The sequence below is a fragment of the Ranitomeya variabilis genome, chromosome 1, assembly GCF_051348905.1.
Source record: "Ranitomeya variabilis isolate aRanVar5 chromosome 1, aRanVar5.hap1, whole genome shotgun sequence".
Lineage (NCBI taxonomy): Eukaryota > Metazoa > Chordata > Amphibia > Anura > Dendrobatidae > Ranitomeya > Ranitomeya variabilis.
In genome coordinates, this window is record NC_135232.1 from 505,558,536 (window position 1) to 505,832,589 (window position 274,054).

The window sequence follows — 274,054 nt, forward strand, 5'->3', positions numbered from 1 at the left end:
GCCGGAGAACTAACTAACCCTAGAAGGGAAAAGATAGACCTTTCTTGCCTCCAGAGAAAAGACCCCAAAAGTTGGATACAAGCCCCCAACAAATAATAACGGTGAGGTAAGGAGAAAAGACAAACGTAAGAATGAACTAGATATTTAGCAAAGAGAGGCCCACTGACTAATAGCAGAATATAGTAAGATGACTTATATGGTCAGCAAAAACCCTATCAAAATTTCCACGCTGGATATTCAAGAACCCCCGAACCGTCTAACGGCCCGGGGGGAGACCACCAGCCCCCTAGAGCTTCCAGCAAAATCAGGAATCACATTTAGTACAAGCTGGACAAAAAATAAGAGCAAAGCAAATAACCAAAAAACAAGGAAGCAGGACTTAGCTTAATTTTGCAAGATCCAAGACCAGCAGACAGGAGCAAACAGAAAGGAACTGATTACAACGATGCCAGGCACTGGACTGAGAAACCAGGAAGTTTATATAGCAACACCCCTGGACTAACGACCCAGGTGGGTGCCAAACTGAGGAAAGACAATCCCAGAGTCATATCACTAGTGACCACAAGAGGGAGCCAAAAAAGTCTAATTCACAACAGTGCTGTAAGACGAGGCAACATCCTACTGAGGCGCGTAGCCGGTGGCCGGAAACGCCGAGGAAGTATTGAGCTCCAGGCCTTACTTCAAACCTATGGCAGGACAGTCAGTTATCGGCGGGCTGTCTCACTCAAATCACCTAAGAAGACATAGGGGGCAACAGTTGGAGAGGGGCGACACTAAGGTCCCGGAAGAGCTCCGAGCCTACCCGTCATACGGGTGCGTCCTAGCCATATCATCTGAGGGGACGAAGAAGAACATCAAAATCGAGTTGTGAGGGAACTTCAGAAACAGACACAACAGTTGTGGGGACTATCCCGTAAGCCAGGGCCGGACTGGGACTAAAATTCAGCCCTGGCATTTGAAGTCACACAGGCCCACTTGTCACATGGTGACTGTATAATATCTTTGTACACTTGTAGGTTACAAGAAGTGAGGGGAGTGTAACACGACTATATAACATATAATTACAGCTGTATCCAGCATTACAGCTCAGCCCCCATAGAATGTAATGCAGCACAGCCCCCATAGAATGTAATACAGCCAGCCCCCATAGAATGTAATACAGCACAGCCCCATAGAATGTAATACAGCACAGCCCCATAGAATGTAATGCAGCCCAGTCCCATAGAATGTAATGCAGCCCAGTCCCATAGAATGTACTACAGCACAGCCCCCATAGAATGTAATGCAGCCCAGTCCCATAGAATGTAATGCAGCCCAGTCCCATAGAATGTAATGCAGCCCAGTCCCATAGAATGTAATGCAGCCCAGTCCCATAGAATGTAATGCATCCCAGTCCCATAGAATGTAATGCAGCCCAGTCCCATAGAATGTAATGCAGCCAGCCCCATAGAATATAATGCAGCCCAGTCCCATAGAATGTAATGCAGCTCAGTCCCATAGAATGTAATGCAGCCCAGTCCCATAGAATGTAATGCAGCCCAGTCCCATAGACTGTAATGCAGCCCCCACAGCCCCACAATCCAGTTATCACTCAGTCTCAGACAGTCAATGATATATAATAATAATAATAAAAAAAAAACAACACTCTACTCACCTCTCTCCTCGTGCCCCGCGCTGCTCCGGGCTCCGGTCTCAGCAGATGCAGTCTGCCCGCCCGGTCACACAGCAGGTGTGCGATGATATGACGTCATCGCGCACCCGCAGTGTCAGCGGCAGGCAGAGCGGGGAATGATGGGAGAGGGGGCGTCAGTGGACGCTCTCTCCTCCATCATTGCATTCAACTGTACCGGCGTCTATGACGCCGGTATAGTTGAATGCGGGGCCGGGAGTGTGGGGACAGCGGGGGGAGTGTGCCAACAGCGGCACACTCGAGCGGCCCACTACTGCCATCGGCCCTTCTGGCATTTGCCAGAACTGCCCGATGGCCAGTCCGGCCCTGCCGTAAGCACAGCAGGGGAGGACCACAACACACAAGCGCTAGAAGGTAGGCACAGATTTCCACCTGCAAAGGGAACTCTGGAGGTGCCATCGGACCGGCCGGACTCACGCAGCCCGGTTAACCGTATTCCGGACTGAGGATCCTGAAGCCTTCAGTAAAGAGGTAAAGAGACTGCAACCTGGTGTCCTCGTTATTTACTGTGACCTGCACCACACCACAACCTCATCACATTCTCAACTTTCACTGGACACCCCTCAGCAGGGTCACGGACCGGGCCCAGCCACCGTGACAACCCCAGAACCGAGACACAGAGGCCCGGTACCAGGTGCCGCTCGGCCCTGCGGCAGTGGGGGCGCTCCACAGGTACTCGGTGCAGCGGCCTTCCGGGAATCTGCTCTTCCCCCACACTTGCTCTGTTCATCACCGCGACTGCAAGAGCCCCGACGTCCCCGTCACCAGGCCCCGGACCACGAGGGCCTGATCTTGGGCCCTTTCCCTGGGGAGAATACCGGCAGTACCTGATCACAGAGTACGAGAGAGAAGTGGAACAGGAGGCCCGGGTGAATCGCTGGACGACTTGCCACCGAAGTGGGGTGTTGTCGTGGTATACCAACCCCAAAAAGACAAAGTGTAATGATTATAAGGGATAACTCTGGAGACTCTTTGCATGGAACAAGACAACTACAGGACACAGTTTTATAAGTGGTAAAGTCTATATTATCACACGGTGATTCAAACAGGTGCAGAGAGAAACTCGAGTCCACAACACTTGGAGTAAATATTAAACGCAGCTTAGCAGTCTATAGGAAACTGCAGAGGAAAATGCAATCACACAGAAAGTCTATGAAGCACAATTATTCTTGAGGATACTTGACACAAATAAGTCCTTGGTAGTCCAAACACAGATAGATATGCTTATAAGGCAGTTCAAATAATATCTTAGCACAACCAGGGAGGCCTGGGTAAAAGTCTCAGGTTTAAGCAGAGCAGCAACAGCTTACATGTCCATCAAATGCAGATGGAAACAAACACAAGCAGCCAGATGGAGGATTACTGGAAACCGATGTATGCAGCAGAAACTCAGAGCTGAGTAGCAGGATCTCCACACAGGTTCACAGGAGCAGGTGCAGGTGCAAAGCCAGGGAGTCATCAGGAGCTGGATGCAAGGCAGAATACTCTAGCACAGACTAAAGGCTGGGGTGGAGTTATATAGCAGGAAGACACAGTGAACATGAGACCAAAGACACCATCTTGGAAAAGGGCAGTAATGCACAAAAGGTAATCAAAATGTTCAGAGTCCTAACACAAAGGTTTTATCCAAGAAATCGGGTTGCCGGTGCGGGTCCATGTCGCCCGGGAAGAGGTGGAGTCCTGCCTCCGCGGAGACAACGCAGATCGAGCCTTGAACCCCGGGGATGTCGTGACTTACCTTCGGTACCAGAAAGGAAACAGCTGGTGGGCCCGGGATGTGCAGAGATGCATAGCCCTCTTAGCGGTCTCCAGGACCCTGGGAGGAGAACTCACCACCGACGTGGCTGCGGTGGCCCACGCTGTAACCGGCAGTTACCATTAAGCTACTCAGACTTTTATTGCTGCGCACGACCTGACCGTGCATGGAAAACGGACTAACGGTGTGTACCCGGCACCGGGAGTGATCTTGGATCCGAACTATCCTAAGCCACAGAGGGCTACGTGTCAGGTAAAGACCTGGTGGAGACCGCCAGAATAAACCTCGAAGAAACTGGCCATAAAATGTAAATAGTTAACTGTTTGTTCTTTGCTGCTTGAACCCGGCCAGGGTTAACTTTTAAAGGGATCCCCTGTTTAAAGGGATCCTATGTTTTTGCACAACTTCATCACTGCTTTAAAAGAACATTTGAATCATGGACGGTGAATGGTTCACAAACTGTTTGTAAATAGTTTGCACCTTCTTAAAGGTGCTCTCTACTGGTTTTACATAGGAGGCTTTTACAGAGACTGCCTCTTAACAGAAACTGCTGTTAATTATGGTGTAAAAATAACTGCTTTGCTTCACAGACCTGAAGAAAAACCCGTTGGTGCGGCAGAATTCTGGGTCAGGACTACACGTCTTGTAGCCCACCCAAGAGCAACGTTCGGGGGTTCGTAACGGGTCCCTCAAATTGCATCACGTCACCTTTGAACTGACTTGAGTATTGATGATGTGATTTAAATGCTTTACCTCAGAAAAGACTCTTAAAGGGAATGTTAATTTGTTGCACTTTGCCTAAGAGAAACAATGTTGCCTTAAATAGTTAGACAGTAATAATGTTATACATAGCTAATAGTATGTAGTTAAGAATAGGAAATGTTAGATGATGTCCTTTGAATAAAATTGAGGCTAAGTAAATTGAAAGAAAAAGAGAGTGAACCTGTAGGGGTTAGTGAGTCCTCTAGTGAGCCTCAGGAAGTTAGTTAAAAGACTTTGCACTTAGAGAAAAATAACTGTTTTATGCTTGAATAAAGAGAATGTTAATTTATTTTTTTGAACTTGCACTTAGTAGTTAATAGATAGTATTTCATAGTTAGAAAGTGTCATCTACAGAAGTAAGCTGGCAATGTAAATATGTTCCTGTTTGCAACGTTCAAGTGTCCTCACCTTCCATAAAGGGAAGCACTGTTATATTAATTTGTTTCAAAGCATTCCAAAATTTTGTATGTCTTTTTGCTAATGTATTGTTATTTTCTTTTCCCAGTCTGGGAATACTGGATTTAACGGGGGGAGTGCAGCGCCCCAGAGTCCTGGCCGTTGCAGTAATGTTGTTCTTCCACCAGGGGGAGTGATATTACGTCTGAAGGTAATAAAGGAGATCTACCTACCAGGTATCACAAACCATACACCACACTTCACACTCCAGACCACCAGGGGAAGCCTTGCTCCTATCTACTAGGGCACTCCTCACAGAAGGGTAAAACTGGTGGGCTGGATAGAAAGTTAGAGAGAAGCTGGCTGGGCTTTGCCCAGGCAACACCTGTCAGGCAGACAGGGGGAAAGGAGGAACATCAGAGCTGCAGACAGAGGGCCCCTGGCAGGGGTGGGATCCTGTCAGAGGTCTAGCTAGAACAGAAAGCTACGGAGCTGCACCTGCCCCATGTGCGGCAGCATCCTAAGAACGGACACGAAGAGAACTGTGTTGTAGAGGGTGAGAAACAAAATCATAGCACAAGGAGAAAACAGCAGGAGGAGTTCTGCCCTGAAATAGGCTGCCTCCTTCTGAGGCGCGTAGCCGGTGGCCGGAACACCGAGGGAGTAATTGACTCTACGCTTTACTTCAGAGACCGACAGGACAGTCAATTCCAAGTTGGCTGCCCGACCTTAATACCTAAGAAGACACAGTGGCAACTTGTGGGGGTCGGGGCGTCTCTAGGGTCTCTATAAACAAGCCTCAGGCCATCAGTCATACGGGTTTGTCCTATCCACACCATCTGGGGGACAGAGAGGAAGAAATAAAATCTAGAACATCTACAAGAGTTGTGAGGACCTTACCGGGAAGCTCAGCAGGGAGGTACTACAACACACAGGCGCTAGTAGGAAGGCTACTGATTTCCACCTGGATAAGGGGACTCTGTATTTGCCTTTGGACTGGCCGGACTCTGCCTACCCTGTGGTCTGTACCCTGGACTGTGGATGCTGAAGCCTCCAGTAAAAGGTAAAGAGACTGCAACCTTGTGTCCTCGTTATTCTCTGCGCCTTACATCATTCACCATCACCATCTACACTTCTGGGAGGCCCTGGGGATACACTTCACCTGTGGGAAGGTACACCATCTAGCTGCCATTACATCACCCCAGCGGACCCCTAAGCAGCGTTGGTCATCCTGACCAAATACCACAGGTGGCGTCACGAACTACCCCTTTAAAGACCTTTCCCAAAACCATAAAAACTATTCCTTTTATTGGACGTCCCTCGAAGGGCCACGGACCGGGTCGGGCCACCGTGACATCCCCCGCAGAGCACCGAAGGACCCAGTGCCGAGTACCCCATTGCCCTTAACGCGGGGGCGATCCAGCAACACAAACCCCCAGTTGTTTTTTAACATACTTCAGAATTTTGTTTTCATTAAAATAAAAAAATGCAAGCTTGATATCACTGTAATTGTACTGAAATGAAGAATCAGGTTTATAGGTCATTTTTAGCATAGAATAAATGATGTAAAAACCAAAAGCAGTGGCAGAATTGCCTATTTTTTACCATCTCATCCTATCTGGAATTTTGTTCCTATTATTCAGTTCATTATATGGTACGATGAATGGTGGCATTAAAAACTACAACTTGTTCTGCCAAAAAAAACAAGACCTCATATGGCTATGTTGATGGGAAATTAAAAAAAAGTTATGGCTTTTGGAAAAATAGAAGGAAAAAAACTAAAAGGTAAAAACGAAAAATTGCCTTGGATGGAAAGGGGCTCAATGACCCCAGATAGACTTGCGTGTCGTTTCATAGCCGCCGTCAGCCATGATAAATGGGCCTATGTGCAGGTCCACATGTGAAGTACACGCTGTGGATTTTTCAGATTTGGTGATGGAAAATCCAGTGTATTACAAGCCCAGTACATTATACCCAACCTCATTCACACTGAGGGATATACCTGAGGGACAGATTTTAGGTCTGCAATGTCACAGGGCTCAAAAATAATGTGTTTTCACAAGAAAACCCTGAAAAATAACTGTGCAGGGCCCGGCTGTGTTCGCAAGGTGCATTTGTGGTGCGGCGGCATTTCGCTTGCGGTTCTCTGAACTCGACATCCTTTTCGCCTCAATATTCACAACTGCAGATAAGCCGCGTCGCTTTCTCAAGTGTTGTTAGCAGGCGGCTTTGGAAGCCAAAGTCCTGAGTGGATTCGGAGAAGGGCGAGTGGAATCTTTCGCACACTTTTCCCTTTCTTACTAGCCATTCTTCACATTCAAACACTGCATTAATTCCAGGTCATGTGTGAATCCAAGGATAATACACTCTGGTACTGAAGTGGTAAATGAAGCCTGTCTGGCAGACTCTATCTGCAGGTGTGGACGGTGCCCACCATGCTCTGGTAGAGTGGAGGGCACGGGCACACACATCTCATGCCCACTCATGACTGAAGCGATACTGAGGAGGATCTGACATCACTTGGGCGCCGGTGATTGGCCGCCCGACAATCAGTCCCTCTTCTCCCCTCCCTCCATTCAAACGTGCTGTGAATATACATAGCTAGGCTAGGCTAGGCTGGCACTGGCAGCTGTGCAGATCTCCTGCGCCATCCTCTCCCGCGCCGGTGCCCACCCGCTGCCATTACTTGCAGTGGATCCTCCCTGCTAGATCCTGCCCTGCTGCACTGGATCCTGCCAATCAGGGAGAGGGAGATTCACTGCACCAGCTGCCCCCTCCTCCCCCAGCTCCAGCAAGAAGCGGAGCTCCCCACCTTCCATATGCATCATCCGATCTGCCTGGCCCCCCTTTATCACATATAGCCAGAATCTTCCAGATGTGCCGGGCCGGGGAGGGGCACCCATTACTGCCCCAGCCAGCTGATGTCAGTGCCACCCTTCTATCCTTCATGCAAGGGTAGGTCTTCATGGACTTGCTTGTCTTTACGGCAATTCATGTGTTAATCCTAAAAGGACCGGGCATTTCATAATATCATCCGAAATTCTCATGCCAGTCATGGAGCCAGGACATAAAATCCAGCATGTGGAGATGCCATCTTCTCTGGGTTATGTGGACCTTCTCATTCAGAGTGGTAGACAATTCACTGGAGCCCTGAAGGAATGCAGAGACTGTGGCTTGGCATCATCATGGGACATATTACAAGCTCATGCCAATTTCACCTGGATGGAGCTGCTGTGTGTAATTGTATGTGCCCTGGCATGGACTGGTCTGCGCATGGCAACGACTACATGGATCTTCCAAGTAAGTGTGGTCATAGGAGCTGTGGACATTGAGCCATGTGTGAGAACAGGAGCAGTGGGCACATGTGCCAACAGGGTGTTTTAAGCTGCCATTCTCCTCAGTCACACTGGTATAATAAGGAACTGTGTTTGCTTCTCTTATGCATGCCCGAATAGTAGATTTCAGAAGGATCTTACTGGCACAACCTACAATACCTCTGAATAAAATGCCACCTAGCTTATTATAGGATAGAACTCATGGAATTGCCCACCTCATGGTGCTAGGATGGCTAAACTTTCGTCACTTCTAATACAAAGTTACCAGGACTTTGTCCATATGTCGGCACCATCTCCCCTGCCATCTCCTACAGACCTTGTAGTACACCTGTTATATTCTGCTTGACACACATCAGGATTCCTTAGGGTATGTTCACACGTGGCGTTTTTGCTGCAATTTTTTTGGTGTGTAAAATATGGAGTGTTTCACAGTATTTTGAGCCCTGCTATATTTTTGCCAAGGCGCAGCATGTCAATTCTTTCAGCACTTTTCGCTTATTCAAATGTATGGGTGAAAAACACTGGGAAAAATTGAAAAAAAAATCTGCAAATAATGGACGCAAAACCAAGCAAATCTTAGTCAGATATTTTCCTGCCAAAACTCTGGGTTTTGGTGCAGACCCCCCACTCACTGGCTTTAAATGATTTCCCAGCATACCCAGTACCCAGCTGTGATACATCACTCCCCAACGTTGACCTTCGTCTCTTGCTCCTATGCACCAAGATATCCCAAGCGGTCAGAGATCATGTTGAGGGCAAGGGATGAATGAGAATTGTCGCACTACTGTGAGGGTCATAGTTTTGCTTTATTAAAGGGGTTGTCCAAGTTTGACACAAAAGTCTGAAACCACTGTATTTGACTGCAGACTTGTGAATCCTCACATTGTGCATAGCGCCCGCTGTCAGTATTCTCCGATGCCAGGAGCGGGCGGTCATATGACCACAAGTATGCGTTGTGCAGCCACATTCCGACTAGACATGCGCGGCCTCTTTCAATGCAATTGAATTGAGTGAGGCAGCAAGTCTAGTCTGAATGAGGATGGAAGTATGCATATCACATACATGCGGTTACATGACCTCGAAGTCTCGCTGCCGGAACTGGTGCAGGTGTGCCCTAAAGAACGTGGTCTCCCGATAACAAGTAGGATCACACTATTTAGGGTCGAAAATGGATAAATGAAGGCGAGTCGTTGCATACGCTGGGGGCTATAGTTTTACTTTTTTGATACAAGTGTCACTGATGCTCTGCTGCTCTTCCCTTTGCATAGCTGTCAATTAGAGATGAGCAGATCATTTATGCAAGCTCAGTCCACGGTCCAGGTCAGTGCTCTCTGGCTGTGGACAGGAGCTGCCCAAATCACCTTACCCTCCAGGATCCAAGGCTCGGCTTATGATTAGCCGGGATGGCGAAACATCACCTATGCACCACCATACAGATGAGGTCATGCCGGGCCGGTGAATCAAACACTATGCTGGGGAATCTGGAAGCTCAGGATATTTGTGCATCTCTTGCCTACAGCTAGAAAGCCTGGACCGTGGACTGAGATTGCACAAAGCGATACGCTCAAGAGTCTAAAGTGAGCTCTCTACTGTTACCAGCGCGATCTCAGTGTTAGACCATACAGAGCAGCGCTTGGAAGAATGACAAGCATGCAAACCATCAGTGACACCTGTATTAGGAAAGCAAAACTCTGGCCCCTCAGCAGGCAACAACTACTACGGTCTACAACAGAGAGCAGTATTGGGCGAGTGACAGGAGAAGAGTGCATGCGCATTAGAAGGATGCGCAGAGAAGAGAGAACCCGGGGAAGCTGTGCCAACCACAAGATGCTTGTTTGAAAGAAACAAGGTGATATAAAAATGTTTTTTGGATAGATACTGACTTTCAAAGCAGCCAGTATGGATCTAAAACAAACACATCTAAATAAATGGAAATGAATTACTACTAGAAAAATTCATTTGGTGATAGTTCCTCTTCAAGGGTATGTGCACACGTTGCGGATTTGGCTGCAGATCCGCAGTGGATTGGTCACTGCGGATTCGCAGCAGTTTTCCATGCATTGTACAGTACGATGTAAACCTATGGAAAACCAAATCTGTGCACATGCTGCAGAAAAAAAAGCGCGGAAACGCTGCATGTCAATTCTTTGTGCGGATTCCGCAGCTTTTTACACCTGCTCCTCAATAGGAATCCGCAGGTGTAAAAACGCAGTTGAAATCCGCACAAAGAACAGGAAATCTTCAGTTAATCCGCAGGTAAAACGCAATGCGTTTTACCTGCGGATTTTTCAAAAACGGTGATGAAAAATCCACACACGAATCCGCAACGTGAGCACATAGCCTAAAGGGGTTGTCCAGACCTGAGAAAAGAGCTGACTCCTGAATCGCGAAAGTATGTTGTGCACACTCAAGATTTCTTGTGCTAGTTGTTGGTCATGTGACTGCTAGTCTCACCCAGCTTCTCTAAAATTGACATGAATAGAGAGAAGCCAGATGAGACTATTGGGCACGTGACCACATGTATGCAAATGGCAATCATGCTGGAACAATTTGGCACATAGAGTGACTGCAGATTTTTGCACAACGGCGTCACTGTCTCCACGACATCGGTTGGAACAGCTTCACCGGTGGTGAGGAGAGAGAGAGGGTGAGGAAAGAGATAGAGAGACAGGTGTGAGGAGAGAGACATAAGGGGTGAGGAGAGAAGAAGGAGGGTGAGTAAGAGAGAGATGAGAGAGAGGGTGAGGAGAGAGAAAATGAGGATAGAGAGAACAGAGAGATGGTGAGGATAGAGAGAAAGTGTGAGGAGAGAGAGAGGGGGCGAAGAGAGAGAGAAAGAGAGGGGAGGAGAGAAGAAAGAGAGTGAGGAGACCGAGAGAAGATGAGAAAAGAGGAAGAGGTGAGGAGAGAGTGAGAGGCTGAAGAGAGAGGGTGAGGCGAGAGAGAAGAGAGAGGGTGAGGAGAGAGGATGAGAGAACAGGAGAGTGAGGGGAGAGACAGGGTGAGGAGAGAGTGAGGAGAGAGAGGGTCGAAAGAGAGAGGATGAAGAGAGATCGAAGAGAGAGAGAAAAATCTACCAATAACGATGCTCGCCACCCAGGTGTAGAACGGGTTCAATAGCTGGTATATATATATATATATATATATATATAATGTAGTGGATCCATTTTGCAATCTCATTTAGTTTTGTTGGATGTGCACGGATTGCAAGAATACACTAAATTTTCACGAAGCTTGTATCGCCATTCCGTCCTTACACGTGCCATCCATGAGTCGACTTGTCAGGTAAATTTTAGATCATGTATGTGCCCTATTACCTCCTGGGTATTACAGCAGAGAGTAATGTACAGATATTACACATCTAAATTCAGAACAACATCCTGACTCATTAGAAAACATGGCCAAGTATTTGTAATGTCATTGTCCTTTATTCAGTCTCGTAAAACTCTGGCATGACTGTTCTTCCTTGTCGTCGCATAGACAAATGTGAATTCCTGCCCCCATTACTACTTTATGCACAGAAGCATAACAAGACTTTCACCTCCAGCCAAAATCACAGGGGTGGAGAAGGGCTTTAACAGAGGAGAACCAAATGGTTGCAGCTGCAGAACTGTCACCCATAGCAACTTTAGCATCCCTCAGGGTTTCTATAGCAACCAAGTGTCACACAGTGGTAGCACATTGATCGGTCTGAGGGTGGTGTAACTCTACAATGCTAAGCTTCTGTTTCTACCGTACAAATACATCCCGCAAAATAGTTTGAATACAGGTCCTTCTCAAAAAATTAGCATATAGTGTTAAATTTCATTATTTACCATAATGTAATGATTACAATTAAACTTTCATTTATTATAGATTCATTATCCACCAACTGAAATTTGTCAGGTCTTTTATTGTTTTAATACTGATGATTTTGGCCTACAACTCCTGATAACCCAAAAAACCTGTCTCAATAAATTAGCATATTTCAACCGTCCAATCAAATAAAAGTGTTTTTTAATAACAAACAAAAAAACCATCAAATAATAATGTTCAGTTATGCACTCAATACTTGGTCGGGAATCCTTTGGCAGAAATGACTGCTTCAATGCGGCGTGGCATGGAGGCAATCAGCCTGTGACACTGCTGAGATGTTATGGAGGCCCAGGATGCTTCAATAGCGGCCTTAAGCTCATCCAGAGTGTTGGGTCTTGCGTCTCTCAACTTTCTCTTCACAATATCCCACAGATTCTCTATGGGGTTCAGGTCAGGAGAGTTGGCAGGCCAATTGAGCACAGTAATACCATGGTCAGTAAACCATTTACCAGTGGTTTTGGCACTGTGAGCAGGTGCCAGGAAGCATGAAGTGCTCCAAAATCTCCTGATAGCTAGCTGCATTGACCCTGCCCTTGATGAAACACAGTGGACCAACACCAGCAGCTGACATGGCACCCCACACCATCACTGACTGGGTACTTGACACTGGACTTCAGGCATTTTGGCATTTCCTTCTCCCCAGTCTTCCTCCAGACTCTGGCACCTTGATTTCCGAATGACATGCAAAATTTGCTTTCATCAGAAAAAAGTACTTGGGACCACTTAGCAACAGTCCAGTGCTGCTTCTCTGTAGCCCAGGTCAGGCGCTTCTGCCGCTGTTTATGGTTCAAAAGTGGCTTTACCTGGGGAATGCGGCACCTGTAGCCCATTTCCTGCACACGCCTGTGCACGGTGGCTCTGGATGTTTCCACACCAGACTCAGTCCACTGCTTCCTCAGGTTCCCCAAGGTCTGGAATCGGTCCTTCTCCACAATCTTCCTCAGGGTCCGGTCAACTCTTCTCGTTGTACAGCGTTTTCTGCCACATTGTTTCCTTCCAACAGACTTACCATTGAGGTGCCTTGATACAGCACTCTGGGAACAGCCTATTTGTTGAGAAATTTCTTTCTGGGTCTTACCCTCTTGCTTGAGGGTGTCAATGATGGCCTTCTTGACATCTGTCAGGTCGCTAGTCTTACCCATGATGGGGGTTTTGAGTAATGAACCAGGCAGGGAGTTTTTAAAAGCCTCAGGTATCTTTTGCATGTGTTTAGAGTTAATTAGTTGATTCAGAAGATTAGGGTAATAGGTCGTTTAGAGAACCTTTTCTTGATATGCTAATTTATTGAGACAGGTTTTTTGGGTTATCAGGAGTTGTAGGCCAAAATCATCAGTATTAAAACAATAAAAGACCTGACAAATTTCAGTTGGTGGATAATGAATCTATAATATATGAAAGTTTAATTGTAATCATTACATTATGGTAAATAATGAAATTTAACACTATATGCTAATTTTTTGAGAAGGACCTGTACAAGAGCAAGACAAGTAAAAACCTTGTATTTCACCACAGTAAGTCAGCTCAGGTAGTAAATGAAAGGTGTTGTCTCACCTAGATAACCCTATATAGACATCTTTTCGGGTGGTCCTCCTCTCTGGATCCCCTATATTAAGCCACAGCAGTCACTGCAGGACGTGGCTCCTATTCGGGTAACTTAGTTACCTGTTAATATGTAAAGAGGACCTTTCAATTCAAGTGCTGCTGCTCCACTGACTCTGGAACAGTTTTTTTTGTGTCCATCTATTCCCGTTCCCAATTTATGAATCCAATTAAGAGACAAGCAAATTTTCCCTTTAACCAACTAGGCGTATACCAAAGAACTTCTGCTTTTCCTCCTCTGATGGTGGCCAATCAAAACACGGCCGCACTCAAAGAGAGGTTCTGTTGCATACGCCCAGTTGGCTTAAGGGAAAATTTTCATTATTACTTAATTAACAGGAGGCATAACTTTGGAACAGAAGGGCACAGAGAAATAAAGAAAACCTGTTCCAGAATCAATAAAACAATTGCAGCAGCTTCTATTAACTATCCTGAAAGCGTGCATAGAAGTTTATCTTTCCACAGAAGACTTAACTTATGGAATGATATTGCTGCACATGACCTCAGATACAGGCATGTCCGAAAGTCTTGGCACCCTTGAAACTGCAATAATTTTCTGGGAAAAATATTTAATTTCCTGGAACAATTTCCAGGGTGCCAACACTTTCAGTCAAGATTGTTTGAGATTTTTACCTGGCTCACCGATGGACAAATGATCGGTTTCCTGACTGTTTTCTTGACCAACAAACATTTACTTCCATACATAGTTACAGAGCTTACTCCATGTAAAACATTCATCACCTGTCCACTGGTGATAGAAGTACAGGTGCTTCTCACAAAATTAGAATATAATCAAAAAGTTACCGTAATTTATTTCAGTTCTTGCATATAAAAAGTGAAACTCATATATTACATAGAGTCATTACAAACAGAGTGAGCTATTTCATGTGTTTATTTGATTATGGCTTACAGCCAATGAAAAGCCAAAAGTCATTATCTCAGTAAATTAGAATACTTTATAACACTAACTTGAAAAATTATTTTAAAATCCGAAATGTTGGCCTACTGAAATGTATGTTCAGTAAGTGCACTCAATACTTGGTCGGGGCTCTTTTGCATCAATTACTGCATCAATGCAGCTTGGCATGGAGGTGATCAGCCTGTGGCACTGCTGAGGTGTTATGGAAGCCCAGGTTACTTTGAGAGCAGCCTTCAGCTCGTCTACATTGTTAGGTCTGGTGTCTCTCATATTCCTCTTGACAATACTCCATAGATTCTGTATGGGGTTAAGGTCAGGCGAGTTTGCTGGCCAATCAAGCACAGTGATACTGTTGTTTTTAAACCAGGTATGGGTACTTTTGGCAGTGTGGACAGGTGCCAAGTCCTGCTGGAGAATGAAATTTCCATTTCCAAAAAGCTTGTCGGCAGAGGGTAGCATGAACTGCTCTAAAATTTCCTGGTAGACAGCTACGATTACTTTGGTCTCGCTAAAACACAGTGGACCTACACCAGCAGATGACATGGCTCCCCAGACCATCACTGATTGTGGAAACTTCACACTAAGCCTCAAGCAGCTTGGATTGTGTGACTCTCCGTTCTTCCTACAGACTCTGGGACCTTGATTTCCAAATGAAATGCAACATTTACTTTAATCTGGAAACAACATCTTGGGCCATTAAGCAACAGTCCAGTTCTTTTTCTCTTTGGCCCAGGTAAGACGCTTCTGACGTTGTCTATTGGTCATGAGTGGCTTGACACAAGGAATGTGACACTTGTAGCCCATGTGCTGGATACGTCTGTGTGTGGTGGCTCTTGAAGCAATGACTCCAGCAGCAGTCCACTCCTTGTGAATCTCCCCCAAATTTTTGCATGGCCTTTTCTTAACAATCCTTTCAAGGCTGCGGGTATCCAGGTTGCTTGTGCACCTTTTTCTAGCACACTTTTTCCTTCCGCTCAACTTTCCATTAATATGCTTGGATACAGCACTCTGAACAGCCAGCTTCTTTAGTAATGACCTTTTGTGGCTTACCCTCCTTGTGGATTGTGTCAATGACTGCCTTCTGCCTACTGAAACAGACTAAGGGACCTTTTTAAGCGCTTAGGAAGCCTTTGCATGTGTTTTTGTTAATTATTCTAATTTACTGAGATAATGACTTTTGGGTTTTCCTTTCCTGTGATTCATATGCTTCAACATTAACAGAAATAAATCACTCTGTTTGTAATGACTCTATATAATATACGAGTTTCACTTTTTGTATTGAAAAACTGAAATAAATTAACTTTTTGATGATATTCTAATTTTGTGAGAAGCACCTGTATGTTTGGTAAGAGACCATCACCTTGGTACCCCATTAATCCCAAGAACAGGGTCCAAGTCCTGTGCGAATGGAGCAGTATAATACATTTTTGATCACTGCTCTCTGAGACAGTGAATGGAGTAGTGGTAATGGTTCAGCACAACACATACTGCTCCTTTCTCTTTAGGGAAATGATAATCCCTTCAAATATTTAAACAGAGAAGACAAGAAGGAAAGATCAGAGCAATAATGGAGGAGCACCATCAACAGAGGGTAATTTGTTTTTTTTAGTAATGGAGAGATCTTTTAAGATAAAAAATAAATGAGGGAATCATTGAAGGGATGTAAACAATTCCCACACACATATTAAGGCCCCTACAGTGACCTTCATGCCACAGTTTAATGACCTCCAAATTTCCTCATCAACATCATGATACTCCCAATTACCCCCAACACAGTATGATGCCCACAGTGATCTTATCTACAGTATGATGTCCCCCCAAACAGTATGATGACCCCTACATAGTATGAAACCTTCACAGCTCACCACACAGTATGATGGCCCCCACAGCCCCACCCCACAAATTATGGTGACCCACCACACAGTATGATGGCCCCCGTAGCTCCTCCACGCAGTATGCTGCCCTTCCCACACATGATGATAGTCCTACTGCCTGACCACACAGGATTATGGCCCCCACAACTTCCCACACAGTATAATGATCCCCCACACAATATGATGACTACCAGAGCCCCTCCAAAAGTGTGATGTTCTTTTACAGGCCTCCACACTGTATGATAACTACCAATAACTCCCCACACAGTATGATGTCCCCTTCAACTCCCCACACAGTATGATAATCCCCCTCAGCTCCTCACACAGTGTTATGGCCCACACACACATTATGATGGCTCCTACACAGTATGATAGACTCCTCACAGTATGATGGCTCCCACAGCTTAGTAAGAGAGCCCTTACAGAGTTTGATATCCATCCCTCAAACTTCCTTGCATTATAATGGTTCCCCACACAATATGATGACCCTAGCAGCCACCTATAGGTACTTACTAATAATAAAAAAAAATAAACTACCCAGCTCACTCCCATTTCCCAATGCACTGTTCTAGTCTGTATCTAGTCTAGTCTAGAATGTCGTGCCTGCTACACTGTGACTGACGTAAGCATGCATGCACGTAGCCCTGCAGATATTGATATTGTATCTTTACTGTAATCTCTTTCTTTAGTTAGGGTGCTTTTATGACATTCAAACCAGCCACCATTGTTGTGGATAGTGTATAGATAGTGCAACCGATTCATTATTTGTGATTTTTTTTCAGTCGTTTTTTTGTCTTGAGAAATTTGTTGACAGTATTTTGCGCCATATTCATAAAAATGATGTATTCAGTTCATGAATTTTGTGTAAAATTAAAAATGCTCTTTATTTCTGTCTTTAGCCTGCTTTGAGACTTTTTAGAGCAAAACGTTGAATGTTCTGCTGCAGTGTCGCAAAAATTGCACAAAAGTTTCAGATGGACATAAAATCAATACAGGAAGGAGATTGGAGTATATTTGTGACAAATTTTGTGATCTTTTGAAAAAGTGACAGAAGGTGACTTAGCCGAAAACATCTGGAAACCCTAAACTCTGCCCACAGTGATGAACTAAAAAGAAAAAAAAGAAAAAACAAACTGATGAATACATATAAAATTGACTTCAAAAGGTGCAAATTAAAATAGAAATATGGTGCAAACAAAGAAAAAGCGCAAAACAAAACTACCGTAGATTAAAAACAGATGCAAATGCAATAAAGACAGTCACAAGTATGAGATACTAGGACATGTTGAACCAAAGACTTGCATAACTAAAGTATGTTGTGTGGATTTAGACAAAACAACGAATGAGCTTTTTAGCTATCATCATCTGAAAAATTGTGCTTGTTTGATATTATTGTCCAATAGTAGTAGCTGGCTGTATTTAGGTCACACAGCTAATGGACAAAATTCTTTCCATGAAAGCTCTTTTATCCTTTTAGAATTACTTCCGGACGTTGAGTGATCTAACATACAGTAATCAGCATAAATGAGTACACCCCAACAGATTCCTCAGAAAACCTTTAGTTTCCTTTCCGAATAAACATTTACTATGGGATAACATACTACAATATACACCCACAAATTTAGGCCAGTGATTGCAAACAACATTTGTTATTTTGCACACCCCAAAAAGCAATTTTTCTAACAAATTAATCCAAGACTAGGTAGGAAACTACATCCCAGTGAAAGTCATAAGAGCAAAGCCAAAGTTTAGATAGCAAAATTCTAATTTACAAGCATTCAACTACAGGTAAGTCTAATAATTAATTATACAGGTGTCCAGCAGACAGTTGACTATAAAAGGGTGTTACTTAATAAAGTAAACTCCATCCCATTTCATGCTGTTAGCGATGGCACCACAATGAAGAGAAATGTCACAAGACAGGAGAAAGAAAATAATTTCTTTACACAAGAAAGATGAAGGCTACAAGAAGATCAGCAAAGCTTTACTTACACTGGTAAACACTGATTTTGGTGCCAACAATGTCTGAATAGTTTTATATTAAGTTTATGGTGCTGATTAAGAATATGACTTCTGTTTTGCCAGATTGGCTCTAATTTCTGAACTATATAATAGTTAATTAATTACAGTAGAATTTCAGCTTCAAAGAGTCAGTTTTCTAGCATTGTAAGCCTACACATTGAAGTACTAACTAATTATATGGGATATTTCTGTCATGTCGGACGCTGTTCAGACCAGGTCGTTCGACAGACAGCGGTAATTCCGCTTTTGACCACTATGCGCACTTTGGCGTCGGCTAGATTTTATCTAGCTGGTCCGGGGTTAATTTACCTGGTGCTCGGATTGGAAGCTGGGCCAGACCCACTGCCTTTAAATAGTTCTCCTGAACATTGGGCGTTGCCAATTATAGCTTCTGTCTAGTGCTTGGTTATCTCGGTCTGGAGTGGTGAGCTAGGAGTTGGAGTATCGTATCTGGTGGTGTATTCCCTTTGTCTTATTTACTCCTTCCTATATTTGTATTTGTTTTGCCCTGTGCACTTATTGTGTATTCCTGAGTGACTGCGGCTTGGTTCATATTTTCAGTTAACCTTGTCTGTGCTAACTGTGGGTATTGGTGTATTATCTCATCACTGGGTGGTGGGTGGTTGGTTTCAGCCTAGGGTTGAAACAGGAGATAGGGTGAGGGTGGAGGCCTAGACATGCACACCATCAGTGTAAACTCTAGGTAGAGGGTCAGTCAGGATTTCCCTAGTTTTAGGGAAATTGCAGTTGCCCGGGTTATTAGCTCTTGCCCACCTAGGCTTCCCGTGACAATTTCATAACCCAAAACAATGATAAAGAATTGAAAGACAGACAAAAAGACCAAAAGCTATTGCATTTGTTATCCCAAACATGTTGCATTTGTCACGGGTATGTCAGAAGCTACAGACAGTCGCACTGCATCTAGCTGCAGAAAGTCTCTGGATTTGACTTTGCAGACACATTCATAACCCATCTGACTCTTTGACCCAGTGGCAACCTTTCTCCAGATCTAATTGACACACCTGGACCTGGGTGTTTATAGACTCCCAGCCTGCTGTAGGGAGTTGCTGGTGATATTTCCACTTCCCCCTGTTGAGGCTTGGCGCTATAGCAATCAGCTATCTTCCTCTTTGATGTTGCAAGAGGACATCTGTGTTACATCTCTGAGTCTACTCAAGATAAGTATTCTCCTTGTTCGCCTATCCCAGCTGTCTATAGTGGTAGTGGAGACCCCTAGGCAGATCTAAAGTCACCATGTCTGTCCTAAATGTCTATATATGTAACAACTCTGCTGGCATCACGGCTGTTATGGACCTGGTGGTTAAGAGCACCCGGAATGACCTGATGAGTAAACTAGTAATCGGAACAAGCTCTGGGAAAGTGGGAACTCTGCTGACCACAAACTCTACTCCTATCACACACACTAGAAATAGCCGTGGAGCGTACCTAACTCTCCCTAGATGCCTCTTCACAGCCTAAGAGCTAACTACCCCTAAAGATAGAAATAGAAGCCTAACCTTGCCTCAGAGAAATTCCCCAAAGGTAAAGGCAGCCCCCCACATATACTGACTGAGTTAAGAGGAAAGTCACAAACACAGGAATGAAACAGGTTTTAGCAAAGGAGGCCAGACTTCATTAAAATAGTCAGAGGATAGAAAAGGGAACTAAGCGGTCAGCACAAAAGACTACAAAAAACCACGCAGAGTAAGCAAAAAGTCTCCCCACACCGACTCACGGTGTGGAGGTGCCACTCTGTACCCCAGAGCTTCCAGCTAGCAAGGGAATATCATGATAGCAAGCTGGACTAGAAATTAGCAGTACTAAGAAATATATTCAGGAAGCAGTAACAACAAATGAACTAGCAAAGACTTCTGCTTCTGCTGGAGTAGACAGGTCCTCAGAGAAGTCCAAGAGAGATCTGAACCAATACTGAAACATTGACAGCTGGCATCAAGTAACGATCTGAGTGGAGTTAAATAGGGAAGCCAGCAAGCAATAAACGAGAGCAGCTGACAAAGCCAACCTCAGTGACCAGCAGTTCCGCTCAAAGCCACCAGAGGGAGTCCAAGAGCAGAACTAACCAAAGTACCATTCATGACCACAGGAGGGAGTCCGAGAACGGAATTCACAACAGTACCCCCCCTTGAGGAGGGGTCACCGAACCCTCACCAGGGCCCCCAGGCCGATCAGGACGAGCCAAATGAAAGGCACGAACTAAATCGGCAGCATGGACATCGGAGGCAACAACCCAGGAATTATCCTCCTGACCATAGCCCTTCCACTTAACCAGGTACTGAAGCTTCTGTCTCAAAATACGAGAATCCAAAATTTTTTCCACCACATACTCCAACTCCCCCTCAACCAACACCGGAGCAGGAGGATCAACGGAGGGAATCATAGGCGCCACGTACCTCCGCAACAACGACCTATGGAACACATTATGGATGGCAAAAGAAGCTGGAAGGACCAAACGAAATGACACAGGGTTGAGAATTTCAGAAATCTTATAATGACCAATGAAACGAGGCTTAAACTTAGGAGAAGAAACCTACATAGGAACATAACGAGAAGACAACCAAACCAAATCCCCAACACGAAGTCGAGGACCAACACAACAACGGCGGTTGGCAAAACGTTGAGCCTTCTCCTGGGACAACGTCAGATTGTCCACTACGTGAGTCCAAATTTGCTGCAACCTGTCCACCACAGAATCCACACCAGGACAGTCAGAAGGCTCAACCTGCCCCGAAGAAAAACGAGGATGAAAACCAGAATTGCAGAAAAAAGGCGAAACCAAAGTAGCCGAACTAGCCCGATTATTAAGGGCAAACTCAGCCAATGGCAAGAAGGTCACCCAATCATCCTGATCAGCAGAAACAAAGCATCTCAGATAGGTTTACAAAGTCTCTTTGGTTCGTTCGGTTTGGCCATTTGTTTGAGGATGGAAAGCCGAAGAAAAAGACAAATCAATGCCCATCTTAGCACAAAAGGACCGCCAAAACCTAGAGACAAACTGGGAACCTCTGTCCGACACAATGTTCTCCGGAATGCCATGCAAACAAACCACATGTTGAAAAAACAATGGCACCAAATCAGAGGAGGAAGGTAATTTAGGCAAGGGTACCAAATGGACCATCTTAGAAAAGCGATCACAAACCACCCAGATGACAGACATCCTTTGAGAGACAGGAAGATCTGAAATAAAATCCATGGAAACATGCGTCCAAGGCCTTTTCGGGACTGGCAAGGGCAAAAGCAACCCACTGGCACGAGAACAGCAGGGCTTAGCCCGAGCACAAGTCGCACAGGACTGCACAAAAGAACGCACATCCCGTGACAAGGAAGGCCACCAAAAGGACCTAGCCACCAAATCTCTGGTCCCAAAAATCCAAGGATGACCAGCCAACACTGAGCAATGAACCTCAGAAATAACTCTGCTAGTCCATCTATCAGGGACAAACAGTTTCTCCGCTGGACAACGGTCAGGTCTATCAGCCTGAAACTCCTGCAGCACCCGCCGCAAATCAGGGGAGATGGCAGACAGAATTACCCCCTCTTTGAGAATACCAGCCGGCTCAGGAACTCCCGGAGAATCAGGCACAAAACTCCTAGAAAGGGCATCCGCCTTCACATTCTTAGAACCTGGAAGGTATGAGACCACAAAATCGAAACGGGAGAAAAACAGCGACCATCGAGCCTGTCTAGGAGTCAACCGCTTGGCAGACTCAAGATAAGTCAGATTTTTGTGATCCGTCAAGACCACCACGCGGTGCTTGGCTCCCTCAAGCCAATGTCGCCACTCCTCGAATGCCCGCTTCATAGCCAGCAGCTCCCGATTGCCAACATCATAATTACGCTCAGCAGGCGAAAACTTTCTAGAAAAGAAGGCACATGGCTTCATCACAGAGCCATCAGAACTTCTTTGAGACAAAACAGCCCCTGCTCCAATCTCAGAAGCATCAACCTCGACCTGAAAAGGGAGCGAAACATCTTGCTCACGCAACACAGGGGCCGAAGAAAAACGGCGTTTCAGCTCCTGAAAAGCCTCAACGGCCGCAGAGGACCAATTCACCACATCAGCACCTTTCTTTGTCAAATCAGTCAAAGGTTTAACCACACTAGAAAAATTAGCGATGAAGCGACGGTAAAAATTAGCAAAGCCCAGGAATTTCTGGAGGCTCTTCACAGATGTAGGTTGAGTCCAATCATAAATGGCCTGAACTTTAACAGGGTCCATCTCGATAGTAGAAGAGGAAAAAATGAAGCCCAAAAAGGAAACCTTCTGAACTCCGAAGAGACATTTAGACCCCTTCACAAACAAGGAATTAGCACGAAGGACCTGGAATACCATTCTGACCTGTTTCACATGAGACTCCCAATCATCCGAAAAGACCAAAATATCATCCAAATATACAATTATGAATCTATCCAGATACTTTCGGAAGATGTCATGCATAAAGGACTGAAACACAGATGGAGCATTTGAAAGCCCGAATGGCATTACCAGGTACTCAAAATGGCCCTCGGGCGTATTAAATGATGTTTTCCATTCATCGCCCTGTTTAATACGCACAAGGTTATACGCCCCTCGAAGATCTATCTTGGTGAACCAACTAGCCCCCTTAATCCGAGCAAACAAATCAGACAGCAGAGGCAAAGGGTACTGAAATTTGACCGTGATTTTATTGAGAAGGCGGTAATCTATACAGGGTCTCAGAGAACCATCCTTCTTGGCCACAAAAAAGAACCCTGCTCCCAACGGTGATGAAGATGGGCGAATATGCCCTTTCTCCAAGGACTCCTTTATATAACTCCGCATAGCGGCGTGCCTGGCACAGATAAATTGAAAAGTCGGCCCTTAGGAAACTTACTACCAGGAATCAAATTTATAGCACAATCACATTCCCTATGAGGGGGTAGGACACTGGATTTGGGCTCATCAAATACATCCTGGTAATCCGACAGAAACTCAGGGACTTCAGAAGGAGTGTAAGCAGAAATTGACACCAATGGAACATTGCCATGTACCCCTTGACAACCCCAACTAGACACAGACATTGATTTCCAATCCAATACTGGATTATGAACCTGTAGCCATGGCAAACCCAACACGACCACATCATGCAAATTATGCAACACCAAAAAGCGAATATCTTCCTGATGTGCAGGAGCCATGCACATGGTCAACTGAGTCCAGTACTGAGGTTTATTCTTGGCCAACGGTGTGGCATCAATTCCCCTTAATGGAATAGGATACTGCAAAGGCTCCAAGAAAAAACCACAGCGCCTGGCAAACTCCAAGTCCATCAAATTCAGGGCGGCGCCTGAATCCACAAATGCCATAACCGAGTAGGATGACAAAGAGCAAATCAGAGTAACAGACAAAATATTAAAAAATTAAATATTAATTAATTAATTAATATAATAATTAAAAATTTAGGCTGTACAGTACCAATGGTGACAGACCTAGCGAACCGCTTAGTGCGCTTAGGACAATCAGAGATAGCATGAGTGGGGTCACCACAGTAAAAACACTATTCTGACGTCTGTGTTCTTGCCGTTCAGTTCTGGTCAAAGTTCTATCACATTGCATAAGCTCAGGCCTCTGCTCAGAGGACACCGCCAAATGGTGCACAATTTTGCGCTCACGCAAACGCCGATCAATTTGGATGGCCAAGGACATTGATTCATTCAGACCAGCAGGCGTGGGGAATCCCACCATAACATCCTTAAGGGCTTCAGAAAGACCCTTTCTAAAAATTGCTGCCAGGGCACACTCATTCCATTGAGTAAGCACAGACCATTTTCTAAACTTCTGACAATATATCTCCGCTTCATCCTGACCCTGACACAAAGCTAGCAAGATTTTCTCTGCCTGATCCACTGAATTCGGTTCGTCATAAAGCAATCCAAGCGCCAGAAAAAACGCATCTACATTAAGCAGTGCAGGATCTCCTGGCGCAAGGGAGAATGCCCAGTCTTGAGGGTCTCCAAAGGAGCGGGGTCTCAAAGCAAGAAACAGTTTACAATTATTTTTGAAATTCAGAAATTTAGATCTATCCCCAGAAAACAAATCAGGAATTGGAATTCTAGGCTCTAACATTGGATTCTGAACTACATAATCTTGAATGCTTTGTACTCTTGCAGTGAGATGATCCACACAAGAGGACAGACCTTGAATATCCATATCTACACCTGAGTCCTGAACCACCCAGAGATTAAGGGGAAAAGAGAGACAAAACACACTGCAAAGAAAAAAAAATGGGTTCAGAACTTCTCTTATCCCTCTTTTGAGATGCATTAACACTTTGTGGGCCAGCTATACTGTTATGGACCTGGTGGTTAGGAGCACCCGGAATGACCTGATGAGTAAACTAGTAATCGGAACAAGCTCTGGGAAAGTGGGAACTCTGCTGACCGCAAACTCTACTCCTATCACACACACTAGAAATAGCCGTGGAGCGTACCTAACTCTCCCTAGACGCCTATTCACAGCCTAAGAGCTAACTAGTAACTACCCCTAAAGATAGAAATAGAAGCCTAACCTTGCCTCAGAGAAATTCCCCAAAGGTAAAGGCAGCCCCCCACATATATTGACTGTGAGTTAAGAGGAAAGTCACAAACACAGGAATGAAACAGGTTTTAGCAAAGGAGGCTAGACTTCATTAAAATAGTCAGAGGATAGAAAAGGGAACTAAGCGGTCAGCACAAAAGACTACAAAAAACCACGCAGAGTAAGCAAAAAGACTCCCCACACCGACTCACGGTGTGGAGGTGCCACTCTGCACCCCAGAGCTTCCAGCTAGCAAGGGAATATCATGATAGCAAGCTGGACTAGAAATTAGCAGTACTAAGAAATATATTCAGGAAGCAGTAACAACAAATGAACTAGCAAAGACTTAGCTTCTGCTGGAGTAGACAGGTCCTCAGAGAAGTCCAAGAGAGATCTGAACCAATACTGAAACATTGACAGCTGGCATCAAGTAACGATCTGAGTGGAGTTAAATAGGGAAGCCAGCAAGCAATAAACGAGAGCAGCTGACAAAGCCAACCTCAGTGACCAGCAGTTCAGCTCAAAGCCACCAGAGGGAGTCCAAGAGCAGAACTAACCAAAGTACCATTCATGACCACAGGAGGGAGTCCGAGAGTGGAATTCACAACACACTGCATGGCCTCTCATCTCTCACACTATCTTACTCACTGCTCCAGGTCATGATGTGGTTTCTGTTTCATGCCAGCTCCATATTCTGTGTCTCTGCTCTCTGCATGCTTCCTGGCTGTGTGCATAGGGGGGCGGCACCTGAACTCTCTGGTTCTTATAGGAATCAGGTGCACCTGTCTAATCTGTTCCTGACCAATTACCAAGAGGCCTCCAGTATTTAGTACACCTCCACCCAGTGGACTGGGCCTGTGCAATGTGTTAGCTCAGTTTGTGTTTAGCTTCTGAGTTTGCCAGGCCTTGCTCTTTGTTACTCCCTCTCTAGAGGCTTTTCTCTGTGTTCTTGCCTTGATCTTGTTGTCCGCTCTCCAGGAGGCAAAATATCCTGGTCCCTGTGTCTTTGTTCGTGTTCCTTGTCTTGTTCCATTACCTTGTCTGAACTTAGTCTTATCTCGGTCTCCTTGTCTGTGGCCTCCTTCCCTGCTGTGTCTTTCCTTGTGTTCTCTGTCTGCTTACGCTCCGCACTCTTGCGGCTCTGCCTGCTCTGTACCTTTGTGGCTTTACCTCTGCTCCACACTCCCGCGGTTCTACTCCGTTCTACTATGCTCCGCTCTTGCTGCTGCAGTAAACTCTTGCTGCAGCTCCTCTCCGCATTCCTTGCGGTTCTGCTCTGCTTTGCTGCTACAGAAACCGCTTGCTGCAACTCCTCTCCACATTCCTTGTGGCTCTGCTCTGCTTAGCTTCTGCTGCTGCAGTAATCTCTTGCTGCAGCTTCTCTCCGCATTTCTTGCAGTTCTGCTCTGCTTTGCTGCTGCAGAAACCTCTTGCTGCAGCTCCTCTCCACATTCCTTGTGGCTCTGCTCTGCTTAGCTTCTGCTGCTGCAGTAATCTCTTGCTGCAGCTCCTCTCCATGTTCCTTGTGGTTCTGCTCTGCTTAGCTTTTATTGCTGCGCTATCTCTTGCTGCTCTATCGCTCCTACCTGTTCCTTCATACTATCTATTCATACCTGCACCTCCAGTGTGAACAGGTCCCTACCCGTTCCTTCATAGAACACACCAACCAACCCTGTGTTCTCTGCCGTGCCTGCCAGCCCTGTGTTCTCTGCCATGCCTGCCAGCCCTGTGTTCTCTGCCATGCCTGCCAGCCCTGTGTTCTCTGCCATGTCTCTGCCAGCCCTGTGTCTCAGCCGTGCCAGCCTACTCGTCTGAGTTTCAGCCGTGCTCTTCTGCCAGTCCTGCCTGATGCCCGCACCTGTCCTAGTGTTCCTGTTCTGCAAGTGGGATTAGCAGCCACAGCCAGACACCACCCTGGAGTAGTGTTGTGGATTCTGTTTGTGGGCTCCCTCTGGTGGTTACTGCTGGTACTGGGTGACTTTGGTGGGTTGCGGCCTTTGGTTTCCACCTGTCCATCAGTGGCTGGGTGTTTCCTATTTTACCTGGCCTTTCTGTCATTCCCTTGCCGGCTATCAATGTATTCAGATGTGCTCTGTTTGGTTCCTGCCTACCTGCTCCCAGATCTTTCAGGATAAGCTAAGTGCTGATTTTCAGTTGTTTGGTTTTTTGTCCAGCTTGCTTATTATGTCTCTATGCTAGCTGGTAGCTCTAGTGGACTGAGGTTCTCCCCATGTGCCATGAGTTGGCACATGGGTTCTTGTAATCTCAGGATGGTTTTTTTGATTAGGGTTTTTTGCTGACCGCTCAGTCCCCTTTTGTATCGTTCTGCTTTCTAGTTTACAGCGGGCCTCAATTTGCTAAAACTATATATATCATCTCTATGTGTGTGCCTTCCTCTCATTTCACCGTCAATACATGTGGGGGGCAACTATATCTTTTGGGGTTCATTCCTCTGGAGGCAAGTGAGGTCTTTATTTTCTCTGCAGTGCTAGTTAGCTCTTAGGCTGGTGCGTGGCGTCTAGAACCAACGTAGGCATGCTCCCTGGCTATCTCTAGTTGCGTTTGTCAGGCGTAGGGCAGCGGTCAGCCCAGGTTCCATCACCCTAGAGCTCGTCCGTAATATATTTGTACTTTGCTTGTCCTGTGCTATCCCTAGCCATTGGGATTCATGACAGTATAGCCGGCCCACAAAGTGTTAATTGTTTGGGCTGAAGCAGGAGAAAGAGAAGTGTTTAAGGGAAATTTTTTTTTTTTTTTTTTCCCTTCAGAGTTTTGCTGCCTAGCCCTTAATTGCTGTCTAGCTGCTTCTTACCTCCTCTTAACCCTTGAATGGCTCTGATCTTAGCTGTTTAACATGGATGTCCAGAGTTTGGCTTCCAGCCTGAGTAATCTCGCGGCAAAAGTTCAAAACATACAGGATTTTGTTGTTCACACTCCCATGTCTGAACCTAGAATTCCTATTCCAGAGTTCTTTTCTGGAGATAGATCTACCTTCCTGAATTTCAGGAACAATTGTAAATTGTTTCTTTCTTTAAAATCTCGTTCCTCTGGAGACCCTGCTCAACAGGTCAAGATTGTAATATCTTTCCTGCGGGGCGACCCTCAGAATTGGGCATTTGCATTGGCACCAGGGGATCCTGCATTGCTCAGTGTGGATGCGTTTTTTCTGGCATTGGGATTGCTCTATGAGGAACCTAACCTGGAGATTCGGGCTGAAAAGGCTTTATTAGCCCTCTCTCAGGGGCATGATGAAGCGGAAATATATTGTCAGAAGTTTCGGAAATGGTCGGTGCTTACTCAGTGGAATGAGTGCGCCCTGGCTGCAAACTTCAGAAATGGTCTTTCTGAGGCCATTAAGGATATTATGGTGGGGTTCCCTACGCCTACAGGTCTGAATGAGTCTATGGCTATGGCCATTCAGATTGATCGGCGTTTACGGGAGCGCAAACCCGTGCACCAGTTGGCGGTGTCTTCTGAACAGGCACCTGAGACTATGCAATGTGATAGAATTCAGTCCAGAAGTGAACGGCAAAATTATAGGTGGAAAAATGGATTGTGTTTCTATTGTGGTGATTCAGCTCATGTTATATCAGCATGCTCTAAACGCACAAAAAGGGTTGATAAATCTTTTGCCATTGGTACTCTGCAGCCTAAGTTCATTTTGTCTGTGACTCTGATTTTTTCACTGTCTTCCATTTCCGTCGATGCCTATGTGGATTCGGGCGCTGCCCTGAGTCTTATGGATTGGTCATTTGCTAAACGCTGCGGTTTTAGTCTGAAACCTCTGGAAGTTCCTATTCCTCTGAAGGGAATTGACTCTACACCATTGGTTATGAATAAACCGCAGTATTGGACACAAGTGACCATGCGCATGACTCCCGTTCATCAGGAGGTGATTCGCTTCCTTGTACTTTATAATTTACATGATGTACTAGTGCTTGGTCTGCCATGGTTACAAACTCATAATCCTGTCCTGGACTGGAAAACAATGTCTGTGTTAAGCTGGGGATGTCAGGGGGTTCATGATGATGCACCTCCGATTTCAATCGCTTCATCTACTCCTTCTGAGATCCCTGCGTTTTTGTCTGACTATAGGGATGTTTTTGAGGAGCCTAAGCTCAATTCGCTCCCTCCGCATAGAGATTGTGACTGTGCTATAGAATTGATTCCTGGCAGTAAGTTCCCTAAGGGTCGTTTATTTAATCTGTCACTGCCAGAGCATACTGCTATGCGGAATTATATTAAGGAGTCCTTGGAAAAGGGACATATTCGTCCATCTTCGTCCCCTCTAGGAGCAGGTTTTTTTTTTGTGGCAAAAAAAGATGGTTCCCTGAGGCCTTGTATAGATTATCGCCTTCTGAATAAGATTACAGTCAAGTATCAGTATCCATTGCCATTATTGACTGATTTGTTTGCTCGCATTAAGGGGGCTAGGTGGTTCACTAAGATAGATCTTCGCGGTGCGTATAATCTGGTGTGGATAAAACAGGGTGATGAGTGGAAAACCGCATTTAATACGCCTGAGGGCCATTTTGAGTATTTGGTAATGCCTTTTGGACTCTCCAATGCTCCGTCAGTCTTTCAGTCCTTAATGCACAATATTTTCCGTGAATATCTGGATAAGTTTATGATTGTGTATTTGGATGATATTTTGGTGTTTTCTGATGACTGGGAGTCTCATGTTCTACAGGTCAGGAAGGTGTTTCAGGTTCTGCGGGCCAATTCTCTGTTTGTGAAGGGCTCAAAGTGTCTCTTCGGAGTCCAGAAGATTTCTTTTTTGGGGTACATTTTTTCTCCTTCTACTATTGAGATGGATCCCGTCAAGGTTCAGGCGATTTGTGACTGGACACAACCTACATCTGTTAAGAGCCTTCAGAAGTTCTTGGGGTTTGCTAATTTTTATCGTCGGTTCATTGCTAATTTTTCCAGTATTGTTAAACCTTTGACTGATTTGACTAAAAAGGGTGCTGATGTTGCTGATTGGTCTCCTGCGGCCGTGGAGGCCTTTCAGGAACTTAAGCGCCGGTTTTCTTCTGCTCCTGTGTTGTGTCAACCAGATGTTTCACTTCCTTTTCAGGTTGAGGTTGATGCTTCCGAGATTGGAGCGGGGGCGGTTTTGTCACAGAGAAGTTCTAATGGCTCGGTGATGAAGCCATGTGCATTCTTCTCTAGAAAATTCTCGCCCGCCGAGTGCAATTATGATGTGGGTAATCGGGAGCTTTTGGCCATGAAGTGGGCATTTGAGGAGTGGCGTCATTGGCTTGAGGGTGCTAAACATCGTGTGGTGGTCTTGACTGATCACAAGAATCTCATTTACCTTGAGTCTGCCAGGCGTTTGAATCCTAGACAGGCTCGTTGGTCGTTGTTTTTTTCTCGTTTCAATTTCGTGGTTTCATACCTGCCAGGTTCAAAGAATGTGAAGGCAGATGCTCTTTCCAGGAGTTTTGTGCCTGACTCTCCTGGAGACTCTGGGCCTACTGGTATCCTTAGGGATGGGGTAATATTGTCCGCCGTATCCCCAGACTTGCGACGTGCATTGCAGGAGTTTCAGGTGGATAAACCGGATCGTTGTCCACCAGAAAGACTGTTTGTTCCGGATGATTGGACCAGTAGAGTCATCTCCGAGGTCCATTCTTCTGTGTTGGCTGGTCATCCTGGAATATTTGGTACTAGAGACTTGGTGGCCAGGTCTTTTTGGTGGCCTTCCTTGTCTAGGGATGTGCGTACCTTTGTGCAGTCTTGTGAAGTGTGTGCTCGAGCTAAGCCTTGCTGTTCTCGGGCCAGTGGGTTGTTGTTATCCTTGCCCATCCCGAAGAGGCCTTGGACGCACATTTCCATGGATTTTATTTCTGATCTCCCGGTTTCACAGAAAATGTCCGTTATCTGGGTTGTGTGTGACCGCTTTTCTAAGATGGTTCATTTGGTGCCCTTGCCTAAGTTGCCTTCCTCCTCTGAGTTGGTCCCTTTATTTTTTCAGAACGTGGTTCGTTTGCATGGGATTCCGGAGAATATCGTTTCTGACAGGGGATCCCAGTTTGTGTCTAGATTTTGGCGGACGTTTTGTGCCAAGATGGGCATTGATTTGTCTTTCTCGTCTGCATTCCATCCTCAGACAAATGGCCAGACGGAGCGAACTAATCAGACCTTGGAAACTTATTTGAGGTGTTTTGTTTCTGCTGATCAAGATGACTGGGTTGCTTTTTTGCCACTGGCCGAATTTGCTCTTAATAATCGGGCTAGTTCTGCCACGTTGGTCTCTCCTTTTTTTTGTAATTCGGGGTTTCATCCTCGTTTTTCCTCTGGTCAGGTGGAGCCTTCGGATTGTCCTGGAGTGGACGTGGTGGTGGACAGGCTACATCAGATTTGGAATCAGGTGGTGGACAATTTGAAGTTATCTCAGGAGAAGACTCAGCAGTTTGCTAATCGCCGTCGCCGCGTGGGTCCCCGACTTCTTGTTGGGGATTTGGTGTGGTTGTCTTCTCGTTTTGTCCCTATAAAGGTCTCTTCTCCTAAGTTCAAGCCTCGGTTCATCGGTCCTTATAGGATCTCGGAGATTCTTAACCCTGTATCTTTTCGTTTGGATCTCCCAGCATCGTTTGCTATTCATAATGTGTTCCATCGGTCGTTGTTGCGGAGGTATGAGATGCCCGTTGTTCCTTCGGTTGAGCCTCCTGCTCCGGTGCTGGTGGAGGGAGAATTGGAGTATGTTGTTGAGAAGATCTTGGATTCTCGTGTTTCCAGACGCAAACTCCAGTATTTGGTTAAGTGGAAGGGTTATGGTCAGGAGGATAATTCCTGGGTGGTCGCCTCCGATGTTCATGCGACTGATTTGGTCCGCGCCTTCCATAGAGCTCACCCTGATCGCCCTGGGGGTTCTCGTGAGGGTTCGGTGACCCCTCCTCAAGGGGGGGTACTGTTGTGGATTCTGTTTGTGGGCTCCCTCTGGTGGTTACTGCTGGTACTGGGTGACTTTGGTGGGTTGCGGCCTTTGGTTTCCACCTGTCCATCAGTGGCTGGGTGTTTCCTATTTTACCTGGCCTTTCTGTCATTCCCTTGCCGGCTATCAATGTATTCAGATGTGCTCTGTTTGGTTCCTGCCTACCTGCTCCCAGATCTTTCAGGATAAGCTAAGTGCTGATTTTCAGTTGTTTGGTTTTTTGTCCAGCTTGCTTATTATGTCTCTATGCTAGCTGGTAGCTCTAGTGGACTGAGGTTCTCCCCATGTGCCATGAGTTGGCACATGGGTTCTTGTAATCTCAGGATGGTTTTTTTGATTAGGGTTTTTTGCTGACCGCTCAGTCCCCTTTTGTATCGTTCTGCTTTCTAGTTTACAGCGGGCCTCAATTTGCTAAAACTATATATATAATCTCTATGTGTGTGCCTTCCTCTCATTTCACCGTCAATACATGTGGGGGGCAACTATATCTTTTGGGGTTCATTCCTCTGGAGGCAAGTGAGGTCTTTATTTTCTCTGCAGTGCTAGTTAGCTCTTAGGCTGGTGCGTGGCGTCTAGAACCAACGTAGGCACGCTCCCTGGCTATCTCTAGTTGCGTTTGTCAGGCGTAGGGCAGCGGTCAGCCCAGGTTCCATCACCCTAGAGCTCGTCCGTAATATATTTGTACTTTGCTTGTCCTGTGCTATCCCTAGCCATTGGGATTCATGACAGAGTAGCACCTGGCAGCTGCCCGCTGTACAAGCCTGACCTCACCATCAGGGGCTCCAGTGAAAACCCAGGCAGCTGTCATAGTCACGCCCCTTCCAGGGTAGTCTGGTTTGTGGCACAGTGGGACCACAAATCCCCCGAGCTCACGCCCACCAGTCAGGGCATGAGCGTGACAGTTTGCACAGGCCATGGCCTCCGCTGTATTCCATGTCCTACCGCTCGCAGAGCATGATGAACTTTTTTTCCTGCCCGTATGAGCAACCTGAAAAATTTGTTCCACCAAGGGTGGTTCAGATTGAAGAGACTTCTGACCCAATTATAGTCTCTAACGCTCTCTTCAAGCAACTTCAGGCCTATGAAGAGGAGCACGACCCAGCACACCCGCCTAGGTTCTATGGGAATCCAGAAGAATGCCAAAGCTTCCTGGAACAGTGCTTGCACTACATCCTGCAGAATGCAGCTTGTTTCCCCTCTGACCGGTTTAAGGTGGGTTACATTATGTTCTACCTAGCAGGAGATGCTTTATTATGGATTTTCCCCCTCTGGGAAGCAGGGGATCCTATCATCATGAGTCTTGGGGCCTTCCTGGTGGCCTTCCATAGAGTCTTTGACATACCTCATCCTGCTGCTCCTGTGAAGTCTTCCCAATCTAGATCAGAGAGGCACTCCAGATGGGCGAAACCCGTGAAGAAACCCCCACGTCAAGCCATGACCAACTGTGACCCTGCAGTTCCTCTACCCATTAAAGCAGCTACTCAATAGAACCCAAAAAGACTGTCAAGAGTAGACTGGCAAAGCCCCAGTCTAAGACCAGTCGTAAGAAGGGCTTACTATATTGCTGCGGTTGTGAGGAATGCCCAGAGGGCCTCTGTCCAAAGGATCTAGAGCTTCAGAACCTTGGGTGTTGTGAAATTGGATTTTGGGCTCCCCCGGTGGCCACTGGTGGAATTGAACTGGTGTGCATCATCCCCTCTGTTCACCTGTTTCCATCAGGATGTGGGAGTCGCTATTTAACCTTGCTCCTCTGTCACTTCCATGCCGGTCAACATTGTAATCAGAAGCCTTTCTGTGCATGTTCCTGCTGCTAGACAACTCCCAGCTAAGTTGGACTTTAGTCCTCGTTTGTTTTTGCATTTTGTTCCAGTTCACAGCTGTAGTTTCGTTTCTGTGTCTGGAAAGCTCTTGTGATCTGAAATTGCCACTCTGATGTTATGAGTTAATACTAGAGTCTTAAAGTAATTTCAGGATGGTATTTTGATAGGGTTTTCAGCTGACCATGAAAGTGCCCTTTCTGTCTTCCTGCTATCTAGTAAGCGGACCTCAATTTTGCTAAACCTATTTTCATACTACGTTTGTCATTTCATCTAAAATCACCGCCAATATATGTGGGGGCCTCTGTCTGCCTATCGGGGAAATTTCTCTAGAGGTGAGCCAGGACTATATTTTCCTCTGCCAGGATTAGTTAGTCCTCCGGCCGGCGCTGGGCGTCTAGGGATAAAAAACGTAGGCAACGCTACCCGGCTACTGTTAGTTGTGCGGCAGGTTTAGTTCATGGTCAGTTTAGTTTCCATCCTTCCAAGAGCTAGTACTTATGTTTGCTGGGCTATGTTCTCTTGCCATTGAGAACCATAACAGTTTGACCGGCCAAAAAGGGTTAAATTAATTGACAGAGAAAGGAGAGAAAAGAGAAGTCTGCTGAAGATTTTTTTTTTTTTTCCCTTCCCTTCAGTTCTGAGTGTGCTTGTAATTGAATCTCTTGCAAGTCTGCCTATATTGCAGCCTTTCTCTCTCTCTCTCTCCTTCTAATCCTGGAATGGCTCTGTGTTCACCTGTTTAAAATGGATATTCAGAGTTTAGCTGCAGGTTTGAATAATCTCACCACGAAAGTTCAAAATTTACAAGATTTTGTTGTTCATGTTCCTATATCTGAACCTAGAATTCCTTTGCCTGAATTTTTCTCGGGGAATAGATCTTGCTTTCAAAATTTCAAAAATAATTGCAAGTTGTTTTTGTCCCTGAAATCTCGCTCTGCTGGAGATCCTGCTCAGCAGGTCAGGATTGTGATTTCCTTGCTCCGGGGCGACCCTCAGGATTGGGCTTTTGCATTGGCTCCAGGGGATCCTGCGTTGCTCAATGTGGATGCGTTTTTTCTGGCCTTGGGGTTGCTTTATGAGGAACCTCAGTTAGAACTTCAGGCGGAAAAGGCCTTGATGTCCCTATCTCAGGGGCAAGACGAAGCTGAAATATACTGCCAGAAATTCCGTAAATGGGCTGTGCTTACTCAGTGGAATGAGTGCGCCCTGGCGGCGAATTTCAGAGAGGGTCTCTCTGATGCCATTAAGGATGTTATGGTGGGGTTCCCTGTGCCTGCGGGTCTGAATGAGTCCATGACAATGGCTATCCAGATCGATAGGCGTCTGCGGGAGCGCAAACCTGTGCACCATTTGGCGGTGTCTACTGAGAAGACGCCAGAGAATATGCAATGTGATAGAATTCTGTCCAGAAGTGAACGGCAGAATTTAAGACGAAAAAATGGGTTGTGCTTCTATTGCGGTGATTCAACTCATGTTATATCAGCATGCTCTAAGCGTACTAAGAAGCTTGATAAGTCTGTTTCAATTGGCACTTTACAGTCTAAGTTTATTCTATCTGTGACCCTGATTTGTTCTTTATCATCTATTACCGCGGATGCCTATGTCGACTCTGGCGCCGCTTTGAGTCTTATGGATTGGTCCTTTGCCAAACGCTGTGGGTATGATTTGGAGCCTCTTGAAACTCCTATACCCCTGAAGGGGATTGACTCCACCCCATTGGCTAGTAATAAACCACAATACTGGACACAAGTAACTATGCGGATTAATCCGGATCATCAGGAGATTATTCGCTTTCTTGTGCTGTATAACCTACATGATGTGTTGGTGCTTGGATTGCCATGGCTGCAATCTCATAACCCAGTCCTTGACTGGAAAGCTATGTCTGTGTTAAGCTGGGGATGTAAGGGGACGCATGGGGACGTACCTGTGGTTTCCATTTCATCATCTATTCCCTCTGAGATTCCTGAATTCTTGACTGAATATCGTGACGTTTTTGAAGAACCTAAGCTTGGTTCATTACCTCCGCACCGGGAGTGCGATTGTGCCATAGATTTGATTCCGGGTAGTAAATACCCTAAGGGTCGTTTATTTAATCTGTCTGTGCCTGAACATGCTGCTATGCGAGAATATATAAAGGAGTCCTTGGAAAAGGGACATATTCGTCCTTCGTCATCTCCCTTAGGAGCCGTTTTTTTCTTTGTGGCTAAGAAAGATGGCTCTTTAACCCCTTCACCCCCAAGGGTGGTTTGCACGTTAATGACCGGGCCAATTTTTACAATTCTGACCACTGTCCCTTTATGAGGCTATAACTCTGGAACGCTTTGACGGATCTTGGCGATTCTGACATTGTTTTCTCGTGACATATTGTACTTCATGTTAGTGGTAAAATTTATTCGATATAACTTGCATTTATTTGTGAAAAAAACGAATATTTGGCGAAAATTTTGAAAATTTCGCAATTTTCCAACTTTGAATTTTTATGCCCTTAAATCACAGACATATGTCACGCAAAATACTTAATAAGTAACATTTCCCACATGTCTACTTTACATCAGTACAATTTTGGAACCAAAATTTTTTTTTGTGACGGAGTTATAAGGGTTAAAAGTTGACCAGCAATTTCTCATTTTTACAACACCATTTTTTTTTAGGGACCACATCTCATTTGAAGTCATTTTGAGGGGTCTATATGATAGAAAATACTCAAGTGTGACACCATTCTAAAAACTGCACCCCTCAAGGTGCTCAAAACCACATTCAAGAAGTTTATTAACCCTTCAGGTGTTTCACAGGAATTTTTTGAATGTTTAAATAAAAATGAGCATTTAACTTTTTTTCACACACAATTTATTTCAGCTCCAATTTGTTTTATTTTACCAAGGGTAACAGGAGAAAATGGACCCCCAAAGTTGTTGTACAATTTGTCCTGAGTACGCTGATACCCCATATGTGAGGGTAAACCACTGTTTGGGCGTATGGCAGAGCTCGGAAGGAAAGGAGCGCCATTTGACTTTTCAATGCAAAATTGACTGGAATTGAGATGGGACGCCATGTTGCGTTTGGAGAGCCCCTGATGTGCCTAAACACTGAAACCCCCTACAAGTGACACCATTTTGGAAAGTAGACCCCCTAAGGAACTTATCTTGATGTGTGGTGAGCACTTTGACCCACCAAGTGCTTCACAGAAGTTTATAATGCAGAGCCGTAAAAATAAAAAATCATATTTTTTCACAAAAATGATCTTTTTGCCCCCAATTTTTTATTTTCCCAAGGGTAAGAGAAGAAATTGGACCCCAAAAAATGTTGTGCAATTTGTCCTGAGTACGATGATACCCCATATGTGGGTGTAAACCATTGTTTGGGCGCATGGCAGAGCTTGGAAGGGAAGGAGCGCCATTTGACTTTTCAATGCAAAATTGACTGGAATTGAGATGGGACGCCATGTTGCGTTTGGAGAGCCCCTGATGTGCCTAAACATTGAAACTCCCTACAAGTGACACCATTTTGGAAAGTAGACCCCCTAAGGAACTTATCTAGATGTGTGGTGAGCACTTTGACCCACCAAGTGCTTCACAGAAGTTTATAATGCAGAGCCGTAAAAATAAAAAATCATATTTTTTCACAAAAATGATCTTTTCGCCCCCAATTTTTTATTTTCCCAAGGGTAAGAGAAGAAATTGGACCCCAAAAAATGTTGTGCAATTTGTCCTGAGTACGCTGATACCCCATATGTGGGTGTAAACCATTGTTTGGGCGCATGGCAGAGCTTGGAAGGGAAGGAGCGCCATTTGACTTTTCAATGCAAAATTGACTGGAATTGAGATGGGACGCCATGTTGCGTTTGGAGAGCCCCTGATGTACCTAAACACTGAAACCCCCTACAAGTGACACCATTTTGGAAAGTAGACCCCCTAAGGAACTTATCTTGATGTGTGGTGAGCACTTTGACCCACCAAGTGCTTCACAGAAGTTTATAATGCAGAGCCGTAAAAATAAAAAATCATATTTTTTCACAAAAATGATCTTTTCGCCCCCAATTTTTTATTTTCCCAAGGGTAAGAGAAGAAATTGGACCCCAAAAAATGTTGTGCAATTTGTCCTGAGTACGCTGATACCCCATATGTGGGTGTAAACCATTGTTTGGGCGCATGGCAGAGCTTGGAAGGGAAGGAGCGCCATTTGACTTTTCAATGCAAAATTGACTGGAATTGAGATGGGACGCCATGTTGCGTTTGGAGAGCCCCTGATGTGCCTAAACATTGAAACTCCCTACAAGTGACACCATTTTGGAAAGTAGACCCCCTAAGGAACTTATCTAGATGTGTGGTGAGCACTTTGACCCACCAAGTGCTTCACAGAAGTTTATAATGCAGAGCCGTAAAAATAAAAAATCATATTTTTTCACAAAAATGATCTTTTCGCCCCCAATTTTTTATTTTCCCAAGGGTAAGAGAAGAAATTGGACCCCAAAAAATGTTGTGCAATTTGTCCTGAGTACGCTGATACCCCATATGTGGGTGTAAACCATTGTTTGGGCGCATGGCAGAGCTTGGAAGGGAAGGAGCGCCATTTGACTTTTCAATGCAAAATTGACTGGAATTGAGATGGGACGCCATGTTGCGTTTGGAGAGCCCCTGATGTGCCTAAACATTGAAACTCCCTACAAGTGACACCATTTTGGAAAGTAGACCCCCTAAGGAACTTATCTAGATGTGTTTTGAGAGCTTTGAACCCCCAAGTGTTTCACTACAGATTATAACGCAGAGCCGTGAAAATAATTTTTATTTTTTTTCTCAAAAATGATTTTTTAGCACCCAGCTTTGTATTTTTACAAGGGTAACAGAATAAATTGGACCCCAAAATTTGTTTTCCAATTTGTCCTGAGTACGCTGATACCCCATATGTGGGGGGGAACCACTGTTTGGGCGCATGACAGAGCTCGGAAGGGAAGGAGCGCCATTTGGAATGCAGACTTAAATGGATTGGTCAGCAGCCGTCACATTGCATTTGCAGAGCCCCTGATGTACCCAAACAGTACAAACCCCCCACAAGTGACCCCATATTGGAAACTAGACCTCCCAAAGAACTTATCTAGATGTGTTTTGAGAACTTTGAACCCCCAAGTGTTTCACTAAAGTTTATAGCGCAAAGCCGTGAAAATAAAAATTCTTTTTTTTTTTCACAAAAATGATTTTTTAGCCCCCAGTTTTGTATTTTCACAAGGGTAACAGGATAAATTAGACCCCAAAAGTTGTTGTCCAATTTGTCCTGAGTACGCTGATACCCCATATGTGGGGGGGAACCACTGTTTGGGTGCATGACAGAGCTCGGAAGGGAAGGAGCGCCATTTGGAATGCAGCCTTAAATGGATTGGTCTGCAGGCGTCACGTTGCATTTGCAGAGCCCCTGATGTACCCAAACAGTACAAACCCCCCACAAGTGACCCCATATTGGAAACTAGACCTCCCAAGGAACTTATCTAGATGTGTTGTGAGAACTTTGAACCCCCAAGTGTTTCACTACAGTTTATAACGCAGAGCCGTGAAAATAAAACATCTTTTTTTTCCCACAAAAATGATTTTTAGCCCCCCAAATTTTTATTTTCCTAAGGATAACAAGAGAACTTGGACCCCAGAAGTTGTTGTTCAATTTGTCCCGAGTACGCTGATAACACATATGTTGGGGTAAACCCCTTTTTGGGCGCACGGGAGAGCTCGGAAGGGAAGGAGCACTGTTTTACTTTTTCAACACAGAATTGGCTGGAATTGAGATTGGACGCCATGTCGCGCTTGTAGAGCCCCTGATGTGCCTGGACAGTGGAAACTCCCCAATTCTACCTGAAACCCTAACCCAAACACACCCCTAACCCTAATCCCAACGGTAACCCTAACCACACCCCTAGCCCTGACACACCCATAATTCTAATCCCAACCCTAATCCAAACGTAAATGTAATCCAAACCCTAACCCTAACTTTAGCCCCAACCCTAACTTTAGCCCCAACCCTAACTTTACCTCCAACCCTAGCCCTAACCCTAACCCTAACCCTACCCCTAACCCTAACCCTAAACGTGACTGAAATACGTGGCACTGAAATACGTGGCACTGAAATACGTGGCACTGAAATACGTGGCACTGAAATACGTGGCACTGAAATACGTGATACGTGGCACTTAAATACGTGGCACTGAAACACGTGGCACTGAAATACGTGATACGTGGCACTGAAATACGTGGCACTGAAATACGTGGCACTGAAATACGTGGCACTGAAATACGTGGCACTGAAATACGTGGCACTGAAATACGTGGCACTGAAATACGTGGCACTGAAATACGTGGCACTGAAATACGTGGCACTGAAATATGTGATACGTGGCACTGATACGTGGCACTGAAATACGTGGCACTGAAATACGTGGCACTGAAATACGTGGCACTGAAATACGTGGCACTGAAATACGTGGCACTGAAATACGTGGCACGTGGCACTGAAATACGTGGCACTGAAATACGTGGCACTGAAATACGTGATACGTGGCACTTAAATACGTGGCACTGAAACACGTGGCACTGAAATACGTGATACGTGGCACTGAAATACGTGGCACTGAAATACGTGGCACTGAAATACGTGGCACTGAAATACGTGGCACTGAAATACGTGGCACTGAAATACGTGGCACTGAAATACGTGGCACTGAAATACGTGGCACTGAAATACGTGGTACTAAAATATGTGGCACTGAAATACGTGATACGTGGCACTGAAATACGTGATACGTGGCACTGAAATATGTGATACGTGGCACTGAAATACGTGGCACTGAAACACGTGGCACTGAAATACGTGGCACTGAAATACGTGGCACTGAAATACGTGGCACTATGACTGTCAGAAAATGTTCATTAAACGGTTAGGGGTGAGGTTAGGGGTAGAGTTAGGGTTAGGGTTTGGATCCCTTTATCACCTTGATGGTGGTGGGTGGCTTTTCAGTGTGTTTAAATGCATGCGTTTTTAACGCAAACAAACGCATGTGCTTAAAAACGCAAGAAAATACTGCAGGTTGTATTTCTGAAAATGAACGCATGCAGAAAAAAAACGCATGCGTTTGAAAACGCGACCAAACGCGTACAAAAAAACCGCATGCGTTTTCAATGTTAAATATAGGGAAAAAATGCATGCGTTTTTTGTGCAAAAAACACTGCAGACAAAAACGCAAGTGTGAAACCAGCGACGCTTTTTATAGCAAAAAAGTTTTTGCGTCTCCACATTTTGAGACCTATAATTTTTCCACATTTTGCTCCACAGAGTCATGTGAGGTCTTGTTTTTTGCGGGACGAGTTGACGTTTTTATTGGTAACATTTTCGGACACGTGACCGTTTTTGATCGCTTTTTATTCCGATTTTTGTGAGGCAGAATGACCAAAAACCAGCTATTCATGAATTTCTTTTGGGGGAGGCGTTTATACCGTTCCGCGTTTGGTAAAATTGATAAAGCAGTTTTATTCTTCGGGTCAGTACGATTACAGCGATACCTCATTTATATCATTTTTTTATGTTTTGGCGCTTTTATACGATAAAAACTAAAATATAGAAAAAATAATTATTTTCGTATCGCTTTATTCTCAGGACTATAACTTTTTTATTTTTTTGCTGATAATGTTGTATGGCGGCTTGTTTTTTGCGGGACAAGATGAAGTTTTCAGCGGTACCATGGATATTTATATCAGTCTTTTTGATCGCGTGTTATTCCACTTTTTGTTCGGCGGTATGGTAATAAAGCGTTGTTTTTTGCCTCGTTTTTTTTTTTTTTTTCTTACGGTGTTTACTGAAGGGGTTAACTAGTGGGGCAGTTTTATAGGTTGGGTCGTTACGGACGCGGCGATACTAAATATGTGTACTTTTATTGTTTTGTTTTTTTTATTTAGATAAAGAAATGTATTTATGGGAATAATATATTTTTTTTTATTATTATTTATTTAGGATTTTTTTTTTTTTTTTTTTTACACATGTGGAAAAAATTTTTTTTAACTTTTTTACTTTGTCCCAGGGGGGGACATCACAGATCATTGATCTGGCAGTGTGCACAGCACTCTGCCAGATCGACGATCTGCTGTGCAGGGCTGCAGGCTTACCAAGTGTCTGCTCTGAGCAGACACTCGGTAAGCCACCTCCTTCCCTGCAGGACCCGGATGCCGCGGCCATCTTGGATCCGGGACCTGCAGCCAGGAAGGAGGTAGGAGACCCTCGCAGCAACGCGATCACATCGCGTTGCTCCGGGGGTCTCAGGGAAGCCCGCAGGGAGCCCCCTCCCTGCGCGATGCTTCCCTATACCGCCGGTACACTGCGATCATGTTTGATCGCGGTGTGCCGGGGGTTAATGTGCCGGGGGCGGTCCGTGACCGCTCCTGGCACATAGTGCCGGATGTCAGCTGCGATATGCAGCTGACACCCGGCCGCGATCGGCCGCGCTCCCCCCGTGAGCGCCGCTGATCGGTGATGACGTACTATCCCGTCGGCGGTCATACGGGCCCACCCCACCTCGACGGGATAGTACGTCAAATGTCGGGAAGGGGTTAAGACCGTGTATTGATTATCGGCTTTTGAATAAAATCACGGTTAAATATCAATATCCGTTGCCACTGCTGACTGATTTGTTTGCTCGCATAAAGGGGGCCAAGTGGTTCTCTAAGATAGATCTCCGTGGGGCGTATAATTTGGTGCGAATTAAGCAGGGGGATGAGTGGAAGACCGCATTTAATACGCCCGAGGGCCACTTTGAGTATTTAGTGATGCCTTTTGGTCTTTCAAATGCCCCTTCAGTCTTTCAGTCCTTTATGCATGACATTTTCCGTGATTATTTGGATAAATTTATGATTGTGTATCTGGATGATATTTTGATTTTTTCGGATGACTGGGACTCTCATGTCCAGCAGGTCAGGAGGGTTTTTCAGGTTTTGCGGTCTAATTCCTTGTGTGTGAAGGGTTCTAAGTGCGTTTTTGGGGTACAAAAGATTTCCTTTTTGGGATATATTTTTTCCCCCTCTTCCATCGAGATGGATCCTGTCAAGGTTCAGGCTATTTGTGATTGGACGCAACCCTCTTCTCTTAAGAGTCTTCAGAAATTTTTGGGCTTTGCTAACTTTTATCGTCGATTTATTGCTGGTTTTTCTGATGTTGTTAAACCATTGACTGATTTGACTAAGAAGGGTGCTGATGTTGCTGATTGGTCCCCTGCTGCTGTGGAGGCCTTTCGGGAGCTTAAGCGCCGCTTTTCTTCCGCCCCTGTGTTGCGTCAGCCTGATGTTGCTCTTCCTTTTCAGGTTGAGGTCGACGCTTCTGAAATCGGAGCTGGGGCAGTTTTGTCGCAGAGAAGTTCCGATTGTTCCGTGATGAGACCTTGTGCCTTTTTCTCGCGTAAATTTTCGCCCGCCGAGCGGAATTATGATGTTGGGAATCGGGAGCTTTTGGCCATGAAGTGGGCTTTTGAGGAGTGGCGTCATTGGCTTGAGGGGGCTAGACATCAGGTGGTGGTATTGACTGACCACAAAAATCTAATTTATCTTGAGTCCGCCAGACGCCTGAATCCTAGACAGGCGCGCTGGTCGTTGTTTTTCTCTCGGTTTAATTTTGTGGTGTCCTACCTGCCGGGTTCTAAGAATGTTAAGGCGGATGCCCTTTCTAGGAGTTTTGAGCCTGACTCCCCTGGTAACTCTGAACCTACAGGTATCCTTAAGGATGGAGTGATATTGTCTGCCGTTTCTCCAGACCTGCGGCGGGCCTTGCAGGAGTTTCAGGCGGATAGACCTGATCGTTGCCCACCTGGTAGACTGTTTGTTCCTGATGATTGGACCAGTAAAGTCATTTCTGAGGTTCATTCTTCTGCGTTGACAGGTCATCCTGGAATCTTTGGTACCAGGGATTTGGTGGCAAGGTCCTTCTGGTGGCCTTCCCTGTCTCGAGATGTGCGAGGCTTTGTGCAGTCTTGTGACGTTTGTGCTCGGGCCAAGCCTTGTTGTTCTCGGGCTAGTGGATTGTTGTTGCCCTTGCCTATCCCGAAGAGGCCCTGGACGCACATCTCTATGGATTTTATTTCGGATCTTCCTGTTTCTCAGAAGATGTCTGTCATCTGGGTGGTGTGTGACCGTTTCTCTAAGATGGTCCATTTGGTTCCCCTGCCTAAGTTGCCTTCTTCTTCCGAGTTGGTTCCTCTGTTTTTTCAAAATGTGGTCCGTTTGCATGGTATTCCGGAGAATATCGTTTCTGACAGAGGAACCCAATTCGTGTCTAGATTTTGGCGAGCATTCTGTGCTAGGATGGGCATAGATTTGTCTTTCTCGTCTGCTTTCCATCCTCAGACTAATGGCCAGACCGAGCGGACGAATCAGACCTTGGAGACATATTTGAGGTGTTTTGTGTCTGCAGATCAGGATGATTGGGTTGCTTTTTTGCCTTTGGCGGAGTTTGCCCTCAATAATCGGGCCAGCTCTGCCACCTTGGTGTCTCCTTTTTTCTGTAATTCGGGGTTTCATCCTCGATTTTCTTCTGGTCAGGTGGAATCTTCGGATTGTCCTGGAGTGGATGCTGTGGTGGAGAGGTTGCATCAGATTTGGGGGCAGGTAGTGGACAATTTGAAGTTGTCCCAGGAGAGGACTCAGCTTTTTGCCAACCGCCGGCGTCGGGTTGGTCCTCGGCTTTGTGTTGGGGACTTGGTGTGGTTGTCTTCTCGTTTTGTCCCTATGAGGGTTTCTTCTCCTAAGTTTAAGCCTCGGTTCATCGGCCCGTACAAGATATTGGAGATTCTTAACCCTGTGTCCTTCCGTTTGGACCTCCCTGCATCTTTTTCTATTCATAATGTTTTTCATCGGTCATTGTTGCGCAGGTATGAGGTACCGGTTGTGCCTTCCGTTGAGCCTCCTGCTCCGGTGTTGGTTGAGGGCGAGTTGGAGTACGTTGTGGAAAAAATCTTGGACTCCCGTGTTTCCAGACGGAAACTCCAGTATCTGGTCAAATGGAAGGGATACGGTCAGGAGGATAATTCTTGGGTGACTGCCTCTGATGTTCATGCCTCCGATCTGGTCCGTGCCTTTCATAGGGCTCATCCTGATCGCCCTGGTGGTTCTGGTGAGGGTTCGGTGCCCCCTCCTTGAGGGGGGGGTACTGTTGTGAAATTGGATTTTGGGCTCCCCCGGTGGCCACTGGTGGAATTGAACTGGTGTGCATCATCCCCTCTGTTCACCTGTTTCCATCAGGATGTGGGAGTCGCTATTTAACCTTGCTCCTCTGTCACTTCCATGCCGGTCAACATTGTAATCAGAAGCCTTTCTGTGCATGTTCCTGCTGCTAGACAACTCCCAGCTAAGTTGGACTTTAGTCCTCGTTTGTTTTTGCATTTTGTTCCAGTTCACAGCTGTAGTTTCGTTTCTGTGTCTGGAAAGCTCTTGTGATCTGAAATTGCCACTCTGATGTTATGAGTTAATACTAGAGTCTTAAAGTAATTTCAGGATGGTATTTTGATAGGGTTTTCAGCTGACCATGAAAGTGCCCTTTCTGTCTTCCTGCTATCTAGTAAGCGGACCTCAATTTTGCTAAACCTATTTTCATACTACGTTTGTCATTTCATCTAAAATCACCGCCAATATATGTGGGGGCCTCTGTCTGCCTATCGGGGAAATTTCTCTAGAGGTGAGCCAGGACTATATTTTCCTCTGCCAGGATTAGTTAGTCCTCCGGCCGGCGCTGGGCGTCTAGGGATAAAAAACGTAGGCAACGCTACCCGGCTACTGTTAGTTGTGCGGCAGGTTTAGTTCATGGTCAGTTTAGTTTCCATCCTTCCAAGAGCTAGTACTTATGTTTGCTGGGCTATGTTCTCTTGCCATTGAGAACCATAACACTTGGGGCAGTAGGAGAGACTGCCCTCGGTGAGAATAACTCCCTTCCGTTAATGTCTGTGTCTGTTCCAGTGCCTTGTGGGAGCTTCGGCCCTGCAGATATATTCAAGCTTCTAACCAGACAGAGTCTAAGTGTGGTTCCTGTTCCACTGCTCCAGAATCCTGTGAAGGTGTTTGGTGATGGTCGAGCCCTACTTATGAACAGTCCAGTGTCGAAGGGACAACTACAGCTCCAAATTGAAGCATTATATTCAAAGAAATTTGTTTTCCACTTGTTGACCAGTCTGCCTGTCGGTCCTTCTGAGCCAGATACTCTGCTGCCCATTCCGGTCCGAAGACCCAGCATGGTTCTGCGTTTGGGACTATCAAGTCTCCAGAAGTTTCTTGTTCCTAAACTGCAAGGTCAATCTACAGTGTTGATATCTTCTCCACCTAATCAGCTGGCTATTGAGTCATGGTGTGCTGACCTCACTGAAGTAAAGAAAGCAGTGGCGTCCTCTCCGCACACCTCCAGTGACAATACCAGTGACCAGTTCCCAGGAACATCCCTATCACTTAAAAGTTTTTCTCTGAACTATGGGCAGAAAATGCTTCCTGTAAAGATGCCTTCAGACTCCATGTGGCAGGTGGATGAAGAAGTTGAAGCAGAAGCTCTTGTATCTCTGTTCTTCACCAATCCGGAGGAAGAGATGGTCCAATTTTGTCAGAGTAACAGGCTGATGGGGCTTCCTGAATCTATGCCTTCTGCTTCCAAGTGGCTACTTGATACTAAGACAGAGACTTACTTATCCTCTAATCCGGAAGAGGAGGTCCAGTTTTTTCAGGGTTCCAGGCTGAAGATGTTTCCTGTATGTATGCCTCCAGCTTCCATCTGGCTATTGGGTGAAGATCCCAAGACAGAAGTGTTCTCATCTCTACTTTCCACCAGTCTAAAGGAGGAGGTTCAATTTTCTTGTGATGATGGGCTTAAGTTGGATCCAGTGAAGGTGTCTTCAATTTCCAAAGGATCGGATTATGTTGAGGTCAAATCAGAAGCTTGCAAGTCCCTGCTTTCAGTCAACCAGGTGAAAGACGTCCTGTCCCTTGTATCTTCTGTGTGGGAAGCTGATCTTACTGTACTCAAAGAGACTGGGCAACATGAGATCTCCAATGTCTCATCTACCTCATTCTACCAGAGGAATGTTGTGATGGCTCTGACTATGTGTGCTCCTATCCTTCTTCTACAAGTTATTCTGGCGGGCTTGAAGAAGAGGGGCCGTAAAGGGGGGGCACTGTAACAACTCTGCTGGCATCACGGCATGGCCTCTCATCTCACACTATCTTACCCACTGCTCCATGTCATGATGTGGTTTCTGTTTCATGCCAGCTCCATATTATGTGTCTCTGCTCTCTGCATGCTTCCTGGCTGTGTGCATAGGGGGGCCACGCCTGAACTCTCTGGTTCTTATAAGAATCAGGTGCACCTGTCTAATCTGTTCCTGACCAATTACCAAGAGGCTTCCAGTATTTAGTGTAGCTCCACCCAGTGGACTGGGCCTGTGCAATGTGTTAGCTCAGTTTGTGTTTAGCTTCTGAGTTTGCCAGGACTTGCTCTGTGTTACTCCCTCTCTAGAGGGTTTTCTCTGTGTTCTTGCCTTGATCTTGTTGTCCACCCTCCAGGAGGCAGAATATCCTGGTCCCTGTGTCTTTGTTCTTGTTCCTTGTCTTGTTCCATTACCTTGTCTGAACTTAGTCTTATCTCGGTCTCCTTGTCTGTGGCTTCCTTCCCCACTGTGTCTTTCCTTGTGTTCTCAGTCTGCTTACGCCCCGCACTCTTGCGGCTCTGCCTGCTCTGTACCTTTGTGGCTTTACCTCTGCTCTTCCCTCCCGCGATTCTGCTCCGTTCTACTGTGCTCCGCTCCTGCTGCTGCAGTAATCTCTTGCTGCAGCTCCTCCGCATTCCTTGCGGTTCTGCTCTGCTTTGCTTCTACAGAAACCTCTTGCTGCAGCTCCTCTCCACATTCCTTGTGGCTCCGCTCTGCTTAGCTTCTGCTGCTGCAGTAATCTCTTGCTGCAGCTCCTCCTCATTTCTTGTGGTTCTGCTCTGCTTTGCTGCTGCAGAAACCTGTTGCTGCAGCTCCTCTCCACATTCCTTGTGGCTCAGCTCTGCTTAGCTACTGCTGCTGCAGTAATCTCTTGCTGCAGCTCCTCTCCATGTTCCTTGTGGTTCTGCTCTGCTTAGCTGTTATTGCTCTTCTGCCAGTCCTGCCTGATGCCCGCACCTGTCCTAGTGTTCCTGTTCTCCAAGTGGGATCAGCAGCCACAGCCAGACACCACCCTGGAGTTGCACCTGGCAGCTGCCTGCTGCACAAGCCTGACCTCACCATCAGGGGCTCCAGTGAAAACGCAGGCAGCTGTCATAGTCACGCCCCTTCCAGGGTAGTCTGGTTTGTGGCACAGTGGGGCCACAAACCCCCCGAGCTCACGCCCACCAGTCAGGGCATGAGCGTGACAATATATAGGTTCTGCACCTATCGCCGAGCAGAAACCTAATCCCTGCCTGACCCTGGTGATAAGCCCTACTTAGGGAATGACGAGGTAAGCACTAGTCGATCCCCATTACCACTAAAGACAGCTGGGATAGATGAACAAGGGAAACACTTATCTTGAGTAGGCTCAGAGGCATAACACAGACATCATCCAGTAACACCAGAGAGGAAGATAGATGTCTGCTATAGATCCAAGCCTCAACAGGGGGAAATGGAAATATCACCAGCAACTCCCAGCAGCAGGCTGGGAGTCTATAAACACCCAAGTCCAGTTGTGTCAATTAGATCCGGATAAAGGTTGCCACTGGGTGAAGAGTCAGTAGGGTTAAGAAGGTGTCTGCAAAGCTAAATGCAGAGATCTTCTGCAGCTAGATGCAGTGCTGTCTGCATGTTCTGACATACCCATGACAGCATTGGGGGAATGCATTATTTTCATGGATAAATTATTTCAAAAACTAGAACCAATTCAGCAAAAGTAATGATATGTTTTTATTCAGGACCCTCAAGATACCTTAAATCAATTTAAAAAACTTTGGCACCTGAATTTTTTTTTTTGGGGGGAAGACCTGTGTTATCAGCCAAAATACTGAAAGATGACTGCAACAGTCATCACAGGGACGTTTAGGCCAACCACGGAAATTAACACTTAAACAGGAGCGTCTTTTAATGAGAAAGGTTGAAGTAAGTCGACATGCAAGTTCAGTGTAGTTAACTAAATAAGTAAAAAGCCAAACCGGGGTGAGTGTTTCCCATGACAAAATACAGTGTACATTGCAGAGGAATGGCATGCATGGGTGTCGTCTATGAAGAAAGCCTCTCCTAAAGCCCATGCACAAAAAGCCCGCCTATAATTTGCAAGGGCCCATGCTGAAAAATATGAAGGCCACTGGGACTTCATGATATGGAGTGTGTGATGCAGTGACCCCTTTTACAGGTAGGGGGCGCTGCATGGTCTTTCCAGGACACGCACGGAGGCGTATTGAGGCCTTCAGAGTGCATGGCAGTTGCACGCATAAATATGATGGTGAGACAAAGTCCGGCATTGTTGTGAATGGCCGGTATGTGTGTCGCAGAGGAAGATACTCTGTGCTGTCAGCTTAAAGCAATGTTGTTGTTCTGGGACCTGTAGTCCCACAAGTATAGTTGGTATAACTATGAAGGGAGGCTGGCAGGGCTAGTTATGAGAGATGGGCGGGTCGAACTAACCACACACACACACAGGGTCTGGGTTACATGGTTGAGAATGTGGACCTGAATGGTCTGTGCTGTAGGTCCTGAAAGAGCCTATGAGTGCTATCTCCCTGAATAGCATGTGGTGGGGCTTTGAACCTGGTGGCCTGGTTGTTGGACAAACGTCCTGAATAGCACCCAGACAGGCCACATGCCTATGTGTTGGACGGTCCCAGGTGGGATGGACGTCCTGAATAGCGCACAGTGAGACCGTGGTCCTGGATGGTCTGTGTTGGAAGCTCCAGTGAGTGGAGTCTTCCTGGAAGCACCTGAGAGACCGTGGCGTGGATGGTCTGTGTTGGGGAAGCTACCATCCTTCGGTGGCTCTGGACTGACTGATGTGTGCCTGCCAGGCAGGTTAGTGAACCCCGTAAGGCAGCTTTCCCAGGAGAGAGGACTGACAAGTAGTCAGCAGGTGGAGCAGGAGCTCCCGTAAGGTACCATAGACTGTTGGTGCTTATGATATTTTATGAACTGTGCGGTCACCCATGGCAACTGGTCAGATAAGGATCAGCGTGTTTAGTGACGCAAGCTAATGATGTGAAGCCTGATATAAAGACTGTCCATCTGTTGTTGGTTTTGGTGGTTTATGCTGTTGTATAAAATAAACCCACATAGACTGTTTAAGTGAAAAATCGTGCCCTTGTGCTTGAATCCCGTGCCAAGCGAGTGTCCCCCAAACACATGCAGTAAGTGCAATCTCACAAGTGATAAGACCAAGATAAATTTGTTTTCGGGCTGGTGGCTTCAAAACTATATGGCATCGTAAAAGTGAGGGGTACAATCAGGGCCGGCTCCAGATTTTTGAGTGCCCCGGGCGAAAGAGTCTCAGTGGTCCCCCCCCCCTTTAAAATATACCACGATCCATGATGCACAGATACAGCAGAGAAATATAGGTATAGTACAATACCAAATATCCAAATATTTCACTTACTTCTTACATGAGTGATAGCTATTGTAAATTCTACAATACCATACAGCGCAGAGGCTTTATATAAGTCAACCCCTTATATGCCAATTTTTGTGACCTACTCCCTCTTCCTAAGTTACCAGTAGACATTTTATTGTTAGCTGAACTTGCTGCAAAGAAAAAACTGCATACATTGAATATGACATTTTTTAATGGAAAACTTTTTAAAGTAAACATTAGAAAGTATTAACGTAGAACATTTGTAAAAGTGCAAAATGGGTAGCATATAGCACAGCCACGTAGTATATAGCACAGCCACGTAGTATATAACACAGCCACGAAGCATATGACACAGCCCACGTAGTATATATCACAGCCACATAGTATATAGTACAGCCATGTAGTATATAACGCAGCCACGTAGCATATAACACAGCCCATGTAGTATATAGCACAGCCCACGTAGCATATAACACAGCCCACGTAGTATATAGCACAGCCCACGTAGTATATAACACAGCCCACGTAGCATATGACACAGCCCACATAGTATATAGCACAGCGACGTAGTATTTAGCACAGCCACGTAGTATATAGCACAGCCCACGTAGTATATAACACAGCCCACATAGCATATAACGCAGACCATGTAGTATATAGCACAGCCACATAGTATATAAGAGAGCCATGTAGTATATAGCACAGCCACGTAGTATATAACACAGCCCACGTAGTATATAGCACAACCACATAGCATATAACACAGCCCACGTTATATATAGCACAGCCACGTAGTTTATAGCACAACCACGTAGTATATAGCACAGCCACATAGTACATAACAGCCCACGTAGTACGTAGCACAGCCACGTAGCATATAACACAGCCACGTAGTATATAACACAGCGATGTAGCATATGACACAGCTCACATTGTATATAGCACAGCCACGTAGTATATAGCACAGCCACATAGTATATAGCACAGCCACGTAGTATATAACACAGCCCACGTTATATATAGCACAGCCACATAGTACATAACACAGCCCACATAGTACATAGCACAGCCACGCAGCATATAACACAGCCACGTAGTATATAACACAGCCATGTAGTATATAACTCAGCCCACGTATTATATAACACAACCACGTAGTATATAGCACAACCATGTAGTATATAACACAGCCCACGTAGTATATAGCACAGCCACATAGCATATAACAGCCCACGTAGTATATAACACAGCCACGTAGTATATAACACAGCCCACGTAGCATATAACACAGCCCACGTAGTATAAAGCACAGCCACGTAGCATATTACACAGTCCACGTAGTATATAGAACATGTAGCATATAACACAGCCCACGTAGCATATAGCACAGCCTTGTAGTATATAGCACAGCCCGCATCTCCCCCCTCGAGAATGGCCCCACAGTCCAGTACTCACTATTATAGTAAAAAAAAAACCACACTCCTCACCTCTCCTCGTGCCCACGCTGCTCCCTTCTTCTGTCTCAGCGGCTGCACTGCCTGGCACACAGTGAGTGCGCGATTATGTCATTGCGCACCCGCAGTGTCAGAGGCAGAGTGGGGAATGATGGGAGAGGGAGCATCAGCTGACGTTCTCTCCTCCATCATTGCTTTGAACTTTACCGGCAGACGCGGCGCTGGCGGCGAGCGGGCCCCCCGCCTCACAGGGGCCCCATAGCGGCTGCGTGATGTGCTGCTAGCTGAGGGGGCGGGTCCCTAGGCAGCTGCCTGCTCCTAACGCCGGCCCTGCCTGCAGTGGCCCCCCGGAGCCTCAGTGTACCATACAATGAAAGGGCCCCCAGTCTTGCCAGTGCCCCGGCACTTGCCCAGGTGCGCCGGTACAGATGTACTGCTGTATACCGAAAGAGAAGATGCTAACATTACTCTATGCCCTTGGTAGGTGTATAGTTTTCCAACTTGACAATAATCCAAAACACATACAGTATCTATGGTCACTGTTGCATTTCTGATGAAGAACAGGGTGAAAGCTATTCCGTATGTATGTGTCCGGATCTGAACCCAACTGAACACCTACAGGAAATTCTGAAGAGACAAGTTGAGCATCACTCTCCATCCAGCATCCAGGTTATAAAAGAGATTGTTCTTGAAAAATTGAAAAATTTGCCTACTTATTCATTCCATGCCCAGAAGACTTGGTACTGTCCTTAAAATTCATGGAAGTTATAGAAAATACTAGATGTAGTAGTTTTTGATGTGGTGTGGATCAACTATTTGAGTAAAACTGAAAATTTTGAAATGAAAGTTGGGTTGAATTTTTGTTTTTATGAAACTCAGGCTTGTCAAAATGATGGAAATTGTTCTTGTGTTCAGTGAGATATTGATTGAAATCTTACTTCTCAAAAGGAGTGCACTCATTAATGCTGAGCACTGTATATGGATGCTTTTAAAACTGTAATTGCCAATATCAACTAAAATGTGTATGGTGGAGTTGGAAGAAGAACTATTTACTGGACTAGACAAACATTTATTCAATGGTTGTTTAACATCGACCAACTTTTATTTATTGTATATGACCTCCCTTAAAGGGTTAGTTTTATTTCACAATTATACAGTGCTTTACATTGAGTTCTTGTTCCTGGGTTTCCAAATAAATTCTTGAAAAATGGGATTGAGACAGAACCCCCAACTGAGCCATTCTGTTTAACCTTCATTTGGCCTCCGATCTGGTAGTGTGTCTGTCTTTTTTAGGCATCCACAATTGTGTAGTAGAGCAATTGTTTTTGTCGGCATAAAAAGATGGACACTGCTGGAACAGAGTGAAAAGTACCTCTGCCACGTTACACTGAATAGCTCCAGTTTTTCTGGAATTTAGACAGAAAATCAGACGCAGTGCTCAGCGTAGAGCACAGGATAAATGTGAACCTGGTCTTATTCGCACTACTAAAAGTTATCACCTATATTAGGGTCAGACTGCTTTTAAAATACCCGAAACCAGGCCTACCCTCCGCCTACTTCTCTTTGCGTCCTGCGGTGCCCTGCGTACCTATATTTAACATTGGGTATGCAGGGACGTACGCTGTATGCGGATGCCTCCACATGCGCCGTTTGGACGCTGCGCCGACTGCAAGAAAATGCAACATGTTCCATTCGGCACAGTTCGGCACAGCGTCCAAACGGCGCATGCAGAGGCATCCGCATACAGCGTACGTCCCTGCGTACCCAATGTTAAAGATAGGTACTCAGGGCACCGCAGGATACAAGGAGAAGTACAGTAGGTGGAGCGTAGGCGCGGTTTCATGGAGGAAGAAGGAGGATGTACGCTGCCATCCACAGCCCTCTCGTACGCAAGTATGAAACCAGCCAACCATCCTTTTATAGTCACATTCTTAGGTTATCAGTTTCTAAATACAACACTGACATTGACTTTCAAAGCCTTTCTATATTATGTAGCAAAAATACATGATATTTAACAAGCTAACATCCTTTACCACTTGACAGTTTCCATTTGGAACAATGAGCCATTTGTTTTGTAAGTGACATGACCTAAAGTAGCATAACCTAATGGCTTCCTTCACACATGCTAACAGTAGATATCTCAAGTGTTATAACATATACCAGTTGTTTTAAGAGCTCACACTAAATACGTTGCCGATGTTCGTCATGTAAAGTATATAAAGGGTTCCCCAAAGTTAACAAGGTTGTCCACTACTGAACAATCCGTACTTATTCAATTAGGAGCCCCATAAAAAAATCAATCTGTACTCCCATCCTGCAGGTGCACTGTTCCAGTGATATTGGTGCTGCTGTTATCGGCACGTGACCTGACATTGTTGTGTCATGTGACAGCTGACACCAATCAGAGACCACTGAATGGCCGCAGCTCTTCCATATCTGCTCTTATGGAAATTGTAAAGACTGCTGCAGAATGTGAGTATACACTATTTTTATTTTCTATGGGGTGCAGAATAAACTAAGCGAGGGTTGCCCAGTAGTGGAGCAGACTTTAAGTTTTTTTCATGAACGAATATGTAGGACAAAAGCAGTACAAAACCCAAACAATCATAAAAGATGAAACATGCGTTAAGGTTACCATACCATTGGTAGATGGGTTCTCACATTTTTGATCACTTATACTTTGAAACTATTTAACATGCATAGTAATATAATAAATATAACGTTAATGAAAGTCAGATATAGAGCTTGTTCACACGTTGCTTTTTTGCCATGATTTTCCACATCTGCAGGGTTTTACAGTACCAACAGTGAATGAGATGTATTAAATCTCAAGCATGTGTTGCTTATCTTTTCCTTCCATATTTGAACATTCATAGCGTTTTTTCAAATCTGTAGCATGTCAACTCTTTTAGCGTTTTTGCTGCATTTTTCACCCAATGAAATGAATAGGAAAAGCACAAGTAAAAATGTATCAAAAATGCACAAATTTGACTTTCCATTTTTCCCTCTAAAACTTTTTTTTTACTAAATGTAATGTGTGCACATACCCATATAATGTTTTTTTTCCCCCCAAACCAAGTGTAGTGCGGTGGTATTCACACTGTGCGGTAATGAGGCAGTGACCCAGTAAAGTTCAGCGCAAATGTCTTTATTTTCCAAAAACTCACAAATTAAAGGCAAACGATATCCTCCGGATAGCAGCTGGGGCGTCAAAACAGTCCGTCTCTGAAACCGGTTGCTGTGGGCAACTGCACCACTGTATCATGCTTAGGGGCGCCAGGCGTTTTGCTTCTCTTGGCTCTATATTAGCTTCACCCAAGCCGGATGTTGCAAAGCCACCTTCTCTGCAGCTTGCAAACAAACACTAACACACCCAACCTTTGCTGCATGGTTTTTAAATTAGATCTGTGGCCATGGGCCACTTGTAAGACCCGGCTCTACCATCCTGTAGTTCCCTCCAAAAATAAAAGCCCATGCTGGGTTTCCTTAAATCTGCCTTGGCCAAATAGCTTGTCCAAGACCAAACTTACTTTTATCTTGCACTGCAACCACAACTATGTCTGTGACTGCAATGCACTCCAGCGGCCTCAGTATGCTTCTATGCGCATCCTGTGGGATACATACCGTCCTTCACATATAATTCGCCTCACTGCCTCACAAAAGGCACAGCTATGAAAAAAAGTGATTAGTATGTGATTGACATGTAGACATTTTAGCTTTTGGTCAAGTGCTTTTACAAATTTATTTCAGCCAGTTTTACAAAATTCTTTCACAGTCAAAGGCTGAAAAGTAGAATATTTCCTGGTGTATAAGACAACTTTTTAAGCCCTGAAAATCTTATCAAAAGTCGGGGGTCATCTTATACACTGGGTATGGCGTGTGCGGAGCTCTGAGGTCACCACATATGGTGCAGGGAGCGGTCCCGGATGGTACCCAGGGTCTGCAGGAGAGGAGACTCTCCTTCAGGCCCTGGGTACAATATTTATGCAAAAAAAGGATTAAAATAAAAAATAGGGATATACTTACCTTCTGATGGCCCCCGGAGTTCTCCCGGCTCTCAGCAATGCATGCGGTAGCTTCCGTTCCCAGGGATGCATTGCGTGAATCACCTGAGATGACATCGCGGTCACGCGACCATGACGTCACAAAGGTCCTTTGCGCAATGCATCCCTGGGAACGGAAGTATATCCCTATTTTTTATTTTAATTCTTTTTTTTTACATGGATATGCATCCCAGGGCCTAAAGGAGAGTCTCCTCTCCTCCAGACCCTGGGAACCATCCGGGACCACTCCCTGCACCATATGCGGCGACCTCAGAGCTCTGCACACGCTGTATAAGACAACACCCGGCGTATAAGACGACCCCCGACTTATACGGCGAGCATATCCCAAACTCTATATTTGAAATGGAAAAGTTGGGGGTCGTCTTATACGCCCAGTCGTCTTATACGCCGGAAAATACGGTAATTGGATGATTGACTGATCAGCCGTTCCATGGTCCAGTGTCACCTATTAAATGAACTCGATAAAGAGAGTTGATTCCAATTGTTGAATTAGCATTTTCTAGCTTTTCTTTAGAACTTTCAATATGCTGTCCATCATTAAGCTGAAAAAAAAACCTGCAGTGGTAGATAGCAAAACCAGTGCAGGAATAGTATGTGTGAGAGAAGATAACATGTTTTCACATAGTTGTCACAAAAAATCTTTGCATGATGTACAATGTCCAGTATCTGAAGGAAACGTGATGATCTGCAGTATGGCCGGTGAGTGCTGTGTCCCATGTTTGTATCTCCTGGTAGCTAAATCCTAATTTTAGACCTTGGCCATAGAGCAGTAGAGCAGCACAGGGAAACTGCTGAGGGATACAAGAGGTATGATTACCTCCAATCCTAAACATAGCTAGCAAACAGAAGAACACAGTAGCTCCCTTTAGGCCCACGTTATGTTGTTTCATTTTTAAACATGTGGAGTTTATAATATGTGTGTAGTTTTCTTTGTAAGATTTTCTTGCTGTTAGTGAATTATCTGCTATTAGCACCTATTCTTGTAGTCACTGCTTATAAGGCATCATTACATGTAGGGTTGAGCGACTTTTACTTTTTTAAGATCGAGTCGGGTTTCGCGAAACCCGACTTTCTCAAAAGTCGAGTCGAGTGAAATCGGCCGATTATTGCGCAAAGTAGGGGATCGACCGAAACACGAAACCCAATGCAAGTCAATGGGGAAGCATAGTCGGCAGTGAGTGGAGGCCAGGAAAGCATTGACACTGGCACAGGGCCCCTTAAAGTACGGCGGTGTGTTTGCACGATGGGGGCACCTCCCACCGGCAGCCACACTTTTGCGTATTATGAGGGGCCCTGTGCCAGTGACGTCGCCAACGAGTATGCCCCCCCACCTGATGAAGGAACCTGCACTTTCATCTGCACCTTCCTCTTTGTCCCCGTGTAAGGTGGTATAGTATGCGGGAAGGGGAACCCGACTTTCAGCAGGGTTAGATTCTGGCTGTGTAGCGTGCAAGGGGAATGTAGTGGTCTGGGTCAATGTACCAGCAGACTCATCTAGCACTGGCTGGGCAATGGGCAGGATGAGGAGGAAACACAGATATAGGCCCAAATAATAAAGTGGGCTAAATGCAGTTCAAAATTGGTAACAGGACTAACCAGGCGGCATTGCTTTGTTCAGTGGAGGACAATTGTAATGAGAGGCTGACACAGTGAGTAGGCCCAAATAAGTAAGTAGGCTAAATGCAGTTCAAAATTGGTAACAGTAGTAAACAGGCAGCACTGCTTTGTTCAGTGGAGGAGAACAGCAAGGAGCGGCAGACACCGTTAGTAGGCCCACCCAAACTAGTAGCCCAAATGCAGTTTAAAATTCTAAATACAGGCCGAAAGCCTGAAGATTGAAGCTCAGGAGAAAAGCACAGGAGAACACCAAGGCGCGGCAGACAACGTTAGTAGGCCCCAACCAAACTAGTAGGCCAAATGCAGTTTAATATCTGATATAGGCCGAAAGCCTGAAGATTGAAGCTCAGCTTTGTTCAGTGGAGGACAACACCAAGGAGCGGCAGACACCGTTAGTAGGCCCCAACCAAACTAGTAGGCCAACTGCAGTGTTACATTAACAACTACTTAATGAGAGCCTGAAGATTGAAGCTCAGGAAAGTAATCCTGGAGAACACCTTGGAGCGGCAGACACCGTTAGTAGGCCCCAACCAAACTAGTAGGCCATCTGCAGTGTTACATTAACAACTACTTAATGAGAGCCTGAAGATTGAAGCTTGGGAAAGTAAACCTGGAGAACACCTTGGAGCGGCAGACACCGTTAGTAGGCCCCAACCAAACTAGTAGGCCAACTGCAGTGTTACATTAACAACTACTTAATGAGAGCCTTAAGATTGAAGCTCAGGAAAATAAACCTGGAGAACACCTTGGAGCGGCAGACACCGTTAGTAGGCCCCAACCAAACTAGTAGGCCTAATGCAATGTTATATTAACAACTACTTAATGAGAGCCTGAAGATTGAAGCTCGGGAAAGTAAACCTGGAGAACACCTTGGAGCGGCAGTCACCGTTAGTAGGCCCCAACCAAACTAGTAGGCCAACTGCAGTGTTACATTAACAACTACTTAATGAGAGCCTGAAGATTGAAGCTCAGGAAAGTAAACCTGGAGAACACCTTGGAGCGGCAGACACCGTTAGTAGGCCCCAACCAAACTAGTAGGCCTAATGCAGTGTTATATTAACAACTACTTAATGAGAGCCTGAAGATTGAAGCTCGGGAAAGTAAACCTGGAGAACACCTTGGTGCGACAGACACCGTTAGTAGGCTCCAACCAAACTAGTAGGCCTAATGCAGTTTAATATTTAAATTGTAGGCCGAAAGCCTGAAGATTGAAGTTCAAGAAAACCAAACAGGAGAAAACCCAGGAGCGGCAGGTACCGTTACTAGGCCCACCCAAACTAGTAGCCCAAATGCAGTTTAGCATTCTAAATACAGGCCGAAAGCCTGAAGATTGAAGCTCAGCTTTTTTCAGTGGAGGACAACACCAAGGTGCGGCAGACACCGTTACTAGGCCCACCCAAACTAGTAGCCCAAATTCAGTTTAAAATTCAAAATACAGGCCGAAAGCCTGAAGATTGAAGCTCAAGAAAACCAAACAGGAGAAAACCAAGGAGCGGCAGACTCCGTTACTAGGCCCACCCAAACTAGTAGCCCAAATGCAGTTTAGAATTCTAAATACAGGCCGAAAGCCTGAAGATTGAAGCTCAAGAAAACCAAACAGGAGAAAACCCAGGAGCGGCAGATACCGTTACTAGGCCCACCCAAACTAGTAGCCCAAATGCAGTTTAACATTCTAAATACAGGCCGAAAGCCTGAAGATTGAAGCTCAAGAAAACCAAACAGGAGAAAACCCAGGAGCGGCAGACTCCGTTACTAGGCCCACCCAAACTAGTAGCCCAAATGCAGTTTAGAATTCTAAATACAGGCCGAAAGCCTGAAGATTGAAGCTCAAGAAAACCAAACAGGAGAAAACCCAGGAGCGGCAGGTACCGTTACTAGGCCCACCCAAACTAGTAGCCCAAATGCAGTTTAACATTCTAAATACAGGCCGAAAGCCTGAAGATTGAAGCTCAGCTTTTTTCAGTGGAGGACAACACCAAGGTGCGGCAGACACCGTTACTAGGCCCACCCAAACTAGTAGCCCAAATTCAGTTTAAAATTCAAAATACAGGCCGAAAGCCTGAAGATTGAAGCTCAAGAAAACCAAACAGGAGAAAACCCAGGAGCGGCAGACTCCGTTACTAGGCCCACCCAAACTAGTAGCCCAAATGCAGTTTAGAATTCTAAATACAGGAGGAAAGCCTGAAGATTGAAGCTCAAGAAAACCAAACAGGAGAAAACCCAGGAGCGGCAGATACCGTTACTAGGCCCACCCAAACTAGTAGCCCAAATGCAGTTTAACATTCTAAATACAGGCCGAAAGCCTGAAGATTGAAGCTCAGCTTTTTTCCGTGGAGGACAACACCAAGGTGCGGCAGACTCCGTTACTAGGCCCACCCAAACTAGTAGCCCAAATGCAGTTTAGAATTCTAAATACAGGCCGAAAGCCTGAAGATTGAAGCTCAAGAAAACCAAACAGGAGAAAACCCAGGAGCGGCAGATGCCGTTACTAGGCCCACCCAAACTAGTAGCCCAAATTCAGTTTAAAATTCAAAATACAGGCCAAAAGCCTGAAGATTGAAGCTCAGCTTTTTCAGTGGAGGACAGCGGTATTGAGTGGCGCAGACAGACAAAGGTAGTATGTGTTAAATAAAAAAGTTGGCTCTATGCAGTTTTAAATTGGTTACAGGGGTACACAGGCAGCATTGGTGTGGTCAGCGGAGGACGATTGCAAGGAGGGACCGCAGACAGACTTCCTAGGCCTAAAATAAAAAAGCAGGCTCTATGCAGGTTTAAATAGGCTACAGGGGTACACAGGCAGCATTGGTGTGGTCAGCGGAGGACGATTGCAAGGAGGGACCGCAGACAGACTTCCTAGGTCTAAAATTAAAAAGCAGGCTCTATGCAGTTTTAAATAGGCTGCAGGGGTACACAGGCAGCATTGGTATGGTCAGCGGAGGACGATTGGAAGGAGGGACCGCAGACAGACTTCCTAGGTCTAAAATTAAAAAGCAGGCTCTATGCAGTTTTAAATAGGCTGCAGGGGTACACAGGCAGCATTGGTGTGGTCAGCGGAGGCCGATTGCACGGAGGGGCAGACACAGTTAGTAGGGCCAAAAAAGTAATAGGCAAAATGCAGTTAAAAATCGGTTACAGGAGTACGCAGGCGGCCTAGCTTTGTTCAGTGGAGGACAACTGTAAGGAGTGTCTGACACAGTTAGTAGGCCAAAATTATAAAGTGAGGTTAATGTGTTGCCACAAAAAAATTTCACAAATAAACAGGTGGCATACCTAGGTACAGGGATGGGCTCCTCTGCTGACTTGCAGACAGTGGTGGTTGGCGCAAAGTATTAACTGGTGTAAATGTAGGACAGGGCCCCTGAATATTTTTAATAGCATCAATCATGTCAAGAAATTGTTATTGGCAGTGCCATTGAAGGATTTAACAGCACAGACTAAACAGTGGTGGAGCAGTGAGACGTAATTTTGCAAGTGGTAGGACACTGTTTGAGCTGGGGGGGGGAACACTCTCTCGTGGGCTGTGGTACTGGCCCAGGGCCCCTCATGTTATGATGGCGTGTCTCTGGCGTTGGGTGTGCACCACCACCGCCAGAGACACTTCATTGTACTATGAGGGACCCTGTGCCAGTGCCATCGCCCAAAAGGGCACACCCACCTGTTCAGCCAAACGGCACTCGCACGGGTGCTTGTGCCAAGTGCTGACCACGGCCCCGTGGGGGGAGTCAGCCCATTTAGGGAGGTGTAAAAATGGCCTATGGTGGACATACAGCAGCTGCAAATGGAGAAATTGGAGCAGTCAGTAAGACGAGTCCAAAAGCAAGACCTTTTTACAGGAAAGCTAGGTGTCAGCAGGGAAAGGTGGGTCAAAATAATTTGTAATCCATGATTGGTTCATTTTAATGAAGGTTAGATCATCAACATTTTGGGTAGCCAGACGAGTCCTTTTTTCGGTCAGTATTGAACCAGCAGCACTGAATACTCTTTCTGATAGCACACTAGCAGCTGGGCAAGCAAACTCCTGTAAAGCATATTCTGCCAATTCAGGCCAGGTGTCTATTTTGGATGCCCAGTATTCAAATGGGAATGACGTGTGAGGGAGAACATCGATAAGGGAGGAAAAATAGTTAGTAACCATACTGGACAAATGTTGTCTCCTGTCACTTTGAATTGATGCTGCAGTACCTGTCGTGTCTGCGGTCATTGCAAAATCACTCCACAACCTGGTCATAAAACCCCTCTGTCCAACGCCACTTCTGATTTGTGCACCTCTAACACCTCTGCCATGTTGCCCCCTGCAGCTCGTGTGAGAACCATCACCGCCTCTGTGTGCTGGGAATGCCTGAACCAAGCGGTCTACAAGAGTTGCTTGTTTGGTAGCCAATATTTGCTCAAGGTTCTCATGTGGCATGATATTTTGCAATTTCCCTTTATAGCGTGGATCCAGGAGGCAGGCCAACCAGTAATCGTCATCGGTCATCATTTTGATAATGCGGGGGTCCCTTTTTAGGATACGCAAGGCATAATCCGCCATGTGGGCCAATGTTCCAGGTAACAAGTCACTGCTTGTGCTGGGTTGAGGAGCACTTTCTGGCAAATCAACATCACTTGTCTCCCTCAAAAACCCTGTACCTGACCTTGCAACGCCACCAGTTTCTATTGCACCCTGAGAAGCTTCCTCCTCCCATAAATGTTCATCCCCATCATCCTCCTCGTCCTCCTGCTCTTCGTCCGCCACCTCGTCTAGGAGACTTCCCTGAGCAGACAATGGCTGACTGTCATCAAGGCTTCCCTCGTCCTCGGCTGCAGACGCCTGCTTATGATGGCATCGTCTGCACTAACCAGGCGTGTGCATTCCTCAAAACGCTGAAGGACTTGACACAGGTCTTGTAGCTTCGACCACTGCACACCTGACAACTCCATGTCTGCCATCCAACTGCCTGCCCATGTATGTGTATCCTCCCACAAATACATAACAGCATGCCTCTGTTCGCACAGCCTCTGAAGCATGCGCAGTGTGGAGTTCCACCTTGTTGCAACGTCGATTATTAGGCAGTGCTGGGGAAGCTTCAAAGATCGCTGATGGTTCTGCATACGGCTGGAGTGTACGGGCGAACGGCGGATGTGCGAGCAAAGTCTTTGCACCTTCAGGAGCAAGGCGGGTAACCCCGGATAACTTTTCAGGAAGCACTGCACCACCAGGTTCAAGGTGTGAGCCAGGCAAGGAATGTGTTTCAGTTGTGAAAGGGCTATAGCAGCCATAAAATTCCTTCCGTTATCACTGACTACCTTGCCTGCCTCAAGATGTACAGTGCCCAGCCATGACTGAGTTTCTTGCTGCAAGAACTCGGCCAGAACTTCCGCAGTGTGTCTGTTGTCGCCCAAACACTTCATTTCCAACACAGCCTGCTGACGCTTACCACAAGCTGTTCCATAATGGGACACCTCGTGTGCAACACTGGCAGCTGCGGATGGAGTGGTCGTGCGACTGTGGTCTGTGGACGAGCTCTCGCTTCTGCTGGAGGACGAGGAGGAGGAGGAGGGGTGGCAAACGCCTACAGCCAACTGTTTCCTAGACCGTGGGCTAGGCAGAACTGTCCCACTGGGGCTGTCCCCTGTGGACCCTGCATCCATCACATTAACCCAGTGTGCCGTGATGGACACGTAACGTCCCTGGCCATGCCTACTGGTCCATGCATCTTTTGTGAGGTGCACCTTTCTACTGACAGATTGCCTGAGTGCATGGACAATGCGGTCTTTCACATGCTGGTGGAGGGCTGGGATGGCTTTCCTCGCAAAGAAGTGTTGACTGGGTAGGTCATAGCGTGGTACTGCGCAGGCCATCAGGGCTTTGAAAGCTTCGCTTTCAACCAACCGGTAGGGCATCATCTCTAACGAGATTAGTCTAGCAATGTGGGCGTTCAAACCCTGTGTACGTGGATGAGAGGCTGAGTACTTCCTTTTCCTAACGAGAGTCTCTTGTAGGGTGAGCTGGACTGGAGAGCTGCATATTGTGGAACTAGCGGGGGTGGTGGTGGACATGGCAGACTGAGAGAGGGTTGGTGATGGTATTCTTTCTGTTGGCCTACATACAGTGTTTCCTACCAAGAACCTGGTGATTCCCTGACTGCTTTGGCCTTGCGACGATACCTCCACATTTGCTGCAGGTGGTGTCGTAAACGGTGGACTTACAGTGAGGGAAGGAATGTTGCGTTGCTGACTAGCTTCATTGTGAGCGGGTGCAACAACGTTACGGGACGTTTGGTAGTTAGTCCAGGCTTGCAAGTGCATGGCGGTTAAATGTCTACGCATGCAAGTTGTATTTACATTTTTGACATTCTGACCTCTGCTAAAGGTCCTTGAGCATTTCTTACAGATCACTTTGCACTGGTCATTTGGATCTTGGTTAAAAAAGTGCCAGACTGCACTCTTCCTACTATCGAATACCTTTTCAGGCATTGCACACTGTGCTACTTTAACCGGATGGCCACGCTGTCCTACAACTGTTTTTGGTTTTGACACACGTTTTTGGCCAGATACGGGCCTGCCAGATGAAAGCTGTTGCGATGTTGATGCCTGCTGCGGCTCCTCCTCCTCTGCTTCAGAGCTACTGCCAGCGGCACCCTGTTCCCCCAATGGCTGCCAATCGGGGTCAACAACTGGGTCATCTATCACCTCCTCTTCTATGTCCTGTGCACCTTCCTCTGTGTCACCGTGTAAGCCGGTGCTATAGCGTTCGGGACGGGGCACCATAGTCTCATCAGGGTCAGATTCTGGCTCGGTACACTGCGAGGGCAATGTTGTGATCTGAGTCAATGGAACAGCATAATAATCTAGCTGTGGCTGTGCATCTGTGCACTCCATGTCCGATTCATCTTGTAATGGGCATGGCCTGTTAACAATTTCCCTTTCTAACCCAGGCACGGTATGCGTAAAGAGCTCCATGAAGTAACCTGTTGTGTCGCCTGACGCATCCTTCACTGTTGTTTTGGGGGAAGGACACAAGGAATCAACTTGTTCCTGACCGGGAGCATCCACCGTCGACTGGCTACTTTTCAATTTTGAACTATCCGAAGAGGAGGCGAAAGAGCTAGAGGCAGAGTCAGCAAGGAAAGCCAAAACTTTTTCCTTCTGCTCCGGCTTTAACAGCGGTTTTCCTACTCCCAGAAAAGGTAGCATTCGAGGCCTTGTGTAGCCGGACGATGACGCTGGCTCAACAACTCGAGACGTAGGTGCTATTTTGATTTTCTCTCTACCACCCGATGCTCCATCAGCACCACCACCACCACCATCAGCATTACCAGATGGCAATGATCCCCCACGGCCACGACCTCTTCCACCAGCCTTCCTCATTCTTGGGAAAATGTAACCAAACTAACAACCGTTGTATGGTACTGAAAAACAAGGTAGAAGGTGTATGTTAACTTGTTGTGAATATAAATCTCCCTTTTTATGTGTGGGTGAGTGCTGAATAAATCAGGCCCACTGTATGACAGTATAGTTTCTGTGGCAGAAAATGACTGACAGAGATACCACAGACAGGACTGGCACAGATGCACAGATTTGGCAATGTTATTCATCCTTTTTTTTAATATGGGAGACTAGTGAATAAATCAGGCCCACTGTTTTACAGTATAGTTTCTGTGGCAGAAAATGACTGACAGATGCCACAGACAGGACTGGCGCAGATGCACAGATTTGCCAATATTAATCTCCCTTTTTTTATATATGGGAGACTAGTGAATAAATCAGGCCCACTGTATTACAGTATAGTTTCTGTGGCAGAAAATGACTGACAGATACCACAGACAGGACTGGCGCAGATGCACAGATTTGCCAATATTAATCTCCCTTTTTTTTATATGGGAGACTAGTGAATAAATCAGGCCCAATGTATTACAGTATAGTTTCTGTGGCAGAAAATGACTGACAGATACCACAGACAGGACTGGCGCAGATGCACAGATTTGCCAATATTAATCTCCCTTTTTATTTATATGGGAGACTAGTCAATAAATCAGGCCCACTGTATTACAGTATAGTTTCTGTGGCAGAAAATGACTGACAGATACCACAGACAGGACTGACGCAGATGCACAGATTTGCCAATATTAATCCCCCCTTTTTTTTTATATGGGAGACTAGTGAATAAATCAGGCCCACTGTATTACAGTATAGTTTCTGTGGCAGAAAATGACTGACAGATACCACAGACAGGACTGTTATGGACTGGTAATTTAGGAGCGACATGAGACTAGCTCTGGGCAGGTGGTAACTATACAGACCGCAGTCCCTGATCTTAACACAACACTAGCAGTAGCCGTGGAATGTTCCTGTCACTCCCTGGACATCTCGTCACAGCCGGAGAACTAGCTACCCCTAAAGGTAGAAACAGGAAAGCTATCTTGCCTCAGAGAAAATCCCCAAAGGATAGGACAGCCCCCCACAAATATTGGCTGTGAGAGGAGAAGGAAATGACATACGTAGTATGAAACAAGATTCAGCAAAGGAGGCCAATTCTAGCTAGATAGACAGTAAGGAAAGAAACACTGTGCGGTCAGTAATAAAAACTAGAAAAAGTCCACCGCAGAGATATGCAAAAATCTCCACACCTGACTAAAGGTGTGGAGGGCAAAATCTGCAGCCCAGAGCATTCAGCTTAGCTAAATAGATACATACTGATAAGCTGGACAAATGAACAAAACATAAATGTGCTGAACAATAAGTCCACAACAAGTGGACTGCAAAAGGACAAGCAAGGACTTAACATAGCTGAACGGGTCAGAGTGTCAGGGAAATCCAGGAGCCGTGCCTCCAGGCAAGAACAATTGGCAACTGGCATTGATTGAGGGATAAAGCCAGACTAAAATAGCCGAGCAGAAAGAAGATCAGTGGAAGCAGCTGCTGATACTAAATCCAAGAAGCAGCTATACCACTCAAAACCACAGGAGGGAGCCCAAGAGCAGAATTCACAAAAGTGCTACTTACAACCACCGGAGGGAGCCCAAGAGCGGAATTCACAACAGTACCCCCCCTTGAGGAGGGGTCACCGAACCCTCACCAGAGCCCCCAGGCCAATCAGGACGAGCCAAGTGAAAAGCACGAACCAAATCGGCGGCATGGACATCGGAGGCAACCACCCAAGAATTATCCTCCTGGCCATAACCCTTCCACTTGACAAGATACTGAAGCCTCCGCCTCGAAAAACGAGAATCCAAAATTTTTTCAACCACATATTCCAATTCCCCCTCAACCAACACCGGGGCAGGAGGATCAACAGAGGGAACCACAGGTACCACATATCTCCGCAACAACGATCTATGGAAAACATTGTGGATGGCAAAAGAGGCTGGAAGGGCCAAACAAAAAGATACTGGATTGATAATCTCAGAAATCTTATAAGGACCGATAAACCGAGGCTTGAACTTAGGGGAAGAAACCTTCATAGGAACATGACGAGAAGATAACCAGACTAAATCCCCCACACGAAGCCGAGGACCAACACACCGACGGCGGTTAGCAAAACGCTGAGCCTTTTCCTGAGACAACGTCAAATTGTCTACCACATGAGTCCAAATCTGCTGTAACCTGTCCATCACGGAATCAACACCAGGACAATCAGAAGGCTCAACCTGCCCTGAAGAAAAACGAGGATGGAAACCAAAATTACAAAAAAAAGGCGAAACCAAAGTAGCCGAACTGGCCCGATTATTAAGGGCAAACTCGGCCAACGGCAAGAAAGCCACCCAATCATCCTGATCAGCAGACACAAAGCATCTCAAATAGGTTTCCAAGGTTTGATTAGTTCGCTCAGTTTGGCCATTTGTCTGAGGATGGAACGCCGAAGAAAAAGACAAATTAATGCCCATCCTAGCACAAAAGGAACGCCAAAACCTGGAGACAAACTGAGAACCTCTGTCAGACACAATATTCTCTGGAATGCCATGCAAACGAACCACATGCTGAAAAAACAATGGAACCAAATCAGAGGAGGAAGGCAATTTAGACAAAGGTACCAAATGGACCATTTTAGAGAACCGGTCACAAACCACCCAGATAACAGACATCCTCTGAAACACAGGAAGATCCGAAATAAAATCCATGGAAATATGCGTCCAGGGCCTCTCAGGGACAGGCAAAGGCAAAAGCAACCCACTAGCGTGGGAACAGCAAGGCTTAGCCCGGGCACAGGTCCCACAGGACTGCACAAAAGAACGCACATCCCGCGACAAGGAAGGCCACCAAAAGGACCTAGCAACCAAATCCCTGGTACCAAAAATCCCAGGATGACCGGCCAACACAGAACAATGGACCTCAGAAATTACCTTACTTGTCCATCTATCAGGAACAAACAGCTTCCCCACAGGACAGCGGTCAGGTTTATCAGCCTGAAATTCCTGAAGCACCTGCAGTAAATCAGGGGAGATGGCAGAAAGAATCACTCCTTCTCTAAGAATGCCAACCGGCTCAAGAACTCCAGGAGAATTAGGCAAAAAACTCCCAGAGAGGGCATCCGCCTTAACATTCTTAGATCCCGGAAGATACGAGACCACAAAATCGAAATGGGAGAAAAACAGGGACCATCGAGCCTGTCTAGGGTTCAGCCGCTTGGCCGACTCGAGGTAAATCAGATTCTTATGATCGGTCAAGACCACAACGCGGTGCTTGGCTCCCTCAAGCCAATGTCGCCACTCCTCAAATGCCCACTTCATAGCCAACAACTCCCGATTGCCGACATCATAATTGCGTTCCGCAGGCGAACACTTTCGGGAGAAAAAGGCACATGGTTTCATCAAGGAACCATCAGAATTCCTCTGTGACAAAACGGCCCCTGCCCCAATCTCAGAAGCGTCAACCTCAACCTGAAAAGGAAGAGACACATCAGGCTGACGCAAGACCGGGGCAGAAGTAAATCGGCGCTTAAGCTCCTGAAAGGCCTCCAGAGCCTCAGAGGACCAATTTGCCACATCAGCGCCCTTCTTCGTCAAATCGGTCAGGGGCTTAACCACACTAGAGAAGTTGGCAATGAAACGGCGATAAAAATTAGCAAAGCCCAAAAATTTCTGAAGGCTCTTCACAGATGTGGGTGAACCCAGTCATGAATGGCTTGGACCTTAACAGGATCCATTTCTATAGACGAAGGAGAAAAAAATAAACCCCAAAAAAGAGACCTTCTGGACCCCAAATAGGCACTTAGACCCCTTCATAAATAGAGCATTATCACGAAGGATCTGGAATACCATCCTGACCTGCTTCACGTGAGACTCCCAATCATTGGAAAAAATCAAAATATCATCCAAATACACAATCAAGAATTTATCAAGATAATTGCGAAAAATATCATGCATGAAGGACTGAAATACAGAAGGAGCATTAGAAAGCCCGAAAGGCATCACCAGGTATTCAAAGTGGCCTTCGGGCGTATTAAATGCAGTTTTCCATTCGTCACCCTGTTTAATACGAACAAGATTATACGCCCCTCGAAGGTCAATCTTGGTAAACCAACTAGCCCCCTTAATCCGAGCAAACAAATCAGAGAGCAAAGGTAAAGGGTATTGGAATTTGACCGTGATCTTATTAAGAAGGCGATAATCAATACAGGGTCTCAAGGAGCCATCCTTCTTGGCAACAAAAAAGAATCCTGCTCCCAATGGTGATGAAGATGGCCGAATATGCCCCTTCTCTAAAGACTCTTTAACATAGCTCCGCATAGCGGCATGCTCTGGCACAGACAGATTGAAGAGTCGGCCCTTAGGGAACTTACAGCCAGGAACCAAGTCGATAGCACAATCACAGTCCCTATGAGGAGGAAGGGAACTGGACTTGGGCTCATCGAATACATCCTGGAAATCTGACAAAAATTCAGGAACATCAGAAGAGGGGGAAGAGGAAATTGACATCAAAGGAACGTCACTATGTACCCTGTTGTGAACTGTGTTTCTGGGCTCCCTCTGGTGGTCACTAACGGTATTGTGTTAGGCATGTCTTGTTGCAGGCCTGAGCTCCAGCTGTGTCGTTAAGCAGCGGGTGTTCCCTATTTAAGTCTCCTCTGGACTCAGTCTCTTGCCTGGCATCGTTGTATTCAGACCTATATGGTCTCCTCCGGATTCCTTTCAGTCTGTCTCATGCAAGAAAAGCTAAGTCCGTTTTGAATAATTTGGATCGTTTGCATTTTTCTGTGTTTTTGTCCAGCTTGCTTAATATTGGATTTTCTGGCTCGCTGGAAGCTCTAGGGGGCTGATATTCTCCCTCCGCACCATCAGTCGGTGTGGGGGTTCTTGAATGTTCAGCGTGGATGTTTTTGTAGGGTTTTCTGCTGACCGCATAGTCCACTATCTATTTTCTGCCTATCTAGACTAGTGGGCCTCACTTTGCTGAATCTAGTTCATCTCTACGTTTGTGTTTTCCTCTTGCCTCACCGTTATTATTTGTTGGGGGCTTTCTTTATCTTTGGGGTTCAATTTCTCTGGAGGCAAGTGAGGTCTTATTTTCCCTCTAGGGGTAGTCAGTTCTCCGGCTGGCTCGAGACGTCTAGAACCAACGTAGGCACGTTCACCGGCTGCTTCTAGTTGTTTGTGTTAGGATCAGGTATGCGGTTAGCCCAGTTTCCACCTCTCTAGAGCAGTATTTATGTTTTTGCTATCTTGCCGGAATATCAGAGATCCTCTACCACTGGGATCATAACAGTATGCCAGGCCAAAAGAAAATGTTTATTGCATCGCAGAAGCGGGATTAAAAAGAAGTTCTGAGTTTTGTTTTTTTTTGTTGCTGCAGTTTGCCTAGCTTCTTCCATTCCCTTTTTCTCTGAGTGGCTGGAACTCTGCTGCAGATATGAATGTCCAGACTCTGACTTCTAGTGTGGATCAGCTTGCTGCTAGGGTGCAAAGCATTCAGGATTTTGTTATCCATAGCCCTATGTCTGAACCAAAAATACCTATTCCTGAGCCGTTTTTTGGAGCTAGATCTAAGTTCCTGAATTTTAGGAATAATTGCAAATTGTTTCTGTCTCTGAAACCTCGTTCCTCTGGTGATTCCGCTCAGCAAGTTAAGATTGTTATTTCCTTCTTGCGCGGCGACCCTCAAGATTGGGCCTTCTCTCTGGCGCCAGGAGATCCTGCATTGGTGAATGTTGATGCGTTTTTCCTGGCACTTGGTTTGCTTTATGAGGAGCCTAATCTTGAAAATCAGGCTGAAAAGATGTTGCTGGCTATCTTTCAGGGTCAGGACGAAGCTGAGGTATATTGTCAAAAATTTCGGAAATGGTCCGTGCTTACTCAATGGAATGAGTGTGCACTGGCCGCAAATTTCAGAAATGGTCTTTCTGAAGCCATTAAAGATGTGATGGTGGGGTTTCCTATCCCTACAGGTCTGAATGATTCAATGGCTCTGGCCATTCAAATTGATCGACGTTTGCGGGAGCGCAAATCTGTTAATCCTTTGGCGGTGCTGTCTGAACGGTCACCTGATTCTATGCAATGTGACAGAATTCTGACCAGAGCCGAGCGACAAAATCATAGACGTCAAAATGGGTTGTGTTTCTACTGTGGTGATTCAACACATGTTATCTCAGCATGCTCTAAACGCTTAAAAAAAATGTTAATCCTGTCGCCATTGGTACTTTTCAGCCTAAGTTTATTTTGTCTGTGACTTTAATTTGTTCATTATCTTCTTACTCAGTTATGGCTTTTGTGGATTCTGGTGCTGCTTTAAGTCTGATGGATTTGTCATTTGCCAAGCGCTGCGGTTTTGTCCTGGAGCGTTTGGAAAATCCTATTCCTCTTAGAGGAATTGATTCTACGCCATTGGCAGAGAATAAACCTCAGTATTGGACGCAAGTGACCATGTGCATGACTCCTGTACATCAGGAGGTGATTCGTTTTCTGGTACTGCATAAAATGCATGATGTTGTCGTTTTGGGTCTGCCATGGTTACAGGCCCATAATCCAGTTTTAGATTGGAAAGCTATGACTGTGTCTAGTTGGGGGTGTCAGGGGATTCATGGAGATTCTCCATTAGGGTCTATTGCTTCTTCTACTCCTTCTGAGATCCCTGAGTTTTTGTCAGACTTTCAGGATGTATTTGATGAGGTCAGGTCCGGTGCCCTTCCTCCTCATAGGGACTGTGATTGTGCTATAGATTTGATTCCTGGTAGTAAATTTCCTAAGGGACGACTCTTTCATTTATCTGTGCCAGAGCATGCCGCGATGCGGAGTTATATAAAGGAGTCTTTGGAGAAGGGACATATTCGCCCATCCTCTTCTCCTCTTGGTGCAGGATTCTTTTTTGTGGGCAAGAAAGACGGGTCTTTGAGACCTTGTATAGATTATCGTCTTCTGAATAAGATCACGGTTAAATTTCAGTATCCTTTGCCATTGTTGTCTGATTTGTTTGCTCGGATTAAGGGATCCAGTTGGTTCACCAAGATAGATCTTCGTGGTGCGTATAACCTTGTGCGCATAAAGCAGGGAGATGAATGGAAAACGGCATTTAATACGCCAGAGGGTCATTTTGAGTACCTGGTGATGCCTTTTGGATTATCTAATGCCCCTTCTGTGTTTCAGTCCTTCATGCATGACATCTTCCAGAAATATCTGGATAAATTTATGATTATTTACCTGGATGATATTTTGGTTTTTTCTGATGATTGGGAGTCCCATGTGAACCAGGTCAGGATGGTGTTTCAGGTTCTGCGGGAGAATGCTCTATTTGTGAAGGGCTCAAAATGTATCTTTGGGGTACAGAAGGTTTCTTTTTTGGGTTTTATTTTTTCCCCTTCTACTGTGGAGATGGACCCAGTCAAGGTCCGTGCCATTCATGACTGGACTCAGCCCACGTCTGTTAAGAGCCTGCAGAAGTTCTTGGGCTTTGCTAATTTTTACCGTCGGTTTATCGCTAATTTTTCCAGCGTGGTTAAACCTTTGACGGATATGACCAAGAAGGGTTCTGATGTTGCTAATTGGTCTCCTGCGGCCGTGGAGGCCTTTCGGGAGCTGAAGCGTCGGTTTACTTCAGCGCCAGTCTTGTGCCAGCCGGATGTCTCTCTTCCCTTCCAGGTTGAAGTTGATGCTTCTGAGATTGGTGCAGGGGCCGTTTTGTCGCAAAAAAGTTCTGATGGCTCCGTGATGAAGCCATGCGCCTTCTTTTCTAGAAAATTTTCGCCTGCTGAGCGGAACTATGATGTTGGTAATCGGGAGTTGTTGGCTATGAAGTGGGCATTTGAGGAGTCGCGACATTGGCTCGAGGGAGCTAGACATCGTGTGGTGGTCTTGACTGATCATAAAAATCTGATTTACCTCGAGTCTGCCAAGCACCTGAATCCTAGACAGGCTCGTTGGTCGTTGTTTTTCTCCCGTTTTGACTTTGTGGTCTCGTACCTGCCTGGTTCGAAGAACGTGAAGGCTGATGCACTTTCTAGGAGTTTTGTGCCTGACTCTCCGAGAGTCTCGGAGCCGGCTGGTATTCTCAGAGAGGGAGTGATTTTGTCTGCCATTTCCCCAGATTTGCGATGAGTGCTGCAGAAATTTCAGGCTGATAGGCCTGATCGTTGCCCACCAGAGAGACTGTTTGTCCCTGACAGATGGACCAGCAGAGTTATTTCTGAGGTTCATTCTTCGGTGTTGGCGGGACATCCTGGGATTTTCGGTACCAGAGATTTGGTGGCTAGGTCCTTTTGGTGGCCTTCCTTGTCGCGGGATGTGCGTTCTTTTGTGCAGTCCTGTGGGATTTGTGCTCGGGCTAAGCCTTGCTGTTCTCGTGCCAGCGGGTTGCTTTTGCCCTTGCCTATCCCGAAGAGGCCTTGGACGCACATTTCCATGGATTTCATTTCGGATCTTCCGGTATCTCGGAAGATGTCTGTCATCTGGGTGGTGTGCGATCATTTTTCTAAAATGGTCCATTTGGTGCCATTGCCTAAGTTGCCTTCCTCCTCTGATTTGGTTCCTTTGTTCTTTCAGAATGTGGTTCGTTTGCACGGCATCCCTGAGAATATTGTGTCTGACAGAGGATCCCAGTTTGTGTCCAGATTCTGGCGATCCTTTTGTGCTAAGATGGGTATTGATTTGTCTTTTTCGTCGGCTAATCATCCTCAGACTAATGGCCAGACCGAGCGAACTAATCAGACGTTGGAGACTTATTTGAGATGTTTTGTTTCTGCTGATCAGGACGACTGGGTTACCTTTTTGCCACTGGCCGAGTTTGCCCTTAATAATCGGGCTAGTTCTGCCACTTTGTTTTCACCCTTTTTCTGCAACTCTGGTTTTCATCCTCGTTTCTCCTCGGGCCAGGTTGAACCTTCTGACTGTCCTGGGGTTGATTCTGTGGTGGATAGGTTGCAGCGGATTTGGAACCATGTGGTGGACAATTTGAAATTGTCACAAGACAAGGCCCAGCGTTTTGCCAACTGCCGCCGCGGTGTGGGTCCCCGACTTCGTGTTGGGGATTTGGTTTGGTTGTCTTCTCGGCATGTTCCTTTGAAAGTCTCCTCTCCTAAGTTCAAGCCTCGCTTTATCGGTCCTTATAAGATTTTGGAAATCCTTAACCCGGTGTCTTTTCGCTTGGACCTTCCAGCGTCTTTGCTATTCATAATGTGTTCCATAGGTCCTTGTTGCGGCGGTACGTGGTGCCTATGGTTCCTGCTGTTGAGCCTCCTGCCCCGGTTTTGGTTGAGGGCGAGTTGGAGTACGTGGTGGAGAAGATTCTGGATTCTCGTATCTCTAGACGGAGACTCCAGTATTTAGTTAAGTGGAAAGGCTATGGTCAGGAGGATAATTCCTGGGTTGTCGCCTCTGATGTTCATGCGGCTGATTTGGTTCATGCCTTTCACGCTGCTCATTCTGATCGCCCTGGGGGTCTTGGTGAGGGTTCGGTGACCCCTCCTCAAGGGGGGGTACTGTTGTGAACTGTGTTTCTGGGCTCCCTCTGGTGGTCACTAACGGTATTGTGTTAGGCATGTCTTGTTGCAGGCCTGAGCTCCAGCTGTGTCGTTAAGCAGCGGGTGTTCCCTATTTAAGTCTCCTCTGGACTCAGTCTCTTGCCTGGCATCGTTGTATTCAGACCTATATGGTCTCCTCCGGATTCCTTTCAGTCTGTCTCATGCAAGAAAAGCTAAGTCCGTTTTGAATAATTTGGATCATTTGCATTTTTCTGTGTTTTTGTCCAGCTTGCTTAATATTGGATTTTCTGGCTCGCTGGAAGCTCTAGGGGGCTGATATTCTCCCTCCGCACCATCAGTCGGTGTGGGGGTTCTTGAATGTTCAGCGTGGATGTTTTTGTAGGGTTTTCTGCTGACCGCATAGTCCACTATCTATTTTCTGCCTATCTAGACTAGTGGGCCTCACTTTGCTGAATCTAGTTCATCTCTACGTTTGTGTTTTCCTCTTGCCTCACCGTTATTATTTGTTGGGGGCTTTCTTTATCTTTGGGGTTCAATTTCTCTGGAGGCAAGTGAGGTCTTATTTTCCCTCTAGGGGTAGTCAGTTCTCCGGCTGGCTCGAGACGTCTAGAACCAACGTAGGCACGTTCACCGGCTGCTTCTAGTTGTTTGTGTTAGGATCAGGTATGCGGTTAGCCCAGTTTCCACCTCCCTAGAGCAGTATTTATGTTTTTGCTATCTTGCCGGAATATCAGAGATCCTCTACCACTGGGATCATAACAGTACCCCTTGACAACCCCAACTAGTCACAGACATCGATTTCCAATCCAACACTGGATTGTGTACTTGTAACCATGGAAAACCCAGTACAACAACATCATATAAATTATGCAACACCAGAAAAGGACAATCTTCCTGATGTGCTGGAGCCATGCACATAGTCAGCTGAGTCCAATACTGAGGTTTATTCTTGGCCAACGGTGTAGCATCAATACCCCTCAATGGAATAGGACTCTGCAAAGGCTGCAAAGAAAAGCAACAGCGCCTGGCGAAATCTAAGTCCATTAAATTCAGGGCAGCGCCTGAATCCACAAATGCCATGACAGAGAAAGATGACAATGAGCAAATCAGGGTCACAGACAGGAGAAACTTAGGCTGTACAGTACTAATGGTAACAGATCTAGCGACCCTCTTAATACGCTTAGGGCAATCAGAAATAGTATGAGCAGAATCACCACAGTAAAAACACAGCCCATTCTGACGTCTGTATCCCCTCTGTTCCGCTCTAGTCAGAATCCTATCACATTGCATAGGCTCAGGATTCTGTTCAGAGGACGCTGCCATATGGTGCACCACTTTACGCTCGCGCAGGCGCCGATCAATCTGAATGGCTAGGGACATAGATTCGCTCAAACCAACAGGCGTGGGGAACCCCACCATAACATCTTTAAGGGCTTCTGAAAGACCCTTTCTGAAAATTGCTGCCAGAGCATCCTCATTCCATTTAGTGAGCACAGACCATTTTCTAAATTTCTGGCAGTACAATTCTGCCGCTTCCTGACCCTGACACAGGGACAAAAGTGTTTTCTCAGCATGCTCTACCGAGTTAGGTTCGTCATACAATAATCCGAGCGATTGAAAAAATGCATCTACATTAAGCAATGCCGGATCCCCTGACTCAAGGGAGAATGCCCAGTCCTGAGGGTCACCACGCAGCAGAGAAATAACTATTTTAACTTGCTGAGTGGGGTCACCAGAGGAACGGGGTTTCAGAGCAAAAAACAATTTGCAGTTATTTTTAAAGTTCAAAAACTTAGATCTATCCCCGTAAAACAAATCTGGAGTAGGAATTCTAGGCTCTAAGGCTGGAGTCTGAACAACATAATCTTGGATACACTGAACTCTTGCAGCAAGCTGATCCACACGAGAAAACAAACCCTGAAGATCCATGTCTGCACCCAAATCCACCCAGAGATTAAGAGGCAGGAAAAAGACAAAACAGACTAAAGAAAAAAAAAATGGCTCAGAACTCTTTTTCTTTTCCTTCTTTTGAGATGCATTCAAGTCATTCTTGGCCAGTTGCACTGTTATGGACTGGTAATTTAGGAGCGACATGAGACTAGCTCTGGGCAGGTGGTAACTATACAGACCGCAGTCCCTGATCTTAACACAACACTAGCAGTAGCCGTGGAATGTTCCTGTCACTCCCTGGACATCTCGTCACAGCCGGAGAACTAGCTACCCCTAAAGGTAGAAACAGGAAAGCTATCTTGCCTCAGAGAAAATCCCCAAAGGATAGGACAGCCCCCCACAAATATTGGCTATGAGAGGAGAAGGAAATGACATACGTAGTATGAAACAAGATTCAGCAAAAGAGGCCAATTCTAGCTAGATAGACAGTAAGGAAAGAAACACTGTGCGGTCAGTAATAAAAACTAGAAAAAGTCCACCGTAGAGATATGCAAAAATCTCCACACCTGACTAAAGGTGTGGAGGGCAAAATCTGCAGCCCAGAGAATTCAGCTTAGCTAAATAGATACATACTGATAAGCTGGACAAATGAACAAAACATAAATGTGCTGAAAAGCAAGGACTTAACTTAGCTGAACGGGTCAGAGTGTCAGGGAAATCCAAGAGCCGTGCCTCCAGGCAAGAACAATTGGCAACTGGCATTGATTGAGGGATAAAGCCAGACTAAAATAGCCGAGCAGAAAGAAGATCAGTGGAAGCAGCTGCTGATACTAAATCCAAGAAGCAGCTATACCACTCAAAACCACAGGAGGGAGCCCAAGAGCGGAATTCACAACACAGGACTGGCGCAGATGCACAGATTTGCCAATATTAATCTCCCTTTTTTTATATGGGAGACTAGTGAATAAATCAGGCCCACTGTATTACAGTATAGTTTCTGTGGCAGAAAATGACTGACAGATACCACAGACAAAACTGGGGCAGATGCACAGATTTGCCAATATTAATCTCCCTTTTTTTATATGGAAGACTAGTCAATAAATCAGGCCCACTGTATTACAGTATAGTTTCTGTGGCAGAAAATTACTGACAGAGATACCACAGACACGACTGGCACAGATGCACAGATTTACCAATATTAATCTCCCTTTTTTTATATGGGAGACTAGTGAATAAATCAGGCCCACTGTATTACAGTATAGTTTCTGTGGCAGAAAATGACTGACAGATACCACAGACAAAACTGGGGCAGATGCACAGATTTGCCAATATTAATCTCCCTTTTTTTTATATGGGAGACTAGTGAATAAATCAGGCCCACTATATTACAGTATAGTTTCTGTGGCAGAAAATGACTGACAGATGCCACAGACACGACTGGCACAGATGCACAGATTTGCCAATATTAATCTCCCTTTTTTTTTATATATGGGAGACTAGTGAATAAATCAGGCCCACTGTATTACAGTATAGTTTCTGTGGCAGAAAATGACTGACAGATGCCACAGACAGGACTGGCGCAGATGCACAGATTTGCCAATATTAATCTCCCTTTATTTATATGGGAGACTAGTGAATAAATCAGGCCCAGTGTATTACAGTATAGTTTCTGTGACAGAAAATGACTGACAGATACCACAGACAGGACTGGCGCAGATGCACAGATTTGCCAATATTAATCTCTCTTTTTTATATGGGAGACTAGTGAATAAATCAGGCCCAGTGTATTACAGTATAGTTTCTGTGGCAGAAAATGACTGACAGATACCACAGACAGGACTGGCGCAGATGCACAGATTTGCCAATATTAATCTCCCTTTTTTTATATGGGAGACTAGTGATTAAATCAGGCCCACTGTATTACAGTATAGTTTCTGTGGCAGAAAATGACTGACAGATACCACAGACAGGACTGGTGCAGATGCACAGATTTGCCAATATTAATCTCCCTTTTTTTTAATATATGGGAGACTAGTGAATAAATCAGGCCCACTGTATTACAGTATAGTTTCTGTGGCAGAAAATGACTGACAGATACCACAGACAGGACTGGCGTAGATGCACAGATTTGCCAATATTAATCTCCCTTTTTTTATATGGGAGACTAGTGAATAAATCAGGCCCACTGTATTACAGTATAGTTTCTGTGGCAGAAAATGACTGACAGATACCACAGACAAAACTGGGGCAGATGCACAGATTTGCCAATATTAATCTCCCTTTTTTTTATATAGAAGACTAGTCAATAAATCAGGCCCACTGTATTACAGTATAGTTTCTGTGGCAGAAAATTACTGACAGAGATACCACAGACACGACTGGCACAGATGCACAGATTTACCAATATTAATCTCCCTTTTTTTTATATGGGAGACTAGTGAATAAATCAGGCCCACTGTATTACAGTATAGTTTCTGTGGCAGAAAATGACTGACAGATACCACAGACAAAACTGGGGCAGATGCACAGATTTGCCAATATTAATCTCCCTTTTTTTTATATGGGAGACTAGTGAATAAATCAGGCCCACTATATTACAGTATAGTTTCTGTGGCAGAAAATGACTGACAGAGATACCACAGACACGACTGGCACAGATGCACAGATTTGCCAATATTAATCTCCCTTTTTTTTATATATGGGAGACTAGTGAATAAATCAGGCCCACTGTATTACAGTATAGTTTCTGTGGCAGAAAATGACTGACAGATGCCACAGACAGGACTGGCGCAGATGCACAGATTTGCCAATATTAATCCCCCTTTTTTTATATGGGAGACTAGTGAATAAATCAGGCCCACTGTATTACAGTATAGTTTCTGTGGCAGAAAATGACTGACAGATACCACAGACAGGACTGGCGCAGATGCACAGATTTGCCAATATTATTCTCCCTTTTTTTATATGGGAGACTAGTGAATAAATCAGGCCCACTGTATTACAGTATAGTTTCTGTGGCAGAAAATGACTGACAGATACCACAGACAGGACTGGCGCAGATGCACAGATTTGCCAATATTAATCTCCCTTTTTTTTATATGGGAGACTAGTGAATAAATCAGGCCCACTGTATTACAGTATAGTTTCTGTGGCACAAAATGACTGACAGATACCACAGACAGGACTGGTGCAGATGCACAGATTTGCCAATATTATTCTCCCTTTTTTTTATATGGGAGACTAGTGAATAAATCAGGCCCACTGTATTACAGTATAGTTTCTGTGGCAGAAAATTACTGACAGATACCAAAGACAGGACTGGCGTAGATGCACAGATTTGCCAATATTAATCTCCCTTTTTTTATATGGGAGACTAGTGAATAAATCAGGCCCAGTGTATTACAGTATAGTTTCTGTGGCAGAAAATGACTGACAGATACCACAGACAGGACTGGTGCAGATGCACAGATTTGCCAATATTAATCTCCCTTTTTTTATATGGGAGACTAGTGAATAAATCAGGCCCACTGTATTACAGAATAGTTTCTGTGGCAGAAAATGACTGACAGATACCACAGACAGGACTGGCGCAGATGCACAGGTTTGCCAATATTAATCTCCCTTTTTTTTATATGGGAGACTAGTGAATAAATCAGGCCCACTGTATTACAGTATAGTTTCTGTGGCAGAAAATTACTGACAGGTACCACAGACAGGACTGGCACAGATGCACAGATTGGCCAATATTAATCTCCCTTTTTTTATATGGGAGACTAGTGAATAAATCAGGCCCACTGTATTACAGTATAGTTTCTGTGGCAGAAAATGACTGACAGATACCACAGACAGGACTGGTGCAGATGCACAGATTTGCCAATATTAATCTCCCTTTTTTTTATATGGGAGACTAGTGAATAAATCAGGCCCACTGTATTACAGTATAGTTTCTGTGGCAGAAAATGACTGACAGATACCACAGACAGGACTGGCGCAGATGCACAGATTTGCCAATATTAATCTCCCTTTTTTTATATGGGAGACTAGTGAATAAATCAGGCCCACTGTATTACAGTATAGTTTCTGTGGCAGAAAATGACTGACAGATACCACAGACAGGACTGGGACAGATGCACAGATTTGTCAATATTAATCTCCCTTTTTTTATATGGGAGACTAGTGAATAAATCAGGCCCACTGTATTACAGTATAGTTTCTGTGGCAGAAAATGACTGACAGATACCACAGACAGGACTGGTGCAGATGCACAGATTTGCCAATATTAATCTCCCTTTTTTGGTGTGGGACAGTGCAGAAAAATACAGGCCCACTGTTTTACACTACATAGTTTCAGGGGCAGAAAGTGGCTTGAAGATATATATATATAAAAAAGGGACTGTACTACAATTACTATCTCCCTACAATAATCTCAGAAAAGTATGGCAGGCAGCAATAAAAAGGACTGCTGCACACAAAAGTGTGGACAAACAAACAAGATAGCTGTGCAGAAAGGAAGGAGCAGCAGGATTTGTGCTTTTAAAAAAGCAGTTGGTTTGCACAGCGGCGTACAAACAGCAATGCAGCTATCAGGGAGTCTTCTAGGGCAGCCCAATAAGCTACAGAGCTGATTCACAGAAATCTAGCCTCCACTGTCCCTGCAAAGAAAAGGTGGTGTTGGACAGTGGAAATCGCTACAGCACAAGCGGTGTGGGGGTTAATCTTCCCTCCCTAAGTATATCCCTTCTCCTGACTAAGCGGCAGCAACCTCTCCCTATGCTCAGCTCGGCAGCAGTAAGATGGCGGTCGGCGTGCACGCCCCTTTATAGCCCCTGTGACGCCGCAGATAGCAAGCCAATCACTGCCATGCCCTTCTCTAAGATGGTGGGGACCAGGACCTATGTCATCACGCTGCCCACACTCTGCGTCCACCTTCATTGGCTGAGAAATGGCGCTGAACGCGTCATATGAAACGCGACTTTGGCGCGAAGATCGCCGACCGCATGGCCGATCCCACACTGGGATCGGGTCGGGTTTCATGAAACCCGACTCTGCCGAAAGTTGGCGATTTATGAAAATGACCGATCCGTTTCGCTCAACACTAATTACATGTATTCTTTTATATAGTTACCTTCTTATTGAATTTAGGCCTCACTCAGATGTCCGTGTTCTATGCTTTTCACAGATACAACCCATTATAATCTATGGGGCTGTTCACATGTCAGGGTTTTTCACAGAACGTGTGCCCATGCAGAACTCAAGTAGATATGTCTGTTTTTTCTGGCAACACAGATGAAAAGTGCCAATACAAGTCTATGGGCTCTTTGAAAATCACAGACAGCACACTGATGGCATCTGTATGCAGACGGTGTACCCGCCTGTGTGCTGTCTGTGTTTAAAATAGCTAAATATAGGAAAGGGTTTGTACTTTATTTATGTCTTTAGCCATCCATTAAAAACGTTGATGACACACTGGTGGGAAAAAACGGACACACGTATTGTACATTGGTGACACACGGATCCAAGACACTCATGACACTGGCACCATTTTTTTGAATGCATGAAAAAGTCTGACGTCCGAATAAGGCCTTAGAGAGCTTTCAGAAACCTCATACTTGCCATGTTTTGACTCCGCAGGTTAATCCAGCAGGCACTAAATATTCGCCATGACAAATCCCTGGTTTAAACGCATTAATAAGATTTCTGCCTTTCCCTACAGCCATTTATCAAATGGTGTCATCTGCAGCCAAAAGAAGCAGAAAAGGTCCCGGAGAGTGCATGGAAACTCCTCTTCTACAGTTGTTCATGGTCTTACTGTTTCTACCTCCTTTTCTTCACTGAACACAACTTCTTTCATGACCCTCCTTCTACGTTTCATGGTATGTAAACCTTATCACCCTAAAATGTAACAAAAGGACAGATTTTGTTTTGGGAAAGAAAGTAAATTTCAGCTACAAAATTCCATATCTTACTTAAACGGATGTAATTTCACATTTCGGTTACTATCAATCTGTAGATAGCGAGATCCTAGATTGTGGGGTTTCCTATTGAGTGGTCATGTTAGATAATTACTCTGCAATATCTCACTGATGATTTACATAGGGTCTATGCTGGAATGTGACACAGTTCAGTCTATGTGATTGAGCACATGCATGAAGACCTCATCTTTACTAAGCAGCACAGCTGTTGTGGTCTGCTGTCCATGACATCTGCTACATGAAAGATACAAACTCACCAAGTTATGCCAGGAGTCAGCTGTGACTCTTACTGATATTCATGTATGAAAAGCTTTGTGTGAATGGCTGGACAGCTGACAGACCTGCGCTCTTGGCAAAGAAGGTGTTGTGTTGAATAGTTTCAAATATCATCTGTCTCTCTTAGTAGAACACTTCACCAGTGAGCATGTGCTGGTAGGTGATTCCTTTACAAATGACTTGCTTCCAGACAAATTGGTTTTTTTTTCTGTCTAGGGGAAAAAGCATGCACATAATGTCAGCCTAAATAGCTGATGTTGAACATGTTGGCCAATCATCTTTTGGAAATTATACATTGTCAGTCACAGTGTGGACAAATAAGTAATTCTGAATCGCCATCTTTTGGGTTAGATGGTTTTGCAGCACTAAGGGGATTGTTAAGCTTACCTTACCTGAGGTGGGTCTTCTAAGCTCCAGGTTCAGGTGGGCACACGGACCCCAGGCATTGATGCAACATCAGGAAGACACATTTGGAGCGAGGACTTGGAACACCGGAGCCCAACGATCCCACGTATACATGCATGTTCAATTTGGCAGGGCATTTATGTGTCCGCAGTAGGAAGAGGGGAGATGGCAGCTGTCAGACACTTCTTGCAATGCCATTTGGAATGAGGCAAGAACATTCAACATTCCCAATCCTTTTTATTCCTCCAAAATGTATGATTTAAAAAAGAGTCATGTAGCCCTCACATACATTTGATAGTTCCCACATGTATGGTTTCCTTTGGAGCTTACAAGGTAATATTAACCAGACACTCCATATTACTTAATTTTCTGGTATTCCTGTAGTTGGTATTCTTGAGGTCTGCCATGGTACTACACTAACTACAATGTAGTAACATCTATATCATCCATCAATTGTGACAACGTAAGTCTGGAGAAGTTGTGCAGCTTCTCACATGTTGCCAGAGTCGCTAAATAGACATATGATCTTGTTTAAGGGTTTGGCTTGCAATGTATATTTAAAATGTATCATTTTTCTAACATCTTAGTTTACATACTCCCAAATGGTGGCATTTAGCTGAAAATTTAATCCAATATAATTTACTATTAAACCTACTTTACTGTGGATTTCAAATAATGCATTCCCTATTGCATCCCACCGCACTTATCCTCCTGAATAGTAAATGGGAGGTTCAAACCGCATCCTCTTCAGCCCTAATTAGAATTTAAGTAAATGTGTCCTTATTCTGCAAGGTTATTGTTAACGTTCACTCCTAGGAACAATCATTTCATAATAATCGTGCAGTCTAAACAGGCTGCTGATCACCCAACCTATAGTTTGCCTAAAATTGTGCTGCCAAGAACAATGTCAGCTTATACCAACTAAACAATTTATCAGTGATCATGCAGTGTATGCAGGCAAATAAACCATCGCCAACCAGCAAGTAGCAGATCGGTGGTACTTCAATTCCGTCTGTCGGCTGGTGTATATGGAACTTTAATATCTACAGCTGTCATTGATAGAATAGGAAGCCCATAGCTGAGGGGCAATCCATTTTCCATTTTCAGATGTGAAATCCATGACTTTCCTAAAAGGAAGGGTAAAAGATGGATTAAACATGGCACATTTGTGAATAGTTATGTCCTGTGAATGTTTCTGTGTTATCTCGTTTTCCATTCATTACCTTTCAACTATAAATTACAACTAATTGGCCTTTATTAAGTTATATGACACATTTATGTTTTCTCTTTGACGGAGTTTAGGTTGGAAGTCGAGAGTAACTGTCCCCAAGGAAATTGCACTTGTATATCTAATCCAAGGCAGTTTCTATGCACATTCTACTTACGCTACTTTGTATATGGACGCATGGAGAAAAGACTCCATTGTAATGATAGTGCATCATGTGGTCACTTTCACTCTAATTTCTTTTTCATATGCTTTCCGGTAAGTCCCATGTCATATTTAGATATTAAATGAGGATTTGGTTGAATTTACAGACAAGACATTTGGATTTTCTGGACTATTGGGACTATCTAAGGCCTCCTTCACATGTCCGTTTCTTATGTCAGTATTCGTTCCGTTTTTTAAGGACCGTAAATACGAACATACGCAGACCCATTGTATTCAATGGTGGTGCGCACATGTGAAAAACTTGCAGACATGTCAGTTTTATTTGTGCAGCACGGACAAAATGCGTGCTGCACACATACACGCTGAGCCAACAGCAGAAAAGTGTTTGGCGCCACTGCGTCGCCTTTACCTTAAAGCAGTGTTTCTCAACTCCAGTCCTCAAGACCCACAGCAGGTCATGTTTTCAGGATTTCCTTAGTATTGCATAGGTGATAGAACTAATGCTTGAGCAGGTGATGAAATTATCACCTGTGCAATACAAAGGAAATCCTGAAAACATGACCTGTTGTGGGGTCTTGAGGACTGGAGTTGAGAAACACTGCCTTAAAGTAATGAAATGAGGTTAACCACACTTAATTTACAAACGCCATATAGCCTCCAAAACCACCGCTGTAGGTTCTCAATCCATATGAAAAAAACATGCAGGAAATCCATAATGCCGAAGAAAATAATGGATGGCACTCACCAATGCGGCTTTATTAGATGCTCTGCGGCTCAGGCACGGGAGACATGTGCAAGGAACGGACTACAGCTTTTTCGTGCTTCAGTGTACCTTGCACATGTCTCCCGTGGTGCCTGAGCCGCACAGCGTCTATGAAAACCGCATTGGTGAGTGCCATCCATTATTTTCTTCAGCATTACACATACACAGTGATGACACATGAATGGCATCTGTGTGTCATCAATGTGACATATACCGGCACCTGGGAAGAATCGGCACAGTTCGTACTGTTTCCAGGTGCCAGTCGACTGCTGAAAGCAGCTCTCACCATTGCAGAGATCAGCGTGACATGAGACAATGATGGGAGTTCTATTCAGCAGCAGCTGTGTAACTTCTGTGTAAAATAATTAAATAAATAAAAAACGGCATGGGTAACTAAATTAAAAAAAAAACGGCATGGGCTCCCACACAAATTTTATGACCAGCAGAGGGAAAGAACACGCCTGGGGGCTGATGTTAATCTGGGACAATATCCCAGGCTATTAAATACCGGTCACAGCTGTTTGCGTAGCCTTTACTGGTTAATTTACAGGAGACCCCAGAAAAAATGACATAGGGTCCCTCTATAAATTCAAACCAGCAAAGACTAAACAGCTGTGGGTTGATATTAATAGCCTGGGAAGAAGTCAGAGATATTACCTCTCCCCAGGCTACAAACATCAGCCCTCAGCTGCCCCAGAAATGGCACATCCATAAGATGTGCCAAATCTGGTGCTTAGCCTCACTATTCCCACTTGCCCTGTGGCAATGGCAGGTGACATCAAGCCCAGAGGTTAGTAATGGAGAGGCGTTTGGAAGACGCCCTCATTACTAACCCCATAGTCATATTGTAAAAAAGACACAGCCAGAATAAAGTCCTTTATTTGAAATAAAAATCAACACCCTGTTTTCCACATTTATTTAAAAATAAGAAAAACACTGTTATACTCACCTTGTGCCTATTCCATTGAAGCCCTTGTCCTCTGTAAAAAACGTAAAATAATAAACAACAAAAATACTCACCTTCCGCGTAATCCACCAATGTCTATGTCCCCTGTAAAAAAACAAAAATAATAAACAACTATATCCCTCACCTGTCCAAAGAGCAGATCTATAATATAACGCTGGGAGCGTCACTCTGTCCGAAGCCTTTATAGACTGCGCAAGCGCAAGCGCCGGCGCAGTCTGGACCCCACAGAGCGACGCTCCCAGGAGATCGCGGTATGCGTAAGCGCTGAACGCACACCGCGATCTCCAACGGAGAAGCAGGGACGAGCCAGGAGGCGGAGGGTGAGTATACTTACCTGTCCCGTTCCACCGACGCGATTCCGGGCCATGAATGTCCCCCTGCTCCCGGAATCGGCGCCTGCGCAGTCCGCGCTTTCCGGCGCCATTTTATTGAAGACACATTGCAGTGTGTCTTCAAGAAAATGGCGCCGGAAAGCGCGGACTGCGCAGGCGCCGATTCCGGCACCAGGAGGACACAGAAAATGGCGCCGGAAATGAATGAGGTAGCGCAAGTAACAAATTGCTGTGCCATGAGGCTGTGGCACTTCATGCCACAGCTATTTGTTACTTACACCACCTGATTCATTTCCGCTGCCATTTTCTTGGTCCTGCTCCCGGAATCGGCGCCTGCGCAGTCCGCACTTTCCGGCGCCATTTTCTTGAAGACACATTGCAGTGTGTCTTCAAGAAAATGGCGCCGGAAAGCGCGGACTGCGCAGGCGCCGATTCCGGGAGCAGGACCAAGAAAATGGCGGCGGAAATGAATCAGGTGGCGACAGCCGCCGCACCCAGCACAGCCGTCCACAGCCGATGCACCCAGCACAGCCACCGCACCCAGCACAGCCGTCCACAGCCGCCGCACCCAGCACAGCCACCCACAGCCGCCGCACCCACCACAGCCACCGCACCCAGCACAGCCACGCACAGCCGCCGCACCCAGCACAGCCACGTACAGCCGCCCACAGCCACGCACAGCCGCTGCACCCAGCACAGCCACCGCACCCAGCACAGCCACGCACAGCCGCCCACAGCCACGCACAGCCGCCTACAGCCACGCACAGCCGCTGCACCCAGCACAGCCACCGCACCCAGCACAGCCACCCACAGCCGCCGCACCCACCACAGCCACCGCACCCAGCACAGCCACGCACAGCCACCGCACCCAGCACAGCCATCCACAGCCGCCGCACCCAGCACAGCCACCCACAGCCGCCGCACCCACCACAGCCGCCGCACCCACCACAGACACCGCACCCAGCACAGCCACCGCACCCAGCACAGCCACCGCACCCAGCACAGCCGCGCACAGCCTCCGCACCCAGCACAGCCGCCGCACCCAGCACAGCCACGCACAGCCGCCCACAGCAACGCACAGCCACCTACAGCCACGCACAGCCACCGCACCCAGCACAGCGGACCACAGCCGCCACAACCAGCACAGCCACCCACAGCCGCCGCACCCACCACAGCCACCGCACCCAGCACAGCCACCGCACCCAGCACAGCCACCGCACCCAGCACAGCCACGCACAGCCACCGCACCGAGCACAGCCGCCGCACCCAGCACAGCCACGCACAGCCGCCCACAGCCACGCACAGCCGCTGCACCCAGCACAGCCACCGCACCCAGCATAGCTACCCACAGCCGCCCACACCCAGCCCAGCCACCCACAGCCGCCCGCACCCAGCACAGCCACGCACAGCCGCGCCACATACAGCCGACCGCACTCAGCACAGCCGCCCGCACTCAGCACAGCCGCCCGCACTCAGCACAGCCGCCTGCACTCAGCACAGCCGCCCGCACTCAGCACAGCCGCCCGCACTGATGGGGGCACAGGATGGAGCAGCACGTGATAGGATGGGGGCGCAGGATGGGAGCACATAACAGGATGGGGATGCAGGATGGAGCAGCACATGACACGGTGGAGCAGCACATGACAGGATGGGGGCACAGGATGGAGCAGCACATGACACGGTGGAGCAGCACATGACAGGATGGGGATGCAGGATGGAGTAGCACATGACACGGTGGAGCAGCACATAACAGGATGGGGGCGCAGGATGGAGCAGCACATGACAGGATGGGAGCAGCACATACCAGGATGGAGACCATATACCAATATAAATGCTCGCCACCCGGGCGTAGAACGGGTTCAATAGCTAGTAAGCTATAATGTCCCATGCCATAATCCATCTCTGCGATATGTAGTTTTCAACCCGAACGGTGCCATGATGCGACCGTCCATGCTGAAAACCATAGCAGAATGAGGTGCTGCGAGCACAGCTACAGTGATGAGCGGTACTGTCATAGAGTTCACCACCTATCATTGAAGCTGCATTCCCTCACTTCACTGTGAGTGGTCCGAGGAACTGCAGTGACGTCAATGAGATCACCACAAGCACTGTGAGAAAATCTGCTTACACCATACATTTTAGCACTGCCACTATTTGCTCCAAGAATTGTAAGACAGATCCAAGCACTTTTTAGTCTTTACTATCATTCTATCTGTCTGTCTATTCTTTTATTAGTCAGTCCGATTGTTGATCTAGAAACCAGAAGAACACTGAAATGATCATGTTATTGAACCCATATATCAGACTTTGTTATGAATTCATAAATACAGCCTATATACAGTGGTTTTTGAAAGTATTCACCCCTTGGCATTTTTCGTGTTTTGCGACCTCGCAACCTGGAATTTCACAGTTTTTTTTTTAGAGTTTGCATCAGTTCATGTAAAGAACATGCCTACAACTGTGAACATTTGTTTTATTTTTATTGTGAAGCAAACAACAAATAGTACAAAATATCTGTGAACTTCAATATGCATAAGTATTCACCCTCCAGTACTTTTGCCTCAATTAAATTTGCAATTTGCTTTGCATAAGTCTCTATGAGCTGTCCACATCTTGCCACTGGGATTTTTGTGCATTCCTGAAGGCAAAACTTATTCAGCTTATTCAAGTTAGATGGATTCCTCTGGTGAACAGCAATCTTCAAGTCTGACCACAGATTCTCAATTGGATCAAGATCTGGGCTTTGAATAGGCCACTCCAAAACATTTACACGTTTCCCCTTAAACCACTCGAGTGTTGCTTTAGCAGTATGCTTTGGGTCATTGTCTTGTTGGAAGGTGAACCTCCATCCCAGTCTGAAATCACTGACAGACAGAAGCAGGCTTTGCTCAAGAGTATCCGTGTATTTTACACCATCCATTTTCCCCTCGAGTTAGACCATTTTCCCGGTCCCTGCTGCCTGAAAAACATGCCCACAGTATGATGCTGCCACCACCATTTTTCAATGTGGGAATGGTGTTCTTGGGGTGATGAGTTGTGTTGGTTTGGCACCAGACATAGCGTTTACCTTGGTGGCCAAAAATTTTGGTCTCATCTGACCAAAGCACATTTTATCATACATTTGGAGAATATCGCACATGCCTTTTGGCAAACTCAAAACGAGCCTTATAATTTTTGTATGTAAGAAAAGGCTTTTTTTGCCCACTCTTCCACAAAGGCCACCTCTATTGAGTGTATGGCTTATTTATACTCCAGTCTCTGCTTGGGAACTCTGCTGCTCCATCAGGGTTACCTTTGATCTGTGTGCTGCCTTTCTAATTTATTGCCCAAGCTGATAGTTTGGGTGGGCAGTTCTCTCTTGGCAGGTTTGTTGTGGTACCATGTTCTTTCTGTTTGATGATAATAGGTTTGATGTGCTCTGGGGGATCATCAGAAATTGGGAAAAAAAAATTATTAACCAATCCTGACTTGTTTGGAGATGTTCTTGGTCTTCATGGTGTTGTTTGGTTAGTGGTGCTTCTTGCTTAATGGCATTGCTACATCTTTGGCCTTTCAGAAGAGGTGTGTATATACCGACAGACCATGAGACACTTTGATTGCACACAGATGGACGTCCTTTCACTAAGCATGTTACTTCTGAAGTTAATTTCTAACACCAGAAATTTTTAGGGGCTTCATAGCAAAACGGGTGAACACATATGTACATGCCAATAATTAGTTAATTGATTTCATAAATTTAATTTACGCCTGTATTTTTCTCACTTCACCTACATAGACTTGTGCTGATGCATCTGAAAGAAGAAGGACCGCGTTTCTCTCTCTTGTGCCGGGTCCCAAACTGTCGGGACTCTCACCTTTGTTGTCTGGGGGAAAGCTTAGAAACCCGGACCGACCTTTGCACTCAACAGCAGAAGGCATAGCTAGGCTAAAAAGGACTGAGCGCGCGAAAAAAGCAGACAGACCTGGCGGGAGCATGCAGCGCGCAGCAGGGGAAGTTTGGTGCTCCGTCCTCTGAGCACCGTGACAGCGCAGGTCTGCGCTATAGTATCCCTGCTGCCACTTACAGAGACTGTGACCGGAGTACTACCTTTTACCCATTGGTTCCCGCTGCTGAAGGTACCCAACGCTATAGGTCAGTAAATACCGCGCACGTGCCATCTAAGAAAAACCGGGTGACTCACCGAGACTGTTCCCTCTCTCACCCGCTTACTTCTGCCGAGCTTTGTTCAGTTCCGTCAGTGTTGGAGACTGCACTTCACTCTGCAGCCTGAATCCTGGACTCAGGACCCTGCTCAAGACGTCGAGGACACACTGTTACCGCGAGGAGCCGGATCACCAATGCCTGCAGGACGACACCAGATTCATCACGTGCTAACCGCGTTGGCTCCCCCATTTGAACTTAGTACTCTGCAGCCAGGAAGCCATCGGACAGATAGGTTAACTTTTAATGAACAGTTGCTATACTTATTGCCATTGTTACCTTCCTCTGCACACCTATTGTACTCATATCATGTGCCATACCCCTGTCCTGGAATTTTCCTCCCTGCGTGGAAGTATTCCCATGTTCAAGTAAAAATTAACGTTAACCCGTGCTCTGCCTCCTGTCCGTTACTGCATCCCAATTCCTGCTCACACATCACACACAAATCGGATTATAAAAATATTTAATCACAGGTTGTAATGTAACAAAATAGATAAAAAGCTAAGGGGGTGAACAATTTCACAAGCTACTGTAGCTGCACGGTATGAACAATGTCAGCTATGCTTCTATTAATTTGTATCACTGGGTGAAAATGAGTTGATTATTATTATTGTTTTAAAGCATCATTAATTCCATATTGTACCTGTATTTTATATAGTACAAACTGTATATAAAGTACAAGTACAATAAATGACCAGTTATAGATTAATAATAGCTGATCAATTTATTGCAATTAGTGTATTATAAACTTGTTTGCCAATTTATTGCAGCATTTGTTAATTGCACATATGCAAATTGTTGCAACTTCTCCATTTATTCTATTGAATTTATATGACCATGTGGTAAAATCCACAAATATCCATCATTCAAGCCTTCTAAGATGACTATGTTTTATTTTATATAAATGGGTAGCTACAAGACGTATTACTCACTTGAACACTTAAGTGTTCTCCCTACAAAACTAATCCCTATAATTTTTTTACTTTACTTCCAGTGATGTTCTGTTTAAGTCCCACTATACACTGGGGATTTTCAAATATGATGTCATCAGGAGGATACCTGCTGGTCACTTCCACCTGCTTCTCCCCCCTCCCCCCCACTGAAATGGAACATCATCATGGGGCAGTGCTGCGATCATGTTGCTCAACTTCTTTCACCTGTTGCCCCCTGATGATGTTCTGAATAGTGAAAGTAGTAGGAAGAAGTGAATGCACCATCACCCCATGATGATGGCTGGAATCAATCGTGGTGATTGAAGCTGGGGGAGAGAGTGCAGCGCTGCCACTGATGATATTCCTTTTTGAGGGCGGTGAAGAACCTGTAGGAGGAGACTGTAGCGCCAACCCCTGATGAAGATCAATTTCAGGTGGGGTAAAAGAAGCAGGGGGAAGTGATCATAGACTATCTTCCTAATGACGTTGTGTTTGAAAATCCCCAGTGAATACTGGGACTCAAATGAAATATCACCAAAAGTAAGGTGAAAAAGTGAAAAACAGATATAGGTATTAGCAGTGTAGGGAGAACAGTAGGTCAGTGTATGGACTGAAGTTGCCCACTAGTCGGGTTCTGGCCAGAACTATGCTTAACGCATACATCATCGCTGTTCCCAGCTCAGAAACCAGTGATTCTTTGCAGTGCACAGTGTGTGCGCTGGGAGGATTCATAAGTCTGCAGTCACACAGATTGATTGCAGATTTATCAGTTTAGACAGGACAACCCCTTTAACACATAAGTCCTGCAAACATTTTGTACACCAGTCTCACAAAAGGAAGTGCTGCAGTAAGATGCACAAAATCTATCAAGGGGTGTATTTTTCTATCACCATGCATCACCATCAGAAATGTGCTGGTGTAAATTATGATGAATTTTTTGGACATGCTTTGCCCTTCCCTCTGCTTTTCCAACTTTTCAAAAAGTTGTCAGAGCTGTCTGGGACTGGCGTAAAAGAATGCCAAAAGTCACAAAATATTTGTGCAACCTTTAGTTTTGCAACATTCAAACAGTTGCATGCCATAATGCTTGATGAATTGCCTAAATAGCTAGTCTAGGAACAGAGTTTCTTAAAGGGTTGTCATGAAAACGCTACTAAATCTTTGGCTTTCCACAGATATAGTAGTAGTTATAAAGGTTGAAAAATAACACAGGCCATCAAGTTCAACCTTTCTCGATCAATTATTTGCTAAATTATTTAGAACTCTCAGTACCATTTCTTATTAGATAAATTGTCTTTTTTTAAATGCTTACTTAGTATCTTGTACTGTAATCTCTTGAGGTTGAGCATTCCTTAGTTTAATTGCTGCAACCGTAAAAAAAACCCCTTTCCTATATTAACCCCTTTACCCCCAAGGGCAGTTTGCACGTTAATGACCAGGCCAATTTTTACAATTCTGACCACTGTCCCTTCATGAGGTCATAACTCTGGAACGCTTCAACGGATCACGGTGATTCTGACATTATTTTCTCGTGACATATTGTACTTCATGATAGTGGTAAAATTTCTTTGATATTACCTGCGTTTATTTGTGAAAAAAATGGAAATTTGGCAAAAATTTTGAAAATTTCGCAATTTTCCAACTTTGAATTTTTATACAATTAAATCACAGAGATATGTCACACAAAATACTTCATAAGTAACATTTCCCACATGTCTACTTTACATCAGCACAATTTTGGAAACACAATTTTTTTTGTTAGGGAGTTATAAGGGTTAAAAGTTGACCAGAAATTTCTCATTTTTACAACACCATTTTTTTAGGGACCACATCTCATTTGAAGTCATTTTGAGGGGTCTATATGATAGAAAATACCCAAGTGTGACACCATTCTGAAACCTGCACCCCTCAAGGTGCACAAAACCACATTCAAGAAGGTTATTAACCCTTCAGGTGTTTCACAGGAATTTTTGGAATGTTTAAATAAAAATGAACATTTAACTTTTTTACACAAAAAATTTACTTCACCTCCAATTTGGTTTTATTTTACCAAGGGTAACAGGAGAAAATGGACCCCAAAAGTTCTTGTACAATTTGTCCTGAGTACGCCGATACCCCATATGTGGGGGTAAACCACTGTTTGGGCACATGGCAGAGCTCGGAAGGGAAGGAGCGCTATTTGACTTTTCAATGCAAAATTTACTGGAATTGAGATGGGACGCCATGTTGCGTTTGGAGAGCCTCTGATGTGCCTAAACATTGAAACCCCCCACAATGACACAATTTTGGAAAGTAGATCCCCTAAGGAACTTATCTAGATGTGTTGTGAGCACTTTGACCCACCAAGTGCTTCACAGAAGTTTATAACGCAGAGCCATAAAAATAAAAAATCACATTTTTTCACAAAAATGATTTTTTCGCCCCCAATTTTTTATTTTCCCAAGGGTAAGAGAAGAAATTGGACCCCAGAAGTTGTTGTCCAAATTGTCCTGAATGCGCTGATACCTCATATGTGGGGGTAAACCACTGTTTGGGCGCATGGCAGAGCTCGGAAGGGTAGGAGCGCCATTTGATTTTTCAATGCAAAATTGACTGGAATTGAGATGGGATGCCATGTTGCGTTTGGAGAGCCACTGAGGTGCCTAAACATTGAAACCCCCCACTAGTGACACCATTTTGGAAAGTAGACCCCCTAAGGAACTCATCTAGATGTGTTGTGAGAGCTTTGAACCCCCAAGTGTTTCACTACAGTTTATAACGCAGAGCCATGAAAATAAAAATTCTTTTTTTTCCCACAAAAAATATTTTTTAGCCCCAGTTTTGTATTTTCCCAAGGGTAACAGGAGAAATTGGACCCCAAAAGTTGTTGTCCAACTTATCCTGAGTATGCTGATACCCCAGAGGTTGTCTACAAATAGTGTTAGATGCGGCAACACCCCCAAACAACCCTACACCTGTGTTTAACTACCTAGAAAGTTGGCAAATGTCATACCAACCTTCTTGCAGTGCAAGACCTTCCACAGGAACAAACACAACCAGTCACAGCAGCACCCCCGCCACGTATTGCACCACAGCCACAGCCTGCCCAAACCCACCAACAAACACAACCTAGGCCAGTGTATTAGTATTTAGCACCTGCCCAATCTGCCCACTTGAGCAGACACACGTTTAGGGGAACAGATAGGGCAATCTGTCACAAAGACAGGGATCGTCGGACGGTGTGCTGCCTACCTGGCGCTCGAGTCCGACACATCGCTGATCGGGTGGACAGATTACTGGGAGGGGCTGGTGAGGACCCAGCGGTCATGGTGCACATTGGCACAAATGACAAAGTTAGAGGTAGGTGGAAGGTCCTTAAAGATGATTTCAGGGAATTAGGCTGCAAGCTGAAAGCAAGGACCTCCAACGTGGTATTTTCCGAAATACTGCCTGTACCACGTGCCACGCCAGAGAGACAACGGGAGATTAGGGAGGTTAATAAGTGGCTCAAGAATTGGTGTAGGAAGGAGGGGTTTGGGTTCCTGCAGAACTGGGCTGACTTCTCAGTTGGCTACAGGCTCTACGCTAGGGACGGGCTGCACCTCAATGGGGAAGGTGCAGCTGTGCTGGGGGAGAAAATGGTTAGAAGGTTGGAGGAGTGTTTAAACTAGGGATTGGGGGGGAGGGTATTCATTTTATAGGAGGGGAAGATAGTGCAGATAGAGACCTGGGCACAAATAAGGAAGTTGGGGGTGGCGGTGGCATGGGGGGTGGGGTTAGAACAGTTAGTAATTTAAGAAAGAATAGAGGTACAGAGAGTAACATCAAGTGCATGTATACTAATGCCAGAAGCCTCGCCAACAAAATGGATGAATTAGAACTAATGTTGTTGGAGCATAATTATGACATGGTGGGGATATCTGAGACGTGGCTGGATGAGAGCCATGACTGGGCTGTTAACTTGCAGGGCTATAGCCTTTTCAGAAATGACCGTACAGATAAGCGAGGGGGTGGGGTGTGTCTGTATGTAAAATCGACCTTAAAACCCATCCTGCGTGATAATATAGGTGAATCTAATGAAAATGTAGAGTCTCTGTGGGTGGAGATAAGGGGAGGGGGAAAAAATAATAAATTACTGATAGGGGTTTGTTATAAATCTCCAAAACTAATGGAAGCAATGGAGAATATCCTCGTAAAGCAAATAGATGAAGCTGCGACTCAAGGAGAAGTCATTATTATGGGGGACTTCAACTACCCTGAAATAGATTGGGGAACAGAAACCTGCAGTTCCAGCAAAGGTAATCGGTTTTTGACAACTATGAGAGACAATTACCTTTCACAACTGGTTCAGGACCCAACAAGGAGGGGGACACTGCTAGACCTAATATTAACCAACAGGCCAGACCGCATATCAAATATAAGGGTTGGGGGTCACTTGGGGAATAGTGATCACAAAATAATAAGTTTTCATGTAACCTTTAATAAGATGGGTAGTAGGGGGGTGACAAGGACACTAAACTTCAGGAGGGCAAATTTCCAACGGATGAGAGAGGATCTTGGTGCAATTAACTGGGACGATATCCTGAGACACAAAAATACACAAAGAAAATGGGAGACATTTATTAGCATCCTGGATAGGACCTGTGCACAGTATATACCGTATGGGAATAAACATACTAGAAATAGGAGGAAACCAATATGGCTAAATAGAGCTGTAAGGGGCGCAATAAGGGACAAAAAGAAAGCATTTAGAGAATTAAAGGAAGTAGGTAGTGAGGAGGCATTAAATAAATACAGAAAATTAAATACATTCTGTAAAAAGCAAATCAAGGCAGCAAAGATTGAGACAGAGAGACTCATTGCCAGAGAGAGTAAAAATAATCCCAAAATATTCTTTAACTATATAAATAGTAAGAAACTAAAAAATGACAGTGTTGGCCCCCTTAAAAATAGTCTGGGTGAAATGGTGGATGAGGATGAGGAAAAAGCCAATATGCTAAATGACTTTTTTTCATCAGTATTTACAAAAGAAAATCCCATGGCAGACAAAATGACTAGTGATAAAAATTCCCCATTAAATGTCACCTGCTTAACCCAGCAGGAAGTACAGCGGCGTCTAAAAATAACTAAAATTGACAAATCTCCGGGCCCGGATGGGATACACCCCCGAGTACTGCAGGAACTAAGTACAGTCATTGATAGACCATTATTTTTAATCTTTAAAGACTCCATAATAACAGGGTCTGTACCACAGGACTGGCGTATAGCAAATGTGCCAATATTCAAAAAAGGGGCAAAAACTGAACTCGGTAATTATAGGCCAGTAAGTTTAACCTCTACTGTGGGTAAAATCCTGGAGGGCATTCTAAGGGATGCTATGCTGGAGTATCTGAAGAGGAATAACCTTATGACCCAGTATCAGCACGGGTTCACTAGGGACCGTTCATGTCAGACTAATTTGATCAGCTTCTATGAAGAGGTAAGTTCCGGACTGGACCAAGGGAACCCAGTGGACGTAGTGTATATGGACTTTTCCAAAGCTTTTGATACGGTGCCACACAAAAGGTTGTTACATAAAATGAGAGTAATGGGGATAGGGGAAAATATGTGTAAGTGGGTTGAGAGCTGGCTCAGGGATAGGAAACAAAGGGTGGTTATTAATGGAGCACACTCGGACTGGGTCGCGGTTAGCAGTGGGGTACCACAGGGGTCAGTATTGGGCCCTCTTCTTTTTAACATATTTATTAATGACCTTGTAGGGGGCATTCAGAGTAGAATTTCAATATTTGCAGATGACACTAAACTCTGCAGGGTAATCAATACAGGGGAGGACAATTTTATATTACAGGATGATTTATGTAAACTAGAAGCTTGGGCTGATAAATGGCAAATGAGCTTTAATGGGGATAAATGTAAGGTCATGCACTTGGGTAGAAGTAATAAGATGTATAACTATGTGCTTAATTCTAAAACTCTGGGCAAAACCGTCAATGAAAAAGACCTGGGTGTATGGGTGGATGACAAACTCATATTCAGTGGCCAGTGTCAGGCAGCTGCTACAAAGGCAAATAAAATAATGGGATGTATTAAAAGAGGCATAGATGCTCATGAGGAGAACATAATTTTACCTCTATACAAGTCACTAGTTTGACCACACTTAGAATACTGTGCACAGTTCTGGTCTCCGGTGTATAAGAAAGACATAGCTGAACTGGAGCGGGTGCAGAGAAGAGCGACCAAGGTTATTAGAGGACTGAGGGGTCTGCAATACCAAGATAGGTTATTACACTTGGGGCTATTTAGTTTGGAAAAACGAAGACTAAGGGGTGATCTTATGTTAATGTATAAATATATGAGGGGACAGTACAAAGACCTTTCTGATGATCTTTTTAATCATAGACCTGAGACAGGGACAAGGGGGCATCCTCTACGTCTGGAGGAAAGAAGGTTTAAGCATAATAACAGACGCGGATTCTTTACTGTAAGAGCAGTGAGACTATGGAACTCTCTGCCGTATGATGTTGTAATGAGTGATTCATTAATTAAATTTAAGAGGGGACTGGATACCTTTCTGGAAAAGTATAATGTTACAGGGTATATACACTAGATTCCTTGATAAGGCGTTGATCCAGGGAACTAGTCTGATTGCCGTATGTGGAGTCGGGAAGGAATTTTTTTCCCCATGGTGGAGTTACTCTTTGCCACATGGGGTTTTTTTGCCTTCCCCTGGATCAACATGTTAGGGCATGTTAGGTTAGGCTATGGGTTGAACTAGATGGACTTACAGTCTTCTTTCAACCTTAATAACTATGTAACTATGTAACTATGTGTCTGCTCGACATGGCCATATTGGGGAGTATGACCAAATGGGTCAATCCAGTACACAGGAGTTAATGCACTTCTACCCTCAACAGCAATTTTTACCTCAGACACAGGATAGATCCTTGCAACACAATCCTTCATATATATCTGGCATACCACAGGTTGACAGTCAGGTTGGTCAACCACCTAGGCCAAGTTCCGCACATGCTGGCCACCCGCCGTCACCACCCCCAACCTACCAGAACCTGTAATTTTTTTTAATAGTTATTTGGCTGTCATTTACGCTGTTTTGGGTGTAATGTTATTTGTGCCCTTGGCGTGTTATGCTTTATTGTTTGCTCTGGTTAATATACCTGCAATTACATATGATGTGAATATGTTTGTGGCTACTATATATATGCTTTGAGCAGTAAAAACGTTTTAAAAACAATGAGTGTCATGTATTGTTAGGACTACATACGTGATGTGACTACTTAACAAAATAAGTATTTTGTTAGGAAAAACATACAACACAATTCAAACAGGAACATTATTCTATTTATTAAGTTAGAAGAGAAATAAAAAATTATAGAGAAACAGCATTGTCTTGTCAGACAGTCGATCCCTCTGGTGAAGCAAAATAATTTGTTAAGACATCACAAACTTTTAGGCCAGAGGGCTGATGACATGAAGGAAGAACACGTGTAGTAGACAAGACAGTATTTGCATAATCAACTTCATCATCAGCAGATGATGGGCAATCATGGTATCTTGTAAAGTTGTGAAGAACAACACATGCTTTTATTACGCCATTGACATTGCCTTCACTCAGTTGAATTGCGGACTGCAGTACCCGCCATTTTGCAGTGAGAATGCCGAAGGAACACTCTACCAGACGGCGGGCACGGGAAAAACACAAATTAAAAATTCGCCGTCGGTAGTCCAGGCCTCTCTGTGGATAGGGCCTCATGACGTTCCTTGATAATTGAAACGCCTAATCTGCTACCATCATGTAAGGCACCGCATCCAAATTTGCCCCTGGTATGTGACTTGGGGGTGGGAGATCCAAATCATTATTGCGCAGCCGCCGACCCATAATGGAAAAACTGAAGACTCTAGACTCTAGAGTCTCCAGTTCTCCCATAGGCCCCAATATCTACAATTATAAACCTGTAGTGGCTGTCGACCAGGGCCAACAGCACTACAGAGAAAAACTGTTTATAATTATAGAATTGGGTCCCTGAGTTTGGCGGCTTACGCACACTGATGTGCTTTCCGTCCAGAGCTCCAATACAGTGCGGAAACTGGCACGTGTCCTGTAATCCTTGGGCGATACGTAACCAGTCTGCCATTTTAGGCTCAGGCATCACCTCTTGGTGTAGTCTTGTCCAGATTTCCGAACATGTATCCCGCACAATGCCAGAGATTGTGGATTTGTCAAGTAAAAACTCTAGATGCAGTGCCGCATATGAAAGGCCAGTGTAAAGGAATCTAAAAGTAAAAATAATAATAAAAAAAAATTAAAAAATGGACCACATAACAGTGTAATCTGGGCAAAAACTACGATTAGATAACTAAGAAGCCATGTTTAAAAAAAAATTAAGTACATGCGATGGCTTTGATGTTCTAAATACTAACATATTATAAAAGCACAAATGATGTTGAAGCTACATAACAATTTAAGGTTATTTTCCAAAAAAGGGATAAGGCCATGAAAAAAAAACCATTATTTAAAAAAAGAGGATTAATACATACCGTAAAGTAAGGATAAGGCGCTCCTCTGCAGAAATAGATTTGCGCATCATGGGGTCCTTCTTGGTGATCCCTGGGCGCAAAATCTCCAACAAAATATCAAACGTTTGCAGCGTCGGACTGGGGTGTCTGGGGCCCACCAGAGGAATGGACTCTAGGGGCCCACCCTACAGCTATATGCAAATATCTGTCATTATAGTGGAGCATCGGCTGTAAAACACAGGCGGCTGCTGCACATCTACCGTGTGCCCCAATAACTGGGATGTATAATTACGGTAGTTTACATTAATGGGGTTCTTGGTTAAAACAAGTTATCACTGATCCATGGGCTCCACAGGATAGGTGATCGCTTAGATCCGACCATTAGAAACTGCACCGATCGGAAGAATGGGGAAGTTTTATCCCTGACAGGACACTTTTATCACTATTTTAAAATGCAGCGGCAGGTGGGATTTCTGACCGCAGCTCCATTCATTCTCTTTGGGGCTTCCAGAAACAAACAAGTGCAGCCACTGAGGGAATGAATGGATCAGTGATCTAGACGGACATGCCACTCCAGTCTAATGGGGATAAAAAGTTCCACATTTTGCTGAGTGGGTACAAGCAGTCAGACCCCCACCAATCAATACGTTATCACTTATCCTGTGGAGAGGTGATTACTTTTTTCCACAGGAAACCCCCTGTAAGTGCATCTCCACCGCTGTGTACAAAGCATTGAAACTCTAATGGAAATAAAGAATGTTCTCCTAATTAATATCAGAGAGAACAAATGACCGCCATACACAACACAATCCACTATACCAAGACCAATATTACCACATACAGGAAGAAATACCACCACACCATGACCAGACCACATAGTGACCGAATAATACTACATACAAGGGACAAATACCACCGCACCATGTCAAGACCACATATTATCACCACTTGGTGACCAAATAGCACATACAAGGGACAAATACCACAACACCATTTCCAGACCACATATTACCATCACTTGGTGACCAAATAGCACATACAAGGGACAAATACCACAACACCATTTCCAGACCACATATTACCACCACTTGGTGACCAAATAGCACGTACAAGGGACAAATACCACAACACCATTTCCAGACCACATATTACCACCACATAGTGACTGAATACTACAATACTGTTCAGAAATAAAAAAAACAAAACAAAAACACAATACTATCATCATAAGGCTGCCGTCACACTAGCAGTATTTGGTCAGTATTTTACATCAGTATTTGTAAGCCAAAACCAGGAGTGGAACAATCAGAGGCAAAGTATAATAGAAACATATGCACCACTTCTGTATTTATCACCCACTCCTGGTTTTGGCTTACAAATACTGATGTAAATTACAGACCAAATACTGAATGTGTGATGGCAGCCTAAGTGACATTATACACAGGAGATCTGTACTTAGTATGCAGTGTCTGTTTAGAGGTAATACAGAGATCACTGGTGGTATTATACACAGGAGCTCTGTATATAATGTATAGGTAATACAGTGATCACTGGTGACATTGTACACAGGACCTCTGTATATAGTATACAGTGTATAGTGTCAGTGTATAGGTAAAACTGACTCACCAGTGACGTCTCTAGGTGAAGTCCTTCATCTTTCATCCAGCACAGACCGCCATCACTTCATCCAGCCAGGACTCATTTCTGCAGGAAATAACACAGTTATCTCGAGCTCCGCTTGCAGAACACATTACTTAATTTTTCACAACTTCAACATTACACCACATGAAGAAAAAAAGGCGATATAGTGTCACTCTGCACAGTAACAGGACCGCCCCCCCCATTTAAAACAGTATCCTCAAAAAATAAAATAAATACATCACTGCAGTAATGATATCCCTTAATTAGCCCCTATGTTAATAATATTCCCACACCCTGGCCCCGTGTGTCTCATTCCTGGCTCCAGCCATATGGTCTCGCATCCTGCCCTCATGAGTATCCATTCTACCCCATATGATCTCCCCATCCTGCCCCATTCTGTCTCCATCGTATCCATCCTGCCCCATGATCCAATCCTGCCCCATGTCTTTCATTCTGCCCCGTGTCTCCAATCATGCCCCGTGTCTACATTCTGCCCATGCCTCCAGTCCTGCCCCCAGTGTGTCCAGCAATCTGCCCCAGTGTGTCCAGCATATTACCCCAGAGTGTCCAGAATTGCCCCCAGACAGTGTGTCCAGCAATCTTCCCCAGTATGTCAAGCATATTGCCACAGTGTGTCCCGCATTTCCCCCAGTGTGTCCAGAAATCTGCCCCAGTGTGTCCAGCATATTACCCCAGAGTGTCCAGCATTGCCCCCAGACAGTGTGTCCAGCATATTACCCCCAGTGTGTCCAGCAATCTGCCCCAGTATGTCCAGCACTGCCCCCAGTGTGTCCAGCAATCTGCCCCAGTGTCCAGCATTGCCCCCAGACAGTGTGTCCAGCAATCTTCCCCAGTATGTCAAGCATATTACCCCCAGGTTGTCCAGCAATCTGCCCCAGTATGTCCAGCACTGCCCCCAGTGTGTCCAGCAATCTGCCCCAGTGTCCAGCACTGCCCCCAGTGTGTCCAGCAATCTGCCCCAGTGTCCAGCATTGCCCCCAGTGTGTCCAGCAATCTGCCCCAGTGTACAGCATTGCCCCAGTGTGTCCAGCACTGCCCCCAGTGTGTCCAGCAATCTGCCCCAGTATGTCCAGCAATCTGCCCCAGTGTACAGCATTGCCCCAGTATGTCAAGCAATCTGCCCCAGTGTGTCCAGCACTGCCCCAGTATGTCCAGCACTGCCCCCAGTGTGTCCAGCAATCTGCCCCAGTGTCCAGCACTGCCCCCAGTGTGTCCAACAATCTGCCCCAGTGTCCAGCACTGCCCCCAGTGTGTCCAGCAATCTGCCCCAGTGTCCAGCATTGCCCCCAGTGTGTCCAGCAATCTGCCCCAGTTTCCAGCAATCTGCCCCAGTGTCCAGCATTGCCCCAGTGTCCAGAACTGCCCCCAGTGTGTCCAGCAATCTGCCCCAGTGTCCAGCACTGCCCCCAGTGTGTCCAGCAATCTGCCCCAGTGTCCAGCACTGCCCCCAGTGTGTCCAGCAATCTGCTCCAGTGTCCAGCACTGCCCCCAGTGTGTCCAGCAATCTGCCCCAGTGTCCAGCATTGCCCCCAGTGTGTCCAGCATTGCCCCCAGTGTGTCCAGCAATCTGCCCCAGTGTGTCCAGCAATCTGCCCCAGTGTGTCCAGCAATCTGCCCCAGTGTCCAGCATTGTCCCAGTGTCCAGCACTGCCCCCAGTGTGACCAGCAATCTGCCCCAGTGTCCAGCAATCTGCCCCAGTGTCCAGCATTGCCCCAGTGTGTCCAGCAATCTGCCCCAGTGTCCAGCATTGCCCCAGTGTCCTGCACTGCCCCCAGTGTGACCAGCAATCTGCCCCAGTCTCCAGCAATCTGCCCCAGTGTCCAGCATTGCCCCCAGTGTGTCCAGCAATCTGCCCCATTGTCCAGCATTGCCCCTGTGTCCAGCACTGCCCCCAGTGTGTCCAGCAATCTGCCCCAGTGTCCAGCACTGCCCCCAGTGTGTCCAGCAATCTGCCCCAGTGTCCAGCATTGCCCCCAGTGTGTCCAGCAATCTGCCCCAGTGTACAGCATTGCCCCAGTGTGTCCAGCACTGCCCCCAGTGTGTCCAGCAATCTGCCCCAGTATGTCCAGCAATCTGCCCCAGTGTACAGCATTGCCCCAGTATGTCAAGCAATCTGCCCCAGTGTGTCCAGCACTGCCCCCAGTGTTTCCAGCAATCTGCCCCAGTGTCCAGCACTGCCCCCAGTGTGTCCAACAGTCTGCCCCAGTGTCCAGCACTGCCCCCAGTGTGTCCAGCAATCTGCCCCAGTGTCCAGCATTGCCCCCAGTGTGTCCAGCAATCTGCCCCAGTTTCCAGCAATCTGCCCCAGTGTCCAGCATTGCCCCAGTGTCCAGCACTGCCCCCCGTGTGTCCAGCAATCTGCCCCAGTGTCCAGCACTGCCCCCAGTGTGTCCAGCAATCTGCCCCAGTGTCCAGCACTGCCCCCAGTGTGTCCAGCAATCTGCCCCAGTGTCCAGCACTGCCCCCAGTGTGTCCAGCAATCTGCCCCAGTGTCCAGCATTGCCCCCAGTGTGTCCAGCATTGCCCCCAGTGTGTCCAGCAATCTGCCCCAGTGTGTCCAGCAATCTGCCCCAGTGTGTCCAGCAATCTGCCCCAGTGTCCAGCATTGTCCCAGTGTCCAGCACTGCCCCCAGTGTGACCAGCAATCTGTCCCAGTGTCCAGCAATCTGCCCCAGTGTCCAGCATTGCCTGTTGTGAAATTGGATTCTGGGCTCCCCCGGTGGCCACTTGTGGAATTGTACTTGTGTGCATCATCCCCTCTGTTCACCTGCTCCTATCAGGATGTGGGAGTCGCTATATAACCTTGCTCCTCTGTCAGTTTCATGCCGGTCAACAATGTAATCAGAAGCCTTTCTGTGCATGTTCCTGCTACTAGACAACTCCCAGCTAAGTTGGACTTTTGTCCTTGTGTGTTTTTGCATTTTGTTCCTGTTCACAGCTGCTGTTTCGTTACTGTGTCTGGAAAGCTCTTGTGAGCGGAAATTGCCACTCTGGTGTTATGAGTTAATGCTAGAGTCTTAAAGTAATTTCTGGATGGTGTTTTGATAGAGTTTTCTGCTGACCATGAAAGTGCCCTTTCTGTCTTCTTGCTATCTAGTAAGCGGACCTCGATTTTTGCTAAACCTATTTTCATACTACGTTTGTCATTTCATCTAAAATCACCGCCAATATATGTGGGGGCCTCTGTCTGCCTTTTGGGAAAATTTCTCTAGAGGTGAGCCAGGACTGTCTTTTCCTCTGCTAGGATTAGGTAGTTCTCCGGCTGGCGCTGGGCATCTAGGGATAAAAAAACGTAGGCATGCTACCCGGCCACTTCTAGTTGTGCGGCAGGTTTAGTTCATGGTCAGTATAGTTTCCATCTTCCAAGAGCTAGTTCTCATATATGCTGGGCTATGTTCTCTCGCCATTGAGAATCATGACAGTTTGACCGGCCCAAAAAAAAAAAGGGTTAAATTACTGGCTGAGAAAGGAGAGAAAAAAGAAGTCTGCTACAATTTTTTTTTTTTTTTTTCCTCTAGTTCTGAGTGTGCTCTTAATTGAATCACTTGCTAGTCTGCCTATACTGCAGCCTTCCTCTCTTTCTCTCCTTCTAATCCTTGAATGGCTCTGTGTTCACCTGTTTCAAATGGATCTTCAGAGTGTAGCTACAGGTTTGAATAATCTCGCCACAAAGGTACAAAATTTGCAAGATTTTGTTGTTCATGCACCTATGTCTGAGCCTAGAATTCCTTTGCCTGAATTCTTCTCGGGGAATAGATCTCACTTTCAAAATTTTAAAAATAATTGCAAATTGTTTTTGTCCCTGAAGTCTCGCTCTGCCGGAGACCCTGCACAGCAGGTCAGGATTGTAATTTCCTTGCTCCGAGGCGACCCTCAAGACTGGGCTTTTGCATTGGCACCAGGGGATCCTGCGTTGCTCAATGTGGATGCGTTTTTTCTGGCCTTGGGGTTGCTTTATGAGGAACCTCATTTAGAGCTTCAGGCGGAAAAGGCCTTGATGTCCTTGTCTCAGGGGCAAGATGAAGCTGAAATATACTGCCAAAAATTCCGCAAATGGTCTGTGCTTACTCAGTGGAATGAGTGCGCCCTGGCGGCGATTTTCAGAGAAGGTCTCTCTGATGCCATTAAGGATGTTATGGTGGGGTTCCCTGTGCCTGCGAGTCTGAATGAGTCCATGACGATGGCTATTCAGATCGATAGGCGTCTGCGGGAGCGCAAACCTGTGCACCATTTGGCGGTGTCTACTGAGAAAACGCCAGAAAATATGCAATGTGATAGAATTCTGTCCAGAAGCGAGCGGCAGAATTTTAGACGAAAAAATGGGTTGTGCTTCTATTGTGGTGATTCTACTCATGTTATATCAGCATGCTTTAAGCGTACTAAGAAGCCTGACAAGTCTGTTTCAATTAGCACTTTACAGTCTAAGTTTATTCTATCTGTGACCCTGATTTGTTCTTTGTCATCTATTACCGCGGACGCCTATGTCGACTCTGGCGCTGCTTTGAGTCTTATGGATTGGTCCTTTGCCAAACGCTGTGGGTATGATTTGGAGCCATTGGAGGCTCCGATACCTCTGAAAGGGATTGACTCCACCCCATTGGCTAGTAATAAACCACAATACTGGACACAAGTGACTATGCGTGTTAATCCGGATCACCAGGAGGTTATTCGCTTTCTGGTGCTGTATAATCTACATGATGTTTTGGTGCTGGGATTGCCATGGCTGCAATCTCATAACCCAGTCCTCGACTGGAGAGCTATGTCTGTGTTAAGCTGGGGATGTAAAGGAACTCATGGGGACGTACCTTTGGTTTCCATTTCATCATCTATTCCCTCTGAGATTCCTGAATTCTTGTCTGACTTTCGTGACGTTTTTGAAGAACCCAAGGTTGGTTCACTACCTCCGCACCGGGAGTGCGATTGTGCCATAGACTTGATTCCGGGTAGTAAATACCCTAAGGGTCGTTTATTTAATCTGTCTGTGCCTGAACACGCGGCTATGCGAGAATATATAAAGGAGTCCTTGGAAAAGGGACATATTCGTCCTTCGTCATCTCCCTTAGGAGCCGGTTTTTTCTTTGTGTCTAAGAAAGACGGCTCTTTGAGGCCGTGTATTGATTATCGACTTTTGAATAAAATCACGGTTAAATATCAATATCCGTTACCACTGCTTACTGATTTGTTTGCTCGTATAAAGGGGGCCAAGTGGTTCTCTAAGATTGATCTCCGCGGGGCGTATAATTTGGTGCGAATCAAGCAGGGGGATGAGTGGAAAACCGCATTTAATACGCCCGAGGGCCATTTTGAGTATTTGGTGATGCCTTTTGGTCTTTCAAATGCCCCTTCAGTCTTCCAGTCCTTTATGCATGACATTTTCCGCGATTATTTGGATAAATTTATGATTGTGTATCTGGATGATATTCTGATTTTTTCGGATGACTGGGACTCTCATGTCCAGCAAGTCAGGAGGGTTTTTCAGGTTTTGCGGTCTAATTCCTTGTGTGTGAAGGGTTCTAAGTGTGTTTTTGGGGTTCAAAAGATTTCCTTCTTGGGATACATTTTTTCCCCCTCTTCCATCGAGATGGATCCTGTCAAGGTTCAGGCTATTGGTGATTGGACGCAACCCTCTTCTCTTAAGAGTCTTCAGAAATTTTTGGGCTTTGCTAACTTTTATCGTCGATTTATTGCTGGTTTTTCTGATGTTGTAAAACCATTGACTGATTTGACTAAGAAGGGTGCTGATGTTGCTGATTGGTCCCCTGATGCTGTGGAGGCCTTTCGGGAGCTCAAGCGCCGCTTTTCTTCCGCCCCAGTGTTGCGTCAGCCTGATGTTGCTCTTCCTTTTCAGGTTGAGGTCGACGCTTCTGAAATCGGAGCTGGGGCGGTGTTGTCGCAGAGAAGTTCCGACTGCTCCGTGATGAGACCTTGTGCTTTTTTTTCCCGTAAATTTTCGCCCGCCGAGCGGAATTATGATATTGGGAATCGGGAGCTTTTGGCCATGAAGTGGGCTTTTGAGGAGTGGCGTCACTGGCTTGAGGGGGCCAGACATCAGGTGGTGGTATTGACTGACCACAAAAATTTAATTTTCCTTGAGTCTGCCAGGCGCCTGAATCCTAGACAGGCGCGCTGGTCGTTGTTTTTCTCTCGGTTTAATTTTGTGGTGTCTTACCTACCGGGTTCTAAGAATGTTAAGGCGGATGCCCTTTCTAGGAGTTTTGAGCCTGACTCCCCTGGTAATTCTGAGCCCACAGGTATCCTTAAAGATGGAGTGATATTGTCTGCCGTTTCTCCAGACCTGCGGCGGACCTTGCAGGAGTTTCAGGCGGATAGACCTGATCGTTGCCCACCTGGTAGACTGTTTGTTCCTGATGATTGGACCAGTAGAGTCATCTCTGAGGTTCATTCTTCTGCGTTGGCAGGTCATCCTGGAATCTTTGGTACCAGGGATTTGGTGGCAAGGTCCTTCTGGTGGCCTTCCTTGTCACGAGATGTGCGAGGCTTTGTGCAGTCTTGTGACATTTGTGCTCGGGCCAAGCCTTGTTGTTCTCGGGCTAGTGGATTGTTGTTACCCTTGCCTATCCCGAAGAGGCCTTGGACGCACATCTCGATGGATTTTATTTCGGATCTGCCTGTTTCTCATAAGATGTCTGTCATCTGGGTGGTGTGTGACCGTTTCTCTAAGATGGTCCATCTGGTTCCCTTGCCTAAGTTGCCTTCTTCTTCCGAGTTGGTTCCTCTGTTTTTTCAAAATGTTGTTCGTTTGCATGGTATTCCGGAGAATATCGTTTCTGACAGAGGGACCCAATTCGTGTCTAGATTTTGGCGGGCATTCTGTGCTAGGATGGGCATAGATTTGTCTTTTTCATCTGCTTTCCATCCTCAGACTAATGGCCAGACCGAGCGGACTAATCAGACCTTGGAGACATATTTGAGGTGTTTTGTGTCTGCGGATCAGGATGATTGGGTTGCTTTTTTGCCTTTGGCGGAGTTCGCCCTCAATAATCGGGCCAGCTCTGCCACCTTGGTGTCCCCGTTTTTCTGTAATTCGGGGTTTCATCCTCGATTTTCCTCCGGTCAAGTGGAATCTTCGGATTGTCCTGGAGTGGATGCTGTGGTGGAGAGGTTGCATCAGATTTGGGGGCAGGTGGTGGACAATTTGAAGTTGTCCCAGGAGAAGACTCAGCTTTTTGCCAACCGTCGTCGTCGTGTTGGTCCTTGGCTTTGTGTTGGGGACTTGGTGTGGTTGTCTTCTCGTTTTGTCCCTATGAGGGTTTCTTCTCCTAAGTTTAAGCCTCGGTTCATCGGCCCGTACAAGATATTGGAGATTCTTAACCCTGTGTCCTTCCGTTTGGACCTCCCTGCATCCTTTTCGATTCATAATGTTTTTCATCGGTCATTGTTGCGCAGGTATGAGGTACCGGCTGTGCCTTCCGTTGAGCCTCCTGCTCCGGTGTTGGTTGAGGGTGAGTTGGAGTACGTTGTGGAAAAGATCTTGGACTCTCGTGTTTCCAGACGGAAACTCCAGTATCTGGTCAAATGGAAGGGATACGGTCAGGAGGATAATTCTTGGGTCACTGCCTCTGATGTTCATGCCTCCGATCTTGTCCGTGCCTTTCATAGGGCTCATCCTGATCGCCCTGGTGGTTCTGGTGAGGGTTCGGTGCCCCCTCCTTGAGGGGGGGGTACTGTTGTGAAATTGGATTCTGGGCTCCCCCGGTGGCCACTTGTGGAATTGTACTTGTGTGCATCATCCCCTCTGTTCACCTGCTCCTATCAGGATGTGGGAGTCGCTATATAACCTTGCTCCTCTGTCAGTTTCATGCCGGTCAACAATGTAATCAGAAGCCTTTCTGTGCATGTTCCTGCTACTAGACAACTCCCAGCTAAGTTGGACTTTTGTCCTTGTGTGTTTTTGCATTTTGTTCCTGTTCACAGCTGCTGTTTCGTTACTGTGTCTGGAAAGCTCTTGTGAGCGGAAATTGCCACTCTGGTGTTATGAGTTAATGCTAGAGTCTTAAAGTAATTTCTGGATGGTGTTTTGATAGAGTTTTCTGCTGACCATGAAAGTGCCCTTTCTGTCTTCTTGCTATCTAGTAAGCGGACCTCGATTTTTGCTAAACCTATTTTCATACTACGTTTGTCATTTCATCTAAAATCACCGCCAATATATGTGGGGGCCTCTGTCTGCCTTTTGGGAAAATTTTTCTAGAGGTGAGCCAGGACTGTCTTTTCCTCTGCTAGGATTAGGTAGTTCTCCGGCTGGCGCTGGGCATCTAGGGATAAAAAAACGTAGGCATGCTACCCGGCCACTTCTAGTTGTGTGGCAGGTTTAGTTCATGGTCAGTATAGTTTCCATCTTCCAAGAGCTAGTTCTCATATATGCTGGGCTATGTTCTCTCGCCATTGAGAATCATGACAATTGCCCCAGTGTGTCCAGCAATCTGCCCCAGTGTCCAGCATTGCCCCAGTGTCCAGCACTGCCCCCAGTGTGACCAGCAATCTGCCCCAGTCTCCAGCAATCTGCCCCAGTGTCCAGCATTGCCCCCAGTGTGTCCAGCAATCTGCCCCATTGTCCAGCATTGCCCCTGTGTCCAGCACTGCCCCCAGTGTGACCAGCAATCTGCCCCATTGTCCAGCAATCTGCGCCAGTGTCCAGCATTGCCCCAGTGTACAGCACTGCCCCCAGTGTGTCCAGCAATCTGCCCCAGACTTTCCTCCCGCCTACCCCCCCGCCGCCGCCGCCGCCGTACCCGCACCCGCACCGCACGCCGGCTTATGTCCTCCTTCAGCCCCCAGTACCCTTGTCCTCATACTCACCTGTCCCACACACTGCACGGCCGTGCAGACATCCCTCGCGCTCTGTCCTGACTCCCGGCGGCGGCGCAGCATCTGCTTCCTGCTTGTGCAGTCATGTGATACTGTCATTAAGGTCATGAATATGCGCATATTCATGACCTTAATGAGCGGTACCACGTGACCGCACAAGCAGGACCGAGCTGCAGTGTAGACGCCGAGACCATCGCTGGAGCAGGGTCCTGGTGAGTATCGTCTTCAAGGGGGGGGGCGGGCGGCCGGGGGGGGGGCCCTGGAGCAGTGGGGGCCCTACCAGCAGGTGTCAGTGCCTGGGCCCACCGGAGGATCCTCCGGTTCTCCGGTGGGCCAGTCCGAGCCTGAACGTTTGTATCCTCATCGGACAATAGTTGAAGAACTTGTCCGGATGTGTCCTCAGAGCAGCATACAGACGGTTGAAATGGCCTTTATTGATCCGTTGCTTCAAAAGTGGATGTACCCACATCCGTCTCCGCCTCCTCAGATCCACAATAACTGGTATGGCTCCCCAAAACGTTGGGAAAGTACCCAGTTGTAAAGCACACGCTCTGTGGTGTTAAAAGTAAGTAGATCTGACATGTTGCTCAGAAAGAAGAAATCCACCAACACAAGCAGTGACTCTACTGCATAGATGGTGGGTGCCACCTGTTTTAGGGCCATTAAATAAGTGTTCTTGATGATGATTTAAATTACTTTCAGGTTAAAAAACCGCTATATATGTCCATTTTGCAAGCCTGCAAGAAAATCTCGCCATACGGATGCCATACGGATGTCACACGGATGTCACACGGATAGTTTGATGCGAGGAAATCGCATCCTCGCACTGCACACGGATCACTGTTTATGAAACATAAACGTGTAAAACGGACCGATTTTTTTATGCGTTGTGTGTGACTCCGGCCTTAGTGGGTGAATAGTCATGGGGCCATTGATTTCATTAGACTAATCCTCTCACTAATGTGCAAGTGACATGATTTTCAAAAGCGTCGTTACTGCCAGCTCTTTGAAAATCTTGCGCATGCATGCCTCGCTGATAATGGGCAGTAAAGCCAAGTGTCATTGACTCAGTCATCCTGGATGGCTTTCAGCCGCTGTAAACTACGAATGAAACACAACCCACAAATTTCACAAATTCTATTTGCATAATTTTCTTATCCCATATTTCTCTCTTCCAGATATCACAACATTGGAATTTTAGTACTTTTTCTTCATGATTTTAATGATATTTTATTGGAATTCACCAAACTTAACATTTACTTCAAAACACGAGGTGGAAAATACCACAAAATCAATGCCTTTATTACAGATATTGGATCCGTTCTCTTTAGTGTAAGCTGGTACGTAATTACTATGAGATATAATCTGTCCTAGCCAGTAATTATGTGCACAGACAATTACAACCTCATATTCCTCTTCCCTCAGGTTCTGGTTCCGACTCTACTGGTTTCCCATGAAGGTCCTTTATGTTACGTGCTGTTCCAGCCTGGAATCTAATCCAAACATCCCGTTTTATTTCTTCTTTAACATCCTCCTATTCTTGTTGACACTGATGAATATTTATTGGTTTTTGGTGAGTATGTGAGTTTAGTTAAATTCAAACCTTATATCAATATGTGATCTGCACACTAAACCATATTTTTTTAAGATGTTTTAGACAGAGGTGTGCACTTGACAGTTCATATACTGTAAAGATTTACTCTTAGAGTATTTTATTAAAGTAAGCTAGCGTAGGTCTGATGACTAGTGATGAGCGAGTGTGCTCGTTACTTGAGATTTCCGAGAATGCTCAGGTGTTCTCCGAGTATCTAGGGCGTGCTTGTAGATTATGTTTGTGTCGCCGCAGCTGCATAATTTGCAGCTGTTAGACATCCTGAACACATGCAGGGATTGCCTGTTTGTTAGGGAATCCCCACATGTATTCAGGCTGTCTAGCAGCCGCAAATCATGCAGCTGCGGCGACACAAACATAATCTACAAGCACGCCCAAGATACTCGGAGAACACCCGAGCATGCTCAGGAATCTCGAGTAATGAGCACACTCGCTCATCACTACTGATGACATATTGTGTGCAACATGGTGGCTCAATGGTTAGCTATAAAGCCTTGCACCAAGGACAATTGCAAGAAGTTTTTTATGTTCTCCCGGTGTTTGCTTGGGTTATCTCCTGGTACTGCGGTTTCCTCCCACACTCAAAGATATACTGAAAGGGAACTTAGAATTTGAGCCCCAGTGGGGTCAGTGATGATGTGTCTGTAAAGTGCTTTATATACAGTTAGGTCCATATATATTTGGACAGAGACAACATTATTCTAATTTTGGTACCACAATAAATTGGATGAAGGGTTTAGGAGTTTCAGCTCCTTAATATGTGCCACCCTGTTTTTAAAGGGACCAAAAGTAATTGGACAGATTAAATAATTGTAAATAAAATGTTCATTTCTAGTACTTGGTTGAAAATCCTTTGTTGGCAATGACTGCCTGAAGTCTTGAACTCATGGACATCACCAGACGCTGTGTTTCCTCCTTTTTGATGCTCTGCCAGGCCTTCACTGCAGTGGTTTTCAGTTGCTGTTTGTTTATGGGCCTTTCTGTCTGAAGTTTAGTCTATAACAAGTGAAATGCATGCTCAATTGGGTTCAGATCAGGTGACTGACTTGGCCATTCAAGAATATTCCACTTCTTTGCTTTAATAAACTCCTGAGTTGCTTTGGCTTTATGTTTTGGGTCATTGTCCATCTGTAGTATGAAACGACAACCAACCAGTTTGGCTGCATTTGGCTGCATCTGAGCACACAGTATGGCTCTGAATACCTCAGAATTCATTCGGCTGCTTCTGTCCTGTGTCACATCATCAATAAACACTAGTGACCCAGTGCCACTGGCAGCCATGCATGCCCGAGCCATCACATTGCCTCTGCAGTGTTTTACAGATGATGTGGTATGATTTGGATCATGAGCTGTACCACGCCTTCGCCATACTTTTCTCTTTCCATCATTCTGGTAGAGGTTGATCTTGGTTTCATCTGTCCAAAGAATGTTCTTCCAGAACTGTGCTGGCTTTTTTAGATGTTTTTTAGCAAAGTCCAGTATAGCCTTTTTATTCTTGATGCTTATGAGTGGCTTGCACCGTGCAGTGAACCCTCTGTATTTACTTTCATGCAGTCTTCTCTTTATGGTAGATTTGGATATTGATACGCCGACCTCCTGGAGAGTGCTGTTCACTTGGTTGGCTGTTGTGAAGAGGTTTCTCTTCACCATGGAGATTATTCTGCGATCATCCACCGCTGTTGTCTTCCGTGGGCACCCAGGTCTTTTTGCATTGAGGAGTTCACCAGTGCTTTCTTTCTTTCTCAGGATGTACCAAACTGTAGATTTTGCCACTCCTAATATTGTAGCAATTTTTCAGATGGGTTTTTTTCTGTTTTCGCAGCTTAAGGATGGCTTGTTTCACCTGCATGGAGAGCTCCTTTGACCGCATGTTTACTTCACAGCAAAACCTTCCAAATGCAAGCACCACACCTCAAATCAACTCCAGGCCTTTTATTTGCTTAATTCAGAATGACATAATGAAGGGATTGCCCACACCTGTCCATGAAATAGCCTTGGAGTCAATTGTCCAATTACTTTTGGTCCCTTTAAAAACAGGGTGGCACATGTTAAGGAGCGGAAGCTCCTAAACCCTTCATCCAATTTTAATGTGGATACCCTCAAATGAAAGCTGAAAGTCTGAACTTCAACTGCATCTGAATCGTTTTGTTTAAAATTCATTGTGGTAATGTCTATAACCAAAATTAGAAAAAGGTTGTCTCTGTCCAAATATATATGGACCTAACTGTATATAAGTTAGGTTGGTTACAATGACAAACTGCAGTCAGGTGGAGAACCTGATGAGGATGACTGGCATGTAGAGGAGATTCCGTGAGACAGTATCTGACAGCTTGTGCAGAAAATCTTTGGTTATGCAAACTGATTATTGTAGCAGCTATCTTGGTGGCTGGTCTCAGATGTTCTTGGAGGTGAAGATGCTAGATGTTGAGGTCCTGAGTAAAGATGAAGAAACCTTTCAAGGTTCGGCGAACGTCCCTATGTTCGTCGAACAATTCGCCGAATTCCATTTAATTCAATGGGAGGCAAAACCAATAGCATAGACAATACCTTCATTGGTTCCAAACAGCTGCCAAAACTGCTCAAATTAGGGGCAGTCGCCAGGAAAAGTGGCATCAATTGACCCATAGTACAAATAATATAATTGCACAGCATGGATGCATGGGACAGGACCTGAGACAGGGCTTGGACCAACATTCCTTGCTTAAACGTTGATCAGTAACAATTTGATGAGTGATAAGTGTAGGTCAGGTGTTCTGAGAGCCCTGCCAAATTCAGGCAACACACTGAAAAATTTAAGGATACTATTGTGTCCTGCTATCTCAACTGAGTTAGATTGATTTGTAACGAGAGGGGGAGAAACACCCCAAAAAAAAAAAAGTGAGATCTAAGAGCTAGCCTTCTATAAATGTAGACATAGTTTGGGGATGCATTCGTGCAGGGGTGCATTCGTGCACTATTATTCGTGTAATTTTATTCAAAGTATTTTTTTTCTAAGTATTCGGCAGTTATAACATGGCAGGGAGACAGGTAAGACAATCTAAACCTATTCCCTATTCACTTGAAACAGAACAAATACTCACCATATGTATCTGTATAATCTATATCCTGGCTGCTGCATTAACTCACATTCACCGCCCTTGCATAAACTCTTTACACTCCATCCATATCGGCCCCTCTGTCCTCTCCTCTCCTATGTATAGCACTCATGCTCTGTTCACATTGCTTAACAGCGCAGATCCATTTAGTCCCACCATCCAACACAAGAGACGCTCTCACAAATCACTTAAACATCTGCTCACTCTTTCTATCCTCCTTCTCCTAGTCGCTGGAGACATCTCTCCAAACCCCGGCCCCCCATGTTATAGCCAGTCAAACCTCCCAACTGCTACACCCAGAAACCCCTCTAACCTTATTAATATTCCATGCATGCCTTCTGTCTCTTTCAATTGTGCCCTTTGGAATTTTCGCTCTGTGTGTAATAAACTCTCCTTCATTCATGACTTTTTCCTTTCTAACTCGCTTAATCTCCTGGCTCTTACTGAAACCTGGATCCAGCAGTCAGACACCACCGCTGCTGCTGCTCTTTCATATGGTGGACTACACTTTTCTCATACCCCAAGATCAGACAACAGAGCAGGTGGAGGCGTTGGTCTGCTCCTTTCACCCAAATGTACCTTCCAAGTTATCCCCCAAGTACCCTCACTTGTATTCCCTTCCTTTGAGGTCCATGCTGTCAGACTCTACGTCCCCTTCTCCATGCGAGTGGCTGTGGTGTATCGTCCTCCCGGCCCCTCTCATCAGTTCCTGGATCACTTTGCCACCTTGCTTCCACACTTTCTCTCCTGTGGCACCCCCACCCTTATCATGGGTGATTTCAACATCCCCATTGCTTATCCCCTCTCCCCATCCGCTTCTCACCTTTTATCTCTAACCTCCTCTTTCGGCCTCTCGCAGCATACTAACTCTCCAACACATGAAGATGGAAACTCCCTTGACTTGGTCTTCTCCCGGCTTTGCTCAGTGGATGATTTCACAAACTCCCCTCTCCTGCTCTCTGACCACAACCTTCTTTCATTCTCTATCAAGAACTGCCACCCCGCTCAGGTCACCCCCACTTTCCACACTTATAGAAACATACAGGCCATTAACACCCAGAAACTTATGAAGAACTTGCAATCCTCATTGACCCCAATCTTCTCCATCTCATGTCCTGATTCTGCTCTGAAGCATTACAATGAAACCCTGCAAAGTGCCCTGGATGAAGCGGCACCTCCTATACATAGAACAACTCGGCACAGACGGCGACAACCGTGGCACACGCTGCAAACACGTTTCCTGCAGCGGTGCTCCAGGTGCACTGAACGTCTGTGGAGAAAATCTAATCTACCCGAAGATTTCATCCATTTTAAGTTCATGCTAAAAACATACAACTCTGCCCTTCACCTCTCCAAACAAACCTATTTCAACACCCTCATCACCTCGCTGTCAAATAACCCTAAACGTCTCTTTGACACTTTCCAGTCCCTACTCAACCCAAGAGAGCAGGCCCCAACCACAGATCTCCGCGCTGACGATCTGGCCAATTACTTCAAAGAAAAAATTGACCACATTCGACAGGAAATCATCTCCCAATCTCTTCATACCATGCACTGTCCTCCCTCCCCCACTGCATCTAGTTCACTCTCTGACTTTGAACCAGTTACAGAAGAAGAAGTAAGCAGGCTCCTTGCATCTTCTCGCCCGACCACTTGCACCAGTGACCCCATTCCGTCGCATCTCCTCCAGTCCCTTTCCCCGGCTGTCACCTCTCACCTAACAAAAATATTCAACCTTTCCCTCACTTCCGGTATTTTTCCCTCATTTAAGCATGCCATCATGCATCCATTACTTAAAAAACCCTCCCTCGACCAAAATTGTGCCACTAATTATAGACCTGTCTCTAATCTTCCCTTAATCTCTAAACTCCTCGAACGCCTGGTCCACTCCCGTCTTACCCGCTATCTCTCAGATAACTCTCTTCTTGACCCTCTTCAATCTGGCTTCCGCACTTTACACTATGCAGAAACTGCCCTCACTAAGGTCTCTAATGACCTACTAACAGCTAAATCTAATGGTTACTACTCCATGCTAATTCTCTTGGATCTCTCCGCAGCATTCGACACTGTGAATCATCAGCTCCTCCTCACTATGCTCCGCTCCATCGGCCTCAAGGACACCGTTCTCTCTTGGTTCTCCTCCTATCTCTCTGACCGATCCTTCACTGTATGTTTTGCTGGTTCCTCCTCCTCTCACCTTCCCCTTACTGTTGGGGTTCCTCAAGGATCAGTCCTAGGCCCCCTCCTCTTCTCTTTGTATACTGCCCCTATTGGACAAACAATCAGTAGATTTGGTTTCCAGTACCATCTCTATGCTGACGACACCCAATTATACACCTCTTCTCCTGTTATCACGCCGACCTTTTTAGAAAACACCAGTGATTGTCTTACCGCTGTCTCTAACATCATGTCCTCCCTCTATCTGAAATTGAACCTGTCAAAAACTGAACTCCTCGTGTTCTCTCCCTCTACTAACCTACCTTTGCCTGACATTGCCATCTCCGTGTGTGGTTCCACCATTACTCCAAAGCAACATGCCCGCTGCCTTGGGGTCATCCTTGATTCTGAGCTTTCATTCAGCCCCACATCCGATCACTGGCTCGCTCTTCTTATCTGCATCTCAAAAACATTTCTAGAATTCGCCCTTTTCTTACTTTCGACTCTGCAAAAACTCTTACTCTCACTTATTCATTCTCGTCTGGACTATTGTAACTCTCTACTAATCGGCCTCCCTCTTACCAAACTCTCCCCGCTCCAATCTGTGCTGAATGCTGCAGCCAGGATCATATTCCTCACCAACCGTTACACCGATGCCTCTACCTTGTGCCAGTCATTACACTAGCTACCCATCCACTCCAGAATCCAGTACAAAACTACTACCCTCATCCACAAAGCACTCCATGGCAAAGCACCACCCTACATCTCCTCTCTGGTCTCAGTCTACCACCCTACCAGTGCCCTCTGCTCCGCTAATGACCTCAGGTTAGCATCCTCAATAACCAGAACCTCCCACTCCTGTCTCCAAGACTTTACACGTGCTGCGCCGATTCTTTGGAATGCATTACCCAGGTTAATACGATTAATTCCCAATCCCCACAGTTTTAAGCGTGCCCTAAAAACTCATTTGTTCAGACTGGCCTACCGCCTCAATGCATTAACCTAACCATCCCTGTGTGGCCCCAAAAAAATAAATAAAATAAAAAAAACCCACAACATAATCAGGTTCCTCTCATCATGTTCTCATACACTTTATGCAGTTAATAGCACTCTGTGTCTGTACTGCTACATACTTAGGCAGTTAACTGGTTCATGCAGCTTTACATGAACACCCGAGCCTTACACTATGGCTGGTCCAAATAACTAAAGCAATTGTTACCATCCACCTCTCGTGTCTCCCTTTTCCTCATAGTTTGTAAGCTTGCGAGCAGGGCCCTCATTCCTACTGGTATCTGTTTTGAACTGTGATTTCTGTTATGCTGTAATGTCTATTGTCTGTACAAGTCCCCTCTATAATTTGTAAAGCACTGCGGAATATGTTGGCGCTATATAAATAAAAATTATTATTATTATTATTATTATAACATAGGTAGTTGACTGAAAGTAAGTGTAGGATTGCCAGTCTGAGTGCCCTACTGTTACAGGCAACACACATGAAGGAAATCCAACTTGGAGTCTCCACATTTCAAAACATTATTGAGACACACCACTAAAGTGGCATCAATTTCCCTACAGTTAAAATAGTATAATGGGGCTCTGATACCCCTTCCACTACAGACAACCCACCAGACGGAGACCCAATTTTGAGTCTCCACATTTTAAACAACTGTTTGTAACATCAGTAGCAGTGGCAACAGCAGGCACAGAAGCCATGACAAAGGTGTCTCAGACTGCAATAACGCAAGATCTATGCAGCACACTAAAAACTGCGTAATTGCTGGCTGACGGACATGTCAAAACCTCTAAGGTGTGACAGGCCAGCTCAGGCCACTTTTACATTTTTGAAGACCAAAATGCAAAAGGGTTGAAATTCCTCCTGATTGCATTGATATTGAGCTCCTGCACTATCCTCTCCAGTCGTTCACAATGTGTCAGACTTGTACTCTGTTTTGCTGGTGCACGGGCTGTGAGAAACGACTCACAGAAATTGCTTATGCCACTTACACTGCTGCTGCTAATGTTTTTGCGTTGACGATTCAATGTTCCTGGGGTTGGAAGTCTATAACTGTGATGCACACTGTGTGCCTCACTGTTGTCTTGGGGAGAACCACTTTTAAAATTGTCTACACGCGTGTTTTGATACTCAAGCATGTGCGTATCCTATTCCAGGGGGGAAGCATCTGGCCAAATTTACTCTTGTACCGTGGATCAAACAGAGTATCAACCTAGTAGTCAGCACTATTTCTAATCCTAACAATACGGGCATCATGTTCAGCAAGAAGGCGCTCATGTGTCAGGCGCTTCCATGAGATCCAAGTCTATCGTGTGTTGGTGGCGAGATAACAGTCAAGCTTGCATCCCCCGTCCCATCCCGCTAACCACGGACAACAGAGAGGGGATCATTATCCTCTTCATCTCCTGACTGTTGCACACCCATCACCTCTTCCTCTTTGTCCTCCTCCATTTGTTCCTCGGCTCCTGCACCTTCACTAACAGTTTGTCTGGTACCATGAGCCCCCTCGATCACTGTAATGTACCCTCCCATGGCACCCGCCTGTGCAACAACAGTCCAGAACTTAGAGATATTGTTATCGCTTCTGCATCCTCCTCTGTTTCCACCACTTCCGCTGGGACCACCACCTCCTCTCGCAGACTATTCAAAGTGTGCCCCAGTATGTAAATGACCGGAATAGTGATGTTGATAAAGGCATCATCGGCGCTAACCATGGTAGTAGCCATTTTGAAACTGTGCAGAGGGTGCAGAGCTCCTTCATTTGTGCCCACTCCACGAGAGTGATTTGCACTACGTCCGCACTGCATTAACCCAGGCTATGCAAAAGGACATACTGCACCAGGGCTCATCGCTGCTGGCATAGTCCTTGCAACGTGTGCAGAGTGGCATTCCACCATCGCATATCAAATGGTTAACCAGTAGGCTGAAAGACCTCTGTGGTGATGCAAGTCGATGACCTGTGGGGTGTGAATGGCGGAAGTGAGCACACAGCGACTCTTCTTTCTGTAGCAGCGCATCCAGGTCAGGATAGCGGCGGAGAAATTGCTGTACTACCAGGTTGAGGTCGTGAGCCATGCAAGGCACGTGTGTGAGGTTGCCCCGGCATATGGCCACAACCAGATTTGCACCGTTATCGCACATGGCCTTTTCTGCACCACAGTATTAGCACAAACAATTTAGATTATGAAATGTGGTCTGGTGCCGTAGTTCAGCCAATTGTTTGCCCCGCGGCTAATTTCTCCAACTTTCCCTTACACTGAAGTGCTCACTCTGCTGAGCTCCTTTGTTCTTTATAAGAGCTGTGGCAGCGGCTTATCCCTTAAAGAACAAAGAATCAGTCGTTCAAAATTGGACTTGCTGGTGTTAGGTGTTGAGTTCCCGCTTCTGCAAAGGGGAAATCTCGAACCATGTCCTCTGTGGTCTCCCATTCTTCCCAAGCCACAGAGGAGTTTACTGAGCAGAGACGTCGGTCCCAGTATCTTGCTCAAGCTGATGCTGTGCGTCTGGTTACTGCTGCCATCCCAGGTTCAGCTATTATAACCAGCATTAATCAGCGGCGAGCAGACGCTCCAGGGACTGCCTGCTTTTTGTCTACCGAGCATGCCCATGGGATGACCTTACTTTGGAGGTCGGAGGTCACATGCTCAGGTCCTGAAGCGGCTCTGATTGGACCACTGGGAAGGTCTCGGAAGGCTGCAACTATAAAAGGTTCGCATGGCCGCTAGGCCATGCACTAGTATAAACTAAAGTCATGTATGTGTGGATGTGTGTTAGAAATCTGGTGAAAGCTCCTAAACCAACCGCCTCCCTAGCATTCTTGCATGTGGTTGAGTGTTTGAGCTGATTAGCACCAGACTGTGGCATCCAGCACAAGGCACGAGCATACAGCATCAAATAAGCAACATTGGCCAGTCTGGCGCTGTGCATAATCAGTGCGCTTTCCAAGCCCTAGTTAGGGTGGTTAGTGGCATCCGCCAGAACGGCGCTGCGCGCACCTAGTGCGGTAAATTTCTTAGCGTAATTTCTCCCTGACACCACAGTTGCGGCGCCGAGTGCTACTGGGTCTAGAGGGACTCTAACCCTGCTTCCTTGGGGCAGAGTCCTATGACCTAACACTAGCGTTCACTCAGCGGTATTGTGGCCCTGTGACGCAACAGGGTTCGCCTCCTTACATACTGGGTGAAGTTAACCTGTGTGTGTTTTCATTATACTGCAGCAGGTGTCATCTCTGCACGGTGGACCCCGGGCTGTGAACGCACCTTATATCTTCCTTTATATCATTTGGGGCATTCCGCCAGCCCTAACAGCTGTTTAGTTATCTCCAGTGACAATCATTTGCCAGGATCTCTCATACACATTAGACTGTCTGCTGAATCTGAATATAATGGCATCCTTGGCTGACGTTAGCCTAATGTGTATGGGGCCTAGGTAATAATGTATGCAGTTATGTAGGGAAATCTATTGTCAAGAGATGACACATTAGATCACATTACAGAACATGCTTCATTTGGGAATGCCTCCCATTTTTTCATGAACCGTTTTCTCTAATTAGCTAACAGATGGATATTAAAGTCAGACACCAACTATTCCAGCATGTAAATCATAATAGTGGTGGTATTAGAAACATTATCCCAGAAACTTTGCACTACTCTTCAGAATACCCAGTATTCTTGTATCTACCCACTACATACAATACATGTGTAAGAGGGTGAACTGTGATAACATCAGGAGAGCATTAAGACCCTGTTGTCTGAGCTGAGAGCAAAATCCCAGGAAAGAGTGTGTGCTGGTTGGTGGGGCCTAGTGGGTGCTGTAGGGCACTGAGAGGTGATGCTGCTAGAAGCAGAGAGACTGCCATGTGAGATGCACTGTGAGGCAGCTAATAAGAAGTGAGGAGTTTGGACTTGTAAGGACTGTTTGCTGCCAGTGTGTTTTGTGAGGGTGTTTAACCATGATAGGTGTGTGCTTTGGAGTTCTGTGGAATCCGTGCTATGCTGAGATGAAAAGCAACAGAAGACATTGATCCTGTGCAGACCCAGGCAGGTTGCTTTTAGGGAAGTTGTGAGTGACTGCTGGAGGAGAGATGGTATCCTGTACCATCCATATTGAGAGGGACCCAGACAAGCCTCGTTGAAGTGCTATCCCATATCATATCCTGAGGCTACAGAACTGTAAGTCCCCGGCGTGTGGGCTCGGCATCGGCCGACAAGACGTGGAGCCTTGTTTTGCTGTAGCTGTTTTGGCACCGAAGAATTTGGGACTGGCTGCAGCCAATGCAAATTATACGCCTGAGTAGAAACTCACCTCAGGTTAAGGGTACCGTAATAATAGATACCCAGGTATCCCCAGATTAAGTGTTTAAGAGCGTCTGTTAGATCTATATGTATTGTATTGTGGGTTTTGATCAATTTATAGTGTTGCCATCCCAGGGGGTCCCATAATACCACCTCATTCGATTTACACCTGTTTTCTCAGTACCTCGTTTGACCTTTTGTTAGGTAAATTTCTTCTAAAAATCTCAGTGTAATACACTTAAAGTGGGAACTTCCACTATTTCCTTGGCTGAATCCAAGCTGCATCGCATTCAGCAAGGGAATCTTGCAGTGGAGACTTATAGTTCTGAATTCCGCAGGCAGTCAACTGATACCAAATGGAATGACCCGACTCTCAGAAGCCAATTCCTTCAGAGCCTTACTAAAAGGATAAAGGACGCATTAGCAGTGTATGAAACTACTGTGTCACTGGAGTCTGCTATGTCCTTGGCTATTTGGGTGGATAGACGCCTGCAGGACAGATGGGTAAGACCACCTGCTTCTGAGCCCTCTTTCTCCTGGTGTTGATGGGAAGGTCTGAGGGTGAACATATATTTGCAGAGTTAGAGGAACCCATACAGTTTGGGGTTGCATTCACATCATATGTTTCCCCCAACATATGCAACAAAAAGGGTGTATGTTTTTTTTTAGGGAAGAAGGGACATTTTATTGGTGCATGTCCTGTAATTCCAAAGCAGAAAGAGACTCGATTAACCCTTGGGAGCTTTGAGAGTGATAATTAAGGAGTGTGTTCATCTTTAACTTCCAATTCTCATTTTGTCCTGACAGCAGAGGTGATGCTAGCGAGCAGGTCTGAAAAAATTTCTGTGTTTGTAGACAGTGGAGCCGGAGTCTGCAGGGACCTTAATGACATTTTTGTCTGGCTTTGAGGACCCTGCCCCAATTTTGCAGAAGAGGGTAGGCATTTTGGCCTTGTACATTGCCCTGGAGGGTGAGGTGTTGGAAGCTCAGAGGGACGCCCCTACCTCCTGCCCTTTGGTGAGGTTGTTTGTGCCGTCTATATTGCGCCACAAAGTAACCAGAGAATAACCTGACTCTACTTGCTGGCCACCCAGGTGGTAAGCAACAATGAACCTCTTTTCTCCTCATTTTTGGTGGCCTGGGTTGCATCGGGATGTGGTTGAACAAGTGTCTACCTGCAATGTTTGCGCACGTTCTAAAGTACCGCATACCTGTCCATCTGGTCCTGTTTCTCCACTACATGTTCATAACTGTCAGGAGAGACAGGTATAAACATATGACTGTCAGTAAACGCGTGCCAGGTCTGGACCGGAATGTGAATGATTCTGTGTGGTTGTCTACCAGTAATTTCAGGTTGAGGGTCCCTTCCTGGAAGTTGGGACCTAGATTCATTGGTCTCTATAAGATAACCGCCGTCATTGGCCCAATAATGGTTGATGGAAACCAAGAGTTTCAAATTTTGAGGATTATAGATTCTCACCTCCAACGTTGTTCCCTACAATACTTGGTGCACTGGAGGGCTTATGGTCCACAGGAAAAGATGTGGGTTTCTGCATCAGAAGTGAACGCCCCCAGGTTGTTTGATTGTTTTGTTCGTTCCACACCTCTTATCCGGAGGCCATTCGAGAAGGGGGTCACAGGTGTGTCAGTGGCTGCAGATCGTCACTCTGCATCTGATTGTAGAAGGTCTCAGCTGTTTGTTTTTCAGACTTCTTCCTGGACCTTCTGACTTTAGGACCCAGTGACAATCTCCCTTGGCTCTAGTTGAGACTCTTGGACCGGGGTGTATATAACTTCCAGCTTGCTGCTGGAAGGCGCGGTTGATATTTTCTATTTCCAGTTCCCTATTGCAGCTTGGAGCTATTGCAGTCAGCTATCTTTGTCCTTGATGTTGCTGGGAGGCGTCTGTCTTTCTCTCTGCTAAGCTAAGTGTTCCCCCTTGTTTGTGTATTCTATCTGTCTTTAGTGTTAGTGGGGATTGACTAGCACTAATGCTATCCTTCCCGCTGCAGAGCTTATCGCCAGGGTGAGGCAGGGATTAGGTATCCCGCTCGGCGATAGGTGCGGAACCTATATAAGGTAGGGGTAGGGCAGACAGGGTGACGTTATATCTGCCTAGGGGTCTCCACTCTCCCTTCCCTAGTGTTTGGTTCCCTTTCCCTTATCCCTTTGTGTTGCACTTAGCCTTTCCTACACTGTGCATGACACTAGGAAGGGGATTAACTAAGTGGCTACAAGGTGTTCACTGGAGCTCCTGATGGTGGAGACAGACTGGGCTGCAGGTACCACTCCTAGGCATATCCCGGGACTGCAGCTGCTGACCCAAGGGGTCAGGTTCGCTGACACGGACTAGGGCTATGTTCAAACACATTGGTCTAGGACACTGGACCAGGGACTGAACACATACGGGCCAAGGGACAATGTTGAGGCACTGGCCGCACTGGGACGAAGGGACTTCAGGAGCAGAACTATCTGCACTCAGACCAGGGGCCAACATTCAGGCCCTGGCCATGCTGGGTCCAGGGACTCTGGTTCAGGACACTGGCCGCACCGAGACCAGGGATTCGGGTTCAGGATACTGGCCTCAGCGGGCCAAGGGTTTTCTGTTCTGTTTCTGACCTCACAACTGCACTGGTGGAACCCCAACTACCTAATAACTAAGCTCTTTTCTTGGTGACTCCCTAAGGATGGCTGGGAGCCATCTTGCAGGTGTACACATTATGCTAAATGGCTCTCAATGACAGGCTGAGAGCATTTATCATTTGTGTGCCTCCCCTTTAAGAGCAAGGGAGTGCCCACAATAGGCACGCCACGTACTGCGGCATGCACTCAAGGAAGAGGCAAGCGCACACCGGGAGACCACGCCGCGAGGCCGGGACTGTGAATAAGCCGGTGTCCCTGCATGGAGGGGGTCAACTTCTCCCTTTTTATCTGGTTTCCTGTTTAATTTTCATATTGCCCACACCTGTTACTTGCCACATTTGAATTTGAATGAGCATCACATGCTTAAAGCAAGGTAGTTTACCCACTATTTTGGAAAGGTGCCAACAATTTGTGTGAAATTATGTCAAATTTTCTTTTTTTTCTTTGCTTTTTGTGTTGTTCCAATGCACACAAAGGAAATAAACATGTATAACAAAACATGCAATTGCAATATAATTTTCTTGGAGAAATACTTCATTTTCTGGAACAATTTCAAGGGTACCAATGCTTTCGGCCATGACTGCAACTTGGCATAGCTTTCCTGCAATTTCAGTCACACAAATTTCTTTATCTACAAGAAGTCAGCTGAAAATATGCCTTCTATGTATATTTTCTCTTGAATTCACACAGATCGTTCATTCTTATGGAACATGACTATATTGTAACTGCTTATGCTGCCTACCATCCAGCTGCAAAATAAGACAGCTCCTAAAAAGCAGCAGTGACAACACACTCCCTATGCTGTAGTAGGCCATTAACAAAACAATATATATGCAGAAGTTACATGAACTCACTGGAACTGCAAATACTTGGAACAATACTGTGATTCATGGCGAACCTCAGTATGTACATCCTACATGAACAATGTCCATTCTGTGATACAAGCATTGAATTCTGAATCTGGTAGGTGGCCTAGAGTAGTGCACAGACCATTTACACTGGAAGTTGATTATTTTATTTGAAAGTCTCCATGTTTGTAAACTTTCATCTTAAAATGTTTTCTATTAAAAGGATAGTTTGCAGGTTTGTATTCCCCATGAAAGCTGAACGGTACCTAAATAGATAAAATGATATATTGTTCAGACTGTATTTTACAACAGTACTGAATCAAGCAAGTAAAATGATAAAGACAATCATACATATATTAAATGCACCACCTTCCAAAATAGCGGGTTTAAAGTTGGTAGAGGATGACGAGCAAAAATATGGTAAGGGTCCCATTTATAACCTTATATAGGACAATTGATTGTGCATGCATATGGTCCTCTCTTCTGAATTCTAAGGGTAAGAGCACCACATGGCGTCTTTTAGACGCTGGCGCACCTGTCGCTTTTTCCCAGTTGAAGCCACGTCTGCAAAAATGCTGGCGGTAGTTTTCTTGCAGTCGCTTCATTGTCATTTTGCCGTCTTTTTTGCGGCGGCTCCATCGCGGGTGTCTTATTTTTTGCACTCACTCTGGTGGTTAAAAGACTTATCATAAAACGGAAAATTCATGTAATGTCCTTTTGACATTGTTGCACATTATGTTCATTTTATGTGGCGCTTTTTCAGGTGGATTCCAGGTGATAACCACCTGAAAAAAAACTCTGTGTGCATATACTCTAAGGAGACAGCCGACCGAGTATTTTCGTTTTTGCGTTTTCAATTTTTGCTCCCCTTCTTCCCAGAGCCATAATTTTTTTATTTTTTGGTCAAAATGGCCATGTGAGGGCTTGTTTTTGTAGTACAAGTTGTACTTTTGAACGACACCATTGGCTTTAACATATCGTTTACTGAAAAAAAATTCCAAGTGCGGTGAAATTGCAAAAAAAAGTGCAATTCCACAGTTTTTTTTTTTTACCATGTTCACTAAATGCCAAAATTGACATGCCATTCTGATTCTCCCGGTCATTACGAATTCATAGAATTCAAGCATTACTAATTCAAACATGTCTAGGTTCTTTTTTATTTAAGTGGGGGGAAAAAAAATAAAATTTTTGGTAAAGAAAAAAAATGGCGCCATTTTTCGAGATTTTGAGTGTCTCCATTTTTTGTGATCTGGGGCTGGATGTGGGCTTATTTTTTGAGCACCGAGGTGACGTACTTATTGATACCATTTTGGTGTAGATACAATTTTTTGATCTCCCATTATTGCATTTTATTGCAACAAAGCTGTTGCAAAGCTGTTTAGCGATCAGGTTTATTCTTTTTTATAATGATAGATCGGGCGATTCTGAACTCGGCAATACCTAAATGTGTATATTTGATTTTTTTTTTATTGCTATATTTTGAATTGGGCAAAGGGGGAGTGATTTAAACTTTTATATATTTTTTAATATTTTTAAAAAACTTTTTTTTTTACTTTTTGCATGCTTCAATAGGGAGACTACAAGCTGCAGTTGTCTGATTGCCTCTGCTACACACAGGCGATGATCAGATCACCTGTGTGTTTCAGAAATGCTCACTTGCTATAAGCGCCGACAACCAAGTGTCTGGCAGTGCTGGCACCTTGCTCAGTATGAAATGTGCCACACTGACTTGTTGTTCACCAGGAGATGGGCTGCTTTTCCACATCAACAATAATAATTATATTATATATTATAATAATAATAATAATCTGCCTAGATTTTGAAAGCAAGCCCAATATATACAGCTCTGGCAAAAATTAAGAGACCACATCAAAACCCTGTCATGGCCAGCCCAATCTCCAGACCTGAACCCCATTGAAAACCTCTGGAATGTAATCAAGAGGAAGATGGATAGTCACAAGCCATCAAACAAAGAAGAACTTCTTACATTTTTTCGCCAGAAGCAGTGTGAAAGACTGGTGGAAAGCATGCCATGAAAGCTGTGATTAAAATCATAGTTAATCCACAAAATATTGATTTCTTAACTCTTCCTGAGTTAAAACATTAGTATTGTTGTTTCTAAATGATTATAAGCTTGTTTTCTTTGCATTATTTGAGGCCTGAAAGCACTGTTTTGTTTTTGTTTTTCTTAATTTTGACCATTTTTCTTTTTTAGAAAAAAAATACAAAATTTATTGCTTGGAAATTCAGAGACATGTTGTCAGAAGTTTATAGAATAAAAGAACAATTTACATTTTACTCCAAAATATACCTATAAAGAGAAAAATCAGACAAACTGAACTTTTTGCAGTGGTCTCTTGATTTTTGCCAGAGCTGTATACCTACGACCTAACAAATTAGCACTTTTTTAGCATGTCTGTTAAAATAAATGTTGCATTCCACTTAATATTATTTCATTTTTTCTCTCAGTACATAGTAATGTTTGTTGTGAAAGTTATAACGGGCCAGGTTAAAGAAGTTAATGATGTTCGGGAGTATGATATTTCTGAAGATCAGAAAATGAGGATGCAAGATCACAACAAAACCTCCACAAGGCACAAAGATACCATGAATAACAAGTAAGTACAAACAGCTCTCCCCAGTGGGTGGCATATGTTTTTACTGCCTCACTTGGTACTTCATGTGTTAATAACGCACTTCTAGCCTAACTTGTTTCTTGGGTAAAGTGAAATCTGGTATGTCTCCAGTGTGTGAATTTGTTCTGGTAAGTACCATATATCTATCCCATTATAAGTGTTCTAGGGATAGTGCTGGAATTATCATATGGCGCAAACTCCCTTTAAGGCAACTCCTTCAATGGCGTCTGACCTGTGGTCTTTTCCTCTCCAGCCTTGTGCAAAAACACAGCAAAATGGAAACTTTGTGTCTATAGACATCAGTTTTGCTGCCAATCATATCATTGAGCCACAAGTATAAAACAATACCCTCAGCATTGTTGTTACTGAATGTCTGATACCTGTCAAGGCAAAATAACAGCTGATGCAGATTTTCAGTGACTTACCAGTTCATAAAATACCGTTTATACTCGAGTATAAGCCGAGATTTTCAGCCCATTTTTGGGGGCTGAAAGTCCCCCTCTCGGCTTATACTCGAGTCATACCCAGGGGTCGGCAGGGGAGGGGGAGCGGGGGCTGTCTAATTATACTCACCTACTCCTGGCGCGGTCCCTGCAGGTCCCTGCTTTCCCGGCGCCCAGCTTCTTCCTGTACTGAGCGGTCACATGGTACCGCTCATTACAGTAATGAATATGCGGCTCCACCTCCCATAAGGGTGGAGCCGCATATTCATTACTGTAATGAGCGATAACGGTGACCGCTCAATACAGGAAGAAGCTGCGGCACTGGGGAACAGGGACCGCGCCAGGAGCAGGTGAGTATAATGGGGAGGGGGGAGCACTGCGCGATATTCACCTGCTCCCCGTTCCAGGGCCGCTCCGTCTTCAGCATCTTCTGCAGAAACGCTCAGGTCAGAGGGCGCGGTGACGTGGTTAGTGCGCGCCCTCTGCCTGAACATCAGTGCAGAAGACGCTGAAGATGGAGCGGCACCGAAATGAAGCCTGTTGAATATTGAAAGTGCCGGGGGCCTGAGCGACAGAGACGTGAGTATGCGATTTTTTCTTTTTTTTAACTCAGCAACAGCAAATGGGGCAAGTATCTGTATGGGGCCATAACGTTCGTGCAGCACTATATGGGGCAAGTGTCTGTATGGGGCCATAATCAACGTTTGTGCAGCACTATATAGGGCGAGTGTCTGTATGGAGTATCTTATGGGGCCATAATTAACATTTGTGCAGCACTATATGGGGCAAATATCTTTATGGAGCATCTTATGGGGCCATAATTAACGTTTGTGCAGCACTATATGGCGCAAATGTCTGTATGGAGCATCTTATGGGGCCATAATTAACGTTTGTGCAGCATTATATGGGGCTCCTGATTCAATATGGATATTCAAAAACACTTAACCTACTGATGTCTCAATTAATTTTACTTTTATTGGTATCTATTTTTACTTTTGACATATACCGGTAGCTGCTGCATTTCCCACCCTAGGCTTATACTCGAGTCATTAAGTTTTCCCAGATTTTTGTGGCAAAATTAGGGGGGTCAGCTTATACTCGGGTCGGCTTATACTCGAGTATATACGGGGTAGTTCCATTTTTTTTTAAGGCTACGTCTACATGATGTTTATTTAGTGAGTTTTTCATGTTGCAGATTTTCTGCAGTATTTCTGCATCTATTAAGTAATTTAAGTTAGGCTGGTTTCACATTTGCGTTTTTTGCCGCTGCGTTTTACCGCAAAAAGCGCATGCATTATTTTTCCTATACTTAACATTAAAAACGCATGCGTTTTTTTGCATGCGTTTTGCCGCGTTTGACAACGCATGCGTTTTTTCCATGCTTGCGTTTTGTTTCGGAAATGCAACATGTAGTAATTTCTAGAGGCGTTTTTTGCGGCAAAAAAACGTATTGCTGTCTATGTAAACGCATGCGTTTTTAAGCACATGTGTTTGTTTGCGTTAAAAACGCATGCGTTTTTATAGAAAAAAACAAGAATACATACTGATAAGCCACCCCCCACCATCAAGGTGATAAAGGGATCCAAACCCTACCCCTAACCCTACCCCTACCCCTAACCCTACCCCTAACCCTAAAGCCGGTAATTCAATTGCCGGCTTTTCATTTCTCCTGCCTAAACCCGACATGATATGAGACATGGTTTACATACAGTAAACCATGTCATATCCCCCTTTTTTTTGCATGTTCCACACTACTAATGTTAGTAGTGCGATGTGCAAAATTTCGGCGCTGTAACTATTAATTTTAAGGGTTAAATCGCGGAAAAAATTGGCGTGGGCTCCTGCGCAATTTTCTCAACCAGAGTGGTAAAGCCAGTGACTGAGGGCAGATATTAATAGCCTGGAGAGGGTCCACGGTTATTGGCCCCCCCCTGGCTAAAAACATCTGCCCCCAGCCACCCCAGAAAAGGCACATCTGTAAGATGCGCCTGTTCTGGCACTTGGCCACTCTCTTCCCATTCCCGTGTAGTGGTGGGATATGGGGTAATGAAGGGTTAATGTCCCCTTGCTATTGTAAGGTGACATTAAGCCAGATTAATAATGGAGAGGCGTCAATTATGACACCTATCCATTATTAATCCAATTGTATGAAATGGTTTAAAAAACACACACACAATATTGCAAAGTAGTTTAATGAAATAAACACACAGGTTGTTGTAATATTTTATTGCTCTCTCAATCCACCTGAAGACCATCGTTCTGTAACAAATTAAAAATAATAAACCAACAATATACATACCTTCCGTAGATCTGTAACGTCCCACGATGTAAATCCATCTAAAGGGGTTAAAATATTTTACAGGCAGGAGCTCTGCTATAATGCAGCTGTGCTCGTGCCTGTAAACCCCGGAGAATGAAGGTAATGTAGGTCAATGACCTATAGTTACCTTCAGTCGCGGTGATGTGCCCTCTGCTGGATGTCCTCATATGACCTCGAGCCTGGGAACTTTTTCATTGACCTACATTACCTTCATTCCCCAGGGTTTACAGGCAGGAGCACAGCTGCATTATAGCAGAGCTCCGGCCTGTAAAATATTTTAACCCCTTCAGATGGATTTACATCATGGGACGTTACAGATCTACGGAAGGTATGTATATTGTTGGTTTATTATTTTTAATTTGTTACAGAACGATGGTCTTCAGGTGGATTGAGAGAGCAATAAAATATTACAACAACCTGTGTGTTTATTTCATTAAAATACTTTGCAATATTGTGTGTGTTTTTTTTAACCATTTCATACAATTGGATTAATAATGGATAGGTGTCATAATTGACGCCTCTCCATTATTAATCTGGCTTAATGTCACCTTACAATAGCAAGGTGACATTAACCCTTCATTACCCCATATCCCACCGCTACATGGGAGTGGGAAGAGAGTGGCCAAGTGCCAGAATAGGCGCATCTTACAGATGTGCCTTTTCTGGGGTGGCTGGGGGCAGATGTTTTTAGCCAGGGGGGGGCCAATAACCGTGGACCCTCTCCAGGCTATTAATATCTGCCCTCAGTCACTGGCTTTACCACTCTGGCGGAGAAAATTGCGCGGGAGCCCACGCCAATTTTTTCTGCGATTTAACCCTTAAATTTAATAGCTACAGCGCCGAAATTTTGCACATACACACTGCTAACATTAGTAGTGTGGAATATGCAAAAAAAAGGGATATGACATGGTTTACTGTATGTAAACCATGTCTCATATCATGTCGGGTTTAGGCAGGAGAAATGAAAAGCCGGCAATTGGCTTTTCTGCTATATCGCACTGAAGTAAATATATATATATTGTGGTGATACGCTACCTGAGTGTGTTGGGGGACACTCGCTTGGCATAGGATTCAAGCACTCAGGCACGGTACCTCACACAATTCTGGTCATATCCGGTTTATTAAACGTCATAAACCACATGACATACAGTCTATTCATGCAGCAGATAAACTTCTCTGCCACATATTACAATCCCCTTGTCCAGGGTTAACTTCCAGGAGTTCCACTCCTCATGCTGACTTCACGTCAGTCCCAGGTCCTCAACACGGACTGTCCAGGTCGACGGTCTCACAGTGCTTCCAGGACGACTCCACCAGCCAGGAGCCTCCAACACTGACTATACATCAGGTCCACGGTCTCAGGTGCTTGCAGGACTTCTCCAATACCAGGAGTCTCCAACACCGACCGTCCAGGACCTTGCACAGGAACCAAACGGATCCATACACAGGAACCTCCCAGGCACTTTCCCTTTTATCCACCAGTCCCACCGGGTTTCCAAGTCTCGCCCTATTACGATAGTATACCTTAAGTCCGGGACTACCCTTACTTCATGGTACAGGGACTCCTCTGTCGTGTCAATGTAGAGGCAAGCTATCAAATGTTGTTTAACGTCCCCACCTGTGTCATTCACTCTTGTCCCTAACCCAGGTGACACAGTGCATTCAGAAGGGGTTCTCAGTAAAGTCGCTTTACTCCCTGGGTCTATCAGTCCCACCACACTTTCTCCATCCAAAGAAAAAGAGCACTGTCATGGCAAAACATTAGCTGAGCAATTCACAGCATAGCCTGGACCTGCATAGCACAACTGTGCCTGTGGCCCACCGATCTGCGCCACCCCTTTAACTTCAGGAGGCTCCACCCCCTTTAGTGTCACCACCCCCTTAAAGGACTCTACCCCCTTTTGGACACCAACTCCCTTTGTGGATGCCGCCCCTTTTTGGACTCCACCCCCTTTTGGGCAACCATCCCTGGTTGGGTCACCGCCCCCTTTTTTGGGACACAACCCTATTAGGGACACCACCCCTTCCCTGGGGTACACCCCGTGGACTCTCTACAGTACTTTCAGGCCCCAGTTCGCACAGTACACCACTGTGACTCTGGCCTTGCACTGGCCCTTTAAGAATCCGCAAACAAAACAAAAAAATGTTTTGTTTTTTTTCCCTTCAACTCTTCACCAGCTCCTGCTGGCAATCACAAGCCGCTGCTGCTGAACCTCTTGCTGCAACTGCAGCTACGCTCCACAAGGCTCTGCACGGCTCCACCGCAAACTTCGTGGACCCGCCGATCCACAGCAAGCCGCTTGTCACCTTCGTGGACCCGTCGATCCACAGCAAGACGCTTGTCACCTTCGTGTCCCCGCCGAGCCACAGCAAACTTCATGACCTCACCGAGCCACAGCAAGCTGACTTGAGAAAAAAAACTTCACAGTCTCTCACTGACCTCAGTCAGCATAGCACAGAGTCCTGTCTGTTACACATGGTTCTCAGACCGTCTACTCCTCTGGCTCAGATCAGCCAACGCTGCAACATGTGCTTCTTGGACCGTGCCCGCATTCGAAACACCAAATGTGGTGATACGCTACCTGAGTGTGTTGGGGAATACTCGCTAGGCAGCAGGATAAACATTTCAGGCACGATATCTCACACATAACAGTTTATTTTGGTTTATTACACATCATAAACCACATGACGTACAGTCCATTGCGTTACATTTCATGAACTTATCACGACCCTCAGTCCGTTCATGCAGCCGTTAGGCTTCTCTGCTGTATAATATAATCCCCTTGTCCGGGTTACCTTTCAGGAGTTCCACTCCTCATGCTGATTACCTGTCAGTCCCATGGTCCTCACTACATTGACCGTCTAGGTCGACGGTCTCACAGTGCTTCCAGGACGACTCCAATCCCAAGAGCCTCCAACACTGACCGTCCAGGTATACGGTCTCACAGTGCTTCCAGGACGACTCCAATCCCAAGAGCCTCCAACACTGACTGTCCAGGTCTATGGTCTCTAGGTGCTTCCAGGACGACTCCCACTCCCAGGAGCCTCCAACACTGACCATCCAGGGCCTACAGCACACAGACCACTCAGCAGTGTCCAGCCAGGACACATGGAAAGTCTGTCCACACTTGCAGACTACTAAACACTCACACCATGTGCTACACACACCTCCTTTACATAGGTGTAACCACACCCAGGTACCTGTCACATGGCTAGTCAGGTGAGCGTGACATCACCACAGGTCCAGTCACCTACAAACCCACCCAAAGAGGTGTGTCTGTGTTGTGAATTAGACTTTTTGGCTCCCTCTTGTGGTCACTAGTGATATGACTCTGGGATTGTCTTTCTTCACTTTGGCACTCACCTGGGCCGTTAGTCCAGGGGTGTTGCTATATTAACTTCCTGGATCCTTAGTCCAGTGCCTGGCATCGTTGTAATCAGATCCTTCTGTTTGCTCCTGTCCGCTGGTCCTGGTTTTTGCAAAATTAAGCTAAGTCTTGCTTTTTGGTTATTTGGGTTATTTGCTTTGCTTCTATTTTTGTCCAGCTTGTACTAAATGTGATTTCTGACCTTGCTGGAAGCTCTAGGGGTGCTGGTGTTCTCCCCCCGGCCGTTAGACGGTTCGGGGGTTCTTGAATATCCAGCGTGGATATTTTAATAGGGTTTTTTGCTGACCATATAAGTCATCTTACTATATTCTGCTATTAGCTAGTGGGCCTCTCTTTGCTAAATACCTAGTTCATTCTTATGTTTGTCTTTTCCTCTTACCTCACCGTTATTATTTGTTGGGGGCTTGTATCCAACTTTTTGGGGTCTTATCTCTGGAGGCAAGAAAGGTCTTTCTTTTCCCTTCTAGGGTTAGTTAGTTCTCCGGCTGGCGCGAGACGTCTAGAACCAACGTAGGCACGTTCCCCGGCTACTTCTATTTGTGGTGCTAGGATCAGATATATGGTCAGCCCAGTTACCACTGCCCCATGAGCTGGTTTTTTGTGTTTGCAGACTTGGTTATTATTTCTGAGACCCTCTGCCATTGGGGTCATAACATGTCTGAACACGTAAGGTGGTTTTGTGTGAAAGGACCTGTGGTGATGTCATGCTCACCTGACTAGCCATGTGACAGGTACCTGGGTGTGGTTACACCTATGTAAAGGAGGTGTGTGTAGCACATGGTGTGAGTGTTTAGTAGTCTGCAAGTGTGGACAGACTTTCCATGTGTCCTGGCTGGACACTGCTGAGTGGCCTGTGTGCTGTAGGCCCTGGATGGTCAGTGTTGGAGGCTCCTGGGAGTGGGAGTCGTCCTGAAAGCACCTAGAGACCATAGACCTGGACAGTCAGTGTTGGAGGCTCTTGGGATTGGAGTCGTCCTGGAAGCACTGTGAGACCGTCGACCTGGACGGTCAATGTGGTGAGGACCATGGGACTGACGGGTAATCAGCATGAGGAGTGGAACTCCTGAAAGGTAACCCGGACAAGGGGATTATATTATACAGCAGAGAAGCCTAACGGCTGCATGAACGGACTGAGGGTCGTGATAAGTTCATGAAATGTAACGCAATGGACTGTACGTCATGTGGTTTATGATGTGTAATAAACCAAAACAAACTGTTATGTGTGAGATATCGTGCCTGGAATGTTTATCCTGCTGCCTAGCGAGTATTCCCCAACACACTCAGGTAGCGTATCACCACTATATATATAACGAAACCCGACTTTGCCAAAAATCGGCGACTTTTGAAATTGGCCGATCTGTTTCGCTCAACCCTAATTTTGATGATTGGCAGCTGTCACACACTTCTCAGAATGCGTTTCAAAAACGCAAATGCAGGAAAAAACGCATGTAAATGCGGCAAAACGCCACATTATTTTTACCGCATGCAAAAACACATGCGTCTAAAAAACGCAGCGTTTGCACGTGTTTACATGCATTTTTTCACCACCTGTGTTTGCGTTAAAAACACTGCGTTTTTAAACGCAAATGTGAAACTAGCTTAACTTGCAATTTTTTATTCATTGCATTTTTTACATATATTTTTCTCTAATTTGTGACTGTATTTTTTGTCTCTTGTTGGTGTATCATGTTTTAAATAAAGCTACTTTATTTCTTATACTTCCTGGTATTTTGGCTTTGCTAAAACTTTATTGATACAGTCATGAGTTAATTATATGCGTTTTTAGTGCTTTTCCACCTAAGAAACCCACTAAAAAGGCATATATATTTTTCACCTGCAGATTTCCTGCATCCAATGTAATTCTATGTTGTAAATGGACACTTAAAACTGCGTAACAGCAAGAGACATGAACGTATTGTGGATTTTAAACACAGTAAGTTCAAGCTACGTAAATACATAAAAAATTCCCAGTGGGCATGAGATTGCTATAAATCCCATCCACTTTGCTGGAATGGTAATATGCTGCGGTTTTAGCGAAAAGACGCAGCATCAGAAACTCACCAAAAATATGTTGGAATATCTTTTTATTTAGCTTAATGGAAAACGTATTGCTTGGACGACATAATGTAACTCAATGGCACACAGTTGCCGGAGGCATACAGTGTCGGGAGTATTCATATAGTGGATGCTAAAAATGTAGTGTGTATAAAGCCTTGGCAGTCCTTAACCCCTAAATGACCTGGGGTATTTCAGTTTTTTCGTTTTTGCTTTTTGCTCACCTTCTTCCCAGAGCCATAACTGTTTTATTTTACTGTCAAAATGGCCATTTGAGGGCTTGTTTTTTGCAGTACAAGTTGTACTTTTGAATGACACCATTGGATTTCACATATCGTGTACTAGAAAATGGGGGGAAAAAAAATCCAAGTGCAATTCCACAATAGTTTTTTTTTTTACCATGTTCAGTAAATATTAAAACTGACCTGCCATTATGATTCTCCAGGTCATTACGAGTTCATAGACACTAAACATGTCTAGGTTCTTTTTTATTTAAGAAAAAATCCACAATTTTCCAATACCGCGCCTCCATTTTTCGTGATCTGGGGCTGGGTGAGGGCTTATTTTTTGTGCACCGAGCTGATGTTTTTATTGATACCATTTTGGTGTTGATACAATCTATTGATCACCGTTATTGCATTTTATTGCAATGTAGCGGCGACCAGAAAAACTTATTTCTGGCGTTTTTAATTTTTTTCTTGTTACGCCGTTTAGTGAACGGGTTAATTATTATCTATATTGATAGATTGGGCGATTCTGAATGCGGCGATACCAAATATGTGTAAATTTGATTTTTTATTGTTTTGTTTTGGGGCGAAAGGGAGGTGATTTGAACTTTTATATAGTTCTTATTTTTTTTATATTTTTAAAAACATTTTTTTACTTTTCGCATGTTTTAATAGTCTCCATAGAAGACTAGAAGCTCCAATACTTTGATTGCCTCTGCTACACACAGGCGAATATCAGATCGTCTGTGTGTAGCAGAAATGCTCACTTGCTCTGAGCGCTCATAGCTATCTGGCAATTACAACCATAGAGGTCTGCTGGAGACCTCCGGTTGTCATGCCGACACATCGGTAACCCACGATCATGTGACTGGGACACCAATGGGCGGGATTAGTGACACGCTTCCAGGAAGCGCAAGTTAAATGCCGCTATAAGAGATTGACAGTGGCATTTAACTAGTTAACAGCCTCGGGTGGATCACGATTCGACCCACAGTTGTTGCGGGCACATGTCAGCTGTATAGATCGGCTCAGCACCAGAGCTCGCACCAAACAGGAGGAGTCCAGCATGGGTATACTATTACACCCAATGTCGGAAAGGGTTAAAGGGATCTGTCACCAGGTTTTGCTATCCCATATGAGAGCAGCATAATATAGGGACAGAGATTCCGATTCCAGCAATGTGTCATGTACTGGGCTGCTTGCGGTCATTGTGATAAAATCACTGTTTTATCTGCTGCAGATCAACCAGTTCTATGAATGCTGATCTCTGTATAACCACACCCACACCACTGATTGAAAGCTTTCTGTGTACATTGTGCATAGGCAGAAAGCTGCCAATCTGTGGTGTGGGCGGAGTTATAGAGAACTCATGAACATGCTTGACTACCTGGCAGCGGGTTTACTAGTCCTCTAGTGATAATCTCCTGCTGATAAGACACTGATTTTTATAAAAACTACATTAAGCAGACCAGTAAGTGATCGCTGTAATCATGGTCTTTGATCCTATATTATTCTTCACTCAGATTACGGTAAGTAGCAAACGCCTTGTGACAAATCCCCTTTACAGCAAGTCAAATGTGGACAATTTCAGAATTTTAATTCTACAACCTCTCAGACCTAATAGTGTACTTGTATTCGACAGTAGAGTTCAGCAAATAAATTTGTAGAACTCGCCTTCTACATGCTGGAATATCCGGCGCCTCTTCTCATTTGTGGACCCAGCACGATGTCATTGTTGCAGCACGATACACACATAGTATTACAAATCGGAAGAGGCATCAGAGGTACCAGCAAATGGGAGGCAGTTCATAAATTTCCTTTCCACCAACCAGGAACTACTGATTTGTCCATTGGAAAAAGATCCTGTTTATTGGTTCACTTACGTCTACTCAACAGCTATGTGTTCTTCTAAGCAGCACACTGGGTGTCTGAAAATAGGGTTTATAGACACTCAGCAGAAGAAAGCTGTGAAAATGTGAATATTCTTACACACTCATATTATTATTATTATTGTTATTTATTTATATAGCACCATTGATTCCATGGTGCTGTACATGAGAAAGGGTTACATCAAGATACAAATATCACTTCAAGTAAACAAACTAGCAATGACAGACTGATACAGAGGGAAGATGACTCTGTTCTTGTGGGCTTTCATTCTACAGGATTATGGGGAACAAGACAGTAGATCGGGTGTTGCAGTAGCTCCGATGGTGTTGAGTTGGCCGCGCAGTCATTGCAGGTTGTAAGGTTTTTTGAAGAGATGGGTTTTCAGGTTCCATCTGAAGGATCCAAATGTGGTGGATAATCGGACATGTTGGGGCAAAGAATTCCAGAGGTTGAGGGATATACAGGAGAAGTCTAAATGTGGAGGAGAGAAGGAGGTTTTGGGAGGACCGGAGATTACGTGAGGGAATATATTGGGAGATTAGTTTGGAAATATACGAAGGAGAAAGATTATGGATGGCTTTGTAGGTCAGTGTTAGTAGATTAAACTGGAAATGCTGGGAAATTGGGAGCTAGTGAAGGGATTTACAAAGAGGAGAAGCAGGAGTGTAGCGAGGAGAGAGATTAATAATTCGGGCAGCAGAGTTAAGGATGGACTGGAGGGGTGTGAGAGTGTTAGAAGGTAGGCCACAGAGGAGGATGTTGCTGTAGTTGAGGTGGGAGATGATTATGGTATGTACAAGCATTTTGGTAGAGTGAGGGTTGAGGAAAGGATGGATCCTGGAAATATTTTTGACCTGGAGGCGACAGGAGGTGGCAAGAGCTTGGATCTGCGGTTTGAAGGACAGGGCAGAGTCAAGGGTTACTCCAAGGCAGCGGATTTCCGGGACAGGGGAAAGTGTGATTTAATTTACTGTGATAGATAGATCAGGTAGGGAAGATATGCTAGATGGAGGAAAGATAATTAGTTCAGATTTGTCCACACTGACCTTGAGGAAGCGAGAGAAGAAGGAGGATATGGCCGATAGATACTCTGGGATTCTGGACAGCAGAGAGGTGACATCTGGGCCAGAGAGGTAGGTCAGAGTGTCATCAGCATATAGATGGTACTGGAAGCCAAAGGAATTTATGAGTTGTCCCAGGCCAAGGGTATAGATTAAAAAGAGAAGGGGTCCAAGGACAAAGCCTTGATGGCTACCAACAGAGAGCAGGCGAGATGAGGAAGTAGTGTGGGAGTAGGAAACGCTAAATGTGCGGTTGGTAAGGTGTGAGGAGAACCAGGATAGGGCAAGGTCTTTGACATGAAAGGAAGAGAGGATCTGTAGTAGGAGGCAGTGGTCAACTTTGTCGAAGGCAGAGGACAGGTCAAGAAGGAGGAGTATAGAGAATTGTCTCTTAGCATTGGCTGTAAGTAAGTCGTTAGTAAGTTTGTCAGGGCAGTCTCAGTGGAATGGTGGGGACGGAAGCCAGATTGTAGGTCGTCGAAGAGTGAGTTAGATGCAAAGTGAGAGGAAAGTTCAGCGTGGATGTGCTGCTCAAGGAGTTTGGAAGCAAATCGGAGCAAAGATGAGGGGCAATAGCTGGACATAGCACTCGGGTCAAAGGATGACTTTTTGAGGATAGGTGTGATTGTGGCATGTTTGAAAGCAGAGGTGAAGGTACCAGAAGTAAGTGATAGGTTGAAGTGCTGGGTTAGAGATGGGATAAGTGTGGTGGTGAGGTTGGGGAGGAGGTGGGATGGGATGGGTCAAGTGCGCAAGTGGTGAGGTATGATTTGGAGAGAAGATGGGAACGCTCTCCTTCAGTGATTTTGGAGAGGGAAGTTATGGGGTTAGGGCATTGGTCTGGTATACAAAGGGGTTGTGGTCGGACAACAAAGACTTGCCTTGTTTGGTCTATCTTATTTTTGAAATGCGTGACAAAGTCCTCATCAGAGATTAGGGAAGTCTGAGGGGGCAGTGGTGGGCGGAGGAGTGAGCTAAACGTGCTGAACAACTGTTTGAGGTTGTGGGATAAGGAAGATACGAGGGATGTAAAGTAGGCCTGTTTAGCAGAGGTGAGAGCTGATTTGATTGCTAGTGTTGCTTGTTTGAATGTGGTAAAGTCATCTTGCGAATGCATTTTCTTCCAACGCCGCTCTGCAATTCTGGATACTTGCCTAAGCTTTTTAGTGATGTTATTGTGCCAGGGTTGTCTATTGATTTGTCGTCCTCTGCTATGCATGACGGGCGACCGAGTCGATGGCGGGTGCAAGAGTGGCATTGTAGAAACTAGTGGCAGTGTCTGTGTCATGGGGTGAAGATATGGAGGACAGCGGTAGAATAGAGTCAGAGATTGCATATAATTGTTTGCCAAATTGCTAGTACATTCCACAAACTTAAAAATAAAACTGAAACTTAACATAAACCCTTTACGCAAAATCTGGTGATTTACGTCCACTGCAGACCATATACACTGTGTTCCAAATTATTATGCACAAAGAGTTTAGGAGTGATAAGGTTAGAATTTTTTTGTTTGTCATTTAAACCCATTGATCGTGATGTGTGTCAGGGCTCTTTACATCACTGAAAGCAATTGCAGATACCTGTGCAAATTAGTTTGGCAGATGTGTCCAAATAAAGGCAAGACTACTTAAGAAGGCTGTTCCACATTATTAAGCAGCCTACATTTTTGGCCAAAATGGGAAGGAAAAAGGATGTGTCGGCTGCTGAGAAGCAACAAATTATGGAGTATTTAGGTCAAGACATGACTACAATCAACATTGCCAAGACACTTCATCATAATCATCGCACAATTAAGAAGTATGTAGCTGATTCCCAGCACACACGTGTGCGTGCTGATAAGGAAAAATTGAGGACCCTTTCCAACAGGCAATTGCGTAAGGTTAAAAGAGCAGCTGCAAAAATGCCTGGTCATAGCAGCAGACAGGTTTTTGAAGCTGCTGGTGCCTCCAACGTCCCCAAAACAACAAGATGCAGGGTCCTTCAGAGGTGCGTAAGCCATCCTGTCGACCACCTCTATCCACTGCATACAAGCAGAAACAGCTCCAGTGGGCCAAACGATACATGAAGACTGACTTCCAAACTGTTTTGTTCACAAACTGTTTTGTTCACCGATGAGTGCCGTGCAACGCTCGATGGTCCAGATGGATGGAGTGGAGGATGGCTGGTTGATGGACACCCCATGAAAACACGGCTAAGGCGCCAACAAGGAGGAGGTGGTGTAATGTTTTGGGCTGGAATCATGGGGAGAGAGATTGTCGGCCCCTTTATGATCCCTGAAAGGGTAAAGATGAACTCCATAATCTATGTGGAGTTTCTAAAAACACTTCCTGCCATGGTTCAAGGGGAAGAACTGTGCTTTCCGCCGCAAGATCATTTTCATGCATGATAATGCACCGTCTCATGCTGCAAAAAACACATCTGCATCTCTGGCTGCTATGGGCATAAAAGAGGACAAACTTATGGTGTGGCCACCATCTTCCCCTGACCTCAACCCCATTGAGAACCTCTGGAGCATCATCAAAAGGAGTGTCTATGATGGCGGGAGGCAGTTCACATCTAAGCAACAGCTCTGGGAGGGTATTCTGTCCACATGCAAAACAATTGAAGCAGAAACCATCCAAAAACTGACAAATTCAATGGACGAGAGAGTTCAGAAGCTTCTTTCGAACAAGGGGTCCTATGTGCAAATGTAACATCACCTAGAATAAAGTTTTCACTTGAAAACTGTTTGATTTCATTTTGTAATAAGCTGATAATGCTTATAACTTCACAATTGAGCATTTTTTTGTTCAAAATAAAATAAAAAAGGTTGAAAACTCTGCTGTGCATAATAATTTGGAACATGCATTTTGAGTGTTTATTTTTTTTAAAAAGATACTGTTTTCATAGGCAGTTTGTTCCAAAACATTGCAATTATACTAGAATAGTAGATGACTGGAAAATAACAATGACTGCAATTCTGATAGGTAATTTAGAGAAAATATGAGGAAATATTATTTGCATAATAATTTGGAACACAGTTTAAAGTTAAAGATAATAGTTCCTTTTTCCAAATATGGTATATAAAAAGACATTGCCCACTATAGTCCTCATGCCAAACATGATACCCATTTAATCCCTTAATGACCAGGCCAAATTTTTCAAATCTGACGAGTGTCACTTTATGAGGTAATAACTCTGGAACGCTTCAACAAATCCCACTGTATCTGAGAATGTTTTTCCGTGACACATTGTAATTTATGTTAGGCCATGTTGAGACGTCCTGATACTTCTGGTTCTGGAAAATCCGTACTGGTGCTATCCGTATTCGTGATTCACATCCGTGTTCCGTCTGTGTGCAGCATCAATGTGACATATTCCGGCGTCTGGTGCTGAATCAAACTCTCATAATTTTCGCCTGGTCTCCCTGCGATCAGTGAGACTAGGTAACGCTGATGAGACTTGTAGTCAGCACCCACCATCTGTGTATCACGCGCAATTGAATAAATAAAAACAGCGTGGGGGTCCCTCTTAATTTTTCTAAGCAGCTGAGAGAAAGCTGACAGGTGGGTGCTGGTGTTGATATTCTGGGAATGGGCCAATAGCCATAAAGGTTCCCAGCCTATTAATAACAGCTCAGAGCTGTTTGCTTAGCCTTTACTGGGGCACTGGTAAAAAAAATGACTTGTGGTCCCCCTTAATTTTACTAACTGGCAAAGACTAAACAGACAGATGTGGACTGATAATAATAAGCTGGGAAGGGGCCATGAATATTGGCTCCTCTCCCAGACTAAGAACATCAGCCCTCAGCCGCCTCAGGAATGGTGCAACCATTAGATATGCCAATTCCTGCCTCGGCTCTTCCCACTTTCCTGGTGCCGTGCAAAGTGGGGTAATAATTTTAGGGTTGATGTCAGCTGTGTATTGTCTGCCGACATCAAGCTCAGGGGTTAGTAATGGAGAGGTGTCTATCAGACACCCCCATTACTAACCCCGTGGTCAGTATTAATAAAGAGACACACACACACACACACACACACACACACACACACACACACACACACACACACACACACACACACACACAGAAAAGTCCTTTAATTGAAATAAACACTCCCTGACCCTCTTTAATCCATTCATTATTGTAAGAATAAAAAAGTCATCCTCACCTGTCCACCATTAATCCATAATGCTGATGTCCTACGACGATCCACAACTCTGCTACATCCAGATGGTTTGGTGAGCGATGACATCAGTGATGCAACCATTCACCCCGCCAGCCAGAACACGCTGAGCACGAGAATGTGGCTGCAGTGACGAGTGGTGAAGTCATTAAGGTTATTACAGGCAGCGATTCCCAAGCTCAGCTCAGGGTGTGTCATTAAGCAAAAATAAGTCCAATTATATTTGTAAAAAATGTTTACATAAAGTATGAAATAAATAACATAAAAGTGTTTTACCATTAGAAAAACGTGTTTTTATGTTAAAACAAAAGTAAACAAAAATGTACACATAATTGGCATTTCTGCATCTGGAAGGAACCACGCTATAACATTGTCCCGTTATCTAAACTGTATTGCTGTGAACACAAAAAAAAGAAAAACACTGAAAAAATATAGCTTTTTTCATCATGCTGACACTAAACAGGTATAGAAAGTGATCAAAACGTTATACACAGTGTTCCAAATTATTATACAAATTATATTTTTCTCGGATTTTCCTAAATGGTTGGTGCAAATGACAGTCAGTCTAATAAAAGTCATCACCCGTTAGACTATACATCGAATTTTATTGAAGAAACCTCCCAATGATAACAATATAATCTCCAAAATGAATAAAAACTCCAAATGCACTGTTCCAAATTATTAGGAACAGTAGAGTTTAAGCTCACAAAAACGTATATGTCCAGCAAGGGAAAAGACAAGTATTACAAAAGAAAAACCCCCGTAAAATTGTATACTTTATAGAATAACAAGCAAAAAATATATATTTTTTTTAAAATATGTATAATACCCAGAAAAAAAGCCTAAATGACAAATTGGTCAAACACTAGTAGGGGATATAATCCCCCAGAAAAAATGAGTCTGGACTGATAAAAGACAACCTCAATTATAAGAAAAATATATGTATCCTACTAACAAATATTAGATAATATCAGTGATACACACGTGTTGTCCTATACTTAGTACCAAAGATGTGCAGATATATGTGAGGTATCCCTACCTAGATGCGGAGGTTGGCACCCTGAGAGAAAAAACGAGAATGGCGCCCCCGCTCGTGCGATGGCTGTCCCTGATCTCCTATCTCCTCCCTATAAGAAATACAGTCAGAAATAGGAAGGCCAGATGGCTTGTAATATCATATGATAATATGTGATGTTCTATGAGCACAGTGAACGCCCCCCCCCCTTTTTCCCCTCGTTTTTCAATCTGAGGTAAGAAACAAGGGATAGAAGTAATAAATCATAGCCTTATACATCAATAAAATATATAACAAAGATCCAGGTTTACTGCAGCATAATAGTACCCTCAACGCCACAATGCATATCTAGATGTGTCACTATACCCATCCACTGAAAACCATTGAGTGCAGATAATGAAATCAGAGAAAGGATGTAATCATATACTCATCTGCTGTATTCATGGTACACGAGTGGTTACAGGTCTAAATGGAGTGACTACTTCGATAGTTGAAGACAAAAACTCTCGACGCGTTTCCCCCACAAATGGGTTCATCAGGAGAGGCTAAATGATAGCGTGGCAGTGTGGAGTTGTCCAAAAATAAGGCTGCAATTAGTTAACTGCGGGTCCTTCTTAAATACCTGAACACAAGCCTGTTGGAAATCACTTCCTGTTTCACTGACGCATATCTAAATAACTAACTGCCGATGTCCAAGTGCTTTACCACCTAGCGCTTCTCAGTGGATTTGAGCATGCGCCTTGCACTTTGGACTTCAATATAATGGTGCCAGGTAATATTTTCATCAGTGCAGCCGCGCTTGACTTAGTCACACGCGCTGTGCACGTGTGACTATCATCTTCTGGCTCCGGCGTTGATTTGGCCAGCATCCGTTGGCGCGTGCGCTTCAGTATGCACGTATTAGGTGACTCTTATTTAGTGTCCCTTAGTTCATGATGCTATGCGCACTCACGGATGGAGGCAGTTGGCTTCAATATAATGGCACTGGGCACAATCTTGAATGGGGCCACAGCACTTGGACATCGGCAGTTAGTTATTTAGATATGCGTCTGTGAAACAGAAAGTGATTTCCAACAGGCGCGTGTGTAGGTATTTAAGAAGGACCCGCAGTTAACTAATTGCAGCCTTCTTTTTGGACAACTCCACACTGCCACGCTATCATTTAGCCACTCCTGATGATTTGTGGGGGAAACGCGTCGAGAGTTTTTGTCTTCAACTATCGAAGTAGTCACTCCATTTGGACCCGTAACCACTCGTGTACCATGAATACAGCAGATGAGTATATGATTACATCTTTTCTCTGATTTCATTATCTGCACTCAATGGTTTTCAGTGGATGGGTATAGTGACACATCGAGCTCTGCATTGTGGCGTTTAGCTTTATTTATGTTATGGTCAAACTTACTTGGATGTAGTGACATTAGCCAGTACAGAATGACTTTATCATTTGCGTCTTGGTACTGTATTAGTTGAGGGTACTATTATGCTGCAGTAAACCTGGATCTTTGTTATATATTTTTATTGATCTATAAGGCTATGATTTATTACTTCTATCCCTTGTTTCTTACATCACATTGAAAAAAGGGGGAAAAAAAGGGGGGTCCGTTCACTGTGCTCATAGAACATCACATATTATCATATGATATTACAAGCCATCTGGCCTTCCTATTTCGGACTATTTCTTATAGGGAGGAGATAGGAGATCAGGGACAGCCATCGCACGAGCGGGGGCGCCATTTTCGTTTTTTCTCTCAGGGTGCCAACCTCCGCATCTAGGTAGGCATACATTTATAGGTTTTTTGCAGCTTGTAGGGATACCTCACATATATCTGCACATCTTTGGTACTAAGTATAGGACAACACGTGTGTATCACTGATATTATCTAATATTTGTTAGTAGGATACATATATTTTTCTTATAATTGAGGTTGTCTTTTATCAGTCCAGACACATTTTTTCTGGGGGATTATATCCCCTACTAGTGTTTGAGTAATTTGTCATTTAGGCTTTTTTTCTGGGTATTATACATATTTTAAATTTTTTTTTTTTTGCTTGTTATTCAATAAAGTATACAATGTTACGGGGGTTTTTCTTTTGTAACACAGTAGAATTTCTAAACATTTGATATGTTTTAAAGAACTGAAGATGCTCATTTGTGGAATTTGCAGCATTAGGAGGTCACATTCACTGAACATAAAAGCTATTTAACTCCAAAACATCCTAACAGGCCAAGTTACATGTTAACATAGGAATCCTTCTTTGACATCACCTTCACAATTCTTGCATCCATTGAACTTGTGAGTTTTTGGAGAGTTTCTGCTTGTATTTCTTTGCATGAAGTCAGAATAGCCTCCCAGAGCTGCTGTTTTGATGTAAACTGCCTCCCACCCTCATAGATTTTTTGCTTGATGATACTCCAAAGGTTTTCTATAGGGTTGAGGTCAGGGGAAGATGGTGGCCACACCATGAGTTTATCTCCTTTTACGCCCATAGCTGCCAATGACTCAGAGGTATTCTTTGCAGCATGAGATGGTGCATTGTCATGCATAAGGATGATTTTGCTCCTGAAGGCACGTTTCTGCTTTTTATACCATGGAAGAAAGTTGTCAGTCAGAAACTCTATATACTTTGCAGAGGTCATTTTCACACCTTCAGGAACCTTAAAGGGCCCTACCAGCTGTTTCCCGATGATTCCAGCCCAAAACATGACTCCTCCACCTCCTTGCTGATGTCGCAGCCTTGTTGGGACATGGTGGCCATCCACCAACCATCCATCTGGACCATCCAGGGATGCTCGACACTCATCAGTAAACAAGACTGTTTGGAAATTAGTCTTCATGTATGTCTGGGCCCACTGCAACCATTTCTGCTTGTGAACACTGTTTAGGGGTGGCCGAATAGTAGGTTTATGCACCACAGCAAGCCTTTGACGGATCCTACACCTTAAGGTTCGAGGGACTCCAGAGGCACCAGCAGCTTCAAATAACTGTTTGCTGCTTTGTAATGGCATTTTGGCAGCTGCTCTCTTAAACCAATGAATTTGTCTGGCACACACCTTCCTCATTATGCCTTTATCTGCATGAACTCTGTGCTCTGTTTCAGTCACAAATCTCTTCACAGAATGATGATCACTCTTTAAGTTTTCGTGAAATATCTAATGTTTTCATACCTTGTCCAAGGCATTGCACTATTTAATGCTTTTCAGGAGCAGAGAGATCCTTTTTATTTCCCATATTGCTTGAAACCTGTGGCCTGCTTAATAATGTGGAACATCATTTTTAAGTAGTTTTACTTTAATTAGAATCACCTGGAAAACTAATTTTCACATGTGTTTAAAATTGATTTCAGTGATCCACTGAGCCCTGAGACACAATGCCATCCATGAGTTTATTTGAAAAACAAAACAATTAAGTCTTTATGACACTTAAATCCAATTTGCATAATAATTTGGAACACGGTGTACATAATGAAAAATGGTATCAATGAAAATGTAATTTCATGCCAAAAAAACCCTAGCTTTCATATGGCTGTGCCAGGAAAAAAAAAATAATAGCTATTAAAATATGATGTTTTAAAAACACATTTTGCTGTAAAATACAGAATTTTTTTTGTGTCAAAAGTAGCAAAACAAACAGCAAAATAAACAAGTACTGCCATGAACGGAACACAGTAATCATACTGATCCAAAGTTTTACTTTCTCCACACAGGGAATGGCATAAAAAATACACAAATATAATTCATGAATTTCTCGCTTTTCTTATCTCTGCCAACCAAAGTTAAACATCTCACAAAACTTAAGCCCCCACACAGTTTTTTGCAGGGAAACAAAAAACATTCTTGCGCTCAAAATTTGGAGATGCAAAAATAAATACATTTTTTGTAGTTTGTTTTAGTGTGAAAACATAAGAAAAAAATAACCGTATGACCCTGGCGTTGCTATAATTATAGTGACCCGAAGAATTAAGTCGTCTTATCATTTTTACAGTTAACAATGTAAAAAGGACATTCAAAAAATTAGAGGCAAATCCTGAATTGTTCATTCTGTCACCCAAAAATTATAATAAAAATCAATCAAAAAATGTTATGCAACCCCAGATGGTACCAATAAAATAGACAATGGCACTAAAGTTCTGGAAAAGTGACTGGGCTCATGAAAACCATTCCAGTAAAATCCATGCCCAGAAACTGAAATCATTTCCCTGCAGAATTCCCAAACTATAGTTAGCATCATCAGGCATAGCATTGCTGTAGAGTTGAGAACCTGCTTCAAGGGGTTCTCCAGAATCTAATAATTGATGACATATCTTTTAGGGCTGTCCCACACGTCCAGATAATTCCGGTACCGGAAAAATCGGTACCGGAGTTATCCGTGTCCGTGTGCCCGTGAGCTCACGTAGGCCATACGTGCGGCACACGTGTGCGGCCCGTGTGCCGAGTGGGTACCACACGGAGAGTGTGGTACCCACTCTGCATCGTGCTGAAGCCGCGATTCATATATTCTGTGCAGCAGCGTTTGCTGCATAGAAGATATGAATAATAGTGTTTAAAATAAAGATCTATGTGTCCGCCGCCCTCCCACCCCCTGTGCGCCCCCCCGCGCCCCCCCGCTGTTCAGAAAATACTCACCCGGTCCCTCGTTGGCTGTCGGTGCTTCCTGGTCTGGCCGCGGCTTTCACTGTATGCGGTCACGTGGGGCCGCTCATTTACAGTCATGAATAGGCGGCTCCACCCCTATGGGAGGTGGAGCCACATATTCATGACTCTATTCGTCGGCCCCACGTGACCGCATACAGTAGAAGGGGCGGCCAGGAAAGGACGCTGCGAGGGAGCGGGTGAGTATTTTCAGAACAGCGGGGGGGCGCACAGGGGGTGGGGGACACATAGATCTTTATTTTAAACACTATTATTCATATTTTCTCTGCAGCAAACACTGCTGCAGGGAACATATGAATCGCGGATTCAGCACCAGTGGGGGGGACAGCGCTTACTGTAGCGCTGTCTCCTGCACGCCACACGGGCTGCAAACGGAGAAGGTCCGTGTGTGGTCCGTGTTTTACACGGACCCATTGACTTTAATGGGTCCGTGTAATACGTGCGCTCCCACGAACACTGACATGTCTCCGTGTTTGGCACACGGAGACACGGTCCGCAAAAAATCAATGACATCTGCACAGATGCATTGATTTTTATGGGTCTACGTGTGTCAGTGGCTCCGGTACGTGAGGAAACTGTCACCTCACGTACCGGAGCAACTGACGTGTGAAACCGGCCTTAGACAGGTCATCAATAAGAAATCGGTGGGAGTTTGACACCTGACACACCCACTGATCAGCTGAAAACGACTCCATTAGTGGGCGTAACTAAGCGATATATGGGTAGAATGCAGCATATTGCTTAGGAGCAGTTAACAAGTACTGCACTTTTGGCCTCCTTCACACATCCTTGTGATTCCTGTGCAGGAAAAAACAGTACTGGTGAGATCCGTAGTCCATGTGCCGTCCGTAAGTACATATGTGAAGTTCTTGTGAAATCCATTTGTTCTTTTGCTGTGTCATGTGTCCGTGTTTCACATCAGTATGTAGTTTGTGTGTCCATGTGACACGTACCAATGCCTAGGAAAAGCAGTATAGTTTGCGCAGATTCCAGGCGCCAGCAGCGGCAGGCAGCTCTCATTATTGTCACTTGGTCTCACTGAGATCAGCATGACCAGGCGACATTGATGGGAGTTGTATTCAGCACCCTATGTGTACATTCTGTGTAAAATAATTAATAAAAAAAATGTTATGAACTCTTGCGTAATTACCATAATCAGCAGAGGGAAAGCCTATGGCTGGGGGCTAATGTTAATAATTTTGGAAAAGGGCCAAAATCCCAAAAGGTTCCCAGGCTATTAACAGCTCTCAGCTGTTTGCTTAGCCTTTACTGGTGAGTTTATGGGGGAACGCAGGAAAAAAAATGACGTAGGGTTCCCCTATAAATTCAAACCAGCAAAGGCTAAACAGACAACTGTGGGTTGTTATTAATAGCTTGTGAAGGGGCCAAATAGATTCCCACGCTCCTAGCCGCGCTAATCTCAGTCCAAGCAGGAGACAATGGTGAGAGCTGTCTTCAGTAGCCGGCACCTCTGAACAGTGTGAACTGTACCACTTCTTTCCAGGCGCGGGTAAGTGTCACACTATGTTCACGTGTGCAGCACGAATTTTGTTCATGCTGCGCAAAAGAAACTGACATGTCTGCGGGTTTTTCACACAGACCATGTGAAAAACCTGACATGTGCACCACCATTGAATACAGTGGGTGTTCGTGTGTCCATATTTGCGGCCCTTAAAAAATGGACAGCATAAGGATACAAAAACGTATGTGTGAAGAAGGCCTTAGCTCCCATTGGTTTGAATGAACTTCAGCTTCCTCAAAGCAATGTATGGGGCTGTTGTGTTCCGCCATACATCACTTAGTTTGGTAAATTGCCTAAGAAGTTTTCAGCAGATGGGTGGGGGTGTTGGACTCCCAAAGGCCTCATATTGAGATCTTGGACAGCCCGTTTATCAATGTATAGGTTGTGTCTCTCCAGTAGTACAAGCTGGGCACTATATATTGGGCACTAAAATCACATGTTTGTAATTTTCACTCTTCTATATCCACTGCTCACTAATTTTTGGATAACACTGGACAGTGTCAAAATAATCACCACACCCATAATGTTCTGAGTGTAATTTGTAAACTGGGGCACTTTTTGTCTATTTCTGCTGTTTGGGAAGCTTAGGGGTTCTGCAAATGGTGCTCACAAACTTCAAGAAACTCTGTGCTCCAAAAGCCAAATCGAGCACCTTCTCTTCTGAGCCCTGCTGGGTGGCCCATCAGTGATGTATGACTATATACAGTATATGGTATTGTCATACTTGGTAGCAATAGCATACTAAATTACAGGGTCATTTTTTCTTATTAGCACTGGTAAAAATGAAATATTTTGAGCTAAATCTGCTTATTGTAACAAATGTCATTTTTCATTTTCTCACAGCCTAATGGTAAATAAGTCAGTTTGCGTTTTGATATTTTTATCTACTGATAACTATATTACTAATGAAACTATATAAAGTAAATACTATTGACCTTACTAAATATCTTATTGAAAAATTAAAATATAGCATATGACTTAATATAAAATAACATAGTATTGTTCCTCTGACTACTTTAGAATTAGTAATAGTTTGTGTCTAGGCACTAGGGAACAATGCCTTTTGTAGCCCGAAAGTCAGACATGCAAGTTCTCATCTTTATTATATATGGCTACTAGTGATGAGCGAGTATACTCGTTGCTTGGGTTTTCCAGAGCACGCTCGGGTGTCCTCCGAGTATTTTGGCGTGCTCGGAGACGTAGTTTTCGTCGCTGCAGCTGCATGATTTGCGACTGCTAGACAGGCGGAATACATGTGGGGGTTGCCTGTTTGCTAGGGAATTCCCACATGTATTCAGCCTGTCTAGCAGTCGTAAATCATGCAGCAGAGGCGACAAAAACTAAATCTCTGAGCACTAACAAATACTCGAAGACCACTCAAGCATGCTCGGGAAAACTCGAGCAACGAGTATACTTGCCCATCACTAATGGCTACCAGACATGACAGTACATGGTCAGACCAGCCAGGACGGGGCGGTAGATATGCAATGAAACATGTTTCCACATGTGAAAACAATGTCATCTCTGCTTCTGTCTCATACATTCTTGATGACTTTTTAATAATATTTTTACATTTCTTTTTTATGTAACATGGTAACACTTTGTTTTATCCTCTTTCATCCAGGCAATACATGTCCAATGGATACGTAAAGAAAAAGAGAGTATAACAATGGTGCGATGTGGTCCCCAGTGCAATGGTCTTTTTCCATCCAACAAAAGTTTATTCAGCCTTGTATGTGTTACAATTAACTAATTTTTTTTAAAATTTAATTACTGTATTGTCCAGAGCCTCAACATAATTCACCTCAAAACCTCATGTATTTAACATGTTATTGGTAATTAACTTCTCCTTATCGTTTTAAAGGTACAGTTGATGCTGAATCTAACAGTGTTCAAATATTTCTTAAATATAACAAAAGTTAAAAGAACAATCGTGCTTTTAATTTAAGACTCTTGACTTGACTAGTTTTAATGTATATGTAATATGCAGTATGACTGGCGCGCCATTGGAAAATGTACAAGATGGCGATGGTTAAGTATGTTAATACACTCATTACACAAACACTTATGGCTGTTAACAGATGGAACAATAAAAAAAAACATCATCATAGAGGTGATCCGCTGTGAACCCACTGACTTTCTCCTCACGGTGCTGAGGTCACCGCAGTTCAGCGCGGCTGGTAACGCAGCCTCAGTGACCCACAGTAAACGCTTATTATGTCACCGATCACTGATGCTACACTCGCAGCAGTTCATTCACCAGTGGTTCTCAGCCTAACCGGTCGCATCTTGGCACTGTTCAGGTTGAAAATTATTTATCCCCAGGCATGTATTAGAACATGGGACAGAACAATGGACAGGTGAGGAATATGGTTGTTTTTTATTTTTGTTTTATTACAGGAGACGAGGGCTTCAATGGAATGTGCGATAGGTGAGTATAACTGTTTTTGTTTTCCATATGTATAAAGCTGAGTGTATGTATGTGTGTGTGTGTGTGTGTATGTTTCAAGCCACGCCCACTCCACATTGCTATGCCCACTCTGCATTGCCACACTCACTCCACACGCAAAGTACTGTCCACACGGCCCACGTTGTTAGCGCACATGGCCGGAGACACATTCACCTCGAAAGCCACCCTGCAAAACTCACCGGCTGCAACGTCCCAGCCGCTGCGAGCTACAATCAAGGCCGCCGCCTTCAGAGTACCAGTGCGCAGCAGGCACAGGCCACATCTTGCTCCGTCGTGTCTAGAATGGAGTTGCTCCTGTGAGGCATGGTGTCAAGGGAAATGGAGGAGCCTCATGGATTACACCGCTGTGCTCATGCTCATAACAGTAAGTTGCTGTGCACATGTGAGGGGAAGAGAGGAGTGAGGGAAAAATAGTGGAGTGAGGGGAAAATAGTGGACTTATCGGAAAATGACAGGTGTGAGGTCAAAATGACAGGTGTGAGGGGAAAAAATGAGAGGAATGAGGGGAAAATGAGTGGAGTGATGGGAAAATGAGAGAAGTGAGGTGCTGCTGCAGTATGAGGCTGTGTATAGAGAAGAGTGAGGCGCTGCAGGTGGAGGCTGTGTATAAGGCCACATTCACATGTTCAGTATTTGGTCAGTATTTTACCTCAGTATTTATAAGCCAAAACCACGAGTGGAAGAAAAATACAGAAGTGGTGACGTGTTTCTAATATATTCTGATTGTTTTACTCCAAGTTTTAGCTTACAAATACTGAGGTAAAAATACTGACAAAATAACGTGTGAACGAGGTCTAAAGGAGAAAAGTGTGGTGCTGCAGAAATAGGCTGTGTATACGATACGCTTTATTGCAATTAGTGTAATTTCTCTCGGGATCAGGTGTTTCCAATTGTATATAGAAGAGGAGTGTGAGGTGCTGCCGGAGGAGGCAACTATAAGGGTATGTTCACACGTTCCTGATTTCAATCCTTTTTTTTGAGGACTAAAACCGCAGCTCTTGGCAGAAAACGCAGGTGCGTTTTTTGATGCGTTTTTGATGCGGTTTTTTATGCAGTTTTCTCTGCAGATTGTGTTTGACACAAATAAAGCTTTAACTGCAGTGGGGGAAAAAAAAAAAAGAAATGATGTCATTTCCTTGTCCAACCCTTTTCTTCTTCCATCCTCCATTTTGGGACTAAACACCAAAATGAGTTGGACGTGTTTTGAATGACAGCGCTCCGCAGAGTGCTGAGCGTAGGCCAGATCACAGCCCGCGGATCCAGCTCTATCCAGCTATTTAAGTCTACGTTCACATTTGCGGTCTGCGCCGCAGCGTCGGGCGCCGCAGCGTCGCAGCATGCGTCATGCGCCCCTATATTTAACATGGGGGCGCATGGACATGCGTCGCACTTGCGTTTTGCGCCGCATGCGTCACTGCAGCGCACGCATCCGGGCGCAGAGGACGCAGCAAGTTGCATTTTTGCTGCGTCCAAAATCAATCAAAAAAAGGACGCATGCGGCGCAAAACGTTGCATGCGTTTTGCTGCGTTTTTGTTTGCGTTGTGTGTTGCGGCGCCGACGCTGCGGCGCACAATGCAAATGTGAACATAGCCTAAGTGCCACGTATTTAAGTGCCACGTATTTAAGTGCCACGTATTTCAGTGCCACGTATTTCAGTGCCACGTATTTCAGTGCCACGTATCACGTATTTCAGTGCCACGTATTTCAGTGCCACGTATTTAACTGCCACGTATTTAAGTGCCACGTATCACGTATTTAAGTGCCACGTATTTAAGTGCCACGTATCACGTATTTCAGTGCCACGTATCACGTATTTAAGTGCCACGTATTTAAGTGCCACGTATAACGTATTTAAGTGCCACGTATTTAAGTGCCACGTATCACGTATTTCAGTGCCACGTATCACGTATTTAAGTGCCACGTATTTCAGTGCCACGTATCACGTATTTAAGTGCCACGTATTTAAGTGCCACGTATCACGTATTTAAGTGCCACGTATTTAAATGCCACATATCACGTATTTAAGTGCCACGTATTTAAGTGCCACGTATCACGTATTTAAGTGCCACGTATTTAAGTGCCACGTATCACGTATTTCAGTGCCACGTATCACATCACGTATTTAAGTGCCACGTATCACGTGCCACGTATCACACATATATATAACGTATAACACACTGACAGGAGCCATAGTTCCTGTTGGTGTGTCACTGCGCATGCGCGAGCGAGTTTACCGGCGGTCATTGACCCCGGCACTCTCGCTTAACGGCAGTGCTGCGTGGGAAAGTTCAACGCAGCTGTACTGCCGTTAACCGAGACGCCGGAGCCATTGAACTCCGGAACAGTACGCGATACACTGCTAGGAGCTTCGCTCCTGGCAGTGTATCGCCGGAGAGCAGCCGATCGGCGTGGGACACTCGTTTTATGGATTCTGCGGACAGGGAGTATGAATTTGATTTTTTATTTTGGGATTTTATCTAGGGGATCGAGGGCTTCGCCTACCAGTGTGCTGTTGGTGAGTATATACTCTATGTTATGTGTTGTATGTACTCTACTGTGTGTCATGTATGTGTATTGTGTGTAGGTGTTTTGTGTAACTTTACAATTGTGCTAAGTCGCCGGACACAGGGACAACTCTCCCATCCTAATACCGGATGGGAGTAGTAGTCCCATATGGCGACTTAGCACAATGGTGGCACTAGCGTCGCATGGGGACACACACACACGCATACACACACACACGCATACACACACACACGCATACACACACACACATATACACACACACACACACACACACACACATATACCAAATCAATCAAACGGCCGACACGATCCCCATGCGACGGTACGCCTCCATGTCTCTCCGCCCAAGCACTTCCGCCCACGCACTTCCGGCCGCTTCCCCGCACTTCCTGCTGCAGCGGTTCTGCACCACAAACTGCAATAAAACCCGCAGATATATTTTTGATCTGCGGGTTTTACTGCGGGTTTGACCTCACAATGGAGGTCTATGGGTGCAGAACCGCTGCAGTTCTGCACAAAGAAGTGACATGCTCCTTCTTTTTTCCCGCAGCTATTCAGCGCGGCTTTTTTTTGGAAATTCAGGATCGTGTGCACAGTGGTTCCCGTTTTCCATAGGGTACATTGTACTGTACCCTGCATGGAAAAAAGCTGCGGAACCGCAGCGGCAAAACCGCTGCGGTTCCGCGGTAAAAAACGCACTGTGTGAACATGGCCTAAGGCTGTGTGCACACGTTGCTGATTTTTCGCGTTTTTCACTATAAAAACGCTATAAAACCGCAAAAAAAAGCATACATTATGCATTCCATCATTTAGAATGAATTCCGCAATTTTTGTGCACATGATGCGTTTTTTTCCACAAAAAAAACGCATCGCGGTAAAAAACGCAGCATGTTCATTAATTTTGCGGATTTTTTGTGGCTTTCTCACTATATAATGTATTGGGAAATGTCCGGAAAAATCCGCAAAAAAAACGCACCAAAAACACGGTAAAAACGCGCAAAGACACACGCAAAAAACACATGCAGATTTCTTGCAGAAAATTTCCAGTTTTTCTCAGGAAATTTCTGCGAGAAATCCTGAACGTGTGCACATAGCCTAAAGAACAAAAGCTGTGCTGCAGAAAAATGCTGTATATAAAGGAGGAGCATGAGGTGCAGGAGGAGGCTGTGTAAAAAGAAGGAGCATGAGGTGCAGGAGGAATAAGGCCCCTTAACTGCAGCCATTAAAAGTTGTATCGGCAGTCGTTAAGGGGTTAGGGTTCGTTTTGAATTTATGATGTGAAATGTTTTTATGTGCAATACAAATCATTATAATTTGTTAGAACTAACAACAGTTAGTTACCATGCCCGGGCAACGCCGGGCTCTTCAGCTAGTTTTTAAATAAAAATGGTAAAGTGTGTTTTGTCTTAATTTCAAACAAAGGACTTTATTCTGGCTGTGTATTTATTTACAATTAGTGTTGAGCGATACCTTCCGATATCGGAAAGTATCGGTATCGGAAAGTATCGGCCGATACCGTCAAAGTATCGGATCTCGCCGATTCCGATACCCGATCCCAATGCAAGTCAATGGGACGAAAATATCGGAATTAAAATAAACCCTTTCTTTCCTTGTAGGTTCATTCTACATGAAGGAAAACAACTAAGAATAATGTAGGATGTATTGGGGGAGGTGGCGGAGACATTAAAGGCATAGAGGTTTAGCCCAATCAAATAGAATAGCAGGAATTTTAATTTTTTTTAAAGACGTTCGGAGTTACAAAGATATTGACTATGTTAAGATTTTTTTATTTTGTCAGATATTGATGTTTCACTACTTCCACGCCCTTCACCCTCTTTTTTACTTCTCCCACACTTTCTTCTTCATCATCATCAGCATCTTTGACATCAACTTCTTCTTCACCTTATTCATCTTCTTCATCTTCTACCTATAATTTTTTTTTTTTACATTGTTCATATTCTTTTTATTTAACTATTATTCTTCTTCATATTCAACTTCTTCATCATATTCTTATTTGTGACAGGCATTCCCGTAGTTGTTATCTATAAAAGTTTGAAGATTACACCTTCTGTTCTGCCTGTCACAAAAGAGTTACATTTGTCCGCGTTCAGTTTGGCCTGCAGCATCAGGCTTTATCCAGGGGCACCACGAGGAGGAACGGACTCACCCCCATACACTGCTTAGTCTTCTTCTGCTTATAATTTAGATAATATCTTTTGCGCTGATATTTAGTGTTATGCTTAATGTTCTTCTGCACTTTGTTCTGCAGCCTCTTGTTCTTCTGCTTCTCGGTCTCCCATGTCGTCGTCGTCTCCAGGGTCGTCGTCTCCAGGGTCGTCGTCATCGGGGTGGTCTTCAGGGTCATCATCTCCAGGGTCGTCGTCATCTCAGTGGTTGTCGTCTCTGGTGTCGTCGTCATCTTAGGGGTGGTCTTCCGGGTCGTCGTCTTTAGGGTCTTGAACTTGGAAATGTAGCAGAAGGTACAAGAAGGCTGAGAAAATGCCGAGAAACAGCTGATGGAACTGGAACTCGGATGGCTACCCGAAGGTCCAAGAGCCAATGGAACTACCGAGGACCAGCTGACGTTACTGGAACCCGGTTACTAAGCAGGAGGTACCCGTGCCTGAAAGCACTACCAAGGACCACCTGACGTTGGTGGAACTCGGATGCCCAGAGGGAGGCACCTAAGCCAAAGGCTCTGCCCGGAACCAGCTGACGGTACTGGAACCAGGATGGGGAGCAGAAGGTACAAGAGCAAAAGACACTGCCGAGAACCAGCTGACGGTACTGGAACCTGGATGGGTAGCCGAAGGTCCAAAAGCCAATGGAACTACCGAGGACCAGCTGACATTACTGGAACCCGGTTACTAAGCAGGAGGTACCCGTGCCTGAAAGCACTACCAAGGAACACCTGACGTTGGTGGAACTCGGATACCCAGAAGGAGGCACCTAAGCCAAAGGCTCTGCCCGGAACCAGCTGACGGTGCTGGAACCAGGATGGGGACCTATTCAAGCTTGTCTTCCTAGAGCCCCAACTAGCGGTGTTGGAGCAAAGGATCAGCAAGGGGAGCAGAGTGTAGGCCGAAGCCTGCACTGGAGGCATTTGTAGGTCTGTTGTGTCTGCATGGCTGTTGCAGGACACGTTGCCGGCTACACAGCAGGGGAACAGCTGGCGGTGCTGAACCCCACTGACACATTGGCGGGTGTTTTTCTCTGTGCAGCCAGCACTTCGGGGCACAAACTGGCGGTGTTAGAGCCCAGGCTCTGCAGGGGGAGCAGAGTGTAGGCCGAAGCCTAATTGAACCAATTTTAAAGGTAACCTTTAACCCCCCCTCAGGGGTTACAAACTAGAAGAGCCACGCCTTATGCAGCAGTAGTGCTGCACAAGTCAAAGGTTGCTCTTTTAATTTTGTTCCTTGCACAAGCTGAATGAAACACGTACAACATTTTGGCCCTTATACAGTCAATCTGTCTTGGAGGCGGGAGTTCCCTTCGTAATGAGATGCAGCACAGCTGGCAAAAATACCACCTTGGTGCTTGGCACGGCCTCCTGAGCATCGCATTTTGATGTACAGGAGTCTGCGTTGTTGCGTTATCCCTTGGCCATGCGCTGCCCGTCTTCTGACATCATTTCATGTCTGCTGGTGCGGTTCGCGATGCCCATGAATCCCAGCCCCGCAGTGTCTTTACAGTGTTTCACACTGCGGGGCTGGGATTCATGGCCTGGCGCAGTACATATGTTCGCCTCTCGCTCGTGTCCTTACACCTGCTACAGACTGTGCGGCGTCAGCTGATCCCTTATCGCATGCCACGGCCATGAAGCTGCACAGTCTGAAGAAGGCGGAAGGAGCTGAGTGACAGCCTGGCGAAAATATGCACTGCTCATGCCCGTCAATCACACCCTCGCAGTCAAATTAAATAAGACACCGAGGGGCGTTGTGTCTGGCAGGGCGGCCGCAGAGGTGCAGCCAGCCAAACAATGATGTCAGAAGAAGGGCTGTGCTACCAAGGGGGTTGTTGCGTGTCATTACAAAGGAAAGTCACACCTCAGAGATGTTTTAATTGGTCTCAGGGGACACATTGTAGACGTGTTCTGTTCCACGTGTGCAAGGAGAATAAGTTTATGAGCCACCTTGCACACATGCAGCATTACTGCTGTACAAGGTGGCTGTAAAAAATACAAACACCTGGGGGAGGGGCGACAGGTTCCCTTCAATTTCAGTTCTTGTGTCTGCGTGGCTTTTGCAGGACACGATGTCGGCTACACAGCAGGGGAACAGCTGGTGGTGCTGAACCCCACTGACACATTGGCTGGTGTTTTTCTCTGTGCAGCTAGCAGTACCGGGCACCAACTGGCGGTGTTAGAGCCCAGGGTCAGCAGGAGGAGAGGGAGCAGAGTGTAGGCCGAAGCCTGCACTGGCGGCAGCTTTGTGTCTGCGTGGCTGTTGCAGGACACGTTGCCGGCTACACAGCAGGGGAACAGCTGGCGGTGCTGAACCCCACTGACACATTGGCGGGTGTTTTTCTCTGTGCAGCCAGCACTTCGGGGCACCAACTGGCGGTGTTAGAGCCCAGGCTCTGCAGGGGGAGCAGAGTGTAGGCCGAAGCCTAATTGAACCAATTTTAAAGGTAACCTTTAACCCCCCCTCAGGGGTTACAAACTAGAAGAGCCACGCCTTATGCAGCAGTAGTGCTGCACAAGTCAAAGGTTGCTCTTTAAATTTTGTTCCTTGCACAAGCTGAATGAAACATGTACAACATTTTGGCCCTTATACAGTCAATCTGTCTTGGAGGCGGGAGTTCCCTTCGTAATGAGACGCAGCACAGCTGGCAAAAATACCACCTTGGTGCTTGGCGCGGCCTCCTGAGCATCGCATTTTGATGTACAGGAGTCTGCGTTGTTGCGTTATCCCTTGGCCATGCGCTGCCCGTCTTCTGACATCATTTCATGTCTGCTGGTGCGGTTCGCTATGCCCATGAATCCCAGCCCCGCAGTGTCTTTACAGTGTTTCACACTGCGGGGCTGGGATTCATGGCCTGGCACAGTACATATGTTCGCCTCTCGCTCGTGTCCTTACACCTGCTACAGACTGTGCGGCGTCAGCTGATCCCTTATCGCATGCCACGGCCATGAAGCTGCACAGTCTGAAGAAGGCGGAAGGAGCTGAGTGACAGCCTGGCGAAAATATGCACTGCTCATGCCCGTCAATCACACCCTCGCAGTCAAAATAAATAAGACACCGAGGGGCGTTGTGTCGGGCAGGGCGGCCGCAGAGGCGCAGCCAGCCAAACAATGATGTCAGAAGAAGGGCTGTGCTACCAAGGGGGTTGTTGTGTGTCATTACAAAGGAAAGTCACACCTCAGGGACGTTTTAATGGTCTCAGGGGACACATTGTAGACGTGTTCTGTTCCACGTGTGCAAGGAGAATAAGTTTATGAGCCACCTTGCACACATGCAGCATTACTGCTGTACAAGGTGGCTGTAAAACATACAAACACCTGGGGGAGGGGCGACAGGTTCCCTTCAATTTCAGTTCTTGTGTCTGCGTGGCTTTTGCAGGACACGATGCCGGCTACACAGCAGGGGAACAGCTGGCGGTGCTGAACCCCACTGACACATTGGCTGGTGTTTTTCTCTGTGCAGCTAGCAGTACCGGGCACCAACTGGCGGTGTTAGAGCCCAGGGTCAGCAGGAGGAGAGGGAGCAGAGTGTAGGCCGAAGCCTGCACTGGCGGCAGCTTTGTGTCTGCGTGGCTGTTGCAGGACACGTTGCCGGCTACACAGCAGGGGAACAGCTGGCGGTGCTGAACCCCACTGACACATTGGCGGGTGTTTTTCTCTGTGCAGCCAGCACTTCGGGGCACCAACTGGCGGTGTTAGAGCCCAGGCTCTGCGGGAGGAGCAGAGTGTAGGCCGAAGCCTAATTGAACCAATTTTAAAGGTAACCTTTAACCCCCCTCAGGGGTTACAAACTAGAAGAGCCACACCTTGGGCAGCAGTAATGCTGCACAAGTCAAAGGTTGCTCTTTTAAATTCTGTTCCTTGCACACGCTGAATGAAACACGTATGACATTTAGCCCCTTAAACAATTAAAACTGTCTTGGAGGCGGGAGTTTCCTTCTTAATGAGACGCAGCACAGATGTCAAGAATCCCACCTTGGTGCTGGGCGCGGCCTCCTGAGCGTCGTTATTTGCTGTACAGGAGTCTGCGCTGTCGTGTTATCCCTTGGCCTTGCGCTGTTAGCGCTGCCCGTCTTCTGACATCATTTATTGTCGTCCGGTGCGGTTCGCGATGACCATGAATCCCAGTCCCGCAGTGCCTTTACAGTGTTTCACACTGCGGGGCTGGGATTCATGGCCTTGCGCAGTACATATGTTCGCCTCTCGCTCGGGTCCTTACACCTGCTTCAGACTGTGCGGCGTCAGCTGATCCCTTATCGCATGCCACAGCCATGAAGCCGCACAGTCTGAAGAAGGCGGAAGGAGCTGAGTGACAGCCTGGCGAAGATATGCACTGCTCATGCCCGTCAATCACACCCTCGCAGTCAAAATAAATAAGACACCGAGGGGCGTTGTGTTGGGCAGGGCGGCCGCAGAGGCGCAGCCAGCCAAACAATGATGTCAGAAGACGGGCAGCACTACCAAGGGGGTTGCAGCGTGTCATTACAAAGGAAAGTCACACCTCAGGGATGGTTTAATGGTCTCAGGGGACACATTTTAGACATGTTTCGTTCCACGTGTGCAAGGAGAATAACTTAGTGAGCTACCTTGTACAAATGCAGCATTACTGCTGTACAAGGTGGCTGTTATACATACAAACGCCTGGGGGGGGGGGACAGGTTCCCTTCAATTTCAGTTCTTGTGTCTGCGTGGCTTTTGCAGGACACGATGCCGGCTACACAGCAGGGGAACAGCTGGCGTTGCTGAACCCCACTGACACATTGGCGAGGTGTTTGGCTCTGTGCAGCCAGCACTTCTGGGCCCCAACTGGCGGTGTTAGAGCCCAGGGTCAGCAGGAGGAGTAGAGGGAGCAGAGTGTAGGCCGAAGCCTGCACTGGAGGCAGCTTTGTGTCTGCGTGGCTTTTGCAGGACACGTTGCCAGCTACACAGCAGGGGAACAGCTGGTGGTGCTGAACCCCACTAACACATTGGCTGTTGTTTTGCTCTGTGCAGCTAGCAGTACCGGGCACCAACTGGCGGTGTTAGAGCCCAGGGTCAGCAGGAGGAGAGGGAGCAGAGTGTAGGCCGAAGCCTGCACTGGTGTCAGCTTTGTGTCTGCGTGGCTGTTGCAGGACACGTTGCCAGCTACACAGCAGGGGAACAGCTGGCGGTGCTGAACCCCACTGACACATTGGCTGGTGTTTTGATCTGTGCAGCTAGCACTTCCGGGCACCAACTGGCGGTGTTAGAGCCCAGGGTCAGCAGGAAGAGCAGAGTGTAGGCCGAAGCCTGCACTGGAGCAAGTTGAAAGGGAACCTTTAACCCCCCCCCCCAAGGCGTTTGTAGCTGAAGGAGCCATCTTGTACAGCACTAATGCTGAAAAAGGTAAACTTAGCTCTTTTAATTATGGTCCTTGCAAACGCTGAACTTGACACTTATGAAATGTGTCCCCTCACACCGTTAAACCGTCCGGTAGGTGGAACTTTCATTTGTCATGTGATGCAGCACAGCCGTCATTCTTACCCCCTTGGCGCCGTGCGCCGCCTCCTCAGCGTTTTTGGAATCTGTCCCGGAGCCTGCGCTGTTATGTTAGCCCTTGGCCATGCACACATTTTGCTCTGCCTGTCTTCTGACATCATTTGGTGTCAGGCTGGCTGCGCCTGTGTGGCCGTGCTGGCCAAGATCCCGCCTCGCTGTGTCATCTAATGTAATCACTCTGCGGACCTGTGATCCATGGGCATGAGCAGTGCATATCCTCACCTCTCACTCCCCTCCCTACGGCTTCTTCAGACTGTGCGGCGTCACGGCCGTGGCATGCTATTAGGGATCAGCTGACGGCGCACGGTCTGAATAAGGCGTAGGGAGATGAGTGAGAGGCGGAGGTTAAGATATGCACTGTGCATGTCCATGGATCACAGGCCCGCAGTGGGATTAAATCAGAAGACACTACGAGGCGGGATCTCGTCCAGCGCGGCCGCACAGGCGCAGCCAGCCTGACACCAAATAATGTCAGAAGACGGGCAGCGCTAAGTGTGCCTGGCCAAGGGCTAACATAACAGCGCAGGCTCCGGGACAGATTCAAAGAACACTGAGGAGGCGGCGCACGGCGCCAAGGGGGTAAGAATGACGGCTGTGCTGCGTCACATGACAAATGAAAGTTCCACCTACTGGACGGTTTAACGGTGTGAGGGGACACATTTCATAAGTGTTAGGTTCTGCGTGTGCAAGGAGCTAAACAAAAATAGCTACCTTTTCCTTGTGCAGCATTACTGCTGCACAAGGTGGCTCTTTCAGTAACAAACGCCTGGGGGGGGGGACAGGTTCCCTTACATTTCAGTTATTGTGTCAGCGTGGCGGTCACAGGACACATTGCCGGCTACACAGCTGGGGATCAGCTGGCGATGCGGCGGTCGTTTCTCAGGCACTGCAGCATGTAATCCACCATGTGCTGCAGACTGCCAACTGGCCAAGAAACGCTGTCTCCTGCTTGAGGCGTGATCTCTGCCCGCTCGTCATCACCCCACCCTCGCTGTACACACTGACTACTGGACAATTGTGTAACTCCCTCCTCTGGACGGATGTCTTCCTCCTCCATTGACTCCTCCTCATCCTCCTCACAAAGTGTCCCCTGCCTACGCGTTTGTGAGGAACCACGTGGCGCTGACTGTCCAGAAGATGATGGAAATGGTGAATCCTCATCCTCCACCTCTTCCACAACATCATCCCTTAGCGCTTGCAGTGATTTTTCAAGCAGGCAGATAAGGGGGACAGTCATGCTGACTAGTGCATCATCTGCACTCGCCATCCGCGTGGAATAATCGAAGGGACGCAAAACCTGGCAGACGTCCTTCATAGTGGCCCACTCTGTGGTTGTGAAGTCTGAACGGCGCGGAGTGCGACTTCTTTGCACCTGATGCAGCTGGTACTCCATTACTGCTTGCTGCTGCTCACACAACCGCTCCAACATATGTAACGTGGAATTCCACCTGGTAGGTAGGTCACATATGATGCGATGTTCCGGAAGGCGGAATCAGCGCTGCAGAGCCGCAATGTACGATTTTGCCGTGCTGGAACGCCGCAAGTGAGCACACTCTAGGCGGGCCTTGTGCAGCAGTGCATCAAGATCCGGATAGTCCCTCAAAAAACTCTGCACGACCAAATTGAGCACATGTGCCAGACATGGGATGTGAGTGAGGTTGCCGAGGCCCAGAGCTGCCACCAGATTTCGGCCATTATCACACACTACCATGCCTGGCTGGAGATTCGCTGCCACAAACCACACATCGCTCTCCTGCTTGATGGCATTCCAGAGCTCCTGCGCTGTGTGGCTTCAGTTCCCCAAAGAAATTAATTTCAAGACGGCCTGTTGACGTTTGGCCACGGCTGTGCTCATGTCGGTCGTAACAGGTAAACGTTCACGGGTCCATGTGGAGGTGGACTGTGACGGCTCCTGCAGCGACGATTCTGAGGAACTTGTGTAAGAGGAGGAGTCAATGCGTACAGACTGGATTCCTGCAATCCTTGGAGTGGGCAGGACACGTCCTGCGCCACTCGCACGATCTGTACCCGGCTCAACAACATTAACCCAATGGGCAGTGAGGGAAAGGTATCGCCCCTGTCCATGTTGATTGGTCCACGCATCGGTGGTGAGGTGGACCTTGCTACTGACGGCGTTCAGTAGCGCGTGTTTTATGTGTCCCTCCACATGCTTGTGCAGGGCAGGGACGGCTTGCCTGCTGAAATAAAAGTGGCTGGGCACATTGTACTGTGGGACTGCCAATGACATCAAGTCACGGAAGCTGTCAGTCTCCACCAGCCTGAATGACAGCATTTCCAGTGACAGAAGTTTGGCAATGCCTGCAGTCAGAGCCTGTGCTCGTGGGTGGTTTGCCGAGAAAGGCCGCCTTTTCTCCCATGCCTGTACTACCGATGGCTGTAGACTGGCCTGGGAGTGTGAGGATAACTGGGAACGTGGTGCTGCGGGTGGAATTACAGTGGGTCTCTGGACAACAGTGCCAGAGGTTCTTCCACGGCGATCCTGGGAGGAAGCCGAACCAGCTGCGTGTGAGCTGGAGGAAGAGGCAACACGAGCTGAAGAGGTGGTAGCTGCCGCTGTTGGTTGGCCTAGCTCTTCAGTGCGTTTCTGTAACTCCGCCGCGTGCCTGGTCCGCACATGTTTCCACATGTTGGAGGTATTGAGGTTGCTGACATTTCTCCCTCTTTTGACTGTGATGACACACCTTGCATTTGACATAGCAAATGTCATCTGCAACTGTGTCAAAAAAGGACCAGGCACTGCAAGTCTTGGAAGCACCCTTTTTGGCTGTTGGAAGAGACACGCTCCTAACGGGTGCCAAAGTGGAGGCTACAGGATCCGCAGTCTTCCCCCTCCCTCTCCCTCTTTGGCCCGTTCGGGGAATCTCTTCCTCAGAGCTGCTCCCACCACCTTCCTGTCCCTCACGCCACGATGGGTCAAGGACCTCATCATCTACACTACCCTCTGCCACCAACTGCTCCTCCTGGGTAGTCTCAGCAGCAGAGCACGCACCAGAAAGTGGCACCTGAGTGTCATCAGCGGATGCGTTCTGCGGTGTGGTGACCGGAGGCACTGGCCCACCCGCCTCTTCAGACTCAGAGAGAAAAAGCTGTTGGGCATCACTGCACACTGCCTCTTCTTCCATTTCTCCAATGCTGCTTGGCTGGCCCCCTGTTTCCAAACCAAGAGATTCAGAGAACAGAAGTAGAGACGGCTCCTGTCCTGGGCTCTCTGTCTGCCTGGGCAATTTGGCAGGTGGTGAAGAGACAGATGGGTGCTCTCCAGTGCTCTGTGTCTGAGAGGATGTGGCACTAATTGAAGTCGATGCGTTAGCTGCCATCCATCCGACAACGGCTTCAATTTGTTCTTCACGCAGCAGCGGTGTACGGCGCTCTACGACAAAGCTGCGCATGAAGGACTGTTCCCTGGTGAAACTGGGTGCTGATGAGTCACCGGTGCCTGCAGCAGGCACAGAATCCCCACGTCCTCTCCCTGCTCCGCGCCCACGCCCACGTGCCTTACTCCCTGCCTTCTTCATCTTGGTTGACTGATTAAGATAAGCAGAAAAGTACTAACGGCTTTGTGTGCTTATTCCTGAACAGCTCCTAACAGGTATAAGAAACAATAATTTTCTAAAGTGTGGACTAGACTTTAATATCAGCTAATGTGGCCTACACAACTGTAAAGTGGTGTGTTTGGTGAACTTCATTATTTATTTATTTTTTTTGGGCTGAACTGACTACAGGGCGAGCTGCAGTCACACGGAGACCGTGAAGACAGCCGTAAACGGCTCTGCAAGGCCCCAAAAACCTCCTCTACGTTATCCTATGTAGTGTTTTTCCACAATTTAGCTGGATACGAGTGGAAAGACACTAATAGGAATTTTTGGAAAAAATGTGCAGCAGCCTGCACTACTTAGAAAAAAGGAAATTGGATTTCACGGTATGATGCAGTGATTTACCCTGAGCTGGATACAACCGGCTATGGCTGCACACAGACTACAGGGCGAGCTGCAGTCACACGGAGACCGTGCAGACAGCCGTAAACGGCGCTGCAAGGCCCCAAAAACCTCCTCTACGTTATCCTATGTAGTGTTTTTCCACAATTTAGCTGGATACGGGTGGAAAGACACTAATAGGAATTTTTGGAAAAAATGTGCAGCAGCCTGCACTACTTAGAGAAAAGGAAATTGGATTTCACGGTATGACGCAGTGATTTACCCTGAGCTGGATACAACCGGCTATGGCTGCACACAGACTACAGGGCGAGCTGCAGTCACACGGAGACCGTGCAGACAGCCGTAAACGACGCTGCAAGGCCCAAAAACACTCCTCTACGTTATCCTCTCTAGTGTTTTTCCACAATTTACCTGGATACGGGTGGAAAGACACTAATAGGAATTATTAGAAAAAATGTGCAGCAGCCTGCACTACTTGAAAAAGAAAAAAAAAAAAATAGAACAGTATGAGGCAGTGAACCACCCTCCCTGAACTGAATACAACCAGCTATGGCCTATGGCTGCACACAGACTAGAGAGTGGGCTGCACACACACACACACACACAGAGACCTTGCAGATCGCTGTGAAAACAGCGCTGCAAGGCAAAAGCAAGGTGATTAGTAGGTGAACACAGCGGTTGCTAAATTAGCCTTGGAAAAGAACAATAAAGCAAATCGCTATCTCAACTGGCCCTCAGTCAGCAAACAGCGTCCTGTCACTAACTGAATTCACAGCAGAGTGAGCGCAAAATGGCGCCAGCGACTTTTAAACTGCAGCATGACATAATTTCAGCAGCCAATCACAGCCTTGCCAGTAGTTTCATGCCCACCATGCTGAACAGGATGTGCCCACACTCAGAATCATTCCTCACTGGCTGAATTCGTGCAGTTTGAATCCTGGGAACTTCCGATTCCGGTATCCGATACGCGGCAAGTATCGGATCTCGGTATCGGAATTCCGATACCGCAAGTATCGGCCGATACCCGATACTTGCGGTATCGGAATGCTCAACACTATTTACAATACAACTATATGATTAGTAATGGAGGGGTGTCCTATAGATGCCTCTCCATTACTACTACTACTACTAATAATAATAATCTTTATTTATATAGCGCCAACATATTCCGCAGCGCTTTACAGTTTAACAGTTTCAAACACAACAGTCATAGGTAACAACGTTATCAATACAATAATAAAGCAAAATAAGACGACCCTGCTCGTGAGAGCTTACAATCTACAATGAGGTGGCGGAGATACAAAGCACAGGTGTGTATTTACAATGATGTATTTACAATGATGGTCCAGCCATCTTCAGGGGGTGGGGGGGTGGATGGAGATAGTGAATGGGCTACACACACACAAACATAAAATGACTTTGATTAGTTAACGTGGTAGGCCCCTCTGAACAAATGTGTTTTGAGCGAGCGCCTAAAATTATGCAAGTTGTGGATGGTCCTAATATCGGGGTAGAGCATTCCAGAGGATTGGCGCAGCACGGGAGAAGTTTTGGAGTCGGGAGTGGGAGGTACAGATTAGTGCAGAGGTTATTCGAAAGTCATTTGCAGAAAGCAGCGGTCGGCTAGGCCGATAGACAGAAATGAGGGAGGAGATGTAAGGGGGTGCCGCACTGTGGAGAGCTTTGTGGGTGAGAACAAGTGCTTTGAATTGTATTCTGTAATGAATGGGCAGCCAGTGTAATGACTGGCGAAGAGCGGATGCATATGAGTAACTATTAGCTAGATAGACAACCCTGGCTGCTGCATTAAGGATAGACTGGAGAGGGGAAAGTCGAGTAAGGGGGAGGCCAATTGATAGAGCATTGCAGTAGTCCAGGCGGGAGTGGATTAGGGCGACAGTGAGGGTTTTTGTTGTCTCCATGGTGAGAAAAGGGCGGATTCTAGAGATGTTCTTTAGGTGTAAGCGGCACGAGCGGGCAACAGATTGTATGTGGGAGGTGAAGGAGAGATCAGAGCCAAACATAACATCCAGACAGCGTGCCTGCTGCCAGGGTGTTATTATGGTGCCACCCACGGAGAGGGAAATGTCAGATTTAGGGAGGTTAGTAGAAGGTGGGAGCAGAAGAAGTTCAGTTTTGGAGAGGTTGAGTTTCAGATATAGAGCGGACATGATGTTGGAGACTGCAGACAGACAGTGGTGTTCTGTAGTACAGCGGGGGTAAGGTCAGGGAATGACGTGCATAGTTGTGTGTCATCAGCATAAAGATGGTACTGAAAGCCAAATCTGCTGATGGTCTGACCAATTGGTGCTGTGTAGAGGGAGAAGAGAAGGGGGCCAAGGACTGAGCCCTGAGGTACCCCAACAGTGAGAGGAAGAGGAGATGAAGTGGAGCCAGAGAACAGAACACTGAAGGAGTGGTCAGAAAGGTAGGAGGAGAACCAGGAGAGAGCAGTGTCCTTAATGCCTAGAGACTGGAGCCTAGAGAGTAGGAGAGGGTGGTCAACAGTGTCGAAAGCTGAGGAAAAGTCGAGGAGAATGAGCAGAGAGTGGTCACCGTTACATTTTGCTGTCTGAGGGTCATTGGTCACCTTGATGAGTGCAGTTTCTGTCGAATGTAGGGGGCGGAAACCGGACTGTGAAGGGTCTAGGAGGGAATGAGTGGAGAGGTAACGGGTAAGGCGGGAGTAGATCAGGCGCTCCAAGAGTTTTGAGATGAAGGGGAGATTGGAGACCGGTCTGTAGTTGTTTGTGCAGGATGGGTTGAGGGTGGTTTTTTTTAGTAATGGAGTAATGATAGAGTGTTTGAAGGAGGAGGGGTAAATGCCAGAGGAGAGGGAGAGATTAAAGATTGTAGTTAGGTGAGTTGTGATGACTGGAGAGAGAGATTGGAGGAGATGAGAGGGAATGGGGTCGGTAGTGCATGTAGTCGGACGAGAAGAAGAGAGGAGCTTGGAGACTTCTTCTTCTGTGATGGAATCAAATGTGGAGAGTGAGCCAGGGGAGATGTAGGGAGGGATGGGAGTCATTGCACTTGGTGTCTGGGAGCGGATTTCCTGATGGATATTGTCTATTTTCTCTATAAAGTGGGAAGCCAGATCATCAGCACAAATGTCTGTGATAGGGTCTTGTGCTTTTGGCCTGAGGAGGGAGTGAAAGGTGTTAAAAAGTTTCTTGGGGTTGTTGGATAGTGAGGAGATCAGGGTGGTGTAGTAGGACTGTTTGGTGAGGTGAAGGGCAGAGTTATAAGTCCTTAACATAAATTTGAAGTGTATGAAGTCTTCTTGTGTGCGTGTTTTCCTCCATAAGCGTTCAGCACTCCTAGAGCATCGCTGGAGGAATCGGGTTTGCGATGTGAGCCAGGGCTGTTTCACTCTGTGTTTGGAGGTTCTGAGGGTGAGGGGAGCTACTTGGTCAATGGTGCTTCTAAGAGTGTCGTTGCAGTGATGTACAGCCAGATCAGGACAGGAGAAAGAAGAGATTGGGGACAACGATGAGTGTAGGGAGTCTGAAAGTGTATGAGGGTTAATGGCATGTAGATTTCTGAATGGGTGGTAGGTAGGAGAGTGCTGGGGTGGGCGAGGAATTGTGAGTGTCAAGGATAGAATGTTGTGGTCAGAGAGGGGAAGCGGTGAGTTATCTAGGTGGGAGATTGAACAGAGCCGGACAAAGACCAGGTCCAGGGTGTTACCGTCTTTGTGTGTTTCAGAGGTTGAGAGCTGTGAGAGGCCTAGAGAAGCGGTTAGTGATAGAAGCTGGGATGCAGATGTGGAAGTGGGGCTGTTAATGGGGATGTTGAAGTCTCCCAGGATAAGGGTTGGGAGTTCTGAGGACATGAAGTGCGGCAGCCAGGCAGAGAAATGGTCCAGGAAGTGGGTGGTTGAGCCTGGGGGCCGGTATATGACCGCTACTCTGAGGGAGAGGGGACGAAAGACCCTGATGGTGTGGTCCTCAAAAGAAGGGAATAAGAGTGATGGAACTGGGGGTATAACCTAGAATGTGAATTGTGGGGACAAGAGTATGCCGACTCCACCACCAGGTCTGTTTGTGGGTCTTGGGGAATGGGAGAATTGTAAGCCACCATGGGAAATGGCAGCAAGGGAGACAGTGTCAGAGTCCTGGATCCAGGTTTCAGTGAGGGCCAACAGATTCAGAGAGTTGTTCAGAAAGTAGTTGTGCAGGAAAGGAAGCTTGTTACATACAGACCGTGGATTCCAAAGGGCACAATTGAAAGAGAGAGATGAGGGAGTGCAAGTAATATTAATAAGGTTAGTACGGTTTTGATATGAGGTAGTGTAGCGGTTGAGGTTGGGGGATGGGGGACCGGGGTTAGGGGAGATGTCCCCCGAAATCAGTAGGAGTAGGAAGATAAAAAGCAAGTAGTTTTTGGAAGTGTATGAAGTTTTTTGTGCAGTGTGTTTGGGCAAGATGGGCTGAGGTTTTTCAGGAAGGTGAGAAGTGCATGGGAGCTGTACATGGGAGAGGGAAGGAGAGATGAGCTGATGTATATGAGTCGTAGTGGAGAGGGGATTGGGCAGTGAATGTGGTTTGCAAGGGAGCATAGGAGGATAGGAATAAAGAACATGGATAAAAGGGAGAACAGAGTGTGGGTTACCTGACTCCTGCCCTGACTAACTGCCATGAAATAACTGCTGTATCACGACGCTTATCTTTGTGACACTTTCCTTCTGGGACGCTTGCGTGCACCCCCACTTGCGTGCTGTGGGCTTGATGTCACCAGACAATACAAATGTGCAGTGTCGGACTGGAGCACCTTGGGCCCACCAGAGAAAATCATTCTTGGGGCCCACTATGTAGCTACATAGAAATAAATCCAAGACCACCAATTGTGGGTTAAAATGTGCTAATATCAGGGTATAATATAAAGTAATACATGTCTTAATTATGTAGCAGGGGTTAGGATAGCCCCCTCATAGAATATAATGTAGCCCCCTCATCGGGTACAATGCAGCCCCCTCATATAGTATAATGTAGCCCCCTCACAGAATATAATGCAGCCCCCTAATAGAATATAATGTAGCCCCCTCATAGAATATGATTCAGCCCCTTATAGAATATAAAGCAGCCCCCTCATAGTTTATAAAGTAGCCCCCTCATATAGTATAATGTAGCCCCCTCACAGAATATAATGCAGCCCTCATATAGTATAATGCAGCCCCCTTAGAATATAATGCAACCAGCCTCAAAGTATAATGCAGCCCCCCATAGAATATAATGTAGCCCCCTCATAGAGTATAATACAGCCCCCTTCATATAGTATAACACAGCCCCCTCACAGAATATAATGTAGCCCTCTCAGAGTATAATGCAGCCCCCTCAAAAGATATAATGCAGACCCTCCATAGAATATAATGCAGCCTCCCTCATATAGTATAATGCAGCCCCCCACAGAATATAATGTAGCCCCCTCATAGGGTATCATGCTGCCCCCTCATAGAGTATCATGCAGTTACCCTCATAGGGTAACATGCTGCCCCCCCTCTTAGGGTATAATGCTGCCCCCCCTCTTAGGGTATAATGCTGCCCCACCTCATAAGGTATAATGCTGCCCCCCTCATGGGGGATAATGCAGCTCCCCTTATAGGGTATTAGGCAGCTCCCCATAGGGAATAATTCTGCCCCCCTCATAGGGTATAATGCAGCTCTCGCATAGGGTATAATGCAGCTCCCCCATAGGGAATAATGCTGACCCCCCCTCATAGGGTTTAATGCAGCACCCCCATAGGGAATAATGTAGCTCCCCCATAGGGAATAATGCTGACCCCCCTCATAGGGTATAATGTAGCTCCCCCATAGGGAATAATGCAGCTCCCCCCATAGGAAATAATGCTGCGCCCCTCATAGGGTATAATGTAACTCCCCCATAGAGAATAATGCTCACCTCTCCTCCTCGCCCCCTCTCTGATTCCGGCGGCGACTCTGCTCTGATGTCAGGCGCTATGCTGTAGTCGACCTGGCACACAGCAGGTATTTGATGAAGTGATGTCATCGTGCAGCCGCTGTGTGTCAGAGGCAGAGGGGAATGATGGGAGAGATAGCATCATCTGACGCTCTCTCTTTCATTAATGCGCACTGGGGAGCGGTGCTGACGCCGGGACCCCCTGGATTATGGCCCCATAGCGACCGAGTGGGGTTGGGGGCCCCTGAGGGAGCGGGGCCCTCGTCTGCAGGCCCTGATAGCAGGCAGTGTTAGCTGCAGCATGCGGCAAACACTGCCTGCTATTAAAGTAAAATGAAGTCACTCCTCTCCATGCCCATGGGGTCGTGGGGAAGCATGAATATTCATTTCACTTTAGCAGCGGGAACAGGCTTAGGCTTCCTGTCACCCGCTGCTGCTCCACTGACACTGGGGGCCCCCATAGCAGCTGTGTGGTGCGCCGCTATTAGCGACATGCCACTGGCTGGGGAGCAGTGGGGTCCTAGGCAACTGCTGGCCCTGTATGCCAGCAGCTGTCAGTGCCGGAGCCCACCGGAGAATCCTCTGGTTCTCCGGTGGCCCAGTCCAACCCTGCAAATGTGACATCAACCCCACAAATATGAACCGCCACCGCCACAGGTCAAGTGGGTAGGGCCGGGCGAAGCATCAGAATTGACGCATCTAATAGATGCGCCTTTTCTTGGTGGCTGCGGGCTGCTATTTTTAGGTTGAAGTGGGCCAATATCCATGGCCTCTTACTAGCCTGAGGATACCAGCCCCATCTGTCTGCTTTAACAAGGCTGGTTTTCAAAAGTGGGGGCCCTATAAGTTTTTTAAAATTGTTTATAATAATAAAAAAACAGCGTGGGGACCTCTCTTTTCTTGATAACCAGACTTGCTAACGCTGACCGCTGAGGGTTGCAGCCCGCATTTCATTTTTTATTTTCACAGCTCTACGTAAAACTTCTGTGAAGCACCTGGGAGTTCAAGGTGCTCACCACACATCTAGATACATTCCATGAGTGGATCTAGTTTCCAAAATGGGGTCACTTGTGGGGGTTTTAGCCCCACATTTTTTATTTTTGACAAAGGTAACAGGAAAAAATTGACCTCAAAATGTATTGTCCTATTTCTCCTGAGTATGTGGATACTTCATATGTGGAGGAAAACTACTGTTTGGGCGCTCATCAGAGTTTGGAAAGGAAGGAGTGACGTTTTAGAATGCAGACTTTGATGGAATGGTCTGCGGGTGTCAAGTCACATTTGAAGAGCCCCTGATGTGCCCTAATAGTGAAAACCCCTCATTTTGGAAACTATACCCTCAAGGATTTAATCCAGGGGTATAGTGAGCATTTTAAATCCACATGTACTACACAAAATTTCATAACATTAGGTCGTCATATTGAAAATTTTCATTTTTTTTCACAAAAATGTTGTTTTAGACCCAAATTTGTAAATTTTCACAATGGATTACAGGAGAAAACGGACCCCATAATTTCATGCACAATTTCTCCCAAATGCGACAAAAACTTCTGTTTGGGCTGGTACACATGGTAACGATTCTCATCTCGGGGCCCGATGGTTAGTAAGGGCGACTTGTGACCCACTTGCAATCAATTAAACACCGATGTCTCAATTTACAGCAGTATTTAAGGGGCTAATCAGTACCGATCGGCTCCAAAACCAGCTGTGGATGATACAGCAGAGTATTAGCTGTCACGTACAGCTGACACCCACCGGAATTGTCGCCGCCCTTATTCCTCAGCACCATTAAAAAGCGTAAAAAGTAAAGCCCCTTAACCCCTTTCTGGCATCAGACGTAATAATCCGTCCATATGATGGCCTGCAAAAAATGATTGTCCCATAGTGAGACAAAGTAAAAAAAAATTTTTTTTAAATAAAAAATATTAAAAGATATTGTATCTACAAATAAATATTTGAATGAAAAAAAAATATAAACAATAAAAGTACACATATTTGGTATCGCCGTGTCTGAAACAAGCCGACCTATAAAACTGTCCCACTGGTTAACCCCTTTAGTGAACAACATAAAAATAAATAAAAAACAATGCTTTCTCATCATACTGCCAAACAAAAAGTGAAATAAAACGCCATCAAAAAGACAGATATAAATAAACATGATACTGTTGAAAACGTCATCTTGTCCCGCAAAAAGCAAAACAGCCCCATCAGCGAAAGAATAAAAAAGTTTTAGGTTTCACAATAAAGGGATGCAAAAATAATTATTTTTTCTATAAAATAGTTTTTATTGGTAAAAGCACCAAAACATAAGAAAACAACATAAATGAGGTATCGCTGTAATCTTACTGACCCGAAGAATAAAACTGCCTTTTTCAATTTCACCACACACGGAACGGCATAAACCCCCTTAAAAAAATAAATTCTTGAATTGCTGTTTTTTTTCATTCTGCCTCCCAAAAATTGGAATAGAAAGCAGTCAAAAAATATCATGTGCCCGTAAATGGTACTAATAAAAACGTCAACTCGTCCTGCAAAAACAAGCTATGACTATCAGCTGAATATGGAAAAAATATAGCTCTCAAAATGTGGTGATGCAAACACAATTTTTTTGCAATAAAAAGTGTCTTTTAATGTGAGAAAGCAGCCAAGCATAAATACCCGATATAAATCTGGTATCGCTGTAATCGCAGCGGCCCAAAGAATAAAGCCGCCAGTTCACTTATACCGCACGAGGAACGGCGTAAAAAATAAATACAGTGCCTTGCGAAAGTATTCGGCCCCCTGGAACTTTTCAACCTTTTCCCACATATCATGCTTCAAACATAAAGATACCAAATGTAAATTTTTGGTGAAGAATCAACAAGTGGAACACAATTGTGAAGTTGAACAAAATTTATTGGTTATTTTAAATTTTTGTGGAAATTCAAAAACTGAAAAGTGGGGTGTGCAATATTATTCGGCCCCTTTACTTTCAGTGCAGCAAACTCACTCCAGAAGTTCATTGTGGATCTCTGAATGATCCAATGTTGTCTTAAATGCCTAATGATGATAAACATAATCCACCTGTGTGTAATCAACTCTCCATATAAATGCACCTGCTCTGTGATAGTCTCAGGGTTCTGTTTGAAGCACAGAGAGCATCATGAAGACCAAGGAACACAACAGGCTGGTCCTTGATACTGTTGTGGAGAAGTTTAAAGCCGGATTTGGATACAAAATGATTTCCAAAACTTTAAACATCCCAAGGAGCACTGTGCAAGCGATCTTATTAAAACGGAAGGAGTATTGGAGCGCCCCCACACCGCCGCAGGGCCGAGGGGTACCCGGAGCCGGGCCTCTGAGTCTCAGTTCTGGGGTTGTCACGGTGGCTAGACCCGGTCCGTGGCCCTGTCTGTCAGTGGGGGACGTCCGGTGCAATAAGGGGTGTTGTAACGGTGCAGTTGTGGGGTGCAGGTCGCGGTAAATAATGAGGACACCAGGTTGCAGTCTCTTTACCTCTTTACTGAAGATCTCTGGGTCCTCAATCCAGAATACGGCTCACCAGGCTGTGCAAGTCCGGCCGGTCCAATGACACTTCCAGAGTTCTCTTCACAGGAGGAAATCTGTGCCTTCCCCCTAGCGCTATGTGTTGTAGTCCTTCCCTGCTGTGCTTACGGAAAGTACCCCACAACTGTTGTGTCTGTTTCTGATGTTCCCTCACAACTCGACTAGATGATGTTCTGCTAATCCTCCGTCCCTCCCTGAGGTTTGGGTAGGAACGGCACCCGTTTGACGGGTAGGCCTGGAGTTCTTCCGGGACCCTAGAGACGCCCCTCTCCCACAATTGCCTCCCAAGACTTCATAGGTGATTTGAGTTAGACAGCCCGCCTGAGACTGACTGTCCTGCCGCTGTTTGGAGTATTGCTTGAAGCTGAATGTTATTCTACTCCCTCGGCGTTCCGGCCACCGGTAGTGCGCCTCAGTAGGATGTTGCTTCGGTCTTACAGCACGACTCCTACTGGTATTTCTCCTTTGCATGATCCCGTTTCTCACTCAGCACAATCTATCTCTCTTCTAATCCTTTCTTGGGCACCGCCGCTACCCGGAGCAGGCACGGTCCCGTTACGTTCGTTCTCGTTGCCAAGCCTCTGTCAGGATCCCACCCCTGACAGAGACCCTACTGTATCTTCCCCTACAACACCCTCTGCCACAAGGTGTTGCCTGGTTCCAACCCAGTCAGCTTTCTGATCTAACTTCCTGCCTGACCCCCAGTTTACCCACTATGGTGGGGAGTGGCCTAATAAATAGCACCCTTAGCTCCCCCCGGAGGCCCGGCTGTGAAATGTATTGGTGTCTGTGATACCTGATTGTCATGAATCCCAATGGCTAGGGATAGCAAGGGACAAGCAAAGTAATACAAAATATCGGACGAGCTCTAGGGTGATGGAACCTGGGCTGACCGCTGCCCTACGCCTGACAAACGCAACTAGAGATAGCCAGGGAGCGTGCCTACGTTGGTTCTAGACGCCACGCACCAGCCTAAGAGCTAACTAGTACTGCAGAGAAAATAAAGACCTCACTTGCCTCCAGAGGAATGAACCCCAAAAGGTATAGTTGCCCCCCACATGTATTGACGGTGAAATGAGAGGAAGGCACACACATAGAGATGATATATATAGGTTCAGCAAATTGAGGCCCGCTGTAAACTAGAAAGCAGAACGATACAAAAGGGGTCTGAGCGGTCAGCAAAAAACCCTAATCAAAAAACCATCCTGAGATTACAAGAACCCATGTGCCAACTCATGGCACATGGGGAGAACCTCAGTCCACTAGAGCTACCAGCTAGCATAGAGACATAATAAGCAAGCTGGACAAAAAAACCAACAACTGAAAATCAGCACTTAGCTTATCCTGAAAGATCTGGGAGCAGGTAGGCAGGAACCAAACAGAGCACATCTGAATACATTGATAGCCAGCAAGGGAATGACAGAAAGGCCAGGTAAAATAGGAAACACCCAGCCTCTGATGGACAGGTGGAAACCAAAGGCCGCAACCCACCAAAGTCACCCAGTACCAGCAGTAACCACCAGAGGGAGCCCACAAACAGAATCCACAACAGTACCCCCCCCTTGAGGAGGGGTCACCGAACCCTCACGAGAACCCCCAGGGCGATCAGGGTGAGCTCTATGGAAGGCGCGGACCAAATCAGTCGCATGAACATCGGAGGCGACCACCCAGGAATTATCCTCCTGACCATAACCCTTCCACTTAACCAAATACTGGAGTTTGCGTCTGGAAACACGAGAATCCAAGATCTTCTCAACAACATACTCCAATTCTCCCTCCACCAGCACCGGAGCAGGAGGCTCAACCGAAGGAACAACGGGCACCTCATACCTCCGCAACAACGACCGATGGAACACATTATGAATAGCAAACGATGCTGGGAGATCCAAACGAAAAGATACAGGGTTAAGAATCTCCGAGATCCTATAAGGACCGATGAACCGAGGCTTGAACTTAGGAGAAGAGACCTTCATAGGGACAAAACGAGAAGACAACCACACCAAATCCCCAACAAGAAGTCGGGGACCCACGCGGCGACGGCGATTAGCAAACTGCTGAGTCTTCTCCTGAGATAACTTCAAGTTGTCCACCACCTGGTTCCAAATCTGATGCAGCCTGTCCACCACCACGTCCACTCCAGGACAATCCGAAGACTCCACCTGACCAGAGGAAAAACGAGGATGAAACCCCGAATTACAAAAAAAAGGAGAGACCAACGTGGCAGAACTAGCCCGATTATTAAGAGCAAATTCGGCCAGTGGCAAAAAAGCAACCCAGTCATCTTGATCAGCAGAAACAAAACACCTCAAATAAGTTTCCAAGGTCTGATTAGTTCGCTCCGTCTGGCCATTCGTCTGAGGATGGAATGCAGACGAGAAAGACAAATCAATGCCCATCTTGGCACAAAACGTCCGCCAAAATCTAGACACAAACTGGGATCCCCTGTCAGAAACGATATTCTCCGGAATCCCATGCAAACGAACCACGTTCTGAAAAAATAAAGGGACCAACTCAGAGGAGGAAGGCAACTTAGGCAAGGGCACCAAATGAACCATCTTAGAAAAGCGGTCACACACAACCCAGATAACGGACATTTTCTGTGAAACCGGGAGATCAGAAATAAAATCCATGGAAATGTGCGTCCAAGGCCTCTTCGGGATGGGCAAGGATAACAACAACCCACTGGCCCGAGAACAGCAAGGCTTAGCTCGAGCACACACTTCACAAGACTGCACAAAGGTACGCACATCCCTAGACAAGGAAGGCCACCAAAAAGACCTGGCCACCAAGTCTCTAGTACCAAATATTCCAGGATGACCAGCCAACACAGAAGAATGGACCTCGGAGATGACTCTACTGGTCCAATCATCCGGAACAAACAGTCTTTCTGGTGGACAACGATCCGGTTTATCCACCTGAAACTCCTGCAATGCACGTCGCAAGTCTGGGGATACGGCGGACAATATTACCCCATCCCTAAGGATACCAGTAGGCCCAGAGTCTCCAGGAGAGTCAGGCACAAAACTCCTGGAAAGAGCATCTGCCTTCACATTCTTTGAACCTGGCAGGTATGAAACCACGAAATTGAAACGAGAAAAAAACAACGACCAACGAGCCTGTCTAGGATTCAAACGCCTGGCAGACTCAAGGTAAATGAGATTCTTGTGATCAGTCAAGACCACCACACGATGTTTAGCACCCTCAAGCCAATGACGCCACTCCTCAAATGCCCACTTCATGGCCAAAAGCTCCCGATTACCCACATCATAATTGCGCTCGGCGGGCGAGAATTTTCTAGAGAAGAATGCACATGGCTTCATCACCGAGCCATTAGAACTTCTCTGTGACAAAACCGCCCCCGCTCCAATCTCGGAAGCATCAACCTCAACCTGAAAAGGAAGTGAAACATCTGGTTGACACAACACAGGAGCAGAAGAAAACCGGCGCTTAAGTTCCTGAAAGGCCTCCACGGCCGCAGGAGACCAATCAGCAACATCAGCACCCTTTTTAGTCAAATCAGTCAAAGGTTTAACAATACTGGAAAAATTAGCAATGAACCGACGATAAAAATTAGCAAACCCCAAGAACTTCTGAAGGCTCTTAACAGATGTAGGTTGTGTCCAGTCACAAATCGCCTGAACCTTGACGGGATCCATCTCAATAGTAGAAGGAGAAAAAATGTACCCCAAAAAAGAAATCTTCTGGACTCCGAAGAGACACTTTGAGCCCTTCACAAACAGAGAATTGGCCCGCAGAACCTGAAACACCTTCCTGACCTGTAGAACATGAGACTCCCAGTCATCAGAAAACACCAAAATATCATCCAAATACACAATCATAAACTTATCCAGATATTCACGGAAAATATTGTGCATTAAGGACTGAAAGACTGACGGAGCATTGGAGAGTCCAAAAGGCATTACCAAATACTCAAAATGGCCCTCAGGCGTATTAAATGCGGTTTTCCACTCATCACCCTGTTTTATCCGCACCAGATTATACGCACCGCGAAGATCTATCTTAGTGAACCACCTAGCCCCCTTAATGCGAGCAAACAAATCAGTCAATAATGGCAATGGATACTGATACTTGACTGTAATCTTATTCAGAAGGCGATAATCTATACAAGGCCTCAGGGAACCATCTTTTTTTGCCACAAAAAAAAAAACCTGCTCCTAGAGGGGACGAAGATGGACGAATATGTCCCTTTTCCAAGGACTCCTTAATATAATTCCGCATAGCAGTATGCTCTGGCAGTGACAGATTAAATAAACGACCCTTAGGGAACTTACTGCCAGGAATCAATTCTATAGCACAGTCACAATCTCTATGCGGAGGGAGCGAATTGAGCTTAGGCTCCTCAAAAACATCCCTATAGTCAGACAAAAACGCAGGGATCTCAGAAGGAGTAGATGAAGCGATTGAAATCGGAGGTGCATCATCATGAACCCCCTGACATCCCCAGCTTAACACAGACATTGTTTTCCAGTCCAGGACAGGATTATGAGTTTGTAACCATGGCAGACCAAGCACTAGTACATCATGTAAATTATACAGTACAAGGAAGCGAATCACCTCCTGATGAACGGGAGTCATGCGCATGGTCACTTGTGTCCAATACTGCGGTTTATTCATAGCCAATGGTGTAGAGTCAATTCCCTTCAGAGGAATAGGAACTTCCAGAGGTTCCAGACTAAAACCGCAGCGTTTAGCAAATGACCAATCCATAAGACTCAGGGCAGCGCCCGAATCCACATAGGCATCGACGGAAATGGAAGACAGTGAAAAAATCAGAGTCACAGACAAAATGAACTTAGGCTGCAGAGTACCAATGGCAAAAGATTTATCAACCCTTTTTGTGCGTTTAGAGCATGCTGATATAACATGAGCTGAATCACCACAATAAAAACACAATCCATTTTTCCGCCTATAATTTTGCCGTTCACTTCTGGACTGAATTCTATCACATTGCATAGTCTCAGGTGCCTGTTCAAAAGACACCGCCAACTGGTGCACGGGTTTGCGCTCCCGTAAACGCCGATCAATCTGAATGGCCATAGCCATCGACTCATTCAGAACTGTAGGCGTAGGGAACCCCACCATAATATCCTTAATGGCCTCGGAAAGACCATTTCTGACAACAATGTAATCAGAAGCCTTCTGTGCATGTTCCTGCTACTAGACAACTCCTAGCTAAGTTGGACTTTTGCCCTTGTGTGTTTTTGCATTTTGTTCCTGTTCACAGCTGCTGTTTCGTTACTGTGTCTGGAAAGCTCTTGTGAGCGGAAATTGCCACTCTGGTGTTATGAGTTAATGCTAGAGTCTTAAAGTAATTTCTGGATGGTGTTTTGATAGGGTTTTCTGCTGACCATGAAAGTGCCCTTTCTGTCTTCATGCTATCTAGTAAGCGGACCTCGATTTTGCTAAACCTATTTTCATACTTCGTTTGTCATTTCATCTAAAATCACCGCCAATATATGTGGGGGCCTCTGTCTGCCTTTTGGGAAAATTTCTCTAGAGGTGAGCCAGGACTGTCTTTTCCTCTGCTAGGATTAGGTAGTTCTCCGGCTGGCGCTGGGCATCTAGGGATAAAAAAACGTAGGCATGCTACCCGGCCACTTCTAGTTGTGCGGCAGGTTTAGTTCATGGTCAGTATAGTTTCCATCTTCCAAGAGCTAGTTCTCATATATGCTGGGCTATGTTCTCTCGCCATTGAGAATCATGACAGTTTGACCGGCCCAAAAAAGGGTTAAATTACTGGCTGAGAAAGGAGAGAAAAAAGAAGTCTGCTACAATTTTTTTTTTTTTCCCTCTAGTTCTGAGTGTGCTCTTAATTGAATCACTTGCTAGTCTGCCTATACTGCAGCCTTCCTCTCTTTCTCTCCTTCTAATCCTTGAATGGCTCTGTGTTCACCTGTTTCAAATGGATCTTCAGAGTGTAGCTACAGGTTTGAATAATCTCGCCACAAAGGTACAAAATTTGCAAGATTTTGTTGTTCATGCACCTATGTCTGAGCCTAGAATTCCTTTGCCTGAATTCTTCTCGGGGAATAGATCTCACTTTCAAAATTTTAAAAATAATTGCAAATTGTTTTTGTCCCTGAAGTCTCGCTCTGCCGGAGACCCTGCACAGCAGGTCAGGATTGTAATTTCCTTGCTCCGGGGCGACCCTCAGGACTGGGCTTTTGCATTGGCACCAGGGGATCCTGCGTTGCTCAATGTGGATGCGTTTTTTCTGGCCTTGGGGTTGCTTTATGAGGAACCTCATTTAGAGCTTCAGGCGGAAAAGGCCTTGATGTCCTTGTCTCAGGGGCATGATGAAGCTGAAATATACTGCCAAAAATTCCGCAAATGGTCTGTGCTTACTCAGTGGAATGAGTGCGCCCTGGCGGCGATTTTCAGAGAAGGTCTCTCTGATGCCATTAAGGATGTTATGGTGGGGTTCCCTGTGCCTGCGAGTCTGAATGAGTCCATGACGATGGCTATTCAGATCGATAGGCGTCTGCGGGAGCGCAAACCTGTGCACCATTTGGCGGTGTCTACTGAGAAAACGCCAGAAAATATGCAATGTGATAGAATTCTGTCCAGAAGCGAGCGGCAGAATTTTAGACGAAAAAATGGGTTGTGCTTCTATTGTGGTGATTCAACTCATGTTATATCAGCATGCTTTAAGCGTACTAAGAAGCCTGACAAGTCTGTTTCTATTAGCACTTTACAGTCTAAGTTTATTCTATCTGTGACCCTGATTTGTTCTTTGTCATCTATTACCGCGGACGCCTATGTCGACTCTGGCGCTGCTTTGAGTCTTATGGATTGGTCCTTTGCCAAACGCTGTGGGTATGATTTGGAGCCATTGGAGGCTCCGATACCTCTGAAAGGGATTGACTCCACCCCATTGGCTAGTAATAAACCACAATACTGGACACAAGTGACTATGCGTGTTAATCCGGATCACCAGGAGGTTATTCGCTTTCTGGTGCTGTATAATCTACATGATGTTTTGGTGCTGGGATTGCCATGGCTGCAATCTCATAACCCAGTCCTCGACTGGAGAGCTATGTCTGTGTTAAGCTGGGGATGTAAAGGAACTCATGGGGACGTACCTTTGGTTTCCATTTCATCATCTATTCCCTCTGAGATTCCTGAATTCTTGTCTGACTTTCGTGACGTTTTTGAAGAACCCAAGGTTGGTTCACTACCTCCGCACCGGGAGTGCGATTGTGCCATAGACTTGATCCCGGGTAGTAAATACCCTAAGGGTCGTTTATTTAATCTGTCTGTGCCTGAACACGCGGCTATGCGAGAATATATAAAGGAGTCCTTGGAAAAGGGACATATTCGTCCTTCGTCATCTCCCTTAGGAGCCGGTTTTTTCTTTGTGTCTAAGAAAGACGGCTCTTTGAGGCTGTGTATTGATTATCGACTTTTGAATAAAATCACGGTTAAATATCAATATCCGTTACCACTGCTTACTGATTTGTTTGCTCGTATAAAGGGGGCCAAGTGGTTCTCTAAGATTGATCTCCGTGGGGCGTATAATTTGGTGCGAATCAAGCAGGGGGATGAGTGGAAAACCGCATTTAATACGCCCGAGGGCCATTTTGAGTATTTGGTGATGCCTTTTGGTCTTTCAAATGCCCCTTCAGTCTTCCAGTCCTTTATGCATGACATTTTCCGCGATTATTTGGATAAATTTATGATTGTGTATCTGGATGATATTCTGATTTTTTCGGATGACTGGGACTCTCATGTCCAGCAGGTCAGGAGGGTTTTTCAGGTTTTGCGGTCTAATTCCTTGTGTGTGAAGGGTTCTAAGTGTGTTTTTGGGGTTCAAAAGATTTCCTTCTTGGGATACATTTTTTCCCCCTCTTCCATCGAGATGGATCCTGTCAAGGTTCAGGCTATTGGTGATTGGACGCAACCCTCTTCTCTTAAGAGTCTTCAGAAATTTTTGGGCTTTGCTAACTTTTATCGTCGATTTATTGCTGGTTTTTCTGATGTTGTAAAACCATTGACTGATTTGACTAAGAAGGGTGCTGATGTTGCTGATTGGTCCCCTGATGCTGTGGAGGCCTTTCGGGAGCTCAAGCGCCGCTTTTCTTCCGCCCCAGTGTTGCGTCAGCCTGATGTTGCTCTTCCTTTTCAGGTTGAGGTCGATGCTTCTGAAATCGGAGCTGGGGCGGTGTTGTCGCAGAGAAGTTCCGACTGCTCCGTGATGAGACCTTGTGCCTTTTTTTCCCGTAAATTTTCGCCCGCCGAGCGGAATTATGATATTGGGAATCGGGAGCTTTTGGCCATGAAGTGGGCTTTTGAGGAGTGGCGTCACTGGCTTGAGGGGGCCAGACATCAGGTGGTGGTATTGACTGACCACAAAAATTTAATTTACCTTGAGTCTGCCAGGCGCCTGAATCCTAGACAGGCGCGCTGGTCGTTGTTTTTCTCTCGGTTTAATTTTGTGGTGTCTTACCTACCGGGTTCTAAGAATGTTAAGGCGGATGCCCTTTCTAGGAGTTTTGAGCCTGACTCCCCTGGTAATTCTGAGCCCACAGGTATCCTTAAAGATGGAGTGATATTGTCTGCCGTTTCTCCAGACCTGCGGCGGGCCTTGCAGGAGTTTCAGGCGGATAGACCTGATCGTTGCCCACCTGGTAGACTGTTTGTTCCTGATGATTGGACCAGTAGAGTCATCTCTGAGGTTCATTCTTCTGCGTTGGCAGGTCATCCTGGAATCTTTGGTACCAGGGATTTGGTGGCAAGGTCCTTCTGGTGGCCTTCCCTGTCACGAGATGTGCGAGGCTTTGTGCAGTCTTGTGACGTTTGTGCTCGGGCCAAGCCTTGTTGTTCTCGGGCTAGTGGATTGTTGTTACCCTTGCCTATCCCGAAGAGGCCTTGGACGCACATCTCGATGGATTTTATTTCGGATCTGCCTGTTTCTCAGAAGATGTCTGTCATCTGGGTGGTGTGTGACCGTTTCTCTAAGATGGTCCATCTGGTTCCCTTGCCTAAGTTGCCTTCTTCTTCCGAGTTGGTTCCTCTGTTTTTTCAAAATGTTGTTCGTTTGCATGGTATTCCGGAGAATATCGTTTCTGACAGAGGGACCCAATTCGTGTCTAGATTTTGGCGGGCATTCTGTGCTAGGATGGGCATAGATTTGTCTTTTTCGTCTGCTTTCCATCCTCAGACTAATGGCCAGACCGAGCGGACTAATCAGACCTTGGAGACATATTTGAGGTGTTTTGTGTCTGCGGATCAGGATGATTGGGTTGCTTTTTTGCCTTTGGCGGAGTTCGCCCTCAATAATCGGGCCAGCTCTGCCACCTTGGTGTCCCCGTTTTTCTGTAATTCGGGGTTTCATCCTCGATTTTCCTCCGGTCAAGTGGAATCTTCGGATTGTCCTGGAGTGGATGCTGTGGTGGAGAGGTTGCATCAGATTTGGGGGCAGGTGGTGGACAATTTGAAGTTGTCCCAGGAGAAGACTCAGCTTTTTGCCAACCGCCGTCGTCGTGTTGGTCCTCGGCTTTGTGTTGGGGACTTGGTGTGGTTGTCTTCTCGTTTTGTCCCTATGAGGGTTTCTTCTCCTAAGTTTAAGCCTCGGTTCATCGGCCCATACAAGATATTGGAGATTCTTAACCCTGTGTCCTTCCGTTTGGACCTCCCTGCATCCTTTTCGATTCATAATGTTTTTCATCGGTCATTGTTGCGCAGGTATGAGGTACCGGCTGTGCCTTCCGTTGAGCCTCCTGCTCCGGTGTTGGTTGAGGGTGAGTTGGAGTACGTTGTGGAAAAGATCTTGGACTCTCGTGTTTCCAGACGGAAACTCCAGTATCTGGTCAAATGGAAGGGATACGGTCAGGAGGATAATTCTTGGGTCACTGCCTCTGATGTTCATGCCTCCGATCTTGTCCGTGCCTTTCATAGGGCTCATCCTGATCGCCCTGGTGGTTCTGGTGAGGGTTCGGTGCCCCCTCCTTGAGGGGGGGGTACTGTTGTGAAATTGGATTCTGGGCTCCCCCGGTGGCCACTTGTGGAATTGTACTTGTGTGCATCATCCCCTCTGTTCACCTGCTCCTATCAGGATGTGGGAGTCGCTATATAACCTTGCTCCTCTGTCAGTTTCATGCCGGTCAACAATGTAATCAGAAGCCTTCTGTGCATGTTCCTGCTACTAGACCACTCCTAGCTAAGTTGGACTTTTGTCCTTGTGTGTTTTTGCATTTTGTTCCTGTTCACAGCTGCTGTTTCGTTACTGTGTCTGGAAAGCTCTTGTGAGCGGAAATTGCCACTCTGGTGTTATGAGTTAATGCTAGAGTCTTAAAGTAATTTCTGGATGGTGTTTTGATAGGGTTTTCTGCTGACCATGAAAGTGCCCTTTCTGTCTTCATGCTATCTAGTAAGCGGACCTCGATTTTGCTAAACCTATTTTCATACTTCGTTTGTCATTTCATCTAAAATCACCGCCAATATATGTGGGGGCCTCTGTCTGCCTTTTGGGAAAATTTCTCTAGAGGTGAGCCAGGACTGTCTTTTCCTCTGCTAGGATTAGGTAGTTCTCCGGCTGGCGCTGGGCATCTAGGGATAAAAAAACGTAGGCATGCTACCCGGCCACTTCTAGTTGTGCGGCAGGTTTAGTTCATGGTCAGTATAGTTTCCATCTTCCAAGAGCTAGTTCTCATATATGCTGGGCTATGTTCTCTCGCCATTGAGAATCATGACACACAGTACTGCAACGACCAGGACTCTGGGGCGCTGCACTCCCCCCTGGTTAAACACAGTACACCGGGACTGAGAAGAAAACAACAATACAAGTTTAGCAAAAAGACATACAATTTTTGTTGAGTGCAAATAACAATACGTATACTTGAACAAGCTTCCCTTTATGGGAGGTGAGAATACTTGAACGTTACAAAACATGGTTAAACATTAAACATTATAAATTACAGGCTATAAATAACTCCTGTTACCCAACCGGGTATTCTACTAAGTGCAAAAATTGCTGAACAATACTTTAACATTGCCTTTAAGGACATACACTCTGTATCCACCAAAGACCTTCCTATAATCACATTATAAGGTAAATTAACTTTTTTTATTCTCCTTCTTTGAATCTGCAGGACCGCCTGTCCTATCGGCACCAGACCTACTGCCTCTCCTTTCTGTTACAGGACCGCCCCGTTCAGCCAGGGCCTACTGCCTTTTCAACTTCTATACACAGTATAGATCATAACATTACTTTCAGTTTTAGAAGCACTGAGCCGTCTACGTATGGCTCCTAGGAGGACTCACTACCCAACCCCTACGGGTTCACTTTCTGTCTTCTGTAACACATTATTAACTCTTTCTTTACAATAACTAACTTACTATGGAGGACTCAGGGTTTACCTTCTATCCCTAGTTTCTTATCAACATTCTCAACTATCCCCTTATAACATCAATCTTCATTACTATTTTCTTTCTGGAAACATCATCTGCATTTCTCTACATTTAACCAATCAAATACATATAACTTTTACATGTAAGAATTATCATCACTTTCGCTCATCAAGACATTATTGCTATCCATCAATCTTAAAGCAATACGATTCTTCAAATATACACGTGGATGTCCCCTTTAAGAAGGGACCAAATCTTCAGGAGGTAGCATTTGTTCTCTAGCTACCAGTCCATACTCAGCAAAGGCTCCGGTGCGGTATCTTCGCAAAGAGTCTCTTTCTAAGTAAAACCAGTAGGAAACACCCTTAAGAAGGTGTGAACTATGTACAAGAAGTTTGTATCATGCACTGTTCATGATTGCGGCAGTTTTTTAAGACTTGTGCAAAAACTTTGAAAAAATAAACAAAACAACAAGGATCCCGGGTCAACAAAGGGATCCATAAGGAATTAACCCTGAACGGGTTTAGCAGCAACAGTAAACAGTAACTATATACATACTCATGGTATCGAGGTTTATTCTTACTCAGGTGGCCTTGGCCCCTGGCCCCCGACTACTGTGGCACGGATACCAGCGGCAGGCCCCGCAGGGACCACCAGGTCACCCGGTGTCTGAATTTGAAGACTGACCTTGCTTGCGAGTTCAGCAGCCGCTACTACGCGTACGGTGGTGATGGTCACAAGATCTGACAAATCCGGATCTGTCATGATCGGGGCAACAGGTGAGGCCCCCTCAGGTTCACATCGCCGAACATCCCGAGCACACCATCCTTGTGTGCTCCTGTGACGGGTGTACGTCACCTGGTCCCCCTTTCGTAGTGGATCGCCATTCCGGTCGCAGCAGGGAGTCTTCACATTGTAACTTGTAACAAAGACGTCAGTGGGTAGCCCCGGCTCCTGGATGGAACCCCAACCCCTCTTCGGGTGGAAGGCCAGCACAGTCCCCCGCTTTACCACGCCTTTCCTGCCCTGCACAGACTGTCTGCGTTGCGTTTCCGGGTGTTCAACCTCGTCTCGATCCTTCCAGTAATGGATTAGGCATTGCTTATATTGCTCCCAAGTAAGCACGGCAAGGGTGAGGCCGTCCTCCTGGGCTCCACCCGGCCCGGTCCAGGGGGTGGCCCACCGGAGGACCACCCCGTCTGGGCCCACATCTATGGGTTCCCTCATCTGGGTTGGTAGTGGAGGCACTAGCTTCCCCATCGTGCTAGAGGTGAGGATCACCCGCTCCACTGAGAAGAAACGATTATTGCTGGGGTGAGGAACGCTCACAGGAGCGGGATCGATCGGGGGAACCGGATCGGTCAGGGGAGCAGAATCGGCCGGGGGAGTAGGGGCTCTTTCCATACCTGCGCCTGATATGATTCCATCGATGTCGATCCGGTCCGCTGACAAGAACGCTGGAGTCGGCTGCTGCTCGGACCGCGGCTCCTCCAATGCGGTCCTCGAACGCGGCTCCGCTCGCTGTGGTCCCTCCTCCGCTGGCTCCGGGGTCGGGATTGGTGGACTCAGCTCCGTTATCTGTTCCAGGGGCTTCGGGTCCGCCTCCGATAAATGAGGGTAAACCGGGACTGCTCCTTCCCCGTTCCGGCGCTCGCTGTTCTTCGTCATGATCCACTGATCGGTGGCAATGCATGCATCGGACTCCGCCATTTCTCGCGCCACTCTGGTAGTCTCCTCCCATGGCACGCCCTCCTTCTTCTCTGGCGTAGCAATGGCGGCGGCTTTTGGCGGGAACTTCTCTGGGTGAATGGCAATACACAGTCTCTCAATAAAGTACAGTCCAAGCACAACAAATCACAGTTCCAAGGCACACATGACCTGATTCTTCAGGCTTTAAGTAGATCCTGTTCGTGACGCCAAGTTGGAGCGCCCCCACACTGCCGCAGGGCCGAGGGGTACCCGGAGCCGGGCCTCTGAGTCTCAGTTCTGGGGTTGTCACGGTGGCTAGACCCGGTCCGTGGCCCTGTCTGTCAGTGGGGGACGTCCAGTGCAATAAGGGGTGTTGTAACGGTGCAGTTGTGGGGTGCAGGTCGCGGTAAATAATGAGGACACCAGGTTGCAGTCTCTTTACCTCTTTACTGAAGATCTCTGGGTCCTCAATCCAGAATACGGCTCACCAGGCTGCGCAAGTCCGGCCGGTCCAATGACACTTCCAGAGTTCTCTTCACAGGAGGAAATCTGTGCCTTCCCCCTAGCGCTATGTGTTGTAGTCCTTCCCTGCTGTGCTTACGGAAAGTACCCCACAACTGTTGTGTCTGTTTCTGATGTTCCCTCACAACTCGACTAGATGATGTTCTGCTAATCCTCCGTCCCTCCCTGAGGTTCGGGTAGGAACGGCACCCGTTTGACGGGTAGGCCTGGAGTTCTTCCGGGACCCTAGAGACGCCCCTCTCCCACAATTGCCTCCCAAGACTTCATAGGTGATTTGAGTTAGACAGCCCGCCTGAGACTGACTGTCCTGCCGCTGTTTGGAGTATTGCTTGAAGCTGAATGTTATTCTACTCCCTCGGCGTTCCGGCCACCGGTAGTGCGCCTCAGTAGGATGTTGCTTCGGTCTTACAGCACGACTCCTACTGGTATTTCTCCTTTGCGTGATCCCGTTTCTCACTCAGCACAATCTATCTCTCTTCTAATCCTTTCTTGGGCACCGCCGCTACCCGGAGCAGGCACGGTCCCGTTACGTTCGTTCTTGTTGCCAAGCCTCTGTCAGGATCCCACCCCTGACAGAGACCCTACTGTATCTTCCCCTACAACACCCTCTGCCACAAGGTGTTGCCTGGTTCCAACCCAGTCAGCTTTCTGATCTAACTTCCTGCCTGACCCCCAGTTTACCCACTATGGTGGGGAGTGGCCTAATGAATAGCACCCTTAGCTCCCCCCGGAGGCCCGGCTGTGAAATGTATTGGTGTCTGTGATACCTGATCAGATGAACTCCTTCAGTGCCATCGGACGCACCATAGCTCCCCATAGTGGCGGAGCCACAGTACTGCAACGACCAGGACTCTGGGGCGCTGCAGTATCATACCACTGCAAATCTACCAAGACCCGGCCGTCCCTCTAAACTTTCATCTCAAACAAGGATAAGACTGATCAGAGATGCAGCCAAGAGGCCCATGATCACTCTGGATGAACTGCAGAGATCTACAGCTGAGGTGGGACAGTCTGTCCATAGGACAACAATCTGTCGTACACTGCACAAATCTGGCCTTTATGGAAGAGTGGCAAGAAGAAAGCCATTTCTCAAAGATATCCATAAAAAGTGTCGTTTGAAGTTTGCAACAAGCCACCTGGGAGACACAACAAACATGTGGAAGAAGGTGCTCTGGTCAGATGAAACCAAAATCGAACTTTTTGGCAACAATGCCAAACAATATGTTTGGCGTAAAGGCAATACAGCTCATCACCCTGAACACACCATCCCCACTGTCAAACATGGTGGTGGCAGCATCATGGTTTGTGCCTGCTTTTCTTTAGCAGGGACCGGGAAGATGGTTAAAATTGATGGGAAGATGGATGGAGCCAAATACAGGACCATTCTTGAAGAAAACCTGTTGGAGTCTGCAAAAGACCTGAGACTGGGATGGAGATTTGTCTTCCAACAAGACAATGATCCCAAACATAAAGCAAAACCTACAATGGAATGGTTCACAAATAAATGTATCCAAGTGTTAAAATGGCCAAGTCAAAGTCCAGACCTCAATCTAATCGAGAATCTGTGGAAAGAGCTGAAAACTGCTGTTCACAAACAATCTCTATCAAACCTCACTGAGCTTGAGCTGTTTGCCAAGGAAGAATGCGCAAGAATTTCAGTCTCTCAATGTACAAAACTGATAGAGACATATCCCAAGCGACTTGCAGCTGTAATCGCAGCAAAAGGTGGTGCAACAAAGTGATAAGTTAAAGAGGCCGAATAATATTGCACGCCCCACTTTTCAGTTTCATAATTTCCACAAAAATTTTAAATAACCAATAAATTTTATTCAACTTCACAATTGTGTTCCACTTGTTGTTGACTCTTCACCAAAAATTTACATTTGGTATCTTTATATTTGAAGCATGATATGTGGGAAAAGGTTGAAAAGTTCCAGGGGGCCGAATACTTTTGCAAGGCACTGTAAATCCAATTCATCACCTACTATTCATTTTTTCATTCTGCCTCCCAAACATCGCAGTCAGGCTTGGTGCACGTTTATCCTGCACTCTACATTGAGCCCTTACATTGGAGTTTCCGTGTAAATCTCTGAAATATGTTATTCAGACAGAACCTCTGGCAGAAGATTCCCTATAATTAGGCAAATGGAGGCACTGTGGACCATATCTGACCTGTAATCCGGCGGTGTCCATCTTTTTAGGATTGCATAAAAGTGCTGTCGGACACAGTTTTGTGCACTTCTGAAAAGGACACCGCTAAATAGAGGCCAGACAGAGTCCACAGTAACTTTTCTGCCTCATTATAGTGTGTGGATCCCTCAGGGGTTTCATCTGAGTCACGTCACTCAGAGATTAAGATGGAAAGTAAGTGCTCAGCGTAGAGCACAGATAAATGTGATCTGTTAACGGAAATATCCACGTTACTGTTAGTAGAAAGATATGGAAAAGCAAAATGGCTCCAGTCCTCACCTGCCAAAAGAAATTCAGCAAACTATGTGCTCCCAAATCCAAATGCCCCTCTCCCTTTTGAGCCCCACAGTGTACCTAAGTCACATATAGCGTCCACGTTTGGCATTTCTGAAGCGATGAGAGCCTGCCTATCTTAACGGGTCCATGCCTCTAGAAGCACAGTCTGGGCATAATGTAGTTTGCAATTTTCACTTGGCAACATTCTATGCTGCTTGTTTCCGGAAAATACCCATGGAGTCAAAATCAGCACTACACCTGTAGATAAATTCCCAAAGGGGTATAATTTTCAAAATCTGGAAATCTGCTCTTCTAGTAACTAGGAGCTCTGTACATGGAGTCCGCAAACTCTTCTAGGAAATTCTGCGCTCCAGGAGGCAAATAGCCCTCTGTTCCTCCCGAGTCTATCCATGTGGCTAAGTAATACTGTACAGCCACATATGGGGTATTGCCACGTTCAGTAGAAATTGTGGGACAAATTTTGGTGCCATTTTTACCCACTTCTTGTGTGAAAATGGAATAAGCACAAGAGAACTAAGGAGCGGGAAGGGAGCTGCGACTAAGCTCCTATGCTGAAACGCAGGAACCAGGCACTGGGAGCCCGAGGTTGTGTGGAACTGTATGTCCCATAGCAGAACTAGAGGGCACAAGACTTCAGGTCGTCTGTCCGCACCCACACCCGAAAGTACAGCAACATACAGAGCCCGGAGTCATCTTAGAGACACCTGTAAAAAGGCTCATGTTGCCTACCATGTGGGTACTGTCAAAGGACAGGGAAAGAGAGGATATTGTGTGGAGCCTTAGGCCGGTGTTACATGGTGTCAGCGTAGGGAAATACAGTCCGTATTTTACAGGCGTAATACGCAGAAATGATCCCAAAACAGTGATCCATATGTCATCCGTAGGCAGGGTGTGGCTGCATATTTTGCGCATGTAAACTTCCGTATGTAATCTGTATGGCATCCGTACCCGAAGATTTTCTCGAAGGCTTGCAAAATGGACATAGAATGGATCCATGGGCACAAATATTCGTGAAAACATATATACAGTCATATATATATATATATATATATATATACACACTCACCGGCCACTTTATTAGGTACACCATGCTAGTAACGGGTTGGACCCCCTTTTGCCTTCAGAACTGCCTCAATTCTTCGTGGCATAGATTCAACAAGGTGCTGGAAGCATTCCTCAGAGATTTTGGTCCATATTGACATGATGGCATCACACAGTTGCCGCAGATTTGTCGGCTGCACATCCCAAAGATGCTCCATACAAGGCAGGATGGATCCATGCTTTCATGTTGTTTACGCCAAATTCTGACCCTACCATCCGAATGTCGCAGCAGAAATCGAGACTCATCAGACCAAGCAACGTTTTTCCAATCTTCTACTGTCCAATTTCGATGAGCTTGTACAAATTGTAGCCTCAGTTTCCTGTTCTTAGCTGAAAGGAGTGGTACCCGGTGTGGTCTTCTGCTGCTGTAGCCCATCTGCCTCAAAGTTCGACGCACTGTGCGTTCAGAGATGCTCTTAGGCCTACCTTGGTTGTAACGGGTGGCGATTTGAGTCACTGTTGCCTTTCTATCAGCTCGAACCAGTCTGCCCATTCTCCTCTGACCTCTGGCATCAACAAGGCATTTCCGCCCACAGAACTGCCGCTCACTGGATTTTTTTTCTTTTTCGGACCATTCTCTGTAAACCCTAGAGATGGTTGTGCGTGAAAATCCCAGTAGATCAGCAGTTTCTGAAATACTCAGACCAGCCCTTCTGGCACCAACAACCATGCCACGTTCAAAGGCACTCAAATCACCTTTCTTCCCCATACTGATGCTCGGTTTGAACTGCAGGAGATTGTCTTGACCATGTCTACATGCCTAAATGCACTGAGTTGCCGCCATGTGATTGGCTGATTAGAAATTAAGTGTTAACAAGAAGTTGGACAGGTGTACCTAATAAAGTGGCCAGTGAGTGTATATATATCAGTGTGACATATATAGATATATATATATATATATATATATATATACACAGTTACGTCCATATATATTTGGACAGAGACAACATTTTTCTAATTTTGGTTATAGACATTACCACAATGAATTTTAAACAAAACAATTCAGATGCAGTTGAAGTTCAGACTTTCAGCTTTCATTTGAGGTTATCCACATTAAAATTGGATGAAGGGTTTAGGAGTTTCAGCTTCTTAACTTGTGCCACCCTGTTTTTAAAGGGACCAAAAGTAATTGGACAGATTAAATAATTTTAAATAACATGTTCATTTTTAGTACTTGGTTGAAAACCCTTTGTTGGCAATGACTGCCTGAAGTCTTGAACTCATGGACATCACCAGACGCTGTGTTTCCTCCTTTTTGATGCTCTGCCAGGCCTTCACTGTGGTGGTTTTCAGTTGCTGTTTGTTTGTGGGCCTTTCTGTCTGAAGTTTAGTCTTTAACAAGTGAAATGCATGCTCAATTGGGTTGAGATCAGGTGACTGACTTGGCCATTCAAGAATATTCCACTTCTTTGCTTTAATTAACTCCTGGGTTGCTTTGGCTTTATGTTTTGGGTCATTGTCCATCTGTAGTATGAAATGACGACCAATCAGTTTGGCTGCATTTTCCTGGATCTGAGCACACAGTATGGCGGCTCTGAATACCTCAGAATTCATTTGGCTGCCTCTGTCCTGTGTCACATCATCAATAAACACTAGTGACCCAGTGCCACTGGCAGCCATGCATGCCCAAGCCATCACACTGCCTCCGCCGTGTTTTACAGATGATGTGGTATGCTTTGGATCATGAGCTGTACCACACCTTCGCCATACTTTTCTTTTTCCATCATTCTGGTAGACGTTGATCTTGGTTTCATCTGTCCAAAGAATGTTCTTCCAGAACTGTGCTGGCTTTTTTAGATGTTTTTTAGCTAAGTCCAGTCTAACCTTTTTATTCTTGATGCTTATGAGTGGCTTGCACCGTGCAGTGAACCCTCTGTATTTACTTTCATGCAGTCTTCTCTTTATGGTAGATTTGGATATTGATACGCCTACCTCCTGGAGAGTGTTGTTCACTTGGTTGGCTGTTGTGAAGGGGCTTCTCTTCACCATGGAGATTATTCTGCGATCATCCACCACTGTTGTCTTCCGTGGGCGCCCAGGTCTTTTTGCATTGATGAGTTCACCAGTGCTTTCTTTCTTTCTCAGGATGTACCAAACTGTAGATTTTGCCACTCCTAATATTGTAGCAATTTCTCGGATGTTTTTTTTCCGTTTTCGCAGACTTAAGGATGGCTTGTTTCACCTGCATGGAGTGCTCCTTTGACCACATGTTTACTTCACAGCAAAATCTTCCAAATGCAAGCACCACACCTCAAATCCACTCCAGGCCTTTTATCTTCTTAATTGAGAATGACATAATGAAAGGATTGCCCACACCTGTCCATGAAATAGCCTTGGAGTCAATTGTCCAATTACTTTTGGTCCCTTTAAAAAAAGGGTGACACATGTTAAGGAGCTGAAACTCCTAAACCCTTCATCCAATTTTAATGTGGATACCCTCAAATGAAAGCTGAAAGTCTGAACTTCAACTGCATCTGAATTGTTTTGTTTAAAATTCATTGTGGTAATGTCTATAACCAAAATTAGAAAAATGTTGTCTCTGTCCAAATATATATGGACGTAACTGTATATATATATATACAGACAAAACGTTTGGACACACCTTCTCATTTTAAGATTTTTCTGCATTTTCATGACTATGAAAATTGTACATTCACACTGAAGGCATCAAAACTATGAATTAACACATGTGGAATTATATACTTGACAAAAAAGTGTGAAACAACTGAAAATATGTCTTATATTCTAGGTTCTTCAAACTAGCCACCTTTTGCTTTGATGACTGCTTTGCACACTTTTGGCATTCTCTTGATGAGCTTCAAGAGGTAGTCACTGGGAATGGTCTTCCAACAATCTTGAAGGAGTTCCCAGAGATGCTTAGCACTTGTTGGCCCTTTTGCCTTCACTCTGCGACCAGATCACCCCAAACCATCTCGATTGGTTTCAGGTCTGGTGACTGTGGAGGCTAGGTCATCTGGCGTAGCACCCCATCACTCTCCTTCTTGGTCAAATAGCCCTTAGACAGCCTGGAGGTGTGTTTGGGGTCATTGTCCTGTTGAAAAATAAATGATGGTTCAACTAAATGCAAACTGGATGCTGTGGTAGCCATGCTGGTTTAGTATGCCTTCAATTTTGAATAAATCCCCAACAGTGTCACCAGCAAAGCACTCCCACACCATCACACCTCCTCCTCCATGCTTCACGGTGGGAACCAGGCATGTAGAGTCCATCCATTCACCTTTTCTGCATCGCACAAAGACACAGTGGTTGGAACCAAAGATCTCAAATTTGGACTCATCAGACCAAAGCACAGATTTCCACTGGTCTAATGACCATTCCTTGTGTTCTTTAGTCCAAACAAGCCTCTTCTGCTTGTAGCCTGTCCTTAGCAGTGGTTTCCTAGCAGCTATTTTACCATGAAGGCCTGCTGCACAAAGTCTCCTCTTAACAGTTGTTGTAGAAATGTGTCTGCTGCTACTACTCTGTGTGGCATTGACCTGATTTCTAATCTGAGCTGCTGGTAATCTGCGATTTCTGAGGCTGGTGACTCGGATAAATTTATTCTCAGAAGCAGAGGTGACTCTTGGTCTTCCTTTCCTGCAGCGGTCCTCATGTGAGCCAGTTTCTTTGTAGCGCTTGATTGTTTTTGCAACTTCACTTGGGGACACTTTCAAAGTTTTCCCAATTTTTTGGACTGACTGACCTTCATTTCTTAAAGTAATGATGGCCACTCGTTTTTCTTTACTTAGATGCTTTATTCTTGCCATAATATAAATTCTAACAGTCTATTCAGTAGGACTATCAGCTGTGTATCCACCAGACGTCTGCTCAACACAACTGATGGTCCCAACCCCATTTATAAGGCAAGAAATTCCACTTATTAAACCTGACAGGGCACACCTGTGAAGCGAAAACCATTTCCGGTGACTACGTCTTGAAGCTCATCAAGAGAATGCCAAGAGCGTGCAAAGCAGTCATCAAAGCAAAAGGTGGCTACATTGAAGAACCTAGAATATAAGACATATTTTCAGTTGCTTCACACTTTTTTGTTAAGTATATAATTCCACATGTGTTAATTCATAGTTTTGATGCCTTCAGTGTGAATTTACAGTGCGTCCAAACTTTTGGTCTGTACTGTATATATATTTATATTTGATAGAGCGCAAGATAGCAGAAAAGCCGGTAATTCAATTGCCGGCTTTTGCTATCTCCTTCCCAAACCCGACATGATATGAGACATGGTTTACATACAGTAAATCATTTCATATCCCTTTTTTTTGCATATTCCTCACTACTAATGTTAGTAGTGTGTGTGTGCAAAATTTAAGGGCTCTAGCTGTTAAAATAAAGGGTTAAATCGCGGAAAAAACTGGGGTGGGCTCCCGCGCAATTTTCTCCGCCAGAGTGGGAAAGCCGGTGACTGAGGGCAGATATTAATAGCCTAGAGAGGGACCATGGATACTGGCCCCCCCTGGCTAAAAACATCTGCCCCCAGCCACCCCAGAAAAGGCACATCTGTAAGATGCGCCTATTCTGACACTTAGCCTCTCTCTTCCCACTCCCCACTCCCCTGTAGAGGTGGGATATGGAGTAATAAAGGGTTAATGCCACCTTGCTATTGTAAGGGGACATTAAGCCTGGTTAATAATGGAGAGGTGTCAATAAGACACCTATCCATTATTGATCCATTAGTAGTAAATGGTTAGTAAAACACACACACATTAGGAAAAAAGTATTTTATTGAAATAAAGACACATGGTGTTGTATTAGTTTATTATACTCTCAATCCAACTGAAGACCCTTGTCACCTGAAACAAAGATAAAATAAAAAAACAACAATATCCCATACCTTTCCGGCATTACAGTCAAGTCACACGCTGTAAATCCATCTGAAGGGGTTAAATAATTTTACAACCAGGAGTCTGCTAATGCAGCTGTGCTGACTGTAAAATCTGGGGAATTAATTGAAAGCAGGGGAACGTAGCATCGTAGACTTGCGGTCCTGCGCCCCCTGCTGGCATAACCTCATATGAACTCTAGCGTGATAAAATATTCTGAAAAATTCCCACGCTAGAGTTCATATGAGGTTATGCCAGCAGGGGGCGCAGCACCGCAAGTCTATTTAGCTATGTTCCCCTACTTTCCATTCATTCCCCAGATTTTACAGCCAGGAGCACAGCTGCATTAGCAGGCTCCTGGTTGTTAAATTATTTAACCCCTTCAGATGGATTTACATCGTGGGACATGACTGTAACGGCAGAAAGGTATGGGATATTGTTGTTTTTTTATTTTTCCTTTTTTACAGAAAGAGGGTCGTCATTTGGATTAAGAGTATAATAAACTATTACAACAACCTGTGTCTTTATTTCAATAAAATACTTTTTTCCTAATGTGTGTGTGTTTTATTAACCATTTACTACTATTGGATTAATAATGGATACCGTAGGTGTCTTATTGACACTTCTCCATTACTAACCAGGCTTAATGTCACCTTACAATAGCAAGGCGGCATTAACCCTTTATTACCCCATATCCCACTGCTACAGGGGAGTGGGAAGAGAGAGGCTAAATGCCGGAAAACGCGCATCTGTAAGATGCGCCTTTTCTGGGATGGCTGAGGGCAGATGTTTTTACCCGGGGGGGGGGGGGGGCAATATTCATGGTCCCTCTCTAGGCTATTAATATCTGCCCTCAGTTACTGGCTTTCCCACTTTGGCGGAGATAAGTGCGCGGGAGCCCACGCCGAATACCACAGGTGGCGTCACGAAAACTCTTTATTCAACTAACCCCTTTAAAGTCCTTCCCTTTTATTTGGACGCTCAGGGCCACGGACTGGGTCGTTGCCACCGTGGCCACTCCTTTAATGGCGACCGGACCCTGTACTGAGTACCCCTAGGCCCTGGCGGGCGCTCCACACTCCCGCGTGGCTCCAGGAGGAGCAGAGAACATTGCCAGGCATCTGCAGGTGGAACCTGCACAGAAATGACTGATTAACTTTGTTTTTGTTTTCTGTTAAGCCAGGAAAGCTCTGCTTTTGTTTTTCTGAACCCTGCCTTGGTTTATACTGACTTTAATAAACCAGCAGGTGTTTCACTATCAGAGTTCCTGTGTCTACCTGGAGAAGCAGCCAAGCGTGTCGACCCCTCACAAATTAAATGTGACCATTTTTAGATTATTTGCATGGCTATTTATTCAAGAGTCTAAATAAATATTTGGAAATTAAAGGTGTAGGATGCTAATTACCAAATTGAGAATTAAGTTGTAATCAGGGCCAAATCCAGGTGTGTACATAGAAGGTTGTGGGTTCAATCACAATTCTGCTTACGAACAGTGCCATGAAAAAATAGTTGCCAAAGAGCAACTTCTCCCAATGATCCAGGAGCAATTTGGGGATGAATAATTCTGGTTCCAGCATAATGGAGCACCATGTGCCAAGGAAAATGTGATAACTAAAGGCTACTCATACTCATTAGACTAATGTTGGCCGAACCCACCAATATCAACAGGTTTGGCAAAGGGCAGTAGCGTAGCTACTGGGGTCAGAGGCTGCGGCCGCCCTGGGTTCCGTGCTATGAGGGACACCACAGGAGCAATGCTACTTTTATCTATATCAGCTTGCGCAGTGCGCCGATACAGTTACGCTCTCTGGCTGAACTGGGGACACGATCTCTCTGTACTGTCACCATGGGGCCTGTGAGCCAGGGAGCCCTGTTCCAGCACCAGCATCAGGCCCCCCTGCAAGTTCAACTGTATCAGCATCTGAAGCTGACGCTTCCTCCTCCATCATTCTTCCTCAGCATCTGACGTCTCAGCAAAATTACGTCACTACATGCATCCTCTATGCTGAGATGTGCGACACTTCAAAAGACAAGCTGCGCAGACAGGAGCAGTGGAGGAATGAGGAGAGATGAGTATTGTATTTTATTATTTTTTTCAAACATTGGTGGTGTATTGAGGACTATCTGGTGCATTATACTGTATGGACTATGGGGTGCATCATAATGTATGGGCTATGGGGTGCATCATACTGTATGGACTATAGGGGCATTATACTGTACAGGCTATGGGGTGTATTATACTGTATGTGCTTTGGGGTGCATTATACTGTAAGGGTTATGGGGTGCATTATACTGTATGGGCCATGTGGTGTATTATATTGTATGGGCTATGGGTTGCATTATATTGTATGTACTAAGGGGTGCATTATATTGTATGAGCTATGGGACGTATTATACTCTATGGACTTTTGGGTACATTATACTGCATAGGCTATGCATTATACTGTATGGGCTATGGGGTGCATTACACTGCATAGACTATGGGGTGCAGTATACTGTATTGACTATGGGGTGCATTACACTGTGTAGGCTATGGGGTGTATTAAACTGTATGGACTATGGGCTACATTATACTGTATGTACTGAGACCTGCATTATACTGTATTGACTATGGGCTGCATTATACTGTATAGACTATGGAGGATGGCCATGTGTGAGACTGGAGCTCCTGAAAGCCCAGGAAGAAACTGAGGGTATGGACTACTGACAGGACCTATATGAAGCCAGGCTGGGAAACTTGGGAATCTGTTAAGCAGGTAACCCAGAGTCTGGGAAATTGTGAACTGATGGGCGCCAGATACTGAACTGTGCGAACGTAACCACAACTGAAATGGACTAGATGTCGGTTCTGTGATGTTCACATGGCCTACCTTGGTTTATGGAGGTATAATAAACCAGGCAAGGACTTATGTAAATGAGAAACGGTTGCTGTTTGCTTAAATATCACCACCAAGAGAGTGTACCCCAGCTGGCTTAGTGATCGCTACATCACAACTCTTTGTAGAGTGTCCATCTGCTGGATTGGGTGTAGAGAAAGACCTGTTGGTCCCTATTAGACTATTTCTACTGTGGTGAAATTGATGCCACTTTTGTGGTGTCTGCCAATAATTTTTGGAAATGTGTACACTCCTGGTTAGGTCTCCTTCATGCGTGTTGCCTGTAGAAGTAGTCCTCCAATAGGCCTCCACTTCCTTGCACTCAACTACCCGTGTTACTATCCTTATATTGTTCTGACAATGGTAGTCTAGAAAACTGATATTTGTGCCACCTGAGTGTGGCTCATCATGAAAGCAGGTAGAAGTGTTGCATGTGTTATCAGGGCTTCCAGCAAAGGGGCCCTGCACTGATCCCTCATCCACCTCGTCTTACTGTGACGTTCATTGGAAAGCTTTAAATGCTGTCCCAGACCCCGATACCTCATGCCTGGCTGATTGCTGCAGTTCCATGCTGCAATTTGTACTGTGGGTGAATTGAGGCCACTTTCCTGGTGTCTGTCCCTCATTTGATGTGTTTTGGCAGCATTTGGGGCAGTTCTAAGGTGTTATGCATGCGTTTGTTTTTGCCTCCCATTGACTATAATGGTGTTCGGCTATGTTCGGCGAATATTCGACAAATTAATGGGCGCATATTGAAAATTCGTTTCTACTCAGGACCAGACAGATTCTATAATCTGGTCTTTGGCAACTTTGCACCCAGAAGCAAGTTCACAGGACAATCATATGGAACGCTCGCCAGTGGCACATCTTTGGAATTCTGAACAAAATTCCTCTGCCGGTCGGTATCCCTGCTAGATCTCATGAAGTTTAGATTCCGTAAGGGAGACCAGGTCCAGGTCATCATAAACGAGGGCAAGAGATGCAAAAATTCCATCTACTGACTGGAGTGACAATGAGTCTGATAGGTGTCAGAAGGACCAGGAGTTAAAGTCTCCTTGAAGAATTGAACAACAATCCCCACCCTTACTCCCAGATGACCATGGATGAAGCCTGAAATAGAGCTTGCCGGCTTCCGGAAAGGCAACAAATTTATCCTGACACCCGGAAAACCTAACCAGGAGCGCCACTTAGGTTCCAGTTCAGCTGTCTGTTGTGACAAGACCTTAGACAATAGGTCGGACAGCTCAAAAGAGAGACCCTGCAGCTGTCATGCAAGGTAAGCGATGGGATCCATGTCAAGATCCAGAAAAAAGGGGGACCAGTGAAAATGTCAAGCTGCAACGGTGTTTGGTAAGGAAGGGGTGCCTCAAACTGTCCTTGGAATTGGGACCTTAACTATCCCTGTCCCAGGGGTACTTTTGAAGGTAGAGAGGCCAGAGTCTCCGAACATACTATGCTCCTGTTAAACCCTGATCTATCTCCTCCCCCACTGAGGCCTTGGACAGAAATGTAAGGTAAATAAGACACAAAGGGTACTGTCACACAGTACCATTTTGATCGCTACGACGGTACGATTCGTGACGTTCTAGCGATATCGTTACGATATCGCAGTGTCTGACACGCAGCAGCGATCAGGGATCCTGCTGAGAATCGTACGTCGTAGCAGATCGTGTGGAACTTTCTTTCGTCGCTTGATCACCCGCTGACATCGCTGGATCGTTGTGTGTGACAGCGATCCAGCGATGTGTTCGCTTGTAACCAGGGTAAACATCGGGTAACTAAGCGCAGGGCCGCGCTTAGTAACCCGATGTTTACCGTGGTTACCAGCGTAAACGTAAAAAAACAAACAGTACATACTTACATTCCGGTGTCTGTCCTCCAGCGTCTCAGCTTCTCTCCACTGTGTGAGCGTCTGCCAGCCGGAAAGCGAGCACAGCGGTGACGTCTGACGTCACCGCTGTGCTTGCCGGCTATGGCGCTTACACAGTGGAGAGAAGCAGAACGCCGGGGACAGACACCGGAATGTAAGTATGTACTGTTTGTTTTTTTATTACTTTTACGCTGGTAACCACTGTAAACATCGGGTTACTAAGCGCGGCCCTGCGCTTAGTTACCCGATGTTTACCCTGGTTACCGGGGACTTCGGCATCGCTCCAGCGCCGTGATTGCAACGTGTGACCGCAGTCTACGACGCTGGAGCGATATTCATACGATCGCTGCGACGTCACGGATCGTGCCGTCGTAGCGATCAAAATGGTACTGTGTGACAGTACCCAAAGGCAAAACAGGGATAACAGAAAGCAACAAATACAAACACTCAACAAAGGCAGAGAAGTATGTAGGGAAGGATAGGAATGTACCAACCAAATGGGAATAGGACAGTTAGGAAAACATACACCTAAAAACAGCAAGCAACAATCTCCAGTAGCAGCAACAATCTCCAATTCAGCACAGCGTCTCCAAGGGGCTAGAAAGCAAAGATTTCACTGGCAACACAGAGAAGGTATGGCCAGGTTTTATATGGAGAGGTAAGGACCAGATCCAAAGCAGTTGAAAATGGAGCTGCAAGTTTCTGACCAGTATAAAAAGGGTCGTTAACCTCTTCAACACCAATGGAAACCAAATCCATTTAATATGGGACACAAACACACAGGCTAAATGGAAGATCTGTGATTCACAATATATAGTGATCTTCTAACGTCACGACTCCCAGGAGGACTTGACACTCTTGTGACACCTGCAAAGTGGGGCAGGAACCTACGTTTTGTGGATGGGCATGTTTATTGTGCTCCAGCAACAGATGTATTCGCACCTGCCCCACGTCCTTGGCAACTGCGTGCACCATTATCAAAACTTCCACTTCCCTGTCACTTACCGCACTCCTTACTTATTTTGTAATTGCTAGGCCTCTTGAAACCAAGTTCATTTTTAATAAAAGAAAAAAATTGGTCAGCTGCAGCAGTGAAAGCAGTTTTTGTGAGTTTAATATCCTACTAATATAACAGAATGAATTTAGAAGTGTATGGATGACAATCAAATTCAATCCGGAAAAATGTTTCAATGCTTTTTTGGAGTGTTATATGGCACAGAGATGTACCGCAGACCACGGAACTGTGTATGGGTGAGAAATGTAATCCAGACAGTTTTTTAATGCTTTTTTGAAGTGTTAGATATCACAGAAATGTACCCCAGACCATGTAAGGCCAGTCTCACACGTCCAGATTAGAGTTGAGCGACTTACTTTTTTCGGATCGAGTCGGGTTTCGCGAAACCTGACTTTGTCAAAAGTCGGGTTGGGTGAAATCGGCCGATTATTGCGAAATGTCGGGGGCCGACTGAAACACGAAACCCAATGCAAGTCAATGGGGAATCAAAGTCGGCAGTGAGTGGAGGACAGGAAAACACCTACAGTGCCCATTTTAATGCCAAAAACATCAATTCTTATTACTGAAGCTTGTCAATCTTAATTTACTTTATAATAATAGTTAGGCATTGAAAACTGGGGGTCATTTGGCTAAAGTTGTGGGGGGGTAGGGCTGGCTCAAGTTTTTCGTGGGTCCAGGAAACGCGGAATACGTCGCGGTGGTGGAGCAGGGAGAGGTAAGTATTTCAACTTTGCAAGTGCTGTGATCCTGAGCAAGCAGGGGGGCCCACTCGTTGGCATTAGCACTGGCACTGGCACAGGGCCCCTCATAGTATGGCGGTGTGTTTGACGGCGGGTGGCGCCTCCCACAGGCAGAGACACTTTTGCGTACTATGAGGGGCCCTGTGCCAGTGACGTTGCCAACAAGTATGCCCCCCCACCTGATGAAGGAACCTGCACTTTCATCTGCACCTTCCTCTTTGTCCCCGTGTAAGGTAGTATAGTATGCGGGAAGGGGAACCTGACTTTCAGCAGGGTCAGATTCTGGCTGTGTAGAGTGCAAGGGGAATGTAGTGGTCTGGGTCAATGTACCAGCAGACTCATCTAGCAGTGGCTGGGCAATGTGCAGGATGAGGAGGAAACACAGATATAGGCCCAAATAATAAAGTGGGCTAAATGCAGTTCAAATGTGGTAACAGGACTAAACAGGCGGCATTGCTTTGTTCAGTGGAGGACAAATGTAATGTGTGGCAGACACAGTTAGTAGGCCTAAATAATAAAGTAGCCTAAATGCAGTTCAAAATTGGTAATAGGACTAAACAGGCGACATTGCTTTGTTCAGTGGAGGACAACTGTAATGAGTGCCAGACACAGTTAGTAGGCCCAAATAATAAAGTAGCCTAATTGCAGTTCAAAATTGGTAACAGGACTAAACAGGCGGCATTGCTTTGTTCAGTGGAGGACAACTGTAATGAGTGGCAGACACAGTTAGTAGGCCCAAACAATAAAGTGGGCTAAATGTCTGCCAAAAAATTGTTCATAAATAAACAGGTGGCATAGCTAGGTACAGGGGTGGGCTCCTCTGCTGAGTAGCAGACAGTGGTAGTAGGCGCAAAGAATTAACTGGTCTAAATGGAGGCCAGGGCCCCTGTATATTTTAACCTATCATCTATCATTTCAACAAATTTGTATTGGCAGTGCCATTGAAGGATTTAACAGCACAGACTACACAGTGGTGGAGCAGGGAGAGGTAAGTTTTGCAAGTGGTAGAGCACTGTTCGAGCTGGGGGGGGGAACACTCTCTCGTGGGCGGCGGTACTGGCACAGGGCCCCTCATATTACGACGGTGTGTCTGACATTGGTTGTGCACCACCACCGTCAGAGACACTTCATTGTACTATGAGGGACCCTGTGCCAGTGCCGTTGCCCAAGAGTGGGCCCATCCACCAGTCCAGGCAAATGGCACTCGCACGGGTGCTTGCGCCAGGTGGTGACCACGGCCCTGTGGAGGGAGTCAGCCCATTTAGGGAGGTATAAAAATGGCCTATGGTCGACATTCAGCAGCTGCAAATGGAGGAATTGGAGAAGTCAGTAAGAGGAGGCCAAAAGCAAGACATTTTTCAGGCAAGCTACGTGTCAGCAGGGGAAGGTGGGGCAAAATAATTTGAAATCCATGATTGGTTCATTTTAATGAAGGTTAGATCATCAACATTTTGGGTAGCCAGACGTGTCCTTTTTTCGGTCAGTATTGAACCAGCAGCACTGAAGACTCTTTCTGATAGCACACTAGCAGCAGGGCAAGCGAGCTCCTGTAATGCATATTCTGCCAATTCAGGCCAGGTGTCTATTTTAGATGCCCAGTAATCAAAGGGGAATGACCTGTGAGGGAGAACATCGATAAGGGAGGAAAAGTAGTTCGTAACCATACTGGACAAATGCTGTCTCCTGTCACATTGAATCGATGCAGCAGTACCTGTCGTGTCAACGGTCATTGCGAAATCACCCCACAACCTGGTCATAAAACCCCTCTGTCCAACGCCACTTCGGATTTGTGCACCTCTAACACCTCTGCCATGTTGCCCCCTACGGCTCGTGTGAGAACCATCACCGCCGCTGTGTGCTGGGAATGCCTGAACCAAACGGTCTACAAGAGTTGCTTGTTTGGTAGCCAATATTTGCTCAAGGTTCTCATGTGGCATGATATTTTGTAATTTTCCTTTATATCGTGGATCCAGGAGGCAGGCCAACCAGTAATTGTCATCGGTCATCATTTTGATAATGCTGGGGTCCCTTTTTAGGATATGCAAGGCATACTCAGCCATGTGGGCCAATGTTCGAGGTGTCAATTCACTGCTTGTGCTGGGTTGAGGAGCACTTTCTTGCAAATCAACATCACTTGTGCCCCGCAAAACCCTGTGCCTGACCTTGCAATGCCACCAGTTTCTATTGCCCCCTGAAAATCATCCTCCTCCTCCTTGTCCGTCACCTCGTCCAGGAGAGTTCCCTGAGCAGACAATGGCTGACTGTCATCAAGGCTTCCCTCCTTCTCGGCTGCAGACGCCTGCTCCTTAATGTGCATCAAACTTTGCATCAGCAGACGCATTAGTGGGATGCTCATGCTTATGATGGCGTCGTCTGCACTTACCAGCCGTGTGCATTCCTCAAAACACTGAAGGACTTGACAGAGGTCTTGTAGCTTCGACCACTGCACACCAGAGAACTCCATGTCTGCCATCCAAGTGCCTGCCCGTGTATGTGTATCCTTCCACAAATTAATTACGCACGTCTCTGTTCGCACAGCCTCTGAAGCATGTGCAGTGTGGAGTTCCACCTTGTTGCAACGTCGATTATTAGGTGGTGCTGGGGAAGATTCAGCGATCGCTGATGGTTCAGCATACTGCTTGAGTGTACGGGCGACCGGCGGATGTGCGAGCAAAGTCTTCGCACCTTCAGGAGCAGGGCTGTTAACCCCAGATAATTTTTCAGGAAGCACTGCACCACCAGGTTCAAGGTGTGAGCCAGGCAAGGTATGTGTTTCAGTTCTGAAAGGGCTATGGCAGCCATAAAATTCCTTCCGTTATCACTGACTACCTTGACTGCCTCAAGATGTACACTGCCCAGCCATGACTGAGTTTGTTGCTGCAAGTACTCGGCCAGTACTTCCGCAGTGTGTCTTTTGTTGCCCAAACACTTCATTTGTAACACAGCCTGCTGACGCTTTCCACTAGCTGTTTGATAATGGGACACCTCGTGTGCAACACTGGCAGCTGTGGATGGAGTGGTCGTGCGACTGGAGGGGTGGTGAACGCCTACAGCCAACTGTTTCCTAGACCGTGGGCTAGGCAGAACTGTCCCACTATGGCTGTCCCCTGTGGACCCTGCATCCACCACATTAACCCAGTGCGCCGTGATGGACACGTAACGTCCCTGGCCATGCCTACTGGTCCATGCATCTGTTGTGAGGTGCACCGTTCCACTGACTGATTGCCTCAGTGCATGGACAATGCGGTCTTTGTCATGCTGGTGGAGGGCTGGGATGGCTTTTCTCGCAAAGAAGTGCCGACTGGGTAGGTCATAGCGTGGTACTGCGTAGGCCATCAGGTCTTTGAAAGCTTCGCTTTCAACCAACCGGTAGGGCATCATCTCTAACGAGATTAGTCTAGCAATGTGGGCGTTCAAACCCTGTGTACGCGGATGAGAGGATGAGTACTTTCTTTTCCTAAGAGAGTCTCTTGTAGGGTGAGCTGGACTGGAGAGCTGCATATGGTGGTACTAGCGGTGGTGGTGGACATGGCGGATTGAGAGAGGGTTGGTGATGGTATTCTTGATGTTGGCCTACATACAGTGTTTCCTACCAATAACCTTGTGATTCCCTGACTGCTTTGGCCTTGCGACGATACCTCCACATTTGCTGCTGGTGATGTCCTAACCGGTGGGCTTACAGTGAGGGAAGCAATGTAGCATTGCTGACTACCTTCATTCTGAGCAGGTGCACCAAATGTACGGGACGTTTGGTAGTTAGTCCAGGCTTGCAAGTGCATGCTGGTTAAATGTCTAAGCATGCACGTTGTATTTAAATTTTGAAGATTCTTCCCTCTGCTAAAGGTCTTTGAGCATTTCTTACAGATAACTTTGCACTGATCATTCGGATCTTGGTAAAAAAATTGCCACACTACACTCTTCCTACTATGGAATACCTTTTCAGGCATTGCACGCTGTGCTACTTTCACCGGATGGCCACGCTGTCCTAAAACTGTTTTTGTTTTTGACAAACGTTTTTGGCCTGATACGGGCCTGCCAGATGACAGCTGTTGCGATGTAGATGGCTGCTGCGGATCATCCTCCTCCGCTTCTGAGCTACTGGCAGTGGCACCCTCTTCCCTCAATGGCTGCCAATCTGGGTCAACAACTGGGTCATCTATCACCTCCTCTTCAATGTCATGTGCACCTTCCTCTGTGTCACCGTGTAAGGTGCTATAGCGTTCAGGACGGGGCACCATAGTCTCATCAGGGTCAGATTCTGGCTCAGTACACTGCGAGGGCAATGTAGTGATCTGAGTCAATGGAACAGCATAATAATCAAGCTGTGGCAGTGCATCAGTGCACTCCATGTCCGATTCATCTTGTAATGGGCAGTTAACAATTTCCCTTTCTAACCCAGGCACGGTATGTGTAAAGAGCTCCATGGAGTAACCTGTAGTGCCTGATGCATCCTTTAAATCTCCCTTTTTTTTTGGGGAGACAGAACCAAAACTCAGGCTCTGTGCATAAAACAACACAATGTAAGTGGCAGAAAGTGCCTGGCTGATATACGACAAACTAACAGGACTGAAATATATCCACTTTGTGAGAATTTGAATCTCACTTTTTTTTTTTGGAAACTGAACCAAAACTCAGGCCCAGTATATAAAACAACGCAATGTAAGTGGCAGAAAGTGGCTGGCTGATATACGACAAACTAAAGGTACCGTCAAACTCAGCGACGCTGCAGCGATATAGACAACGAGCTGATCGCTGGAGCGTCGCTGGTTAGGTCGCTGTAGAGATGTCAAACACAGCAGCTCCAGAACAATGCAGGAGCGATCCTGTGACGTAAGGGCTACTCACTTATCGTTCTCACAGGTCGTCACAGGTCGTTAGCTTCATGTAAAACATTGCTGGCATCGTTGCTTTTGCTGTCAAACACGACGATACACGCCGATCTGACGACCAAATAAAGTTCTGGACTTCTAGCTCCGACCTGCGATATCACAGCAGGATCCAGATCGCTGCTGCGTGTCAAACACAACGAGATCACTATCCAGGACGCTGCAACGTCACGGATCATTGTCGTTCTCGTTGGAAAGTTGTTTAGTGTGAAGGTACCTTAACAGGACTGAAATATATCCACTTTGTGAGAATTTGAATCTCCCTTTTTTTGGGGGGAGACTAAACCAAAACTCAGGCCCAGTGTATAAAACAGCACAATGTAAGTGGCAGAAAGTGGCTAGAAGATATATGAAAAAATACAAGGACTGTAGTACAATTTCAATCTCCCTACAATGATCTCAGGACAAGTATGGCAGCAATAAAAAGGACTGCTGCACACAAAAGTGTGGACAAATAAACAAGATAACTGTGCAGAAAGGAGCAACAGGATTTTTGCTTTTAAAAAAGCAGTTGGTTTGCACAGCAGTGTGCAAACAGCAATGCAATGCAGCTATCAGGAAGATAACTGTGCAGAATGGAGCAACAGGATTTTTGCTTTTAAAAAAGCAGTTGGTTTGCACAGCAGCGTGCAAACAGCAATGCTGCTATCAGGGAGCCTTATAAGGCAGCCTAATAAGATACAGAGCTGATGCACAAACATATAGCCTCCACTGTCCCTGCAAAAAAAAGGTGGTGTTGGACAGTGGAAATCGCTACAGCACAAGCAGTTTGGGGGTTAATCTTGCCTCCCTAACTATATCCCTTCTTCTGATGAAGCTGCAGCAATCTCTCCCTATGCTAAGATCGGCAGAAGTAAGATGGTGGTCGGTGTGCATGCCCCTTTATAGCCCCTGTGACGCCGCAGAAAGCAAGCCAATCACTGTCATGCCCTTCTCTAAGATGGTGGGGACCGAGACCTATGTCATCACGCTGCCCACACTCCGCGTCCTCCTTCATTGGCTTAAAAATGGCGCTGAAAGCGTCATACGAAACGCGACTTTGGCACGCAGATCGCCGACTGCATGGCCGATGCCACACTAGGATCAGGTCGGGTTTCATGAAACCCGTCTTTGCCGAAAGTCGGCGATTTTTGAATTTGTCCGATCCGTTTCGCTCAACCCTAGTCCAGATAATTCCGGTACCGGAGAAAATGGTACCGGAGTTATTCCTGTCCGTGTGTCCTTGTGCTCACGTGGCACATCAGTGTGGCACACGTGCGCCAGCCGTGTGCCGCCTGAGGACCACACGGACCATACAGGAGAGACAGCGCTACAGCAAGCGCTGTCCCCAGCGTGTGGTGCTGAAGGCGGCATTCATCTCTTGTCCCCTGCAGCGCTCACAGGAGAGAAGAGATGAAAAATCAAATTTTTTTTTCTTGTTAAAAATAAAGTTTGGGGGTCACCACCCGCCTCCCACCCCCTGTGCACCCGCCCGCTTGCAGAGAAATACTCACCCAGCTCTCGATGCATCACCCAAATACTCACCCAGCTCCACAGCATATTCATCACTGTAATGTGCGGTACCACATGACCGCTCACACAGGACAAGCTGCCGGCGCTGAGAGGAGGCATCGCGGGAGCTGGGTGAGTATTGCTCTCAATGTGCATAGACCCATTCATTTGAATGGATCTACGTGTGTCAGTGTCTCCGGTACGTGATAAAAGTCTCACTACACGTACCGGAGCCACTGACATGTGAAACCGGCCTAATACTGTATGGCTGAGAAATTTAACCCTGAAAAACTTTTAAAACTTTTTCAGTTTTATACAGTAGATCACAGATATGTACCCCAAACCATAGAGTAGTGTATGGGTGAGAAATGTAATCCAGCAAAAAAAGTCTTATAAAATTAACATATTTATTAACCCCTTAATCCCATATGTCATACTATCCCGTCAAGGTGACCTGGGACTTAATTCCCAGGGACGGGATAGTACGTCATAGTGATCGGCCACGCTCATGGGGGGGAGCGCGGCCAATCGTGGCCGGGTGTCTCCTATCACAGCTAACATTCGGCACTATGTGCTGTCACGGACCGCCCCCGGCACATTAACCCCCGGCACACTGCGATCAAACATGATCGCAGCATTCCGGGGGCATAGGGAAGCATCGCGCAGGGAGGAGACTCCCTGTGTACTTCCCCTGAGGCACTCGGTACAAGGCGATGTGCTCACCTTCTACCGTGCATCTCCTCCCTGCAGGCCCCGGATCCAAAATGGCCACGGGGCTACTTCCGGGTCCTGCAGGGAGGTGGCTTACCAAGCGCCTGCTCAGAGCAGGCGCTGGTAAGCCAGGAGCAGTGCACGTCAAATCGCTGATCTGACATAGTGCATTGCAAAGTGTCAGATCAGCGATCTGACCTTATAACATGATGCCCCCCCGAGGCAATGTTATAAAGGTCAAAAAAATATTTAGATGTGTAAAAAAAATAAATAAATACAAAAAATCCTAAATAAAAAATATATATATATATTGTTCCCATAAATACATTCCTTTATCTAAATTAAAAAAAAAACCCAAAACAATAAAAGCACACATATTTAGTATCGCCGCGTCCGTAACAACCGAACCTATAAAACTGTCCCTCTAGTTAACCCCTTCAGTGAACACCGTAAAAAAAACAAACAAACAAACAACGCTTTATTATCATACCGCCAAACAAAAAGTGGAATAGCACGCGATCAAAAACACAGATATAAATAACCATGCTACCACTGAAAACATCATCTTGTCCCACAAAAAACGAGCTGCCACACAGTGTCATCAGCGAAAAAAAAAAAAAGTTATAGTCCTCAGAATAAAGCGATGCAAAAATAATTATTTTTTATATAAAAGTTTTTATCGTATAAAAGCGCCAAAACATAAAAATGATATAAATGAGGTATCGCTGTAATCGTACTGACCCGAAGAATAAAACGGTTTCATCCATTTTACCAAACGCGGAACGGTATAAACTCCCCCCCAAAAGAAATTCATGAATAGCTGGTTTTTGGTCACACTGCCTCACAAAAATCGGAATAAAAAGCGATCAAAAATTGTCACGTGCCCGGATATATGATACCAATAAAAACGTCAACTCGTCCCGCAAAAAACAAGACCCCACATGACTCTGTGGACCAAAATATGGAAAAATTATAGCTCTCAAAATGTAGTAACGCAAAAAAAAATTTTTTTGCAATAAAAAGCGTCTTTTAGTGTGTGACAGCTGCCAATCATAAAAATCTGCTAAAAACCCGCTATAAAAGTAAATCAAACCCCCCTTCATCACTCCCTTAGTTAGGGAAAAATAAAAAAAAATTAAAATTGTATTTCCATTTTCCCATTAGGGTTAGGGCTAGGGTTAGGCTAGGGTCACATTGCGTTAAGGCAGTCCGTTTAGCGCATAGCGCTACGGACTGCGCTAACACAATGTCCCAAAAGGGTTCGCAAGCAGCGTTCGCGGGCCGTCACTCAAATGACGGCACATCGCTAGCGCACGCCCAATGTGGGCGGGCGCTAGCGACGCGTTCACCATTACAGGCTATGGCGGCGTTAACGGACTACGTTAACACCGCGTTATGCCGTGGTGTAACGTAGTCCGTTAAACGCGGTCACATAACGCAATGTGACCCTAGCCTTAGGGTTGGGGCTAGAGTTGGGGCTAGGGTTAGGGTTAGGGTTGGGGCTAGGGTTGAGACTGGGGTTAGGGTTGGTGCTAGGGTTAGGGTTTGGATTACATTTACGGTTGGGATCAGGGTTAGGGGTGTGTTGGAGTTAGGGGTGTGGTTAGGGCTGGGGTAAGGGGTGTGGTTGGGATTAGGGGCGTGATTGGGTTAGGGTTTCAGTTAGAACTGGGGGTTTCCACTGTTTAGGCACATCAGGGCTCTCCAAACGCGACATGGCGTCCGATCTCAATTCCAGCCAATTCTGCGTTGAAAAAGTAAAACATTGCTCCTTCCCTTCCGAGCTCTCCCATGCACCCAAATAGGGGTTTTCCCCCAACATATGGGGTATCAGCGTACTCAAAACAAATTGGACAACAACTTCTGGGGTCCAATTTCTCTTGTTACCCTTGGGAAAATAAAAATTTGGGGGGCTAAAAAACATTTTTGTGGGAAAAAAATGATTTTTTAATTTCACGGCTCTGCGTTATAAACTGTAGTGAACTACTTGGGGGTTCAAAGTTCTCACAATACATCTAGATAAGTTCCTTGGGGGGTTTAGTTTCCAATATGGGGTCACTTGTGGGGGGTTTCTACTGTTTAGGTACATCAGGGGCTCTGCAAATGCAATGTGACGCCTGCAGACCAATCCATCTAAGTCTGCATTCCAAATGGCGCTCCATCCCTTCTGAGCTCTGCCATGCGTCCAAACGGTGGTTCCCCCACACATATGGGATATCAGCGTACTCAGGACAAATTGGACAACAACTTCTGGGGACTAATTTCTCCTGTTACCCTTGGGAAAATACAAAACTGGGGGCTACAAAATAATTTTTGGGGAAAATTTTTTTATTTTTATTTTCACAGCTATGCGTTATAAACTGTAGTGAAACACTTGGGGGTTTAAAGCTCTCACAACACATCTAGATATTTAGGGGGTCTACTTTCCAAAATGGTGTCACTTGTGGGGGTTTCAATGTTTAGGCACATCAGGGGCTCTCCAAAGTAACATGGCATCCCATTTCAATTCCAGCCAATTTTGCATTGAAAAGTCAAACGGCGCTCCTTCCCTTCCGAGCTGTGCCGTGCACCCAAACAGTGGTTTACCCCCACATATGGGGTATCAGCGTACTCAGGACGAATTTCACAACAGCGTTTGGGGTACAATTTCTTCTGGTACCCTTGAGAAAATAAAAAATTGGGGGCGAAAATTTCATTTTTGTAAAAAAATATTATTTTATATTTTTACGGCTCTACATTATAAACTTCTGTGAAGCACTTGATGGGTCAAAGTGCTCACCACACATCTAGATAAGTTCCTTAGGGGGTCCACTTTACAAAATGGTGTCACTTGTGGGGGTTTCAATGTTTAGGCACATCAGGGGCTCCCCAACGCAACATGGCATCCCATCTCAATTCCAGCCAATTTTGCATTGCAAAGCCAAACGGCGCTCCTTCCCTTCCGAGCTCTGCCATGCACCCAAACAGTGGTTTACCCCCACATATGGGGTATCAGCGTACTCAGGACAAATTGCATAACAAAGCTTGGGGTACAATTTCTTCTGGTAACATTGGTAAAATAAAACAAATTGGAGCTGAAGTAAATTTTGTGTGAAAAAAAGTTAAATGTTCATTTTTATTTAAACATTCCAAAAATTCCTGTGAAACACCTGAAGGGTTAATAAACTTCTTGAATGGGGTTTTGAGCCCCTTGACGGGTGCAGTTTTTAGAATGGTGTCACACTTGGGTTTTTTCTATCATATAGACCACTCAAAATGACTTTAAATGTGATGTGGTCCTTAAAAAAAATGGTGTTGTAAAAATTAGAAATTGCTGGTCAACTTTTAACCCTTATAACTCCCTAACAAAAAAAAAAATTTTTGTTTCCGAAATTGTGCTGATGTAAAGTAGACATGTGGGAAATGTTACTTATTAAGTATACTGTGTGACATATATCTGTGATTTAAGGGCATAAAAATTCAAAGTTGGAAAATTGCTAAATTTTCAACATTTTTGTCACATTTCCGCTTTTTTCACATATAAACGCTGGTAATATCAAAGAATTTTTACCACTATCATGAACTACAATATGTCTTGAGAAAACAATGTCAGAATCACCGGGATCCGTTGAAGCGTTCCAGAGTTATAACTTCATAAAGGGACAGTGGTCAGAATTGTAAAACTCGGCCTGGTCATTAACGTGCAAACCACCCTCGGGGCTTAAGGGGTTAATAATAAAGTTAAAATAAACAACATGCAAAAAAGAGAGATCAGAGTCTTCTTAAAAAATTGGTCCAGTACACACAAAGTATATATCAATACATAAGACATCCCCTTTCTGCCATTGGACGTACTGTGCTATCCCGTCCATGTGACCTGGGACTTAATTCCCATGGACGGGATAGTACATCATAGGCGATCGAGGCCGGGTGTCAGCTGATTATCACAGCTCTGACATCCGGCACTATATGCCAGGAGCAGTCACGGACCACTCCTGGCACCTTAACCCCTGGAATACTGCGACCAAACATGATCGCAGCGTTCCAGTGCCATAGGGAAGCATCGTGCAAGGAGGGGGCTCCCTGGGTGCTTCCCTGAGACCCTCGGAACAAAGCGATGTGATCGTGTTGTTCCAAGGCTCTTCTCTGTTCTCCTCCCTGCAGGCCCCGGATCCAAGATGGCCGCGGGGGTCCATCCGGCTCTTGCAGCGAGGTGCCCCCCCCAAAAGAAATTAATGAATTGCTGTTTTTTGTTCATTCAGCCTCACAAAAATCAGAATAAAAAGCGAACAAAAAATGTCACGTGCCCAAAAATGAATAAAAATGGCAACTCGTCCGCGCAAAACAAGATCTCACATGACTCCGTGGACCAAAATATGGAAAAATTATAGCTCTCAAAATGTGGTGACGCAAAAACTATTTTTTGCAATAAAAAGCGTCTTTTAGTGTGTGACAGCTGCCAAATATAAAAACTCACTATAAAATCTCGCTATAAATAGTAAATCAAACCCCCCTTTATCACCGCCTTAGTTAGGGAAAAATAATAAAATTAAAAAAATGTATTTAATTCTATTTTCCCATTAGGATTAGGGTTAGGGTTGGGGTTGGGGTTAAAGTTAGGGTTGGGGCTAAAGTTAGGGTTAGGATTACATTTACAGTTGGGATTAGGGTTGGGATTAGGGTTAAGGGTGTGTCAAGGTTAGGGGTGTGGTTAGGGTTAAGGGTGTGTCAGGTTAGGGGTGTATTAGGGTTAGGGTTGGGATTAGGGTTAGGGGCATTTTCAGGTTAGGGGTGTGGTTAGGGTTTTCGATAGGGTTGGGATTAGGGTTAGGGGTGTGTTTGGGTTAGGGTTGGAGTTAGAATTGGGGGTTTCCACTGTTTAGGCACATCAGGGGCTCTCCAAAAGCGACATGGTGTCCGATCTCCATTCCAGCCAGTTCTGCGTTGAAAAAGTAAAAACAGTGCTCCTTCCATTCCAAACTCTCCCGTACGTCCAAACAGGGATTTACCCCAACATATGGTGCATCAGCGTACTCAGGACACTTTTGGTGTTCGATTTCTCATGTTACCCTTGGGAAAATAAAATTTCCGGTCTTGAAGCTTTGATATCTTCCTTGGTCTACCAGTATGTTTGCCTTTAACAACCTTCCCATGTTGTTTGTATTTGGTCCAGATTTTAGACACAGCTGACTGTGAGCAACCAACATCTTTTGCAACATTGCGTCATGATTTACCCTCTTTTAAGAGTTTGATAATCCTCTCCTTTGTTTCAATTGACATCTCTCGTGTTGGAGCCATGATTCATGTCAGTCCACTTGGTGCAACAGCTCTCCAAGGTGTAATCACTCCTTATTGGAGGGAGAGAGTACTTGTCTAGACCTGCATCTAAAAAGAACTGCCACAGAGCTGTGCAATGGTGTCAGTGTGCCGAGCCGGATGGCGCCTTTTCTTTTATAACTCCTGTTGATGTCACACGGCAACCAATCACAGTAATGCCACAACCTAGATGTCTACGGCATTACAGTGACTCACAAGTAGGGTTGAGCGAAACGGGTCGATCATTTTCAAAAGTCGCCGACTTTTGGCTAAGTCGGCGTCTCATGAAACCCGATCCGACCCCTGTGCTTGTCGGCCATGTGGTACGCGACTTTCGCGCCAAAGTCGCGTTTCAATGACGCGAAAAGCGCCATTTCTCAGCCAATGAAGGTGAACGCAGAGTGTGGGCAGCGTGATGACATAGATCCTGGTCCCCACCATCTTAGAGAAGGGCATTGCAGTGATTGGCTTGCTGTCTGCGGCGTCACAGGGGCTATAAAGGGGCGTTCCCGCCGACCGCCATCTTACTGCTGCTGATCTGAGCTTAGGGACAGGTTGCTGCCGCTTCGTCAGAAGCAGGGAGAGCGTTAGGCAGGGTCCACTAACCACCAAACCGCTTGTGCTGCAGCGATTTCCACTGTCCAACACCACCTTCGGTGTGCAGGGACTGTGGAAGCTATTTTTTTTTTTTTTTCCCCTCAGCGCTGTAGCTCATTGGGCTGCCCTAGAAGGCTCCGTGATAGCTGTATTGCTGTGTGTACGCCACTGTGGAAACCAACTGCTTTTTTCAAAGCACATATCCTCTTGTTCCTTCCTTTCTGCACAGCTATCTTTTTTGTTTGTCCACACTTTTTATTTAATTTGTGCATCAGTCCACTCCTATTGCTGCCTGCCATACCTGGCTTACATTACTGCAGGGAGATAGTAATTGTAGGACAGTTTTTTTTTTTTTTTTGTTTTTTTTTGTGGGAGATTAAGATTGGCATTTCTGCTACAGTGCCATCCCTGTGTGTGCCATCTCTCACTGAGTGGGCCATAGAAAGCCTATTTATTTTTTCCGTGATTTGTGTTCTAAAATCTACCTCAACACAAAAACACTACATCAATCAGTGGGAGAAAAATATTGGCCTCAGTCAGGGCTTGTGTGCCACTGCTGTGTGTGCTATCTCTCATTCAGTGGGCTATAGCAAGCCTATTTTTTTTTTTTTTTTTAATATTATTTGGTTTCTAAAGTCTCCCTGAAAAAAAAACAAAAACCTAAAAAAACAGTGGGAGAGTAATATTGCCCTTTCAGCTTGTGTGCCAGTCTTGACTCCTGGGTGTGCCACCTCTCTCCCTCTCATTCAGTGGGCCATAGAAAGCCTATTTATTTTTTTTTAAAAATATTATTGGGTTTCTAAAGTCTCCCTTAAAAAACAAAAAATACATAAAAAAACAGTGGGAGAGTAATATTGCCCTTTCAGCTTGTGTGCCAGTCTTGACTCCTGGGTGTGCCACCTCTCTCCCTTTAATTCAGTGGGCCATAGAAAGCCTATTTATTTTTTCCGTGATTTGTGTTCTAAATTCTACCTCAACACAAAAACACTACATCAATCAGTGGGAGAAAAATATTGGCCTCAGTCAGGGCTTGTGTGCCACTGCTGTGTGTGCTATCTCTCATTCAGTGGGCTATAGCAAGCCTATTTTTTTTTTTTTTTTTTTTTTTTTTAATATTATTTGGTTTCTAAAGTCTCCCTGAAAAAAAAAAAAAAACCTAAAAAAACAGTGGGAGAGTAATATTGCCCTTTCAGCTTGTGTGCCAGTCTTGACTCCTGGGTGTGCCACCTCTCTCCCTCTCATTCAGTGGGCCATAGAAAGCCTATTTATTTTTTTTTTTAAATATTATTGGGTTTCTAAAGTCTCCCTTAAAAAACAAAAAATACATAAAAAAACAGTGGGAGAGTAATATTGCCCTTTCAGCTTGTGTGCCAGTCTTGACTCCTGGGTGTGCCACCTCTCTCCCTCTCATTCAGTGGGCCATAGAAAGCCTATTTATTTATTTTTTTTAAATATTATTGGGTTTCTAAAGTCTCCCTTAAAAAACAAAAAATACATAAAAAAACAGTGGGAGAGTAATATTGCCCTTTCAGCTTGTGTGCCAGTCTTGACTCCTGGGTGTGCCACCTCTCTCCCTTTCATTCAGTGGGCCATAGAAAGCCTATTTATTTTTTTCCGTGATTTGTGTTCTAAATTCTACCTCAACACAAAAACACTACATCAATCAGTGGGAGAAAAATATTGGCCTCAGTCAGGGCTTGTGTGCCACTGCTGTGTGTGCTATCTCTCATTCAGTGGGCTATAGCAAGCCTATTTTTTTTTTTTTTTTTTAATATTATTTGGTTTCTAAAGTCTCCCTGAAAAAAAAAAAAAAACCTAAAAAAACAGTGGGAGAGTAATATTGCCCTTTCAGCTTGTGTGCCAGTCTTGACTCCTGGGTGTGCCACCTCTCTCCCTCTCATTCAGTGGGCCATAGAAAGGCTATTTTTTTTTTTTTTTTTTTAATATTATTTGGTTTCTAAAGTCTCCCTGAAAAAAAAAAAAAAACCATACAAAAAACAGTGGGAGAGTAATATTGCCCTTTCAGCTTGTGTGCCAGTCTTGACTCCTGGGTGTGCCACCTCTCTCCCTTTCATTCAGTGGGCCATAGAAAGCCTATTTATTTTTTTTTTTAAATATTATTGGGTTTCTAAAGTCTCCCTTAAAAAACAAAAAATACATAAAAAAACAGTGGGAGAGTAATATTGCCCTTTCAGCTTGTGTGCCAGTCTTGACTCCTGGGTGTGCCACCTCTCTCTCTCATTCAGTGGGCCATAGAAAGGCTATTTTTTTTTTGGTTTTTTTAATATTATTTGGTTTCTAAAGTCTCCCTGAAAAAAAAAAAAAAAACATACAAAAAACAGTGGGAGATTAATATTGCCCTTTCAGCTTGTGTGCCAGTCTTGACTCCTGGGTGTGCCACCTCTCTCCCTTTCATTCAGTGGGCCATAGAAAGCCTATTTTATTTTTTTTTTAATATTATTGGGTTTCTAAAGTCTCCCTTAAAAAACAAAAAATACATAAAAAAACAGTGGGAGAGTAATATTGCCCTTTCAGCTTGTGTGCCAGTCTTGACGCCTGGGTGTGCCACCTCTCTCTCTCATTCAGTGGGCCATAGAAAGGCTATTTTTTTTTTGGTTTTTTTAATATTATTTGGTTTCTAAAGTCTCCCTGAAAAAAAAAAAAAAACATACAAAAAACAGTGGGAGAGTAATATTGCCCTTTCAGCTTGTGTGCCAGTCTTGACTCCTGGGTGTGCCACCTCTCTCCCTTTCATTCAGTGGGCCATAGAAAGCCTATTTATTTTTTCCGTGATTTGTGTTCTAAATTCTACCTCAACACAAAAACACTACATCAATCAGTGGGAGAAAAATATTGGCCTCAGTCAGGGCTTGTGTGCCACTGCTGTGTGTGCTATCTCTCATTCAGTGGGCTATAGCAAGCCTATTTTTTTTTTTTTTTTTTTTTTTATATTATTTGGTTTCTAAAGTCTCCCTGAAAAAAAAACAAAAACCTAAAAAAACAGTGGGAGAGTAATATTGCCCTTTCAGCTTGTGTGCCAGTCTTGACTCCTGGGTGTGCCACCTCTCTCCCTCTCATTCAGTGGGCCATAGAAAGCCTATTTATTTTTTTTTTAAAATATTATTGGGTTTCTAAAGTCTCCCTTAAAAAACAAAAAATACATAAAAAAACAGTGGGAGAGTAATATTGCCCTTTCAGCTTGTGTGCCAGTCTTGACTCCTGGGTGTGCCACCTCTCTCTCTCATTCAGTGGGCCATAGAAAGGCTATTTTTTTTTTGTTTTTTTTAATATTATTTGGTTTCTAAAGTCTCCCTGAAAAAAAAAAAAAAACATACAAAAAACAGTGGGAGAGTAATATTGCCCTTTCAGCTTGTGTGCCAGTCTTGACTCCTGGGTGTGCCACCTCTCTCCCTTTCATTCAGTGGGCCATAGAAAGCCTATTTATTTTTTTATTTTAAATATTATTGGGTTTCTAAAGTCTCCCTTAAAAAACAAAAAATACATAAAAAAACAGTGGGAGAGTAATATTGCCCTTTCAGCTTGTGTGCCAGTCTTGACTCCTGGGTGTGCCACCTCTCTCCCTCTCATTCAGTGGGCCATAGAAAGCCTATTTATTTTTTTTTTTAAATATTATTGGGTTTCTAAAGTCTCCCTTAAAAAACAAAAAATACATAAAAAAACAGTGGGAGAGTAATATTGCCCTTTCAGCTTGTGTGCCAGTCTTGACTCCTGGGTGTGCCACCTCTCTCTCATTCAGTGGGCCATAGAAAGGCTATTTTTTTTTTTGGTTTTTTTAATATTATTTGGTTTCTAAAGTCTCCCTGAAAAAAAAAAAAAAACATACAAAAAACAGTGGGAGAGTAATATTGCCCTTTCAGCTTGTGTGCCAGTCTTGACTCCTGGGTGTGCCACCTCTCTCCCTTTCATTCAGTGGGCCATAGAAAGCCTATTTATTTATTTTTTTTAAATATTATTGGGTTTCTAAAGTCTCCCTTAAAAAACAAAAAATACATAAAAAAACAGTGGGAGAGTAATATTGCCCTTTCAGCTTGTGTGCCAGTCTTGACTCCTGGGTGTGCCACCTCTCTCCCTTTCATTCAGTGGGCCATAGAAAGCCTATTTATTTTTCCCGTGATTTGTGTTCTAAATTCTACCTCAACACAGAAACACTACATCAATCAGTGGGAGAAAAATATTGGCCTCAGTCAGGGCTTGTGTGCCACTGCTGTGTGTGCTATCTCTCATTCAGTGGGCTATAGAAAGCCTATTTATTTTATTTTTTTTTTTAATATTATTTGGTTTCTAAAGTCTCCCTGAAAAAAAAAAAAAAACCTAAAAAAACAGTGGGAGAGTAATATTGCCCTTTCAGCTTGTGTGCCAGTCTTGACTCCTGGGTGTGCCACCTCTCTCCCTCTCATTCAGTGGGCCATAGAAAGCCTATTTATTTATTTTTTTAAATATTATTGGGTTTCTAAAGTCTCCCTTAAAAAACAAAAAATACATAAAAAAACAGTGGGAGAGTAATATTGCCCTTTCAGCTTGTGTGCCAGTCTTGACTCCTGGGTGTGCCACCTCTCTCTCTCATTCAGTGGGCCATAGAAAGGCTATTTTTTTTTGGTTTTTTTAATATTATTTGGTTTCTAAAGTCTCCCTGAAAAAAAAAAAAAAAAATACAAAAAACAGTGGGAGAGTAATATTGCCCTTTCAGCTTGTGTGCCAGTCTTGACTCCTGGGTGTGCCACCTCTCTCATTCAGTGGGCCATAGAAAGCTTTTTTTTTTTTTTCCCTTGATTTGTGTTCTAAAATCTACCTCAACACAAAAACACTACATCAATCAGTGGGAGAAAAATATTGGCCTCAGTCAGGGCTTGTGTGCCACTGCTGTGTGTGCTATCTCTCATTCAGTGGGCTATAGAAAGCCTATTTATTTATTTATTTATTTTCTTATTATTTGGTTTCTAAAGTCTCCCTGAAAAAAAAAAATACATAAATTAGGTGGGAGATTAATATTGACATTAGTGCTTGAGTGACAGTCCTGCGTGTGTGTCATCTCTGTGATTTTGTGCCACAGAAAACAGAGTGTGTAACATTGTGCCTGATTTTCCTTGTGGTCTCACCAACCTGTTAAGGGATATTGAAATCATACTGAAGTTATAGCTCACCGTGTAAGTTGTTTGACAGCAACAAATAAAGTTACTTTGGTTAAGATTTTAAAACAATGAGGAAGTCTGGTGCAAGAGGTCGTCGTGGGCGTTCATTGTCAGCTGGTAATGATGGTAGTGGTAGTGGAGCATCAGGTGGTCGTGGGGATAAAAATATTCCACCTAAGTCTGGAGCTGTGGAGCCAGTTTCGTCGTCAGGCTACACAAGGCCTCGAACGCTCTCTTTTCTGGGAGTAGGAAAACCGCTTTTAAAGGCGGAGCAGCAACAGCAAGTTTTGGCTTACATTGCAGACTCAGCCTCTAGCTCTTTTGCCTCCTCTTCCGAAACTGGTAAATGTAAAAGCAGCGCGTCGCTTGTGGATGTTCACGGTCAGGGACAAGTTGCTTCCTTGTCCTCCTCAGCAAAAACTACAACAAGAGAGAAGGATGCAGCAGGCGACACAACGGGTCACTCCATGGAGCTCTTTACACATACCGTCCCTGGCTTAGAAAGTGAAACATTTAACAGGCCATGCCCATTACAAGTAGATTCTGACATGGAGTGCACTGATGCACAGCCACAGCCAGAGTACTATGCTGCTCCTTTGACTCAGACCACCACATTGCCCTCTCAGGGTACAGATCCACAATCAGACCCTGATGAGACTATGTTGCCCCGCCACGAACGCTATACCACCGACCGACACAGTGACACAGACGAAGTTGCACACGAGCTCGAAGAGCAGGTAATAGATGACCCAGTTATTGACCCCGATTGGCAGCCATTGGGGGAACAGGGTGCAGGCGGCAGTAGTTCAGAAGCGGAGGTGGAGGAGGGGCCGCAGCAGGCATCAACATCGCAACAGGTTCCATCTGCCGGGCCCGTATCTGGCCCAAAACGCGTGTCAAAGCCAAAACCTGTTGGAGCACAGCGTTGCCATCCGGTTAAAGCTCAGTCTGCAATCCCTGAAAAGGGATCCGAGTCTAGGAAGAGTGCAGTCTGGCATTTTTTTAAACAACATCCAACTGATCAGCGCAAAGTCATCTGTCAAAAATGTTCAACTAGCTTAAGCAGAGGTCAGAATCTGAAAAGTCTAAATACTAGTTGCATGCATAGACACTTAACCACCATGCATTTTCAAGCCTGGACTAACTACCAAACGTCCCTCAAGGTTGTAGCACCCTCGGCCAATGAAGCTAGTCAGCAACGCAACATCCCTTCCGTCACTGTAAGGCCACCATTTTCCGCACCACCGGCAGTATCTGTGCAGGTTTCTTTGCCAGCCAAAAGCAGTCAGGGTCAGGGAATCACCAGTTTTGTAGGAGGAAATATTGCATCTAGGGCACCGGCGGAAACAATACCGTCTCCAACCGTCTCTCAGTCTGCCATGTACACCGGCACACCCGAAAGTTCCACGATCTCCAGCTCTCCAGTCCAGCTCACCCTACATGAGACTCTGGTTAGAAAAAGGAAGTACTTATCCTCGCATCCGCGTACACAGGGTTTTAACGCCCACATAGCTAGACTAATCTCGTTAGAGATGATGCCCTACCGGTTAGTTGAAAGCGAAGCTTTCAAAGCCCTGATGGAGTACGCTGAACCACGATACGAGCTACCCAGTCGACACTTTTTTTCCAGAAAAGCCATCCCAGCCCTGCACCAGCATGTTAAACAGCGCATCGTCCATGCACTCAGGCAATCTGTGAGTTCAAAGGTGCACCTGACTACAGATGCATGGACCAGTAGGCATGGCCAGGGACGTTATGTGTCCATCACGGCACACTGGGTGAATGTGGTGGATGCAGGGTCCACAGGCGACATCAATTTAGGGACAGTTGTGCCTAGCCCACGGTCTAGGAAACAGTTGGCTGTAGGCGTTCGCACCCCCTCCTCCTCCTCCTCCTCGTCCTCCTGCAGAAGCTACAGCTCTTCCACAGAACGCAGTCTGCCAACCACTCCATCGGCAGATGACACTGTTGCACACCAGTTGTCCCATTATGGGCCAGCTACTGCCAAGCGTCAGCAGGCTGTATTGGCTATGAAGTGCTTGGGCGACAACAGACACACCGCGGAAGTTCTGTCCGAGTTCTTGCAACAAGAAACACAGTCGTGGCTGGGCACAGTAGATCTTGAGGCAGGCAAGGTAGTGAGTGATAACGGAAGGAATTTCATGGCTGCCATCTCCCTTTCCCAACTGAAACACATTCCTTGCCTGGCTCACACCTTAAACCTGGTGGTGCAGTGCTTATTGAAAACTTATCCTGGGTTCTCCGACCTGCTCCTCAAAGTGCGTGCACTTTGCTCACATATCCGACGTTCGCCTGTACACGCCAGCCGTATGCAGACCTATCAGCGGTCTTTGAACCTTCCCCAGCATCGCCTAATCATAGACGTTGCAACAAGGTGGAACTCAACACTGCACATGCTTCAGAGACTGTGCGAACAGAGGCGTGCTGTTATTTATTTGTGGGAGGATACACGGGCAGGCAGTAGGATGGCAGACATGGAGTTGTCAGGTGTGCAGTGGTCTAAGATACAAGACATGTGTCAAGTCCTTCAGTGTTTTGAGGAATGCACACGGCTGGTTAGTGCAGACAACGCCGTAATAAGCATGAGCATCCCCCTAATGCGTCTGCTGATGCAAAGTTTGACGCACATAAAGGAGCAGGCGTCTGCACCAGAGGAAGAGGAAAGCCTTGATGACAGTCAGCCATTGTCTGGTCAGGGCAGTGTACAGGACGAGGTAGCGGGCGAAGAGGAGGTGGAGGACGAGGAGGATGATGGGGATGAGTATATTTTTAATGCCGAACCTTTCCCGGGGGCACAGGAAATTGGTTGCGTGTCACGGCCGGGTTCTGGTTTTTTGAGGGACACAAGTGACGTAGATTTGCCTGCAACTGCCCCTCAACCAATCACAACCGGAGATTTGACAACTGGAACTTTGGCCCACATGGCGGATTATGCCTTACGTATCCTAAAAAGGGACACACGCATTACGAAAATGATGAACGATGACGATTACTGGTTGGCCTGCCTCCTTGATCCACGCTATAAAGGCAAATTGCAAAATATTATGCCACATGAGAACTTGGAACTAATATTAGCAACCAAACAATCAACTCTTGTTGACCGTTTGCTTCAGGCATTCCCAGCACACAGCGCACGTGATCGTTCTCACACGAGCTCCAGGGGGCAGCAGACTAGGAGTGTTAGGGGTGCACACATCAGAAGTGGCGTTGGACAGAGGGGTTTTCTGACCAGGTTGTGGAGTGATTTTGCTATGACCGCAGACAGGACAGGTACTGCTGCATCAATTGAAAGTGACAGGAGACAACATTTGTCCAGTATGGTTACTAACTATTTTTCATCCCTTATCGATGTTCTCCCTCAACCGTCATTCCCATTTGATTACTGGGCCTCCAAATTAGACACCTGGCCAGAATTGGCAGAATATGCATTGCAGGAGCTTGCTTGCCCGGCAGCAAGTGTCCTATCAGAAAGAGTATTCAGTGCTGCAGGTTCAATATTAACCGAAAAAAGGACTCGTCTGGCTACCCAAAATGTTGACGATCTAACATTCATTAAAATGAACCACAACTGGATTTCGAAATCTTTTGCCCCACCTTGCCCGGCCGACACCTAGCTTTCCTATGAAAAGCTCTTGCCTGTGAATTACTTTTCTAATGTCTAATTTGCTGCAGCTGATTGTACAGCATACGACATGTTTACACCTCCCTAAATGGCAAAACTCCCCACACGGGGCCGTGGTATCGCGACTTGGCGCAAGCACCCGTGAGACTGCTGTTTGTCTGAAGAGGTGGGTGTGCTCGCTTTTGGTTGACGGCATTGCTACTGGGTCCCTCATAGTACAATGTAGTGTCTCTGGCGGTGGTGGTGCGCACCCAACGTCAGACACACCGTTGTAACATGAGGGGCCCTGGGGCGGTCCCGCCGGCCTCAAGAGAGTTCCCCCCTACCCCAGCTCAAAATGTGCTCTACCACGTCCAAAATTATGTCGCACAGCTCCACCAATCTTTAGTCTATTCGCTGACATCATTCAATGTCTGGCACTGACAATACAAATTTGTAGACATCTATGATGCAACTTAAAGTAGTCTGTGTCTGTGTCCTATATTGGCACCATTAAATAGTTACTGCCAAATTACTATGTCAGAAACTCAGTAGATGAGCCCACCCCTGTACCTAAGTATGCCACCTTTTTTTTTGTTGTGGTTGTTTTGCGAGACATTAACATCTATTTATATTTTGGGAGTACTGGGACAGACACTCCTTGCACTACTCCTCCACTCACCACCAAGCTGCCTGTGTATCCATGTAACCGCTGTAAAGCTGCCATGAGCCTATTGTTTGTTATTTTAGGCCTTTGATAGCCTGTCTGCGGTCCCTACTTTAAATACTCCTCCACTGACCACCAAGCTGCCTGCCCGTGTATCCATGTAACCGCTGTAAAACTGCCATAAGCCTATTGTTTGTTATTTTAGGCCTTTGATAGCCTGTCTGCGGTCCCTACTTTAAATACTCCTCCACTCACCACCACCAAGCTGCCTGCCCGTGTATCCATGTAACCGCTGTAAAACTGCCATGAGCCTATTGTTTGTTATGTTAGGCCTTTGATAGCCTGTCTGCGGTCCCTACTTTAAATACTCCTCCACTCACCACCAAGCTGCCTGCCCGTGTATCCATGTAACCGCTGTAAAACTGCCATAAGCCTATTGTTTGTTATTTTAGGCCTTTGATAGCCTGTCTGCGGTCCCTACTTTAAATACTCCTCCACTGACCAGACCACTGCTGCCCGTGTACCCCTGGAACCAATTATAAAGTGCCTACAGCCAGCCCATTTTCTTATGTTAGGCCTTTGAAGCCTGTCTGCGGTCCCTACTTTAAATACTCCTCCACTGACCACCAAGCTGCCTGCCCGTGTATCCATGTAACCGCTGTAAAACTGCCATGAGCCTATTGTTTGTTATTTTAGGCCTTTGAAGCCTGTCTGCGGTCCCTCCTTCCACTAGTCCTCCACTGACCAGACCACTGCTGCCCGTGTACCCCTGGAACCAATTATAAAGTGCCTACAGCCAGCCCATTTTCTTATGTTAGGCCTTTGAAGCCTGTCTGCGGTCCCTACTTTAAATACTCCTCCACTGACCACCAAGCTGCCTGCCCGTGTATCCATGTAACCGCTGTAAAACTGCCATGAGCCTATTGTTTGTTATTTTAGGCCTTTGATAGCCTGTCTGCGGTCCCTACTTTAAATACTCCTCCACTCACCACCACCAAGCTGCCTGCCCGTGTATCCATGTAACCGCTGTAAAACTGCCATGAGCCTATTGTTTGTTATGTTAGGCCTTTGATAGCCTGTCTGCGGTCCCTACTTTAAATACTCCTCCACTGACCACCAAGCTGCCTGCCCGTGTATCCATGTAACCGCTGTAAAACTGCCATAAGCCTATTGTTTGTTATTTTAGGCCTTTGATAGCCTGTCTGCGGTCCCTACTTTAAATACTCCTCCACTCACCACCACCAAGCTGCCTGCCCGTGTATCCATGTAACCGCTGTAAAACTGCCATGAGCCTATTGTTTGTTATTTTAGGCCTTTGATAGCCTGTCTGCGGCCCCTACTTGCAATACTCCTCCACTGACCACAATGCTGCCTGGAGTGCCTGCCTGTGTATCCATGTAACCGATGTAAAACTGCCATGACTGCCTACTGTTTGTTATTTTAGGCCTTTGATAGCCTGTCTGCAGCCCCTACTTGCAATACTCCTCCACTGACCAGACCACTGCTGCCCGTGTACCCCTGGAACCAATTATAAAGTGCCTACAGCCAGCCCATTTTCTTATGTTAGGCCTTTGAAGCCTGTCTGCGGTCCCTACTTTAAATACTCCTCCACTGACCACCAAGCTGCCTGCCCGTGTATCCATGTAACCGCTGTAAAACTGCCATGAGCCTATTGTTTGTTATTTTAGGCCTTTGAAGCCTGTCTGCGGTCCCTCCTTCCACTAGTCCTCCACTGACCAGACCACTGCTGCCCGTGTACCCCTGGAACCAATTATAAAGTGCCTACAGCCAGCCCATTTTCTTATGTTAGGCCTTTGAAGCCTGTCTGCGGTCCCTACTTTAAATACTCCTCCACTGACCACCAAGCTGCCTGCCCGTGTATCCATGTAACCGCTGTAAAACTGCCATGAGCCTATTGTTTGTTATTTTAGGCCTTTGATAGCCTGTCTGCGGTCCCTACTTTAAATACTCCTCCACTCACCACCACCAAGCTGCCTGCCCGTGTATCCATGTAACCGCTGTAAAACTGCCATGAGCCTATTGTTTGTTATGTTAGGCCTTTGATAGCCTGTCTGCGGTCCCTACTTTAAATACTCCTCCACTGACCACCAAGCTGCCTGCCCGTGTATCCATGTAACCGCTGTAAAACTGCCATGAGCCTATTGTTTGTTATTTTAGGCCTTTGAAGCCTGTCTGCGGTCCCTCCTTCCACTAGTCCTCCACTGACCAGACCACTGCTGCCCGTGTACCCCTGGAACCAATTATAAAGTGCCTACAGCCAGCCCATTTTCTTATGTTAGGCCTTTGAAGCCTGTCTGCGGTCCCTACTTTAAATACTCCTCCACTGACCACCAAGCTGCCTGCCCGTGTATCCATGTAACCGCTGTAAAACTGCCATGAGCCTATTGTTTGTTATTTTAGGCCTTTGATAGCCTGTCTGCGGTCCCTACTTTAAATACTCCTCCACTCACCACCACCAAGCTGCCTGCCCGTGTATCCATGTAACCGCTGTAAAACTGCCATGAGCCTATTGTTTGTTATGTTAGGCCTTTGATAGCCTGTCTGCGGTCCCTACTTTAAATACTCCTCCACTGACCACCAAGCTGCCTGCCCGTGTATCCATGTAACCGCTGTAAAACTGCCATAAGCCTATTGTTTGTTATTTTAGGCCTTTGATAGCCTGTCTGCGGTCCCTACTTTAAATACTCCTCCACTCACCACCACCAAGCTGCCTGCCCGTGTATCCATGTAACCGCTGTAAAACTGCCATGAGCCTATTGTTTGTTATTTTAGGCCTTTGATAGCCTGTCTGCGGTCCCTACTTTAAATACTCCTCCACTCACCACCACCAAGTTGCCTGCCCGTGTATCCATGTAACCGCTGTAAAACTGCCATGAGCCTATTGTTTGTTATTTTAGGCCTTTGATAGCCTGTCTGCGGCCCCTACTTGCAATACTCCTCCACTGACCACAATGCTGCCTGGAGTGCCTGCCTGTGTATCCATGTAACCGATGTAAAACTGCCATGACTGCCTACTGTTTGTTATTTTAGGCCTTTGATAGCCTGTCTGCAGCCCCTACTTGCAATACTCCTCCACTGACCACACCAATGCTGCCCGTGTACCCCTGGAACCTATTTAAAAGTTCATAGAGCCTAGTTATATATTTTATTTACTATTAATAAGGCCATGATGGACTACGCTGTACCACGCTACAAGCTAACCAGTCGACACTTCTTTTGCGAGAAAAGCCATCCCAACCCTCCACCAGCATGTAGAAGACCGCATTGTCCATGCACTCTGGCAATCTGTGAGTACAAAGGTGCACCTGACAACAGACGCATTGGACCTGTAGGCATGGCCACGGAAGATTACGTGTCCATTACGGCGCAATGGGTTAATGTGGTGGATGCATGGTCCACAGGGGACAGCCTACTAAGTCTGTCTGCAGTCCCTAATTCAAATTGTCCTCCACTGTCTAAATCGGAGCTTCCACCTTCTGGCTTTCGGCCTATAGTATCAGAAATTAAACTGCATTTGACCTTCAACTTTGGTTAGGGCCTACTAACGGCTTCTGCCCCTCCCTGGTGTTGCCCTCAACTAAATAAAGCTGAGCTTCAACCTTCTGCTCCAAATTACCATTTTGAAAAATGCAATAGGCTTTTCCGGCCTACTAAAGGTGTCTGTCTGTGTGCCCCTGCCTGGTGTTGTCCTCAACTAAATAAAGCTGAGCTTCAACCTTCTGCTCCAAATTACCATTTTAAAAAATGCAATAGGCTTTTCCGGCCTACTAAAGGTGTCTGTCTGTGTGCCCCTGCCTGGTGTTGCCCTCAACTAAATAAAGCTGAGCTTCAACCTTCCGGCTCTCATTAAGTGGTTTTAAAAAAAAAAATGGTGGTTAGGGCCTACTAACGGCTTCTGCCCCTCCCTGGTGTTGCCCTCAACTAAATAAAGCTGAGCTTCAACCTTCTGCTCCAAATTACCATTTTGAAAAATGCAATAGGCTTTTCCAGCCTACTAAAGGTGTCTGTCTGTGTGCCCCTGCCTGGTGTTGCCCTCAACTAAATAAAGCTGAGCTTCAACCTTCTGCTCCAAATTACCATTTTGAAAAATGCAATAGGCTTTTCCGGCCTACTAAAGGTGTCTGTCTGTGTGCCCCTGCCTGGTGTTGCCCTCAACTAAATAAAGCTGAGCTTCAACCTTCTGCTCCAAATTACCATTTTGAAAAATGCAATAGGCTTTTCCGGCCTACTAAAGGTGTCTGTCTGTGTGCCCCTGCCTGGTGTTGTCCTCAACTAAATAAAGCTGAGCTTCAACCTTCCGGCTCTCATTAAGTGGTTTTAAAAAAAAAAATGGTGGTTAGGGCCTACTAACGGCTTCTGCCCCTCCCTGGTGTTGTCCTCAACTAAATAAAGCTGAGCTTCAACCTTCCGGCTCTCATTAAGTGGTTTAAAAAAAAAAAATGGTGGTTAGGGCCTACTAACGGCTTCTGCCCCTCCCTGGTGTTGCCCTCAACTAAATAAAGCTGAGCTTCAACCTTCTGCTCCAAATTACCATTTTGAAAAATGCAATAGGCTTTTCCGGCCTACTAAAGGTGTCTGTCTGTGTGCCCCTGCCTGGTGTTGCCCTCAACTAAATAAAGCTGAGCTTCAACCTTCTGCTCCAAATTACCATTTTGAAAAATGCAATAGGCTTTTCCGGCCTACTAAAGGTGTCTGTCTGTGTGCCCCTGCCTGGTGTTGTCCTCAACTAAATAAAGCTGAGCTTCAACCTTCTGCTCCAAATTACCATTTTAAAAAATGCAATAGGCTTTTCCGGCCTACTAAAGGTGTCTGTCTGTGTGCCCCTGCCTGGTGTTGCCCTCAACTAAATAAAGCTGAGCTTCAACCTTCTGCTCCAAATTACCATTTTGAAAAATGCAATAGGCTTTTCCGGCCTACTAAAGGTGTCTGTCTGTGTGCCCCTGCCTGGTGTTGTCCTCAACTAAATAAAGCTGAGCTTCAACCTTCCGGCTCTCATTAAGTGGTTTTAAAAAAAAAAAATGGTGGTTAGGGCCTACTAACGGCTTCTGCCCCTCCCTGGTGTTGCCCTCAACTAAATAAAGCTGAGCTTCAACCTTCTGCTCCAAATTACCATTTTGAAAAATGCAATAGGCTTTTCCAGCCTACTAAAGGTGTCTGTCTGTGTGCCCCTGCCTGGTGTTGCCCTCAACTAAATAAAGCTGAGCTTCAACCTTCTGCTCCAAATTACCATTTTGAAAAATGCAATAGGCTTTTCCAGCCTACTAAAGGTGTCTGTCTGTGTGCCCCTGCCTGGTGTTGCCCTCAACTAAATAAAGCTGAGCTTCAACCTTCTGCTCCAAATTACCATTTTGAAAAATGCAATAGGCTTTTCCGGCCTACTAAAGGTGTCTGTCTGTGTGCCCCTGCCTGGTGTTGTCCTCAACTAAATAAAGCTGAGCTTCAACCTTCTGCTCCAAATTACCATTTTAAAAAATGCAATAGGCTTTTCCGGCCTACTAAAGGTGTCTGTCTGTGTGCCCCTGCCTGGTGTTGCCCTCAACTAAATAAAGCTGAGCTTCAACCTTCCGGCTCTCATTAAGTGGTTTTAAAAAAAAAAAATGGTGGTTAGGGCCTACTAACGGCTTCTGCCCCTCCCTGGTGTTGCCCTCAACTAAATAAAGCTGAGCTTCAACCTTCTGCTCCAAATTACCATTTTGAAAAATGCAATAGGCTTTTCCAGCCTACTAAAGGTGTCTGTCTGTGTGCCCCTGCCTGGTGTTGCCCTCAACTAAATAAAGCTGAGCTTCAACCTTCTGCTCCAAATTACCATTTTGAAAAATGCAATAGGCTTTTCCAGCCTACTAAAGGTGTCTGTCTGTGTGCCCCTGCCTGGTGTTGCCCTCAACTAAATAAAGCTGAGCTTCAACCTTCTGCTCCAAATTACCATTTTGAAAAATGCAATAGGCTTTTCCGGCCTACTAAAGGTGTCTGTCTGTGTGCCCCTGCCTGGCGTTGTCCTCAACTAAATAAAGCTGAGCTTCAACCTTCTGCTCCAAATTACCATTTTAAAAAATGCAATAGGCTTTTCCGGCCTACTAAAGGTGTCTGTCTGTGTGCCCCTGCCTGGTGTTGCCCTCAACTAAATAAAGCTGAGCTTCAACCTTCTGCTCCAAATTACCATTTTGAAAAATGCAATAGGCTTTTCCGGCCTACTAAAGGTGTCTGTCTGTGTGCCCCTGCCTGGTGTTGTCCTCAACTAAATAAAGCTGAGCTTCAACCTTCCTGCTCTCATTAAGTGGTTTTAAAAAAAAAAAATGGTGGTTAGGGCCTACTAACGGCTTCTGCCCCTCCCTGGTGTTGCCCTCAACTAAATAAAGCTGAGCTTCAACCTTCTGCTCCAAATTACCATTTTGAAAAATGCAATAGGCTTTTCCAGCCTACTAAAGGTGTCTGTCTGTGTGCCCCTGCCTGGTGTTGCCCTCAACTAAATAAAGCTGAGCTTCAACCTTCTGCTCCAAATTACCATTTTGAAAAATGCAATAGGCTTTTCCGGCCTACTAAAGGTGTCTGTCTGTGTGCCCCTGCCTGGTGTTGCCCTCAACTAAATAAAGCTGAGCTTCAACCTTCTGCTCCAAATTACCATTTTGAAAAATGCAATAGGCTTTTCCGGCCTACTAAAGGTGTCTGTCTGTGTGCCCCTGCCTGGTGTTGTCCTCAACTAAATAAAGCTGAGCTTCAACCTTCCGGCTCTCATTAAGTGGTTTTAAAAAAAAAAATGGTGGTTAGGGCCTACTAACGGCTTCTGCCCCTCCCTGGTGTTGTCCTCAACTAAATAAAGCTGAGCTTCAACCTTCCGGCTCTCATTAAGTGGTTTTAAAAAAAAAAAATGGTGGTTAGGGCCTACTAACGGCTTCTGCCCCTCCCTGGTGTTGCCCTCAACTAAATAAAGCTGAGCTTCAACCTTCTGCTCCAAATTACCATTTTGAAAAATGCAATAGGCTTTTCCGGCCTACTAAAGGTGTCTGTCTGTGTGCCCCTGCCTGGTGTTGCCCTCAACTAAATAAAGCTGAGCTTCAACCTTCTGCTCCAAATTACCATTTTGAAAAATGCAATAGGCTTTTCCGGCCTACTAAAGGTGTCTGTCTGTGTGCCCCTGCCTGGTGTTGTCCTCAACTAAATAAAGCTGAGCTTCAACCTTCCGGCTCTCATTAAGTGGTTTTAAAAAAAAAAATGGTGGTTAGGGCCTACTAACGGCTTCTGCCCCTCCCTGGTGTTGTCCTCAACTAAATAAAGCTGAGCTTCAACCTTCCGGCTCTCATTAAGTGGTTTTAAAAAAAAAAAATGGTGGTTAGGGCCTACTAACGGCTTCTGCCCCTCCCTGGTGTTGTCCTCAACTAAATAAAGCTGAGCTTCAACCTTCCGGCTCTCATTAAGTGGTTTTAAAAAAAAAAATGGTGGTTAGGGCCTACTAACGGCTTCTGCCCCTCCCTGGTGTTGTCCTCAACTAAATAAAGCTGAGCTTCAACCTTCCGGCTCTCATTAAGTGGTTTTAAAAAAAAAAAATGGTGGTTAGGGCCTACTAACGGCTTCTGCCCCTCCCTGGTGTTGCCCTCAACTAAATAAAGCTGAGCTTCAACCTTCTGCTCCAAATTACCATTTTGAAAAATGCAATAGGCTTTTCCGGCCTACTAAAGGTGTCTGTCTGTGTGCCCCTGCCTGGTGTTGCCCTCAACTAAATAAAGCTGAGCTTCAACCTTCTGCTCCAAATTACCATTTTGAAAAATGCAATAGGCTTTTCCGGCCTACTAAAGGTGTCTGTCTGTGTGCCCCTGCCTGGTGTTGTCCTCAACTAAATAAAGCTGAGCTTCAACCTTCCGGCTCTCATTAAGTGGTTTTAAAAAAAAAAATGGTGGTTAGGGCCTACTAACGGCTTCTGCCCCTCCCTGGTGTTGCCCTCAACTAAATAAAGCTGAGCTTCAACCTTCTGCTCCAAATTACCATTTTAAAAAATGCAATAGGCTTTTCCGGCCTACTAAAGGTGTCTGCCCCTCCCTGGTGTTGTCCTCAAGTGAACAAAGCTGAGCTTCCACATTCTGGCTTTCGCCCTATACTATCAGATATTAAACTGCATTTGGCCTACTAGTGTGGTTAGGCCCTTGAAACAGTGTCTGCTGCTCTTGGGTTTGCTACTCCACTGAACAAAGCAATGCCGCCTGTTTAGTCCTGTTACCAATTTTGAACTGTATGTAGCCTACTTTATTCTTTGGCCCTATATCTGTTTCCTCCTCATCCTGCCCATTGCCCAGCCACTGCTAAATGAGTCTGCTGGTACATTGACCTAGACCACTACATTCCCCTTGTACTCTACACAGCCAGAATCTGTCCCTGCTGAAAGTAAGGTTCCCCTTCCCGCATGTTATACCACCTTACACAGGGACAAAGAGGAAGGTGCAGATGAAAGTGCAGGTTCCTTCATCAGGTGGGGGGGCATACTCGTTGGCGACGTCACTGGCACAGGGCCCCTCAGAGTACGCAAAAGTGTCGCTGCTGGTGGGAGGCGCCCCCGCCATGCAAACACACCGCCGTACTTTGAGGGGCCCTGTGCCAGTGGCAATGCGAACGAGTGGGCCCCCCCCTGCTTGCTCAGGATCACAGCACTTGCAACTTTTAAATACTTACCTTTCCCTGCAACACCGCCGTGACGTAGTCCGCATTTCCTGGGCCCACGAAAAACTTGAGCCAGCCCTACTCCCCCCACAACTTTCCCCCAATTCCCTATGCCCAACTATTATTATACAGTTAATTAAGATTGGCAAGCTTCAGAAACAAGAATGGATGTTTTTGGCATTAAAATGGGCACTGTAGGTGTTTTCCTGGCCTCCACTCACTGCCGACTATGCTTCCCCATTGACTTGCATTGGGTTTCGTGTTTCGGCCGATCCCCGACTTTTAGCGATAATCGGCCGACTGCACTCGACTCGACTCTGGACAAAATCGGGTTTCCCAAAACCCTACTCGATCTTAAAAAAATGAAAGTCGCTCAACCCTACTCACAAGCAATCACCGCATGCTTATTGGCTGTGTAACAGGCACCAAACTTGCCGGGCTGGGATTCAAGTTTTACATTGAGCATTAGCAAATGCTCTCTGAGAAACGAGTACATCCAAGCACTGCGATACTCGAGTGATAACAGAGTATCACCGTCAGAGGCATATCTAGGGGGGTTAGCCGGGGCATGTGCCCTGGGCGCAGCCGGCAGGGGGCGCAGTTGGGCTGCCTAATGCAGCAGTCTGAAGTTTCTCCCCTGGTGTCTGCATTCTGCCGCCCCCCGGACTGGGAATCGGCCATTCTCTGTGCCGGCTGTCAAGTTGACAGCCGGCACAGAGAAGCTGCAGTGCTCCGGCTCCCGGAATCCAGTGAACAATTGTACTCTCGTCTTTCAGACAAGATTACAATTGAAATCTCTGACCTCCAGGTCAGAGCGACGTCAGCAGCGTGATCAGGTCATGTGATCGTGCTGCTGATGTCTCTCGCCGGTGGGCAGAAGAGAACAGAGGAACTGTGGTAAGTGCTCCTGTGACTGTGGAGCTGAAGACACTGAAGATTCAGCATAGAAGGGGCTGATTTATTCTTTGCTTGTGTGTAGGGGGATTCCTTCTTTGTGGAGGGGATCTATTCTGTGTGGAGGGGGATTATTCAGTGTGAAGGGGGGATTATTCAGTGTGGATGGAGGGATTATTCAGTGTGGATGGGGGGATTATTCAGTGTGGAAGGTGGGATTATTCAGTGTGGATGGGGGATTATTCAGTGTAGATGGGGGGATTATTCAGTGTGGATGTTGGGATTATTCAGTGTGGATGGGGGGATTATTCAGTGTGAATGGGGGGATTATTCAGTGTGGAGGGTGGGATTATTCAGTGTGGATGGGGGATTATTCAATGTGGATGGGGGGATTATTCAGTGTGGAGGGTGGGATTATTTAGTGTGAATGGGGGGATTATTCAGTGTGGATGGGGGGATTATTCAGTGTGGATGGGGGGATTATTCAGTGTGTGTGAGGGGTGGCACAAAACTGAATTCTTGCCCCGGGTGCCAGAAAACCTAGATACACCTCTGATCACCTTCGCTCATCCCTAATTTTCACATTAGAATGCATGAAAACCTCAAAGAAACACAAGCGCCGTCTAAACTGCAAAATGCAGACTTTTATCAAACAAGTATATCTTGGTACCGTGTTAGCCAGTAGATAGAAAAATATTTAGAATTGAGAGTCCTCAGTGCTTGATACCTTTTAATGGCTAACTGAAAAGATGGTAACAAATTGCAAGCTTTCAAGACTACACAGGTCTCTTCATCAGGCAAAGACTAAAAGAAATTCTGAAGAATCACATATTTATGCACAACATAGCATAGATCACATATTTATGCACATATAGCACAACCTTTTTTTTTTCTATGCTATGTTGTGCATAAATATGTGATTCTTCAGAATTTCTTTTAGTCTTTGCCTGATCTAGTCTCGAAAGCTTGCAATTTGTTACCATCTTTTCAGTTAGCCATTAAAAGGTATCAACCACTGAGGACTCTCAATTCTAAATATTTTTCTGACTTTTATCAAAAACAGAAGTTTCAGATAATATGCTGCTTCTTTTTTTTTTTTTTTTTTTTAAATAAGGGTTCTTCCTGTAAATTAGTGACAGAGGATCAAGCTGAAATATGCATTGTTTCCTGCTAGTTAGCATGGATAATTTTCAGGAATTACCACATGATATTATAAATGGATCCTTATAGTATTGATAGTACAAGTGGTTAATACTGAAATAACAATAGCACTGAATGAATTAATGGAACAGTTACAGTAAAGCAGCCAGCAGACAAATACAAGACTGTGAAGAAAAATACAGTTAATCTAGTATAATATGAGCTTCAGCCACTATAGCTAAAGAGAGCATGGCTGGACAACTGAATTACTAGGATACTTGGATTTCCAATACCTAGCTTCTATGCCCAGGGCAGGGCACAGCACAATCATTTCCTGTCTAAAATACAGATTAGCAGGCACCCCTCGTCCTCATGTAAGCCTGCAGTCTCCACAATAAAAGGACAAAAAAATAAAAACTTACAAAATACAATTGTTACATAAGGCAATGTGAGTCACAGAGAGAAATAGAATTTATTTTATACACCATGATCTTGAGTGCACATAAAAATCATGGTATCCCACAGCAGATGTCCTAACTGAGCCTCCCACCTGGCCAAAAAAATTATATTCATCAGGGTCACAGAAGAGTATATCACACAACTTTGCAGCACTCCTTACAACGCTATTTTGCTCATATTGAAGCCCTGTAGTGTTCCCATGCAGTAGCATACCCCTTTCATTACCCTGTAAGGGGCAGAGAGAAGGCCGTAGTCATGGCCGAGAACATATGCATTAGCGTGTCCTGGTCTCCCCTCACATGAATATACTGTCCATTCTGCAGCATACCTTTTGCTTCGTCTTCTGCACGGTCGGGGTCCCATCAGGCTGGCTGAAGGTCACAGAGTCCGTTGCAAACTTCAATTGTTAAACTTTACTCTCTTGCATCCGCAGCACATCCACTTCCGTTAGGGTATGTTTCCACGTTCAGGATTGCATCAGGATTTGGTCAGCATTTTATGCAGGTAAAATCCTGACCAAATCTGCACCTGAGGTCACTGGCAGGTCACCTGCATTGTTCTTACGTTGTTTCAGTATTGAAAGAACATGCTGCGTTCTGAAAAGACGAGCCGCATGTCCGTTTCTGCGGGTCTGCCGCCTGCATCTTTTAATGCATAGTGGAGATGGGATTTCATGAAATCCCTCCACTATACTGTAACATCTGGACGCTGCGTGTTTGACGCTGCGGCTCTACGCAGTGTCAAACACGCAGCGTTTCCTGAATGTGGAAACATACCCGTACAGTTTCTACAGCAGATTCCACAATACACATTCCTTTCTCTTTCCCTGTACTTCTCTCCTTTCCACACACCACATGCCCGGGGTGGACCGTATCACACGGTTCCTCAGCATCTTCCCTGTTCAGACTCCTTGCACCTGGGAATTCCCTCAGCCATTTCGCATCGGATCTGATGGCATCAGCCCAAGCGATGAACTGCCACATGGTGAGTGACCTGCCCTTCATTACTGCTGAGTCTTGTCCTGCAGCTCCAATTCTTACTAACGCTATGACTGTGACGCCCCAGGGTCCTGGTCATCACTGTGACATTGCTTGTCTCACGAGGAGAGTGATGTTACGATTGGAGGCAAGGAAGGATAACTTTCACCAGGTAACCACAAACATGCAACATGTTCACACTCCAGGCCACAAGGGGGAGCTTTTGATCTTATTCCTAGGTAACTCCCCTATATATATATATATATATTGTGGTTTGGAGGGAAAGTTAGTCAGATTCAAACATAGTGCCGGAGAGCAGACTGGAGCAGTCTGAGGCACGAAGAACGTATGAGGAGCCCTGCAGCCACGAGAACGTGCTGCAGCTCCTGGACAGAGATAATATCGAAAGCAGAACAGATTGCAGTAAGCGTGTAGGAGAGCGAAGCACAGGAGAGTGATATCAGGGGAGGCCAGCTGCGAATGAGTGATCCCCCTCTGAAGCGCAGATCACCGGTAGCTGGAACACCGAGGTTGTAAGGGACTCTACAACTTACAGCTGAACTGCAAGTTACCTGTCCACCTCAATATCCAGGAGGCACAGTGACACAGAGCCCGGGTCATGATAGATATCCTGTAAAAAGGCTCGAGTCACCTGCCATACAGGTTTGTGTCCTATATGGGGGACAGAGAGAAGAACTGTGAGGACCTTATCAGAAGCCATAGGCAGTTAGAGACTACAACACCACCGCGCTAGAGGAAGGCTTTTAACTCCACCTGGTAAAGGGGACTCCTAACTTGCCTCCAAGCCGGCCGGACTCTGCCTATCCTGTGATCTGGTACCCTGGACTGTGGCTGCCTGAAGTCTTCAGTAAACCAGGTAAAGAGACTGCAAACCTGTGTCCTCATTCTTTACTGCTCCATTCACCATCTTCCATCTACACACCGGGAGCCCTGGGGAAAACTTCACCTGTGGGAAGTTATACCATCTAGCTGCCACAACATCACCCCAGAGGTCCCCTTAAAGCAGCATCAGTCCCAACTGACCGAATACCACAGGTGGCGTCATGAACATAAAGTTTATTCCTAAAACCCCTTTAAAGACTTTCCCTTTTACATGGGTGCCCAGGGCCATGGACCAGGTCGCCGCCACAGTGACATCCCCCTGTGAACATCAGACCCAGTACCGGGTACCCCAAGGCCCTGGCGGGCGACTCATGACTGCTTCTGTTCTACTGTTGTTCTGCTGCTGTTCTGACCAGCTGGCCCTGGATGGCTGGGCTTCCATCTTAACGTTACGTGGTCAGTGTGCGGTCCCGGGCATTAAGCCCTTCGGGACTATCTGGGCACTCAGACCCAGGCTCTTACTGACTGAAAACAGGAAGCTCTTCTAACACTATCCACAGTTGGCCCTTCCTAAATTAACTACTTACAGGGCTATTGCTACTAGCTACACTGTGCCCCCTCCAGTTGCTAAACTGAGGCACTGCACTGTCCCTATGTTAACCATCTTATAAATAGAAAACTACATGTATATACACACACAACATGCAGCCATACAAAAGTAAGACTTTACAATTAGGGAGTATTTACATTAACCCCTTCAACCCCAAGGGTGGTTTGCACGTTAATGACCAGGCCAATTTTTACAATTCTGACCACTGTCCCTTTATGAGGTTATAACTCTGGAACGCTTCAACGGATCCTGGTGATTCTGACAATGTTTTCTCAAGACATATTGTACTTCATGATAGTGGTAAAATTTCTTTGATATTACCTGCGTTTATTTGTGAAACAAACGGAAATTTGGCGAAAATTTTGAAAATTTCGCAATTTTCCAATTTTAATTTTTATGCAATTAAATCACAGTGATATGTCACACAAAATACTTAATAAGTAACATTTCCCACATGTCTACTTTACATCAGCACAATTTTGGAACCAAAATTTTTTTTTGTTAGGGAGTTATAAGGGTTAAAATTTGACCAGTAATTTCTCATTTTTACAACACCATTTTTTTTAGGGACCACGTCTCATTTGAAGTCATTTTGAGGGGTCTATATGATAGAAAATACCCAAGTGTGACACCATTCTAAAAACTGCACCCCTCAAGGTGCTCAAAACCACATTCAAGAAGTTTATTAACCCTTCAGGTGTTTCACAGGAATTTTTGGAATGTTTAAATAAAAATGAACATTTAACTTTTTTCACACAAAATTTACTTCAGCTCCAATTTGTTTTATTTTACCAAGGGTAACAGGAGAAAATGGACCCCAAAAGATGTTGTAAAATTTGTCCTGAGTACGCCGATACCCCATATGTGGGGGTAAACCACTGTTTGGGCGCATGACAGAGCTCGGAAGCAAAGGAGCACCATTTGACTTTTCAATGCAAAATTGACTGGAATTGAGATGGGACGCCATGTTGCGTTTGGAGAGCCCCTGATGTGCCTAAACATTGAAACCCCCGAACAAGTGACACCATTTTGGAAAGTAGGCCCCCTAAGGAACTTATCTAGAGGTGTGGTGAGCACTTTGACCCACCAAGTGCTTCACAGAAGTTTATAATGCAGAACCGTAAAAATAAAAAATCATATTTTTTCACAAAAATTATTTTTCGCCCCCAATTTTTTATTTTCCCAAGGGTAAGAGAAGAAATTGAACCGCAAAAGTTGTTGTACAATTTGTCCTGAGTACGCTGATACCCCATATGTGGGGGTAAACCACTGTTTGGGCTCATGGGAGAGCTCGGAAGAGAAGGAGCGCCGTTTGACTTTTCAATGCAAAATTGACAGGAATTGAGATGGGACGCCATGTTGCGTTTGGAGAGCCACTGATGTGCCTAAACATTGAAACCCCCCACAAGTGACACCATTTTGGAAAGTAGACCCCCTAAGGAACTTATCTAGAGGTGTGGTGAGCACTTTGACCCACCAAGTGCTTCACAGAAGTTTATAATGCAGAGCCGTAAAAATAAAACAAAAATTTTTTCCCACAAAAATCATTTTTTAGCCCCCAGTTTTGTATTTTCCCGAGGGTAACAGGAGAAATTGGACCCCAAAAGTTGTTGTCCAATTTGTCCTGAGTACGCTGATACCCCATATGTGGGGAGGAACCACCGTTTGGGCGCATGGGAGGGCTCGGAAGGGATGGAGCGCCATTTGGAATGCAGACTTAGATGGAATGGTCTGCAGGCGTCACATTGCGTTTGCAGAGCCCCTAATGTACCTAAACAGTAAAAAAACCCCACAAGTGACACCATTTTGGAAAGTAGACCCCCTAAGGAACTCATCTAGATGTGTTGTGAGAGCTTTGAACCCCCAAGTGTTTCACTACAGTTTATAACGCAGAGCCGTGCAAATAAAAAATATTTTTTTTCCCACAAAAATTATTTTTTAGCCTCCAGTTTTGTATTTTCCCATGGGTAACAGGAGAAATTGGACCCCAAAAGTTGTTCTCCAATGTGTTCCGAGTACGCTGATACCCCATATGTTGGGGTAAACCCCTGTTTGGGCACACGGGAGAGCTTGGAAGGGAAGGAGCACTGTTTTACTTTTTCAACGCAGAATTGGCTGGAATTGAGATCGGACGCCATGTCGCATTTGGAGAGCCCCTGATGTGCCTAAACAGTGGAAACCCCCCAATTATAACTGAAACCCTAATCCAAACTCACCCCTAACCCTAATCCCAACGGTAACCCTAACCACACCTCTAACCCAGACACACCCCTAACCCTAATCCCAACCCTATTCCCAACCGTAAATGTAATCCAAACCCAAACCCTAACTTCAGCCCCAACCCTAACCCTAACTTTAGCCCCAACCCTAACTGTAGCCTTAACCCTAGCCCCAACCCTAGCCCCAACCCTAACCCTAGCCCTAACCCTAGCCCTAATGGGAAAATGGAAATAAATACATTTTTTCAATTTTTTAATTTTTCCCTAACTAAGCGGGTGATGAAAGGGGTTTGATTTACTTTTATAGCGGGTTTTTTAGCGGATTTTTATGATTGGCAGCCGTCACACACTGAAAGACGCTTTTTATTGCAAAAAATATTTTTTGCGTTACCACATTTTGAGAGCTATAATTTTTCCATATTTGAGTCCACAGAGTCATGTGAGGTCTTGTTTTTTTGCGGGACGAGTTGACGTTTCTATTGGTAACATGTTCGGGCACGGGAGATTTTTTGATCGCTTTTTATTCCGAGGCAGAATGACCAAAAACCAGCTATTCATGAATTTCTTTTGGGGGAGGCGTGTATACCGTTCCGCGTTTGGTAAAATTGATAAAGCAGTTTTATTCTTCGGGTCAGTACAATTACAGTGATATCTCATTTATATCATTTTTTTTATGTTTTGGCGCTTTTATACAATATAAACTATTTTATAGAAAAAAAAATTATTTTCGCATCGCTTTATTCTGAGGACTATAACTTTTATTTTTTCGCTGATGATGCTGTATGGCAGCTCGTTTTTTGCGGGACAAGATGACGTTTTCAGCGGTACCATGGTTATTTATATCCTTCTTTTTGATCACGTGTTATTCCACTTTTTGTTTGGCGGTATGAGAATAAAGCGTTGTTTTTTGCCTCGGTTTTTTATTTTTTTTACGGTGTTCACTGAAGGGGTTAACTAGTGATATAGTTTTATAGGTGGGGTCGTTATGGACGCGGAGATACTAAATAGGTGTACTTTTATTGTTCGATTTTTTTTTAATTTAGATAAAGAAATGTATTTATGGGAATAATATATATATTTTTTTTCTTTATTTAGGAATTTTTTTTTATTTTTTTTTTACACATGTGGAAATTTTTTTTTTAACTTTTTTACTTTGTCCCAGGGGGGGACATCACAGATCGCTGATCTGACAGTTTGCACAGCACTCTGTCAGATCGGCGATCTGACTGACAGCGCTGCAGGCTTACCAGAGCCTAGTCTGCACCCGGAAGTAATCCCTGCAGGACCCGGATGCAGCCCCGCGGCCATTTTGTATCTGGGGCCTGCAGGGATAGGAGGTAAGAGACCCTCGCAGCAACGCGATCACATCGCGTTGCTCCGGGGGTCTCAGGGAAGCCCACAGGGAGCCCCCTCCCTGCGCGATGCTTCCCTGTACCGCCGGCACACCGCGATCATGTTTGATCGCGGTGTGACGGGGGTTAATGTGCCGGGGGCGGTCCGTGACCACTCCTGGCACATTGTGCCGGATGTCAGCTGCGATAGGCAGCTGACACCCGGCCGCGATCGGCCGCGCTCCACCCGTGAGCGCGGCCAATAGCGCTGGACGTACTATTCCGTCCTTGGGAATTAGGGCCCACCCCACATGGACGGAATAGTATGTCCAATGGCAGAAAGGGGTTAAGGAAGAGAGTGGAGTATTACACGGTCCCGATGCACCCCTTACAACCACAAACAGCATGATACCAACAAATGTGTCACCTCCCCAAACACAGTATGATACCCCCACAGTGAATTCCTCCACAGTACCCCCACATGCACAGTATGATGGAATTAGGCTACTTTCACACTAGCGTTTTGAGGAGCTGCGGAGGGCTGCGGACTTCCTCCGTGAAGCCCCACCCTCTGCCGCACCTCTGCCGCTAGCTCCGCCTACTTCTGCATGCGGCCTGCGTACCTATCTTTAACCCTCCGTCAGGGGCAACTGATCTGACAGGCGCAGCTCACTTAGTTTCATTTCTCTATTTTCAGTGGTTTGTCTGTGAAACACCCTCCTCCCAGTACCTTCCTAATGTTAAAGGCTGTGTGAAACCTGAGAAGCCTCTTGCGCTGCAGAGCTGCAGGAGATCAGATATCAGTGTTTTGGCTTCTCCGGCTCATTGCCCCTGAATGCGTCACACCTTTGACGGTTAGAATTTGCTGTTTTTATTCATCCCAATTGTTTTTTTAGCTTGTTTTATGAATAGCTAGTGCTAAATTTGTGGATTTGTAATAGAAGGTTTTGTTAGAAATAAAAGTGTGCTTCTCAGGCACATTGCGTCCTAACTAGTGTTGAGCGATACCGTCCGATACTTCAAAGTATCGGTATCGGAAAGTATCGGCCGATACCGGCAAAGTATCGGATCTAATCCGATACCGATACCCGATACCAATACAAGTCAATGGGACACCAAGTATCTGACGGTATCCTGTATGGTTCCCAGGGTCTGAAGGAGAGGAAACTCTCCTTCAGGCCCTGGGATCCATATCAATGTGTAAAAGAAAGAATTAAAATAAAAAATAGGGATATACACACCCTCTGACGCGCCCTGGACTTTACCGCCGTAACCGGGAGCCGTTGTACCTAAGAATGCGCGCTTGAAGGGCCTTAGATGACGTCACGGCGCTCTGATTGGTCCGTAGCAGTCGCGTGACCGCTACGCGACCAATCACAAAGCCGTGATGTCACCTAAGGTCTTTCAAGCGCTTGAAAGACCTTAGGTGACCGTCACGGCTTTGTGATTGGTAGCGTAGCGGTCACGCGACCGCTACGGACCAATCAGAGCGCCGTGACGTCATCTAAGGCCCTTCAAGCGCGCATTCTTAGGTACAACGGCTCCCGGTTACGGCGGTAAAGTCCAGGGGCCGCCGGAGAGGTGAGTATATCCCTATTTTTTATTTTAATTCTTTCTTTTACACATTGATATTAATCCCGATACCGATTCCCGATACCACAAAAGTATCGGATCTCGGTATCGGAATTCCGATACCGCAAGTATCGGCCGATACCCGCGGTATCGGAATGCTCAACACTAGCCCTAACACATATTCTCTCTCTTGCTTCAGCTTTTCTTCTGAAGTGGTGAGGAAAATATTTGACTTGTCTTGTCCAATGCCCTTCATGTTGAGCAAGTGCTTGATGATGAGACAGACCCCTTACAGCTAGAAGATTTAGGGGAAGAAAGTGACATTGATTCAGAAGATGATGTTGAAGAATGTCCAGATGTGTCTGATACAGATCAAGATGGAGAGAGTGAGGAGGATGCTCAAGACATAGAAACATATTACTTTTCTGGATATTAAACATTTTTTTTCCACCTGATTATGTGTATTCTCATTTATTACATTCCTATTAAGGTAACTGATCACTTTTAGAGCATTGAAATTTTTAAAAAAGGAAAATATAGCCAATTTTCTAGCCTGTGCCGGACAGGCGCAATGCCCCTAAACTCGTTATAAAACATATTGCCCCTGACGGAGGGTTAACATTAGGTACGCAGGTCGTGCGGCTGCATACGGATGCTTCCGCATGCATCGTTTTGCCCCCCACATAGCCCTCCAAATAGTATAAAGGCCCTCACACAGCCCACAATTTTGTAAAATGGCTGCCAAATAGCCCTATAAATAGTTTAATGGCTCCCACATAGCCGTCTGAACAATATAATAGCCCCCACATAGCCCTCCAGGTCAGACTGGCCATCGACAAATCTGGCATATGCTGGATGGGCCTGCCTGGCACTGTAAACAGGTTGGATTGTGATTATGCCTATGTGCCATGATAGGACTTTTGCTATTGGGGTCTGATTTCTATGTACGCTCCTGCATTATTATGTAAGGTGCCCAGGGCGGTAGTCATAGGTAAAGGGCTGCTGTGTTCCCACACCCTGGCACCCTGCAATTACACAGTATTCAGGCTCTCATGTGCTGTGTGTGTACTGCATAGCACTCATGTTTGGGCCGGAGGCCTCCCCTGTTTCCACATTTCCTAATCTAGGAACAGCTGTACATAAATCAGAAGATACTTCATAACCAACATTTCAACTTTACTTAGCAGTCTATGGCTACTTTCACACTAGCGTCGGTACGGGGCCGTCGCGCTGCGTCGGCCCGACGTACCGACGCATACTGTGCAAGAGCTGCACAACGGGGGCAGCGGATGCTGTTTTTCCACGCATCCGTTGCCCCTTTGTGAGGTACGGGGAGGTGGGGGCGGAGTTCCGGCCACGCATGCGCGGTCGGAAATGGCGGACCGTCGTCACCAAAAAACGTTACATGTAACGTTTTTTGCTGCCGGCGGTCCGCCACAACACGACGCAACAGTCGCACGATGGTTGCGACGTGTGTCAATATGTCGCAATGCATCGCTAATGTTAGTCTGTGGGGAAAAAACGCATCCTGCAGACGACTTTGCAGGATGCGTTTTTTCACCAAAACGACGCATTGCGACGCATGCAAAAAAACGCTAGTGTGAAAGTAGCCTATGTTCAATTGATGTTACAGCACAGTTCTCTGTTCCTTTGGGCTGAGCTATCCCTACGCTTAATGGCTCCCGTGGCCCCTGGGATACCTCATCCGGCTCTGTAGCTCCCATGTAGTCTCCCCATCCGGCTTCCTATTGTGGAAAGGGAATAAGGCACACTTTCCAGTGCCTACTTCTGTCAGGAAAGTCTGCAGAAAACAGTAGCCAACGTTCTCATGCTGCCCGAACAGTCTGTATTTTTCGTGCCCTCCAGCCCTTTGGCCTTGAACTCTGCTAACACTCTCTCACTTAAAATCTAATCTTCAACCATCTCTATCTGACAGAAACCAGAAAGTGCTCCCTTATTAAAGGGAACCTGTCACCCCGTTTTTTTCCGTATGAGATAAAAATACCGTTAAATAGGGCCTGAGCTGTGCGTTACAATAGTGTATTTTGTGTACCCCGATTCCCCACCTATGCTGCCGAAATACGTTACCAAAGTTGCCGTTTTCGCCTGTCAATCAGGCTGGTCTGGTCAAATGGGTGTGGTGACATCGCTGTTTCTTCCCCCAGTTCGCATCTCGGCTTCAGGAAAATGGCCGCCGCGATCTCCATCTGCGCACGCGCGGCATCCCACGGCCATTTTCCTGAAGCCCCGGGCAGCAGAGCGCTCCATCTGCGCACGCGGGGCCTCAGGAAGATGGCCGCCCCCACCGATCACCAGAGGAATAGCGCAGATTGCGCTCTTTTTCCTCACCTGTGCAGTGGATTCGGCAGTTGGGCATGCGCAAACCACTACGCCACCAACGGAAAGATAAGCAAGATCTGGGGGAAGAAACAGCGATGTCACCACGCCCATTTGACCAGACCAGCCTGATTGACAGGCGAAAACGGCGACTTTGGTAACGTATTTCGGCAGCATAGGTGGGGAATCAGGGTACACAAAATACACTATTGTAACGCACTGATCAGGCCCTATTTAACGGTATTTTTATCTCATACGGAAAAAAACTGGGTGACAGGTTCCCTTTAACTAACCCGGGCCCCGCCCATGTTTGGGCTGATCCTGAACATTTAAAGGGCACCTGTCACCCCGTTTTTTCAGTATGAGATAAAAATACTGTTAACCCCTTCATGACCGTGGGATTTTTCGTTTTTCCATTTTCGTTTTTCGCTCCCCTCCTTCCCAGAGCCATAACTTTTTTATTTTTCCGTCAATTTGGCCATGTGAGGGCTTATTTTTTGCGGGACGAGTTGTACTTTTGAATGACACCATTGGTTTTACCATGGCATGTACTAGAAAACGGGAAAAAAATTCCAAGTGCGGTGAAATTGCAAAAAAAGTGCAATCCCACACTTGTTTTTTGTTTGTTTTTTTTGCTAGGTTCACTAAATGCTAAAACTGACCTGCCATTATGATTCTCCAGGTCAGTACGAGTTCATAGACACCTCACATGTCTAGGTTATGTTTTACCTAAGTGGTGAAAAAAAATTCCAAACTTTGCAAAAAAATAAATAAATAAAATTGTGCCATTTTCCGATACCCGTAGCGTCTCCATTTTTCGTGATCTGGGGTCGGGTGAGGGCTTATTTTTTGCGTGCCGAGCTGGCGTTTTTAATAATAGCATTTCGGTGCAGATACGTTCTTTTGATCGCCCGTTATTGCATTTTAATGCAATGTCGCGGCGACCAAAAAAACGTAATTCTGGCGTTTCGATTTTTTTTCTCGTTACGCCGTTTTGCGATCAGGTTAATGCTTTTTTTTTATTGATAGATCGGGTGATTCTGAACGCGGCGATACCAAATATGTGTAGATTTGATATTTTTTTATTGATTTATTTTGATTGGGGCGAAAGGGGGGTGATTTAAACTTTTATATTTTTTTTATTTTTTTCACATTTTTTTTAACTTTTTTTTTTTAACTTTTGCCATGCTTCTATAGCCTCCATGGGGGGCTAGAAGCAGGCACAGCCCGATCGGCTCTGCTACATAACAGCGATCATCAGATCGCTGTTATGTAGCTAAAATGCAGGTGTGCTGTGAGCGCCAACCACAGGGGGGCGCTCACAGCCACCGGCGATCAGTAACCATAGAGGTCTCAAGGACCTCTATGGTTACCTTCCTGACTCATCGCCGACCCCCGATCATGTGACGGGGGTCGGCGATGCGCTCATTTCCGGCCGCCCGGCCGGATGCGGTAGTTAAATGCCGCTGTCTGCGTTTGACAGCGGCATTTAACTAGTTAATAGCGGCGGGTGATCGCGATTTCACCCGCCGCTATTGCGCGCACATGTCAGCTGTAAAAAACAGCTGACATGTCGCGACTTTGATGTGCGCTCACCGCCGGAGCGCACATCAAAGCAGGGGACCCGACATCGGACGGTATAGTACGTCCGATGTCGGGAAGGGGTTAAATAGGGCCTGAGCTGTGCATTACAATAGTGTATTTTGTGGACCCCGATTCCCCACCTATGCTGCCAAAATACGTTACCAAAGTAGCCGTTTTCGCCTGTCAATCAGGCTGGTCTGGTCAAAAGGGCGTGGTGTCTTCCCCCAGATCTTGCTTAGTTTTCCGTTGGTGGCGTAGTGGTGTGCGCATGCCCAAGGTCCCGAATCCACTGCACAGGGGAGTTAAAAGAGCGCGATGTGCACTATTTCATTGGTGATCGGTGGGGGCGGCCATCTTCCTTTGCCCGCGCGTGCGCAGAAGCGGCGCTCTGCTGGCCGCGGCTTCAGGAAAATGGCCGCGGGATGCCGCGCGTGCGCAGATGGAGATCGCGGCGGCCATTTTCCTGAAGCCGAGATGCGAACTCTGCTTCAGGAAAATGGCCGCCGCGATCTCCATCTGCGCACGCGCGGCATCCCGCGGCCATTCTCCTGAAGCCGCGGCCAGCAGAGCGCCGCTTCTGCGCACGCGCGGCCAAAGGTAGATGGCCGCCCCCACCGATCACCAATGAAATAGTGCACATCGCGCTCTTTTAACTCCCCTGTGCAGTGGATTCGGGACCTTGGGCATGCGCACACCACTACGCCACCAACGGAAAACTAAGCAAGATCTGGGGGAAGACACCACGCCCTTTTGACCAGACCAGCCTGATTGACAGGCGAAAACGGCTACTTTGGTAACGTATTTTGGCAGCATAGGTGGGGAATCGGGGTCCACAAAATACACTGTTGTAATGCACAGCTCAGGCCCTATTTAACAGTATTTTTATCTCATACTGAAAAAACGGGGTGACAGGTGCCCTTTAACTGTATCCTAACCTGTGCAATTTACTTCCTACTTTCTATATCTAGTATGCACCCAACTGAATCTTTCCCTTCCTAACTTAATTCCTAAGTCCTATGCTATACCTATGTCCTATACTTAACCCTAGACTTTCACTATATGTTACAAATAAAGAATATCATACATTAATCACATTATTTTCGCACTTAGTGCCTATAGAATTCTATGCAAATTCACATATCACATTACTCATAGAATAAAACCATGTCATAACCTACTGAGATACAGTTCTTTCAAATGTTGTCTTTAGGGGAGAGGGGTATGACAGCTCCTGTCACACTCTTACAATAACAATAGAGAATCAATGTCATAGGAACTGATATAAGTGACACTGGGATAAGAAGATGGGGTCTTGAGCTTCTATGAGGCCTATCTTTATGAGAGGAAATTCCAAAATAATATATAGCGTAGAACCTACAGAAGCATGGAGTCATAGATCCACCATCTATTAATAAATGACATTTTATTGAAAAAAATCTTCTGACAACACAATACATACATAAAATGAAAAAGATTCCAGGTAAAGTAAGGCTAGGGTCTAACCACATAAAGAAATGAGGGGCAGCATGGAGCAATACTGAAAATGCGCATACCATCTAGATTAGGCAAAATGTAAAGTGCATTGCAACGTATCATATACACGTTGCAAAATCGCCAAAATGGACACAACAAACAAGATGTATAGTATACAAAACGTCCTAGACAGTTATAGTAAGAAGTCCCATAGCTTACTCATATCTCTGAGTCTTCACCTGGAATGTTGTTAGTAGATTTTTCCAATAAAGTTTCATTTATTAATAGATGGTGGATCTATGACTCCATACTTCTGTAGGATCTATATTTTTACAATAAAGAGGCACTGTGGGTCATTATTATAAGGAGGCACACTGGGGGATCATTATCATTATAGAGAAAACACAGGATGCATGTTTGTATTATTGTAAGGAAGTCATTATTATTATTAGAACGGGTCAAGCTGAATTATTATAAGGAGGCACAGGGGAGCATTATGTATAATACAGTGTGTCCGTAAAGTCATGGGGCACTTTTATAGTTTATATTTTGGCACCATTTCTCTGGCACAATTATATCAGACACCTGTTCATGAGGAGAGATAACAAGAAAATCAAACAACACAAAATCATTTAAGCACGTGATGAGTCCAGTGTCGTCCTGAAGGTGTTGATGATCCGGCTTCCGGCGGTGATGGTGGGTCCTTGTGCAGTATGAAGTACAATCTCCAACTCCGTAGGAGCTTAGCGTAGCTCGACAGAAATAAGCGGGTGAAATGAGGCACAGTTCCTGGTGAGTCACCCAGTCAGTCCTAGGCGGCACGTGCGCAGAACTTACTGGCTCAAAGTGTTTGGCACCTTTAGCTGGAGGAGCCACCAGGCACATGGCACGTTTCTCATCACAGTCTCTGTATCTGGTCGCAGGGAGTCTATCGCACGGGCCTGTGCTGTCACGGTGCTCAGAGGACAGAGCACCAACTGTTCCCTGCTGCGCACTGCTTGTTCCCACCAGGCCTGACTATTTCCGCTCACGCTCTCGCCTTTTTAGCTTGGTCATGCCCCCTGCTGTCAAGTGCAAAGGTCAGTCCAGGTTCTATAGCTTTCCCCCGGACAACAGAGGAGACAGCCCCGACAGTTCCGGACCCTGCCCAAGAGAGGTACCCCCGGTCCAGTCCCTCTTCTTACGCTCCCTTTCTCCCTTTGCTCACCATTCCACGGGCGAGAGTTCTTGTACTAAGCATTGACACTTCCCCATCCCTTGGGCAATTCGCTGCCAAATGAATTGGTCTTGGTCGTATCTGTTGGGAGGGCTCCAGGCTGTCGCTCATTCGGTGCCCTGTAAGTCCGAAGGAGTAATCGAGTCAGGTTCAGTAGTCGAGTAAGGCTGGACAGGAGAGGACGAGGACATGCCCAATACTTCTATAAGGGCAGAAGTCACAATGATCTGTATGGAAGCTCGCTGCTCCGGGGGTTTTTCCGGGGGTCTCAGATACAGACTTCCTTCTCCTTCAGTGTCTCTATCAGACTGTCCTTGTCCACTGTCTCTCTCAGACTGGCTAACTCCTCCTCCAGGTCAGGATACATATATCTCAGGGAAGCTTCCCTGAATCCAGGTCTTGAGCTCCCCCCTCCTGGCCTGGATTTGGAATGTGTTGTGTGTGGGTGCATTACCTGGGGAAAGAGAATTCCATTGCCTCCGAGCATGATATTACTCTCCCCGAAGGAAAGGCAACATCACTGTAGCAACCGGTTACCTGGGATGCTACACTTGCCTATAGTTACAGAACCTTTAGTGGACGCTCAGGCAGCGCAGAGCCAAGTGTATAACAGGAAGGCCACGGTATGATCCTTTAAATAGGGAGATCGGGTATTAGTCTTCGTACCCACTGCCGAAAGTAAGCTTATGGCCAAGTGGTAAGAGCTGTATGAAATTCTGGGAAAGGTTGGGGAGGTGAACTACCGGGTATACAAGATGCCTCTTACAGAGTCGGCGAAAGAAAAGACCACCTTTATAACACTGGAGGGTCTGTATCACTATGTCATCTTGCCTTTTCAACTACATGGGGCCCCAGCCACGTTCTACAGGCTGATGACATAGTGTTAGAGCCCCATCAGAAGTATGCATCAGAGTACTTGGATGATATCATCATTAGTGATTAGCAAATATACTCGTTACTCGAGATTTCTCGAGCACGCTCGGGGATCTTCCGAGTATTTTTTAGTGGTCGGAGATTTAGTTTTTCTTGCCACAGTTGAATGATTTACATCTGTTAGCCAGCATAAGTACATGTGGGGGTTGCCTGGTTGCTAGGCAACCCCCATATGTACTTATGCTGGCTAACAGATGTAAATCATTCAGCTGCGGAAAGAAAAACTAAATCTCCGAGCACTAAAAAATACTCGGAGGACCCCCGAGCGTGTTCGAGAAATCTCAAGTAATGAGTATATTCGCTCATCAGTCTAGTGTTGAGCGATACCGTCCGATACTTGAAAGTATCGGTATCGGAAAGTATCGGCCGATACCGGCAAAGTATCGGATCTAATCCGATACCGATACCCGATACCAATACAAGTCAATGGGACTCATGTATCGGACGGTATTCCTGATGGTTCCCAGGGTCTGAAGGAGAGGAAACTCTCCTTCAGGCCCTGGGATCCATATTAATGTGTAAAATAAAGAATTAAAATAAAAAATATTGCTATACTCACCTCTCCGACGCAGCCTGGACCTCACCGAGGGAACTGGCAGCGTTGTTTGCTTAAAATGCGCGCGTTTCCTGCCTCCCGCGACGTCACGACTTCTGATTGGTCGCGTGCCGCCCATGTGGCCGCGACGCGACCAATCACAGCAAGCCGTGACGTAATTTCAGGTCCTGAATGCAGAAATAGGCATTCAGGACCTGAAATTACGTCACGGCTTGCTGTGATTGGTCGCGTCGCGGCCACATGGGCGGCACGCAACCAATCACAAGCCGTGACGTAATTTCAAAATGCGCGCGTGTCGTGCCTCCCGTGACGTCACGGCTTGTGATTGGTCGCGTCGCCCATGTGACCGCGACGCGACCAATCACAAGCCGGAACGTAATTTTAAAATCCTGAATGCCTAGAATTAAGCTTCCAGGACCTCAAAATTACGTCACGGCTTGCTGTGATTGGTCGCGTCGCGGCCACATGGGCGGCACGCGACCAATCAGAAGCCGTGACGTCGCGGGAGGCAGGAAACGCGCGCATTTTAAGCAAAAAACGCTGCCGGTTCCCTCGGTGAGGTCCAGGCTGCGTCGGAGAGGTGAGTATAGCAATATTTTTTATTTTAATTCTTTATTTTACACATTAATGTTGTATTTTACACATTAATGTTGTTTCGATACCGATACCCGATACCACAAAAGTATCGGATCTCGGTATCGGAATTCCGATACCCGCAAGTATCGGCCGATACCCGATACTTGCGGTATCGGAATGCTCAACACTACTCATCATCACTAATCATCATCTTTAGAACTAACTGGCATACCCACTTGTCCCGGGTACTAGCAGCAGTGAATTCGCTGAGAGCCGCGGGCTTGACAGCGAATCCAAAAAAATATGAGATAGGTCTTGAGGAAGCCTGGTACTTAGGGTACGTGATCGGCCATGGGGTTATTAAACCCCAAATAAATAAAATTGAGGCCATTTAGAACTGGCCCCGACCTGTTACTACTAAACTGTCCTCACTAGCCCCAACTTCAAGAAAGACTTCATTATGCAAATGAAAGCCTCTGACGTCGGCTTAGGAGCTGTCCTGTCACAGGAGGTGAACGGAGAAGAACATTCAGGCACTTACCTGAGTAGGAAATTTACCCAGGCCGAGAAAAATTATAGTGTAGTGGAGAAGGAGTGCTTGACCATTAAGTGGGCCTTGGAGTCCCTGCGCTATTATTTGCTTGGGCAACAGTTTTCCTGTCACTGCAAAACTTTAGTTTCACAGTCGAACATCGTGCAGGGAAGGCACAGGGAAATGCGCATGCCCTGTTACATGCACCCTGTATGGTGACAAGTGTAATCCCACAAGTTTGAACACAGGGGGGGGGGGATATGAGGTAGTGAGGGGGATCATTATGCGAGGGTCAATATGTGTCCCCCAGGAGCACCTTGTGTTTACAGCAGAACACTTGTGAATCACAAGGCAAAATAAAAGGAAGTGTGGATTGGGTCCAAATAGTTGACTCAGTCAGATTTTTAGGAGAGCCCAACAAGGGCTTTTATTTTTAGAGAGATTTGCAGGTTTGGTAGTGGGGCGAATCACTCTTTCCACTTCAGGTTTTGGAAGTTGCTCTATGGCCACAATTCCATTTACTCTCTTAGTCTGGCCTTGGGTGTGTTAGTTTGGAGTCTTGTAAGCTGTAGAGCAGGAGGCAATGTGCAATCCAGGCCTGTGTGAAGCCAACACAGAGCCAGGGACTTCACAGCATCTGACGCACCCAGGAGTTACAGCGGTGCCATTGCCCAAGGCAACGGGTTGGAACAAGGACTGTTTGTGGAAACCCGGCTGCGATCCAGAGGATATCGCTTCTATTTATGTGAGGGAGACATTTTTATGTTGAACTTTCTGTGGTGCCTGCCTAACTGTCTGAAGAAGCCACACTTAGGGTACCGTCACACAGTGCAATTTTGATCGCTACGACGGTACGATTCATGACGTTCTAGCGATATCGTTACGATATCGCAGTGTCTGACACGCAGCAGCGATCAGGGATCCTGCTGAGAATCGTACGTCGTAGCAGATCGTATGGAACTTTCTTTCGTCGCTTGATCACCCGCTGACATCGCTGGATCGTTGTGTGTGACAGCGATCCAGCGATGCGTTCGCTGGTAACCAGGGTAAACATCGGGTAACTAAGCGCAGGGCCGCGCTTAGTAACCCGATGTTTACCGTGGTTACCAGCGTAAAAGTAAAAAAAAACAAACCGTACATGCTCACCATCTGATGTCCGTCCGGTCCCTTGCCATCCGCTTCCCGCTCTGACGGTCTGCCGGCCGGAAAGTGAGAGCAGATCACAGCGGTGACGTCACCGCTGCACTCTGCTCTCACTGTACGGCCGGATCTGTCAGAGCAGGAAGCGGACGGCAAGGGACCGGACGGACATCAGATGGTGAGCATGTACGGTTTTTTTTTTTTTACTTTTACGCTGGTAACCACGGTAAACATCGGGTTACTAAGCGCGGCCCTGCGCTTAGTAACCCGATGTTTACCCTGGTTACCCGGGGACTTCGGCATCGCTCCAGCGCCGTGATTGCAACGTGTGACCGCAGTCTACGACGCTGGAGCGATAATCATACGATCGCTGCGACGTCACGGATCGTGCCGTCGTAGCGATCAAAATTGCACTGTGTGACGGTACCCTTAGTGGCGATACGCGTGGGGTTCCTCTCTCCACACACCATGCTGTGACCGGGTATTTGTATCTCCGCATCCACCTACAGGCTTTTTGCTGCCTTCTTCTTTTAGCCCTAAATGGCTTTTACCATATGCTATAGTCCTTATATTTAAACCTATAGTTCAACTGACCTCATTGTTTAGGGTCTTTTGCATTTGCTCTACTGGGGTTCTCTCAGTGGAGCTTTAGCCACTGGACTTGAATATTTTGTCTGTTTTTGGGGGTAATTTACTTAATTTAGACTATTGGTTGATCTTCATTTGTTCAATGTTGCGTTATTTTTTATGTCTGGTGGAGATAGCTGTAAGTTACCTAACCGGTCCTTCAGGTATTATGGTTTATACAGTACCTTCAATGGTTTTTAATTGTTTTTAACATATGGTTTGTACCTTGTTTGTGTGATCCTGTGTAATCATGCTTTAATAAAATGTATTGTTTCTAATATTTGAAATTCATTCATGGTGGTCCCGGCCATTTTTTGTACACACTTCTTTTTTCTTGAGTATTAACATAGTGATGTTTTAAGTGTGGGGCTAGTGATCCCTAGTATTTTGCGGTGCCCTCAGACGTCTTTTATGTTATCAACCCTGCTGCACTACACCAGTCAGGTATGGTTAATGGTAGAAGAGCTTTTAATTAAATCATAGCTAAAAAATTCAGCAGAGCAGCAAGAGCCCAAATGCAAACCTAACACCTATTGTCAAGATACTGCAAACCACAAAAAAGCATTCCCATCCTAGTAAGAATACTAGCTAACGTATCTGACTTGTGATGCTAGGACTAAATGAGTAAAGACTCACAATGCAATAAAGTGAATGAAAAAGGAAGAAACATCATGGATCACACCCAGTTGAAGGGCAGACTGTTCTCCGGGTCACGTCTATACTGGTAGAAACATACCTCACTCTGCCATGTCATGCTCTCTGCAGTTGCTCCTGCCCTAACAAGGACAGTACCCAAGTGGAGCTATTATCCCAAAAAGAGGTTCCCTCTCTACGCGTTTCTTTCTCGTTTAGGAGAAAACATCAGGGGAGTGTACTTACTATTGGGAGGCACCAGCAAGAAGACACTGAAGTTGTTGCAATTTAGAATAATAAAGTGTGTATGTGCTTATAAAGCGCCTTTGCTTGCAAATATCCATCTAAGGAAATACCACAAGGAAATATCTAAGGCTAGGGTCACATTGCGTTATGTGACCGTGTTTAACGGACTACGTTACACCGCGGCATACGCGGTGTTAACGTAGTCCGTTAACGCCGCCATAGCCTGTAATGGTGAATGCGTCGCTAGCGCCCGCCCACATTGGGCGTGCGCTAGCGATGTGCCGTCATTTGAGTGACGGCCCGCGAACGCTGCTTGCAGCGTTCGCGGTCCGTTCCTCGCTAGCGCAGATTGGGGATCTGCGCTAGCGCGATCGGCTAACGCGATCCCTTTTGGGACATTGCGTTAGCGCAGTCCGTAGCGCTATGCGCTAAACGGACTGCCTTAACGCAATGTGACCCTAGCCTAAGGATCACCACAGTGGTGGGTATTCCCTCAGGGCACAGAGTGCTCTTACCCTGATAACAAAGAGATGGGCAGTACTTACCTCTAGCTGAATTCGCTGTAAATAATCGTTGTCACGAGTCTACTGGTAAGTCCCCTTTTTTCAGGGCATACGGGTTTCATCCTCAGTTCAGCTCATTTAGTAGGAATCGTTCTTCTGGAATACCTGAAGTAGAATTGTTTTCATAATCAATTACGTCTGTGTGACAAGGGGTTATTGAGAAAAATGGGGTCCAAATATAAGAGTGTGGCTGATCGGAGACGTTTGGTGAGTCCGGACCTGTGAATTGGTGAGTTGGTGTGATTGTCCTCAAAGAACATTAAGTTGAAGGTTCCCTCTTGGAAACTGGGTCCCAGGTTCATCAGTCATTATAAGATTGTGGCAGTCGTCAATCCCGTAGCATTTCGCCTTGCTTTGACGCTCAATTTAGGATCCATAATGTGTTTAATCGATCTCTACTCAAAAAATATGTTGCATCTTCTGTACATCACTGCTACTGACATCTCCAGTCATTGTGGAAGGTGATTTGGAATTTCAAATAGCAAAGATCGATGATTCTTGTTTAGTTCGTTGGTCGCTTCAGTATCTGGTACAAAAGAAGGGATACGGTCCTGAAGGGAGGATGTGGGTACCAGCATCTGACGTCCATGCGGTCAGGCTGAACCAGTCTTCACGTGGTACATCCTGATAAACACGGTTCTGAGGTTCCTAAGGTCCCTCTTAAAAGGGGGGTACTGTCACTGGTTTACCGTGACATAGAGGAGCGAGAAGATTGCAGCGTCTGAATTCTCCTACTCCTGCACTTATTAGAAGCACTTCACCTTCTTAATAAACGGTGTAAATTTCTTTTGGCAGTGCAGAGGTTGTTCTGTTTAGAGCTCCTGGTGCATTTATGCTCTCAGCTGTGCACTGTTAGCCATTCACATCTCCAATATAGACTGAGTCCTGCCTAGCACTCATTGTCAGAGGTAGCTTTTGCTGCATGGCTGGAGGTTGTTAATGGTTATTATTGGAGAAGGCGGTTGGTGGGTTTATCTGAGGCTGTTGCTAGGTTTTGAGTGCGTGATAATTCACTTTTCTTCTCTTACTTTGGTTTAACCACATCCTCCTCTCCCCAGTGCATTCCTCTGTTATATGTCTGAGTATATTTGCATGTTTTTTTTTTTTCATTACACCTGTTCATATAACCTCGTTGGTCTGGTTGGTGTATTATGGTACACTATTACTCCCTCTTCCCTGGGTGGGAGAAGGGTACAGACTGAGGGCGGATTCAGGAATAAGGCAAGGTACGTGGCCTCACATCTTCACCATCAAAAGTAATCTGGTGAACAGGGCGAGCTAGGGCGCCTCTAGCGTTAGGGACAGGGAAGGAGCCCCTGGTCCTGGACACCACAGAGATCATCACAGAGTTATGACAGTAATTCAATTTAACTCATGAAAATCTAAACAGGGACACAGGCACCCAACTTTCTTTTTAACTAAGAAAAGAAGGGTCTAATAAGTCCCTTGGTAAGACTTTCAGAGATATAATCTTTCATGGTCTACCTTCAGGGCCAGAGAGATTGTATAATCTAGTCTTGGATAATTTCGCTCCAGGGAGCAAATTTACAGGCAATCACACACGTTCCAGGCACCCCTTTTATGAGAGCACGTCCACAAAATCAGACAGAAAAGAGGGTACAGTTTTAGTTGAAACAGTAGAAATAATGGTACTCAGGCAATTATTTTTGCAGAATTCACTCCACTTGACTATTTCTTTGGACTGACAGTCAAAAAACTAATTATTCACAGTTAGCCAGAGAAGGCCTCATACAGTAGGAGTAGGGAGACCTTCCAAAATATAATAAGCTCCCTGTGAAGAGCCACTATGGGCAGGTTCACATTATGCACTATTTGCATAAATTTCCCTGATCTAGGAGGCGCAGAGTCAATTGCATTGCAAATATGGGGATGGACTTTGCCAGTGTACTACAAGGTCCCATGCGAACCAAGCATCCACCATTTTGACTCCTGCCCTACTATCCAACTATCCAAGAGGATAGATACTATCTAATAATAATAATAATCTTTATTTTTATATAGCGATAACATATTCCGCAGCCCTTTACAGTTTGCACACATTATCATCACTGTCCCCGATGGGGCTCACAATCTAAATTCCCTATCAGTATGTCTTTTTGGAGTGTGGGAGGAAACCGGAGTACCCGGCGGAAACCCACACAAACACTGGGAGAACATACAAACTCCTTGCAGATATTGTCCTTGGTGGGATTTGAACCCAGGACCCCAGCGCTGAAAAGCTGCAGTGCTAACCACTGAGCTACCATGCTGCCCAGTTTTCTTACCTGTAACCACTTCCACAGGTAAGATAAATGAGATACACATGTGGAGGAGATATATGCACCAGGGTTACAATCCTCCACACAACCTGGGGTTAGAAGTTTTCAGACGGCTTTGTGTGCTTTGGTAAAGAAGGACAGACCCCAATGAAATTATTCTTTTGACCTTAGAAATAACACAACCCTGTTTTGTGCCAACCGCAAGAGACGCTTACTGAAGGGAGGCCCCCCTAACTGCATTGGTTCTTCAGACAATACAGGAAAAACTTGAAGTGAAACGCCCGCTAGGGCCGTGGGGTACTTGGTAAAAGGTCAGGTACTCACAGGGGTAGGTCACGGTGGCGGTGACCTGGTCCGTGGCCCTGGGCGCCCATGTTAAAGGGAATGTCCTTAAAGGAGTTTTGAATAAAGTTTGTGTTCGTGACGCCACCTGTGGTATTTGGTCAGTGGGGACCGACGCTACTTAAAGGGGTCCTCTGGGGTGATGTTATGGCAGCTGAGATGGTATAACTTCCCACAGGTGAAGAATGTCCCCAGGGCTCCCGGTGTATAGGTGAAGATGGTGAATGGTACAGTAAAAACGAGGACACAGGTTTGCAGTCTCTTTACCTGGTTTACTGAAGCTTCAGGCAACCGCAGTCCAGGGCACCAGATCACGGGTACAGGCAGGGTCCAGCCGGCTTGGAAGTGAATCCGGAGTTCCCCTTACCAGGTGCAATTAAAAGCCTTCCTCATAGCGCCGTGGTATTGTAGTCCCTTACTGCCTATGGCTACTGATAAGGTCCTCACTAGTGATGAGCGAGTATACTCGGTGCTCGAGATTTCCCGAGCACGCTCGAGTGTCCCCGGAGTATTTGCAAGTACTCAGAAATTTAGTTTTCATCGCTGCAGCTGAATGATTTACATCTGTTAGCCAACTTGATTACATGTGGTGATTCCCTAGCAACCAGGCAACCCCCACATGTACTTATGCTGGCTAACAGATGTAAATCATTCAGCTGCGGTGCAGAAAATTAAATCTCCGAGTACTTACAAATACTCAGAGGACACTCGAGCATGCTCGGGAAATCTCGAGTACCGAGTATACTCGCTGATCACTAGTGAGGACCTTATCAGTAGCCATAGGCAGTAAGGGGCTACAATACCACTGCGCTATGAGGAAGGCTTTTAATTCCACCTGGTAAGGGGAACTCTGGATTCGCTTCCAAGCCGGCCGGACCCTGCCTGTACCTGTGATCTGGTGCCCTGGACTGCGGTTGCCTGAAGCTTCAGCTTGCTCGGGAAATCTGGAATACCGAGTATACTCTCTCATCACTAGTCCTCACAGTTCTCTCTGTCCTCCATAAAGGTGGGACACAAACCCGTATGACAGGTGACTCGAGCCTTCATACAGGGTCTCCATCATGACCCGGGCTCTATGTGCCACTGTGCCTCCTGGGTGTTAGGGCAGACAGGTGATGTGTAATCCAGCTGTCCTGCCAGTTTCTGCTGTAAGTCTAAGGCTATGTGCACACGTTGCGGATTAGGCTTAGGAATTTCTGGTGCGGATTCTGTCTCTCCTGGCAGAAAACGCACCTGCGTTTTTTTGTGCGGTTCCGCAGCGTTTTTTTGTGCGTTTTTGCTGCGGATTTCTTGCGGATTTGCTGCGTTTTTTACCCCTGCGGTTTTCTATAATGGAATGGGTACAAAAACGCTGCAGATTCACAAAAAATAAGTGACATGCTACTGCTTTTAAACCGCAGCATTTCCGCAGCAGATTTTCCGCAAAGTGTGCACAGCATTTTTTTTTTCTCATTGATTTACATTGTACTGTAAATCAATTGCGGATCTGCAGCGTTTCTGCACTGCAAAAAAAAGCTGTGGATCCGCAGAGAATCCGCAACGTGTGCACATACCCTTAGAGTCCCTCACAACCTCGGTCTTCCGGCTACCGGTGTCTGCGCTCTGTTGGGAGATAGCTCAATCGCAGCTGTCCTCCTCAAATGTCACTCTCCTGTGCTTCGCTCTCCTGCATGCTCACTAAACAATATTCTTCCTTTCGTATTCTCTCTCTTTCTCCAGGAGCTGTAACAACTCTGGCTACACGACCCCTTCAGTCCTTCCAACACTCAATGTCTGACTGCTCTCTCCTCTGTCCTCTGACAGACTGCCTGACTTCCTTTCCCTCCAGACCAGAATATAGGGAAGTTCCCCTTAATATGGATTCAGAGCTCCCCCTTCAGGCCTGGAGTGTGAACATGTTGTGTGCATTGTGATTACCTGATAAAAGAGATCCTTCATTGCTTCCAAGCGTGACATTACTTTCCCAGTGAGGAAAGCAATGCCACTGTGATGACCAGGACCTGGGGTGTCACAGAAGTACCATAGAGGGCAGAGTCACAGCAGGTCTATCCCTGAGGCCTCTATATGTATGGCCAGAGCCATGGTGACCTCCAATGATTCTAGAGTTGTCTAAAGCACTAATGCAACTTTTATTCTTTCAGACAGGCCCTGACAAAACTGACTCCTAAAAGCAAGATCGCTCCATAGCTCATCTATGGAACTCTGAGCAAAATTCCTCAGGTAGATGGTCTCCTTGCTGCAGCTTACATAGCTTGACTCAGCAAGGGAGATACGGTCCGGATCGTTATACATGTGGCCTAGCACTGCAAAAAATAATCATCCGACCAGAGAGACGGCAAGTCTGATGGAAGTGAAAAGGGCCAGGATTGAGGATCTCCTTGAAGTAGGGAATTAACAATCCCAACCCATTACTACTTACTCCCAGATGAACGCAGAAAAAGCCTAAAATAAAGCTTGCAGGCTTCGCGGAACACAACAAATTTATTCCGTCTCCCAGAAAACCTATCCGGGAAGGACACATTAGGTTCAGGTTCAGCCTGACTGCCCGCTATACAAATAGTCTGTTGCTGATGCTAGAATCTATATTGCAGGTCTGACAGTTCAAGTGACAGACCCTGCAATTGTTTTGCAAGAACTGCAAAGGGATCCATAACAAGATCCAAAATGTGGGACCGGTGAAAATGTCAGGATGTGACAGTCTGAAGTAAGGGAGAAGGGCCTAAAATTGTCCTTAGAACTGGGACCCCAACCTTATTATGCTGCTGTTAAACCCTAATCTGTCCCCTCCCCCACGCCATGCTGCACGGGACAGAAATGTACTGGAAACAAGATAGAAAAACAGACAGGGGTAACTGAAAACCACTATCATAGAAAACACTCAACAAAAATACAGAGGAGGATAGGGAAAAGGAGGAATAAACAAAAATAAATAGGAATAAAGACGAGCAGATAAACACTCACAAAACTACTGTACACAAAACACTCCAGCAACTACTCCCAACTCCAACACTACACAGCTCAACACTTCCAGGAAGAAGATTCTTTCACCGGCAAGAAAGAAATGCTCAGAGCTATATGTTGGGAGAGGAAATTATGCCAGCAGCTGCAACTGAGAGCAACAATGCTGTATGTTCCGAGCCAGCATGGAAAGAGTCCTTAGCTTTTCAGCACTGATGGAAAGGATATCCATTTAAAATAAGACACGAATCACAATGTCTCTAAAGAGGACCTGCAATTTATTACCTGTTGTGACCTTCTAACTCCAGGTCTCCCAGGTTGATGTGACACCCTTGTGAATGACACTTCCATATAGTAGAATGCACTCCCCATAGTCCTCCATACAGTATAATGCTCTCTCTATAGTTCTTTACAGGGTATAATGCACCCATACTCCCCCATACAGTATTCTGGAGATGACACTGTTTTCACAGATTAAAAACAAAAATACAATACTCACCACTTCTCCTAGTTTGCCCGCTGCTATGGTCTCTACAGCATGCAGTCTTAAGCGTCTGCAGATCTCAAAGCAGCAGGTGCCATGCTGACGTCAGTGCACCCACTGTGCTGAGATGTCAGATGCCGTGGAAGACGCCCCATAGCAGCCACGTGGCAGTGTAGGACCCGGGGTGATCACACCCTCTGTCCCCCGGTAGCTACTCAACTGTGTCTGTTTGTATGCCTATATTGTCTGTCTGTCTCTATCTATCTCCACTATAAATCAATACCTCTTGTCTATCTCTATAGCATTCATTGCTGTCCAAAAATGCTACAAAACACAGGTGAAAAAAGCATGTAAAAATGCATAAAAAATGTGCGATGCAGAAATGGTGCAAAAATTTCTGCGTCCAAATACTCAACATGTGCACGTATCCTTAGGTCACAATTGGATGATCATGAATCATGTTCTATCTCTTTTCATAGACAGAACACATACTCATTAAAATCTATAGTGCTGTTCAGTTGTCTATGGGGTTTTTTGCTTATCAAGTGGTCTGCAAAACAAATACTGACATGCCTGTTTCTGATCCGACTCACCAATCAAAATTACTTATACAAGTCTTTGGACTTAATCACTTAGGTTATGTTCTCACGTTTATCATTTGCTACGGTTTGGATGGTGCGTTTTTATGCCAGATGTTACAGCATAGTGAATGGGAATTCTAGAAATCCCATATCCACTGTCCATGTATGCTCACCTGCGGCCCACCCGCGGAAACTGACATGCGGCATGTCTTTCAGATATGCAGCATATCAATTTCTCTTGCGGTTACACATGCGGATTTTCCCCATAGACTTGTATTAATGAGGAAAATCCACATGTGTAAAAAAAGTAAATGAGTGTCTGCTAATTTGCATAATAGATGTGGAAATGGTGCAGACATTCCTCAGTGTCAAAACAGAGGCAGATCCTAAATGTGGGAACGCACCCTTAGGCCGGCGTCACACTAGGCGTATGAAAATACGGTCCGTTTTTTACGGCCGTAATACACAGATATGTTCCCAAAATAGTGATCCGTATGTCATCCGTAGGCAGGGTGTGGCAGTGTATTTTGCGCATGGCATCCTCCGTATGTAATCCGTATGGCATCCGTACTGCGATATTTTCTCGCAGGCTTGCAAAACCGACATACAATGGATCCATGGGCTCAAATATTCGTCAAAACATATATACAGTCTAATATATATATATATATATATATATATATATATATATATATATATATATATATATATATATACTAGCTGTACTACCCGGCTTCGCCCGGGTTAATGACTGCTGTTAGCAAAATAGAATGTGTTAACAAAAATTTATTCTGCACACAAAAACCACAAAACAAATAGATAGAAATGTAATTATTAAAAGGCAAAAACTAAGCAAATAGAAGCATTTCACAACATATATTAGCTTTGTTATACTGAGAATGTCTTTGTTGCCTATATTAACCAATCAGAGCTCAGGTTAATTAACTGTAGCAAAATAGAAGCTGAGCTGTGATTGGTTGCTATTGGCAGCCTGATAAATCCCCAGCCAACAGGAAGCCCTCCCCCCTGGCAGTATATATTAGCTCACACATACACATAATAGACAGGTCATGTGACTGACAGCTGCCGTATTTCCTATATGGTACATTTGTTGCTCTTGTAGTTTGCTTATTAATCAGATTTTTATTTTTGAAGGACAATACCAGACTTGTGTGTGTTTTAGGGCGAGTTTTATGTGTCAAGTTGTGTGTGTTGAGTTGCGTGTGGCGACATGCATGTAGCGACTTTTGTGAGATGAGTTTTGTGTGGCGACATGCGTGTAGCAACATTTTGTGTGTTGAGTTGCATGTGACAGGTTAGTGTAGCAAGTTGTGTGCAGCAAGATTTGTGCATGGCGAGTTTTGCGCGTGGCGAGTTTTATGTGTGGTGCATTTTGAGTATGTGCAAGTTTTGTGTGAGGCAACTTTTGCATGTGGTGCAACTTTTGTACATGTGGCAATTTTTCTGTGTGTGCAAGTTTTGCATGAGGTGAGTTTTCCATGAGGTGAGTTTTGCACGTGTGGCGAGTTTTGCGTGAGCCTAGTTTTGCATATGGCGAGTTTTGCATGTAGCGAGTTTTGAGTGGTGACTTTTGTGTTTCGACTTTTATGTGGCGAGGTTGGTGTGTGTGTGTGGTGAAATGTGTGCTGAGGGTGGTATATGTGTTCAAGCACGTGGTAGTGTGTGGCGCATTTTGTGTTTGTGTTCATATCCCCGTGTGTGGTGAGTATCCCATGTCGGGGCCCCACCTTAGCAACTGTACGGTATATACTCTTTGTCGCCATCGCTCTCATTCTTTAAGTCCTCATTGTTCACATCTGGCAGCTGTCAATTTTCCTCCAACACTTTTCCCTTCACTTTTTCCCCATTATGTAGATAGGAGCAAAATTGTTTGGTGAATTGGAACGCGCGGGGTTAAAATTTCACCTCACAACATAGCCTATGACGCTCTCGGGGTCCAGACGTGTGACTGTGCAAAATTTTGTGGCTGTAGCTGCGACGGTACAGATGCCAATCCCGGACATACACACATACATACATACACACATTCAGCTTTATATATTAGATATACCTGTATGTAATCTCCTGTATATAGTATATACCTGTGTGTCATCTCACCTATATATAGTATATATCTGTGTGTCATCTCCTGTATATAGTATATACCTGTATGTCATCTCCTCCTATACATAGCATATACCTGTGTCATCTCCTCCTGTATATACTATATACCTGTAGGTAATCTGCTCCTGTATATAGTATATACCTGTGTGTCATCTCCTCCTGTATATAGTATATACCTGTATGTCATCTCCTCCTGTATGTAGTATGTACCTGTATGTCATCTCCTCCTCTATATAGTATATACCTGTGTGTCATCTCTCCTGTATATAGTATATATCTGTGTGTCATCTCCTCCTGTATATAGTATATACCTGTGTGTCATCTCCCCTGTAAATAGTATATACCTGTGTGTCATCTCCTGTATATAGTATATAGCTGTATGCCATCTCCTCCTGTATTAGCCCTCGTTCACACGTTATTTGGTCAGTATTTTTACCTCAGTATTTGTAAGCTAAAATGGCAGCCTGATAAATCCCCAGCCAACAGTAAGCCCACCCCCTGGCAGTATATATTAGCTCACACATACACATAATAGACTGGTCATGTGACTGACAGCTGCCGGATTCCTATATGGTACATTTGTTGCTCTTGTAGTTTGTCTGCTTATTAATCAGATTTTTATTTTTGAAGGATACCAGACTTGTGTGTGTTTTAGGGCGAGTTTCGTGTGTCAAGTTGTGTGTGTTGAGTTGCGTGTGGCGACATGCATGTAGGGACTTTTGTGAGATGAGTTTTGTGTGGCGACATGCGTGTAGCAACTTTTTGTGTGTCGAGTTGCATGTGACAGGTTAGTGTAGCAAGTTGTGTGCAGCAAGTTTTGCGCATGGCGAGTTTTGCGCGTGGCGAGTTTTATGTGTGGTGCCTTTTGAGTATGTGCAAGTTTTGTGTGAGGCAACTTTTGCATGTGTTGCAACTTTTGTGCATGTGGCAATTTTTCTGCGTGTGGCAATTTTTCTGCGTGTGCAAGTTTTGCGTGTGGCGAGTTTTGCACGTGTGGCGAGTTTTGCATGTGGAGAGTTTTGCGCGTGGCGAGTTTTGAGCGGCGACTTTTGTGTTTCTACTTTTATGTGGCGAGGTTGGTGTATGTGTGGTGAAATGTGCACTGAGGGTGGTATATGTGTTCGAGCACGTGGTAGTGTGTGGCGCATTTTGTGTGTGTGTTCATATCCCCGTGGTGGTGTGATTATCCCATGTTGGGGCCCCACCTTAGCAACTGTACAGTATATACTCTTTGGTGCCATCGCTGTCATTCTTTAAGTCCCCCTTGTTCACATCTGGCAGCTGTTAATTTGCCTCCAACACTTTTCCTTTCATTTTTTCCCCATTATGTAGATAGGGGCAAAATTGTTTGGTGACTTGGAAAGCGCGGGGTTAAAATTTCACCTCACAATATAGCTTTGACGCTCTCAGGGTCCAGACGTGTGACTGTGCAAAATTTTGTGCCTGTAGCTGCGACGCCTCCAACACTTTTCCTTTCACTTTTTCCCCATTATGTAGATAGGGGCAAAATTGTTTGGTGAATTGGAAAGCGCGGGGTTAAAATTTCACCTCACAACATAGCCTATGACGCTCTCGGGGTCCAGACGTGTGACTGTGCAAAATTTTGTGGCTGTAGCTGCTACGGTTCAGATGCCAATCCCGGACATACATACATACATACATACATACACACACACACACATTCAGCTTTATATATTAGATATACACACACATATATGTCAGTGAGACATATACACTCACCGGCCACTTTATTAGGTACACCATGCTAGTAATGGGTTGGACCCCCTTTTGCCTTCAGAACTGCCTCAATTCTTCGTGGCATAGATTCAACAAGGTGCTGGAAGCATTCCTCAGAGATTTTGGTCCATATTGACATGATGGCATCACACAGTTGCCGCAGATTTGTCGGCTGCACATCCCAAAGATGCTCCATACAAGGCAGGATGGATCCATGCTTTCATGTTGTTTACGCCAAATTCTGACCCTACCATCCGAATGTCGCAGCAGAAATCGAGACTCATCAGACCAAGCAACGTTTTTCCAATCTTCTACTGTCCAATTTCGATGAGCTTGTACAAATTGTAGCCTCAGTTTCCTGTTCTTAGCTGAAAGGAGTGGTACCCGGTGTGGTCTTCTGCTGCTGTAGCCCATCTGTCTCAAAGTTCGACGCACTGTGCGTTCAGAGATGCTCTTAGGCCTACCTTGGTTGTAACGGGTGGCGATTTGAGTCACTGTTGCCTTTCTATCAGCTCGAACCAGTCTGCCCATTCTCCTCTGACCTCTGGCATCAACAAGGCATTTCCGCCCACAGAACTGCCGCTCACTGGATTTTTTTTCTTTTTCGGACCATTCTCTGTAAACCCTAGAGATGGTTGTGCGTGAAAATCCCAGTAGATCAGCAGTTTCTGAAATACTCAGACCAGCCCTTCTGGCACCAACAACCATGCCACGTTCAAAGGCACTCAAATCACCTTTCTTCCCCATACTAATGCTCGGTTTGAACTGCAGGAGATTGTCTTGACCATGTCTACATGCCTAAATGCACTGAGTTGCCGCCATGTGATTGGCTGATTAGAAATTAAGTGTTAACAAGAAGTTGGACAGGTGTACCTAATAAAGTGGCCGGTGAGTGTATATATATATATATACTAGCTGTACTACCCGGCTTCGCCCGGGGTAATAACTGCTGTTAGCAAAATAGAGTGTGTTAACAAAAATTTATTCTGCACAAAAAAACCACAAAACAAATAGATAGAAATGTAATTATTAAAAGGCAAAAACTAAGCTAATAGAAGCATTTTACAACATATATTTCAACACCAGGGATATTCCAGACAGATTTAACTAAATTGGCCAAGTACTGTGAAGTAATCTTCTACTACTTATTCGAGAGCCTTTTGATAAACGACATTCTTAGTTTTTCCTTCAGGTGCAAAGACAAACAGATTTTTGGCTGTTCCAACTCTTGAACAGGCCACATAAAGTTGACCATGAGAAAAGCATGGAGATTGTAAATCTAAGCTAGCTGAAGAGCCCGGCGTTGCCTGGGCATAGTAAATATCTGTGGTTAGTTATAGCACCTCACTTCTCTTATTTTCCCATCACGCCTCTCATTTTCCCCATCACATCTTTTATTTTCCCCCTCACATCTCTCATTTTCTCCCTCACACCTCTCATTTTCCCCCTCACTCCTCTTATTTTCCCCCTCACTCCTCTCATTCCCCCCTAACCCTTGTCATTTCGACCTCACATCTGTCATTTTCCGATCACTCCACTATTTTCCCTCACTCCTCTCATTTTGCACTCACAACTTTTTTAATTTTCACCTCACACCTCTCATTTTCACCTCAGTATATACATGTTTGTCATCTCCCTTATATATAGTATACACCTGTATGTCATCTCCTGTATATAGTATATACCTGTATGTCATCTCCCCTGTATATAGTATATACCTGCTGTGTCATCTCCCCTGTATATAGTATATACCTGTATGTCATCTCCTCCTATATATAGTATATACCTGTATGTAATCTCCTCCTGTATATAGTATATACCTGTGTGTCATCTCACCTATATATAGTATATATCTGTGTGTCATCTCCTCCTGTATATAGTATATACCTGTATGTCATCTCCTCCTATACATAGCATATACCCGTATGTCATCTCCTCCTGTATATACTATATACCTGTAGGTAATCTGCTCCTGTATATAGTATATACCTGTGTGTCATCTCCTTCTGTATATAGTATATACCTGTATGTCATCTCCTGCTGTATGTAGTATGTACCTGTATGTCATCTCCTCCTCTATATAGTATATACCTGTGTCATCTCTCCTGTATATAGTATATATCTGTGTGTCATCTCCTCCTGCATATAGTATATACCTGTGTGTCATCTCCCCTGTAAATAGTATGTACCTGTGTGTCATCTCCTCCTGTATATAGTATATATCTGTATGTCATCTCCTCCTGTATTAGACCTCGTTCACACGTTATTTGTTCAGTATTTTTACCTCAGTATTTGTAAGCTAAATTGGCAGCCTGATAAATCCCCAGCCAACAGTAAGCCCACCCCCTGGCAGTATATATTAGCTCACACATACACATAATAGACTGGTCATGTGACTGACAGCTGCCGGATTCCTATATGGTACATTTGTTGCTCTTGTAGTTTGTCAGCTTATTAATCAGATTTTTATTTTTGAAGGATAATACCAGACTTGTGTGTGTTTTAGGGCGAGTTTTGTGTGTCAAGTTGTGTGTGTTGAGTTGCGTGTGGCGACATGCATGTAGCGACTTTTGTGAGATGAGTTTTGTGTGGCGACATGCGTGTAGCAACTTTTTGTGTGTCGAGTTGCATGTGACAGGTTAGTGTAGCAAGTTGTGTGCAGCAAGTTTTGCGCATGGCGAGTTTTGCGCATGGCGAGTTTTATGTGTGGTGCCTTTTGAGTATGTGCAAGTTTTGTGTGAGGCAACTTTTGCATGTGTTGCAACGTTTGTGCATGTGGCAATTTTTCCACGTGTGCAAGTTTTGCGTGTGGCGAGTTTTCCATGAGGTGAGTTTTGCACGTGTGGCGAGTTTTGCATGTGGAGAGTTTTGCGCGTGGCGAGTTTTGAGCGGCGACTTTTGTGTTTCAACTTTTATGTGGCGAGGTTGGTGTATGTGTGGTGAAATGTGCGCTGAGGGTGGTATATGTGTTCGAGCACGTGGTAGTGTGTGGCGCATTTTGTGTGTGTGTTCATATCCCCGTGGTGGTGTGGTGATTATCCCATGTCGGGGCCCCACCTTAGCAACTGTACAGTATATACTCTTTGGCGCCATCACTCTCATTCTTTAAGTCCCCCTTGTTCACATCTGGCTGCTGTTAATTTGCCTCCAACACTTTTCCTTTCATTTTTTCCCCATTATGTAGATAGGGGCAAAATTGTTTGGTGAATTGGAAAGTGCGGGGTGTAGCAATATGTTATATGTTCATGTGGCCTCTAGGGGTCTCACTACTTTTATGTGTGTTCTATATTCTTTGTTTGCAACTTGTTGGATGTTGTTGTTCACTTGATTCATGTAATGGAGGTTGAGGCATGATGTGAATAAAGAGCCTGGAGATACTCAAAGAGTGTGACTCATGACAGAATTCATCAAACAGAACATGGTGGCAGCCGGGCACAGAACCTACAAATTCTCAGAGCTTATATGAGGCTGGAACTGCACAGATCACTGCAACTGTAAGTACAGATTCCCTGACAGTACAGCAAAATGGAGACTGGTCTGAAGCCCCCTCAGAGACTGGATGTCACTTCATGTAATCTGTCCCAGACCTGGAGACATTGGAAGGAAGAGTTTACACTGTATGTGGATCTGACTGTGGGCCCCACTGACGACAAACGGAAAGTAAAGCTGTTTTATTACCTAATTGGGGAAAATGGCAGAGAATTAGCCCACACCTTGCTCCCAGACACAGACAACCTCCTCCTAGCAGACATTGTGCAGGCATTTGATAAACACTGTGACCCAAAGAAGAATGAGACAGTGGAAAGATATAAGTTTTTCACAAGACATCAGGAGGATGGTGAATATGTGGACAGATATCTGACAGAGCTGAGGAGACTTGCAGAAACATGTGGCTTTGGAGAGATCAGGGACAGTCTAATCAAGGACAGAATGGTATGTGGCATAAAGGACAGTCATCTCAAAGAAAGATTACTGACAGAGGAAGGCATGACTTTAGAGAAATGTATGCAAATCTGCAGGGCTGCTGAGCTCACAAAGCACAGCCTGAAGATGATGGCAGGCACCAGTGAGAATGATGATGACAAGGTACATGCAGTATCTATGAA

The 274,054-nt window shown here is 45.7% G+C and overlaps 1 protein-coding gene across 1 annotated transcript; it reads left to right on the forward strand.

Annotated features, from left to right (window-relative positions):
- The first annotated feature begins 7,202 nt into the window (after positions 1-7,202).
- CERS1 (ceramide synthase 1) lies at positions 7,203-153,388 on the forward strand. The gene is made up of 7 exons (XM_077252722.1): positions 7,203-7,904; positions 81,707-81,866; positions 83,949-84,129; positions 111,413-111,574; positions 111,660-111,807; positions 128,366-128,514; positions 152,896-153,388. Exons 1-7 carry the CDS (start codon positions 7,650-7,652, stop codon positions 152,936-152,938), a joined length of 1,098 nt encoding a protein of 365 aa, XP_077108837.1. The 5' UTR covers positions 7,203-7,649; the 3' UTR covers positions 152,939-153,388.
- The last annotated feature ends 120,666 nt before the right edge of the window (positions 153,389-274,054 follow it).

Bases quoted from the DNA above. Each gene is read 5' to 3' on its own strand.
- CERS1 (XM_077252722.1), top strand. From the start codon at position 7,650: ATGCCAGTCATGGAGCCAGGACATAAAATCCAGCATGTGGAGATGCCA. The intron at 84,130-111,412 runs GTAAGTCCCATG...TCTCTCTTCCAG, and splicing joins TCTTTTTCATATGCTTTCCG to ATATCACAACATTGGAATTT. The intron at 111,575-111,659 runs GTACGTAATTAC...CTCTTCCCTCAG, and splicing joins GTTCTCTTTAGTGTAAGCTG to GTTCTGGTTCCGACTCTACT.